This window comes from Emys orbicularis, chromosome 10, assembly GCF_028017835.1.
Source record: "Emys orbicularis isolate rEmyOrb1 chromosome 10, rEmyOrb1.hap1, whole genome shotgun sequence".
Classification (NCBI taxonomy): domain Eukaryota; kingdom Metazoa; phylum Chordata; order Testudines; family Emydidae; genus Emys; species Emys orbicularis.
In genome coordinates this window covers 68,617,362-68,905,719 of record NC_088692.1, presented here as the reverse complement: position 1 = coordinate 68,905,719, position 288,358 = coordinate 68,617,362, and the positions used below count along the sequence as shown (strand labels likewise).

Below are 288,358 nucleotides of genomic sequence, written 5' to 3'. Positions count from 1 at the left end.
CATGATTATGTAAATTACAATGGTCTATTTGCATAACCCCTCCAGATTTCCAGACCTTCATCCTTAATATTTATGATACAGACTAAGATCCCAATACGGCAATGATTTATGCCTGTGCTTAACTTTCAGTATGTGAGTCCCATAGCTCAGTGTGGCTACTCATATGCCAAAAGTAAAGCATGTGCATAATTCTCTGCAGGATCATGACCTAAACAGAAATATACCCTCTTATCTCAAGCAATCAGACTACGTTGATGTTTAAACGGGGGTTGGGGGGGGTGTTGCACAGCTCCTGTCTGTATTGTCCATGTCCTGTGAATAATATAGAAATTCACTCAGATGCCCTCAACTTGGCATCTTCCATAAGTACTAAATTTCACTTAGAAATTCCTCCTACATATTTAAGTGTAAGTGATGTGTACACATCCAGTTTGGTGTGTGTCCATGCATATTCATGTATAAAAAAAGTCAGATTTAAATCCTGACAAATATTTAGTTTTCTGTGATAGATGATGAATAGCTTACTAAACAATACAGCCCTTCTACTTAATCAGACAACATTCACAGGTTATTCCTAGTTCCACCTCTTGACTATTCTTCTGTCACATAACTAAGAAGTCATTTTAAATCCTCACCCAATATCCTTGCTGTAACTGCCTGTTCTCAGCACTGTGCGAGAGACCCATCTTTACCAGTACAGTATGCTAATTTTATACATCCAGTGGAAAAAACAGATTTATTTTTTTGGAAATTGTTTTACTATTTGGCATTATTGGGTAGATTAGTCTATGATATGCAACTAAGGAGTCTTTAGTTTATAGAAAAAGGTACAATGCTTTAGAACTATTATATGGGAATCTAAATCTGACTGATTCAAAGAATATATAGTATATATAATATAAAATTGAAACAGTTGGCATCAGTCTGTTCCAAGAGATGTCTAGACAGCATGTTGCTGATTGACATTCAGACATTTTCTAGTAGACAGACTGGCATATCATTCTGAGACATGTTTGCACATGTTATTGCTTCATGGGGAAAAAACAATTAGCTATGCAAGGCCACAATGCAGAATACTGCCCTGCAGAACAGACATTTCTAATCAGGGTGGATATTTATGTTAGAAGTGGATGCTGTACAGTTCTCTAGAACATTCTGAAGTTTTCTAATCTCCTTTCCACTTACAGTTTGGAGAGCTGAATTAAGGACCAAGCACCTGATTTTCATTCTGGATGTATAAACATAATGCTCATGAAAGACAGTAAATTGACAGCACTAGAAAGTGACGTCTTTAATTTATATTACAAAATGGAAATAGCATGGGCAGCAACATGCTTGGTCATGTGCCTCAACCCTGCCCTGGAATGACCACTGCTAGGGATGAAAGGGTAATTAATTTCCTACATCAGCACAAGAAGAAATCCTTACCCCCCCCCCCATTAATATAAAACCTCCATAAGTACACTTTGTGTAAGTTGGGCAGAGAAGAATTCACCAAAACCCCCAATCCAAGAGAAGGTCATTGGGTTGCACCTCAGCCCCTCTGTAGCAAATTTTCCAGCCTGCCAGCTGGAATAATGTCCATTGCCCTTTTGCACTCATATGCAGAGGTTCCCAGGCACTGGATCTGTGTGGATTCAGACGTCTCTTTCTCAGCCTGCCCCCACTAATCCTCTTCCTGATAGTTTATTCAGAGCTAGTGTGGAGCCTACTTCAACAATGTACAGGATATTCAAAAGCCATCCTGGGCACCCACTCTCTCTGCTTGGTCACTCTGCATAGACTGCCAGTAGGGGATGCCAACTAATCCTAGCTGTAATGGTCTTTGCAATACTATCTGCATGAATATTAGGAGTATAAAGGGCCTGTTCCTGAAAGATGCTGAGCATCCTGAACCCCCAGTGAAGTCAGTCAGAACTGAAGGCATATGCACTTCCCATGAAGTTCTCGACACTTTGCAAGATTGAATTCAACAGCAAATAATTCAGACAGCTGGCTGTGAGGTGGGTAAAGACAGGTACAAAAGAAGGGATTTGGTCATGGCTTAGCTGCAATTACATACTCATTGGTGAATCAAGGCAAACAGCCTGGGAAATTTTTAATTACATAGTGAGTTTTGTTTATTTTGCACAGTACCATCTGCAGCAAAAATAACTCAGCGTTGTAACCATCATTGGAAGCACAATAGCAAATGCTTCAGCAACATAAAAAGGCATCCATACCTGGCCTGAAAATTCCTTTTCAGAGCAGCATAAAGTAACCGGCATTTAGTCAAAAAGAAACCTGTTCAAAATAACACTGAGAAAATCTGTACGGGAGTAAAAATAAAATGGATGAAAAGTTACTTAACTGAAAGGAAGTCAGAGAGCACATCAGATAGGGTAATGGCACATTTAGGAGTCATGCTGTAGCAATTTGGGAGAGAGGATGCAGAAAGGGTAATTCCTTAATGGAAGGAACAGGTTGAGACAAGTTTCCATATTCCTTCCCGCTGAATCCATTGGTCAGTTTACACAGATTGCATATTTAGTGTCAATATCAGTTAAATCATCACTGGGAAAGAAGATGTCAGCAAAATGAACAAAACAAGCATAAGAAATAATTACTCACCAAGGTCAAACTCTGGAAAGATGGTTGAAGAATCATTTACAGAGAACTGAAAAGCTCAGAGGAGTTATCAGCTTTCCTGCTACCTGCTGGTCCTGTGACGAAGAATGCCAAAACAAAGTGTAAGGCCACAGGAGTTTTTGTGGTTGACCTCTTCTAATCAAATGATGGGGACAAAATGAATGGAAATGTGAAAAAGTCATAAATGAATATAAAATCCCCTTTCGCAGCTCTAATGTCTGTAGGTTTTCTGGCCAAATGTGAGGAGTGCCAGATTTTGTAATGAGTTTATGTACCCAATGAATAAGTTACATTTGCCACTTTGAGTTAGAATTAGAAGCTGCCTGAATACTATCCTATGTCACAAATTTTAATTTTTTTTCCCTAGAAAGATCTCATTGTGTCTTTCAAAGATCAGCGTCTCAGCTATAACTTTGGATATTTCCCAAATGTAAGAAAATCATTATTTCAACAGCATTCACTACTGACAAAACAGATTGAGTTCAGTGGTTACTTAGACACAATTTTCCAGGGAATTCAAACATCATTTTTCAAACTGTGAAGCTGCAAATCTGGTGTTAGGAATGAAGTTACTTTGGGAATGGTTAATATGAAAGAAATCCATAAGCCTGAACTCCCAGATCTGGACGGAGCAGAAACAGAACTACTGTCTCATCGATTGACATGTGGTAGAGCAAAGTCCCAGAAGTTCCTTTGTCTTTACCATTGAGATAGTTTGTCTTATCTAAATTACTCAAAAGAAAAAATAAAGTGCAAGATTCCACCTTACTCAGGATGGCATTAATTAGGCTATACAAGCTAATAAGTGAGACAATTTATCTGCCTTCCTTTCACATCAGAATTAGATATTAATCAGAAAATGTGTCAGTACATGACAACCAGTTCAATGACAAAAATCAGATTCACGCAAATTGGCATAAGTCCCCTCAACTGATAACTCCTCTGTAAAATGTATTTTGTTTCATGGGCAAAAACCCCATAAAATTGCAGAGAATTTAGCTTTTTCTTATTTGTGGGTTTCATTTGGCTAACGTTGCTGTAGAAGAATGGAATTGAACATGCAAGTATTTTTTGAGGCTATTTTGTCTCATTCCGAAATATACAGGTTCCTTCCACTCCCTTGCCCTCCTCAAGATCTGCCTCTGCGAGAGCTGGTCAGAAAATAGCATTTTCCTCCTTGAAAAATTTTAACTTTTTGGCAAGATACTGAAAACTAATTATTTTTAAAATTCAAAATGGTTTGGGATTTACTGTGTGGTTGCTGGATGGTATTAGTGGCCTGTGATATACAGGAGGCCAGACTAGATGATCTGATGGTCCCTTCTGGCCTTAAACTCTATGACACCTTTGCAGCTTCCCAATCTTGGGTCTGTCTCTAAGTTGCTGTTACTGTGTTCCTCTCCCAAGGCACATCCTATGGCCCAGGACTGGGTCTTTGCCCTCACCCAGCCTCACCCACTGTTCCACTGCATAGGCCCAGACAGCAGTAACACAGCCTGACATCTGGCTCCAGGCTAGTTCACCCCTTCCAAGGTTGTTAGTGAAGGAAAGGAACAGACACAAATGAACTGTCACTCAAACATGTAGGAGACTCTGTGCTCAGAGGGTATGTCTATACTGCAATGTAAGCCTGGGTTTGAGTCTAGGCTAGAGAGTCTAAACTCAAGTTAAGTCAGGACCCAGGGTCTGAGCCCTATTGCTTTTCAGTGTAGACACAGCTCTGCTTGGCTTGGGTCCTGGGAGTCAGCCAGAATTATCCCACAATTCCATGGGACAATTTCTTAATCCTCTCTATCCCAACAATCTGCAATCCACTATGGTGAAAACAGAAGCCACCCCCTGTTTTGCATATGGCAGCAGCTCAGGTCAGAGTTAACCCATTCTCTTCTGATCACCGATCTGCAAGCACACTGTCAGAGAGACTCCTGGGTTTGCAATGGAGAGTGAACTGATCAAGTATTCTGCAAAGCGAGCTGCTTCCTGGTAATATGTAGGGTGGGCAGTGAAGTTTTCCTACAGTGCACCATGGTCCTAGAGTTAGAGTGGCCACATTCGGGAGGGGGGGGGCATATGATTACTAAGACTCAGGTCTACACAGTGCAGTGTGGGAGCCAGAGCCCTAGGTTCGAGCATGGGTTAGAAAAGTCTTAACATAGGGTTAACATACAATGTAGACACTCAAGCCTTAACACAGGTCAGCTGACTCGATTTCCACTAATCCTGGTCTTCCATTACAGTGTAGACATACCCAGAGAGCCTCTGGTAAGCAGTGGCCTCAATCCAGCTCATCGACTAGACTCTAAAAATAGTTTCACAATAGTGCTTCAGCATCAGGCCCTCCCTTCTCAGGGAGGGGGACATGAGGCAGCAGTTGTTCAAGAAGTTCCTGCCTTCTGCAGGAGCTGAAGATTAGAGCCCTATTCTCCTCTCTTGTCTGCCCTCTACTGTGCTGTGGTCTCACCTTTTAAGCCCCTCCCACCAAGTCTGACCTCTCACACAGGTGTATGTGTGGGGGGGGGGGATGGCTGATTGAGTCCACAATAACTCATTAACCCTGTATTGCCCAGTGTGGGGATTATTTACCCCATCACAGCTGCTCTAGCTTATGCAAGCTGGTCACAGCCCATGGGGATCAGCCAGACCCAACGGCATCCTGAGCATGCTCCCTTTTACTCAGCCAAGTCGTCTCATGCAGGAGCAGGAGTTGGAGGAATAGGACCTACAGTGATAGGCCTACATAGCAGGAATTATCCACCACCTAAATCTACTAGATGTATGGCTGATTTGGGCCAGAAGCCAAATACAAAAAGAATGTGACCATGGTGCTGGGCCATTAGTTGTAAACAGAGTAAACCTAAAGAGACACAGTGCCTATTCAAATGTATCTTCCTTACCCAATCTCCTCTGAACTGGTGAGCATCAGCGGGGATGGTATTGCCCCAATACTGACACTAACCCCAAAAGCACCACTTTCAGTACTGACATCATCAAAGTGCTAGGAGAACAATAGAGGCAGTGTCATCCATGAATATGGATGCTTTTTGGAGGTATTTGTACCCTCCACACGAATATCTATCACACAAAAGAAATATAAAGGCTAAGTATCATCCTTGAGGTTTAAACACTCCTGGATCTAGAGCTGTTCTTAGTGTTCCTTTTCTCCAGTAACTATAAATAGTGTATTTTCTGCACACTAAGCTGATGTGGATTTAATCATTTTGCATAATAATATCCTAATTTTGATAACAAATGCATTTTTCTAAGAGGATGTATCCCAGCATTATATACATGCTTCACAGATTTAGTAACGGAAGACCAATGACAACAGTGGAGGGAGGTAAAATTTGACCTTCAGCTTGACAATGATTGGCACTGACTATAATTCCTTATGAGATTAATCAACATGCTGATGTGTGCAGAGAGAGTACATAATCAGCTGCTCTTCTTCAGAAACCACTTTGTATGGAAAAGCAATCCAATGATAGCTTTTAAAAAAATGTAGGGACCACAGCAATTGAAACTAGAATACAGGACCAACATCAGACATTATGAAGAGAGCTCTGCAAATTTTAGAGGGCATGTCTACACAGGAAGAAAAACCCATGACTGGCCCATACCAGCTGACTTGGGCTTGCAGGGCTCAGGCTGCAGGACTGTGTCATTGCTGTGTAGACTTCCACGCTTGGGCTGGAGCCCGAGCTTTGGGACCCTCCCACCCCGCAGCTCCTAGAGACCAGGTTCTAGCCCAAGCCCAGATGTCTACACAGCAATGGATCAGCCTGAGGCTTGCGAGCCCGAGTCGGCTAGCACGGGCCAGCTGCATGTGTCCAGTTGCTGTGTAGACATACCCAGAGTATTCAGGGTGTGAAGGGATTAGCGGATTAAATCCTGCAGTTTAGTTCATGGATGCTGGAAGCAAATCAACCTCATCCACCCATTTGAAGGTTCGAATTTGCAGAAATTTGACTTCCAAAATGATTCCCTCGGAACTGGTTCTTCTCTACCCCCAATTGTCACCTTTCCTCAAATTCCACTCAAGCCCCCTGAGGATGAGGGGGGAGTTCCAGAGATGGATTTTAGTTCCAGAAAATAGAAGATGAAATGGGGAGCAGATCAGTAGGTACTCTATACCTCATCCATTTCAACACACATCTAGAGATAAAAAAGAAGCCCATCCGCATACACAATTGTGCACTTACATTCTCTGAAGATAAAATTTAAATCCTTCCACTGCTGTCATCACTTCTGCTATACTACCATCCTTGAAGCATGGGCAGATTGCTCAAATACCTATTAATAATAATAAAAAGGCATTTATATTACCAAAACTAGATATTGCTTAACTGCAGACAAATGGCTAGTCAATCACCTAGCTAGCCATTAGCACATGCAGTTACCTCATTTTCATGTGTGCTTGTAACAACTGTGGATGAAAAACTAGACATACAAAACAGCATGGAATTTGGGCCTCCATTTAAAAAATGCTATGGTTAAATAGAAGGGTGCTGGTGTTTCAGGTTGGACAAAGAGGAAGGTTCAGTGGCTTCCCAGCTGCATTAACAACCTTCAGCCCATGTCATTGTCATCATTATTAGAGAAACTAAAGGTGTACTCAGTGTTTTAATACCCACATGCACAACTTTAGGGGCACAAACATGGAGCCTGTTCAAGAATGTATGCTAAGGTTCATGATTGCATTAAACCTCAAAAGCCAGCACCAAGTCAGGTGAAATTGAGATTTGATACAAAAAAATCCCATACTGCTCTCACAGTGAGCAAATCCACATCAGAATGCATCAGATAAATCAAAAATAACATCCTCGGTGTTGACATTTTCTTTAGCAAATGTTTTGTTAAGAAGGATTTTAAAATGAAATGCTTATAGCACTAGAAAAAGTGTATTCGGGTTATTACAAAGTTAATCAGATCATCATAAATGTGGAGGGGGTTCTTTATACAATAGTTAAACCACAGAGGAAGGAAGCTGTCAATTCAAATGCAAACGGATTTTATCTTCATCTGCTCAACAAACAGGAGTTACCGATCGATAGACTGTTGAACTTGAAATAGCTCCAGCCACCATACAGCTCATTTATGGCTCTGCTCATGTGCATCTGTGTCAATCAAAACCCCACCCATGTGTCTCTGTACAGCCGGATCCCAGTACATACCCATCTCTTTTCCTATCCAGGGCTTCTAAGCTAATGTAAATACATAGGTGCTGGAACTAGGGGTGCTACTGCACCCCCTGGCTTGAAGTGATTTCCAGCATATACAGGGTTTACAGTTTGGTTCAATGGCTCTCAGCACCCCCACTGTAAAAACAGTTCCAGTACCCCTCAGGAAATGCCCTCTGTTTAAAACGAAGTACTGTACATCCTTAGAATATACAATTCACTACGGACTGCACTGTAGCATTAGTAATAGCCGGGAGTGCTATAGAGGCATATTGCTCCAGTAGGAGCTCCAGGAGGCATCGTGCCGTCTTACGCATCATAGCTCTGCATCTCCAGGGAGTGGGGCCACTACAGGACCATTGGATAGGGTGTAGAATCTACTCCCCAAGTAAGTAGATTCCACTTCTACTTTGGCGATGCCAGCACTCACCGCAGTCCTAGCCCTGTAGAGGGCACATTGGAGCACAGGGGAGGGCATGTTTGTGGAAACCCAGTGAAAATCTGCACCGGGCCTATATGGCTAAAACATGGCTACAGCTACCTACATGTAATATTTTAGGTCAGAAATTCAGTGCTGCCTGTGTAAACAGGAGAAGTAACTTACAAAACACTAGTGTGTTGTACACCTTTGGGATGAAAAATATGACAATATTTTACTTGTATTGGTTAAAAAAATATCAGTGAGGAGGTCATTTCTACTGGCCCCTTATTAAATTATTCATTGTTGTACACACATGGATTTTAGTACTATAAAAGGTCACCCCTTTTCAGATGCTGCAACTATTTCTTGTGGAGTGAGGAAGTGCCCCATGAATATGCAGGCGCACACCCCGGTAACACTTCAGTCACTGTGCATTAATGTGTGTTCTCTGTATATTTCAAAGTCAAACAAATAATACCTGTCATGAACATGAATTTCTAATATCTTCTATATTTCATTTTAAATGAAATGTCAAAATGATGGAAAATATTTCTGAGAAAGTTTGCAAAGGGCAGTGTCTAGTAAAAGCTGCAGTCTGTAATTCTGCATGGGTGCAAAGCTTCATTAAAGGGACACTACCACAGCTTAAAATCAGAGAAGTGAAATCATTATCTTACTTACCTTTGTCACTCCCTGTACCCTGGAATCTTAATATTGAAATCTCTTTGCAAATCCAATTTGTCGTTCTCCTTTTAACTTGTAAGATTTGCCTGCAGCTAGGAAAATAGGTATTATTCTATTGGTTCTCTTTCTTTGTTCCTTTCTGCACCAATGTGTTGACATCATAATATTTACAGTACAGAACTGGAAGCCACATTCTTTCCCTTGGCAGGGTTGGTGTTTATTTTCCCATATAAATCATCAGAGATGAAAGTGAACACATTACTCACTAGCATTAATTAATCTTATGTGCTAATAAAGTTTTAACCCATTTGGCCTGATGTTTCAGAAGCTGTATCACATTAAAGCATGTGTCCTACCTTCACAGTTATAAATCAGGCCCTAGCAGCAATTCTCCATCTCTCTCTCAGCTCTTTAGCCTGGCCCACCTCCCCTCCTGCTGTCACTGGCAGCCCCTCCTTCCTCTCTCACACTGGCCAGCCTGCTGATTCTTTTGGTCCGCCTGCAGCATCCTGCTGATCCTCCCCTTCTCTCAACCCCCACTGGCTGTTGCAGCTATTGCTGGCCACCAGGACTTCTGGTAGGAGACCCAATGTGCCCATCTCTCTGCGGGGTGTCCAAAAACTCAGTTCTCACTCACTTCTCTCCCAGCCCTACCACTCCCTACCAGTACTGTACTTGCTTCCTCCATCTCCAGCTTCCCCTACCCATCTGTTCCTCCTTCCCCACCAACTGGCTCTCAAGTACCCCTCTCCTCCCCATCCTCTGGGCCCAGGTACTCCTCTCCACCTCTCCTTCATCTCCCACCCACCAACTCTCCAGCTCCCTTCCTACCCACACATAACTCAGATTTCCTCTGTCACTTCCTACCAGGCCAAAGAACTTCTCCTCACCCTACTCATTTCCTGCTCACCCCCTCCATTCATGAATTTTGTACATGCGCACACACAAATTTCAGAAATGAGGGGCTCATAAGAAACAGCATGTTTCCCCTTAAAAGTTTGAATTTTAATGTATGCAGTATACAGAGAAAAGCCAAAGCCAAACTCTGCATTCCTCCCAAGTGCCCTATGGCTTCTTGATTCACAGACTAAAACAAAGTACTGGACTGAATCCTTTCTACTCTAGTAGTGGTGTCCCGTTAAGGCAGTTCCAGAACTCACTTTTCCCCATTCATGTTGTAGCTTACAACCTAGGACCCAGTAAAGTACTAATCTCATTATGCCCTTGCTTTCTCTCAAATGCAGCAAGGCATCCATCATCAGTTGATCTCTTCACAGGGCCCACTACCAACCCATTCTACTGTCAGGACTTCAAGGAACTTTTGTAGAAGTCCATTAGAATCTGCACCCACTGGAGCAGAAAGCAGCACCCTGAGGAAAATTAGAATAATCTCCCTTGAACTGGAGTCGCTTTTAAAGATCCCATTTCATGTCTGTTGAAGAGTTCCAGGTTTGAATGAGCATCTGAGCTCATTGAAGGCAGGGATGAATCATGAAATCTTCTGTTTGTACAGGACCAATCACATTGTCAGTGCCCAATAACAATACTCTCATGAGTAGAGCTGAATAGAAAACAAGGTTTTCACATGCAAAATTTCAGCATTTTGTAGGAAAAATAAAAATATGCAGTTTTCAGTTACTGGATTTCAGACCAACAAAATCAAAAATTTTCACTATAAGCAGATACTTTCCACAAAAATCCCAATTTTCCCTAAAAGAGTTTCAATCAATAATTTTTTATCTGCTTTGGTTGTGAACAGCCCAACTCCCCTCTAGAAAGCAGAAGAGTTCAGGGCAGTCATCTGCACCTGTGAATGGTCTCAATAATGTTCAGTGAGGAAAGGATACAAGGAGGAAACAAAACGTCTGTGATGATTTTAAAAGTAGCTTGTTTAAACCTTCTTTTAAACAAATCAGTGACAACGAAGGCATTGAATAGTATGTTCATCTTGGCGCTTATCAGATTCCCCTTAAAATAGCTGCACGGTTTAGAGACCAGCATGCCCTCCCTTCAGCAGGCTGCAAGTGCAAACTATTCCTCTTGGTCACTCACTTGAGAACAGATTCTGCCACACTCGTGTTGAGCAGTACAGTTCCTTAACTCCTGAAAGTAACTATTACTGACTGATATCAATGGGTCTGATCTTCAGCTGGAGTAAGACTTTATAGCTCCCTTGACTTCAGTATGTTGGATCATATGTTCTGTGGACCTGCTGAGCATCTGACCAGTGACACTACTTGCAGAGTAAGGCACTACTCTACATGTGGCAGAATCAGCCCTGTTATGAGAAATTTGGATGAGGAAAGTCAGATTTCCTTCAATTTACGTGTACAAGGCTTTTTTCTTTAAGTACCAAAGTCAGATTTCCAATACTGTTACCCCTTTTGACCCAAGTGGTTGGCCACTATTTAGGGTGCTGTGGGTTGTTTCCATTAGGAGGAGAAATTGATGGTGGAGGTAGATATTTCTTTGATGCAGCCCTGTTTCTTTACAAAGAATGTATACTAAGTCCTGTTTCCCTGAACACAAGAGAGATCAAAGAACAGTTTCTTTGCTCACAGTTTCACATCTCTTTCCAGCCAGCACTCTATCTATCCAAAAGCTCTCTCTTACCTTCAGGGCTCAATTTGTAATGAAAAAGGTGCTGGGGCTCAAGCAACTTTTTTTACTTTCACAACTGACGCAGGAAGCCCAGAGGTGCCAGGGCTATGAAGTGCCAAGCCTAGAGATGCCGGGGCTCAGTCCTGGCAAGACCTGGCGCAAATTAAGCACTGCTTATGTTCTCAAGGTCATGATACAAGCACTTCTCTGGCTGGCTCTGTGGCTTCTGTGTGTGATTCTCCCTCATAACGCCATCAATAACCAATACCCAGCCCCCCGCATGTTTATTCAGCTCCCACTGAAAATCCTCCACCTACATAGCTCAGATTCCTGACCGCCTTGCTTATGGCCTGTGTTTTGGACAATTGCTCCCATTGTTTCAACCATCTATTCCATAAAGGAGCTTAATCGCTTTTTTCATTTATCTTGAATGTAGGCTGGCTGTTACACTCACCAATTTCAAGGAGGTTTCACCCAATCCCCAATATAACAACATGCTGTATATATCTAAATTCTTTGTGTATTGTGCTAATGAATCTTTGTTAACCTAATAAATCCAATTTTCATTAGATTAACAATGTTTATGAAAGGAGAATAAGTCATTAAGTCCAGTGACAGAATTTTATCATTAGCTAAGGACTACAGAAGACTTTTTTTTAAATATTGGCACAGTCTCAGTCAATTTCTTTCAGCATTAATATTTCAGACTTGTTGTGATCCGTCCAAACACAGCTCTCACAGATGAAAAGATGAATCTTACGCACACACACAAAAAAGCATTGATTTTCAGGCAGCAAATGAATCTCTAATGTCCATACTACCTGCACTGTGATCTCGGGGAGATAAATTATTAATGTGAGTGTATGAACATCATTTTGTTGTGATTAGATTTCACTTAAATTTTAATTTAAAAAATCTCACAGGGGATCGAAGAAGCAGCCACATAAGATAAGCGAGACAGTCAAAGTTTTATTTTTCATGTTTGTGTATTGGGATTATCTGGAATCGTATCATTCATGCAGCAAATTACCAAGAACTACATTAAAAATGTGTATAGCCATTTTCATTTTTGAAAGATTCAAGACTATAAATAATTAAATGGGTGAGACATCTGTTATTTATGAGCTGAAATGACAGTTTTAATTTAGTTCTTCGTTTAGCTGAGCCTGACGTACTGAGACTATGTGAAAGAAAACACAGGAAATATCTAAAAATGACATCTCACTGAGCATGGACTTACCAGGGGTGCAAACTCTGGTTATTTTTGTTTTCTTTCAAACCCTGTCAGAAAACACACTTCATTCATAACCTAGTATTACATATCCACTTGTATTCTGCTTGGCTTACGTGATGACCAGCCAGAGCAATTGCAATGATTATTTTGTAAAGCCAATCTTTACAGAAGCTCTTATGAAATAAACGATTTGTTGTAAATGTGGAGGTCAGTCACAGATGTATTGTCCACTTGGGGAAACTAATTAAAAGTCCCAGCACCCAATAGGAAGTATATTTACTGCCTCCCCACTGTCATGTAAGAGACCCAGTCTTACATATTTCAGAGAAGATATGAAAAATACTAGCAGCTGCTAGTTTGGTGGAAGAGCAGACAGGAAGAAATCTGTTAGTGACAAGGAAGAAAAGTGAGAGAAATGACTCTTTCCCATCTGTATTGGTAGCCCAGGCCTATTGCTGGTCATTGCACATAAAACCATAGATGTCAATAGGCCAAAGTAAGGACACTGCAGTGAAGGATGAACAGCTCCTTTCACATTGCTATTTGGGGCATATATAAAAGAAAAGGGAAGTTGGGTCAAAGGGGAAGGGTATGTCCTCTTCCTTCCTGGCTGGGTATGCCTGTGGGATTTATTGTCCAGTATTTTTCAGATGAGTTGCTATTTGTTTTGTAAACAATAAAACAAGCCCTGAAGAACAGGCCAAAAAAGACTTAAAAGAGCTTTATTCCGATTTCCCTGACTGTTGAAACTACTCACCAGTTTACACGCCTACTGACTTCAGTGGAAGTTGGAGTGGGGCCAGAATCAAGACTTATTTCCAAAGTGGTGGTATGGAGTGGGTTAAATCTTGCTGTCATGGATTGGGTGTTACTGCTGCCCTTTATTTAGGATAAAGGTAAAGAAGTGGCTGAAACAATACCAGTAACATCCAAAACACAGGCATGTGGCACAGGTTGAGCGGAAGCTAAACCATATGGCTCAAGGAGTTTAAAGCGCAAGTGGTAGGGCTTTGATTGGTGGACTGTTTTTGTCTGTGTGTGTGTACGAAACTAGGGGCCAGGAGAGGCCAAAAAACCAAGCAGACAATAACAAGCAATGGTAATGTAACCCTGAGAGAAAGCTAAGAAAGATTTTGGGCAGACAGTGCTGGCTGGAAAGGCAAGTTTGGAATTGTGCATGAAGGAATTGTCTCCTGTTTAATTTTTACTGTGTTCCAGGACACAGAACTTTATGCATAATCTTTGCAAATAAACAAGACTACAGCAAAGAAAATATCTGGCGCTCCCGTCAATTTCTTCTTCTAGTGGAAAGGACATGCATGGCCCTGAACTTTGGCTAATGATTCAGGTCAAAAAGGGGTACCAGTGGGAAATTTAGCAAGCTTATAAAATCCCTTATAAAAATGCTCCAATACTGTAATAAACCAAACCACAGCAGTAACAGTAGTCCAATTTCTTAATAAGGCACAGCACATTGAGCCAAAACATTAGTTGAACTAAAGTATCTTGAAATTCAGCAGCACCTCACTGGCAGTTTCAGTAGCAAAGGTAATATTTGCTGCATGATAACTGTTCAAAGTGCAGTTGTGTGTGTTTTCTCAGAATCTACTTTTAGGATGTTTTCAGGTTTTCTGCAATTCTGCAGCTATCGCTATACTGTGTGTGACCACACAGAAGAAAGATAGATAACTACAGCAACTTTAGAAAATCATAATTCACAGCTGTTATGGCAGCAGCAGGTTAATACAGAATACCAACAGCCCTCTGCCATTTCCCATCCAGGATAATAAAAAAAAATAAGCTAGTTCCATCAGCTGATTTTAAATTGTTGTTGGTATTTCAATATGTTAATTTGTGAGCTTTAAGAATTGCCAGTTAAATGTTTCTATTTTTATATGGAAAGTTTGACTGTCTCTCTCTGCCATGACAACGAGGAGTCCTTGTGGCACCTTAGAGACTAACAAATTTATTTGGGCATAAGCTTTCGTGGGGTTTAAAAAACAAAACCTCTTCCCCCTTTCATCCATCTCTTCTCTCCCTTTTCAAATCCCCTTTTCCTAGATCCTTCTCATTTTCTCCTGTTTACTCTCCTTTCCCCTGCTCATACTTCCACTGCTATCCTTTTCCTTCTCTCCACTTTTTTCATAGCTGTGAAAAGAGCACAGTTATGTAAATACTTTAAAAGATATAAATATTTATTTGAATAAAACCAGGAATTCAATTGAATAGTATTTACCCCCTTTTATTTGTTTTACAAAAATAGCAATACCAGGGAAAAATTGTTTGTAAAACTGTTCGTGGAAAGTGTCATGAATTCTAATGCTAATATGTATTTGCATTGGAAATGTTCACATAGTCATTTTGGAAACTCTGTGGGCTTTGGAGTCGTCCAATCAGTGTGTTGAAAAATGCCATGTGACCTACATGACCAGTCACGCACTACAAACAACAAGTTATGAAGAGTGAAAAGAATACACTATGAAACACTCATGGCAAACAGTTTGCAAGCAATCCATAGGCTCATGTTCATCTGAACTGTTGGCTTAATTATTTTAAATAAAGAACAAACTAAAAGGAGCACTGAATAAGTTATTTGCTGTGAATGGTCTCCCAGCTTTAGAAGTGAGTATGTTAGGTCACTCAGCTCAATGCACCATGGTGAGATTAATTTTATTATCCCTATACTATCCCGGAGGTGGCTAGTTTAGCCTTGACTGTCCCCAAGAATATTGATTTCACAATCTCCCTGGACAACTTTGTCTATTGTCCAAACGTTTCTACAGTTACAAAGTTTTTCCTAATAATAGTTAACTTAAATTCTCCCTACTGCAGCTTATGACCAGTATTTCTTGTTCTGTCCTCATTGACTCCGAAAAATTGGTCCCAGTTCTCTTTATAACATCCCTTTACGTGTTTGTAGACAGTTAGCATGTCTCCCTTCAGAATTCTCTTCTCAACTGAACTTGACTGGCTCTCTTAACATTTCCTCATAGATCTTATTTTCCAAGCTTTAACATTTTTGTTGTTCCCCTCTGAATTCAGTCCCATTTGTCTATGCCGTTTCAGCTCCAACTCAAATATAACATTTTAGTTGAGGCTTAACCCATGTTGAGTCAAAATAATAACATCACTTAATCTGGATGTGATACTTCTGTTGGTACGACTCAGGTCAGGTCTACACTACAAATTTACATCGATATAACTATGTCACTCAGAGGTGTGAAAAATCCACACCCCTGAGCGAAGAGAGGGTATTTCCCATCGACATAGCTACCGTCTCTCATGGAGGTGTGTTAACTACGCTGACAGGAGAAGCTCTCCAAATGGTGTAGTAGCATCTTCACTAAAGTGCTACAGCCGTGCCGCTGCAGCACTGCATGTGTACACAAGCCCTTAGCATAACATTTTTTTCCAGAAAGATGGTTTCTCTTTTGACTGTACCTACCAACCTTCATGTAGTATGCAAGACAGAAGAAGAGAGAGGCACTGAGAGTAAGCACAGAGGCATACGGACTGCATGGGGAGATTGGCGCTGAGGGTAGTAGCCAGCTAAATTAGTGTTTAGTGGGCTCAAGTAAAGAACAACAGATTAAATGAATAATGTTAAAAACCTTTATCTTCTAAGTGAAAAATAAAACCTAGGTCACCTGAGTACTCACTCAAAATTGTAGTAATGCCCCTTTCCCTATAACTCTAGAGGTAGAAGACCAGAAACAGATTTATTGGTGGAAGGGAGGCTACCCAGTTTACTGACCAGACTGCAAAATTAATGATGACTTGTCCTGCAGTCAAGTGGCGTATACATGGACCTGCTGAAAGCAGCTCATGGCCCTCGGAACCCAGGCACAGCATCTTGAGCTCAGAGTTGCTGCACTGCAGGAGCAGAGAGAGGCCTGGTCTACACTGGGGTGAGATCGATCTAAGTTATGCAACTTCAGCTACGTCGACGTACTTAGATCGACTTACCATGGTGTCTTCACTGCGGTGAGTCGACTGCTGCCGCTCCTCTGTCGACTCCGCCTGCACCTCTCACGGAGGTGGAGTACAGGAGTCGACAGGAGAGCGCTCTGGGGTTGATTTATAGCGTCTAGACTAGATGCAATAAATCGACCCCCACTGGATCGATCGCTGCCTGCCCATCCAGCGGGTAGTGTAGACATACCCAGAGATGCAATTATTTATATAGGCCTATAGGGTCATTTTAGGGCAGGTCTATCTGAGAACTGGCTACCTAAATCCTTCTGTTGAGGAAACCAAACTCAAGACAGGAAGGGACCGAAGTAAAAGACAGGGGAAAAGCTCTTAGACGGAAGTTGCCTTCCAATAGACAGAGGGGAATGATTATTCTTTATGCAACAAGGTCGTCACTCTTGGACGAGGGGATACTGATAGGACATGCAGACAGTCTGTGGCGATAGGGGATTGATAACAGAATATGTGGAAAGTGTTCAGAGACTTGCCTACCCAGTGCAAAGGTAGCAAAATCTACAACTAGACAAACTAGGGCCACATTTCCAAAAGCATCCACTAATTTTGGGTGTCTTACGTTTGGAGTAATCAGTTTGAGACACTTTGGACTTGATTTTCAGAGGTGCGGAGTAGTCACAACTCCAACTGAAGTCAATGGGAATAACCAGTGCTCAACAGCTCTGAAAAATCAAGAACCTAGCAACGGCTAGAGAAGGATCCAGAATTATGGTACATATACATATTGATACCATTGACACAGTGGCATGTAAGAAAGAGGTTCTGGAAGATACAGTTAGAAAGCTAGGGAAAAGGACTCCCCCCATAGAGTCTACAATACCTTTATTTGGAAAATGTATAGTTCCACTCAGAAGGTCAGCTATTTAAGGGTACATTTAGAATTTCAAGATGGTATAAAAAGGCAGTTTTAAAATGAATTAAGCACAAGAAATCTTTTGCAGAAAAGAAGAGCCTATACAAGATGGAATGGGTTCCTTGTGAATGAAAGTTCCAGATTGTTTGCACAGAAAATCGACAGGGGGTGGGGTACAGCTGATCCAAAAAAAGTGTTTTTTCAAAAACAAAAAAAAGGGGGGGTTGTGTTTTGAAAAAAATACAAAACAATAAATTTGTGGGGGGGAAATACTGTCCACAAATTTTCAGGATTTTTGAATTTTTTTATGCTGGAATTGTGGGAAAACACACACTTTTGAACTTTTCCCCTTCTCCACCAGGTAACACGTGATGAAAAGTTTTCATAAAAGTTAAAAAGTGAGAAAGTTACATTTTCACTTTTAAAAGTCACACTCTCACTTTTTAACTTTTTCCTCTCTAAGTAAGAGACAATGACACAAAGTAATACTTTGACTTTTTGTTGTAATGGGAAAATATTACGAAATGAGAGAAATTGGGTGTTTTTGTTTTTTTAATCCCTCACCTGTTTTTCGGGGGAGGGGGGGAGGAGGAGGCGAGAGTGAGAGAAAATGGGGGGGGGGGGAGTTCCCCACAACAAAATGAGAGAAAATATAAATGAAAATTTGAGATGAAAATGTAAAATCATCAAAACATTCAAAAAGTGAAATACACACACACACACACACACACAAACTGCAGGTTTCAACCAGTTCTAGTTTGTGGAACTGATTAAAGTAGGATCTGGGGGTTGCTGCCAACTGGGGGAGCACTCAGGTCAGACAAAGACAACTGCTCTGGATGTCAGTAATAAAGGACAGGGAAAAAAATTAGAACTGAACTAGCGAGGGACATGGTTGAGATCCAGAATAGTAACGGGATGCCAGAGGAAAAAGTTAAACAACAATGGTCATACAGTCTGAAAGCAAAGCTGTAGAAGAGCACAGCTGTGCTGCCTACCCAATGATTACAATCATTTCTGTCAACAAAAGTAGTGTTTCCAGACAGGCTAGAAACTTGGCTGCAGACATCCTGTAGCTTTACAAATGGGTTACATTGCATGTGAGGCAATCTAGTTCTTGTCAGAGAAAGAATGAGTGTGGATGCTGTCAACAACTAAACCCAACCAAAAGAAAAAAAAAAGACACACACACACAACCCAGGAAGAAAGAGAGTAGTTAGTAGAATAATATTTCAGAACATCGGGAAATCAGATTTCAACTGGGTGGCTTTAAGTGAAAAGGAAACACTTGTTGCTATCATGCTGCATGTGGGAACAATTTGACAACTGGCACTATGCGCAACATGATCTGTAGAGACATTCTGCATGTGTAAAACACTTTCAGTGCAGAAACATTATTTTGTGGTACAGACTCATTCAGAGATCACAGATGGTGAGGAGATATTTTAGTATGTGAGCTGAGTACAACATTTTATCTGCTGGTCAAATTGCATTATGAATCTTTTGAAGTAGTATAGTGCAGGCCTAGAAATGAGATAAAAATTGGAGCTGCAGAGCAATGAAAACCACCTGTATTGCTGATGATATCTCTTGTGCAAAACAGCAAAAACTAAGCACTGCATGCCAACAGAAAACTTTATAAATATAGACCAAAGTTCAGAGCCTGAGGATGACAAGCTGCTAGTGGCTGGGGTCAAATTCCACCCCCCTGCTTTTTTAATATGAAGAGTAGGCCAAATCATTTATTTGTTTTGTAGGCATGCCTCAGTGCTTGTCTGTAGCAGGCACAGAAATGTTTGACAGCCTGACAGACACATTGAAAAAGTTTGCCTTACCAGTCAGCAGCCTAGTGGCCTTCAGTTCATTCATTGCTGATGCAGTGCTAGGGAAAAAAATAATCCTGTTTTGTCAAGACTCAAAGCCATGAATCAAAACATTGTTAATGCTGGCTGCCTTTGCCACCTGGCAGATTTCCACAACAAGTCTTGGTGGAAAAAGCACTGATTAAAGGACGGCTATGTGATATTTACTGTCACTTAACAGCTATCTCCCAAGGACAGCACATGATTAAAGGAATTTTGATATTTGCTGACAGTAGTCCATTGAAAACTGAACATGAGGCCACAAGTAGGCATATATGCCTACTTCATAGAGAATGGTGGAAATTCTTTCCCATCATAAACAAAAAACAAAGTGCAAGTAGAGATGGGAAAGTGTTGAAATGGGAAGCATCACTCGAAAAGTGGACGTACAGATTCAGTGCTTGAAGAAATGACCCTCAGAATAACCTTCCATTGAAAATGAATGGGATGGGTTTTCTGTTTGCAGAGAGGACTTCCTAATCCAATAGTTTACAGTCCACCACCAGACGAAAAACAAACCCTTCCATATCAGAATATGGTGTCATAGGAAAGGAGGATCCCAAAACAACTTCTTCCCATCCAGCAATCATTTATTAAAAGAATAAATATCAAGAACAATTACCTAGGACAGTCTGAGATGAGTCAGAGGAATAAGTTAAACTTGTGTGGAAATACTTAAGAATTGGGAACTGGACAAAAATCAGTTCTAGCTATACTATGTTTTCTATTTAAGGAAAGTAATAACAGCAAGACTCAAAAGGTAGATAGAGATGAATGATTTAAAGGTTTTAACACTTACTGTGAAACCCACTGTCACAATGAAATTAAATTATTTAATAATTTAAGACTACAGCATTAGCAAGTTTGAAGCAAACAAGTGACATACCACTGTTATGATCAGAATTGAATATCATGAAGTTTGTAAATTCCTCCCCAGTTCTCTCTCCAAAACACTATGTATTAGAAATTATTAATACTAAAGGTAACAGATTAAAACGTAAAGAACTCAAAGAACATGAATTTTGCAACTATGCTCTGGGTAAAATAACCCCAATATTCTAAGGAGAAACTACTTCATAGTGTTACAGATAATCCAAATATATTATATCGAACAAATGAGTGATAACCCCACTTCCTCTGCTAAAATAATCCACTCTGAAGGGGTCATTATCATCCTTAACTCATCAGATAGCTAAACTGGGGACCCATGGATGGACAGCTGACTGCTTTCCTAAACAAAACGAAGGGACAAACTCTTTCCCAGATACTGTGACTACTAAGGGCTGGTACAATCAATGGCTAGTTTTGTCCCATTTCCCCCCTCCCCACCACCGCCGCCGCCCTCCTTCTTCTTCTTCTAAAGAAGGAAAAAGACAGACACAGGTAATTATTTGGCCCCAGAAGGAGGGAGCAGTGCTGAGTGCATTATTGTTAAGCAATACCCATGATTCACCAAGGTTCTTAAGCACATGCTTAACTTTTTTCAAGTTATTTGTGTACAAAAGTAAAATAAATACAACAAATTAAAAAATGAATGGGAAACACGTATCATCTTCCCATTTGTATAAATAGCTGACTTGATTTAACTGAAACCTTCCTCAGAACTTTAGAGCTGAGACTAATCATGGCAGTTTGAGTTAGTAAGAAGTTTTCAAAAATGTATAAGTGAAATAACAGAGGGTTATAATGGAAGTCAGTTTGCACCATTAACTCTAGTGTTTGCTGGTGCAGAAATATCAGAAAATATCAGCATACATCTTTTCCCAAGTAAACTGTGAATGCAATGTAAATGAAACCAACAACATTTCTTCACTGGTTTTTCTGCAAGTGTGAGGTGCATTACTCCAAAAGCAAAATATGGAAGAGAAATGAATATTCAACTTTGATATCTCCCAGTCATTTCCTTGAGTTCCCTGAAGCAGGAAAAACTGCCTCCAGATGTACAACAAAAAGTCAAGGTCAAATCTTGAACAAATAAGAACCATGTTAGCATTTCTTATGTGAGTTGTCCTGGTAGTTGTTCAGGCATGAAATAAGAGGTTTTGTTGATCATGGTGGCAGGCAGTGATACTGCTGTGCAGTGCAGTGGCAATTTCTATAACATCGATCAGTTTATACAGATCTTTATGGTCATATTTAGGAAAGAAAACATTTGATACAAAGAATATGCATCCTAGAAATAATTCAGTAGTCTTTAGGCCAAGGTATAATTAGAACAAATGTAAGATTTCCTCGTGCATTGTTATAGATCATTTGGTGTTTATATGGGACTTGATTGCCATATCGTTTGCTAATACTTGTGTTCATAATTTCCAAAAAAGTCAATTTTTATTTAAAAATAAAATAAGATGTTTTGCTTTTTATAGCAGGAATCGTTACAAACAAACAGGGGTCTGGTTTCAAGCCAGGACGAACTGCCGAGGTGCAAAGCACTATTTAGAAGAATTTGTTCTGGTTCAGTTACACCAGTGACTGTCTACCAAAGGTTGAAGCCCCCAGTGTAGACAATGTCAAATACTAATGGATGGGAAAATGAGTACATTCCCTACTTATACTGTCAATGAGAAAACAGATCCCAAGAAATTAGCAAATTAATTTTCCATTAAAATATAGGGGCCATGGTCATGTCTGTGTTAAAGTCAACGGAAGTATTCTATTAATTTCAATGGAAGCACAACCAGGATGTACATCAGGGATGGGGCAAACTTTTTGGCCCGAGGGCCACATCTGGGTATGGAAATTGTATGGTGGGCCATGAATGCTCATGACATTGGGGCTTGAGGTGTGGGAGGGGGTGAGGGCTCCGGCTGGGGGTGCAGGCTCTGGGGTGGGGCCAGATGAGGAGTTCAGGGTGCAGGAGGGGGCTCCAGGATGGGGAAGGGATGTGGGTGCAGGGGTGAGGGCTCCGGGACCCAGGAGGGTGGGACTGAGGGGTTCGGAGGGCAGGAGGGGGATCAGGGCCGGGGCAAGGGGTGGGGCGCAGGAGGGGCCAGTGGTGCAGGCTCCGGGTGGCGCTTACCTCAAGCAGCTCCCAGAAGCAGCGGCATGTCCCCCCTCTGGCTCCTACGCAGAGGTGCGGCCGGGCGGCTATGCACGCAGCCCCGTTTGCTGGCCAATGGGAGCTGCAGGGGCAGCACTTGGGGTGGGGGCAGTGTGCGAAGCCCCCTGGCTGCCCCTACGAATAGGAGCCAGAGGGAGGACATGCCGCTGCTTCCAGGAGCAAGCATGCTTCCACGTGGAGCAAGCCCCCAACCCTGCTCCCCGGCAGGAGCTCAAGGCCCGGATTAAAACTTCTGAAGGCCCGATTGCAGCCCCCGGACTGTAGTTTGCCCACCCCTGATCCATGCATTAGTTTAATTAGCTGCATGCATAATAGCAGCTAACACATGCAAGTGTAACACACATCAGGAACAAGGATTGAACCCAAAGCCTCAGAATTTAAAAGCGTAAGTCTGTACTGCTGGAGCTAAGAGAGACAGTGCATTAGGCAAGGCTATATAAGCCTCAGCAACCTTAACAGGTGACCCAGTCTCCAGTAAAGGGGCTAGAGCACCATCCTGAGATAGTGTGGGTTATGCATGCTTCAGTACAAAATAACGTGTGCTCTCTATCTTATAAATAGAAACATGAAAATGTGAATCCACTGGTATTTACTAAGAATTCCATTACAACCTACAAACCTGCCTCTTTGTCAAACAAATAAACCACAAGCAAATGTCAAGCTCCCCTTTTCAAGCTCCTCTCTTTTGAATTCTTACAGAGTATCAAATTTAATGTTATATTTCTGTAGCAAAGTGATGCTCATTCACCAAATTAGGTTAATCAGGGGCAGTTGTTCCCTCTGGATATATATCCCAAATGTTCTTTTAATCCAACCTTCCTTTTCAGGGTGGCAGTCAAAACTCAAGACAAAACAAAATCAGTTCTGATATGCAGAGCCACAGAGCTACACGGGCTCAGCACTATGGATACTAATCATATTTTGCTCTAGACAGACACTGGGAGTCAGTGCCTCATAATGCCCAACTAGGCCTGCTTCCTTTAGGCCTGGTCTACACTGGGGGGGAGGGGAGGATATCGATCTAAATTACGCAACTTCAGCTATGTGAATAACGTAGCTGAAGTCGACGTACTTAGACCTACTCACTGTGGTGTCTTCACTGCAGTGAGTTGACTGCTGCTGCTCCCCCGTTGACTCTGCCTGCAGCTCTTGTGGCGGTGGAGTACAGGAGTCAACGGGAGAGTGCCTGGGGGTTGATTTATCGAGTCTAGATTAGACAGGATAAATCGATCCCCCCGGATCAATCGCTGCCCGCCGATCCGGCGGGTAGTGTAGACATACCCTAACTTACCAAGCTAACATCTCTAGAAAAGATTTTGTAACAAAACTTGCAGCCTATGGGGAGAAGGGACTAACATAGCTTAAGTCACTGTTGCAGCCCAAAGACAAATTGTAACACCACCCAAAGTCTCCATTGCACCACCTCCCATAGCCCCACCTCTTGGCATGCTCTGCAACAGGGATCATGGAGAGGAACCTGCAAAACCGCCTGCCACGGTCCATCTCAGTTCCTGCCCTGAAGAAATTGTCCCCAGAAGGGCTCTAGGGCTTTTACACCTGCTTTATGTTGCCACAACAGTAGTGGTCATAGAAGGAGGGAGAATCCCTCCCTTTACTGTCAGCTACCATCCCAAACTGAATATAGTAAGAGATTCACGGTTGCCTACTGAGCGTGCACATCTGGCAAGGGACAAACTAATGTTGTTTATGTGCAGAGGACCTAAAACAGCTGCCAAGAATCACTAGTGATTACATGCAGAGTGTAACTTCTTCAGGGCACCAACTGACATTTGCTTTGTGTTTATACAGAAACTAGTTGCCCTCAATAGGTCCCTGATTTTGACTTGGGTTTTGGGGCACTACTGTAATACAAATAATAAACAACAGCAATAACAAAGCCAGAGCATGGGTAGCTCCCCCTGGGGGAGGCTAGTTCCCTATCCTGCCTCTTCTGCCCTTGGCCCCACCCACACTCCACACCTGCCCCACCCCAAGCCCCGCCCACTCCCTGCTCTGCCACTGCATCCCTCCTCACTCCCCTGCCAGCCACGAGATGCCCACCTGCCGCTTGCTGCCTCCTTACCCCCCTCACCCACCACTCGCCTCCTCACTCCCCAGCCAGACCCCCTCACCCGCCGCTGGCTCCCTGCATCCCTCCTCACTCCCTCGCCCCCATGGGGGAAGGGAGGGGAGGAGGGACATGGCAGCAGTGGGGACCTCTGGGGGTGGGGTGGAGGAGAGAAGGCAGTGTGGGCCTCAGGGAAGGGGGCGGGACCACCACAGCCCAGGTATCCGGCAGCGGGTTGGCAGCAGTTGCGCCTTCCCTGGCCTATTATTCTCGCTGCCCATGAGCCAGCGTAACTTTTAAAAATATGTCAAACAAATGATGGCTCTAGGGGATCTTGCCCTTCCTGCCTTTGAAGAAAAGCCAAACCAGGCTGTCTGACTTACTGTGACTAACTGGGGGAAGACATCTATGTGTTAAAAGCAGATTTTTAAAATAAAAGCTTTGCAGAATTGAGTCAAACTGGGTCAGAAACTTGAATGGGCTGATGTGGGGGAAATGGGCTAGGGAAATGCTGCACTCCAGTTATTCCCCGGAGTAAGTGCCTATGTTTAAAAACTTTCAGTATCATGGAGAAAGTATCACGACTGAGTGCGGAGTTGAGTTCCCTGAACACTCTCCACCTCCGAGCTGACTCCGAGCTGCGAAAACAAAAAAAAATGCTTCCACAGAGTGGCCAACCTTTTTTCTGAATAGGCCAGCTTGCTCCGTTCCCAAGATCCAGGACCTTACACAGCTTCTGTGATATGCAAAGCTGCAGATCATTACAGCTTAATGGAGCGCTAACAGGAGAATCAGCTCCTTGCTCTGTTCCATGCATCTCTAGAGAAAACTGACATTCAATAGAATTGTAATCAATACATACCTGACAAAAATGATGCACATAAATTATAGTTGAAGGATTATTTAGATACATTTAAACAATAAAACTAGCCCTTCAGATGCACTGGAGCTACATAAACATAGTTCTTTTTATATGAAAAAAAATTGGAGGCGGATAACAGTGGAGGGGTTGGTTTTGTTTTTAAACAGAAAGAGACCTTGTTACAAATTGTATGGCTTAATTGAAATACAAGTTGTCTCACTAAAGAAACAATGCCCTGGATTGTATGACAATTCGTAACAGATTCATTATTTTAAAATAGTAGCAAAATTGTAAAGTATTGTCCAACTTTCCCTACATCAAATCCCTTTCTATCAACCCTTATTTGCCTTAAGCAATTAAAGAAATTCCTTAGTCTTGCTAGCTTAGAGGGTCTGCCCCACCCATTTCCTTCTTCATGTCTTTTCATCACTGTGGTCATCCTTTAGGCCAAGGAATGCTGAACGCAGTGCTTCAACATTATGCATATATGGCCATCTCTTTGCTCAAGGACTTGAGCTAAGTAAAGATACAGGGTCTAATTCTCATCTCACTTACACCAGCTTTGCTTCAGGGTAATTCCCACCTGGGTCAGATCCTCAGCTTGTGTAAATTGGTGTCATTCTACAGTCTTCAATGGACCTATACTGATTTACAGCAGTTTAGGATCTGGTCCACTACTGTTACACCAGTATGAGTACAAAATCAAGGCCACAAAGTTTTCCTAAAGACCCATTCCTTCCACAGTGTCTGAGAAACTAGCTGAATCATCTTCTTACCTATATCATGTATTTATCAAATGAGCAAAGTGCATTTTTTCCCTTTATTCTTCTTCCCTTTTCCACTCTTTCACTTTTTCTCCCTTCTTTTGCTTCACCAGCTCCTTCTCTCTTGCTCTAGCTATATGTGAGGGCAATGGCCAAAGACAATAAAACTGGGTTCACATATTTCTTTTGCTCTGAACAAGGACTCACTTAGGTACCCTCAAAAATACAAGGCTACAGAGTTTTATGCATGATGACTGCCAAGATATCAGCTTCTGCCACTGAGATGCTCCCTGTCTGACTTCAATGTATCAGCAATGTGCCAGATTAAAAAAAAACAGTTGCTACTCTCATCTGCACCACACATTCCCAATGTGTGGCCAGACATGTGTTTATTAGTAAGATAGAATCATAGGACTGGAAGGGACCTCAAGAGGTCATCTAGTCCAGTCCCCTGCATGGATAATTGTGATAAGCAACCTTTGTCAGGTAGCAAATTATTGTTTGTAGGTCAGTTGGTAGGAATACTGAGAACAGTTCCTTTTGATGTGGTATGCACAGGTGCTTGTAGGTACAGGAGAGCGCACAAGAGGAGGGAGACCAGCAGTAGCAACAAGAGTGTAAAGAATTGTTTTGTCACGGTAAACACAGCTTTATCATCAGCTTCCTTGCTCAATGACTTCTCCTTTTCTTGAGGAACACAACTTAATAGCCTGTCTCTGAAGTGGCTCTTATGATCAAAATGGCTTTGTTTATAGTTTAATACCTTACAGCTTTTAATATCTAATCAGCTCCATGCAAGAGTAAGAATGTGAAATATCCCATTGAAACTTGGAACAAGCAATTCTATTTCCAATTACTATTCCTCGTTGCTTAGTTTGCATTCTCTTTTAACTTCTTGGTCACCAGTAGCAGCATAAAAAAAACACATGGGCCCAAGTCTTGGGTCTGCTCCAACTGCTTTGCAAGACATTGATGTCAGAAAGCAGCTAGAGACTTGGTGGATCCACCATGGCAGGATTCCCCCTGCACAGAGGCAATCCATGGATGGGGTAGAAAAGGTACTAGCCCACACAACCTGCAAGCCTGCAGAACAGGGTGTGCTTCACGAGGAGCAAGTACATGGTCAGAACATATTTACACTCCAGCAATTTCCCGCTGCCAAGATGGTACCTTTGAATTGTGTGCAGCCAGAAATAAGTTAGAGCAGCCTGGAGGCTATTCTAACTTATGTCAGAGCCAGACCAGCCTGTGGCTGCTCCAGGATTTGGGGGAATACAAAGAGGTGTAATCTGTTTGCAGCCCTATTCAGTCCTGCCCAGAGCACACGTAGGTCAGTTCAGAGAACTAGGGCCTGTGTGTGTGTACTGTAATTTATACATTACAGGATTCTTCTGGATGAAAGATAACTTATTTTGGGCATCCAAATATGTAGAAATTTGAATAATTGTTACATAGTCAATTATTTTGATACTGCATAAATCATTATCATGACCTACTCTGAATGGTTAGCTATTCTGCATAGTCATAATACATCTCACACCAATAATTTGATAAAGCTGGCATGTTTTAGACAATCATTAGACATAATTCTATGCTGGTGTTTTATGTACTATTTATATTGGTCTCATAATAGGAATGAATTATGCTAAGAAACACCATAACTGAGCCATAAGAATAAGGACAACTATCTCTTTAATTTATAGCTTTAGTTGTGGACTTGTGTTGCGCGAAAAACAAATTGTTTGATAGCTAATATAATTGTATTTTTTTTAAATAGCAGTTGTCACTAGTATGTAGACACTTTTCCCAAAGGGATATGAGAAAGTTTATGGAATTATTTGCTAATTTATATTTGTAGAATTAGTTCCCTCTCAGTGCATTTTATAGTTCCAGTTACCAGTGTTTAAAATTGATCATATAGTTGCTCGAATAAAATGGAAGGAAAAGAGCATTAAGAAGCATACTGAAATCTTTGACTGGAGGGGAAAGTTGGCAAGTTGCCAAGTTGGCAGTCAGACAAACTGTCAGTGTTGAAGATCATAGTGTTTCCTGATAAGAGAGAAATGAAGGTCTGAAGGTAAGAATGCCTAATGGTATCTGATGCGACTGCTGTACATTTAGTTAAATGCTTATCATGTCTTTTTAGCCAAGCCTTCAATGTACATGCCAGATATTGTAAATCACAGTGGATCAGGGTGAACAGCATCAACTGCATATTATAGTCTCCATTTATTAATTAGATTAATACTACTGGACTTTTCTTGGTTAAATTTTAAAATAGATTTAGATTACAGTGATTTCTGCTGTACTGTATAGTATGAGGAGCACAGGAATCACGTGGGTGAGACAAGTACTTGGGTCTCTGTCTCTAGTGGCTTTTTGCCTAAGATATCTCATTAAGTTACTTTTCTTTGACTTTTGATGTATAAAATATTAAGCAAAGAGGATTTTTTTTAATTTGGAATTGAAAATCCTGCCTTACTTAATCTCTCTGGCCCTGTTTCATTATGAGAGCTTCTATCTATTAGGCCTGGTCTACACTAACCCCCCCACTTCGGACTAAGGTACGCAAATTCAGCTACGTTAATAACGTAGCTGAATTCGAAGTACCTTAGTCCGAAGTTACCGCGGTCCAGACGCGGCAGGAAGGCTCCCCCGTCGATGCTGCGTACTCCGCTCGCCGAGCTGGAGTACCAGCGTCGAAGGCGAGCACTTCCGGGATCGATCCGGGGCACTTCCGGGATCGATCCGGGATCGATTTATCGCGTCTTAACCAGACGCGATAAATCGAACTCAGAAAACCGATTGCTTACATCCGGACCCGGATGTAAGTGAAGACGTACCCTTAAAGTCAAACTTTCAGGGAAACTCAACGTTTGCTGGAATACTTTTGCAGTACAAAAATTTATTTGTTTCAAGTGCACAGATAAAGTATGGAAAACATGAAGCTGAGTAGTAGATGCTAAATGGACTCCAATTATCAGAGCTCTTGGTTAGCAGTCAATAGGATTATAGGAAAAATATTTGCCAAACTCTGCTATGCTGTACAGGAAAGAAAAGTGGTGAAGACAAAAAATGCATTAAAGGAAACAAATGCAAAATGAAAGCACTGCTCATTTTTTCCAAGAGCAACTGCATTTGTTCAATACACCACTTTTAGCAACACATACAAAAAAAAAAAAAAGTAACCAAATTATACCATCCTAACTGAATTTCCAGTCATCCTCATGATTTCCATGCAAGTCCAATGATCTCTGCCACGGAATCCTTCAAGTGAGCTCAACACCTATCTCCCCTCCATCATGCCTTAGTAATAAAGGGACAATATAATCATATCTTTACATTGAACATGTTGCTATGGATTTTATTCTCATCTTAGTGAGACTATGGTGTAGTGGAGGTGGAATGGAGAGTAAGGTAACCTGCGGGCCTTGGTATTGGATTTCATGGAAGCTTGGAGGGGATTCTGACAGTTCAGAAAGACAAGACAATAGTGTAAGTATCTTTTTCAGTTATTTCTAAGCTGCCTGTCACACCGCTGGTTTCTGAGCAATGGACAGCACAATTTAAAGGCAGCACTGAGCATGCTCCAAAAGGGCTCTATTGTCTCTTTTTCCCCTTGTCCTTCTTTTACTCTTCTCATGTTGTTTTGCTCTTTTCTCCTTCTCTTGTTTTCACTTTTCCTCCAAGTCTCACTACTAAGGCCTACTTCTCTAGGTAGAGTTTGAAGAAGTGAGTCCTGCATTTAGACCTTAATATGGTCAAGCCTGATCTAGTCTCCTCCTGATAAGGCAATACATAATCAGGGTCCTGTTGTAGAGAATGTTAAACCTTAAAAAAGCAGCTGGGTTAGTTGTTCTTTTGCAATAAGCTCAGCTCTGACACTCCTTGCAAGGCCATGCTTTTGTTGATCTTATTGGTTAAATAAGTGAAAGCTCTTCACATCTGAAAGATTTTGTGTAGGTCAGGGGCTGTCAGCTGATTCACTAGGTGGACTAGCTCAATGGGTGAGAGTTGGGTGGATACTACTGAGAAGAGGGCGGCAGGGCCGGCTCTAACTTTTTTGCTGCCCCAGGCAAAAAAGAAGAGCGCCGCCCTGCCGTACCCCCCCCCCCCGCGAGCGCCATGCCGCGCCGCGCCAAGCCCCCCCATCCGAGTGCCGCGCCAAGCCCCCGCCCCCCCCATCCGAGCGCCGCGCCAACCTCCGCCCCCCTCCGAGCGCCGCGCCGCGCCAACCCCCGCCCCCCCCATCCGAGCGCCGCCTGAAGCCCCCCCCCCCCCCCGAGCACCGCACCGCGGAAACAAAAAGCCCTCCAGCACTGCCTCTACGAACCTAAATAAATAAATAAATAAAAACCCGTGCGCCGCTGCGCCCCAAGCACGTGCTTGGTGGGCTGGTGTGCCTGGAGCCGGCCCTGGAGCGTGGAGAGGATTTCCACCTTCATTGCTCTGGCACACATTTAGAGATGGAGATTGTGTTGTTGCTGGTCTGGTACTAATTCAGGGTTTGTGCTCTAGACAGTCTAATCTTCTGCTTCCATCCCTTTTACTTGAGGTAGTTCAGTTATATTTTACTTTACATGTTATTATCCAACATAATTTCCAATGTTAGTGGCAAAGGTTTTTTACTGTCACCTTGATGAGATCTATATAGTTCAGCAGGTCTCCTAACTAGAAAATTTAGTTAGCACTTCTGCTCATTAAGAGGCCATCAAGAGATCAAATCAGAGAAATAATTTGTCTTGATTTTCTCCTATTATTAAAGCATTAGCAGTTCAAAATGCACAAACATCTCTGTTGTCAGCAAGTAAGCTTAAATATTTTTTTAAAAAAACACTGCAGATATCAGAGTAATGAACCCATCTGATCTAAAACCATCTTAATGTCTATGTCAGCACACTTGCCTGCCTAACTAGTGACCTACAACCAGAGCTGTGTGAAAGATTCATAACAAAACCATGCAAACTTGCCTGTTTTTAGTTTTTGTAACAAATTTTAAATCCAGGTTATGTTAGTTTAAAGCTTTTGAGTGACCTTGGGCCCCTTTTCAACTGATTCTGGGCTGAGTTACAGTTTTGCATTAAAATTGTGAGCAACTGGCAGTTTCACATGATTTCAGTGGATGCCATGTGAAAGTCTGGAGTTTTGACTGAGTTCCACTTGCAGAATTTGGTGATACTTTGCTTTTGATCCAGTTGGGTTCATACCCCAAGAAAATGAATCTATCAAGCACCCATCACTGCGGCATCTGGGCTTTAAACACTCATCATCTAACCCCTGGAAAGTTAAAGCACCAAGTTTTACACCAGTATAATCACCACTTGATGTTGGACTTTATCACCGGATTACAAATAATTATGGCTCACTTAGCTGGCCCCAGATCACTTTCCTTGCCTCTGCCATCTCTTCTGAATCATTGGTATTATCTGTATCAGGGGGTAGCCGTGTTTCACTCTATGCATCTGAAGAAGTGAGGTTTTTACCCACGAAAGCTTATGCCCAAATAAATCTGTTAGTCTTTAAGGTGCCACCAGACTCCTTGTTGTTTTGGTATTACCTGTGATTTTTCCCAAAGTGTCTTGGAGCATCATTTTCTACTTACTAGTCCTTGGAAAGAGATAGCAAGGAGACTTCCCCAAGGTCTTTTAGGGTTGAGTGACTTTTGGCCACGGCTCCCCAGATAGTGCTGCTCCCATCCTGACTAAATGGCCCATGTGGTGATCTAGCCTTTTTTCCTTTGAAACTCAGTTCTAGGAACCAATACAAATCTGTTGTGAAAACACTTTTTCTATCCTTTCCAAGAACTGCCACTGTCTGCCTAAGCATGCCATCAATGCCAACTGAGCAAAGCTTAAGTTCCTCTATGAGCTTAGAAATATAACTACCTCTACTGTACACACAATTGGCTCATTGCCAGTAGAATAGGGGACAAGAGCCCAACTCAAGCTGTTCACTTCCCATCTCATAACACCTGCAGCATTCAGAGCCCCAGATAGCCTGTGAAGTCAAATGTCCCACAAGTTGCTCTGAAATATGAGTCCCCACCTTCACCAACTGCATTAGTCACAGGACTTGGCACATGTATTTGTCATTGCAATATGTTCTTCAGTACCTTGCTCTGACATTGTGTAAGTTGACAATGTTACATGAATTGCTCTCTCAGGAAGAGTCATTTTGTAATATTCCCAGTGCAGTTAGTTTCATTGCTGAGCACAGCCATTTGCAGCTAGCTGGACAGAGGATTTGGTTATTGTAGAATAATTATTTCCATATTGGTTAATTTTGCTGCTGAGAGTAAAAGTGGCCTCACAAAAGTTTAAAGAGCCTCTCCCCCTTTGGCAGGGTCTCTTAAAAATAAAACAAACTGCTGACACAGCAGTGATCAACTTTATAGAGTTCTGCAATGAGAGTTCTACTGCTCCAAAGTCTTTGGGTTGACATGACATTTTCATCCGAGAGCATCTGAAAACCTCTGCACTATAGTCCCAATTCAGCCAAGCACTGTAAGCAATGCTTAAGTCCCTCCCTAAATCAACAAATCACTTAAGCGTGTGTTAAAATGTAAGTACTTGCTCAAGTCCCATTGATGCCTAATGTTAAGCATATGTTTAAGCACTTTGGTAAATAGGGATGGAAAACTGAGTTGGGCCCTTACAAAAGAACAGCAGTTATGCCAAAATGTGTCTCCATGCCATATAGTTTATGAAGTTCAGCTCATGGAGACATTTTTCTCCATATGCAATACACTGTATTCTGCATTCAGAGTTCTAAAGACTGCCTTGTTTTAGCAATGTGTAAGTTTTTTATTTTACAGCTTTTATGTACAGATTATTGTGATAATGACTAGACATGCAATGTTATCACATATCTCCCTTAAAGCATATTTCACTGTAGCTTAGTTTTGAATTAAGGAACAGCTATCACTGCAATCAATGAAAAGTGCAACTCATTAGACCAGATTATTATGGATGTTAAAAAAAACAACAACAAAAAACTATAAAACAAGCTCTCAACTATTTGATCAAGATTCAAAGAAAATTACCAAAACAATGATTATTGGTAACAAAAGTGGCAGAGAGATATATTGCCATTTCATATGAGCATCAGTGAGAAGTAATATATCTTTTAATTTAAGTCATTCAAAATAATCTTCAGTTTTGTACATAGCCTTGCATCACGTAGTGCTGCAAAATTATAGCTCATTTTATGTTTCAGTACATTTCTCCCTCTGTTGGAGAATCTCTCATACTACACAATTCAAAGATGCATAAAGATGATGAAGTATGATTGCAACACACTTTCCTGACTGCTCCTGCTGTGAGGTCAGGACTTTTTAACCTAACCATAGTTGAATGCTTTTATAATGAATGTTGCACTCTCTCAACAGTTTATTAAATTGCTCTTTGGATTGGAGCTTCATTTTTGCAGGTGACTTACAAGTTGAAGTCAAGGGATTATAATGGTTACAAGTTAAAAATCTCTGAATTGATCCTAATTTTCTAAAAAAGGTCAGTTTTGAATGTGTATGCTTCAGATACATTTTCCACAGTGTGCCACATATTTCCCCCTGCTTTATTATGTATGCAATTCTAAAAGTTCTCCTGTTTCCTAAACGGGGGAAGAAGGGGAAAAGGGGTGGGGGGAAGGGGATTATCTGCAATTGCTTTGTAAGAACTTCCCAGTTTAGATGACCAATTCTGATTCCTTTTGATACCTGAATGCAGTTAATGCTATCAAAGATACTGAAATTAATGTTCAGTGGTGCACTGATAGCTAGAGCTAGTAGTGAGTACATTGAATGATGGAGCTAATATTGAGTGAGCTATTTGATAGGATTAAGAGCAATAACTGGTGGAATTAGTTGCTTTCTAGCAATATTGCACAGGTTGGGGAGCACACTAATAAAACACATAGACAGTATAAATCTATCAGTAACATTGCAAAGAAATGACACAAAAGGGAATTGGAGTATGAAAAGGTTGGGCATACAGATCCAGAGAGAAAGGAGAGTTTTTAGCCACATGGACTATGGTGCTGGACATGTTTACTTCTTAAAACCAATAGACTGTGAAATTATCAATTGATGAATTTGGGTTGGATGCTGATTAGGACTTCAACATCTACCCAGTGCTTCTATGGACCAATACACAGCACCACATTCCAAATAGCTTTTCTTTAATTCCTGCTTCCACACCACACCCAGTATGCTCATCTTATGCCAAGAACATTTCGAAAGCAAAACATAAATCAGACAGCAAACATTTTCTTATACTGAGTGTTCACATTGTTGTAATGGCCACAATATGGGTTGGGGGTCGTGGTGATAGTTTTGTTTTTTTACTTCAGTCATTTTGATTTAATGCCATCATCACTGTTCTCTTCAGAAAGAGATTCAAACTGTAATTGATTGTGGTAAAAAATGGGAACTGTTACTTGAAAATTATACAATAATTTAAAGTGTTATGAAATAGAATGGCAGCACTGTAAAAAATCCAGAGAATTGCTCTCTGAATTAAAGAGGCCCAAACCAGGGATCTCTTGCACTGTGTCCCTTGCTGGAGAAATTATACATTATCTTTGCAACTCTACAGTACTTTATTTAAATTCTGTCGTTTGCCACCTGTATGTGACTGCTATTCAGCCAACTGAGAAAAAGGGCACCATCTGTCAAGCTTGTTGCTGGGAGGTTAAAAGGGCAGGAGCACTTTTTGCTGCAACTTGTCCACTCCTGTGGCCCTGAGAGCAGAAGTCTTTCTGGAAAGATACAAACATATATTCCACAGTAAATTTTTCACACGGTAGGTCACAGTCTTTCTTGGGAGCCAGTAAAGAATTCAAGCAGGATAAAGCACAAGTGTTCTTGAAGGTCCAGACAGTATACATCTTGAACAGTCCTAACCACTCAGAAATGCTAATCCGGGTCAAATCCACTTTGAGGACCAATTGCACTGCTGACCTAAGCAGGCTCAACTCTATTGACATCAAAACCAACCAATCCATTGGTATCAATAGAGTTTCAGAGTTTATGGCAGAGGTGAATTTGGTTCTAAGTGAGAGCAACATCAGTAAAGTGATTGGTTTCATGTAAGCACTTCAGGTTGCTGCCAGTTCTCCGCCTATTGAAGGGTTTTGAATTTTAGTTGTTGTTTTTTTAACATAGCTATTTACATTTTTTATGTGACTTCAGTGCTAGCAGCAAGGAACCAAATTGACAGCTCTAGGAAGTGAAGTCCTCTCTTTGCCCACTAAAAAGTTACAGCCTGGATATTGGTGGAGCTGTGTGGGGAAGCTTGCACCACAAACCTGGAAGGACCACCTCTGCAGTGCAGCCTCCATGCATAGTCACCCATTGACCTTTCTGCTGAAAGCAATTCAGTGCTAAGCATGGCAGTTTGTATGAGGACACCTGCCCAGTACAGGAACTAGGACAGAGACCACTCACCCAGCCCACATAGACCACTGCATGATAACTTTAGCCTATCCTTGCAACATGCTGATAATTTCAAATTATTATTTTTTAAATCAGCATCAGTTCATAGTGGGTGAAAGTCATCCCTGTAAAGAAAGCTGGCCCACACAAGGACAATTCACCATGTAAGTCTCACTTAAATTCTATTTTTGTAGGCTTTAGTTGGAGAGAGGTGGTGAACAGGACTTGTATGGGCCCTTTGTCCAGTGGCCAATTTCACCCAATATGATTTAGGTACCAAATATACTGGATAGACTATAAATTCTTCTGAAGTTGGAAGAAAAGTGAAACAATGTCTTTGCCATAGCTGCTTATTGAAGCTGCTCAAACGCTTAAGAATAAAGTTTAAAGTTAATGAAGTCTTTGTTACTTAACGACAACAAATGGATTCAAGGATTTACCTGATCCAGCAGAAAAACCCAGTCTGGTATCATGCTAACTTAAATGCTGCAGAAGACTTTAAAGTTACATATATATAATGGGGATGACGTCAACAGAAATGGGCTGGAGGAGCCAAGTCAAGGAGGCCTGGTAAATTCAAAGTATGGTATTGTCCATGTGGTCTTGCATGAGTGCCATCTGAGTAGTATGATCAGCGGCCCAACCAATAGGAAGGCAAATCATGAGACAATGACAACCTGTTGCACTGGCCACAGGCCACTCCTGTGTAGCTGGGGTCGGGTCTAGATTGGTTTTTTAAAAAATGTTACATATATTTTTGAAATAAAAAAAATAAGAAAGTTGGATATTTTCTGTTGCCTGATGTAATCCCAAATCTTTGCTGAAGTTTCTTTTCAAAGCCATCACATTTTTCTAATGAACTATTAGAATTATTGCAACTTTGTTCAAGTTAAGATATTGTATTGGGAACCAGAACTCATGAAACATTTTAAGTACCTTAGTACTATGAATCGGAGAACTACTGTATACATCTTTGGCTAGAATGCAAATAAAACCCAATGTGAGAACAAAAAAGGAAGCTCACTGCAGTAATTGTGACAAAGGAGCTGATTTCTAAGAGGTGTCTAGACTCCCCAGTTAAAAAAAGTTTAAAAGAAAAAGTCTGTCAGCAATATTGATCAATCCATTTTTCACAAGGAAAAGCAAACTTCCTAAAACCATCAGTATTGGACTCTTTGCCTTTACAGGTTAAGTCTCACATTCTTTCATTTCAATGCCATTCTTTAAGAAAGACCATCTAGCTTCAGTGGAACATTCGGGGGAGTAGCAGAGTCTGGCCCCTGTGAGATTCTGTATTGTGTTTCGCCCTGACCTGGAGGTACTGCCTCTAGGCATGAGTGGGAGGAGGGCACCTCAGTCTCCATTAGGATGACCAGATGTCCCGATATTATTGGGACAGTTCCGATTTTGGGGGCTTTTTCTTATATAGAGACCTATTACCCCCCATTCCCGTCCCGATTTTTTACACTTGCTATCTGGTCACCCTCGTCTCCCGGCTCAGTCATGGTGGTTGGCCTCTGCTGGAGACTGCCAAGAAGAGAGACCACTAATGTCTGCTGAATAGCTGTTCCCTGGAGCAATATCTCTATTTCTCAGAGGCCATCAGTTATTAACTAACTCTTTCCTGACCACTTTTAAGCTGGTATCTAGGCTTTTTATTCTGGACACGTGAGATTCCTTTTGATAGCAGATCTCATTAATAAGTCTGCCACTCCAATAATTAATACTGGATTCAAATATCTTATTTCAGTTACAAGTTGCATTGAAGTCACTATTGGAGTGTGATGGGGTGAAACCCCATCACGGGCTGGAAAGGGTTAATAGCCAATTATTTACAGCACACGTGCAACAAATATTGCTTCTCAGCTAGCGGGGAGGGAGGCATCAGGTGATAATATAATGAACATCTGGACCTCATAAGAGGGGAGAGAGTTCAGTTTGAAGAACCATGGAGAGCAGAAGAAGTCTGCAAGAGGACAGATGCCCGAGGGATCAGTGCTCAATACGGGTGGGGGAGGGGAGAAGATTCTGGAGTATTAGAAAAAGGAGACTGAAGACCAGAGCCTAGAGGGAGGGCTGATTTGTTGAGACACTTTGGACATTAGTTTGAGCTTTTGTTACCCTGAAAGGGATAATTTAGATGCTTCTCAGCCTGAGGGCTGAATTACTCAGAGGCAGATGGTCCACACGGAGTGATGGAGAGAGAAGACTCCTGCAACATTGGGTCATGATGCAAGGGGGCATTCTTGAGGCAAGGGCTCACCAGAATATGGAGCTTTTTATTACATGAGCAATGCCAGAAATTAAAGTACATAAGACAAGATCCTACCCAAAGACCCTTGAAGTCAATTTGAGTCTTTTAACTGATTTCAATAGGCTTTGCATCAAGCCCCAAATTAAAAAAAAAAATCCTGCCCACTAATCTATTGTAAAATAAGTTAGAATATATTGCAAAATGTAAAGTAACTGATGTAGTACAATCTATAAATACTAGTGGAACTATTACAATGTAAGTATTTTAAAGTCACTTGTATGTATCTCATTTGTATAATGTCACAATCTGTTGAACGCAGACTCCCATTTCATTATTTAATCATTCAGATATTTATAAATGTTACATTAATTGCAAGTGTCATCATCCTGCTTTCTATGCTACATCTTGAAACCTGGAAATATTTTTCTACATTTAAAAGCCTCTGCACTCAGTTCTTGCCCCATTCCTGGGTAAATCTCTAATTATGCTACTGTGTAAGTCTTTTGCACTTTGTTTTTTTGTATCATTCACAGAAGCAGCAGAACTCAAAGCAGAACTTAATTCCAATAGGAGAGTTCATATGCATGAATACTTTTTCTACTACTTGGTCCTGTAATCCTGAGGTTAACATTTTTTTAAAAAAAAGTATCCTACTCATGTGCAATTTGGAATTTAATACTGTATTTTGTAAATTTGAACATTTGCTCACAACTCTCCCACCCCCATGCTTTACATTATGTTGCACGTGGATTTTGAGAGAGAGATTAGTGAAAAGGAATATCACCATCCCTAAAAGTGACGGTTAGCTTTGCAGTTTCCATTCATCTAGATCTGGTATTATTTGTAACAAATGTTCTGATTAATTGAACCCTTTCTGTTCATGAATTGTTCTTCCTGATCTTTATGAATTTATTTCCAATTCATAATTGTTCAATCAACAGTTGATACAAATATACTTCAGCAGAGGTTACTCAAGAACTGCATGCTTTTCGTTTTTCATTTTGTTTTTCAGTGGTGTGATTGGTCACATAAATCACATATTATGTTTCCATTCCCTGACTGGACAAATGGATCATTTTTAAATAGGAGAATGATAAATAGCAAATAACCAAAGGGAGTCTGGTGCACAAATTCCCTTTTCCATATGCAAATAGCAATATTCAAATAGCCATTCCCCAAACATCTATATGAATCAAAGCTCGGGTGAGTTGTTTGTGAATAACAAATAAAAAACTGTTCAGAATTCAAATGAACTTTCACAACTAGTGTGGTTCATTGGGTTTGGTCCTATTGATGACAGTGGTGTTACACAGTACTCGGCTGGCTTTATTTACAACCTCATTTTCACATGTTTACAACTTTCTGAAACATTCACTCTGGGACTGAAATTTTCCAGGCTTGACCTCTGCCCAAGGGCAAATATTTTGAAAAGTAAGATTAAAATAGCTTATCCCATTTTTTCCAGTGCAAAGAAATCCCAACTCTACTTTAATTTCTTATTTTTCTAAGCAGGGCTGCAGCAAAAATGGCTACTTGGAAAATGAATACGTGTCAGCTCAACACAGTCCTCACTGAGGGCTAGTGCCTTTGCTTGGTTCATAGAAAAAAATCAGTTTTTTTTTTAAAGAATAAGTTCTGAATTTTCATTAGGCAGCTGTTAAGATTTTTAATGGAGTCTTATGAGTCTTGGTGACCTTTTTAGGTTCCCATGAACCTGAACAATTCCCCACCAACAGCTGCTCAAAATACCCTATATAAAAGTGTTTCAATGTATACAGGTGAGGTAGGTGGAGGAACATCTATCTGCCCCTAGTTAGTGTATTGCTCTGGGGCTCATGAGTCCAGACACCCGGCATGGGGCTGCAGTGCACACATGCGGAGGCAGAAACATGGGCACATGTAGTCCACTCCCAATAATAGACCATCTATAAGTTGCTGAGCTAAGTTAATAAGAGCAGATCCTGTTGCATTCCTTGAATATGTTGTCCTTAACATAAATTAAAAATGCAGACTCTGTTTACTCCTCCATAAGTAACTATCAGTTGGACACCTTGTTGCTCAGCATTATCTTTCTTATTCAATCCTGACTGGCACTGTCAGGGCATAGCAATCTGCAGTGCAATCTCCATGCTTATGATTAAATACCTCCTTGTGGTGTTATTCATTTCACTGGCAGATATGATAGATATATTCCTTAGTTAAAGGGATGCATCTGAAAAAAACATGGTATCTGAATATTTCAGCTCATGCCTTGACAAAATAGGACAGATATAAGAATATCAATCCCACACCAGCCTCATTTTGATTTCATGGATTCTCTTCTGCATTCATAAGTGAGGGGCACTGGCAATCTGATTGGAAATACTGCCTGTCCTAAATTGATTAGTATTACCCAGAAACGGACAGTGCAGATTGTAATGACTACTTGCTGATGCAACAAACTTTGAGGGCAGAGTGCTTATTTTCAGGTTTATGCACTGGTTTGCCATTTCACTTGCTGTTCAATTCTAAGGCACAGACTAGAGTCAACAACGCCATCTCCTGTGAAGCTATTATTGATATAAGGGCAACCATACTCTGCCAAAGTACCCTGAACATCTGAAATTACAGCAATCTTGTCTAAGACCAGAAACATGGAAATGCTTTAATTCATCGATCTAATATTTTGGGAGATGGGGCAATTCTCTGAGTGGGCCTCTACATAGGACACTGAAACAAGATCACAAAAATCACCCTCCACCCCTTTAGGCTTTGCTACCAGTGAAAGGGCTGCTGGGAATTGCTGGGTTTTAAATTAGTTATGTCTGTGAGTGAAGCCCTATAGTCTTTCCACAGGCAATTGACATCAATAGGAGTTTTTCCCAAGCAAGGACTGAGAGCCAAGTTTTCTCTGCACAAAGCCCTAGCAAGTGGGTTTTATGCAGGAGACTGAAGAGAGGATTGGCAGGGGGCATAGGAGATCTGTGTAAGTGTATGAGAGAAAAATGTGTAGGGGGAAGGGCAGCGCTCAGGCTGTCAATTCATGTATATCTCTATGGTACTTATGTGCCCCCCCATCACTGTAGTATCTGAGAATCTCATAATTTTTAACATATTTAGCTTCACAACACCCTGTGAGGTAGGGAAGTGCTATTATGCCCTTTCTACAGATGGGGAATGGACACATAGAGACTAAGGGTGGGATCCATGAAGGTACTGAGGCACCCAAGCACCAGACTTAGGCACCTAAGGTGTTTAAGTCCCTGTCGTGGCTCCACCACGATCCACAGAACTCCTTCTGACCCCCTGTAGGTGCCTAAACTCACTAGGCCCCCAAGTTTCTCCAGAGTAAAAGTTTCCTCAGTGCCTATATTCCCGCCTCTGAGCACATGCACAACTCCCTCGCTCTAGGCAGCCAGATGCCCATCTCCTGTCTAAGCCCCAGAGTGATTCACGAACCAGGGGAAGACAGGCATTCGGTCACCTAAGTCGCATGCAGGGCCTGATCCAGTGGGCGTGCTCAGAGGGCACCTACCAGATTGAGTCCCATTCAGAATCTGGCCAGAGGAGGAGGTGGTGCCCACCTTACAACTGTTACATTTGTGGTTAGAGCACTCACCTGGGATGTGGAAGATGCAGGTTCAATTCCCCCTTCCCTGAGACTGAGGGAAGAGAGGATTTGAAGAGGGGGTTTCCCACCTTTAGACTATCCCATAGCTCAGTGAGGCTCCATCAGTCTCTCCTGATGAAGCAGTTGCACTCTGGATTGGAGCAGGAGGAGTGGACCCAGGGGCTCCCATGCCCCCAGGTGGGTGCCCTAAGCACTGGACTACAGAGTCATTCTCTTTCGCTCTCTCTCTGGACCAAATATTGTTTAAGTAATTATCCACAAAGCAACAGTGGTTGACTCCCGGAAGCTCCAGTTCATGGATTGCTAAGCTGAGCTGGCACCTCCTGGGAGCCAGGATTTAGGGGTCTATCACCCCCGCCTCTTGTCAGCATCTCCCACTGGCTAGCTTAGACATGCTGTCTTTTGTGGATCACATTCTTAGGTGCCTCTCTCTCCCCAGTCATTGTACAGGGAACCTAGGCACTAACAGCTTTGTGGATCGTCTTGTTGTTCCTGTGATTTTCCAGTGCCATGATGCTAAGCATTTCAACGTCTAAGACCCTTTGTGGATCCCACCATACATGATTTGCCCAATGTTACACAGGAAGTCTATAACAAAACAGGAAACTGAACCTCAATCCAAGTCTAGCACCCTAACTCCTGGACCATTCTCCCTCACATAATGTAATGATAGATCCACTGGCCACTCCATGCCACTGGCCACTACAGAGCACATCACCATACTGCAGATGGGATATGGATTGTCCCTGCATATCCTCTTCATGGCCTGCCAGCCATGCACTTGCACTTAGGGCCTTCTGTACACTTGCTGGTGGGGAAGAGATAGGATTTGGCCCTGAATCAGACTGAAGAATTTGACCACGTATTTTTCTGACCCAAGCACGTTGCTCAAGCTTCTGGCCAAACAACTCTTTAAAGCACAATTATCAAAAAAATCACATTGCTCCTGTGATTTTCTAGGTGCCCAAAAGCTAGGAGCCGTGATGCTAAGCATTTCAACATCTAAGACCCTTCATGGAACCCAGCCTAAGTGACATACAGTTCCAGAGTCCCTAGATAACCATCGGAGTGCCCAGTCTTGTGAAATGTTAAACCCCACATTCTATGCTGATCCATTATACCAGCGCCAGCCACTCAGGCAACAACTTCTCTAATGCTCATAAACTTACTGCTAGGTGGGTGGTAGAACTTGGGCATTCTCGACAAGCCTCCGTCAGGCTTGCAAGGAAGAACAAGTCGGAAGAAAATACACTGTACAACAGAACTATTAACCGAGGGTGAAATTCACCCCTCCCTGCATGAAGCTGGAGTAAGGGTTTCTTGGGGGAAAACTAAGGAAGTGTTGGGTAGAATTTCTGTTGCAAGGGGGTTCCTAGGTCGGTGGGAGCATGGATCCAGTGACTTACTCCTTGGTCCTCCATTCTCACACCTGGTGCACATGGAGTGCAAACAGCCTATAATTGCTGCTCTGCACACAGTCCTCTGCTCAGTATAACATCAGGGCTCAAGTGGTGTTGCCAGAGAGCCTTGAGTGAGCCCTGTGATTTGATTAATTCCATCCAATAATCTAAACAACAACAAAATGACCAAGAGCCAAATCCTGCAGTCCGTATCCAGACAAAACTCCCATTGACTTCACAGGGAGATCGGACTAAGGAATGAATAAGGACTGCAGGATTTGACCCGATAAAATCATAAACAACATTTAGCACTGAGCTTCAAAGTGATTTGCAAACGTTAACTAATTAACATGAAATTTGTTCAAAATGAGGAACTAATTCACTTAATGATTTGTTTACAAGACCAGTGAGTCAATATTGTAGCCAAACTGGTGTGAGTGAGAGTGAGAGAGATTTGGGGGGGAAGAAAGGGGAGGAGAGGGGAAAGGAAGGAAATTGCAAAAGAAATCAAAATACTACAACCAGCCTTTTCTCTAGAACTATCAGAGCCAGAGCAGAAAAGAATAAATTATATGCCAATTCACACTGTAAAATTCTACAATGTGAGAGAAAAATCAAGAGAACAAAGAAAAGAAGAACATCAGTTAGATCACAAGACAAGCACTTTCCCCATTGTCATTAATTCTAAGATGAAGAGAGGAAGCGGAGCTGTTCCAAAACAGTATTTTTAAGTACATTTTTCTTCACTCAGTTTAATTAAGCTTGTTCCGACTTGTGAGTCTAAAGAACTAGGAGAATATGTGCCTTACAAAGCCAGTTTGACCTCATGCAGTGTTTCCCACCGTGTTCTTTCATCTCCAATTTTAATAAGGAAATAAATCCTAGAATTAATTCCAGGAAAATATATTTCTGACCATAACCCAAGGTGGCCACTGGATGTCACTGCTGTTCCACACAAAAGATGCATCCCTAGCAGCAGGTTATTAATTCTTTTCTATATATTTTCAGATGAAAGCATTTTGGTATGTTTTTGGCACTCTCAAAGTTTACAGTAAATGCCCCCTAATTTAAGGCCAGTATGAAATGTAAACAGATTAATAAATGTGAGTCCTGAATGTCAAGAGCTCACTATGTTTCCCCAAGAATCAATACCATCTCTGCCCCAGTTCTGACTGAATGGGATTCAATTTGGCATTCAAGGAAATCCTGCCAAAGAGTAACAATACATGAAAGCAACTGTTTCCATGCAGTCATTCTGAGAACAGACTAACCTAATTAGCTGGTGTCAAATGGAACAAAAAAGCCAATATGCTCTTGTGACAAAAATCAAGAGAATCTTTGTTATCATTTTTATCAGTGATACTAAAATCCAACACGTTGACAAGAACTTTTCAGTGTGCTTTGTCTATGCATCTGGTTGATATGTAAGTGGAGTTTAGAGGCAGGAGTCGATAAACCAGTTCTTTCTTTCTCCAGTAAATTAACTTCCTGTGAACAATACTCTACTTCATCTTGGATAAATCAAATGGCTGAAAAGAATTTTCTTTCCTTAGGTTTTGGGCAGAGTGTTGTCAACAGCTACAGTCTTCACGTGACTGCTTAAAAGGAAGTTTACAAACAATATCCAATTCTTCTAAAACTAGACTATTAAAACACAACCAGAGGTGGGCAGATAGGAGGTGGGGGGCCGGGCCATGACCCCCTCCCCTAACCGGCCTTCCATACAATTTACAAAACCCGATGTGGCCCTCAGGCCAAAAAGTTTGCCCACCCCGATATAAACAGATTTTGGGTGCCTCCATTTTTTGCCCAAGGTCTCCCAGCAGGCCAGTCTAACTACCCGATTTGTGTGTGCCTATGACACAGTTTGCACAAGCACATTGAGACCCTCTGCACTCAGCTAATTTTACCATACCAATAGCCAGTTAGTACAGGTTTTTCCATGCAGCACTCAGTTATTAATATTTATTCCTGCTGAATCTTAACTATTTGATGCTCCTACTAGCAGCCTGTGATGGCACAGACTTCCATTCCTATAATTGGTCATTTTTCTGTGTGGATGGATACCCCTAACGATGCCACTATAATGGATAAACTCTCCCATACAACTAGACTTCCCACGGTACATTTTCCCACATGTTAACAGTGCTATTCTGTGTCTGACTCCAGGGAACCCTATCCTCTGGGTGTAAGCTATCTCCAACAGCTCACTAGCCTACCTCATGCAGAAGTCAGGAGTAGGTTTAAAATGCATGTAGCTTGTTTTGTTGGGCTTAGAAAACAAACAACAACAAAAAGACAATGTCTGGACAGCTGTACACTGTGACCCTATGATCAACTGCATCTCTGCAATGATGAAGTTGAGACAATACTTTTGGGAGGGGGAGGATCAAAACCTAGCTGACTGTCCGGGGTAAAGAAAGCATACAGGACAATCTGAACTCCACCAAATGCAACCAGAGGATGCATCGGCAGGTCTGTGATAATTCTGAAGATACAAGGATCCAGGGGACTGTGCAATGCAGGGGAAAAGTAAGTCCACAAAAGTGTAATATAGCAGACAGAAGGATTCTACCAACTGGACAACTGTCTCGAGGAGCCAGACGGACTGGGAGTAAAGCCCAAGGAAATAATTATATTCAAGGTTATGCAAAGTTCCAAGGAATCAGATTTGGTACAGAAACACCATTGACATCTCTGCTGGGTGGTGGGAATAGTACCCCTATGTGACTGGAGTCCTAGTGCAGCCAACTGAAGTCACTCAATTAGGGTGAACTGCAAAGAATGGGGCAGACAATCCCCAAAGCTGATGGATAGGCCCATACAATACTTAGATTTACCAAGCCAGCACAAAACAGCTTCCATAATACCTTACTGGTTACTCAGAAGCCAACAACACAGTTCCCTTAAAGTAACCCCGCCTCGGGCTTTCACCCAGATATCCAAGTCATTTAGGCTGAGGATTACTGAAAAATCTTATCATATAAAAAAGTTCTACCAATCCCAAAGGATCAGACACATTACTTCCCAGGTTAATGAATATTCCAGATCTTACCCAAATACATACTTACAGCCAATTCTTATTAACTATACTAAAATGTATTAAAAAAAGAAGAGAGACAGAGTATAGGTTAAAAGATCAGTATACATACAGACGTAAGTACAATCTTCCACCAAGATTTAAACGATTTCCATCCTACCATCAACCTCAGCCTGGACCAGTCCACACAAGAGGTCTACTTCCTAGACACTACAGTGCTAATAAGCGATGGTCACATAACCACCACCCTATACCGGAAACCTACTGACCGCTACACTTACCTACATGCCTCCAGCTTTCATCCAGACCACATCACACAATCTATTGTCTACAGCCAAGCTCTAAGATACAACCGCATTTGCTCCGATTCCTCAGACAGAGACAAACACCTACAGAATCTCTATCAAGCGTTCTTAAAACTGCAATGCCCACCTGGTGAAGTGAAGAAACAGATTGACAGAGCCAGAAGGGTACCGAGCAGTCACCTACTACAAGACAGGCCCAGCAAAGAAAGTAACAGAACACCACTAGCCGTCACCTACAGCCCCCAACTAAAACCTCTCCAGCGCATCATCAAGGATCTACAACCTATCCTGAAGGCAGGGCCGTCTCCAGCTTTTTTGCCGCCCCAAGCGGCGGAAAAAAAAAAAATGAAAAAAAAAAATGATTGAGCTGCTGCCAAAGAGGAAGAGAGGGACTGAAGGACCCGCCGCCAAATTGCCGCCGAAGACCCGGACGTGCCCGCCACCGAAGACCCGGATGTGCCGCCCCAATAACGGACGGAGTGCCGCCCCTTTCTGTTGGCCGCCCCAAGCACCTGCTTCCTTCGCTGGTGCCTGGAGCCGGCCCTGCCTGAAGGACGATCCCTCACTCTCACAGACCTTAGGAGACAGGCCAGTCCTCACCTACAGACAGCCCCCCAACCTGAAACAAACACTCACCAACAACTACACACCACACAACAAAAACACCAATCCAGGAACCAAACCCTGCTACAAACCCCGGTGCCAACTCTGTCCACATATCTATTCAAGGGACACTATCATAGGACCTAACCACATCCAGAGCTCATTCACCTGCACATCTACCAATGTGATATATGCCATCATGTGCCAGCAATGCCCCTCTGCCATATACATTGGCCAAACCCGACAGCCTCTACACAAAAGAATAAATGGACACAAATCTGACATCAGGAATCATAACATTCAAAAACCAGCAGGAGAACCCTTTGATCTCTCTGGTCACTCAATAACAGACCTAAAAGTGGCAATTCTTCAACAAAAAACCTTCAAAAACAAACTCCAACGTGAAGCTGCAGAACTGGAATTAATTTGCAAGCTGGATACCGTCAGATTAGGCCTGAATAAAGACTGGGAGTGGTTGGGTCATTACAAAACCTAAACTTAATTTCCCCATTACTAATTTCTCCCTACTGTTACTCACACCTTCTTGTCAACTGTCTGTAATGGGCCATTCTCTTTCCACTTCAAAAGTTATTTTTCCTCCCTTGGTATCCTGATGTTAACTGATTTATCTCGTTAGACTGACCTTACACTTGGTAAAGCAACTCCCATCCTTTCATTTATTTATACCTGCTCCTGTATTTTTCACTTCATGCATCTGATGAAGTGGGTTCTATCTCACTAAAGCTTATGCCCAAATAAATGTGTTAGTCTCTAAGGTGCCACAAAGACTCCTCATTGTTTTTGTTATAGCAGAGATGGTGAGCTTTGTAGATGCAAAGAGTTCTTTCAGAAATAGTTCATAGGTTATAGTCCAATGGTTGTATTCAGGGTGGTCCAATCAAAACTGGGATCTCAGTCCTTGTGGCTTAGGCTTCTCCTGCATGAAACCTCAAACAGATCTGAGATGACAGGATCAGGACCCAAGCCATTTTTTATACAGTTTCAGGCCTTCTTTGACAGTTCAGACTCCCTTGGCAAACAATAGACACTCATGGGAACTTTGAAGTGGACCCATTTCCTAAGCATTGCTGGTAATTATTCACACAGATCAACATAAGGCAATTGCCTGTTTTTCCACCATTCGCAGATTATTTGCTATACATTTCAAAGAGAGATGAATACAGTGATATCCTATGTTTACAGTTCATTTAAATGTTAAGATGGCCCTTTGATCTCTGAATTAACAGAATACAGCATAGACAGGGACAGTTTGATTACATTGTTGACCTCTACCAATATATATGTAAATACACAAAAGCACAAACATTATCTACCCATATGTTTTTAAGGGTTGAATTTAAGTAATATATCCTGCAGGATGCTTCACCCTTTCTAGTCATGCATCACACCCTACCTATATTTTCCTACACAGACTATACCTTTTAATTATTCTCGTATTATAAACCTTACATACATGAAGAGCCCTCTGTCATGGACCACAGTGGATTTGGTCACCTGTAGGCATCTCAGCTAGTGACAGTCAGTCCACACAGTTGCAACTTGGTCCTACCAATGGGTAGAGCTTGTTTTAGGCTGGAGTCTGCCCTCATTCCAGTTTAGTTGGGCAACATAGATGGGCACAAACCTGTGCATTTGCTTCTTCTTCCTTCTTCTCTTTTTCAGCTACCACATCAGTCAGCTTGTAAACTTCTAGCAGATGCAGCGGAGGAGGGGGGAAAGGGGGTGCAGGCTCTGGGGGGGGGGGTGCGGCACTTACCTGGGGCTCCTAGGCAGGGCAGGCCGGGGTTTTCTGTGCGCTGCTACCCCCAGGCACTGCCCTCACCGCTTCCTATTGGCTGCAGGGGCGCTTGGGGTGGGAGCAGCGCACGTAGACACAGACACAGACCCACCCCACCCAGGGGCTGCAGGGAGGGGCCGGCAACCGTGTGGAGTGAGCAGTCAGGAAGCTGCCCAGCTCCGCTGCGCTGCTGGTGGGTGGGGGCCCCAGGCTGTTTTAAATCGCCCGGGGAATGCACGGGGGGGAGCGCACAGGGGCAGAAGGCGGGGTCGAGGGAGAGACCGGGCCTCAAACATTGCTGGAGCCGGGCCCTAGGCCAGGAATATTCCTGGTGCCCAAGCACCATGGGCCCATAGAACTCACCACCCATGCCGAGATGATGCAGCATTCGGTAGAGCAGTGCTCCAATCAGCTATTTCTTAACTCCGACCCCACCTCCAGGGTGGAGCTTGGGAGTCACCTGATTGGAATCGACGTGAACAAGCACTCAAAGAAGAAGAAATGGTTACTCACCTTCTCGTAACTGTTGTTCTTCACGTCCATTCCAATACCCACCCTCCTTCCCCTCTGTTGGAGCCAGCAAGAAGGAACCGAAGGGGGGGTCGGGTCAGCAGGGTCATATATTGAGTGCCATGAAGGAGTCACTCCAGGGGACTCCACAGCCGACCCAACAGAAGCTACTAAGGAAAACTTTCTGATGACCGTGCAAGTGGCGCACGCACACCTGATTGGAATGGACGTGAACAACACATCTCAAAGAACAACAGTTACGAGAAGTTGAGTAATCGTTTCTTACCATCTATTGTATGCCATAGCAACTGCTCCCCATCCTTAAAAGTTCTAAGTTGCTTTCTTTCTTTATGAACTAGTTTTTCAAGCACAGTAATATGGACAAACGTTATTTCGCTTTCAACACGTGACAGTCATTGCTCCACAGTGACTTTATGCACTCTTTAAAAATCTGCTTTATTTAGCAAGAACCCACATCAGAGTGAGTGAAGCCACTGGTCCTTTGGCCTCATGACTCACACTGCCCCCAAGATATGTACCAAACAAACAGCCTGCTAGGACATATCCTGTTGCAGATATTGCTTAACTGCTGATTAGGTTCCTTTCTATACACGCACATAAAGCAGAAGTTGCTGACAAGATGATTTTCTGGGAAGCTAGAACCAATTTTCAAGAAATGTAATATATTGGTTATTTTGACCCCAGGATGAGGAAAGTCTGCTAGTAGTGGAGACCAGTGACTAAGAGGTCTGTTACCATGCTCCACCAGGGAACTCAGAAGCATGTGGCAGTCCCAAATAGATTGCAGAACCTAGCTAGGAGGGGTGAGGGCAGGACCAAGGTAGATTCTAGATTTTTCCAAAACATATTTTACTGCTGCATTTTCAGTTACTAAAATCAGAGGCTGCAGGTGGCCTTTCCAGTATTTCATTATGACATGAGATGCAGCATCTACTATAGTAAAGTGACATTCATGTGCGTAGGTAGGCAACTTTCTAGGCGCAAGACCTAACCAACTCCTTTAATTCAATTGAAGGATTAACTGCAAAAAACACCATTTTAAATCTAAAAAATATCATTAAGATCAAAATTAGCTCTGCAATTTAGGGTCTCAAATACTTTCTTAGAATTACTGATAAGAAATGCAATTCTTTTCTGTTGGATATTCTAATTGGTGAGAGGGAGAAGATTCTGTTCTCTTGTTCCTCGGCAATTTTGTGTCCCTTTTTCCACAATCTTGCTAGGATACAGTTTTCAAGGGTAGAGTCCAGCCAATGTAATGACACTATTTAAATTACAGTAAAATCTGATTGCAAAGTCCTTGTTTCATACCAACACTGGCACAGCATTTGTTGATAAAGTCCAAAACTTTGTTAAATTTAAAATAGGGGATTTTCTTCATTATGTTACTCATTCCCACCCAGAGATAATTAAGTCCCTGTTTTCCTTTCCTCTACCACTGATCTAATTTTAGCATCAGCTATCACGTGGTGTGCATCTATATAGGATCACTCATGTATGTAGTATTGTTGCTTTTCTTTCCCCTATTGCTCTATGACTTTGCTTTATCATCAAGCACCACTTGGCATGCATGCAATGTGGCATTCAGCCCAAGAGAGCTGACAGAAAGAAACCAACAACAATCAGGTCAAAATAGTACAGAAATACAAGCAAAATTGTCTGATGAGTTTTTCCCCAAAGTGGGATACTACATTGCGTGGCTATAACCTTGTAACAAGGTGATGGGCCAGATGCTCTGCTGATGCAAATTGATGTAGCTTCATTAAAGTCACTGAAGCTACACTTATTTATACCAGCTGAGATCTGGTTCAATATATCTCCATGACAGGGGCCCTTTCTAAATACACTAATAATGACGGTTCTAAAGAAAGGTCTTCTGGGATCAGATTAAGGATCCTTATAGCTGACAGTGCTTTGGAGTCTATCAACTCCCCCAAAATAATAGGCAAAAGATTTCAGTAACAAGCATCCACAGAAGCAAGGCTTGAACTGTTCCATAGAAAGGTGTGGTAGTGACACCGAGAATCTGAAGTTCTAAGGTTTCATTTACAGTGACGGTTTAGATTCTGATACATAATTTTCATGTAGAGGAAGCTAGAGGTTTTACCCAGCTCTTGTGATCATGGGAGCAGTGAATGACTCTTCTGAAAATATTCCTGAATGGGTTCATTTGATTATAGAATCAGATAACTTGACACTAGCCAGAGAGATGTTAAGATTGCCCTGCAGTTTTTCAATTTGTTGTGTTTTTTCCTCAACTTCTCCCTGAAGATATTTTCTTTGGTCTGTAATAGATTATTAAATCTGAAAAACCCCAGTTGTGCCTCTTTGGACATCTATTCTGGCAGTATGTGCCTTTTGTGGCATGCAATATGCCCTGAGGATACTTAGTCATTCCCCCCCCCTCCCCGGCTACTGGAGGACTAGTCCATGAGGAAGTATAGCGAAGGATTTGAGGATATTACTTCTAACTAGCCATGGGGGACAGATGTGAACTTGGGGACACTAAATGGAAATTGAAACTGAATGGTAAATCGGTGATCATTAGTTAAGAAATGGTGAGAATGAGAGAATAAAGTGATGTTAAGTTTACATTACCTTGGGCACCATAGAAGGGGAGCTTTGGAACACAGCCTGGATTTCTTCAGCAGTTTCTGCTCCAGAGGAATCATCCCCAGAGCGTGACCCAGGGCCTTCATAGCACCTGGTGTAAAGGGGCCAGAGAGGGTGAGGGTCTCACCCCTTTGCCTCATTTTGACCCCTGTAAAAGGTACAGCTTGTTGGTGTTGGGGGAGAAAACAACAAAAGGGGGTGGGGTGGGGTGAGTATCGTGAATGTTTTTCCATTTAATTTTTTGGCCAATATAGGGATGCGGGGTGGGGGGGAGAAATGAACTTAAAAAACATTGAAGTTTTCTTTCTCCCCTGTAGAAATTAGGAAGTTTCAGAAAATTTTGACCAATTCTAATGAAAAGGGAAATCAGACTTTCCTACCTCTCCTTTATCTTAGGGAGATAAACCTGCAGACCAACTTTGCACTTGGGGAACAAATGCAGAGGTGAAGCAGAAAATCAGGCCGTTAGAGGTTCCAATTTTCTTTGCATCCAGTCTTGCATCCATTGAAGCCAATGGTAATTTTACCATTGATCAGGGCAGTTAAGGGAGCTTAATCCTTCATGCAGAGCGGTCATCTTTTTATATCATGATACTTCCATGTAGTTAAAACCTTATGGGAGGGGTTCTCAAACTTCTTCATCATGTGAACAGCATCTTGATGATATTATCCCATGGACACCACCCTCCCATCTGCAATCACGTGAGACCCGTAGGGCAACTGCAGCCATTGCTCACAAGTAACACAAGAAATGTATTTCTGTATTTTTAGCTGCCTTTAGTACAGTAAGTGTTTTGCCCTTTCTGAAAAAAAATAGTCTGCATTGGCTCATCATTTCATCGCCCACTCCCATCTGTTCATCTCAGCTGGAAACAAGGACAACCAGCACAATGCAACCACTCCTCTCTATGGGGGCTGCTTTGTGGTCAACAGACTCACGCTGGTTTGGGAACTGGTGTCGTATGGAGACCAGGCTTTTCTAAACGTGCTGGAGATGTACGTTGATAAACTTGACTTGCCAAATTTAATTCACATTTTTCTCCAATATTAGTGCATTTTGTCAACCGTGAATTGTAATTCTCTTACCACGCTTTGTTCTGTATTGGATAAAGGTTGCAACGTTTGTCCTTCAAAGAGGGAAATTAATAAGGCTGGTCAGAAATGTTCCCAGTGGATTTTTTTTTTTTGATTGGAAGATGCCAACTTGCCAAAAATCAAAGCATTCTGTGGGATTGTGGTGATTTTAGGGGAATTCTGATAGAATGTAGGCCGGGTTCTGACAGAAATGTGCATGGTTACCTGCCAGCTTGCCTACCTGGGTCCCTGGCTGCTTGGGAGCCTGGAGTTCCAGGCTCCCTGGGCTTCCTTGGTCCCTCAGTAGCCTTCTAGGCAGACTGCCCAGGAGCCACAGTTCCCAGCTCTTCAGCAGTTCTAGCCTTCAGAGTCCCCAAGCTCCCTACCTGGTGGGCCGCCAGGGCTCCAGACAGCTCAAACATTTCCAAAAGGTTGAAGTGAAATATCACCATTCCCATCACATGCCCCAGAAATGTCAGTTCCTTGCCAGCTCTAGAAATTAACTTGAGTGGCTCATAATATCACAACAATTGCACAGATGGAGTTTTTATCCTAGATGTATGAGTAACTATGTATCAACTTGAATTTATATATACTGCAATAAGTGATTCTATAGCTACATTGCATGTAGGCATTTGTAATGCAGGAACATTTCTTCCAAGCAAGAGTTGGCCTAACCTTCACCCTGGCTCCAACAGCTCCAGTGCTCCATCGTGTTACTGGGGAACATGGGAACAATGCAGCCACACACCTGCCAGTCCTCAGTATGCTCCCCTCCTCCCACAGCTACTAGCAGCAACTGTAGCACCAGCTACACCAGCCAGCAACAGAGAACATTTGTCATCACTACTGTGATGGGTTGGACCCCCATTTTGAGGTGCCTCTGGATATGCTGGCGTCCCACTGAGCCCACCGGTCCTACCAACCTGAGTTTCCCTTGCACTGGGTTGCTGTGCCAGGTTCTCAAGTCCCTTTCCAGGCCACACCCAGGCAAGGCCACACCCAGGTGCAGACACAGACTGAAATCAGCTCTGTGTAGGAAGATTCAGGTAGGGGAAAGACCAGCACTCCGGTACACACACCATCTGGGAGTATAAACCCCAAAATAATATTGTCTTGTGCTGTACAGAGAGATCTGTTCAATGCAAGCTCATAAAAATCACCCCCTCCCGCAATGGGGTGGGAGATATGCACAGCTTCTCCCCTCCACCACACCACCCCGCCCCCCCAAGATATGAATTGCATAAACTGGGTTTTGGAATAAACAAGAAATAAGTTTATTAACTACAAAAGGTAATTTTTAAGTGATTATAAGGGATAGCAAACAGAACAAAGCAGATTAATTAATTAAGCCTAGGTTTTATTTTATTTGCTCAGTAAAGAAACAGATTACAAAATGTAATTTCTCACCTTAAATATTGTTTTAGGCAGGTTGCAGAGTTTCTGCAGCTTAGAGTTCCAGTTATTTTTCTTTACAGACTAGACCCCTGACTCAGCCTGGACTCAACCCTGGCCTTTCCCCAGCTTAGTTCCTCTGTCTCTTCAGGTGCTTTCAGAGTCTTCCTTCTTGGGCAGGGAGGCAATTCAGAAGAGCCCTAATTGACTCACTTCCCAGCCTTAAAACAGAATTTATATAAGGCATGAATCCTTTGTTTCCAGTGGAAAAATACCAACAGTGTCCAAGGTGGTACTCCATACCAGGTGACATCATCACCTGACCCTGCAGTGTCAAAGCAACATCCCAGGAAGTTTCTCAGGAAGGCAGGAGATTAGTATCTTCCAAGTCTTCTTCTTCTTCTTCCTAATGGCCCATTGAGGCTGATTGCCTACTGTCTGATGGGTGTTTCCCAGATGCACTTTTGCAATTGATACAGAGTTTACATTCCCAACTTCAGATACAGCAATGATACATGTATACAAATATGATAATCACATTCAGTAAATCATAACCTTTCCAATGATACCTCATGACCCATCTTGCATAAAACATATCTTAGTTATGCCATATTCATATCATAATATTTCTAGGAAGAATATGGGGTGTAACATCATAACTATCTCCTTGCCAAGTGCAGAGTTGAGGATTTAAAGCATTAAGGTCATAGATCACAAGTCATGTTGGGAACAGACAAAATGGGAGGTGTTTTGAGCAGCAGAGTGCCATGATTGACTACAGATCCAACACAAATGTTACTGCATCACTGAACCATATTAAAAGGTATCTTTGTAATAGAGAGAATAAGGGTTGTGTAGTGGATGCTGAACATGAGACTCTCTGCACATTGGATCAAATGTCATTGGTTTTGGGATAGTTCATGTTTAAGGTCAATTTCCCATATCTTTTCAAATCCACAGCATCGGATATACTGATGGCTGAGTAGCTTGAAGCTGATGGGCCCAGCGTAGCTAGATTGTCACATAACCTTGGTTTTAATTAGTAAGCTTAGGCAGCTCTGGAATTAATAAGTGCTTAAAAAAAAAAAAGTAAGTTATTTGGCCAGATAAAAATTATGGCAAAGACCCATGAAAGAAAGTGTGGTTTTGATTGTAGTACTTAATCTGATAATTCCTTTGTGTTCCCGCAAGAATCAAGAGATTGACAAAAAGTCTATCAGGACTAAATGGTTATGCTGAAATGAGGCCTTTTTGCTAGGTAATCATTTAATTATAGCACTGCTGTATGGTCCAAAAAGAGAGACAGCTTGCTCTGCTGTTTTTATTACTGGTTTTATTAGATATACTCTCTGGGAATATAATCTTAAATAAAAACCAACAAACAAAAGCCTGCTTTCTCAGCAGCTAGAGGGTAACTGGATGTTTACACAGAAATGGGCTCCTTCACTTAAAAGGAGTTAATAGGCACGAGAATTTAAAAATAATGGACTCCGATCAAGTCTTTGTTCAAAAGGAATAAATATCTAGAATAAATCAGATTCTCTGCAAGCTTTAATGGAAACAGAATTACACTATAAGCGTCTCTTTTCAGTGCAGCAGTTCTTTGTGAACAGATGGTGGCAGATCTGTGTGATGCAGTGGGCAGGGTTTTCATACCATGTTTCTGGCAAATATGATCAGTGTTTAACTCATATTATATATGCATTAGATATACACACACATTATGTACACACACGTATACATTTAGGCATTACTTTACTGGTCTGATTTTCAGAGATGCTGAGTGCATACCGCTCCAATGAATTCAACTTTAGTTGTGAGTGCTAGGTATGTCTGAAAGTCTGGCCACATATATTCATAGTATGCCTCTTCTTGACTACACACTGTCCAACTGGCTTCCTAACTATTCCTTTATTATAGCAGAAATAAGTATAAATCAATAGCTCTTATGCAGTACTTTTCATCCACAGATCTCAAGGCACTTTACATAGGAGAGTAAGGGCTTCTCTACATGGAGACTTCGGCTTCCATTTTCCATCTGTTAAATTGGGATGTGATACTTAGAGGGAGTCTACACAGAGACTTAACGTGTCTCAAGCGGTGGTGTCAATCTACACCCAGCTAGCCACACACTGACTTGTTGTGTGGACCTGTGTACACAGAACTTTTAGTGTGCGATAACAGGGTCCACACAGCCAGGATTCACAACACACATTAAGTTTCCATCTGGACGCCAAGTATCATCATCATCCCAATTTAACAGATGGAAAACGGAATCACAGAAAAGTCAAGTGACCTGTTTGCAATCATTCAGCAAGCCAATAGCACTCAGAGACAGTAAAATTCTGCCCCCATTGAACTCAATAGCTAGAACTTGCTTGGACTTCAATAGGGCCAGGATGTCACCCTCAATTTCTGGTTCAAATTAAAGATTTTAACTAGATTAGCCAGTGTGCATTTTCAGTAAATCCAATATGTTTAATAGGAATAAGAGCAATATTTGCTCCATTTCTCATATCCTGTTTGTGCATGTGGCAAGTGCAAGTTTCTTTTAACTGTATCTTTATTACAATCTCAAAACTGGGAGCCAGATAAGAACAAAAAGTTTTCTAACATCCCTGAATAATCCTACAGAATAATTGTCTCTCTGCAATACTAGAAAGATGCACACACAAATTTCACTTCATCTTGCAGTGCAGAATTTCCAGTTAAATGTTATCAAATTCTGCCAACCTAACATGCGTCTCACTGAAATGCTAGGCTTGGGAATCAGCATGCCATACCTTTCATTACACTAGGAAGCTCCACAGGTCACCAAATGTTGCAGACCTCTCATTTTCTTTAAGCAATTTCCAGTCAGTTGCACTCTCCCACGTGTAGTGTTCTGAGTTAGATATGAAAAAGAATGTTTTAATGTATTGTGTAATAGTCACTTTCGTGGACTAGAACTTTGATTACTTATTACATACATAACAATAAATGTCACAAATTAATAAACTATGCATGAGACAGAGAACACATTCTATTAATTGATTTAGGAACTGAAAGCTCCTGGAGAAGATCACATGCGGCTGGACAGCATCCTTGACCTTATCTCTGGGGAACCTCAAGTGCATGGCTTAGTCTAGCAAAATGAATATATGGACAACACTTTGCTCATAAAATATCTTCCTGATACATCAGCTTCAGGCAAAGGTAGGCAAATGACTGATACATAGGGGCTCTAAAACTGCCAATTAATGTCCCTCTTTTTCCATTGTTGCAATAGGCTTAAAAGCTCTTCTGTTGAGCGGATATTAGAACATAAAGCACAAAGTCTCCTGCAGGCTCGCTGTGGCAGGTGGGGCTCTAACTCTCCCTGGTGATCTAGGACAGGTGGAAGTTCCTCTCCCAGAGGAGAGGGAGCTAGGATGGGGGCAGTCCTGGATGGGGTACAGCTGACACCAGGGAGGAGGCATAAGCTGAGGGTTATGTTATGCTACTGTTAACGTGTTACCAATAAATCCAGACTCCAAGAAGAATGCAAGTCTGGACATTAACTCAGACTGAGACCTCTATGGGATGGGGTGAGGACTCAGCCCATTCATAGCAATAAAGAAGCAAAGAAGAACACACTGTTTTCTTCACTGGTACAGTCACATTTGAGAAAGTAAGCCTCTCCCTTTATTACTTAAGCTATTAATCATTATATGCATTGCAGTTGCACCTAGGAACCCCCAGTAACAGACTAGGGCCCATTGTGCTAGGTCCTATACAAAAGAACTATCCAACCCCTGAGGAGCAAGTTATGTCAACTACTCATCTCTGCACTGTGTAATTTCACTACTGAAGTATTCCTGGTGATTTCAAAGCCTCCAAAAATTTGTAAAATGAGAGGCAACTCAAGCTAACTTTCCAGTACTTTCATTAAATACAAATGTAGTTCATTACTCTAAATGTTGGTTGGTGTTCATCCACATACAGCCAATGTTTGTTGCAATAAAGGTTATTACTAGAGCTGGTCAAAATTTTTCCAATGGAACAATTTTCCCCTCAGAAAATGCTGACAACTGAAATTTTCCTTGGAAACAAGTTGATTCCATTGAAACTTTCAACTGAAACCTTACCAGCCAGCTGGGCTCCCTGGGATCCCCACCTCCTTGGCGGCCTGGCTTACTGGGCAGCTAACCCAGAAGTTTTAGAAAAATTCCATTCTGGTTCCTCCGAAATGGGATTTTTTTTTTTTTGCATTTTTCCCTTAAGCTCAAAGTTTCACATTTCTGACTTTTCTTTCCAGTTTGGAATGACTATTCTCAGAAATGCACATTTTCTGTAGGAGGAAAACTCTGGTTCATGCACAGCGCTAGTTCTTTCTAATTTTATGCACAGTTCCATTTTTTTTTAAAATATAAGAGCTTCCCTCATACTTTTAAAAATAAATCTATTCTGTCATTAGCTAGCATTAGTATTTTTAATCCTACTTCAAACATGGTGACTGAAGAACAAAGAGAAAGGGGGAGGAAGAGGAGGAGAAAAGAATATTACAAGAGTTAAACAGTGTTGTAGAAGTTTTTAACGAGAGCAAATATTTTAAGAATGTTGCAAAGCATGTGAGAAACAAGGTAAAACAAATGTAAATATTTGGTAAATGTTGAAGAGCATGTAATGATCCATTTTTTGGAAATCAAAATAATGGACTAAATCCAGAAATACTTTCATACTGGATCTGCATCTGTAGCTCCCACAGTGATAGCAAAAATTAAAGCTAGAGCATAAAACAGGGCTCAGACTTTTTTATTGCCAACAGCTTAATGAGCACAGGGAAAAGTTTTCAAAAGTGGCTAAGTAACTGCACGCTCTTAGGGCTTGTCTTCACTTACCGGGGGATTGACGCATAGCGATCGAGCCACCAGGGGTCGATTTAACAGGTCTAGTAAAGACCTGCTAAATCGACCGCCGATCACTCTCCTGTCAACTCCGGGACTCCACCAGAATGAGATGCATAAGGTAAGTCGACCGGAGAGTTTCTCCTGTCGACCCAGCGCAATATAGACACCGCAATAGGTCAACCTAAGGTACGTCGACTCCAGCTACGTTATTCACGTAGCTGGAGTTGCATCACTTAGGTAGACTTGGCCCCGTAGTGTAGACCCGCCTTTAAGGGGCTAAGTCATTTTTGAAAGGTCACTTAGGGCAGGTCTACACTATGGGGCTAAGTCAATCTAAGTTACGCAACTCCAGCTCTGTGAACAACATAGCTGGAATCGACGTACTTTAGGTCAACTTATTGTGGTGCCTACACCGTGCTGGGTAAACAGGAGAAACTCTCCGGTCGACTTACCTTATGCATCTCGTTCCGCTGGAGTACCAGACTTGACGGGAGAGCGATCGGTGGTCAATTTAGTGGGTCTTCACTAGACCTACTAAATCGACCCCCAGTGGATCGATCACCACCTATCGATCCCCCGGTAAGGGGAGACAAGCCCTAAGTCTCATTGAAAGTCAATGAGACTTAGGCTCCTAGATGACTAAAATCACTTTTGAAAGTGGTTAAGCCTCCAAAGTCATTAGTTGCTTAGTGGGATTTTTAAAGTATCTAGGTGCCTAAGGAATTAGGCACTTAAAAACTTTTGAAAGTGCCACTAAGCAACTATCTACATCTTCGACACCTAAATACCTTTAAAAATGGGCCCATGCCCAGTTTTTGTCTAAGCTACAAAGTCTGCTGTTGCCATCATCAGCAGATCTCCAACAGTGATGAATTGCAGGTTCTAATTTCCTAGCGTTTGCTAGGTGCCCATTGACTGTTTAGCTAATTTATTCATGGTATAATTTCATGCAAGTGGTACCTGTATATCTAGTTAAAATTAGATAAAAAAACAAGGGAAGGGGGATGCAGTTATGCTAGTCACTATCAATCACCTGTGAGGAAGGTCTATATTATGGGCCCTTTTCCTCTGGGACACCTACTCCAAGGGAAAATGCCACTGCTTCTGCTCCCAGAATTCAGCGTAGCATTGCCAACTCCAAGTGTTGAAAAAGAGTCAGGTGCTTCCCTCAAAAAAAAAAAAAAAAAAAAAAAAAAAAAGTCAGAGTTAAAGTCAGGAGATAAAATAAATGTGGGTGGGGTTTTTTTTTTTTTTTTTGGCCTTTTGGGTTTTGAACTTGTAGGGTTCACATTTTCATGGGAAATAATTTTTTTTTTTAAATGAAAGCAGAGATTCTCATGTAATCACAGGCCCTCATCAGGTATAGGAAAAACACCAAATATTGCAAGACTTGATAAAATCATTGAGCTGCAATATAGGTTGCCTAGTGCAGCCCAAGGCATTCAGCACCCAGAAAGTCAGATGAATTTCAAGACTGCCTAGGGCAGTGGTTCTCAAACTTTTTTCCCCACGGACCACTTGAAAATTGCTGAGGGTCTCGGTGGACCACTTAATAATCTTTCCTAATGTTTGTACTGTTAGCTAACTATTGTAAAGCGCTTTGGATAAAGGTGCTATATATAAAAAAAACCAATAATCAACTTTTTTTGTTCTACAAATAAAAGCACACAACTCATATTTTAATATCAGTAGTCTTACCTTTCTAATGCGATGGATATTCCCTCTCTCCCCCACCGTGGCAGCCCCCAGGCTGGGGCTGGGAAGGCGGGGGAGGGGGATCTCTCCCCCACCACAGCAGCCACAGAGCTGAGGCTGGGAAGGAGGGGGATCTCTTCCTGGCAGCTGAAGCCCTGGAGCTGGGGAAGTTGCCTCTTTCTCTGGCTGCTGCAGCCCTGCACATCCCAAATACCCCACCCCACCCCCTCTTCTCACCCCACTGCCCCCTCCCAGTTACCTTCTATTCCCCTCAGGGCTACCACCTCACCTCACATGTGTGTCTTCTCCAGGGTCCAAACACCTAATTAGTGGAGCCATGCCTGCGCGGCTCCACTAATTAGGTAGGTGGCCCTTCATTCTCTCATGTGCAGCTGTCCAGGCATGCACCCTAGAGGGAACTATCCGCGGACCACCTGAATGGAGCTTGCGGACTACTGGTGGTCCACGGACCATGGTTTGAGAACCTCTGGCCTAGGGCATTGCCCTCTTTGTAACAATTAGTATCTGGAGGCTGGCACCAGGCAAATTCCCGCTCCTCCTGTAAAATAAAGTGTGTGTACTGCATATGAGCATAGTCTCCATGGCATACCTGCTGGGATACCACTCAGACTACAGGGCTAATTCTCCACAGCCTTGTGCTTTGTGTAGTCATTTACACCTGTGCAAAGGAGGTGTAAAGATGACATTTTGTTCTGACTCACCATGCACTGGTGTAAATCCATAGTAGGTACAAGGCAAGGAGATCAAGCTGAATATGAATATGTGGTGCACTTTGCATTCCTTTTCCTCTCATGGCATACTCTGGCTAATGTGAAAAAAAACACTGAGCTCCAGAAAAAGCAATACGTCATTGGTTACTTCCAAATCCAATTTCTTCTGTCATATCTCCCTCACTGCAGACTAGAATTTCATATACTCCAGTGCAAATTCACTGGACTGTAATGGAGATATTCCACATTTGCACCAGTGCAAATGAGATCAAGATCTAACAATTCTATGGCAAACAAAGTTTTAAAACAAAGCAATTTGAGAGTTATTTGAAAAGCAAAAACAAGTTTATTAATCAATTTCACCTTTCTAGGGTTTGTTCTCAGCTGAAATATTAGCCCAGAGTATCTGGCATGTTATAAGTCTCGGAAAATCGGGGCTTGTGACGCAACTGCTTCCTCAACCATCACTACAGTGTTACTACAGTTACGCTCATAATAGGGCTATCAGGACTGAATATCTAGCCTAGGCCTGAAAACGCTGTCATAGTAAGTTGATGACAGGGAGGATCCTTCTGGTCTCCTTTAGTTCTTGGACATAAGCCTAAGCTATAAATAAACCTTTGTAACAGCTTTCTTTATCTCCTAAGGACAGAAGTTGCCTGCCTTTCGGAGATGTAGAATTTAAATCCTTACTACAGCATGATGAGACGGTTTCATTTTACCCTTTTAAAAAACATACATTCAGTATTTCTTTTTAAAAGATCTTTTTAGGGTCTATTCTTGAAACATTTCCCCCTGTACGACTAATGTCTCCAAAACACGGAGTCCCATATAAAATTAAATTATATGGAGAGATTCATTTGTCAGTGAATTACTATTTGCATACAAATTCCATTAAGTCATAATTTAGACTAGTCATTCAAGAAAAACATGAAAGCAATTTTACTCTGAATCCCTTCACTTATACATTCACACCATCACATGCATGTATTTCCAGGTTCAAAGTGCTTGACAAAGTTGGATAAGATGAAATCCACAGATGAACAGTGCTCCCAACAAGTACAAAGTAGGATTCTTCCATTTGTGGTTAGACACAGGGGAAATAAAATGAACATTGGTATTAAAACAGTGGCTCTTCCTATTGCACATAGGCTCTCTTAAAATGTGTGTTTAAAAGTGCACATTCTTTCAGTTTCACTACACTTACGTGCAACACAAGCATTCAATCCAGAGAAAGAACACAGGATCAACCCAGGCAGTAGCATAGTATTAAAAATTAACTAGTCCTATCAAGGTCCAAGGTCTTGCTGCATAACACTAAGACTCCAGAATTAGGTTTACTTTGGCCTTGCTCTCTTACCACCCAGATATAGTTACAGCTGGGGAATCACTAAAGATCACTAAATGTTAGTGATATGAGACAAGATGGGTGAGGTAATATCTTTGGCTGGACCGACTTCTGTCTCTCTCACCAACAGAAGTTGGTCCAGCCAAAGATATTACTTCACCCACCTTGTCTCTCTAATATCTTGGGACTGACATGGTTACATCACTGCATTCTAATTAGTGATGTCATTCCTTGAAAACACTTGTGGGGTGGCCTAGTAGTTAGATGCTCCAGGTGTATTTATGAGAATGAAGGAATATCATCTTCTGCCCAGGAAAATGAAAGCCTCAAGTTCTATGGTGAGGTTGATGTGTGGAGAAAACAAGTAGCACTGGTGGCAACCTACAGGGCCCTCCTTAACTGCACATAACAGAAGGGAAAACACTTTCGTAAATGAAATAGTAATTAAAGCACATTATGCAAACATTCTTTGGATTAAGTGCCTTAAATCCTTTTAGAGAGGAGAAAGACCAGTTAGTGCTAAAGATCTAAGCACCCACACCATCCTTCAGTGATGTTTAACTATGTTATAAAAGAGGATGAGATAAGGATGAACACCCAGCCAGATTCCTTTGTTTTTAACACAGATCTCATGTTTGCCAATATTCCCACCCCCCTAGCTTATTTAATAAAAACATGTTGTTGTTCATAAGTATCTGCCTCTAAGAGGTGAGCATGACATCAAAAACCAACATATTTTTTCAAATTCAAATTAGCTTTCTTGTTTTGAAATGAGGAAACAAACATCTAAGGCTGTTTACATTATACTACATTTGTTTCAAGTGATCAGAAGTATTTCAACCAATACACTGTACAGAATATTGAGAAAAAACATGAAAGGTAGGAAATAACCTGAACAGCAAAGTTTTCAGGAATGTGAAAGAAATAACTGTCCCTGCAGGTGTGTGTATCCTCCTAAGATCAGGGACTGGGTCTTCCTTGGTGAACAGAGAACATTGGCAACACAGAGCAATTATAAAATAACCTTAAAAGGTTGTTTTGATGGCCATCTTTTGTTCTGTGTTTGTACAGTCTTGCACAATGGGCTCCTGGGTGCTACCGCAATGCAAATAATAATTAATTTGCAGAGTATCACTGAAGTCAATTTTTGTCTCATTCCCTGCACCTTTAGAGATAAAGGACTAAGATCATTTCTGGTGTATCTTCATTGAAGTCAGTTGGGTAATGGCAGTAATGAATTTGGCCCAGAACACCTGTGAATAATTTAAAACATGACAATATCTTGGAAGAGTTGTGAACCACAACAAACCTGAAGAATTCTAAGCAGTGTGTCATTTACCTCTTTAAAATAAGATCTACACATTTTAGAACATAGATATATTCTATTTTTATATGGAAAGGAAAACTGTAGTATAATACCTCAGTTAATTAAATACATATTTGCTAAAGAATGTGTCCATATTTTGTAGATTTTTTCTAAACAGGTTATGGAAATACCTGACACTGCTTAACTGTCTTCTTACTGTAGTGATGATTGCTCTCTTTGGGAAAGCTTCTGGTTAAGGTATACTTCCCAGAAGCTCAAGACTAGTGATGTACTGTAGATTAGGACAGTGAATGCAGCTGTCATTTGAATGCATGATGGGACAGAATACTTTCATGGTTAACAAAGTAAGTTCTACATTTTAAAAAATAAACATTTTGGGGATTAAGTGGAGTTCGAGAGGAAAGGTCACTAATAATCGATAATAGCAGCAAAAGTGCCAATAGTCTTCTCTCACTTCTAGAGAAGAAATAGATGCTATCCTCTGACATCCTGATAAAAGATAAGCAACACTGGACAAGTAACTCAAAAAAAGAGGAGTCTGATTGGGAATTCTAACAATATACACTCTTGGAAACTACTATTGGAAAGTAGAGGAATAATAATTGGTCATTTATTCACTAAGGGAAGGATTTTCAAAAGCACTCAACATCGCCCTCTATTCCTATCAAAATCAACTGACAAATGGTTTTCCTTTAAATATGGGCGTGACTTCAATAGGAGCAGAGGTTAGGCCAAATCTTGCTGCTACCTTTACTCGAGTGATTAATATTTACTCATGCAAGAAATCTTATTTATTTCAGTTAAAATAGTCTTAATCCAGACTGCAAGACTGGAACCTGACTGTTTAGTGAAGGACAGACATGTAACACTCAAAAGCATTTAAACTGTGACAGAAGGGTGGGATGGGGTGAGGAGAAGAGAACATTTTATTTACAGTTGAAGATACAGAGCAGTCAACAATCATTAGACATACTAAAGAATCTAAACATTCCAGAGAGACACATTCACTATATTTCTAGTATAGTTCAGAGTACAGTACTGTAAGTCACCCTAACCTTTACATAAGCCTTTGAAGTATGGTAAAACTAAATGCAGTGCTGAAGACTCTGAAGTATATTTTGGTTTCTTCCTGAATAGGATTTTAACTCTCAGCTATGGTTCTTTTTTCTTCCAACTGATAATTAGGCCAGGATTCTACAAGATTAAAAATAAATCCTGCAAAACACAAACAGGCACAACAGAAGGACACTTACAGAGATTGACCAGAATCAACCCCTTCCAGATTTCCAAAAGTATTAAGCATAGATATTCTTAGGATATTAGGTTTAAAAAACTATTTATAACACAGAATACACAAGTCCAAGTATCTCACTCTTTCTTAATAAAGAAGCAAGATGTTTGGGAGCCATACTTAGATTAATGGAGTCTCAAAGATTTTTGTTTAGGAGTGGACAGCAATACCCATTATTCCCAGGAACATTAAGATGATAAACTCAGGGGCTGCTCTAACTTGAACTAACTGGGGGACATTTGTCAGCTGGAGACTGCCAGAGTGCATCATACTTCAGCCAGTAGCGTAGCTAGCGGGATTCAGGGGAAGCGGCCGCTTCCCCTGACCCCACATTGCCCAAAAGTGGCGCTCCGGCCGGCCGGCGGAACGGGGCCGCGGGCTGGCCAGCTCGCGGCGCTCCCGCCGGCCGGCGGAACGGGGCCGCGGGCTGGCCGGCTCGCGGCGCTCCCGCCGGCCGGCGGAACGGGGCCGCGGGCTGGCCGGCTCGCGGCGCTCCCGCCGGCCGGCGGAACGGGGCCGCGGGCTGGCCGGCTCGCGGCGCTCCCGCCGGGACTCCGGCCCTGAGAGCATTGCCGGGGGTCTCGGTGTCCCGGACAGCGCTCTGGATGCGGAAGCGGGGTGGCCCTGCGCATGCGCCGCTCCATCTTTCGGCGGCATTTCGGCGCATGCGCAGGGCCGCCGAAATGCCACCGAAGGACCGGCGCCTTTTTTCGCCGCTGCTCCTCTTCAGCTGCAACCCTGGCTACGCCACTGACTCCAGCCCCTCCCCTCCAACTCCGGGAGCTGCAAGGTGGACAGTTAGGGACCAGATGTCCTGATTTTATAAGGACAGTCCCGATATTTGTGACTGTCTTATATAGGCACATATTACCCCCCACCCCCTGTCCCGATTTTTTACACTTGCTGTCTGGTCACCCTATGGACAGTTGACACTGTGCCGAAGGACATGACGCCCCTGCAGGGATCTTACCGGCAGTTTCCACTCACTTTGTACCACTCACAGGAATGGCACAAGGCAGAGAATCTGTTACACAATGAGTAGACTATACTAGAGCTGATTAGAGAGTGGGGAGAAATTGATCAAGTTGGGAAGAATAAAGATCTTTGGAAAGATGCAAGTATGCATTATTTAGGTGTTTTATTGTAACTCTAAAAGTGCAAAACAATCACTTGAGTTACTATATATAAATTGCCAGCAATGGAGTGGCAAAGGACACTGCTCAGAGTTTAGGCTAGTGGCAGAATACTAGCAGAAAGAGACTGGTTTTCAGTCAGGATCTGAATGTTTCAGTCCCTAGATACTTGCGAAAGATTTCTTGTTTGCAGAAGAAACGGATCACATCTGTAGTCTTCCACAGCTATATGTGCTTTCATTTTACTGCAAGGTAACCTAGTTGAAAATAGCACTATACTCCCATCTGTGATTGACCTCACCTAGTTTACCAAGTCTAAAAAGGACTGACCTGAACAAACAGCCTCAAATCAGGATTCCAGAAAAGAAATGCCTTAAAGTAGATGAAAGCCTAGTGGTTTTGTCTCTTTGGATTGTCTTAGAGAAAGCACTAGTTATCTTTTCAATCTGGCAGGACATATTTTGTGGATTATTTCATCCTTATCATTATCCAACTTGGTGGAGGGTAGTTTTGAATCATCTATCAAAATCTTGTATACGACAGAAATTACAGAGTAAAGCTCCCAGGAACGCAAAGATTCAAAGGGATTCTGGAGTAAGGCTTATTTTACCTTGACTTTTGAGATAATAGAAGCTTCTTTAGAAAGGTGAGGGAGGGTCAGGAACCAGAATGCTTTTTTTTTTTAAGTGCCTGTCAACAAGATGTCATCTAAAAAAGGATATGTGAAAACTTCAAAAAGATCAAACATTCTGAAGAGTGTTTCTCACCAAGTTGGCCAATAAAACATTTTGAGAGAAGATAAAGCAAAAGTTACAAAACAACGGCCATAGTGGGTCAGACCAAAGGTCCATCTAGCCTACTATGCTGATGTCTATTTCACATTTGGCTTGTGAGCAAGAATTACTGGCAGCCTTAGTATAATAAATAAATAAATAGAAGACTGGGCTCCAAACCAAAATTCTCACTAATTGCATCCAATTGTATAGGATGGTATGACTAACTCTGGAGGTGCTCTCTTAAATTGAAGAATGTTTTCCATCAAAAGCCGCAACGTCTGGCTTTACTGAATTTCTAGTGTTTTCTTTAGGTTACACTGTTTACATATAATTCCTTAATGCCATGGCTAAATGTGGTAATTATCCATTCAAGGATCAGATCCTCAGCTGGTGTCAGATGACATAGTTCCATTGACTTCCACGTAGAAACACCAGGTAACACTGCCTCAGAATCTGGCCCCAAATATCTAATTTATTTTAGCACTTACCTAAAATAAAATAAAGTGCATCAATGATAATGGCATCTATACAGTGGGAGGGAGCCTTGATCAGAGGAAATGCAATACAACAGTGATAGAATCATCTGTGCACCACTGACAGCAATTTTACATTTGGATAGCATGCTAGGAGAGCCAAAGAGTAGTTATCATACCAAATTTATCCAGCATAGATAAGGGCACGATCCAGTTTCCTTTGAAATCTGACAAAACGTCCCTTGACTTCACTAGCAGTAGACTTGGGTCCTGAGCACTTGAAGTGCCAAGAGTGATTAATGACAATGTTTTTCAATCTGAATTTGCTTTGCTAGTACGTCACTGGAAACATGAGCTTGATTTATCTGTATATTAACATGATTAAGGTTATATGTTCAATTAGGGCAAATAAAATCTTTTTAGAGGAAGCAACAAAGTGCAAGGTGCAATCCTGAAGTCCATACTCAGGAAAACACACATTTACTTAAATAGGAATTTTATAAGCATCTCAGGATTGGACAATAACATGGTGGCAAAAAATGCCTGAGCCCTGACTACAACTACAGGTCCCACTGTTGCTATCAACGGTGGAGTTGTACTGGCAGTGTAGTGCAGATCTATTTTTGTTCAGTGTAAAGACAACCTTGCAGTGTTTTCTTAAATCTTGGGGGATTATGCAATGGTTATTCCCCTAAACAGTTTATAGATCTTCGGTGGTTATTTTTCTTCTTCTAAGACGCAGCATTCTTCGCATTCTTAAAGGTGTTTCAACATTGACTACTTTACTCTGCAAAGTCTTTTGTAAACAAGCCCATCCTCTGAGTCATTACAAATACACTGAATAGAAACATACCTACAAGAGCCTAAGGTACCAGTGGAATTCTTGTCTCCTATACCTCGCTGAAATTAATGCAAAACAATTCTTCCTTGTTTAATATAAACTGATTTCCCCTCTGATACTCGAAAAAATGCCACCCCAAAACACCACTTTCCTCCCTAGTTCCAGTTAATAGAGCTATACAGTTTGAGCACTTAAAAGTGAATCATGGAACCCTCTATCCCCTGCTATAGCTAGACCATTTTACATGTTTCTCACTGACACAGAAAGCAATGATAACCTTTCCTACTATCACTGGCCCCATTCTTGAGGTCAATAATAGCTAGTTACAATTAAACTGCTCAAGGATTAAATGCATGCTGCACATAAGTATTGGAAGTCTGAAACTGATGCTCAGTTTTTCCATGCACTCTGTAGGTATTCCCACCCCAGGGGGTTAGCACAAACAAGTACCAATGCACAGATTCCAAAGGACAGTGCAGGAGCTCACGTCCCAGGTACTCAGTTTCCAGAGGACTGCATACACTTGTGGGGGAAGCTGGTGGAAGCAAATTCCCCAAGGCACTATGCACAATATATTTTAGTGGCATCACAAGCTGTATAAGACTTACAGTAGTGCAAATAAACAAGAGACCACAAGCACCTCAGATCAAAGCTCTGCCCAGTACAGGGCATTACAGTGCGTTTGAGGTTTTAGCTCATGCCCCTCTGTTAAAACGCCCCTTTTTAATAATTCAGCAGCGGATTATCTCACTTTTCTTCCAGGCTCATGCAGTTTTCCCTTGTAATGGACTCTCAGCACTTCTGATAATTAGCAAATATATATATATATATATATATATATATTCTACCACCACTTCCTACTATTTTGAACACTGGGGTGGGGGTGGGGAGCTAAGGCTCTATCTCATTCAATTTCTCCTCTCAGCCAGTGGTTGCACAGCTGTTGCTCCCTAATTCTGCCACTGCGCTTTGCAGCCCTAGTTTAGAGTCCCTGATTCGGTATCTGGTGAGAGCCGCTCTTTTTATGCTGTCACTCTATCTGCCCTGGGAGCCAGCAGAGCCTCAGATCCATCCCCTGGGGGCTGGTGCGTGCGTGTGGACCCCAGTCCGCGCCCCGATGAAGAGGGGAGATCCCCGGCACACGCCCAGCAGAGGGCCCAGTGCACACGCCGCGCGCAGAGCCGCGCACACACCCCTGGGGTGCGGTCCCACGCACTCTGCCGCTTCCCCCTCCCCCGTCCGCACCCAGCGCGCACGCGCGCCGCGGCCCTGTGCACCCACGGCCACCGGCGAGTGCACTGCGCGCGCGCCAGCTCACCTGGTTCGCGCGCCCCATCTATCACCCTCGCCTACTTTCTCGGGCACGAGCTGTGCTCGCGCGAGCCGGTGGCTTCCCGTTCGGTGCGGCGGGAGGGAACGCAACGCGGAGCCATCCGGGTCCTGCTCGGTGCTGGCAGCCGTTGCGCCGCGCCGCACTGCCGGCCCCAGAGAGCGGGGAGCCCGGCCGGCTGGCCCCGCCTCAGCCTGTAGGTCTGCGGGGCCGCCATGCATCTGCACCAGGTGCTCACCGGCGCCGTCAACCCCGGGGACAACTGCTACTCGGTGGGCAGCGTCGGGGACATCCCCTTCACGGTGAGGGTGGTGCGGGGCCGGGTGGGGTGGTGGGATTGCTGGGAGGGGCTTAGGTTGGGGGTAATTAAGGGTGCTGGGTAATTATCTCTGGGGCAGTGGGATGGGGTAATTAGCTGGGGTAGTGGGGTGGGAGGAATGAAGGGTGGGGGTAATTATCGCTGGGGCAGTGGCATGGGATGAGGGGTGATGACTAGGTGTATGGTGGTGGGTAGTTATGCTCTCATGGTAGGCTGGGAATTTCATATTGAGATGCTCCAGTACAGAAAATGACTGGGGAGGAAATAACCCGTCCAGTCAGTCCTTTGGTGTCTGTTTCCCGTGCGGCGATCCCCTAGCTCCCACTGGGGGAAGGGAGGGATCTGCTGTTTTACACTCCCAGAACACAGCAGCAGATGGGGGCTGGGATTCGAGGATGCACTTGTCACCTCTAGCTGGTGTTGAAGGCCCACCTGACATTGTGAAGATGAAAGAGGGAGGGAGACCAATCAACTACATGTCCCTGATTTTTTTGTGTTCACAGAATAAAATAGCTAATAGTATGGCTATTTGCAATGAAAAGAAAGATTCAGTTGGAACAATCTTCTTAAATACCCCATCTGCTATTGGTGAACAATTGGTCTTCTGTTACTATGAGGTGTTGAGAAATTAAATATTAATTCCTTTACAAAAGCTTCCCGTAATATAAGTGAAAATGGATAAGACACATTCAAAACAGTTTGGTAGAGCCTAGTAATTTATATTTGGAGTTGATTTATTTACCATCCATGGGCCTCTCTTTCCCCCTTTTAATGTAAACATAATTGTCACTGATTTGGGTTATGACGTGATTCTATCCGATTTCAATGAGGGATCAGCTTCTGCAGTGTTTAATTTAATCAGTATTTTACTATTTGAGGAGGAATTGTGTCTTACTAGGTTTTGTGATAACCTTTACCAGCCATCATTCCAGGCCTGAACTAGTTCTTGGTTAAGTGATATAAAGCACCATTTTCATTCTAAAAAAAACTGTGGGCAGACTAGTAGGACATTTCAAACCCTGCTTGGTCTTATCATAACTCTGTTTTTAATAACAGATGGTTAAAAAGCTACAAGATATAAAGGGAACTAAGACTGAGCATTTTCCCTGTTGTGCTGCTATGCAGGGCTACTGACATCTAAGGGCATTGTATGGCTGCTGTTACTTTTGACAGTCATATAAAATCATATATTGTAGTATTCTTTCCATTATAATGGCCTGGAGAGTCAGTTCATAATATGCTGTCTTTGTAATATAAAATTTGTTTTTGTTAATACCTGTTAGTTTTACAGCACTCACAACAAATGATATCCTTTTGCAGATTAAGCAATACTAGGTTATGTCAATTTTTCAAGAATACCAAAGTCATGTTTTAGAAAAATGCAAAATCATTATGTGGTTCACTTTAATTGTAGAATTACATGTAAAGCACCCCAGCCTCCCCTCTGGCTATTGTCTGCAACTTTATTATGTTAAATTAAATTAAAAAGGAACTAGCAAGTGATATATGTAAGAGAAAACATATCTCATGATCTTGCTCTGTTGTAACTCTCTGCTTCCCATTCTATCTTATTTCACTCTTGGCTTATTATTTCTTGTTGTTTTAAGCCCTGAACCTGCAATAAGCTTTGTGCAAGCGCAAAGGTCTTCCTCTGCAGAACTCATTCCGGGATCAGGGCCTTAATGCCGAATGTAGATTGTAAATCTCCTGTGACAGACATGTTAATGTTGATTTCTTTTGTTAAGCACCATGCACACCTATAGTGCTGTATTATTATAGGTAGGGCCCTACCAAATTCACAGCCGTGAAAAACGCAACACAGACTGTGAAATCTGATCTCCCCCGTGAAATCTGGCACAGTTAGGGGCTCCTACCCTGCGCAGGGCTCCAGCTGCCTCTCCCGGCTGGGGATGGAGAGGGACGATACTTTCTTTTCCCCTGCAGGGGCCGCACCTGTAGCAGGCCAGACCCATCTCTGGCATCTCCCCTGACTGCCGGAAGCTCGGCGGCTCCAGCTGTCACCTCCCCGCACGGAGATGCTGCAGCTCCAGCTGTCAGTCCACCACTAGGATAGGAGACTGCCTGGAAAAACCAGATATATGTAAACCACTCCATCCCCTCACCCCGAGACCCTGTGACCTTCACTTCTGCGTTGCTGCGGGCAGTGGTGCTGGCTTTAGAGCTGGGCGCCCAGCCAGCAGCCTTCCTTTCTGGATGCCCATATCTAAAGTCAGCGTCCCTGCCAGCAGCAGGGCAGAAGTAAGGGTGGCATCCCACAACCTCCCAATAATAGCCTTGCGACCCTCCCACCGACTGCCTTTTGGGTTACACCACCATGAAATTTCAGATGTAAATATCTGAAAATATGAAATTGACTAATTTTAAACACCCCCCCCCCCCCCCCCCCCGGCCATGAAATTGACCAAAATGGATCCTGAATTTGGTAGGGCCCTAATTATAGGCCTAGCTGATAGTGATGCTTATAGTTAAGTTTGCTTACTTTGCTTACCACTTTCCATTGTAAGCCAGCTCCTGTCTTCAGTTGCCGAAGGCGTTGTGAAACTATAATAGTTTGGGCTGAAAGATTCCATCTTTGTTTTCTGCCTTCATCTGATTTTTTAAAAAGTTTTAGCAAAAATTGTGCAGCTCTTTTTCAGAATGAGGTTAGGGAAAATAGGTAGTTTTAGTGGTGGTATTAATTTGTTTTTACAGCTGTTTCTTTGAAGAGCCCTAGTGCTGCCAAGATGTGCTGCAGAAATTTGAAATTTCCCATTGGTAGAGTCCTGTTGCCACATTTGGATTAATTATATACTGGGAAAATGCCATTTGCTCATACTCAAAGCTTGTTAGAGGACGGCTACTAAAATCTCCAAATGTTCTAATCTGAATAAAGCATAATCCCTTTCCCCAGCAATCATCTATACCATACGTTCTCCTTAGACTCGCTTAGCTGGAGCTCCAGATAGCAACTTGATTATTATCCCAGGGAAAGACTCCAAGTACTGGGCTGAAGCCTACTCTACACTTAAAACTTAAGGTTGATGCAGTTAGATTGATGGAAGAATGCTTTTGTTGACCTACCTACAATTGCTCAGAGGTGGACTTCCTATAGCAGCGGGAAAACCCCTTCTGTCAGAGTAGTCTGCATCTACACTATGAGATTACAGTGGCACAGCAACTGCACCATAGCTCTCCTGTTTAGTGCCCATAGTATAGATGTGGCCTGAGAGACAGTTGGAGACCATGGCCTGATCTACACTACACGGTTAGGTTGACACAAGGGATCTTACATCGAGCTATCTGTGAAAATGTCTTCACTTAAATTTGGCTCTCACCGACATAAGTACCTCTCTACGCCACTTTAATAATGCTACCTCCTTGAGTGGTGTAGAGTCTCAATGAATGTAATTTACTGACACTGTGTTGATCTTGGACACCACATTGTTTATATTGATTGTTACTGGCTTTCAAGAGCTGTTCCACAATGCCCCCCACTGACAATACAATTGACAAGCGTTCCTGGTGAGGATGTGCACTGCCGACGCAAGGAGCCAAGTGTGCACACACAACTGATTAAATAACTACAGTGACTGTATGACGACGTAAATTAGGTCAACATAATTTTGTAGCATAGACATGGCCCATGAGTTCCCATTTTAGCTCCTTTGCTGACTGGTTCTAAGAATTCTATGTACCTCACAGCTCCTTCATCAGGAGGTAGGGAAGTATCATTCCCCACATCTTACAGATGAGTAACAGGAGAGGTTGGACAGTGACTGCTGCTGGAATGCTGTGCCACTGTGCAATGCAGTATTTGTGCAGAATTAATGTTCCCCGCAGAATTTTATTTTTTCACACAATTTGTGATTTCCACCAAAGTGCCTCCTTTTTCTGGTTTTACATGTTTCAAATGTATTAGTTAGGTATATACGTAATGTCTGCGCATACATGAGCACTCTTCACCCTGAATTCCACTCTGTGCATGTCTGACTGTAGTAGCACTGCCCTCTCTCTTATATTCCCTGTCAGCCTGAACCCGCCCCCCTCCGCTTTCACCTATCGCTGCAGCCCTTCCCCAGCACCCCCACCCACGCCTTACATGGGCACATTCATACGACTTCCAGAGAAGGAGTGTTGGCTAGTGAACCATGTACACAACCCAACCCACACAAACACATACATACACTGTACCCTGGGCTTCCCTTCCCCATGCTAAACCACCCTCTATCCTACAACTAAACTACCGCTAACTCACCAACCCCCCTTCTGCTACAGTGGCGTGACCCAAAAACCTTACACTACACATAGAAGATGGAACTTGGACAAGACCTGGCAGACAGACACAAAACAGTCCTTAAGGACGCTAGTGCCCTCTTAAGCCAGGTCATTACAATACTTTAGTATAATGACTTTGTTTAAATGAAGTGTTTAATTTCACCGAAACAGAAGATAACTGTTAACAAAGATGCATCAAGTTCTGTATTAATATACCTAGTAAGGAATCTATTTGTCAAAAAACATTTCGTGGATCTTTTTTGTTGTCTGTGTTGTTACAGACATATTTGCTAACAGGTATTTTGAAATTACCAAAATAATTGAAATTGGCATGATAATGTGATTTTGAGAAATAAAATATGCAGAATTTTAAAATATTGTGCGCAGAATTTTTATTTTTTTGTGCAGAATTCCCCTAGGGGTGGACAGTGTATCTTCTGCATAGCTGAGGATAGAATCAGGGGGATTCGCTCATGTTACTTGGGTATTGCAGCCTAGGCTCCCCCAAGGTTATAACATGGGCAACTAACGTGATTTTAGAAGGTGTTAAACTGTCTGCATAAGATGTTTCAAACTACGTTTGCTCAAATGATTTAGTTAATACTGTTTAAAGCAGCACCTTTTTTTGTTGTTTAGACAGGGCCCAAGTCATTAGTTCAGTCATTGCTCTGCTGCTAAAGCAGCTTGATTCTGTGCTGCCCCTTACTCATGGTAGTGTACCAGTCTAGCCTTATGTAACATTTGGTAAGACAGTACCATAATATTGTCCAAGCTAAACTAAAGCCCCAAAGACAATTTTAGTTCTGAACTTTTGACTACAAACTGGCTTCTGCCCAAAGGCAATTTTTTTAAAAGTCTAAGCAGCGTTTAGCCATTTTGCTGCGTTCAGAGAATGAAAAACTCATTTTTTATCAAAATCAAACTATTTTCACAATGCTGATATCAGTTGAGCTATATTTTTGATAGAATTATTTGGTTGAAAATTTTTGAACAAGCTGTATTTAAAATATGTCTGCAGACCGTCTGAAACAGAAGAGAGGTGGGAACAGCCTGGTGGCCCACAACTTGTCCCCCCACCATAGCATACAGATAATATACAGTGCCAAGTTATGAACTGAGAATTAGTCCTGGGTTACGAGAAATAACGTCTCCCCTCCTGCCCCTTGTCCAACCCCAACTGTTTCATGCTTGGTACTCCTACTCCACTCATGAAGATAGGAGTAGCCTTTACTCTGCTTGTGATCCTTCCACATAGGAGGGGAGTTGGCTACTGGAACCCCTGTCCCCCTCCCCAAATACCTGTTGTATAGTGGTGTTCAGAGAGTCCCAGTGCAGCTGAGCTCAACAGGTGCTGGGCTTCCTCTAGTGGCTTCCGTGCATAGGCTGTTGAAATCCTGCTTCACCCCATGCACAATAGAACTGCGGTGGTCCTGCTACAAGAGGCTTCCCCCATCCACGCTTCCCATGAAAAAAGGGGCTCTCATATTTGTGTGAACTCTTCTATTCATCTCATTAGGTTGTGAATTCTGAAATCTGTCTCTCTTATTCCTCAAACTTTTCTATATGTATGAGGCCTGTTTACCCGCTAATCCTTTGTAGTGTATAGCTATACCAGCAAACCCTCCAAGTGGAGATGCAGCTTGTACCAGCAAAAGAGTCCTTTTACTTGTATAGCTTATATCAGTTTCCCAAACATGGATTTTTTGCCAGTATAACTGCATCTTCACCAGAGCTTTTACTGGCATAGGTTGTTGATTAGAGTCATGCTTTTTTCCCCACATTCCTAATCCAACATAGCTATGCAGCAAAGCTTTTAAGTGTAACCCAGGCCTCAAAATACTGGGAAAGTGTCCCATTAGTTTGTACCCTCAACTTTGCACAAGCTTCAGGCACTGTTGGCAAGTAGATTAAATCTTCTGGCTACTGATTTGTCAGAGGTTGATGGTTGTATATTAATGTGGCCCCTCTGCCCACCAAAACAGCCAGGGTGATGGAGTACTTTTCGAATAAAAATTATTAAAATAGAATTGTAGGACTGGAAGGGACCTCCAGAAGTCATCTAGTCCAGTCCCCTGCACTCATGGCAAGACTAAGTATTATCTAGACCTGGTATTATCCTACAGGTGTTTGTCTAACCTGCTCTTAAAAATCTCCAATCATGGAGATTCCACAACCTCCCTAGGCAATTTATTCCAGTGCTTAACTATCCTAACCATTAGGAAATTTTTCCTAATGTCCAACCTAAACCGCCCTTGCAGCAAATTACGCCTATTGCTCCTTGTCCTATCCTCAGGTTAAAGAGAACAATTTACCTCCCTCCTCCTTGTAACAACCTTTTATGTACTTGAAAACGTATGTCTTCTCTTCTCCAAACTAAACAAACCCAGTTTTTTCAGTCTTCCCTCATAGGTCATGTTTTCTAGACCTTTAATCATTTTTGTTGCTCTTCTCTGGACTTTCTCCAGTTTGTCCATCTTTCCTGAAATGTGGTGCCCAGAACTGGACACAATACTCCAGTTGAGGCCTAATCAGCATGGAGTAGAGTAGAAGAATTACTTCTCGTGTCTTGTTTACAGAACTCCTGCTAATACATCCCAGAATTATGTTTGCTTTTTTTGAAGAGTGTTACACTGACTCATATTTAGCTTGTGATCCACTATGACTAAGGCTAAGATTTTGTCAGGGATATTTTTAGTAAAAAAGTCACAGACAGGTCATGGGCAATAAAGAAAAATTCTTGGAAGCCTGTGACCTGTCTATGACTTTTACTAAAAAATATCCCTGACAAAATGGGGAACTCGGTTTCGGGGTCCCCACTCTGGTTGCAGTGGCTGGGCAGCTGCAGGGGCTCGCTCTGAGCTCTGGAGGAACCTCGCAGCTCCTGGCCACTGGGTCTGAAGTCATGGAGGTCGCTGGAAGTCACGGATTCTGTGACTTCCGCTACCTCCGTGAAAAAATTGTAGCCTTAACTACGAGCCCCCGATCCCTTTCCACAGTACTTTTTCCTAGGCAGTCATTTCCCATTTTGTATTTGTGTAACTGATTGTTCCTTTTTAAGTGGAGTACAGTGCATTTGTCCTTATTGACTTTTTATCCTGTTTACTTCAGACCATTTCTCCAGATCATTTTGAATTTTAATCCTGTCCTCTAAAGCACTTGCAACCTCTCCCAGCTTGGGATTGTCCGCAAACTTTATAAGTATACTCTCTATGCCATGATGTAAGTCATTGATGAAGATATTGAACAGAACCGGACCCAGAACAGATCTCTGCAGGACCCTACTCGATATGCCCTTTCAGCTTGACTGATCAGTGAACTACTGATAATTACTCTCTGGGAACAGTTTTCCAACCAGTTATGCACCCACCTTATAGTAATTCCATCTACGTTGTATTTCCCTAGTTTGTTTATGAGAAGGTCATGTGAGACCGTATCAGAAGCCTTACTAAAGTCAAGATATACAACATCTACTGCTTCTCTTCTGTCCGTAAGGCTTGTTATCCTATCAAAGAAAGCTATTAGGTTGGTTTTACATGATTTGTTCTTGAAAAATCCATGCTGACTGTTACTTATCATCTTATAGATGTTTGCAAATTGATTGCTTAATTATTTGCTCCATTATCTTTCCAGGTACTGAAGTTAAGCTAACTGGTCTGTAATTCCCCAGGTTGTCTTTATTTCCCTTTTATAAAATGGCACTATATTTGCACTTTTTCCATTCCTCTGGAATCTCTCTCATCTTCCATGACTTTTCAAAGATAATCGCCAATGGCCCAGATATCTCCTCAGTCAGCTCCTTGAGTATTCTAGGATGTATTTCATCAGGCCATGGTGACTTTTATTTTAACTTTCCAGAAACCCTCGCTTCTAGGCCAAGACCAAATATGAGCCCAAACATCATGTCAAAAATAGCAATTCACTGAAATTTAAACTTTTCAGAAACATAAGTTAATATAGCTTTTGTCAAGTTCAGAATGGAATTTCTGATAAAAAAAAAAAAATGAGAGAGAGATCATGGGCACTCTGCCTAATTCAGACTATAGTCACTCTCCTGTGGGGCTGTTTCACTTTGTATAGATAAATATTCATTGTACCAGAGCAAGAGAGAGACTGACACTATAGGCAGGTAGTTAGGAAACACTCCTGGGATGTGAAAAATTCAGGTTCAAGTCCCTGCTTGGCCTTATTTGGAGCAGTCACTTGAACCTGGGTATCCCACAGCTCAGGTGAGTGCCCTCACCACTGGGCTGCTGGCTGTTCTGGGGTGGGTGTCTCTAGCTCATATTTCTTCCCAAGAAATTTCAAAAGGTCTAATTTTCATTCCTCCACAGAATGAAAACAGATTTCAAAACCTAGAAAATTTTTGTAAAACAGAATTTGTTTTCTGGGTAACTATATTGTCTAGAGAGCATAATCTTTCATAATAAAAACTACGAGATGAGGACACTGATGAAAGAATAGCAGTTTCTTATCAATGCCGGATATTTAAATTGCAGAACCTAACAGTAAGGCAGCTGAGTGGAGGCTGTTTATGAATGAACACACATACCCTATTCCCTTCCTAATATCTCAGAATGGAGGTAATTACTTAAAAACAGTTAATCCATTAACTCTTACAGTTTGGGTCAGAAATCCTACTGGGTCAAGTTTGTTGCCATTGAACTCAATTACAGCTCTGTCGTCATTCACTTCAGTAGACTCAGGTCTTGGCCCTTAGCAAAGACATTAGAAATGGCAGCTTGTTAGCAGCTTGTGGATCTTGCAAGTCATCCTTGCTTCTCTGGCAGTTGCTACTCCATTTAGTTTTCTTTGGAAGATATCAGTATGACTAGAAATAAAACTGATGTTTCCTTTTGTCCTTCTGACAATGCTGTTTATTGAGGTTTCTTCAGTGCTCTCATCATTGTGGATCTGAGCACCTTGTTTTCCCCAGTATTTGTTTTTCATGTTTGTATCCTTTATAGATTTCCCCTCTCTGTCCCTGATGCCATCCTAGTGTATTTTTATCCTGTTCCCAACAACAATATACCACTGTATTCAAGCTCCTGTGTTGCTGTTACCATTCTCTTAGCCAAGGAGGCTTAAACATGACTGACTCAAAGGAGAGACAGTCAACTGTGCTCCTAAATAAGATGGAGAGGGTACTGTTAAATATTACAGGACATTTCCTCTTCTTCAGAGTAGAGTGAGCTGCTTCTGCAGTAATCTAACTCAAGGAGCAAAAGGCCAAAATTAAAATCTTGATTGATGGGTTTTTATTGGATTTGTTTCAAGTATAACTAGGCCATGTTTTAGGAATTTGTAACAATCAGCGTATTGAATGTAGCACAAAAGTCACAGATACTTGTGCTCAGATGTATGGAATGTGGAAATGTGTCTTGAAGTCAATAAAAGTATGTAACCCTTATTTGAGTAAAAGCTTTGTTTTAATTTTGCACGGTACACCTGCTAAGAAGGGAAGTTTGCTTTAAAAACAAAGGCAGATTTGCATGATACTGGCATTTTAATAACAATTGGTATTAAGTTTACCTGTGCTTTAAAAAAAAAAAAAAAAAGGTATTTTTCAAAAGTAAAAATGCACCTCATCCAAACCAAGAAAAACACAGTACCTTCCCCAAAAGAGTTTACAGTGTAAGGCCCTGGTCCTGCACTTTAAAGCCCAACTTCAACAAGGGTCATTTACAAATGAAGGGCCAGGACCGGCTCTAGGCACCAGCAAAGCAAGCAGGTGCTTGGGGCGGCAAATTTGCAGGGGCGCAAGAATCCAGCATGAGAGCTGAGAACCAACAGGGAGCCCTGGGAGCTGTAGTTCCTTGGTTAGCTCCCTGCCTATAGAGCCAGCCCTGGAGCAGGGAAAGAACTACATTTCCCAGCATTCCCTCGGCCGCAATTAACAGGAAAGGGAGGGGGAAGGAGTGTAGAACTGAAACCTCATGCTGCAGCTTGCTGTAAATGGTAGGAACAGAGCCAGCTCTAAGTTTTTTGCCGCCCCCCACCTCAGCCCTGGGCTCCCCCCGCACCCCTGTGTTGCCCCAGCCCTGGACTCTCCCCCGCCCACACCCCCTGCTGCCCCAGCTCTGGCCCCCACCTGCACCCCCCTGCTGCCCCAGCCCTGGGTTCTCCCCCCACCCGCATCTCCTGCCACCCCAGCCCTGGCCCCCACCTGCACCCCCCTGCCGCCCCAGCCCTGGGCTCTCCCCCCACCCGCACCCCCTGCCGCCCCAGCCCTGGGCTCTTCCCCCCACACGCATCTCCTGCCACCCCAGCCCTGGGCTCTTCTCACCCCCCTGCACCACCTGCCGCCCCAGCTCTGGCCCCCACCCGCACCTCCTGCCGCCCCAGCCCTGGGCTCTCCCCCCACCCGCATCTCCTGCCACCCCAGCCCTGGGCTCTTCTCCCCCCCCCTGCACCCGCACTCCCTTCTGCCCTAGCTCTGGCCCCCACCTGCACCTCCTGCCGCCCCAGCCCTGGGCTCTCCCCCAAAGAAAGAATTGGGTGGACTAAATGGACATTGCACCTCTCTATCTGAAGCCTAGCAAGGCAGGTACGTGGATCCCACTAGAATTTAAAATGAAAAGTAAGGGAGGGGAGGCTCTACTAGACTGGGCAACTTTAGATACAGTACCAGGCATGTAGGAGGATTTACACTTCTGAGCCATGGAAGCAGAAATTGACTTTTCTTTTCCAGATTTAGCTAATATTCAGAAAGGGAATCCAGCACCTGCCTTCCAGATTTGAACAACCTCAAAATTCAGGAGTGCTCAATCTCAATTTGGGCAGCTGTTACTTCATTTCTCCCAAATCAAATATACTGATCCACTTTAACTTGCTGTAGGAAAAAGTAGAATAAATTGAGCAAGAAATGCTTCCCAGTGGTTATTAGGACTGGAATTGCTATTTTCAACAGACATTGCTTTTTTTATTATTATTATTATTATTATTAAGTTTTAGTTTTTTGTTTAAAAGGAAGACCGTGATATTGCATTGGCAAATTCCCCATAGAAACAAAGAATGGAACAAAAGAATAATAAAGGCACCTCAACTTTTCCTCATTTATGTAGGACAGTCTTATAATATGCATCCAGATAGCCTCCAATCACACCAGCTGAAAATTGTTCCACTTTACTGCGGTTCTGTAACCATATGGGAACCAATCCTGTCTGTGTTCTGTGCACATCCAAAATTCCTGCTGAATGACCCGCCCTGGGAGCGAGTTACCAGTGACCCAGGGCTGGGTTGGCAGGAGGGTGCAGTGGGGGGCGGGGGCGACAGCCAAAATTTTTTTTGCTTGGGGCAGCAAAAAACCTAGAGCCGTCCCTGCCAAGGGCCCTCTGCAGATGCGGGTGTCCATCCATGCAGTCATTGTAGGACTGTTGCCAAAGAGGGGAAGGGGAGAAAAGGGGTGAGAAAAAGAAGATAAATAACTCAGTAAGATGTGCACACATCTCAGTAAGATGTCTTCAACTTGACAGTTCTGTTCAAAAACTGTTTTTGCTTATCTTCCCCTTTCTCCCTACTTTGTCAAAGCATGGTGAAATACAATACATCTAGCCCAAAAGTATTAGCTTGTTGGCACAGGGAATAGTGAGAAGGGAAGGCATTTTAAAAAAAGGAGGTATTTACTTTGGTTAGAATTACAGAGCCCGTAGCATGATGGGAGTGTGAGATAATACAAGAGCCAGAAAATCTTAACAAAATGTATAAATGTCGTTAGAGATACAATAAGCATAATTAAGTTAAAATTGAGAAATCTTTACCTCAAGATGCACAGGAACACATTTGTATAATACTCTTCACTTGGTTAGCTTTGCTGTTAGGGATACATCAGAACACAGCTTGACTTTCAGATCCCAGGTTAAATTAGCAGGGCTGGTAATTAGAAAAAACAAACATCTTTGTACATGTAAATGGCAGATTTGAGATGAAGGGCATTGGGATTACTGCCTGGCAACCCTTCAATGCCAGTTTTGCAGACTCAAATAAGACAAATTCCCCAAAGACATAATTTAATGTGAAGGTTGACCATTGGAATGAATTCTAACTGAGCATGGACAAGCCTCTTTCAATATTTTTGTTGTCCAGTAATGTACCAACACTTCCAAGTAATGAGGCTTCTACCATGTACTTGAAAAGATCAAAACTGTATTGGAAAAAGCACTAGAAGAAGAGATGCTTCTTTTATTCTTCCTACACATGAGCCTCCTAACAGGAGGTGTTCTACTCTTTTTTTTCTCCATCCTTCTGCCTGCTGTTGGGTAAGGGTATGTCTGCTCATCTAGCCCTGTCCAGCCTCTTTTTGTGATATCCTCTCAATGAATAGCTCCAGTGTCACTACTTTCTGCTCCTTATAGCTTTTCTAGAATCACAATAGAAGCATACGAGTTGTGTGCTATTGACTCAGGAACACAACACTATAAGTTTACATTTGGAAGGTTGTTGTCATGGGGTCACCACCTCCCAAGCAACCTCTCCTGGCCACTGGTCTGTTCTTTCCCAACCAAGGTATGGTCTAGCTCCCACTCTTCCCAACTTTGCTTTTATTTTTTCCATCAGAGTTCTGGGACATAGAACTTTCTCCCCACACTTTGGACTTTTTACGGCTTTATACGCTCTGAAAACAAACAGAAAGCCTTTTGCCCATCTGGGCTTGCTACTGTGTTATCCAGGACTCTCAATCAGTCTTTCATCTTTGTTCTTACCTTGCAGGAGGAATTCCTTCTCCATCCTGTCCTTCAGGGACTCCTGCAGGAGCCTTTTCTCTCCCTGTGGTTTCTTCTCTCCAGCCTTTTCTGGTTCCTGCCATAGCCTTTGCAAGCTCACTACTAGCTTTTCCTCTCTATTGAGCTGTGCTGCTGGCCTTTAGAGAGACCAGCTATCACTCATTGGGCCTGATGAGGTGGTGACTAATTAGTCACAGGCTGCACCCTTTAAAGGGGAAAGGCTTATCTGCAACAATTACTTTGTAAAGTTTTGAAAATCTACTTTTTGTGTATGCAATTGTATGCCTACCTGGCATATCTAATTATTGCTACAGATGCAAATTGGACATTTTTGTGTACCATGGGTATTTAGCGCCATGTATGTAACCACATCTCTAGTTTGTGTACACAGTTGCAACAGATATACTTACAAAGCAGGGAAGAAGTTGCATGCACAAAAATGTATGCAGACCTTGTTTCTAAGTTTTCTGTAACTTCACTCATGAAATTCTGAATAATTAATACAATTTTAAAGGGTCCAAATTTCTTAGCTAATTAAGAGTCTAGCTTTGTGTTTAGGCTAGCAAAAACCTACTCAATACCATATCTGTGCTCTTCAAATGTATTAGGTAATGTTCTTGGATATCTAATGTGCCATTGGGCATCCATTGATATAAAGAGTTGCAGATTCACTATCTGGCAACTTGAGGGGAAAGAAGGAGGGAGGCAGGAGTATTCTTTGTTTGAAATAGAGACAATTGGGAATATATATCCTTATATTTTGGTAGCAGAGGGCCTTTTACAGACACTGGGTCAAATCTTGGCTTCATGGAAGTTAGTGGCAAAACTTCCTGTCATGGTCAGTGTTAGTTACACCAGTGCCCCCTCTTAAGTCTCTTTTTGAGTGCACCTCCTCCAGGTCTTAGGTCTTAAGCCTTTACCTCCCTGGGGTGGAATCCCACAATTCTCCCACTTGCAGACCTGATCCACAGGGTACAGTACCTCTATTTAACATCCATTTTTCCTCAGCAGGTTCAACTGGGTTTGGCATCTTCAAGAGTTTTCCTTTCAGGTGCTGTGACCAGGAGGTAAATGCAGTGACTTGTTACAGCTTCTTCAAAACAAAAGTAAATTGTAGTTAACCACAGGAACATAATTTCAGAGAAGAGGGTTAAACAACAAAAGGCCTCCATGCATATGTCTTACCTTAACATATACCTTGAACTTTGACTGATCCAACACATTCCAAATACTTTTACTTCTTGGGGCCAGAGTTTGAGTCTGCTTCCTTGCAGACATTACCTCTGTTCATGTTCATTAGGGACTGTGCTTTTAACAGTTTCCAAATCTTTTGTTTCAGAGTTCCCCATCTGAAGACCCTCTTCCAACCTGGTTAGAGGCCTTGACATCTGTATTGTCCCCTTAAGTACTGGTGATCAAGTTATCTAAGGCCATTGTCTGTGTTTCTGCAGACATGAGATGAGCTCCAGAATCTTCACATTCTTTGCGCTCCCATTGGTGTCAGTGGGGCCAGAATTTAATCCGCTTTGTACACCATTAGAACTAACTTGGAATTGATCAGTCGTTGAATTCTAATATGAAAGAAGCAAGAGGGAAGTTAACTTGATAAAACAGTTTAAATCTGGGCTGTAAAATAAGCTATGTTTGTAAAGGTACAACTTCAAAAGATACATGGGTAAATATAGACAAATGGTTAGAAAATAATTGATAAGGGCTAGGGTATTGCTAATTTTAAACTAATTGGCTAGATACTATAGTGGAGTCAATAGAAAACTTATTTATTTTCAGGAAATGGAACTTGTGGTTAGTTTGTGTTTATAAAAGCTATTTAGTTTAAGCGGATGTGAGGAACTGACATTGTGTGACACAGATGCTATGATGTGGTTAAGTATAACAGATCATTCAGAGTGACCAGGGCTCCATAACAGGTGAAAAGCTGGCAGACATAAAGATAGTCATTTCCTACCAGAGACAAGCAAGCCATTGTCTGATAACATTTTCTTGGACAGACCATATGGTATGTGCGTTTTGTACTGTGCAAGATGCAATATATTATACATGATTCCTGAAGTAAGCTTTTGTTTGTTGTTCTACACTCTGCTAATAAAGTATACTTATTAGAACCCAGAAAATCCCAAAAGTGAGATACTTGGAGTATGTAATCAATAGAAGCTTCACTTTTAAAAATAGTAAAAGAAAATAATCTATATTTACCCCCATACAAATTAAATAATAAACAAATCTGAAAAAAAAACAATCGTTGGCCTTTTTTGAAAAGTCATCTGAGACTCCTTATACATTAAAAAAATTAAAAGGAGAAATCAATTCAGAATTTAATTCTTGAGGTAATTATTTTTCAATATTTGTTTTTATTCCATTTTTTTTAATCCAAGGGAATTTACAGCTTTTCAATTAGCTATTCTTTTGTCTGTTTTTTCCCCCTCATAACTGTAACTTTCTGAAAAGAATGGAGATCAGCTGTACTTTTTAGTGTCTGTGTTTGCTTTAAAAATCAGCAGTAGTAGAATTATGTAATGAAGGGTACATTTTATTCCTGTCTTTATGCACTATTTTCATTTCTAAAAAGAACCGTGGGAAGTCCTATCTATAATGACCACATTGCCATTTTAGAAACAGAGCACAAATCTTTGAATATGGTCTTAGAGGGAAATGGTAAACAATTAATGGAAGCTTCTTTTAAAAAGTCATGCAGGAGAAGAATACCATTGTTTTCCCTTGAAAACAGAATAGAAAATTCTGCTTTAATAAGATGAATTTTATCCATTTTTATATTAGACTTAATTTATACACATAAATCTGTATCTGTATTTCACACTTATAATACAAAGCTATATAATTCACAGGTGTGAAGGCACTTCCATTCCTCTCACTAACACATTCTGATAATTCACGGTCATGATATCAGGCAGATTCTGCTGATAAGAAGTGTTCTGGGGCTAGTCCTGCTGGAGAAGTAAAAGGGGGAAGGATTAATGTAAAATAAAAGACACATTTTGAATTGAGAGAATGTGGGATGGTCTGTAATTTCATCCTAAGGAGTTTGGTGACCACACAAGAAGAAAAATTCAAGTGGCTGTTTGTAGTTTGACATCACCAAAATGATAGAATTGCAATTATATAATTCACAATTAGTTGTTTATGATTATACATAGCCTATAAAGGGGCCATATTAAATTGTTGAATGCAAATCACTTGTCTGTTTTGCCAATTCTACTTATATAATGTAATCTGTTATAAAACAATGAATATTGGTTATGAAATGATGTAGCAAGGTACAGGATGTTATAGTTCAGTATTCTTGCACTTTTTTTTACATCTGTAGTATAGAAGATGCAAAATCATTGACAAAATTACAAAACAGGAAGTGGTGTATGTATGCCCATTTAGAAACTACAAATATTACTGTTTCTTATTATAGTTGCAGTGAGAAAGAAATTAAGAGGTTTCTATACTATGTTCAATTCTAATATTTAATTTTATTCAGATGCATGTTTATGTATTAAACAGGAAGAAAGCAAGAAAGATGTAATATACCATTAGTTTAATTTACATTTGTCATATAGTGTGACTTCATTGGTTGGGTCTGAGAGAGTACTATTTTAAAAGTCTGTAGGACTTGATACTGCTTCCATTGAAGTCAATGGCAAAACTCCCATTGAATTCTGTGGTGCAGAATCAGAGCCTAATTGAGCCATCCCAGATCATCCCGTCCTGCTGAGCTGTACTCAATTGTAGGTCTGATGGCTCTGATTTACATATGGTTTTCTTTGCCCACCCCCTACTGGACATTCCTGCAGTTGAGGATTACTGAGGTGTAGACATACCCCCACCACCTCCCTTTCCTCTTCCATGCTTCCTGCACCAATGTGGAAGGGTTGCATAATAACAGTTACTATGGCTCTATACCACCTTGGCTGAGATAATATTCAGGGGGCTGGTTGAGCCAGCTGGATCAGCACAAAGCAGCTGTAGTAGGGGTGAGGAGCAAACTGTTACTCCTGGGGGAATTCTGCACCACTACGCATGTGCAGAATTTATGTCCCCCACAGATTTTTGTTTCCCTGCAGAAAAATGACTTTCTGACGGGGAAGCAAAGGGAAGCCACAAGAGTGGTCATGCGACCTTCCCCAGCAGTATGTTTCGGGTGTCCAGGGCAGCCGGCAGAGAGGTAAATCACTGTGGGACAGGGGAAGTCCCAGCTAGTGGCTCTTACTCTGTGCCAGGCTCAGCTGCTAGTCCCAGCTGTGCTGTGGAGGATGGGACTTCCTCTTCCAACAGCTTCTTCCTATAGCTGGGAGAGAAATCTGAGGATGGGTCTGACACAGCCCTGGATGCTCTGCAGCATCCAGGGCTGTGTCAGACCCACCCCCAGATTTCTCCCCTGGCGGTAGGAAGCTCTGAAAACTTCCTCTCCTCTCCCCCCCCCCCCCCACGCTTACTGCACCCATCACTCCTTACTGCGGGGGAGGGATCCCTGTACAGGGAGCTGCTCCCCCATCCACCCAACCCTCCACCCAACCCCTGTGCAACCAGACCCCCTCATACCCTCCCGCTGAGCCTCACTCCCCCCGCACCCAGAACCGCCCCCCCCAACAAGTCCGACTCTCCTTGCACCTGGACCACCCCAATGAGCCACCTGCACCTGGATCCCCACCCTACTGAGCCCCACTCCCCCAGCATTAGGACCCCCCCACTGAGCCCCTACACCCAGACTCCCCTGCCAAGTTCTATCCCCCCCACACTCAGACCCCCCTCGAGCCCCAACCACCTTCACGTGGACCCCCCTGCAGAGTCCCATTACCGTTGCACCCAGAACCCTCCAACGAGCCCCTGTGCATCTAGATCCCCCGCTGAGCCTCCCGCGCCCAGATTGCCCCACCCAGAACCCTCTCAACTCACACCTGGATCCCTCCCTCCCCCCCACACTAAGCCCCTCCACATTTGGATCCTGCCTTGCTGATCCTGCCTGCCCACACATGCTGCACCTGGCATGGAGAGTAAGGGCCCTGGGGTGTTTCTGGGGCAGGCCCGGCCCTTGCACTGTGTCAGGGTTGGATGAAGCTTCACCACTGAGTCCGTGTCCCGGGGGGAGCTGCACAGTGATCTCCCACCTCTATGCAGCCGGTGCTCCCCAATGCCATGCTGGAGCCTCCACGTTTATTTAACATAAAATTTGCAGAATTTTAAAATATTGTGTGCAGAATTTTTAATTTTTTGGTTCAGAATTTTTAAGTTTTTGGCGCAGAATGCTCTCAGGAGTAAACTGCGTGTGTTAATCTAATGTACTTTACTAGTGTGCATTGAGGTAGAAATTTAAGTGTGTATTCATGATCATAATGCACTTTGAAAAAAATGTAATAATTCTAAAACTAATTTACTGAAATGTAACCATTGTGGATCAACATTAGATTATATATATTTTTAAAACTATTACAGGCATATGGCTCAGGCTGTGATATTGTTATTCTGGCAAACGACTTTGAATGTGTGCAGATTATTCCTGGTGCTAAGCATGGAAACATCCAAGTCAGCTGTGTGGAGTGCTCCCAACAGCAAGGCAGGGTAAGGTCTTTAATGAGTCTGAATAAAGTTTAAAAAATGAAATGTATGAACAGAAACTGTTTGGCATGTTGATGCTATTGCTGAGGTGGTAATTTCATGCTAAGGACCTATTTTTAGATACTTATAACTTTCTAAATAACTCTTTTTGGTTAAAAGTAATGATCCTTGTTTCAGCCCAATGGTGATTTATTTTTTGAAAGTTTGATAAAACTGAATTTGGCCCTTTTTCAGCTACCTGAATATGTTTCTATTTTTTATTTTTTTCCCACTATTTAAAAGTAGAAATAAAGCTCTTCATGTTCAGATAATTTATGCCACTTTTAAAAAGTTTAAGATTTGTATGTGTTTGCATATCAGCAAGGGATGCATCAATGGCTAATTCCGAAAGTAACAAATTCTGAAAGCCACATGCTTTCCTTTTTAGTAAAAAGGTTCAGACCCCATTTTATAAGGGGTCTCACAAAATGTGAAAAGGTACAGCAAACTTTTCTGAACATAATATATTCTGGGATGAAGATCATACTCTCTAATTTGTTTGCAAATGGTTCTTGGATACTTTAGACATCAACTAAAACCTTTATATTTTGCTGCACCAAAAATGTGTATTTCTTTCAACAGCAAGTTAAATGTTACTTAAAACAGAGTGAAATGGATACTAGTTTTCTGTGGTAATTTACACTACTTCGTTTTGCAGGGTAACGTATATAGTATTCCTCCTCTCCTATCCCCCAACACATATTTATTCATATTATGCCCCTTTTTGGAGTTTGCAGATTTTCTCCATAGAACCAACTTGATGTTGTAAATTGGCATGTCAGTATATTGACATGTCAAGTAAGTGGTTTTGGCTTGTGTGTACAATTTGAATGTAAGTTTTGTCAAAAGTGGCTGTATTTTTGGTGCTCAAATCATGGGACCATGTGGCTCAAGGAAATGAAAATGATTACATGCAAGTAATTTTTCCATAACAATTTATTTGCATTGAATACAATTACATTTATTTCAGCGTATATAATCATATTTATTTCTCAAACAACACTGAAAAAAAGAACATTTATAAATAAATTATTTCAATAAATGTGGTTGTAGTGCACCAGATATGTGTGTGTGAGCCACTGCTTATGACAGACTGCTGCCAAAAAAGCACTTTATAGTAAAACTTTAAAAATCTAATACAAGAGATAGGAAGCACTTCTCTTGGAAGTGTGCAGTTAAAATAGCATGTGCTTTGAAACATTAAAAGAATTCCATGGCTTAGGTTCCCTTTTAATGGCATAGTTTAAATGTAGCACAACTGATTATAAACTACGTATTATTACTGGCCATGCCTCCTGTACTGTCTAAAGTGGCTAAAAAAAAGCTACATTTCTAGCTAAGGAACAACGAAACCATTTATGTATGTGTCCTCGGAAGTGTGCAAGTGTGCATGTTTTTTAAAAGTACCTAGAAATTTTTAATGTGTGTACTAGCATAGTGAATCCTGATAACTGTGCAGACCCTGTATGATTTCCAGCACAGTTACAACTGAGTATTGACCAAGTTTTATGTGGACACAACTGACCATATTACAAATTTGGTTGTAATATAGACAGACAAGGCCTTAGGCCAGGGGTGGGCAAACTTTTTGGCCTGAGGCCCACATTTGGGTATAGAAATTGTATGGTGGGCCATGAATGCTCACAAAATTGGGGTTGGGGTGCAGGAGGGGATGAGGGCACTGGCTGGGAGTGTGGGCTCTGGGGTGGGGCCAGAAATGAGGAGTTCAGGGCATGGGAGGGGGCTCCGGGATGAGGTACGGGGTTGGGGTGCGGTGGGTTAGTTAGGGGCTCGGGTTGGGGGTGCAGGCTCTGGAGTGGGGCTGGGGATGAGGGGTTTGGGATGCAGGAGGGTGCTCCAGGCTGGGATTGAGGGGTTAGGAGGGCGGGATGGGGATCAGGGCTGGGCAGGGGGTTGGGGCACAGGACAGGCTCAGGAGTGTAGGCTCTGGGCGGTGCTTACCTCAAGCAGCTCCCAGAAGCAGCAGCATGTCCCCCTTCCAGCACCTATGCAGAGGTGTGGCCAAGTGGCTCTGTGCGCTGCCCCGTCTGCATGTGCCACCGCTGCAACTCCCACTGGCTTCAGTTCCCAGCCAATGGGAGCTGCAGGGTCAGCATGCGGTGCTCCCTGGCTGCCCCTAAACGTAGGAGCCGGAGGAGGGACATGCCGCTGCTTCTGGGAGTGGCGCGGAGCCGTGCAGAGCGGCCGCCGACCCTGCTTCCTGGCTGGAGCACAGGAGAGGGGCAAGCCCCAGACCCTGCTCCCCAGCAGGACCTCGAGGGCCGGATTAAATCGCCTAGCGAGCCAAATGTGGCCCGCGAGCTGTGTTTGCCCACCCCTGCCTTAGGCAGCGTTGCAGGGCAGCTACTGCTAGGGAATCCCTGATATTGCAGCTCCACTAGAGCCGCAATACCCAGGGAAAGGAAAGATTAAGAATGTTTTTCTGGTGGTCCCGAAATCCATGTGGATCCTGCGGTATTTTAGGTCCAAGGGATTTGAACTCCTTGCCTCTTCTGTGTGTTTTGAGGCAGTGGTTCTCAACCAGGGGTATCTGTACCTCTGGGGTACACAGAGATCTTCCAGGGGGTATATTAACTTATCTAGATATTTGCCTAGTTTTATAATAGGCTACATAAAAAGCACTAACAAAGTCAGTATAAACTAAAATTTCATACAGACAGACAATGACTTGTTTATACTGCTCGAAGTACAATATTTATATTCCTATTGATTTATTTTATAATCGTATGGTAAAAATGAGAAAGTATGCGATTTTCAGTAATAGTGTGCTGTGACACACTTGTATTTTTATGTCTGATTTAGTAGTTTTTAAGTGAGATGAAACTTGGGGGGTTGATAGGAGTTGTTAGGAAAATGGGTTAAAACTTGCAGGGGAGACTAGAGTCCTAAATTGGAAGTATTTAAAGAGCTCCTAATGTATCATCTTAAGTAAAATGTAGACTTTAAAAAAACAGTCCAGTCATTTTTGAAGTGCAGATAAGCACAATGATCAGACATATTCCCAACAAAAAAAAAGGTCTTTTGTAGATGTGGATTTTCTGTGAAAGAAATGGATTGGAGCAGGGCTGGCTCTAACTGTTTTGCCGCCCCAAGCAAAAAAGAAGAGCGCCGCACCGCGCACCCCCCAGCGCCGCGCCACCGAACCCCCCCCCCCCCCGAGCGCCGGGCCAGGCCGCCCAAACCCCCGTCACCCCCCCCCGAGCGCCGTGCCAGGACGCCCAAACCCCCGGAGCGCCGGGCCGCTCAAACCCCCGCCCCCACCGAGCGCCGCGCAGCCAACTCCCCTCCCCCAGCACCGCGCTGGGCCAGCCAAACCCCCGCCTCTCCCTGAGTGCTGTGCTGGGCCGCCCAAACCCCCGGTGCGCCGCGCTGGGCCGCCCAAACCCCCGGTGCGCCGCGCTGGGCCGCCCAACCCCCCGCGCCCCCCCCCCCCAGCGCCGCGCAGCCGAAACACCCCCCGCGCTGCCCGGCCGAAACAAAAATAAACAAAAAAAAACCCCTCGAGCGCCGCCCCGCCAAACAAAAAAACCCCCACAAAAACACCGCGAGCGCCCCCCGCCACCCCAACATTGGCCGCCCCTTCTAAGGTGCCGCCCCAAGCACGTGTTTGGTCGGCTGGTGCCTGGAGCCGGCCCTGGATTGGAGAAACTAAGGAATCCTACTTGAAGTATGCTAGTAAGTTTCCAATAATATGTTCAGTATTCCGTTTCCATATACCAGACTTTTCCTCAAAATTTATTGAACCCAGCAGTAACAGAATAACACTTGCTCCTGTATTCTTGTATTTAATATTTAGTGATAGGAAATGGAACTTGGAATCACACTGAGGACCCAAACACTGATCATTAATTTACTAGTTTTCTGTGAAGTAGAGCAAGAGCAGAAAGAGCAAAGGCATCAGCTTTCCATTGTGCATTAACAGTAGCTACCCTGAAGTAATAGCAGATTAACAGGAGTTAGCACATGTCCTTTTGTACTCAGGGTCTCTCTTGTTTACATTTAGATCTTTAACCTGGGATTACTCAAAATAAACAAATTATGTATTCTTCGATGTTTTTTAAAAGCAATCAATTCTACGTACAACACCACTAAGTGATGTTTGTACGAATTTTGCTTTCCTTTAGCACCTACACTTACAAATTTATTGGAAATTCAATGAGTATCTGTGAATTCTAGAGAGTTCTATTATGCTTTTTTCCTGAGTCTTAACATTTTACTCATTCAATCTGTTCCAGATTGCAGCATCATATGGAAATGCCATTTGTATTTTTGAACCCCTTGGTATAAATTCTCACAAAAGAAATTGTGTAAGTATGTATTACATGATTAAACTATGTCTTGTTTTGTTGGAGCAGATAAAAATATGCCTACCACTTGTTAAAGCCCCATTAGAATGGAACAAGGGAGATTAACTGAGAAATATGTTCATGTTAGACACATATATAGTTCAAATATTTGTATAGTGAGAAATCAGAATTAATTTCTTATTCTAAACAATACTGTCTAGCATATATCCCTTAAAATAAAAAGCTCTCATTTGAAAATGAAGGTTAGAAACAGGGTCGGCTCTAGGTTTTTTGCCGCCCCAAGCAAAAAAAATTTTTGCTGCCCCCAACCCCAGCCCTGGGCTCTCCCCCTCACCCCACCCGCCCCCCCTGCCGCTTCAGCGCTGGGCTCTCCCTCACCTCCGCCCCCCCTGCAGCCCCAGCGCTGGGCTCTCCCCTCGCTTCCCCCCACCAGTGCTGACTCCGCCCGCTCCCCCCTCGCCTCCAGCCGGTCCAGCGCTGGCAGGGTCGGGGTAAGCAGTGGGGCTCCTGGGCCGTGCCTCAGCCCTGGGTCCCTCCAGCCAGGGCTCCTGCCTCCAGGACCAGCCAGAACAGGGGAGGACAGAGCCAGGGGACCGCTCCGGCAGGGGGCTGAGGAGCCAGGGCAGGGCAGCCCCAGAGGGAGCGGAGCCCCAGAGAGTGGGACGCAGGCCCCGCATGGCAGCGCCCCGCCCTCTATGGCCCCGCTCCTGCTGCTGCTCCTGGCCGCCCTGCCGCAGTCCCTGGGCGGCTCTGTCCGCTTTGCCCAACCCCTGCTGCGGCGCTGGGGGGGGCGGCCGCCCTGCGGCACCTGCAGGCGGCTCCGTGCGCCCCGAGGGGCGGCCCCCAGCCCGAGTGTCCCGCGCTCGGAGCCCGCCTGGCTATAAGGTGCGGGCGCTGCTCCCCGACGCGAACCGCAGCGGCCCCAGGGTGCCCCCGGTACAGAATGTGCTGCTGCTGCCAGGGCTGGCTCTAGGCTTTTGCCGCCCAAGCGCCAAAAAAAAAAAAAAAAAAAAAGAGGCTGGCTGGAATACTGACCCTGAAAATGTGCCGCCCCAAGCACCTGCTTGGTTTGCTGGTGCCTGGAGCCGGGCCTGGTTAGAATATTATTTTCCTTAGTTTTCACCCATTCTGTAGGAGTATTTTATTAAATGGAACATGGGTGATTTTTTGTTTATATTCCTCCTTCCCTAACCAGGGATACGGCATTTAGCGAGTCCCTAGTATTCTGGATGAGGCTAGCAATATTTGTTTGAAACATCATACCAAAACGGTGAATGTTCAGTTTTCTGCTGCTAAAAGAATTTCAGTGCTGCATTTCATCATTGTAAATCAGTTGAATGCAATTATTAAATACTCGATTCAGCAATCTATTACAATCTGAATTTATTTTCAAAAGAATTAATAGAAATCTGAAATTTACATTTGTAACTTCATATAGAAAGTAAAAAGTGCTGTTACGTTATTGCTTTTTTACTGTTAAGAACTAACCCTTTATTCCTAATGTTTTTATACGACAGCAACTGAAGTGTCAGTGGCTTAAATCGGGGCAATTTTTCCTTAGTTCTATGACTTACAACTTAGCATGGGATCCTCAAGGTAATATGAAATTGATTAGTGTTTGTTCAATATTTATAACTGTAGAATGATTCTAGTTACAAATAATTTTTATTTAAATGAAATTGGAGTGTGAATATATATGTATTAGATAAGCAATTCTCCAACTGTGGTAGGTACACTACATGTGATAGACAGGTTGATATAAACTTTAGTATATATGAGCTGAGGGGTGAAAACATTCTCACACTAAAAATCCACTGCAGTTACCATTTATGAAGGTGCTACACCAAGTACTTTTGAATTTTAGATATAGTATGCTAGGTCTTAGTTTGGAAACTGCACTCTTAGGTAGCTAACTGATATAAATAAATCACTAATGCTAACATAGTTAGAATGTTATGATTAGCATATATTCTGATAAGAAAAATATGTATGTTATGTTTTAAGATTTCTAACATTATGTCATGCTTGGAATTTGACCGGTTATTGAACTGTGTATAGTATTCACTCTTAAACATAGTGCATTCCTGTGATGTTCCTCTCTGGTGTTATCTGGACCAGTGATCTGCTAGGTTACTCCAATCCTTGACTCTGGGAGCCAGCCTTAACCTGCTGTGCTGTGAGAACCCCCACTCCAGGGCTGTTCACGCACAGCCTCTGGCATGTAAGCTGCTCCTTGGATTGTGCAACCAAATGATACTAGCCCATACCTCCGGTCCCAGACAACCCTAGGAACCTTCGTCTTGCAGTGTCCAGTTATGCCCGCTGGACGCTGCAAGCTTATACGAGTTCATCAATTTAACAAAGAAATTAATAATAAATTATAAATAAATTAATTAATTAATTAATGGAGATAGCCTATCTCCTAGAACTGGAAGGGACCATTGAAAGGTCATTGAGTCCAGCCCCCTGCCTTCACTAGCAGGACTAAGTACTGATTTTTCCCCAGATCCCTCAGATTTGGTCAAATGAAATAAAAGCAAAACGCAGTCTAAGCTGATCTTAACACTTTCAATGCCCTTACAAGCTTAGATGCTTCTCACCACAGGCTGGCTGGTTGCTCTTCAGCCAGGCTCTCCCCTTTGATCAGCGCTTCAGTCGCTTGGTGTGGTGTCTGTAGATGGAGGTGGAAGCGAGAGAGAGCATGGCAAATGTCTATCCCTTTTATCATGTTCTTTCTTCCCTCTTGGCTTTGCCCCTCTCCCCCTTCAGAGTCAGGTGAGCATTACCTTATCGCAGTTCCAAACTGACCAAAGGAAGGGGGGTGACTCCCTCGAGAGTCCAATAGATTCTTTTGTTGCTGCCTAGTCCAGCGTCCTTTGTTCCTGTGAGGCTGGGCTGGGTTTGTCCCATACATGCCCTGATGAGGTGTGAACTGCCTCTCAGCTCTTGGAGAGTTTTTGCCTGGGCTTATTTTAAGCCATGAGGATACATTTTCAGCCTCATAACTACATACATGAAATTATAACCTATAACCTTACTATAACATTACTGTAACAACAATGCTCAGTGCGTCATGAGCCTTCTGAAGACACCTGACATGACAAACTTTGCATTGGATACCACACAGTCATTTTACAAGGATGAACATGCGGGTGCGGGGTGTTCCCCCGAGGTACAGAGCGTCACAATTACTTGTATAGAGAAAACTATTTTTAAAATATTCATCTTAACAAAGGGGTAAATTCTTTCCTGTTTGCCAGTTCCACATCTCAAAGCAAGACATTACCATTTTCCTTCTGAAGGATGTTGTATGTGACGCATGTTTTGAGTGACTAAAAGAAAAGTAACTGATGGGAAATAGTTAAATAAATGGAAAGTATCACTTCACATGGTTAAAAATATTTCTACCGTGGATACAGGTTACAGCTGTGAAGTGCAGAGGAGAATGTGTACCATCTGATTTTATAGTGATCAAAGAAACAAGTTCATTTGTACAAAGATACAGATTAGTAGGTCAGGGTTGATGAAGTATAAGGTTGCTCTAAAGTGGCTAAGAACAGGAGAGTGAGTGGAAAATGGATTAAGGGGTGATCAGCAAGTTTGTGATAGAAGAAAGACATGAACAGTTTAGAGGGAACTGGCAAAATCAGCTGTGCCCAAGACCAGGCAGTCCCTCTAAACTAAATTTAGAATCGTGTTATGCCTCTAATCCCCTCCCTAGGCCATTAACAAGGAAGCCCAAGGTCCTGCCCTGACACACCAGATTGGGGCACCCAAGAACTCACTAGTGTATGGGTTGAGGGGAGACACTTCTTATAAGCCTATCAGTGTGAAAACAGCCTGTATCTCTCCCTGAGAAAATAAGTCACATTCTAGCCAGACGGTTATGAATCCTTGCTGGTTGGCTTGATGATAGCTTTGGGGAGGCAGGAATCACCCTTTTTTCCTTCCTTTCCCAACTACACCAGTATGAGAAGACATGAACCCCCACCCAATTATGCTTAGATACCCAAGTGTTAGGTATCTTAAAAATACCAATGTTAAATAAAATACTTGAAATGTATCTAACACTCTTGCAAGGACTCTTTCACCCTATGCAGTGCAGCAAACAGTTGAAGCTAAGAATGCAGGTCCAAGAGAGCATATCAGTACCTGTGAACTTGTCTTTTCTTCAAGCGTTGCCTACACAGCTCCACATTTTTCACTCCACATCTTAGCAGGAGCCCTCTAGAAAGCTTGGACCTTTGAGGCTGGGCACACGCTTCCTTGTGGTACTTGAACATTCAGTACCTGAGGGTATATAAGGCGCGATGACTCTACCCCTCAGTTCCTTCCAGCCACCAGAGTGTACCTAGTCAGAAAACAGAGTCATATAAACACACATAATACAACTACAAATACAACTTCCTTATGTCCTTTTCATGGGGAGTGGATCTTCTCAGTTAGGAGGCTTATTTCTCATTAGCTCTACAAATGAAAGTAGGTAATTACCAGGTTCTTGTGGCCAGATATGATTATTTTAAATGGAGCAAATTCCACTGACTTCTATATAGAAAAAAATTGCAAAGTGGTCATCTGGAAGACTAAATAGGAGACAGCAGATGTGAGTACTTCAGCCCTTCCAGCTTTCACCAGACATTTTCTATGGGCTGTAATTTAGTAATGTAGTAAGTTTTTTAAAAAATCAAGAGGTGTAGTTTTCTCCTTCACAATTAGGCTCCTTGGTATGGATGTGTACAACCTATTAGAATGGATTGCTGAAATTAATCACTACAGAAAAGAGAGTTTCTTCTTTACCTGTAAAATGGGTTCTGTGAGAGTACCTCTGGTAATTGATATGCCTAACTAGTTATTGATATTAACCGGTCTCTTAGCATGTTAATTCTTGGACAGCCACTTTCCTGGTGCCTATGTAATCTTTGCCTATAAGAATGACTTCTTGTGCTGGGATATTTTTTTCCCCCTGCAGTTCTTTGACTGTCAAATGGACAAATCACCTGTGCAGAAAGGACAACTAAGTAATATTTATACTCTATTTCATGCTCTCATAGAAACCCATTTTACAGGAAGGCAGAAGTTCCTTTTGAAGTTACAAGTTCTAAAGAGAAGTTTGATCCTGTGACATTCTGGAAAAATCCAAGAACTACTCTTATTTGAGACTAAACTTGTCTGTTTAGTCTCCCTTTTTGTTTTCTTCAACTTGCACATTGAAAAATTTTTAAGAGGGAGATTTGTAAATATCTTGGTTTCTAATACAATGGTGATATTTGTGAAATTCTGCATGTCTTTCATCTACACTTCTGGTAGTGTAATTAGAGTTTTTGGCAGAAAAGATTCTTCATAGCCTACAAAATAAATTTTCTAATGGATGGACTGAATAACAAGGCCTTATCACAGACAGTAACAAGACATGTTTTAATTTAAATAGCTCCAAATAGTGGGTTGGCTTACTGATAGAAAGGGAAAAAAATCTGGGCATTGGAAGAACAAATGTTTATCATCTGCCATGACAAATGTTTAAATAATGTGTACTAAATGTTTGCAAGTTTAAATGTAGTATGAATCAGTAGCTGTGTCTTTTGGAAATATGAAATCAATATAGTTATTCATAAAATTATTTGGGTTTATTTTTAATTCAGGTGGTTTAATATCCAAAACAATATCAATTATTTTCATATTACTGTATTCATAATAGCGGGGGGAAAAGCACTCTTGCTTAAAATAGATGGTAAAATCTAAAAAATTTAATAAAACCAACTGGAGCTGAGTGTGCCATGTCTGAATAATCTACTGTAATCAAAATGGACTTCATAAAGTTGTGTTCCTCGGCTATTTTTAATAACTTGTCAAATATGATACTCTACATAATCTTCCAATATAAATGCATCCAGAATTCCTCATTCTGTTCTACAACTTTAATTAATATTACTCACTTTCAGGTAACAGGCTCCTGACAGCAACTGACAACTTGCAGTTGTGGGCCCCTCCATGTAGTGACATTCTAGAAGAAGAGGAGGAGGAAGATGATGATGATCCTGACAGTCAGATCAAAGATGATAAAGTTCTCCCTGTTCTAAATGACTGGAAATGTGTCTGGCAGTGCAAGTAAGTGAATCTGTAATCTAAGATGTGTTAACTAGATGTAAAAGACAACATTTTAAATGTGTGCCATTAAAAGTATTTAAATATGTAGAGTGCTGCACAGATACAAAATTTATATCTGCGGATATAAAGCGGCTATCCGTGGTGTCACAGGGCTCTAGCAACAACAAGCAAGACCAGCAGGGTCATGGCCAGCGACTGGGTCAGGAACTGCAGCGGCAAAAGCAGCAGTATGTCGGGTTGCAGGAGCCAGCGCCCAGCCCAGGCAGCTCTTCCAGCGTGGCTGAACCACCCCCAGCCCTGCCCACTGGAGCGGGCACCAGGCTCACCGGCAGCTGTCCCTGGTCATGCTAGTGTGTGCAAGCGGTTTGCACGCTCCCAGACAGGCGATGCACACTGCTGCATGATTAATAATAATAATGCTGGTTTTGAATATAGTGATGGAATAAGTGAGGAGAGCAAAAAAACCCAAGAATTGAAAGAAGAAAAACGGGAAGGGGAAAAAGAATGGAGTCAAAAGGAAAAAGGTGGGGGGAGGACAAAAACACACAAAAAAAGTAGACATGCACTTAAGCCAAGATATGGTGCACAGGGACCTGGGTAGGATGCTAATATGGTAATTTAAGGTGAAGGGGACTCTAACCAAAAAAGGGCAGGGAACCACAGAGCAATGGAATTTCTTTAGAGTTTACAAAAGAGTTTCAGATATATATTTCAGAAGGATATACAAGTTCAAGTACCCAGAAAAAATATTAAATATTGACAGACTGCAATCATTTAATGCAATTAGAGGGGAGAACTATCACCAGAATTTTAGTATGTTAAAAGAAATACATCATTATAACCTAGTAACTTTTCCTGACTTATATTTTTATGAGGTATAATCAGACAAATATTCTTTCCATGTGGGCCCCACCCTATCCAGGTGTCAACCACCCAATTGAAGAGAGATTTACCTTTAAAGAAATTTTCAACCAGTCGAATTGTATATTTGAATAATATGAAGAATGTTTCTCTTTAAATAACAAGTAGCTGTACAATATTTCCTCTTCAGCTCCCATTCTAGCAGTACTTTGTGTTGCTTTCCCAGAAGCATTCCAAAGTCTATTAGGAGGGATGTTCATGTCAGCCTGCAGGTCTAATATTCCAATTGCATTTAACAAGGTTCCCTCCATACCCTTAGTTCCTGTCATTCTACTTTTGCCTTTGCTCTCATCTTGACTGTTCATTTAGTGTAATTTACATTTCTGTTTTAATTATTATTGTATTTGTTACATAGATTTTTAAGGCCAGAAGGGACTATAATGATCACGTAGTCTGACCTGTTGTATAACAAAGGCCATAGAATTTCACCCAGTAATTACTGCATCCTGTCCATATCTTATGGTTGAACTAGAATATATTTTTAGAAAGACATCCAATCTTACTTTATAGACTTCAAGTGATAGAGAATTCACCATGTTCTTTGGAAAATTACAACAGTTAATTACCTCGCTGTGAAAAATTTGCACCTTATTTCCAGTTTGAATTTATCTAACTTCTACTTCCAGCCATTGGGTCTTGTGATGCCTTTTTCTCCTAGATTAGAGTTAGATTGTGATCAAGTCAACTATTAACCTTTTCTTGGGTAAACTAAATAGACTGACCTTATTAAATCATTGTAAGACAGGTTTTCCAGACCTCAAATCATTCTCTTGTGGCACTTTTCTGACCCCCTCCTCCCCCTCCAATTTCTCAACACCCTTTTTAAATTGTGGACACGAGAGCTGGACTGCCATATTCCAGTAATGGATCAATGCCATATATAGATATATCCCCTCTGTACGCTTAATCGATATTATACATCCAAAGATTGCATTTAGCTCTCTTAATCACAGTATCCACTGGGAACACATGTAAAGTTGGTTATCCACTATGACCTGTAAGTCCTTCTCAGAGTCTCTATCTGCTGGGATACAGCCCACCATCCTGAAAATGTGACTGACGTTCTTTGTTCTTATGTCTGATCTTGCATTCTTGTGTTGTTTGAATGAGCTCAACTCACTAAGTTGTGGATGGAAGGCCCTTCCTTCCTGGTTGAGCATTTTATATCACTCAGGCTTGAATAGTCTCAGCTTACTGTTATGGTTCTCTGGGTTTGTCAGAAAAATCAGTGATTTGGTAGTCACTACCCCAGAATGTTTTCAGAGGGTCACCTGTTATCTGTCCCTAACTTGTGTGATAACAGATGAATGCTGTTCTAGATAGGAGTGTTCATTTATGCACCTCAGTGTGTCTTGGCTCTGAAAGCCAAAAGAAGCCAGATTAAGCATCGGTAACTTGGAATTTAGGGCCATAAAATTGCCATCTGAACTTTCCTGCCATGAGAGATCATTCAAACTATCTTGGACTGAGTGGCTGCCATGTTCTAAATGAAATGAGAACTGATCTGTTCGTCAGTCCCAAGTTAAAAGGTGCTCTGAGGGACTGGTACAGCCAAAACAATATATTCTTCTGTTCTCTACTTGGCAGACAAGGAGATTTTCCAGGTGGGTGACTTATTCTACCAGTTTTAGGACAGCACAATTGATTCTTGAAAAATGTTGTGCTAAGCTCTCTTCTTTCCAGATGGGGGTTCCTTGAAATTAGATGTCTTTGCTTCTTCAGGCATTGCCAAGTACCTCAAATTTTGTTGAGAAAGAGTCCCAGACTAACTAGGAGATGCTTTTCTTTTGCACTTGGATCAAGATCTTATGTGCCTTTTGCTCTGGCAAAAAAACCCACAAGTTATTTTCTGCCCATTCTCTTTTCTCAATGTGTCAGATATTTTGTGGAAAAAAAACCTAAACTGCTATAGCTATTTTTAGCTGGATGCAGCACATAACAGCTGAGACACATTGGAATGACTATAAATTATCAACATGCTTCACTTAAATATTACATAATGATATTTGATTAATTGTATATTTGGAGCAATAATATTATAAAAATACATATACAGTAGTCAGTCAAGGTTTAAAGCTGAACTGTCTTTCTTCCCTAGGACTGCAGTATCTGTACATCTGATGGAATGGTCTCCTGATGCTGAATACTTTGCAACAGCTGGAAAGGTAAGGACAAATAATAGCTTGCTAAATCTTTGGGTGTGGATTCATCACATGCTTGATGATAAATAATATGCAAAAATTATGGACTGTGTGCAATTATGTAGCCATAGTTAAGCAAAACTGGTAATTATTTGGATATTGGGATTAAACAGTTTCAAATGTATAGTGAAGATTGAGTTTCAACTTTCATTCTTACCCTCCATTTCAGTTTTTCATATCTTTCTCAAACTGCTTTTGGGATTAAATTTTCAAGTAACTATATGTTCATCTAAAGTCCTGTCACTTGAGTGATATTCTTGAATTTACATTCTGATAGTTCAGCATTTGCTAGTCATACCACTAACACCACTAAGGGAAAAGACGAGTTTGAGGAACTAATTTTTTTATTTACTTCAACTCTTAACTCTTCTCCTTAATGGTTACCTTGAGTCACCAGCATGGTGGTTATGTTGCTGTTATAGACCTGTGTGTGTGTGATTTCACTAGGAATGTGCCCACTGTAGTATCTTGGCTAGGTACTACATCTTAAGATCCTTGTGATTAGAAAGTGACCAAAAGCTAGGCTTTGAAAGTCTTATTCTTTGCATATCTCCATCTGTTGTGCATATACGTTTATACAGACAAGATTCCCTGACTAGATAATTGCAGCAGATGGTACCAGAAGCCCATTCTCTGCCTCTGTGTCAGAAGAGGCTTCCATTTAGGTTGCGACATATAGCTTTATTGGATGTATAGCTTTAATCATAACTCTTAACATTGCCTCCTACCTAGCATTTTTGTTAGTCCTGCTTGCAGGATCTGTGGTAAGCATATCTTGTGATCTCTTTGTGGGAATTTTATTTTTTAGCGAGGCTGTGAGAGGTCTGTAATAGATTTTTTTTTTTTAAACTTGATTTCCTTCCATTTTCTTCTCCCTACCTCAGTCAGTCCTGCAACTGAGAGAGCTATTCTCCTACCATTGTGTAATTGTATTTACACTGATAATTATTGGGCACATAGGCATCTCTTAACACACACTAATGCAGGTGTATGTCAGTCTAACCTACTGAAAATCTGGTGAAAGGAACCTGAAAAGGGTCAAAAAAGGAGCAAAGGAAGAAATTGGCTTGTAGTTTTATTTCTGATACTATCTGCTTCAGTTATGAAACAGAGATTCTAAACAGCAGTGAGGACAGATTAATGAGGAGAATGAGGTAGAAAGAATTCCTAGAAGAATTTAAGAAAGATTTGGACAAAGAGAGTAAGGTAGCATGGAAGAATAATGTTCTTCCATCTATTCAAAAGGCAAAAAGACTACTGCTAAAATTCTCTCTCCTGCTACTCTTAACACATTTCCTTGCCTGCCTCTTCATTGGCTTCCAGTTTCTTATCCCTTCCAATTCATCCACCATGTCCTTACCTTAAAGACACTATGCAGACTTATCTGTGTTTCCCCAGACCGTGCATAAGTGGCTTCCACACTTTTTCCTTCATTCTCTATAATCATCTCTTTACTGCTCTCTTCATGTTTCTTCCATTGTCATTCATTCATACTATACCTATATTTGGCTGTCTTCTTCTGTTTGTGCTACAACTGCCTTCACTGTCCTCCAAATCCCTTTATAAAATTAACATCTAATAGAAATTCTTTTTCCTTTGTCCTCTCTCCCTCTTACCTTAATTGTGTGCCACATCTTATTTTGTCTGTATTTCTTACTAGGAAAGGAGCTCTAAATGTATAGTGCTATGTATGTAGGGTCAGATTCTTAGTCGGTGTAAAATTGGTGAATTACACCAGCTAGATCTTTCCTTCTGCCAGACATTACATCAGTTTCCTGCACACACACAAATACTTGATCACAAATAAGCTGGCAGTCAGTTTTTTGCTCATGCAGTTTTGATATGTGCTGTCCACCATATCGTCGTACTGTGTTATATAACGTTTGGTAATTTTAAAACATGAAATTGAATAGGCTACTGTAAATTAATTCTCCACACACATTAAAAATATACATTTTTAATAAGTTACCTCTCTGTATTGGTGGTGATGCTATATCAACATTTCAACTTGGTTTTAATTAACTACGTCATTAGATGTACACCACCAACCTAACTTCATCCATACTTTTGGGTTTCCTTTTTGTGACATTTGTACTTGTAGCCCATTCATCCTATGTATGTTTTTGTTTCTTTTCCCAGGATGATTGTCTCTTAAAGGTATGGTATCCAATGACTGGGTGGAAATCATCTCTTCTACCACGAGAGAGTGAAGAAAAGAAAAAAAGCTCAGCACTTGTTCACTTTTCCTTTGTTTATTTGGCACATCCTCGAGCGGTGACAGGATTTTCATGGCGTAACACTAGCAAGTACATGCCCAGGTTAGAAAGTTCCTGTTAGGAATTTTGATCAAAATTTTCAAGCCTGAGTGCTTCAAGTTAGGCTCTTAAATAGGTACATGAATAAAAATAGCTTCATTTTCAGCGGTTTCTCATTCACTTTTTGGGCACATTTCTAAATTAGACCACGTCCATTATTGTACCTACATCTAAATTTAGGCACCTTAATTTTAGACATCCAAGTTTAAATTTTGGCCTTTGTCTTCATGATAGTTTAAATATATTTATGAATTATACTGAAGATGTAATGTTTAAGGATGTGCACATATAATTTCAGCTTCTGTTTGTTATGATAGTTATTTAATTCAATCATCTAGTATTTTCCCTACTTCTTTTGGAACTAACACACATTTTCATTGAATTGTAGGCCCCCAATTCTGCAAATACTTATGTACATCTCACCTGTAATTTATTAAAAGGTGACAAGACCTGAGTTCAAGATACTGTGGTCTCTCTCTGCACTTTAAACATGTGCGTAGTCCCATTGACTTCATTGGGACTACTTGTATGCTTCAAGGTAAACATGTGTATAAGTATTGGCAGGACTGGGGCATAGGTCACCCTTTAGCAATCCCTTACTACTATTTGAAAAGTATCAACTTTTCTGTACATTTCAAATAGTAGCGAACCATGATTGTAGGTTTCCGAATGTTTAGACAACCACTGTCAGTCACAGAATTGCATACAAATATAAGAAGATCTAATAAAAAGCTGAAAAGCTGTCAGGCCAGCTCCTTAGCTGCACCTAATGTGTGTGTGGGGAAGGGAGGGTGTTGCGAAGATGTGCAATATTGACTTCAAGCCACCTTTTGCTCTGCCGGTCCTGGGCCACCTGGGGACCAAAAGGGCACAAAGTAGCCAGAGCTGAAGTCGTGATATACCCCTTATAAAATTATAAGAAACTATGTATAGATTTTAAATGTAGCTCTTAAATTACATTTCAAAATATTTTAGAATAAATTTCTTCACTTACTTTCTAGGACCTGAATTCAGGGTCCTAAATATTAAGTTGACATTGCAGCCAAGAGGGATGGGGAATATAGCTCCTTGGCTTGTTTTAGAGTGGTCACCATTAAAAAGATTGCTGTTTTTTAATGGTAACAACTGTATGTGTTAGTAATGTCATCAGCTATTACAGAGGGAGCACGGTATTTTGAAAGGTGAAGTTATGCAACCCTTATTACATTGGTGAACACTTACTCAAGCAAGAAGTCCTATTGACATCAGTAGTGCTATAAAATCTGATCTAAACTTTAGTACATTGTTAAGTGTAGGAAGCACAAGTATAAATCTTTTCTTCAGGAAATGTTATTACGGCATTGGAAGGAAAATCTGTGTAAATCGTTGTTAATTAACTAACTCCTTTATAAAGCAGACATGATAGATGTAGTAGTTTAGGATTTCATTTTCACTCCTGTAGTGATGCAGTGTACATGCTCATACTTTACACAACCCAGCAAACCAGATAATTATAACTGTAACTATAAACTTGCTTATAGTAGTGTTCAGTTAATTCATCTGAATTGATGTTACTATCAGATGCACTTTTGTTGGAAATCTACAATTTGCCATTAGCTAGCATATTTAAATTGTTACCGCTATTATAAACATGTTTCAGGTCCAAAAACCTTCCAAGAAGCAGATCATAACTGCCTAACACTTGTATGTTTTTGTATTTTCAGTTGTGTAACTGTACTTCATTTAGTTACATGAGGTAATCCTGACACGTTTATTTTCAGGGGGTCTGTCTGTAATGTGTTACTTACTTCATGCCATGATGGTATCTGTCGGCTGTGGGCAGAGACTTTATTACCAGAGGATAGTCTTCTGGGTGAGCAGATCTGTGAGACTAGCACTTCCAGCAGTAGCAGCAGCCTGTTGCATTCTGGAAGGCAAAAAGACAGAATACAGCATGCTCTAGAGGTACTGTTAAATATTTATGTTGCTAATTATTTTTTATTTCAGTAGTTAACATTTTGGGTAGCTAACATTTTTAAGGGATTTGGAAAACTGAAACCACATGCTGTCTAGCTTCTAGTATACAGTAGATCAGAATGTAACAGTCAGAGTTCTTTCACATACTCAGTTTACAACAGATCACTCAAGAAGAAAGAGAGAATAAAACCCATAAGACTCAGATGAAAAATTGAATGAATCTGCTTCCTCCTCAGCTGAGTGTAGAGTTGTTAGGAGCAGATGATGTTAAATACTGCACAGTAATTGGTGGTTTCATTCTGGTTGGAGAATGAGATTCCATACTTGTGAAAACATCCATGGAAACCGAGCATTGAAACATTCTCTTGGATGCATGTAAGGAAAATATTATTACCCCTTAATAAGATTAGATAGTAGCATATAATTGAGACGTATTCTTTAAAAAATATAAAATTTCCTGCTCATTTGGTTTTCATTGCATTGCTTACTAAGAAGACAGTTTCAGTACTGGGGAGATTTTTCAGTTTCCTCCAGGTAAAATGTATGCCATCAATACAAACCTTTTCTTTTGGTCTCTAAGTGATTTGGTTTGGTTAATGTCTTTAAAGGGCTGTTCTGCTTTGAAAAATGTCTTTGCAAAGATGGCATTGTGGTGTTTCATGTTTGAGTCTCAGTGGTATCTGAATAAAATTTTTAGTTTAGAGGGAATAAACTACCAGTTTTGAAAACTCATCTGGGCTATGAAAATCATACTGGGCTCTTCCCTTCTGGCATATCACCAGTAACAAATACGTAGCAGGACAAATTATGCCCTCAGTTGAACTTTTAGAAGCCGTTGTCTTTAAATTATGGCCTCGGTTATATTTGTACAACTCCTGAAAGCTGAAGGCTTTTAGAATTAATCAAGACAAATGTGAAGATTATGTACAGTAACACAAAAATAATACAAATCCAAAGTGTGTTACAAAGTATGATGCCTCTGGAAGGTCGTTGGCTCAAGGATCCGTTATCACAGTTGTTCTCAACCAGGGGTACATGTATCCATAGGGGTACTCAGAGGTCTTCCAAGGGGTACATCAACTCATCCAGAAATTTTGCCTAGTTTTATAATAGGCTGCATAAAAAGCACTAGTGAAGTAAGTACAAACTAAAATTTCATTCAGCCAATAACTTGTTTATACTATTCTATATTTTCAGCGGTTCTCAAACAGTGGGTTTCAACCCCAAAGAGGATTGTGAGTTCGTTTTAATGGGGTCACCAGGGCCAGCATTAGACTCGCTGGGGCCCAGGGTAGAAAGCTGAAGCCGCGTGGGGGTGAAGTTCAAGTCCCACTGTGTGGGGCTGAAGCCAAAACCTGAGTTTTTAAGTGAGGTGAAACTTGGGGTACACAAGACAAATCAGACTCCTGAAAGGGGTACAGTAGTCTGGAAAGGATGAGATCCATTGCTTTATCAGACTAATAGCTGTGACAACTTTTGGAATGACAGCTGCTTTCATACTAAGACATGCTTACTCTGCTGGTAAACAAAAGTTATTACTGCTCTGTCTCTATACAAATGCTGTCACAAAATAATAGTTTTTTGATTAGAACAGAGACTTGAAGGCTTTCAAATGTGGCTTTGATTAGAAAAAAAAAATGCACAGTTTAACAACCTCAAACAATCTGCATGCAGGGTCGTCACATCTTAGGTATTAGGAAACCATAAAAGTTTCAGGATTTGCATAGATATATTCTCATGAATCAACTTCACAATGCATTGTTTTCTTTTAGATTTAAATGTGATTTTTCTCTTTACTTCAGACACTTCACCACTTAAAAAATATGAGAAAAGGACAAAGAAGATCTTCAGTTCTTATTACCCACACAGAATTATTGCCTGATCAACAGGGCTCGCATGAAGTTCAGCGTCATATTTCACATCATGCTAATGCACTCTGTCACTTTCATATAGCAGCAAGCATCAACCCTACCACAGGTGAAAATACTCTTTTTTTTTTTTTTTTTTCCCCTTTAAATGCCCAATAATAATTTATCCAAAATGGAAATGTTACGGAGATGGTGTTCGCGTAGTGCTCATGGTTTGATCTGCTTTCTTGAGTACTGTCCATATCAAAGACGTCATTTCACTAGTCTCTAATTATCATAGAGTCTTGCAGGACAGACAGCACCTGAATTTCTAATGTAAAAACTAAACAAACACTCTCCCCCCATCTTCTTTTTTTTATTTTTTTTATTTAAAGATGAAAAACAAAACCTTTGGGTCATCTTTGTACATAATAAAGAACCAAAAAAAGGCACAAACTCAAGTTTGGTTTGTTCTTGGGTTTGGCGGGGAGGGTCCTTTGCAGATCTCTTAACGTTTTGGGGGCAATAAGTTGCACTTAGAGTATGTTCACACTGACACCGGAGTGTAATTTCCAGCTCAGGTAGATGTACGTTTGCTAGCTGTGATCGAGCTAGCGTGCTAAAAATAGCAGTGTAGATACAGCCACATGGGTAGCAGGACAGGCTAGCCGCCCTGTGTACAATCCTGTCTGCAACCCTAAGTATATACTTGGGGTGGCAAACCTGTCCTGCCGCTTGTGCACCTATGGCTACACTGCTATGTTTAGCACCCCTGTTCAATCAGAGCTAGTGCAGTTATGTCTACCCAAGCTGGGAATTTCACCTCCAGCTCCAGTGTAGATGTTCTTTTAGGTACGATAATGATAGGTGCTTTGGGAGAAATGTGCACAAAGGTTTAGGGACATGCCTGGGAGGCACTGTGGCCTGTCGGGTTTGTCTTTAGCAGTGGAATCAAGTGACATTGGTTCTGGTCTTTAGGTCTGATGCTTCAATTTACTATAATTTTTGAGCACTTCTGAAGATAGCCATGTCCACTTACAAGCGCAGCCTAACATAGGTACCCATGGAACATGTGCATCCTCAGTGGTGTACATTGAGTGAGAGCGTTCTGTACAAGTCTTTAGCCAGCCACCACTCCCTCCTTCCATCTGGTGATACGTCTTATCCTATTTAATATTTTGTTAAATAGGAGTCTCTTTAACTACACACAATTTTAAAAATAAAGCATTAACAAAACCCCATGAAATTTCCAAAACAAGCTTTTTTTTAATTAAAGAAGTTGTTAACTAATAGCAGTGTAGTCACTTATCATATTTACAAAACCCTAGCACTTAAAGGATATAAATAGTTAAGGCCATAAATTATACACTGTCCACATAATAAACAAATAGATTGTTCTTGTCAAGTATAAAGAAATGCATATTTGATCTCAACCACAACAACCTTAACTCTGACCCAAAATACATTATATTCTTACACCCATAGTCTCAAACTATAAATACTAAACAAAAGCATTTTGAAAAAGAAATTATAAAAGTTTATATTTATACATTAATGTAGCACATTGAGTCTCAAATGCAAGTCAGCAAATACATGTATAATTTTACCAATTAATATTATACACTTTTTTATTAAACTACACATACAGCATTATTCTATTAATTTCAGAGAGCACATAAATATGATACTGAAAAATTGTCAGTTGATAAATATATTAACTGAATATTTTCCATTTGACAGTATCCCTAAAAGAAACATGTAGATATGAAAACAAATTAACAAAAATACGTTTTAAGAATAACTTATCAGAGTTAGAGCTATGTTATGATTAATATTTGGTAAGAACGTTTGTGGGCAGCATAAGCTTTATTACACTTGTCTTTAAATGGTTTGGTTTTGTGAATAATTTTATACATAACTCCAACGTTTTTCATGTAGAGAACCTTAACTTTTGTTATTGCAACTAGTTCATCTTATAACAACCCATTTCCATTAGTATCTGTAAATTATCCACTGTCTTGTGTGTGTATAACTTGTTTTAGCTTACAGGTATAAATTTATGTTAAGTTTAATTTAAGTTATGTATTTTAGATAGCTAATTTACAATTACTTGTGTTGTGGTTTTGGTGGGGATTTTTTTAATTAAATTTTATTTCCACAGATATTCCATCAGTGTTAGCTGGGACAGCTTTTAATGTAGACGAAGGAAATGGAGGCTTTGTGGTTCATTGGCTGAATAATAAAGAATTTAATTTTACATCCTCAATTGAAGTATTTCTGCAGCATCTAAGAAAACTTGCTGAACAACAACCAGAACAAGATGATGCTGATGCTGATGGTGAAGAGGAGGAGGAGGAGGAAATGGAGGAGAAAGAGAGAGGCTTACATATGAAACTAGATCATGGTTGGTAATCCGGGTTATTATTTTATAATGTCTACATTAAAATTACTCTGGCAAACATAGTACATATATGATGTCACACATCACAAATATAGGCATTTATAGTTTAGGTTTCATGTGCTGTAGGCTGCAACCACTAGTGGGCACAATAATCTCTTGCATGAAAGGTTTAACAGTCTTTCTTTTGGAAGGTTGTGAAGACTCTCTCCATTTTTTATAGATTATAATGAAAACCTAGGTTTTATATTAAGGGGTTTATACTGAACATTATTGTATGTCTGTTTGCTTATCAGTGGTTGATTATTCTCTTACATTTAGATTCTCATTGAGATAATTATATATTTAACTTCAAGTATGCTTTTCTGTTAAAATGTCTGCTTGATATTAATGTATAATTATCTCTTTCCTTAGCCTAGAGAGAGTGGCATTTACACACAGTAATAAAAGGTTGCTAATTTTGGGTCATTCCTTTTACTATATGCAAAAGAGAAGATAAGTACAAATTATAGCCAAATGTGGCAGGCAAGCATAAATGGAAGGAAGTTGGTAGTGGTAACCAAGATATGAACTGAACTGCTTCACATTGGGTCATTGACCTGTGGCAGGCAAGCACAAATGGAAGGAAGTTAGTAGTGGTATCCAAAATCTGAACTGGACTGCTTCACATTGGGCCATTAGGGCCATCCCATCTAGTTTCTCAGAATCTCAGCTTTCATAAATAAAATACTAAGGCTATCCCCCATATAGTTCTGAAGACAATCTTGAAAATGTGAAGTGCAGTAATGTCTACCTGAGTGTGCAGATGCGCACAACCTGTAAGAGTATCTCTGGGAGGTGTGAACTGACCCATGTTAACACCACTGGCGTTAACTCCGATGCCCAGTGGCATTTCATATGTTAATATTGTTCATTGTTCCACCACTGATGTAATGGCACAAGATATGTGGAATGATTTTTGATAAATGGATATCCAGACTACTTAAGGGACAATTATACAAAGCCATGGCAAGATGGATCAGAGAGGTGGGCAACCAATGAGAGGCACTTGAGAAAACTTGAAGCCATGGAAATGAGATGTTTGAGGGCAGTGAGGGGGTGATGTTGCTGGACCAAATGCAGAATGATGTTATCAGAAGTGAGATGAAGGTTTGTGGTATCAGAGAGAAGCTGCAAGGCAGGAAGCTGAGATGGTTTAGACGTGTGAAGGATGAATGAAGGGAATTCTGTACAGGAGGCACTTGAGATTTAAGTTGTGGTCAGAGAAGGACAGCCAAGAAAATAGTGGATAGACTGTGTACAGCATGAGGGAGTGGATATGGAGTGAGCGTTGGACTGGCAAGCAAGCAAAAGACTGATCTAGTGACCTAACCCCAATTAGCTGGGAAAAGGGGAAGAAGAAGAAGGTTTCACCACTGTCAGAGAGGAGACTGAATTATGAATTTCTGCCTAATGTTCTGAAAGTAACATTTCATTTTGCTGCCATGAATGGATGATGCTTGAGAACACCACCACTTCTTCCCCTCATGGAGCTAAAAGGCCAGCTAGGAAAGGAACGAAGCCCAGCGGTTCATCTGAGCCCCACCAAGGGGGAGCGTCATCAACTTACCATTCCAGAGCGCCCCCTTGTTACCTTGGACAGCATTTCAGCAACTCTCTCGCCATCCTCTTCAAGACTTCAGTGGTCGGGTACCAGGGTGACTGGGCCCTCCAGCCACGCCACACTATAGTTACACCCCTTTGGGGGTTTCAGTGTCCAAAACAAATAGTGTCCAACAAAATAATGGCAATCAGCACAACGTCTTATACCCCTCCTAGACTCCTCTTCCAGAACAGTAGTGGCTCACAGGGCTTTTCCTGGAGTCCATCAGCAAAATTAAAACAAACAAACAACAAAATGAAATGAAAATACAATCTAAGCAACTTCTGCCCCTCCCAGTTAAGCTTTTAGTCAGTTTTCAGCCATGTCTATATGTATAGCAGTGTAGCTGTACTGATACATCTGCGCAGCTGCAGTGCGTGTGGTGTAGACACTCTATGCTAACGGGAGAATGAACTCTGTGAGTGGCAAAAGCTACATCAGTGGGAGAAGGTCTCCTGCCAACATAGCGCTATGCACACAAGTGCTTATGACAGCATAATTTATGTCACTCGGGGGTGGTTTATTCCCACCCCTGAGTGACAAAAATTATGCTGGCATAAGCCATAGTGTAGACATAGCCTTAGGTTCTCCCCAGTTCTCTGTCCTTCTGCAAAACACCAACCAACAGGGCTCCCTCCCAGGCATCTTGCCCCTTTTTCAAGGCCCACCACAGGAGCTAACTCTGCTCCTTAGCTTATCTCACAGTTCTTCATCTGCCTGGTTTTGTCAGGCCCTTCCTGCAGAGAGGTGACTCCAAACCACATCTCTCCTAAAGTCTCCCTTCCACCCAAATTGCACTGAACTCCTTCCTTTTAATTGCTTCCTGAGCCTGGCACAGCTGTTAGGTGTAACAAGGTGGGGCTAATAAGCTCTCAGGCTTCAGTTAACACCTTTTTGGCTAGTTTGGGGTTGATACACCCCATCACATGGAGCCAATTCTGTCAGACCCAGCAGTGCATGCAAGCCACACATCCCATTCAGACCAACCCACTCAAAGCTGCGAGGGTCAGTTGACTTCTTGGCTCTTCCATTTGCTGGAGGCCATATGCAGGCTCAGACAGACATCACTACATCAGTTATACACAGTTCACTTTTCCAGCTATTCTTTGCAACAATGAAGGCTTGAAACATTAAAAAAGAAAAAAAAAGAAAAAAACCTGCAATTCTGATGGCATCACATGACTCAGCTACCTGGGACCCTATGCAGATGACCTGGGTTTTAATATGGCCCTGTCTCTGGATCACTGAGGGGAAGCCAAGCCTGAGGAGCCCAGCAGAGAAGGCATAGCCATATTTTGAGTATCTGCACAATCTACTGTGAGAAGTATCTCATGTGGGCAGTATTTAGGCGAGTGCCTGTTTCTTTTTTCCAGTTCAAGTCCTGAACCGTTTCAAGCACATGACATTGTTTTCCCCAAGACAATGAAAGCCCTTACACTCAGGTTATGTACAGTTGAGGTTTTGCATAATATCTGGAGTATGGGGTTGAGATTAGGCACCACCCTTTAGACCCCAATGGCCACTGTCAAACCAGCAGATTTTCTAGTTGAAAAAATCTATCGTTTTTTTTTAATGCCGCTCAGAGTAGCATTAAATTGGGCTCTGCCATCTTTTGCCCCCCACTCTCACTCGGGAGCTGCCTGGTGCCCTGTCTTTAGGGTTGGCACAATCTGATTTTGCCTTTATATAATTTCAATGGATAATATCAATGTTTATTTTAAGTTTTTTTTTAGATTTTTATGAATTTACATTTTCACGGTTGTGGGAAAGTGTGTGTGTGTGTGTGTGTGCGCCAGAAAATTATTTCATGACAGTAGATGTTCAACACACAACAAAATACCAATAACACTATCTGGGACTGACATAGAAAAAGTCTGATATTTCACATATGCTGGCAGCACTGTAAGTACAACAGGTAGAACAGACAAAGACATTAAAGCCAGATGTGCCTTTATAACTCTAAAACCAATCTGGAAACAGAAATCTTGCCCTCCAAACTAAACTTCAGATATTTAATACCATTATAAACTCGATCTTACTATGTGGCACTGAAACTAGGAGATTTGACCTTGCTATCTAAACTTCAGATTTTCACAAACACCTATCTTAGACAAGTCCTCATTATCAGATGGCCAATAAAAATCACAAATGAAGAACTCTGGGGGAGGATGAAACAAACTGACAGGATAGGAAATTATGGAGTGAAAATGGAGATGTCCAGGGCATACATGGAGGAAAGACCTGAATAATATAATGAGACAGTCATTGGATTGCAACCCCCAGGGCAAGAGGCAACAAGGTAGATCAAAGATCACGTGGAAAGACACAATAGAAGCAGAATTGAAAGCTATTAAAATGATATGGGAAGAAGCTACAGGCATGTCTACACTACGATATTAGGTCGATTTTATAGAAGTCGAACTTCAGTAACCAATTTTATACAGTTGATTGTGTGTGTCACCACTAAGTGCATTAGGTCGGCAGAGTGTGTCCTCAATACTGTGGCTAGCATCGACTCACGGAGTGGTGCACTGTGGGTAGCTATCCCACAGTCCCTGCTGCCCATTGGACTGGGTTAAGCTCCCAATGCCTGATGGGGCAAAAACATTGTCGCGGGTGGTTTTGGGTATATGTCGTCAGTCTCCTCCCTCCTTGAAAGCAATGGCAAACAATCATTTTGCGCCTTTTTTCCTGCGTTATCCATGCAGACATCATAGCACAGCAAGCATGGAGCCCGCTCAGCTGCACACTGCTTTCGTGAGCATTGTAAACACCTCACGCATTATCCTGCAGTATGTGCAGAGCCTAGCTAGGAGTCGCCAGCATGAGGAAGATTGTGAGGAGGACATGGACACAGACGTTCCTGAAAGCACGGGATGTGGCAATTGGGATATCAGGGTAGCATTGGGGCATGTTGATACAGTGGAACGCCAATTCTGGGCCCGGCAAACAAGCACAGACTGGTGGGACCACATAGTGTTGCAGGTATGGCATGATTCCCAGGGGCTGTGAAACTTTTGCATGCGTGAGGCCACTTTCATGGAACTTTGTGAGTTGCTTTCCCCCTCCCTGAAGTGCAGGAATACCAAGATGAGACCTGCCCTGACAGTTGAGAAGCGAGTGGCAATAGCCCTGTGGAAGCTTGCAATGCCTGACTGTTACCGATCAGTTGGTAATCAATTCGGAGTGGGCAAATCTGCCGTGGGGGCTGCTATGATCCAAGTAGCCAGGGCAAGCAATACCCTTCTGCTAAGAAGGGTCGTGACTCTGGGGAAATGTGCAGGTCATAGTGGATGGCTTTGCTGCAATGGGGTTCTCTAACTTTGGTGGGGATGATAGACTGAACGTATATCCCTATCTTGGCACTGGACCACCTTGCCAAAGAGTACATAATCTGCAAAGGGTACTTCTCAATTGTGTTGCAAGCACTGGTGGATCACAAGGACTGTTTCACCGACATCAACATGGGATGGTTGGGAAAGGTGCAAGACACTCGCATCTTTCGGAACTCCGGGCTGTTTGGAAAGCTGCAAGAAGGAACTTTCTTCCCAGACCAGAAAATTACCGTTGGGTATGTTGAAATGCCAATAGTTATCCTTGGGGACCCAGCCTACCCCTTGCTCCCATGGCTCATGAAGCCATACACTGGCAGCCTGGACAGCAGTAAGGAGCAGTTCAACTATAGGCTGAGCAAGTGCAGAATGGTGGTAGAATGTGCCTTTGGATGTTTAAAGGGGCGCTGTCACAGTTTGCTGAGTAGGTTAGACCACAACGAAAGCAATATTCCCATTGTTATTGCTGCTTGCTGTGTGCTCCATAATATCTGTGAGAGTAAGGGGGAGACATTTATGGCGGGGTGGGAGGTTGAGGCAGGTCTCCTGGCGGCCAATTTTGAACAGCCAGACACCAGGGAAATTAGAAGAGCACACGGAGGCATGCTGCGCATCAGAGAGGCTTTGAAAAACAGTTTCATGACTGACCAGGCTACGGTGTGACAGTTGTATGTGTTTGTCCTTGATGCAAAGCCACCCTCCTTGGTGAATGTACTTCCCTGTAAGCCAATCCTCCTCCCCCCTTCGACCACAGCTGGCACAGGAAATAAAGTCCCTATTGTTCTGAATCCATTCATTCTTTATTTATTAAAAAATACTTGAGATCACTGACAACACTGACTAGTAAAAGGAAGCCCGGGTGTACAAAGGGTTTGATAACGGGTGGGGTGGGGGAGGAGGGAAGGACAAGACCACATTGCTTATTGTAGCCACACCACAAATCAAAGCTGTGTGAATGACAGCCTTCTGTTGCTTGGGCCATCCCCTGGAGTTGAGTGGCAGGGTGCCCAGAGCCTCCACCCCCCCCCCCCCCCGCGTTCTTGGGCATCTGGGTGAGGAGGACAGGTGGTTACACGGTGGCTGCAGCAGTGGTCTGTACTCTAGTTGCCTTTCCTGCAGCTTCACCAGATGCCTCATCATGTCCGTTTGCTCTCCCATTAGCCTCAGCATCTCCTCCTGCGTGTTGTGATCACGCTCACTGTATGCCTCTGCCACCGAATGCCTCCATGCATTCAGCTGTCCCCTATCAGTGCGGAAGGATTGTGTGAGCTCTGAAAACATGTCATCACAATTGTGTTTTTTTTCACCTTCTAATCTGCGATAACCTCAGGGAGTTGATGCGGGGAGCATAGAAGCATTTTCAGCTGCAGGGGGGAAAAAAAGGAGAGTAGACTTTTAAGAAGATACATTTCTGAGAACAAAAGGGAGACTCTTTCACAGTGAATCAAGCAATTCACAGCAGACAACACGTGTTTTAGGTACAAGGTTGATTTTGCCTTTTTATATTGAGCGCCTACTGGTATGGTGACACATTATACATGGCTGGTCAACAGAATTTGGTTTGCAGGCATCCCTGGTGTAGCCTCTATGCACCATGCCCTGTGCGATTTTAGCAAATATATCAGCATTTCTTCTGAGGATCGGAGTTCTGCATGCACAGATTCTTCTCCCTATACTGCAGTCAGATCCAGTGTCTCCTATTCGCTCCATGCTGGAGCTCATTTGCGATTCTGGGACTGCATGGTCACCTGTTCTGCTGAGCTCGCCATGCTGACCAAACAGGAAATGAAATTCAAAAGTTCCCGGTGCTTTTCCTGTGTACCTGGCTAGTGCATCAGAGTTGAAAGTGCTGTCCAGAGTGGTCACATTGGAGCTCCGTCAAATTGCACAGCGCTGCATCTACACTACCCCAAATTAGATCCAGGAAGGTCGATGTTAGCGCTACTCCCCTCGTCGGGGAGAAGTACAGCGGTCAATTTTAAGGGCCCTTTAGGTCGGCGGAACGGGGTTGGTTGTGTAGACGCATTCATTATAAAATTGACCTAACGCGGCTCGTTTCGACCTAACCTCGTAGTGTAGACCAGGCCTAAGACTGCAGCAGGAGACCGGCAAAAGGTGGAAGGCTGTGGTGAAGACCTTATGTTCCACATGGAATAGAGGCATGAGAAAGAGGTTGAGATTCAAAAAATTAAAGCTACCTAAATGGTGTCACTCTTCTAGGTCTGTTAATGCTAGTGTTACAACATGTTTTATGCACATTAAGGTTGGACTCTCATAAGTTCTCAAACAGCATTTTTCTTACTTTGCCTATCGAAATTTCTGTTAGTTTCAGTGGAAATATTTTTTTCATTGGTTTGGGGCGGGGAGAGAATGGTAAAATTGAGATTTCCTGACATTTACCAATTAAAGTCTTTAGACTTCTTATGCTTTTTATCACTATTCTAAATGAATGAAGGCTGCACTGTGCGTCTATGCTGTAGTTAACTTAGATACATAATAAGAAAGTGTATTTTATCAGGTGCACTGTGAATTAAGGAAGGAGCCATTATTAGTTTGGTCAGCACCTTTAATTTAGTTGTCTGGTGCTACTTCCATTTATTTAAAAATTCAAAAAAAAGTATCTTTTTTTTAGCTGCACAAGCTAAAGGGGAAAAATCACCTGGCAAACTCTAAAAACCAAAAATCTTTGTTTCAAAAACCAAGTAAGGTTAATTCATGACAGCAGCCTGACCTATCACGTCATTTATAAAACCCAGGTCCTTTCACGCAAGGAAATAAGTAGTTAAGGGCATCACAATTCTTACTGTATGCACACAATTCCTTTTCCCTATCAACGGTAAAATACTGCACATTTCATCACAATCATCTTATCTGAAAGGGTCATATTAATTTGGGACCTCTGTGTGTGTGGGTTTTGTAGATGATGATTTTTCATTAGTGCCTAGGAAACTCAGTCATAAACCATTACCCTGTTGTGCTAGGCATTGTACAAGCAAAGAACAAAAAGACAGTTTCTACTCCCAAAAGGCTTGCACTGTGATAAACATTGTTATTTAGCACCTTAATTGATTTTTTTTAATAAAGTTTTTTGTTTTGTTTATAAATTATGGCAAGGAAATTTCTGCTGTAGTATAAGACAGTTTGTGTTTATCTGTTTCAGAATTATCTATAGATAGAGAATCTGAGACAGGAACAGGTACAGGCTCTTCAGAACATGAAGATGGAGACAGAGAGGGGAGCCCCAAAACATCTCCATCAGCCAGCCCATGTATGCCACTTCCTACAGTTTTGTTAGATCGGAAAATTGAAATGCTTCTTACTGAATGGAACAGGAATCCAGACATGCTTTTTACTATCCACCCCATTGATGGTACCTTTTTAGTGTGGCATGTGAAATATTTGGATGAGTACAATCCAGGAATCTTTAGACAAGTTCAGGTACAGTACTGGAAAACTTAATTATTTCTTATTTTAACAGATATTCACAGTACACTTGTTATTGAAACATATGTAAATATGTTTAATCTTAAAACAAATGTAATCTAAAACAGCAAAAACATATTAACGTTTATGGTGGGCTTGTGTTTAAAATGTTATATTTTAACTAAACTTTTCATCATTTTGTGCCCTTTTTTTTTTTTTTCCCCCCTAGGTTTCATTTTCTTCTCGGATTCCTGTTGCATTTCCATCAGGAGATGCCAGCTCCCTTAGTAAAAACATCATGATGTATGCTTGCACTACCTCTACAAAAGATGTCAGTAGCGCTGTGCATCAGAAGACAACTAACATTCCAGATAGCACTCTAGGAATTAATGGACCAAGCTCTTCCCAGGGTAGCCCAAATGTGAATATAATGGCTCCTATCGTAATGATGGTTTCCAAACATATAGATGGATCCCTAAACCAGTGGGCAGTTACTTTTGCTGATAAATCTGCTTTTACCACTGTGCTTACTGTATCACATAAATTTAGGTACTGTGGTCACCGATTTCATCTCAATGACCTGGCTTGCCATTCTGTTTTACCTTTGTTATTAACATCTTCTCATCATAATGCTCTGTTAACTCCCGAATCAGATCATCCATGGGACTCTGATAGATTAAGCAAAATAATGGATCCTGTTAAACATTTAAAAGGTTCTTCTAGGCATCATCTTAGAAATGCAGCAACTTGTACATTCCATGACCCAAATGCAATCTACAGTGAGCTGATTCTGTGGCGTGTAGACCCCATTGGACCTTTGTCATACACTGGAGGAGTATCTGAATTGGCTCGAATTAACTCGCTTCACACTTCTGCCTTCTCTAATGTGGCCTGGCTTCCAACTCTTATTCCCAGCTATTGTCTCGGTGAGTGTGTTGTACTTTTTTTTTACATAACAATGAAATGTAATCTGTTTGAAACAAATATTTATAATTTATTTTAGTAGTGTATACTAATTATTTCATTATTCTAGGCATTATCTGTTTCATTATACATTATATAATTTCATTATCCTTCCTTGTTTTTTCCAAGAAACTCCCATTGCTTTGAACACATCATTAAATTAAAACAAATTTTTTTGGTTAATTGTTTGACTTGTATTATTGAAGCATATCTTGTACTAAAATACGAAACTTAAAATGTTGTATAGATAGTAACACATTGTTAGAACAGTTGATGTAATATCTCCCACTGTCCTTTGGAAAAAGGTTATCTTTATTGTGAACTAACTCAAAACTTCGGGCTTTGAGTGGAATGAATTCATGAAAGAGATGAGACCTGATCTGTCCAGCTTCTGGGAGCTTCCTTCAAAGTGCTGACTTCAACTAACCTATTAGGGAAGAAAAATAATGCTAACTTTTTTTGATTTAAGAACATAGTTGCAAAATTGATTTACTATATACTCCAGCAATCAGTTTGTTTTAAATCATCACTTTTATAATATATAGGTATGGATAAGATTTTTGTCATGGTAAAATTATGCATAATTCATGGCACAGCCAAGGTAAAATATAGATAATTTCACAATGTGGTCACAGCAACAAAAAATTGTCAGCTACCACGCATTAACAGCTTGTTCTTTTGCTTTGATCTAGTCGCATTTTAAAGAGAACTAGATCAAAGCAAAATAACAAACTGTTAACATGCACAGGGTCCTCACAAAGGATTTGTTGGATTTGATCAGCTGCTGTGCATTAACAGTTAATTAGTTTGCTTAGATATAGCCCTCTGACATGGGACTAGATCAAAGCAAACTAACAAACTATGAATGTGCGGTGGCAGGGTCCATATAAATGGCAAAATGTCTCTGACAGTGGTGACATCTTTGTCATAATTGTATCCTTCTATATAGGGAATATTTTTAAACTGAGACTTTAAACCTGCTCAACCTTTCCATAAACTACTTAATTTCCTCCATGTTGGGACCTTTCATATATAACAGACTTCTTTACACCTTTTTCTGTTTTGAAGAAGCCTGTTTCTAAAGCTGAATAAGTTTTAATAATCAGGTACATTGACTTTTTAATGCTGAAGACATAAGGTTTTAGAGGGGGCAGAGGATTGATGTTGAGGGCAGGGGACACCACTATAGTAGGTCATAGTTTTATGCTATGACACTAGAACATCAGGTTTAATAAATTCTTTAATTCTTGGATTTAATTTTAGTGTTTTCTAATATTACTGCCAAGAAAATCTTCCATATAAATATTTTTAAACCTTTTCAGTCACTCAATTTTTACCTTCCAAAATATAAACAACTTTACCATGCCATATCTGTAGTCTTTGCGTACTGTGCTGGAAAGTTTCATCTGCATAGCAAATGTATAGTATTTAACTATGTACTTATTAAATTCAATAACAGTGTTCAGACTAAGCTTTAAAATGCTAAACACTAATTACTGAATCACAACACTGATATGCATAAGCATATTTCTTAAAACTGTAATTAAGGAATATTGGATCGTTTGATAGCTGAGTTTTTGTTGTTGTTTTTTTTCTTCTCAGCTTCCCATACCTTAAAAATGAACTGCAAAGTAAACAGCAAAAGCTTCCTCCATATTTTTGCTAGAGGACTCAAGAAAAAGAGTTTTTCAAGAGTTCAAGTTAAATAGATTTTAACAAAAACAACAAGCCCCTCCCCAAATGTTTAATGCTCTGATTAAATATCCCTTCCTGATGAAGTTTCAGTCTTCTGTGCTGTCATAATCTCATTAAGTACTTCAGTCCTTTAAGGCGTTCTCCAGCGAAAAAGAGCTGAGTCATGACCTGATATTTCCAATGTAGGAAGCTAAGCAAAAAATTAATTAAAAAACAAAACTAAATCCATTGTATCAGACCTATTTTATACATTGTAGAGAAGCCAAAAGGACACAAACCATTACAGGTTGCTTGAATGTATACATTTGTACTGTGTGAATAATTTCTCCTCTTCCCCTGTGTTGCTGCTTTTAACATTAGGAGTTCATATTTTCCAGGTCGTGGACATAATAGGAAGATATTATTCAGCTGGATAATACCTGTTGGTCTTTGCTCACTTGCAAAGATTTGTTTATTTATAAATATTCATTTTATGTTAATTATGCTCCTGGATTTTGTGTCTACTTAGATTGTTTTATATAACTAAAATTTATCATAAAACGTAAATTAAGAAATGAGATTAATGTAATATTGAAGTATTGTATTTAACTTACATATTTTCATGACATTTGCCAATATTTCAACAATACTAGTCTGAAAATTAAATATAGTTTCATGCAATAAAATAGATTGTAATTGGCTACATAATGTCACTTTGCCAATAATTGAGGAGAAATGGTATTATAATCTGTTTATATTCTAAAATTTGTATTTGGTGTTTTGATTCAGGTACATACTGCAATTCTGCTAGTGCTTGCTTTGTAGCATCTGATGGCAAAAACCTGAGGCTGTATCAAGCAGTGGTAGATGCACGAAAACTTCTAGATGAATTGTCTGACCCCGAATGTTCTGTAAGTTTACATAGAGCTTATTTGAGAGACTTGAAATGTAAAAGGCAAAAGTTTAACATATTAGTTTTGTTCCAAAAGCTTCACTTTACTCATAGCTGCCAAATTTTGTGCAGCTCGATGTGACGTGTCATGCAATTTTTATTTAGGGCAGGTCTTCACTACCCGCCAGATTGGCGGGTAGAGATTGATCTATCAGGGATTGATTTATCGCGTCTCGTCTAGAGGCGGATAAATCGATCCCCGAACGCACTCCCCATCAACTCCGGAACTCCAACTCACGAGAGGCGGAAGCGGAGTCAACGGGGGAGCGGCAGCGGTTGACTCCCCGCCGTCCTCATGGCCAGGTAAGTCGACCTAAAATACGGCAACTTCAGCTACGCTATTCGCGTAGCTGAAGTTGCGTATCTTAGGTCGACCCCCCCCCCCCCAGTGTAGACCAGGGCTTAGTTTGCATATTTTTAAAGATTTGCATGTGTCCATAATCATTAGTTTTGAAAACACTGGATTTAGTATTAGTGAAAGACTAAGGCCAGGTCTACACTACCGCGGTAGTTCGACAGCTGGCAATCCAACTTCCGGGTTCGATTTATTGCGTCTGGTCTGGACGCGATATATCGATCCCGGAAGCGCTCGCCGTCGACTGCGGTACTCCAGCTCGGCGAGAGGAGTACGGCGGAGTCGACGGGGAGCCTGCCTGCCGCGTGTGGACCGCGTCTGAACTGCGGTAAGTTCGAACTAAGGTATGTCGACTTCAGCTACGTTATTCACGTAGCTGAAGTTGCGTACCTTAGTTCGAATTTGGGGGTTAGTGTAGACCAGGCCTAAGACTAGATTTCTGCGACCGGGTTCCCCAAACAGTAGCAGCAGATGTGCCTTATGCCTAAAGCGGGAGGCAAAGGCATGTAACAAGCCAGCAACTTGGCTTGGGAAAATGAGCTTTCAAAGGAGAGCAGCGTGGGGTTGTTGGGCAGGACGAACCTGAAAGGGGGAAGAGGCAGTGCTAAGGGTCACCATGGGCTTCCCCAGCTCCCCCAGCTCCTGACCTATCCTGCACTTCCACTGTCATCCCCATTCTGTCCCCTTATTAGCCCCTGTTCTTCCCTTAGCTCCTGCTCCTCTTTAGCTTCCTCCAGTAGTCCTGTCCCCTCTTTCCCCACTAGCTCCTGACACCCCTTCCCTTCACCCAGTAGTTCCTCTCTTCTCCCCTGCTTCCCTCTCAATAGCTCTTGATTCCCCACTATCCCCAGGACTCCCCATGCTGGGGCATTGACACTGCCACAGCACCCACTGCCTTCTTTCTGCTGCATGCCACGTGGCTGGGAATGTCAGGGAGAGAGGCTGTTTGACGGTCAACCCTGCACTGTAGACAAAGCCCTGTCCTTACCTGGAGCTCTACTGGATGTGTAAAACTGCAACTTGGCTGTGGAAATGTGGAAGGGGCACCCTGCATGCTTGAACAGTTTGTTTTATTGAAATCCTATGTAGCAATGAAAACTTTTCCCCTATTGATGTACAAAGGAGCATATGGATACTCTTGTAAGTTGTAATTGGGAGGGGCGGGAAGGAGGAGGGTGGCATTGTATTGAAACTCCAAGAATAAAATCCCCTGCCCCAAATCAGAAAATCTTTACAAACTGCACCCCGGTTCTCCAATAGATGCACTAGTATGGACAAGTGTTGCCACATCACATACCATTGACTGGGGTTCTGTGCATGATCAGCGGTCCATACTAATGTGCCTATTTTCAGGATTTGGAGCCTAAATATTAAGGGAGTGGGTTAGCGGTCCCCACCCCAGCACATACAATCCTACCACTTAGGTTTGCCAACCGTCCAGGATTGTCCTAGAGTCTCCAGGAATTAAAGACGACTCTTTAATTAAAGATTATCATAAAATGAAATCTCCAGGAATATGTCCAGCCAAAATTGGTAACCCTACTACCACCTGCAGGATTCACTAGGTCTCTCCACAAACACAGTCTCGCCACCTATCGGATTTACTGGGTGTCTCATTGCTAGACTGGGGTTGCTACTGCTGCATCAACATATACCTATCCCCTGGCTTCTCTAATTTTTCTACAGAGACATTGGACTCCAAAATGTTCTCTGGTGTTTGGTTCAGAACCCAAAGAATGAACATCCTCATCTCCACCAGAGTCACATCCCCCCACTTTAATACCATAAACAGGCTCTTCCCTATCCTGCTTGAGAAACCCTCTGTTCAGCCTCAGTGTTTTTTTCTGCTACACAGACTACACGCTAATGCAATTTCTGTGGTACTTGTCCTAACTGCATATCTCTCCTTGCCTGTGAACCACCATTCACAGCCTTTTCTTTTCTTTACATACCTCGAATGTAGGTCCCTCCTTTCCACCTACCCAAGTTTAGGTTGTGCATAGAACAGAGTCATGTATCAAAAACAGGCCTTGAGGTAGATTACTGTTTTTCTGCACAGTGACAAAATCTGAAATTAAGCAGGAATGAAGCAATGGATTGAACAGCATTGTGTTATAAAACAAGATGACTCATTATAAAAATGGGCATAATGAAAGAAGAAATCCTTGAACAATGAACACAAAGTATCCATAAAAATTAATGTACCAAGAAGTGTTAAGGCATACACATGGGTAGATCTAGTACCACAACAATGTTAATTTCATGCTTAATGCTGCATTGTTCATAAATATCAAAATGAAACCAGTAAGAAAAGCATGACTATTTATGCCTACAAGGAAAATTAGAAGCATCCAACTACTGCACATGATTATATTTTCAGCTAATTGCAACTGCTGCTCTTTGAATGTATAATGTACTAATCATTACCTCCTTTTGCTCTGTTTCAGAAACTCATTGGGGAAGTGTTTAACATTGTGAGCCAACAATCTACTGCTCGACCAGGATGCATTATTGAACTTGATGCAATAACTAACCAAGTAAATAACTGGCTGACCATTAATGGTGTCATATAAAAGTGTTTAATGGTTTTGGCTGATAATTAACCTAATCTACTGAAAAGATTAAAATATTTTTTTCAAAGTAATGCTAATTAACAAGGTAAAACAGAGGATCTCTCTCTCCAATCCTAATAAGCCCATTAAAGATTACTTTATTTCTCTTTCCACATGATTAAATTATCTTGAGAGATCTCCTTTTAATCTTAACATGAATATACCACGTTTCCAAGAAAAGTTAAAGGTATACTACATTTTCCATGTATATTGATTATGTAGCTACAGTGCTTTATCTAGCTCTAAAATAGCTTATGTTTAAAATAAAAGTAATATCTCAATGTAATTTTTGAATTTTTCTATGTTTTTAGTAATAACCGAATGCTTATTTCCTTGACTTCCTTGAGAAGGATTTTCTATTACTGGTACTCCAAAATCTTTTAAGAATAACACCCTTTGAGATAATTTACTTACAGCTATAATGTTCTAGCTGGGGTGGTGCCGATCCCTCATGAGACTAATCAATCAAATGTTGTTTTTTCTTTGCCTGTGTAATTAAAGGAAATCTGAAAATCTGTCTGTTTTTGTAGAGAACTTGTAACAGAATTTCAAGGAATTAACCTGGGCTAATTGGGTTTCGTTTTTCCCCATTAATGACTGTTTGCTAATTTAGCAGTACACCTCTACCTCGATAGAACGCTGTCCTCAGGAGCCAAAAAATCTTACCGCGTTATAGGTGAAACCACGTTCTATCGAACTTGCTTTGATCCACCGGAGTGCGCAGCCCCGCTCCCCCGGAGCACTGCTTTACCGCATTATATCCGAATTCGTGTTATATTGGATCGCGTTATAACGGGGTAGAGGTGTATGTTGAACACTTTAGCCATTCAACTCTCCTTAGTTAATGGGAATTGTGTAATTAAATATATCCTGTAACATTTATTCCTAGACATAAATTTTAGTAAAAATGAAATTAAGATTAAGAAAAATTTACAAGAACATTGTAGTTGTCAAAAAAAAAACAAAAAAAAAAACACTGTTAGAATAGCAGGGAATTCTGTTTAACCTTAACTTAAAATTAACCCAAACATTCAAAATTGTAGATATGCATAGCAAAGGGTACCCATATGACTAACTCTGCCTTTATAGAACAGACCAAAAAACTGGAGATAAATTATCTATCCATAAATTTTATCTTATCCTGAGTATAAACATTAGAATGCCTTGGTATTAATCGTACTTTTTACCATGATTGCACCAACTCCTGTGCTCTTTACAGCAGTGTCCCATCCAGCAAAAAAAATGCATTTTACCAATTCCTGATTAGACATACAGCGTAATGAAGGAAGTCTTTTGGCACTCTTTAGTAAGATTCCATATCTTCGCAGGGGTTTCGTAGTTTTTGTCGTTATATTACTGATCTGTAACCTGAACTTTAATTGTGTGGGGGGAGGGTTTGAGAATTTTCTGTCACTTGCCAATGACCTTCCTCCTATGGGGTGGTATTGCAGAAGGATCTGTTGCTGGTTGGAGAGCATAGCATTGAATGTGTCTGGAAGGAGGAAAATCTGATTTCTTCCTGTCTTAACAGCCTTTCCTAACAGTTTGTTTACTACATTCTGGAGGCTGTCTTCCCAAGGAAGAGAGAGCTAGAAATTTAACTTCTTAAAAAAAATAATCTTAGGTCTCCACCAGGCATCCATTAAAAATTTGCCAGTGCATAAAGGATCGTTCTGGTAGTGCTAATTTGCCAATTAACTTTTGCAAATGTCATTTGTGCTAGAGAATTAGTCTAGCATAGTAGATCTCACAAAGATTATTTGTTTTTCCACATCTTTTAAGTATATAAATGTCCTGACATTACTTATTAAAGAATGCAGTGGGTGACCGTGGTCTATAACAATACTAACGGAAAAGGAATTATACTAGTATTGAATGCTGTTTTGTATAACTATTTTGAAATTGTAACTACTGTTCTACAATGTTTCCAGTGTGGCTCAAATACACAGTTGCTTCATGTCTTCCAAGAAGATTTCATTTTGGGATACAAACAACATAAGGAAGATGTGGAAGGGAAGGAAACAGAAACATTTTTCAAACCATCACAAGGTACAGTATAAAAATACTAAGCAATATGAAGTAGGTGTCTAAAGTGTTCATGAAGAACACTGAAACCTCTCAGGCATAAATTGAACAGTTTTATTTTTAAATATAGGATCTTTAAGGTGCAATACAATATAGGTATCATATTTTAAACATTTATACTATAGTAGCATTAAATGTTATTTGCACAAAGTAGAACCATTTCCAATTTGCATAATATGAGTTGTACACTCCAGTTCATTTGTTCAATTTTTTATCATTTGTATGAAAAATAGAACAGATTCTGATGTCATACATGAACTTGTTTATATAGAATATTTTAAGGGTACATTTTGTATTTAATTTGTAAAGTGGAATGGTAAAAATCTAAGAATTAGCAATAATTAGTTCTGGCCCATAGGATGAGTGTTTCTGACTTGCCAGTTATTTCACATGACTTAAGAGTGTGCTAGTTTAAAAAAAAAAAAAAAAAGTGGGGGGGAGGAGGGAGGGAATGGAATATAAGACCCAGCAGAGCTGTTTAAATGGATACTGTGAAGGCAAAAAAGCCTGAAAATTAGACTTACTGGTTGTGTTTTGGGGTGCATTCAGATCACTCCATCTCCTTGCACCCAGGTAAAGGAGAAGTAAAACAAGTACAATATTGAAATATTCTGAAACACCCCTGTGGGTGTTCAATACCTAACAGTATTCTCGTTATAAAGAATTGATTTTTACTCTCTGTATAACAAAAAGTTATAAAATCATGAGAAGAATTGACTGGAAAATTTTAAAAATTATAGCCTCTGTTGTTAGTGGAGATGGCATGGGTACTACTTACATGTCCATCTTTCAAACAGTTTAATAAAGCACAGAAAGGCCAAGTGTTTTTGTCATTTGGATTGTCAAAGAGAATTTTAGTGGAAAATAACTTTCAAGCTACCAAAACCTGAATATGGGGATCAGTGTTTGACACAGGGTATGTCTACACTACGAGAGTACTTCGATTTTAGTTAATTCGACTATGTGGAATCGATATTAAAGTCGAACGTGTGTGTCCACACTAAGGACAGTAATTCGACTTTGTGAGACTTTGTGAGTCCACACTAACGGGGCAAGCGTCGACATTGGAAGCGGTGCACTGTGGGCAGCTATCCCACAGTTCCCGCAGTCCCCGCTGCCCATTGGAATTCTGGGTCGAGCCCCAAATGCCTACTGGGTAAAAAAATGTGTTGATGGTGCTTTTGGGTGCCTGTCGTCATCCGTCCGTCACTCCCGCCCTCCCTCCCTCCCTGAAAGCGCCGGCGGGAAATCAGTTCGCGCACTTTTCTGATTACTGACAGCGCGGACGCCACAGCAGTGCGAGCATGGATCCCGCTGCGACCATCACTGCAGTTGTGGCAGTTCTCAACGCCTCGCAGCTTCTCATCCACCTTTACCAGAGGCAGCTGCAGATAAATCAGGAGAGGAGGCTACGGCACCACCGTGACGGCATGAAGTCGGACACTAGCTCCGACCTCTCAGAAAACATGAGACCCAGCGCCCAGGACATCTCGGTGTCACTGGGTCTTGTGGATACTGTTGAACGGCGATTCTGGGCCCGTGAAACAAGCACGGACTGGTGGGACCGCATAGTGCTGCAGGTCTGGGATGAATCCCAGTGGCTGCGAAACTTTCGCATGCGGAAGGGGACTTTCCTCGAACTGTGTGAGTTGCTGTCCCCTGCCCTGAAGCGAAAGGACACCCGGATGCGAGCAGCCCTGACTGTCCAGAAGCGAGTGGCCATAGCCCTCTGGAAGCTTGCAACGCCAGACAGCTACCGGTCAGTCGCTAACCACTTTGGTGTGGGCAAGTCTACCGTGGGGGTTGCTGTCATGCAAGTAGCCAAGGCAATCGTCAAGCTACTGCTATCAAAGGTAGTGACCCTGGGAAACGTGGAGCTCATCATAGATGGCTTTGCCGAGATGGGATTCCCAAACTGCGGTGGGGCTATAGATGGGACTCACATCCCTATCCTGGGACCGGATCACCAGGCCAGCCAGTACATAAACAGAAAGGGATACTTTTCCATGGTGCTGCAAGCACTGGTGGACCATCGGGGACGTTTTACTAATATCAACGTTGGATGGCCTGGCAAGGTTCATGACGCTCGGGTTTTCAGGAACTCTGGTCTGTTTAGACGGCTGCAGGAAGGTCTTTACTTCCCGGACCACAAAGTAACTGTTGGGGATGTGGAGATGCCTACAGTCATCCTCGGGGACCCTGCATACCCGCTAATGCCCTGGCTCATGAAGCCCTACACTGGCGCACAGGACTCAGGGAAAGAACTCTTCAACTACCGGCTCAGCAAGTGCAGAATGGTGGTGGAGTGTGCTTTTGGCCGTCTCAAGGGGAGATGGAGAAGCTTACTCACTTGCTGTGATCTCAGCGAGACCAATATCCCCATTGTGATAGCTGCTTGCTGTGTGCTCCACAATCTGTGTGAGAGCAAGGGGGAGACCTTTATGGCGGAGTGGGAGGTTGAGGCAAATAGCCTGGCTTCTGATTACGCCCAGCCAGACAGCCGGGCGATTAGAAGATCCCAGCGGGACGCGCTGTGCATCAGGGAGGCTTTGAAAGCCAGGTTCCTGACGGAGCAGGGTCTCCAGTGACGGTTTACTTTGTGGACACAGATGCTGAGCCTGCCCCCGTTTCTTTACCCAGTTACTGTTGACTATCCTTCCAAGTTACATACCCCCTTCACCACCTTCCCAACAAATAAAATTTGTTCCGTTTTGTTAATGAGCAAGGTTCTCTTTCTCACTGTTTTCGCGGGAATGTTTTAAACCGGGGACGCAGACTGTGGCGGGGGGCGGGTTTAGTGTTCTGATGCAAATGATGCTTCTAAACTCCGGGAATGACAGGCTCCGCAGTGCTGGATTGGTTGTTTCAACGCAGCCTGCCAGCAGTCCTGGGCGGGACTGCGTGTATGTGTCGGCCAAGTGACTTTCTGGCAGGGGGCGGAGGGTAACAGACCCCCTGCTGCGTGGCTCTGTGATCCAGGATAAGGACCGCGGCATAAGATCTCTAACTGCCCTCCCCCGCCACAAAGTCACAGATCAACCCCCTCGCACCCCAGAACATGAAAACCGCCTCCCAGACTGACCAGGGTAACTGGTGACTGCACTGTGTATGTGTCCTGATGCTGGACCTGCCCCCGCCTCTGTAGCCTGCTAAAGGTGACTGTCCTGTCCAAGTAACAAACCCCTTCCCCCCCTTCAGACAGAATCCCCTCTAAAAGACACTCTTGAAAACAGTACTTAACAGAAACACATGTTTTATTATGAACCGCACATGAAAAGGGGAGGGAGGAAACTTGGACGTGGGCTTGTGTGAGATGGGTAGGAAAGGACTTTTCAAACTTTGTGGAACGAGAGCCTTACATTGCTGCAGCAGTGTGCAGGGGCTGACTGAAAGTTTTAACGGCTCTTGCCGCCCCTCCTTCTTTGGACTTTTGGTGAGGGGGGTGTGGGACTTGGTGGCGGGGGAGGGCGGTTAGAGATAGACAGCAGCAGGGCTCTGTCCTCCTGCCTCCGGTCTTGCAGAACATCCACTAGGCGCCGTAGCGTCTCCGTTTGCTCCCTCATTAGTCCAAGCAGGGTTTGAGTAGCCTGCTGGTCCTCCTGGCGCCACCTCTCCTCCCGTTCCATGACTGCTCTGTGCATTTGTGACAAGTTCTCCCTCCACTGTGTCGTCTGCGCTAGCCTCTGGGAGTGTGATGCCAGGCTGGGTTGGGAGACAGTCGCAGATGTGTCTGTGGGAATGGGGAAAAGGGAGTGAATTCCTGAGACAGATAAATGAAGTTTCTAACAAAGAACATAGTCTTTCTCTGTGAACAACACCATGCACTGCACCTTTCACATGCGCACTCAGGACAAGGTCGAATTTTCGGCCCTCGCCTTCAGTGCCTGGGGTCTTGCAGTTGCGATCATAGAAGCGTGGCAGGACACCTCTACTTTTGTTGCAGGAAAACATGGTAAGCCGTAGACTTGTGGCAGCTTAAAAATGTAATAGTAGCACTGGGCTCCTTTCGCACTGAAAGCAAGGCCACTCTCTGCTGGCAGCAATCAGGGAAGCATGAGCTCTGCCCCTGTCCCACCACCTTGCGGCTGTCCCCGGGAAAGATCCCTGTATGCTGCCCCTCTGCCGCCTCCACCGCGTGGCTGTAAAGCAGTCCCAATACTAACATTCCCCTCCCTAATTTAAAGCAGGGCGTCATGTGCGATATAACTCTGATGAGGATCTCGGAGAGCGAGAGGGGACGGATGCTTCGGGAGAGCATGCAGAGGCCAGGGCCGTATGCCGCCATGCTGTGCCGTGCCATGATCCCGGACTACTTAATGGACTCATGGCGTGGGAACGTGTGTTACCACGGTGGACCGAACAAGATCGCCCTGCCACGGAACCTGATGCGCATGCTTGAGCGGTACCTCCAGGAGAGCTATGCTGAGCTATCCCAGGAGGACTCTCTGTCAATTCCCGGGCACATTGACCGTCTTTTCGTTTAACTGCAGTAGAAGGGACTACAGAGTGGAGCGTCCTGTGGTGGCCTAATCATGAATATCCGGACATTATTTGATTTTTTATACATAGTTAGGACTAAATAGTTGACTAAGCCAAAGAAATCATGAACACCAAATTGCTGATATAGTTAATATTCCTGTTTTGTTATAAATAAAAGTTTCTATGTTTAAATGAGTGAATGAAAAGCCCATTCTTAACAATATAAATATTCCAGTTATGTTAAAATTAAATGTTTAGATGTTTAAAGCACTCACTGCTTGATCCTTCCCCTGATTCGGTGTCCGGGGTAACGGCTGTGGACCGTTGGTAGGGGATCTCGGTAAGGGTGATGAAGAGCTCCTGGCTGTCGGGGAAATCAGCGGTGCAAGCGCTGTCGACTGCCTCGTCCTCCTCATCTCCTTCCTCATCTTCCCCGTCCGCTAACATTTCCGACGAGGAACCGGCCGTGGACAATATCCCATCCTCAGAGTCCACGGTCACTGGTGGGGTAGTGGTGGCGGCCGCACCTAGGATGGAATGCAGTGCCTCGTAGAAACGTGATGTGTGGGGCTGGGATCCGGAGCGTCGGTTTGCCTCTTTGGTTTTTTGGTAGCCTTGTCTCAGCTCCTTGATTTTCACGCGGCACTGCGTTGCATCCCGGCTGTATCCTCTCTCTGCCATGGCTTTAGAGATCTTCTCGTAGATCTTTGCATTCCTTCTTTTGGAGCGCAGCTCTGAAAGCACGGACTCATCGCCCCACACAGCGATGAGATCCAAGACTTCCCGATCAGTCCATGCTGGGGCCCTCTTTCTATTAGATTGCACGGCCATCTCTGCTGGAGAGCTCTGCATCGTTGCCAGTGCTGCTGAGCTCTCCACGCTGTCCAAACAGAAAATGAGATTCAAACTGCCCAGACAGGAAAAGGAATTCAAATTTTCCCGGGGCTTTTCCTGTGTGGCTGGTCAGAGCATCCGAGCTCGAACTGCTGTCCAGAGCGTCAACAGAGTGGTGCACTGTGGGATAGCTCCCGGAGCTATTACCGTCGATTTCCATCCACACCTAGCCTAATTCGATATTGCCATTTCGAATTTGGCGCTACTCCTCTCGTTTTCGAGGAGTACAGAAGTCGAATTTAAGAGAGCTCTATGTCGAACTAAATAGCTTCGTGGTGTGGACGGGTGCAGGGTTAATTCGATGTAACGGCGCTAAATTCGATATAAACTCCTAGTGTAGACCAGGCCACAGATTCACAATAGAACACTGTGATGGCATATGTATCCCACACAGGCCCCGGAAGGGGTAAAGTGGCCTGAAAAGCCAGTTAACATATTGGGCTGTACCTGGCTTGGCTGGAGAGCCAGGTCATGCCACTGGCCAAAGAAGGCATGAGAAAACTGAAGCACGGCTTTATGTGGCGCTGCAACAGCTACCAGGGGTTTGCCACATGGGCGCTCATCCAGGATCTACAGCTACTCCCTCTGAAAAGGGAGGAATAACAGAAAAGCTGCAAAATGGAAGCAGTAATTCACATGTTGGTGGGAACAGCAGGATCAGACCCAGTCTCTCTCCCTGCAGCTGCTGCAAGAACAGCAAAATCAGTAGGAAACCCTTCAGCTGCAGCAGGAGCATTTGCTGCCGTGTGTGGAGAAATGAACCTCAGGGAATCAAGCATCTCTTGGGGAAGAAGGTCCCAGCAGGTCAGTCCCAGGCTTTAGAAAGTGGGGGCCAGACAATGACCCAGAGGCTCTTTTATGTACTTTTAAGCAGGTGGCTAGTGCAGCAGGATGGACAATCATTCTGGGTGGCCCAGGTGGCCTAATTTCTGTCAGGAGAGGCCCAAGCGGCACACAAGGCCCTATCTAATGAACAAGCAAAATTGTATCTCATGGGGCTGACACCTGAAGACTATTGACACCGTTTTTTACAATGCAACAGTTCCCAAGAAGCATGGCCCAGGGGTGGTTCAGTAGTTCTGAGACATGGCATCATGCTGTGTCCAGAGATGAGTTCTGTAGAGAGAATTTTGGAACAGATCATCTTAGAACAGCGTCTGCAGGTTCTACCAGCTGGGGCCCAAAGTTGGGTCTGGCGATTTCATCCAGTTTACAGCAGCACTGCAGTGGAAAGAAGAGAGGCCGCTTTGGAAGCAGATGATCTGAACAGTGGGCCAGATCAAGATCACCACCCCAAGAAAGGTGGGAAGAAGTCAAACCCCGATCTTCAGAGGCTGGAGAAAACACACTAGGAGGAAGAGTCCTGGGCAGACCTACGTTCACATTCAACCCCCTCTCCAGTCATTTCTGCAGATCAACAGGAGTACCCTGGGCGATAGCCAGGGAAACCCAGACATGTGTTTCAGGTATGCCCGTTCCTGATGGAGTGTGACAACCTGAGATGATATAAAAGTTTGTGGTTTTGGTGGCTCCTTAGGCCGGGATCAAATGCCACCATATGTGGTGTCCATCAAGTAGGGGAAATAAGGAGAGAAGGGCCTGATGGACTCAGGTTTGCAGGCAAATTCTTATTAGGGGAAACGGACTTCTATCTGGCAAGATAGACCAGCACATTCTGGTCCACATATCTTGTGTGCATGGAGAGAATAGAGTATTCCCAATGGCATTGGTGGAGTTAGAGATACAGAGCCAGTGTGGCCAAGTGAGAGTCGGAGTGTTGAGGCGCCTTCTGTGACCTGTGATCCTGGACAAAGACTGACAAAGTTTCACAGCCCTGATGGGGTATGGGACGATTCCTGAGCCAGTAGCGGAGAAACCAACCCATGTTCCAGAACTACAATCAGGGTTGCTTGCGCCTTATGGGCACACATAAGAGGATTGGAAGTACTTGTTAGATCATCTGGAGACCACTGTGAGAGAACTAAAGAGGAAACAGAGACATCTTCACAGCTTGCAGGAATAATTACAGGAAGCTCAATGGGACTTGGCAGAAGCAAATACCTCCCAGTAGAAAATTATAAGATGGGTAGAAAAGTTAGAACAGGACAGGGTCCAGATAAAAGTGGAATTGGAGCACAAAAAGCAACAGAACTGTCTATGCTTCAGGTGGCAAAAAATGCCACAAAGCAAGGGCCCAAAGTTGAGCCAGAATATACTGTGGAGATGCAGACCATCCTCTCCCTCCCCCCGGTAGAAGCCATCAAAACCCCCTCTGCAGTGGAGCAGCAGCAGATGGAATAAACGGTAACAGCAGCAAGGCTGCAAGAAAAGCTGATGAAGATGGATCAGGCTTTGCAGGAGGCCTATTGAGAATAGGCAAATCTAGAAAAGGAAAAAGGGGGTTAGAATTCCAGATGGAGCTCCAGACCTAGAGGATATGAGAAGTTCATTGGACAGCTGGCTGGGAGCCCTCTGGGCTGGGGAAAGAGAGATTATTTATTGACATTATGGTATAACAAGGGTGAGAAGCTGAACAAGGTCAACACCTTCCTGCCCCCACTGTGGCAAGACCCTAGCAACTGGGTGGGATGCTGTCTTGAGTGGGAGGGTATGTGATGGGGTGTATACCCCCCCACAGGTGATGGAAGGGTTAAAGTGGCTTGAGAAGCCAGTTAAACTATTGGGCTTCTCCTGGAGGGGTGTTAGGCATAACTGTGATCAAATCCAGCTAGGGAAGGGCTGGGTCTTTATTAAGGAAGGCTCAAAGGGCTGCTGTGGGAGGGCCTAGGGAGGACACCCAGGAGAGAGGTAGCTGGGAGTTTGCTTTCTTGGGCTGAGGGCTGAAAGAAGCCTGGTAGTCTGAGCCTTGAGCTGGAAGTCTGACTGGAGATGGGCTAGCCAGGGACTGCAGCTGGCCTGAAACCCTGTTTTAGAGGGAATAGGACAGTCACCAAGCAGTGGGAGAGAAACTTAGGAGCTTGGGTTGGTATTGGGATGGTTTGAAGCTGGGGCTAGCCTGCAAAGGCAGGGGCTAGCCTGCAAAGGCAGCGGCTACCAGCTGAGCCCAGCCAGCCTGAAAATTCTCTTCTTTTGCTATTTTCTGTTGGACTTTAAGAGCAGGACTTTGAGGTTTTGCAGAATGTTGGGACTCTGTTACCTGGCATGGCTGGAGGCTGAAACAGGCCAAAGAAGGCCTGGGGGAAGCTGAGGTACGGCTATCACAATGCCACAGTCACCGGGGGTGTGGTGCAACAGCTGTTTTGCCACAAGGACACACAAATAAACCTGCAGGAAAATTTACATTGCAGAACATTCATTTCTTTAATAAAAATAAAATTATCCTGCAGTCAGACTTTTTGATCATTCCAGGTTTGTGATTAAGCATTTCTGATATATATGTATAAATAAAACCGAAAACAGTGGTGTTCAACATCAGTGTCCTCCTGGAGGCCCCACTGAAGTCAATGGGAATTTTGCTATTGACTCCAATGTTTCACTCAATGTTTCAAAAAGGTCCCGGGGCCGCATCAGTACATTGGGCAGCTCTTTGCCTTGTTTTGTTCCCTTTGTGCCTCTCAGGTAGCACAAATGGAGCAGAAGCCATGTGCAAGCCCTGCTGGAGAGTGCCCTGGCGTTGAACAGTTGGCACATCTACCTCTATGCCTCCTTTGTTGCTAACCATGATGCAGGGGAAGGAGTGGAGAGTAGAAATGGATGGAATGCATTCTGCTCCTCCTTTCCCTAGCTGGTGTGTGGACCTTTGGTGAACATAACCAGCTGGTGAAAGTTAGAGTAACCCCCAGGCTTCTTTAATTTGTGCTAGGGTGGGGTTTGGGCAGAGAATCAGAAGACCCTTTGGGAAGAACTGATGACCTCTTTGCTCATCACTTCCCGCTCCTCTCCCAACTTGAGTGGCATCAGCTTTAATGTTTTTCAGTGCTCTTTGATATTGTCATCCTGACATACACTTCAAACTAAGAGGAACGTATTTCTTACATAAAACGAGGGTAGAATATGTAAACTTACTAAAAAACACTTTTTTTGTGATGTGTGGGTGTGTATATATTTAGTTTTTGTATTTGTATAAATTAATAATCAACCAAAGCAACATTTTGGAAAACTAAAAAACAGACAATCCCCCTCCCCCCCCCCCACCCACATAATTCTTTAGGTATCAGAGATTTTCACAAAAAATTATGTTTATTATTTAAACCATTTTTATTGAACCATTTACTTCATAATTATGTGTTTGATTTAAATCACAGGGTATCGTCCACCACCTTTCTCAGAAAAATTCTATCTCGTAGTAATTGAAAAAGACAGGAATGGCTGCTCAGTTCTTCACATGTGGCATCTTCATCTTAAATCTGTGCAAGCATTTTTAGGTGAGTGATGGTATTTTCTCAGAGATGAACATGTATTTACCTTAAATGTTGCACAGTTGATTTTAAGCTAGTTAGTTTTTTAAAAAATAGATTTCCTCATTAGTAAACAGATGAGCAGCATCCAAGCAATCAGTTCAGTTTTACTAAATTTTTAGATTTTCACTTTAAATACTGGGGGACATTTAAGTAACATTAGTGGAAGTTATCACATGACTATTTCTGTTACACAATAACTTCAGTACATTATATATATATATATATAATGTACAAAACATAGAAGACCACTATACTTGCACAGCTCAATTTCAGTTATATCACAGTGTTGGTCAGATGGTTGAATTCTACTACAAACAGAACACTGGAAATTTTAGACTAACTTGTAAGATCAATGGAAAAGTTTGATGCAGCTGAATGATGGCTGCTTATCAAAGTTTTAAGGAAAATTAAATCCACTCTGTGCCAGTCATAAAATAACATTATTGTTACAGGGACAAGTGACATTTTCAAGCATGTTTTATCTTAAAATGTAAATGTTTGAGAAAGTTTTGATCATGTGAAAACAAGGGCTAATAATCTAATCTATTTCCAAGTAGAACAAGAGCAACCCAGAACTATGCTATGTGCCTGTTCTATGTGACTAATGCACTCCTAAGAAAACAATTCTTTGTCTATAGGATATCTAAACTTTGGATGTACACACAATTATTTATAATACTATTTCTAATGCTTCTTTCAAGCAAAAAAACCTGAAGTTACTTCATCAGAGAATCAACTTTGTGTACCTGAACAAAAGACTGTGGAGTCTTCTCCGGATACCTCACCTGGCTCAACTCCTATGCCACGTTCTTCATCAATTGCTAATCTTCAGACTGCCAGTAAACTCATTCTGAGTTCTAGACTTGTATACAGCTATCCACTAGATCTTCCAACTGGTGTAGAAGTAATAAGAGCAACCCCTTCAGCAGGTAAAACAATATTGTTCTATGCAGTCTACCAAGTTTTTGGCAACAAATTAACTTCTAGTTAGTAGTACTGTGTTGTACAACCCCATTTTGCCAAACTTCTGGTTAACTGACATTTATGTCCTTCCATGATAAATTATGTTCTGAATTTGAGGAGCTGCACTCTAGGTCTTTAATCCCAGTAGATTAGAGAGAGTGGCAGTTGACTTTTTCAAAAGACTACATTAGTTTTTATGACCCCTTTAATGCTGATTTATAAAACTATTTGATAAAGTTGGGTTAGTCAATAGGTCAAATTGCCAGCTTTACCCAAACACTTTTTCCCCCTCTGATAGTTTCAAATGTTCCCTGGGACCTTCAGAAGACTGGAATAGTACATGCTGTGTGTATTTCTGAAAGAACGAGGAAAGAACTGTCTAGTGGTCTAACATAATGCCTAAGCCCCATAATTGCTTTGGTATAATTTCACCCCATATTTTAACCAAGTTAAGAAAATCCCAATAATTTGAAAATCTGTTTTAATATTCCTAATCTAAACCACAGCAAATAATAATGATATATTTTATTCATGTATCCATTATATTTTATATTACTAATAGTGAATTCTGTTTGATCTTACTTCAGGTCACCTGAGCTCATCATCAATATACCCAGTCTGCCTTGCACCTTATTTGATAGTAACGTCCTGTTCAGACAACAAAGTGCGGTTCTGGAGATGCACTGTAGAGATGGATCTAAATAGTGGAAACGAAGTGAGGGAGACGTATCATTGGAGAAAATGGCCTTTAATGAATGATGAGGGGGAAGACAACAGCAGTACAGTACGCGTAATAGGAAGGCCAGTTGCTGTTAGTTGTTCTTACACAGGACGTCTTGCTGTGGCATACAAACAACCTGTACAGAATAACGGTTTTGTTTCCAAAGAATTTTCTATGCATGTTTGCATATTTGAATGTGAGTCTACAGGAGGATCAGAATGGGTTTTGGAACAAACAGTTCATCTGGATGACTTAGTTAAGGTTGGGAGTGTACTTGATTCAAGGGTCAGTGTAGATAGTAATTTGTTTGTATATAGTAAATCAGATGTATTTTTAAACAAGGACAAATACCTTATGCCAAATATCAAGCATTTGGTACATTTGGACTGGGTATCAAAAGAAGATGGCTCACACATACTTACAGTTGGGGTGGGTGCCAATATATTTATGTATGGACGACTTTCAGGAATTGTGACAGAGCAAACAAGCAGTAAGGATGGAGTAGCTATTATTACTTTACCACTAGGTGGTAGCATAAAACAAGGTATAAAGTCCAAATGGGTACTGCTGAGATCTATTGACTTGGTGTCCTCTGTAGATGGCACTCCTTCATTGCCAGTTTCTCTCTCTTGGGTACGAGATGGTATACTGGTAGTGGGAATGGACTGTGAAATGCATGTGTATGCACAATGGAAACATGCTGTTAAATTTGGTGATGGCGAAAGTGATGTTTTTACTACTGAAGACTCAGTAACTCAAGATCTACTAAAAACAAGTTTGCTAGCGAAGAAGACCAGTGTAATTGATGGAGCAGGTATTGTAGATGATGTCTTTGGCACTCCAACTGTAATTCAAGATGGAGGCCTTTTTGAAGCTGCTCATGTCCTTTCCCCTACTCTTCCACAGTATCATCCAACCCAGCTATTAGAATTGATGGACTTAGGTAAAGTTCGCCGAGCTAAAGCCATTCTGTCCCATTTAGTTAAATGTATTGCAGGAGAAGTTGCAATAGTTAGAGATGCAGAAGCTGGGGAAGGTGGTGGACCTAAACGTCATCTTTCTCGTACCATTAGTGTAAGCGGTAGTACTGCAAAGGACACAATCACTGCTGGAAAAGATGGTACTCGCGACTATACTGAGATAGATTCTATTCCACCGCTGCCATTGTATGCATTGCTTGCTGCAGATCAAGATACCACATACAAAATTTCTGAAGAAACTTCTAAAGTACCTAAGGGGTTTGAAGATCACACTAAAAGAAAAACAGAGGATCAATACTCAAATTTATTCCAGATGCAGCCTGTTACAACTGATGACTTCATTGATTTTGAGATAGAAAAGAGAGAGAGTAAATCCAAAGTAATTAACCTCTCTCAATACGGGCCATCCTACTTTGGCCAAGAACACGCTAGTGTCCTCTCAAGTCATCTAATGCACTCAAGTTTGCCAGGCCTCACTCGTTTGGAGCAGATGTTCCTGGTTGCTTTGGCAGACACTGTGGCTACAACAAGCACTGAACTTGATGAGAACAGAGATAAGACTTACTCAGGTTAGTAGTGAGTGTGAATTCTAATTAACGCCCATGTATTTCAACTGATAAAAATAGAATTGTGCATAATGACTAATCATAGCGTTTAGGTGAACTTAGTACTCATAAAAAGGTGTTGGATTGACAGAGCTGGTATCTAAAGCCATTGATTCAGACAAGATACAGCAGAAGCAATGATAGGGTAGCCTTTCTCCTCATGCTCTTGCTCAGTGTGCCTCAGTCCTGATCTGTTAGTAAGTAGAGGGATGAATTCAGTCTCCATACCTGTTGAATTCTTGTCCCCCCTTATGAAAATATCAATGGGGTGTAAATCGTATGTGTTCACAAGTACTCAAATCAATTTTTTTATTTTGCAGGCAGAGACACATTAGATGAATGTGGCTTGCGGTATTTGTTGGCTATGCGCTTGCATACATGCCTTCTGACATCACTCCCGCCTTTATATCGAGGTCAGCTGCTTCATCAAGGTAAGCCTTGCAATGTTTTATGTCTGCATGAGCAGACAGAAAATGTTTCAGCATTATCTTCAATATTTGTATTATCCCATTTAGGAATGTTTATGATACGTGTTCACTTAAGCCATGATCCTGCAAAGACTTACGAATATGTTTACCTTCATCAACTGTGAATAGGACCATTGACTTCATAAGTTCTTTGATACAGTCTATGACCAGGGTAATGGAAGGAGAGCTATAGAAAAGTCATGAGTTGGAAAATGTGGTAAAGAGATTGTGGCTTGTCAGTTTGAAGTTTGGATATTTTCCCCAACAAAATTAAGTTTGTTTTTTTTAAAATCTGCTTTGCAGAAGAAATAAAAATAAGACTGTTTATTTTTCCTAAGCTATAATTTGTAATTTTTATCCCAGCTATCTGCTTCCTGGTTGAAGCAGGGGCTGAGTGCTGCTGTTCTGAAATTTGGGGTAGGAGAGCAGGCAGCACCTGAGGACCAGACAGATTCCCAGCCTCTGAAGTCTGGAAAATAGGAATTAGATTATGAATTAAATGCTTTAAAGAAAAAGAGATACTTGTTAGAATCTTTTGGGGATGTACTGAAATAATTGCAGTCTACAATCACTACATTTACTGACATAATAAAATTTTGTACACGCACAGCAATGTGTGTTCAAAGCAGGATGCTCTCTACCTGGAGGGTGCACCACCATTAGTAACCGGGTCAGCAGCACCACTTCCTTCTGTTGGGAATGACTCATCTAAGAGAACCCCACTCTTCGGCTGGGAGTCCCACCTCTGTTTTGCTAATTTGCGTTCATGATTTAAAAAAGAAGAAAAATTTGCCCCAGGATGCAACATTATAAACACTTTATCATAAGTAAAAATTTAGGATCAAAATGATAAATTCACGTGATATGGTCCATATGCAGTCTTCCTCCTATTTTTCATTTGTTTATTAACAACCTTTTATTTTCTGAAGATTAATTGTCCCATGTCACTATTTAGGTGTATCTACCTGCCATTTTGCCTGGGCTTTTCATTCTGAAGCTGAGGAAGAGTTGATCAACACGATTCCTGCTATCCAAAGAGGAGATCCACAGTGGTCAGAACTAAGAGCAATGGGTATAGGTTGGTGGGTCAGGAATATTAACACACTCCGAAGGTGTATTGAGAAGGTAGTTTGAATCACTTACCTTAAAACTTTATGCTATGTTTTGTATAACTTAAGAAATAAATTATAGCAAGATATGTATTAGATATGCCATTCATAACAGAAATCCATGATGAAGATTAGTGTTAAGATCTTCAGCATGTGTTACATCTCTAGTCAGTAACTCAAAAGATGCATTAAAAAAGTACTTTAAGGTCAACAATAAGTTAAAAGAAGCTGCTGATTTTCTCTTTTTAGGAAATACTTTTTTCTTAACCTTTTTCTTAAATCTATTAAATAGTGATTTTTTTCATCTCAAACAAATGGCAAAACTTGCATTGACTTCAGTGGGATCAGAATTTTACCCATTGAATCTCCCAGCTTTGTAACTTAAGTCCCTGATCCTAGAATTAGATCCATGTGGATAGATCTTTGGGTCTAAATGAAAACCCACTCACAACATTATAAAACTCTTTTATTTTAAATGGTATGTGATATGGAAGCAAGCAAATGGTTGTGAATTGTAATGGAGCACCAGTGGAGCCCAAGATCATAGATTCATAGAAGTGTAGGGCTGATAGGTACCTCATGACATCATAATAAAAACATAAGAATAGCCATGCTGGGTCAGACCAAAGGTCCATCTAGCCCAGTATCCTGTCTTCTGACAGTGGCCAATGCCAAGTGCCCCAGAGGGAATGAACAGAACAGGTAATCAAGTGATCCGTCCTCTGTCGACCATTCCCAGCTTCTGGCAAACAGAGGCTAGGGCCACCATCTCCGTCCATCCTGGCTAATAGCTATTGATGGACCTATCCTCCATGAACTTATCTAGTTCTTTTATGACCCCCGTTATAGTCTTGGTCTTCACAACATGCCCTGGCAAGGAGTTCCACAGGGTGACTGTGCGTTGTGTGAAAAAAATACTTCCTTTTGTTTGTTTTAAATCTGCTGCCTATTAATTTTGTTTGGTGACCCCTAGTTCTTGTCTTATGAGAAGGAGTAAAAACACTTCCTTATTTACTTTCTCCACACCAGTCATGATTTTATAGACCTCTATCATATCCCCCCTTAGTCGTCTCTTTTCCAAGCTGAAAAGTCCCAATTTTATTAATCTCTCATGTGGCAACCGTTCCATACCCATTCCATAGTCTTTTCTGAACCTTTTCCAATTTCAATACACATTTTTTGAGATGGGGCGACCATATCTGCATGCAGTATTCAAGATGTGGGCGTACCATGGATTTATATAGAGGCAATATGATATTTTCTGTCTTATTGTCTATCCCTTTCTTAATGATTCCCAACATTCTGTTTGCTTTTTTGACTGCCGCTGCACATTGAGTGGATGTTTTCAGAGAACTATCCACAATACCACTTAAGAAAGAGATCTTGGAGTTAACAGCTAATTTAGACCCCATCATTTTATATGTATAGTTGGGATTATGTTTTCCAATGTGCATTACTTTGCATATATCAACATTGAATTTCATCTGCTTTTTGTTGCCCAGTCACCCAGTTCTGAGATATCCTTTAGTAGCTCTTCACAATCTGCCTGGGACTTGACTATCTTGAGTAGTTTTGTATAATCTGCAAATTTTGCCATCTCATTGTTTACCCCTTTTTCCAGATCATTTATGAATATGTTGAATAGGACTGGGCCTGGTACAGACCCCTGGGGGACACCACTATTTACTTCTCTCCATTCTGAAAACTAACCATTTATTCCTACCCTTTGTTTCCTATCTCTTAACCAGTTACCAATCCATAAAAGGACCTTCTGTCTTATCCCATTAAAGCTTACTTTAAGAGCCTTTGATGAGGCTTGTCAAAGGCTTTCTGAAAATCTGAGTACACTATATCTACTGGATCCCCCTTGTCCACATGCTTGTTGACCCCTTCAAAGAATTGTAGTATATTGGTAAGGCATGATTTCCCTTTACAAAAACCATGTTGACTCTTCCCCAACAAATTATGTTCATCTAGGTGTCTGAATTTTATTCATTACTATAGTTTCAACCAGTTTGCCCATAACTGAAGTCAGGTTTACCAGCCTGTAATTGCTGGGATCACCTCTGGAGTCCTTTTTAAAAATTGGCATCACATTAGCTATCCTCCAGTCATTTGGTACAGAAGCTGATTTAAATGATAGGTTACAGACTACAGTTAGTAGTTCTGCAATTTCACATTTGAGTTTCTTCAGAACTCTTGGGTGAATACCATCTGGTCCTGGTGATTTATTACCGTTTAGTTTCAATTTGTTTCAAAACCTCCTCTGACACCTCAATCTGGAACAGTTACTCAGATTTGTCACCTAAAAAGAATGGCTCAGCTTTGGGAATCTCCCTCACATCCTCAGCCATGAAGACGGATGCAGAGAATTCATTTAGTTTCTCTGCAATAGCCTTATCATCCTTGAGTGCTCCTTTAGCATATCAATTGTCCAGTGGCCCCACTGGTTGTTTAGCAGACTTCCTGCTTCTGATGTACTAAAAAAAAAAAAAAAAATTGCTATAACCTTTTGAGTCTTTGGCTAGCTGTTTTTCAAATTCTTTTTTGGCCTTCCTAATTATATTTTTACACTTCATTTGCCAGAGTTTATGCTCCTTTCTGTTTTCCTCACTAGGATTTAACTTCCACCTTTTAAAGGATGCCTTTTTACCTCTCACTGCTTCTTTTACTTTGTTGTTTAGCCACGGTGGCACTTTTTTGGTTCTCTTAATGTTTTTTAATTGGGGTACACGTTTAAGTTGAGCCTCTACTATGAGGTCTTTAGAAAGTTTTCATGTAGCTTGCAGGGATTTCACTTTTGACACTGTATCTTTTGATTTCTGTTTCACTAACTTCCTCATTTTTGTGTAGTCCCCCTTTATGAAATTAAATGCTACAGTGTTGGGCTGCTCTCATGTTTTCCCTGCCACAAGGATGTTAAATTTAATTATATTATGGTCACTATTACCAATCGGTCCAGCTATATTCACTTCTTGGGCCTGATCCAGTGTTCCACTTAGGGCCAAATCAAGAATTGCCTCTCCTCTTGTGGGTTCCAGGACTAGCTGCTCCAAGAAGCAGTCATTTAAGGTGTCAAGAAACTATCTCTGCATCCCGTCCTGAGGTGACATATACCCAGTCAATATGGGGATAGTTGAAGTCCCCCATTATTATTGAGTTTTTTTATTTTTATAGCCTCTCTAATCTTCCTGAGCATTTCACAGTCACTACCAACATCCTGGTCAGGTAATATAGTCCTACTGCTATATTCTTATTATTCACGCATGGAATTGCTATCCATAGAGATTCTACGGTACAGTTTGGTTCATTTAAGATTTTTACTTCATTTGATTCTATGCTTTCTTTCATATATAGTGCCACTCCCCCACCAGCACAACCTGTTCTGTCCTTCAGATATATTTTTTACCCTGGTATTACTTTGTCCCATTGATTATCCTCATTCCACCAAATTTCTGTGATGCCTATTATGATGGGTTGGGTCACAGAAACCCCCTTGGGACTGCCACCTGATGTGCTGAGACTACTTCTGAGCCAGTTTTCCCTGGCAGTTTGGGACTTCAATGCCCTGTCTTGTTGAGCCAGACATGCTAGCCTGCTACAAATACAGACTCAGGTCTGAACCACATCCCCCACAAGCTGCAGACTTAACTGAAAACAGCTTAAGAAGTGCTCCTGTCTCTAGCGCCCAGATACCCAGTTCCCAATGGGATCCAAATCCCAAATAAATCCATTTTACTCTGTATAAAGCTTATACAGGGTAAACTCATAAGTTGTTCGCCCTCTGTAACATTGAGAGATTTGCACAGCTATTTGCTCTCCCAGGTATTAATTACTTGCTCTGGGTTAATTAATAAGTAAAAAGTCATTTTATTAAATATAAAAAGTAGGATTTAAGTGGTTCCAAGTAATAACAGACAGAACAAAGTAAATTACCAAGCAAAATAAAACAAAAATAGGCAAGTTTAAGCCTAATACAGTAGGAAACTAAATGCAGGTAAATCTCACCCTCAGAGATGTTCCAATAAGCTTCTTTCACAGACTAGACTCCTTCCTAGTCTGGGTCCAGCAATCACTCACACCCCCGTAGGTACTGTCCTTTGTTCCAGTTTCTTTCAAGCATCTCTTTGGGGGTGGAGAGGCTATCTTTTGAGCCAGCTGAAGACATAATGGAGGGGTCCTTTTATATTCTCTCTCTTGTGGATAGAAACCCCTTTGTTCTCTTATGCAAGTTCACAGCAACAAGATGGAGTCTGTAGCCACCTGGGCAAGTCACATGTCTATGGACGATTCAGCTTTTTGCAGGCCGACGCCATTGTTTACATGTTAGTTTGAACGTTCCCAGGAAAGCTCAGATGTGGATTGGTGTCTCCCAAAGTCCATTGTTAGTTAAGTTATCCCAATTACTTGAATAACCCCTTCACACTATGTTGACCAAGTCTGCCTTATGTGCTTCCTACAGCAGACACTTTAAATACAAGCATAGAGCCAACGCTCATAACTTCAGATATAAAAATGATACATGCTGTGACGGGTTGGATCACAGGAACCCCCTTGGGAGCTGCCACCTAATGTGCAAAGACTACCTCTGCTCCTGTTTCCCTGCCAGCTCAGGACTCCAGCACCCTGTCTTGCTGAGTCAGACACTCCTGTCTGGCTCCAACATAGACCCAGGGTCTGAATCACTTGTCCCAAAGCTGCAAGTTTACCTGAAAACAGCTCACAGTAGTGTGCTTGTCTTTAGCACTCAGATGCCCAACTCCCAATGGGGTCTAAACCCAGATAAATCCGTTTCACCCTGCATAAAGCTTATGCAGGGCAAACTCATAAATTGTTCGCCCTCTATAACACTGATAGAGAGATATGCACAGTTGTTTGCTCCCTCAGGTATTAATACACACTCTGAGTAAATTACTAAATAAAAAGTGATTTTATGAAATACAGACAGTAGGATTTAAGTGGTTCAAAGTAGTAACAGACAGAACAAAGTAAGTCACCAAGCAAAATAAAATAAAATGCGCAAATCTATGTCTAATCAAACTAAATACAGATAATCTCACCCTCAGAGATGCTTCAGTAAGTTTTTCTCAGACTGGACACCTTCCAGGCCTGGGCACAATTCTTTCCCCTGGTACAGCTCTTGTTCCAGCTCAGGTGATAGCTAGGGGATTCTTCATGATGGCTCCTCTCCTCCTCTGTTCTCTTCCACCCCTTTATATATCTTTTGCATAAGGCGGGAACCCTTTGTCCCTCTGGGTTTCCACACCCCCCGCTCACTGGAAAAGCACCAGGTTAAAGATGGATTCCAGTTCAGGTGACATGATCACATGTCACTGCAAGACTTCATTGCCCACTTGCCAGCACACACATATACAGGAAGACTAACAGGTAAACACAACCATCTGCAGGCAATGGTCCTGGTTAATGGGAGTCATCAAGATTCCAAACCATCATTAATGGCCCACACTTTACATAATTACAATAGGCCCTCAGAGTTACATTTTATATTTCTAGTTATAGATACAAGAGTGGTACATTTATACAAATCAGATGATCATACTCAGTAGATTATAAGCTTTGTAATGATACCTTACAAGAGACCTTTTGCATGAAGCATATCCCAGTTACGCTATATTCACTTATTACCATATTTTCTCTAAAACTATCCCAGTTCCATTATATTGACTTATTATCAAGTTTTTATAAAACCATATAGACTGCACAACGTCACACATGCATACAAATAGGATGAATATATTCAGTAGATGATAACCTTTGCAAAGATATGTTACATGGCAGATCTAGCATAAAACATATTCCAATTATGTCATATTTACACTCATAAGCATATTTCTATAAAGCATTATGGGGTGCAACATCACACCTATTATATCAATATCCTCATTTAATATGAGGCACTCTTGTTCACCCATTTTATTATTTAGACTTCTAACATTTGTATTTAAGCACTTTAAAAACTTGTCACTTTTCAGCTGTCTGCCATTACATGATGTAATTGAATGGGACTTTTTTTCATTTCATTGTTTCTCATCAGATCCTACCTGTATTTTATCATCTTCCTTCCTCTCCTCCTTACTAGGACATAGAGAATCTCCATTAATAGATCCTCCCCTAAGGGATGTCTCTGTCTGAAACACATGCTCCTCTGCACCTGTTGGCTTTCCCCCAGCCCTTAGTTTAAAAACTGCTCTACGACCTTTTTAATGTTAAGTGCCAGCAATCTGGTTCCATTTTGGTTTAAATGGAGCCCATCCTTCCTGTATAGGCTCCCCCTTTCCCAAAAGTTTCCCCAGTTCCTAATAAATCTAAACCACTCCTCCCTACACCATCGTCTCAGCCACACATTGAGACCCTGCAGTTCTGCCTGTCTAACTGGCCCTGCGCGTGGAACTGGAAGCATTTCAGAGAATGCTACCATGGAGGTCCTGGACTTGAATCTCTTACCTAGCAGCCTAAATCTGGCCTCCAGGACCTCTCTCCTATCCTTTCCTATGTCATTGGTACCTACATGTACCACGACCACTGTCTCCTGCCCAGCACTACACATAAGTCTATCTAGATGTCTCGAGAGATCTGCAACCTTCGCACTAGATGGGCAAGTCACCATGCAGTTCTCCCGGTCATCGCAAACCCAGCTATCTATGTTTCTAGTGATCGAATCACCCATTACTAATACCTGTCTCTTCCTAATAACTGGAGTTCCCTCTCCCGGAGAGGTATCCTCAGTGCGAGAGGATACCACAACAATATGTGTTGCCAAGTGAAAAGTACCTCATCATGTTTGAGGGATGAAAGATTTTTATTTGCCCTTCTGTAGCTTCACTTTTTATATTTTTAAATGTATGCATCAGTATTATATTTTCTAAAGGCTTTCAGAAAAATTAAACTTGCATTTACAGTGTGATCTGCTCACAAACTGCATAGTGTCTTCTGCAAAATATTCAGAAAGTAGTTCTATAGCTTTATAGAAACACACACAAACTCCATGCTATCCTTCCCAGCAGAGTTTGTGCATTTTTTAGGTGAAAGCAGCTTTTTTGCAATAATTCTATTTGCTCTCCATATACTACTGTAGGTTGCAAAAGCTTCATTTCAGAGGAACAATGATGCCTTGGATGCTGCAATTTTTTACCTTGCTATGAAGAAAAAAGCAGTGGTGTGGGGTCTGTTTAGGTGAGTTCCATTAGCTTTTGGACTTTAAAAGTAGTAAGAATAAAACTAATAGTGTAAAGAAGAACTCTTTCAGATTAGAAATTCATTTCAGCTGATCTTGGATCAAAAGATTAAAAGGTATAATTTAAGTAGGGCTGTCAATTGCAGTTAACTCACGCGATTAACTCAAAAAAATTAATCGTGATTGATCACACTTAAACAATAGAATAGCAATTGAAATTTATTAAATGTTTTTAGATGTTTTTCTACATTTTCAATATTCATTTCAATTACAACACAGAATACAAAGTGCACAGTGCTCACTTTATATTATTTTTTATTACAAATATATGCACTGTAAAAAAACAAAAAAAAAAATAGTATTTCAGTTCACCTCATACAAATACTGAAGTACAATCTCTATCATGGATCAGACATTCATCTGCCCCTTCATGCTTTGGCCACCATTCCAGAGGACATGCTTCCATGCTGATGATGCTTGTTAAAAAAATAACGCATCAATTAAATTTGTGACTGTACTCCTTGTGGGGAGAATTGTATGTCTCCTGCTCTATTTTACCTGCATTCTGCATATATTTCATGTTATAGCAGTTTCAGATGATCCAGCTCACGTTCGTTTTAAGAACACTTTCACAGCAGATTTGGCAATATGCAAAGAAGATACCGATGTGAATTTCTAAAAATAGCTACAGCACTTGACCCAAGGTTTAAGAATCTGAAGTGCCGTCCAAAATCTGAGAGGGATGAGGTGTGGCATATGCTTTCAGAAGTCTTAAAAGAGCAACACTCTGATGCGGAAACTATAGAACCCAAACCGCCAAAAAAGAAAATCAACTTTTTGCTATTGGCATCTGACTCAGATGATGAAAATGAACATGTGTCGGTCCGCACTGCTTTGCATAGTTATTGAGCAGAACCCGTCAGCAGCATGGATGCATGTTCTCTGGAATGGTGGTTAAAGCATGAAGGGACATATGAATTTTTAGTGCATCTGGCACGTAAATATCTTGCAACGCCAGCTACAACAGTGCCACGCGAATGCCTGTTCTCACTTTCAGGTGACATTGTAAACAAGAAGCAGGCAGTATTATCTCCTGCAAATTGTAACCAACCTTGTTTCTCTGAGTGATTGGCTGACCAAGAAGTAGGACTGAGTGGACTTGTAGACTCTAAAGTTTTACATTGTTTTATTTTTGAATGCAGTTTTTTTGTACATAATTCTACATTTGTAAGTTCAACTTTCATGATAAAGAGATTGCACTACAGTACTTGTATGAGGTGAATTGAAAAATACAATTTGCTTTTTACAATGCAAATATTTGTAATAAATAAATAAATATAAAGTGAGCACTGTACTTTGTATTCTGTGTTGTAATTGAAATCAATATATTTGAAAATGTAGTAAACATCCAAAAATATTTAAAATAAAATGATATTCTATTGTTGTTTAACAGCACGATTAATTGCGATTAATTTTTTAATCGCTTGACAGCCCTAAATTTAAGTTATAACTAAGTACTGTATGTGTTGAGTTTGTTTGTTTTTTAACACAGGTCTCAGTACGATGAAAAGATGACCACATTTTTCAGCCACAATTTCAGTGAAGATAGGTGGCGCAAAGCAGCTTTGAAAAATGCTTTTGCTTTGTTGGGAAAACAACGCTTTGAACAGTCTGCTGCTTTTTTCTTACTAGCTGGTTCCCTGAAAGATGCTATAGAGGTATATAAAGTACTGTGGAATTTCAGAACTGAACTTGAGAATTACACTGTGATGAACATTGTTATTTGTTAATCATTTCACAAAAGCTGTGGAAAGAGAAAGTTGTACAGTGGAGCAATGAAAAGTCAGTTATGCAACATTAATGCTGCCTGTGTGTGTGTACGTATTACAAGAGTCTTTATTACAGGATATCAGATATAATTCTGCATACGGTTCAGTACCAAAACCTCCCAAAAAACTAATGTTCATGTAATTAAGGCTGAAAATTTGTGCTTAAGCCTGAAGGAAAAAAGTCCATTAGATTATTGATCCATTGATACACTACTAAATAAACCAGAATTTTATAAAAATCGGGGCGGGGGGGGGGGGGGAAATCAGCACACTTCTGACCAGAGTGGAAAAAAAAACATACTTGGATCCAGGTTTCTGACCCCCAAATTTGATGTACCTTTTAAACGTTTTACATGATGGGAAAATTACTTTTTATTCTAAATGTAGGTGGTTATTTAATTCATTCTTTCTTTATGAGAGCTAGGCTTCCCTAATGCAGCAGCTTGCTTTTCATGCTTTATGCCACAGGTGTGTCTTGAAAAAATGGAAGATATTCAGCTGGCCATGGTTATTGCTCGTTTATATGAATCAGAATTTGAGACCTCCCTCACCTATACATCCATTCTTTATGAAAAGATTTTGGGTTGCCAGAAAGATGGAACTGGATTCAAATGTACTAAATTGCATCCTGATCCTTTCCTGCGAAATCTTGCCTATTGGATAACGAAAGACTACACTAGAGCACTGGACACTTTATTGGAACAAACACCTAAGGAAGATGATGAAAATCCAGGTAGGGGAAATATCAGTGTTGTAATTTTCAAATATATTTTAGCATTAGGATTTATAAATCCTTACATAATTAAATAAAATAATTAAGCATTTAAAAGTAAAAACAGATCCTTAAATATGAAAAAGGCATAGTTAAAGTAGCTGTTACTGTAGCTGTAATTCATTAATGCAATAATTCTCATGATTTCAACAAACAGCTAATATCTGTTAATTATCTGTTTAATTCTCCATTGTGTTGTAGTTATGAAGTGTGCAATAGCTACAGTGTACTGTTACCATAAGCTTATTAGAGTATAGTTATTTCATTTTTACAAATGTTGCTTGTTGCGGTTCATGGGTGAGTGATACCTGTGATCTGTCTCCCTGTGGGCACTTCCTTCAAGTGATAGGCTTAGGCCTACACCTACACTGATCAGAATGGAATCCCGAGATTCACCCAACTTTTGACTGGACCGCCAGGGTACAGCATCCCGTTTCCCCAACCTGAGCACCATTGTTCTGGATCTCTGCAGGACCGAAACCTTAGGCCATGTCTCTACCAACAGCGCTGCAGTGGCACAGCTGTACCGATACAGTGTGTCCAGTGAAGAGGCTCTATACCAATGGGAGAGAGATTTCCTGTCAGCATAAAAAACCCACCTCTCCCGCCAACAGAGCGCTGTGCACACAAACACTTATGTCGGTGTAACTTATGTTGCTCAGGGAGTGGAATATTCACCCCTGCATGACATATGTTTTGCTGACATAGGCGGTAGCATAGACATAGCCAAAGTCACCTTGCAGCCAGCAGTACAATAACCACCAAGCCCCGAGAGAGAGAGAACATTCATAGAAATAAATACTGATACCTCCCATGTTCTTCACACTGCTTAGGAGCCAAGGATTATGTCTAAAAGAACCAAAATTAAGTTTAACGCCTTCAAAAATGAATATTAAAAATCTGCTTGAAATCCCAAATCATTAACAAAGCTCACCAATAGACTTACAAACCATATTAAAGTTGAACAGTATCAGCTTTGTTTTGTGACATAGCAGGCCTCATTTTACACTCTGTTACACTATTAAGCAGATGTAACACATTATTAATTAATTTAATTAGTAGTAGTAGTAGTAGTAGTAGTATCAGTGATCAGGCCCCGTCGGGCTAGATGCTGTATGGATGTGTACTAAAAAGACAGTCCTTGACAGAAAACTTTCATCCAGCTCAACAAGGACTGTAACAAACAAATGGAGTGGCAGGGTAGGAAATAAAAGGAGGGCAAGGTGACAGCGAATCAGGCAAGATTTGCATGCTAAGCAAGAGTCACAGGTCACCATCTGCATAGCAGTGAGTGGAATAACACCAGGATTAAACTGGTATAAGAATGGGGGAAGCAGGCCCTTCATAGTCACAGCATTCCTCCTCTTGGGTCTTGAGCCGCCATTGTGAGACAAATCAGACTCCCCATAGCATTCAAGGCTGTGATGTTCTTAGATATTGGCCAAGTTTATTCTGTTTAAAAAAAAATAGTATGTTTATTTCTAAATAAACATTTCAATTCAACTTTTAGAAAGAATTTGTAATCCATGTTGTCATGTGGGAGTCACTGATTGGATTCCTTACTCCAAATCTTATAGTTCTTGATTGGAAACTTCAGGAAGGTGCTCTCTGGAGGTGGAAGGGATAGGTGGAGAGTGGTTTTTTAATAGTTTTAAACAAAATGGGGAACTAAGGAGTAGTCACCTGGTATCATTACATTATCTGTTTTTTAGGAGTATGTCTTTTTAATAAGAGAGCTGATTTTTAAAAACGTGTAAGAGTAACTAATGTATATAACTCAATTTATAATTTTTTCTCTATTAATAAACATTGGGCTCATTCCTGGATCCACCAGCCAATCTTTGTAAGACCAGAAAGGGTGGAAACAAAGGTGCCACTTTACATCCCCTTCCCTTATCCTGGGGGCAGGTTCAATCTACGTTGCCGGTTAGAGCATCCTTGAGACTGCTCTAATTTGTGCCCAGCTGTAGTAACCTTCAGGCAGCCATTTCGGTACCAGGGATTACCAGAGTTCAGCAGTGATACAGCCAGGTCCCCTAGCCTAGCCATTACCTGAAAAAGCTGCTAGGCCAGGGCCAATTGCTGGGTGACACTGAGCTAGGCTGATTTTATGCCACCAAGGAATTCCCCTATACTGTGGCAATCCCAAGCTGACCGACCAAGCCAGCTTTCCTCTTTATTTGAGTTGCCTGAGTGCCATAAAGCAGAAGGAACAGGGGGTCAGTATGACAACTTTTTATTCTTTCCATAATCAGTTCATGTTATCACTTTTCTTGTGGGACATGTGATTTATTTTTTACAAATATGCTAGACTGTTTTGGTAAGGTTTTGTAAAGTGGCAAATAAAGGTTTGCAAAACAACCTTAAAATAATATTCATTTGTATGTGTTTCAGTAGAGGTCATATTTGTTTAATTCCTCTAGTTATCATCAAGTCCTGCAATCCTGTGGTGTTTAGTTTTTACAACTACCTTCGGACCCACCCTTTGCTCCTCCGAAGACATTTCAGCTCACCAGAAGGAACTCTGGCCACTTTAGGTATAAAAACTGAGAAAAGTTTTGTTGATAAAATTAATCTTATAGAGAGAAAATTATTCTTCACCACTGCAAATGCTCATTTTAAAGTGGGATGCCCTGTTTTAGCTCTTGAAGTTCTTTCCAAAATTCCAAAAATAAGTAAAAAGTCCAGCATTTCTACCAAGAAAGATCAATCCAGTTCAAGTACCACTAGTAAAACTGGTGTGATTCTAGAGTCAAACACTGTGAGTGATGGTGCTGAAAGTAGTAATATAGACTGGTCAAAGCCATTTTCAGCTTCATCTGCTTTGGAAAGTAGCACTGGTTCTTCAGCACAATTTGACTGGAGTCAGCCGGCAGTAAAATTCGATGAGGAGTCTCTTACTCTTGACTGGGGTGAAGACAAAGATGGCTCAGAGGAAGAGAAAGATGATGTTGGTTTAACAATGAAAGGTTCGAAATTGGACTCTAAAAATGGAAAACTAGATGAGAAGAGTGCACACACTGATGTACTACAGACACCTCCAGGGGAGGACTCTGATGGAGGCGACACTGAGGTTGATGTAATTGCCGAACAACTCAAGTTCAGAGCCTGTTTGAAGATCCTAATGACCGAACTTAGGACTTTGGCTACGGGGTATGAGGTAGACGGAGGGAAGCTTAGATTTCAGCTGTACAATTGGCTGGAAAAAGAAATTGCTGCTATGCATGAAATATGTAACCATGAAGCAGGTGGCAAAGACTATTGTGAAACATATACTAAAGTAGATGGTGACCTACTTGATCATGAAGAAATTGTGGATAAGCCAGATATTGGCTCATATGAACGTCACCAGATAGAAAGACGTAGGTTGCAGGCGAAACGAGAGCATGCTGAAAGACGAAAGTGGTGGCTGCAAAAGAATCAAGCTCTCCTGAGAGTTTTCCTAAGTTACTGTAGCCTTCATGGGGCACAAGGTGGTGGTCTAGCATCTGTAAGAATGGAGCTCAAGTTTTTGTTGCAAGAGTCACAGCAGGTAAGACAATCTTTTAAAAGACTTTAAATTGAGTTTAGTTCATTTTAAGTAGTTTAGGAATTTTAGTCGTCTTGCAACCACAGCTCGTCAGACTGTGATTTTTGTCAAATCACTCACCTTAACAAAGTCGGGCCAGAGTAGTACTTAGATCAGACATTTCTAGGGTACTGCAGTCGGGTTGGTAAGTCAGTACATAGAACTTTATAGACTTAGAGGGAAGAGTACCAACTCCCCAGGTGGAATTAGGGGGCACAGTCTGGTATTTTGGGATGCTGCTTTTGCATAAATCTTAAATCTGGATCCTGGCCATCTATGATTATTAAAGATCCTATTTCACTATTTTCAAGTTTAGAGTGTTCTAAGGCACCTATCAGCATAGCATTTAAGCTGGTATCTAAGTGTTAAGACTCAGTATTCTATGCACATTCCATTTTTGATAATTACATTTTGTGCACCTATATTGTTCCAATTGGAATTTGACAAGCTCTAATACCCCCAATTCTTGTGAATAATAACATGGGACTACAAGTGATTGGGCTTAATTTGTGTCTCATCCAAAAGACAAAATCAAACAATATAGTGTCCCCAAGCACTGTCTGGCATTCTCTGTATTTATTTCATGCTAGAGAAAGTATCTAGCAGCTAAATCTTAGGACTGCAAGTAGGATTTATTTCCTGTTTAGCAACAGAGATCCCGTGTGATGATGGACAAGTCGTTTAACTTTGCTTCAGTTTTTTCCACATTTAAAATAGGAATAACACTAAGCTTACACAAGTGTTGTGAGGCTTTAATATGTTGTTTGTAAAATACTTGGAGTTCCTCACATAGAAGATACTATATACGTGTTTTAGAGTAGCAGCCATGTTAGTCTGTATCAGCAAAAAGAACAGGAGTACTTGTGGCACCTTAGAGACTAACAAATTTATTTGAACATAAGCTTTCGTGGGCTACAGCCCACTTCATCAGATGCATAGAATGGAACATACAGTAAGAAGATATTTATACATACAGAGAACATGAAAAGGTGGAAGTACCCATACCAACTATAAGAGGCTAATTAATTAAGAGAAGCTATTATCAGCAGGGGAGAAAAACTTTTGAAGTGATAATCAAGGTGGCCCATTTCGGACAGGTGACACAAATGTGTGAGGATACTTTAACATGGGGAAATAGATTCAATCAGTGTAATGACCGAGCCATTCCCAGTTTCTGTTCAAACCTAAGTTAATGGTATCTAGTTTGCATATTAATTCAAGTTCAGCAGCTTCTCGTTGGAGTCTGTTTTTGAAGCTTTTCTGTTGCAAAATTGCCACCTTAACGTCTGTCACTGAATGATTAGAGAGGTTGAAGTGTTCTTCTACTGGTTTTTGAACGTTATGATTTCTGATGTCAGATTTGTGTCCGTTTATTCTTTTGCATAGAGACTGTCTGGTTTGGCCAATGTACATGGCAGAGGGGCATTGCTGGCACATGATGGCATATATCACATTGGTAGATGTGCAGGTGAACGAGCCCCTGATGGTGTGGCTGATGTGATTAGGTCCTATGATGGTGTCACTTGAATAGATATGTGGACAGAGTTGGCAGCGGGATTTGTATTAAACTCAGACCACTGAGTAACCTAGGAGCTCAACTCATGTTAGTGCTAATGCATTTTTTATTATAGTAGTGTTTGGTATTAAATAGTCCTAACACTTGTTACTTAGGGCTAGTGGTTTTATCTTCCTGCTAGGAAACAAAAAGTAATCTAGAAAAGTTGAATGTATGTTAGTCCCTGATCCTGGACCATTAAAGTCAATGAGAGCTTTGCCATTGACCTCAATGAGCATAAAATTACATCCATATTGTATAGATAGAGATGAAGGAAGATTATTCTGTTTAATCATTAAGGTTGTAAATATGTGCTCTACTTCTGTTGTCAGCTATGTGACCATCTTACCTACTGTATTTTCTTTTAAACAGGAAACTACAGTAAAGCAACTTCAGTCTCCCCTTCCATTACCCACAACGCTTCCACTGCTTTCTGCAAGTATTGCTTCAACAAAAACTGTAATAGCCAACCCTGTGCTGTACTTAAATAACCACATCCATGACATTCTTTACACTATAGTACAGATGAAATTTCCACCCCATCCTAATATCGAAGATGTAAAGGTAAGGCAAAAGAAGTTCTCTCTGAATTTGAAAATGAGATGATATAGCTATTTGTATGTTTGTATATGGTGAGAAGGGAATGTGTGACAGCATGGAATGTGTGTTTCAGATGGCCACATTACTCACAAGTGATGACTCTTAAGTTGAGCAATACAGGTAGTCTCAAGAAAAATCAAACTCACTCTTTCAAACTTTGTGGCAATATATCTGTTCTCCCATAATCTGGGTAAATGTTGATATCTTGGCACTTGGCTGTTTCCTTCCATCCATTGACTAGTGCAACAGCCTTTTAACCCAGAGCATAAGTGACCAAAAAGCCAGTCCCAAATCTGGGCCTTTGCTACGTCATTGAATCTCAGTGTTTATGTTGATCAATGAAATACATTGTTGCAGAACTGACCACCAACAATGCCCTGGGTGGAATTAAAATGACAATTATGTATTATAGAAGGTCTTAAAATGTATTCCGACTTGGAAGTGAATCCTCTTAACTCATGTATAAACCCTGGGCCTGATAAAATTGCCATAAATTGTTGATTTTAATTAAGCTATGTTGATTTACACACACTGAAAATCTGGCCCCATATTCTGAGCTGAAGAAACGCTGAAGCTAAAGACCAATGTGTTCAGAGGAAGTAAACATAGATGACAAAAGTCCCAAAGAGTTTAATAGACAAAGACATGGTTTACGGGTGAGTTAACAGGAGTTACTTTCAGATGATCATACTGCAAATTTTAATTCAATATTGACATTTAAATGGAAAAAAACCTGGAAAATAGAATGGGTTGTCAAATTGTTGAAAGAATTAAAAAAAAATAAAAATCCTTTCTGGCATTTCCCTCTCCAGCTGGTCATCTCTCATTCTCTCCATCATTTTCTTCCTCTCTCTCCATTTAGCTCCCTTCTCCATGCCTTTCTTTCTGCACTACAGCTCAGCCAGTCTTTCCCCCCATAATAACTGATATTTTTGCATGCATTTTATTTCAAAACTGAATTGAGAAAGAAAAGATGGCATTTTCCAACCAACAGTATAAATAATACAACAGTTATTCTGAGGGCAAGGACCTGGCTGACCAAGAGGAATGATGGAAGGGGAGATGGAAATAAGTTAAAGGTTTTAAAAAAAAATAAATAATAAAATAAAATAAAACCTCCCGCACTTTAACAGCACCATTTTCTTTGCTTTTTGGACTCCATTTTTAATTCTTTTCTGTAAATATTGAGATTTCTGCCTCGATTGAAGGCAACAAGAAGCTGAAGTATTGTCCTTGCTGGCAGACTGCTGGAAAATTATGCAAGAGAACGGTTAGAGAAGGCTGATTATAGTTGTGAGTAGAGATGTACATATACACAGTACAGTTATTGCAGAATTGCAAAATAACCATACAGTGATTATACAGCTCTTCATACTAGCCAGTTAGCGTATCAGGATATTGAGAAATAACTGTATATTATTGATTATGTAGATCAGATGTCTAGAACCAATCAGAATGGCAGGATATTGCATAACAGAAAATTGTAGTTATTTAATCTGCACTCACTGATGGTGGTAATTCTATTTCAGTGTAATCTAAATTGTTTTGACATTTACATAATTAGAGCATCAGTCTTAGGCATGTCTGGGAGAATGGTTTTGATTGCAGCATTAGATGCAACAGAATCCTGTGTGTAGCTAAATTTTAATTTACTTAAAACAATTGGGATGTAATTTTTAAATTAGTATATTGTACGAATAAAATAAATCACAATTAACAATTCCTTTCTTCATGCGATGTATAACTAGTTAACTCAACATTTGTGTTTAACATTCAGATTTTCTCAAAAGCCAGTCTCACTTAATTTGTTAATTGTGATTTTAAGAAAAAATTGCAGTTTTACAACTTTTCTTATAAAATTTAATATTGGATGATTTTGTTTTAGGTGCATACACTTCATTCATTAGCAGCTTCACTTTCTGCATCTATTTATCAAGCTTTATGTGACAGCCACAGCTACAGGTAAAAATTGAGCTCTTCTTACAGTTACGTTTAAAATGTGTTTTTGGTTTTCACATAAGAGCAAACTTTCAAAATGTTGGTTCTTTATGCATTTATGTTAAAATGTGAATTAAGCACATATATACTCGTGTGTACACACAGCCAGGCCTAAGTTCAATGTGCAAGACTTTGTGCACACATGTATATAATGCAATTAATGCATTATGAAGAAACGGTGTGAATGAAGCTAGTTTTTGTTACATTCTTGTAACATTTTCAAGATAAACTATATGGGTGCCCTCCATTTGCCCAGACAATTTTAGATGAATTAAATTTAATACCAAAAATGGTTTAGTAGATTTTATGGCACGGAATAAAGAATAAAAATATCTAGTCACTCAACCTATGATTGAGGCTCTGTTAGAAGGAGAACACTTAAAAGGCAATTTTCCACAGCAGACACATTGATGCATAGGAGCAATTATTTCTTATACCTGACAGATGAACAAGTTTCAGATAGTTATATGGCCAGCTTTGAAAAGAGTAGAGAATAAATACACCTACAGATGTGAGGGCATTTTTCACTTTTCACAACACATTTTCTGATTACTAAAATCTTTGAAAATGAATCTTTTGCTCATGCCCAAACATACAGACAGAGAGACTGGAATGTAAAAGATTGCATGCAGACTAAGATTAGCACTAAACGTTAACTATTTTTTACATTGTAAAAACATAATGACTTTACTCAGTCTTCTAAAACTGCTCCTACACACTATACAGAATTTCAAATGTATTTTCTGAAAAATTAAAGACTAAAATGACTTGCCATATATACACTATACTTCATTACAAGAATATTCTAAAATCCTTTCTCATTAGAAAAAATTGATTTGTGTTTAGCAGTCAAACAGAAACAAATCAGTTTACAGGAATGGTTTATCAAGGACTGCTTTTGAGTGATCGACGCAGACTGAGGACAGAAAGCATTGAAGAACATGCAACACCAAATTCAACTCCTGCTCAATGGCCGGGTGAGAAAAAACTAAGTTATTTTTCACAACAGTATGCCAACGCCACTTTTTCAGATGTCCCCCACTCTAATCTGTTTCTCACTTAATGTCTTGATTTTTCTTGTGACTCAGAACATGCAGTGACATCTACAAATGCACACCGGGCTTAGTGTTCAAGCCAACAAGAATCTTGATAGCATACATTAGTCATCTGAAGATGCAGATATCAGATATGCTTCCCTTATTGAAAAATCTATTTTACATTCTTGCTTCTTAACTCTTGGGTGAATTCCATCAGCATTTAACTTATGGCTCCCGTATGGGAACAGAAAGATGCTCACTGTGCCCCAGATATCTTCAATGAGAGAAAGATCAGGATCCAGAATGTAAACTTGGTTCCCTGATGATTTCTTTTCTGGGAATGACCATTCCCCTAAACTGTCCCATCCAAGAGAAGTTCTTCAGGTATTTTGGCCATGGCCTCCTTAGGTTTTATGTATGTATTTTGTAAAGTTGCACAAGGCATTATAATGAATCTATTAAGAATTTAGTGTTTACATACAATTTTGGAAATACTCATATGGTGCAAGAGTAAAGGGGATGAGACCTACTCTTAGAACCTCATGGATAAATCTGAACTGCCTGTAGTATTTACAGGAAAAGAGGCACAGTTGCAAAAAAGTCTCAGATGGCGTTATAGTGCCATAGAGTTTAACGCCAGAAGGGACCACAAGGTCCATCTAATCTGACCTCCTGTAGATCACAGGCCACCAACTCTATCCAGCACCCACACACTAAACCCAACAAATTAAATTAGACCAAAGTATTACAACCCACTGGAGATTAGACTATTATCTACCACAAGCAGAGGGGAGGGACCGAGGTGCACCAGTGCCCCAGGCCACTGCAATAACAGAGATATGCTTAAGTGAGATATACCCAGATAATCCTGGCAAGTGACCCACAGGCACATGTTACAGAGGAAGATGGAAAAAACCCCAGGGTCAATGCCAAGCTGACCTGGGGGAAGATTTCTTCCTGACCCCACATATGGAGATCAGTTAAACCCTGAACATCTGAGCAAGAACCATCCAGCTACACACCTGAGACAGAATGCTCTCAGGCAAAGGTCTGTCTTGGAAAGGAAAATCATCTGGAAACAAATTACAATCTATTCAGAAATAGGGGTAATAAACTTATTTCAGATCAAAGTACTAAATGGCCACTCAGAATTCTTTGTTTAGCATGAAATGAATATAAGAAAAATACTGACTTGTTTTTTGTACTTCTATGAACTTCTTTAAGTCTTTTCTTTTTTATTCTTGCAGGTGTGAGCTCACTTATAAATCTCTTAAATTCAACTCAGGATGAGGACCAGCCAAAGTTAAACATTTTACTTTGTGAAGCTGTCATAGCTGTTTACCTAAGTCTCCTGATACATGCCCTTGCTACTAATTCTTGCAATGAATTGTTTCGGCTAGCAGCCCATCCCCTGAACAGTCGAATGTGGGCTGCTGTCTTTGGGGGAGGTGTGAAACTTGTTGTGAAACCCCGAAGACAATCTGAAAATATTCCAGGTACTTTGTGTTGATTAAATTTCAGACCAATAATGTGCATTCATATAATTTGGGGGAAAGACGAGTTCAATTTCCTTTTTTTTAGGTTCCAGGCACATAGTTTAAAAATGAACTTTTAAATTCATAATGTTTGATAGTATGCGTCTTATATCAGTTCTTAACCTTGGCTAAAAGTTGTATTCTTGCCAATCCATACTGAACAAGAATTCTAAGATTCTCATTAATTCCTTCAGTAGGATTATGCAAGTCCTAAAAATACCTTTACCCCGGACGAGGTTATTTTAGAAGGGGGGGGGGGGGAGAGAGAGAGATGGTTAGCTCTTGGAGGTCGGTATTGTCTTCATATATTTCACATAACACATTGCGGGTCCTAAAATATGACACACACATTAGTTATTGACTTAATGAAAAAAGCAGTTGAGCAATTGGCATAGTCTAAACTCTTTACTGCTCTCTGGCATATTTTTATCCTTTTGTTTGCATAAAAAATTGTAAGTTTGATGAGACATAGGGTTTTGAATCTCCCAAAACTTAAATTAATCTAGAAGAGTTAAAATTATCTGTAGACTTACAGGACTCCTAAAGGGAAAAGTACATTTTGCAGTGGAAGAGTAATTCTTGGCTAATGGTTTTCAGCCAGTTATCACTCCTAGTTCAGTACATATTAAAGGCTCCCCAGTATCTGCAGCTCTGTTTTCCATCATTACTGATCATCAGGTGTGTGTCCTAGTCTGTTCAGTTTTCTAGCTGTTACATATGAGGTTTGAGTGTCTGCTTGGCTTAAGTATGATTATTGATTTAAAACGGAACATACTGAGACAGTCATCCAGTTTTCCTTCATTTAGAGCTAAGCAAGAATGAACGAAATAAGCAATTATTTATGCTCATGAATGAAGCAGTTCTCAGCTGTAGAATATAATTTGATTCTACATAGCGCTCTTTTTGGAGTGTCCCAAATCCTTGTATAGAGTCTGAGATACTGGTTTTGACAAAGGGCACACACACTCTTTTAGCATTAACTCAGACACCACCCTTGTCCTAGTAATCCTCTTGCTCCCCAGTCCCCCGCCTCTGCCCTGCATGTGTGATGGATTCAGAAGCAGACACTTGATCTGATTTTTGAACAAGAAGAGAACACAATTTATAGTTCATAAAGGTTCTGACTACTGAGCTGAAACATGGATAGTTTCCATTTGTTGGAGCTCTGAAAGATAGTTATTAATTTCTGTGTTTTGGAAATACCATGGGGCTACATTGTGCTAAACACTGCACATAATTATAATGACAACTCAGTACCTACCTCAAAGATCATACAGTTTAAGTAGATTGTAGATATCAGTCCTAGGTATGAGAGGTAATACGTGCTACAGTATGTATACCATTCCGATGAATTTGTGATTTGTGTGTCTCAGCTAGTAAGTGAGGAAGAAATATTAGTTTTATTTTGGCAGACACTGCCCCTTACTCATCTATGCTCTTCTCCACCTTTTAATTAATTGCTAATTCATTTTGAGAAAAATCAAAGGAATGAAAAATGTATTTAAGTGGAGTTGAATTAAGCAGGAAGTCATTTTGTGTGTGTGACATCAATTTTAAAACTGCTCTGGTATAATTATGTAAACGTTAAATCTAGCTTTATAAAATTTTAATGGCACAATGGACACATACAGCAAATAAACCCAGTTTGAGGATATTGGCAAGCAGAATCTGAAAATCTACACATTTAATTTTATTTATATTCTGTACTGAATTAAACATATTTGTTTAAAAGAAGAGAGTCCTTTAACTAAGATAGAACCCCAGTTTTGAAGCTTTTGTAGTTGAATTTTTAAAATGTTTTATATTACACAAGTTAGGTTCTTAATAAATCATGGAAAGCAACAGTGTAACTTAAAATTTCACCTGTCAACTGATAGATATTTTACTATTGGTAAAATATAACAAGAACTACTGGAGCCCTAAAGGTGATCACTTTTGATGATGTACTTTGGCTGCCACTTTGAATACATACGTGTAATTATCCTCCCAAATGGATGCACTTTTCCTTGAAAATCACTCAAAAACTACACTGGAACAGGCAATGAATAATCAGTCTCCTACTCGACCTAATTCTGGTAAAACAAAATGCTGAGACAGCAAGACAGAAAACGTAACACTTTTAACAAGTCACCACTCATCACACCAAATAGCCGTGCAGTTGCTGCTGGCTGTGATGAAGAATATTTACCCCAGAAGGATGGTGAGCAGCTTATATGCTGATTGCTATGTATTTTCCAGTAGAAATGTTTCAAAAAGTATTGGCATATGGCATGAATTTTAAGAACTGGTTTTATTTTAACTGGGATTGTCTTTCCTTTGTAACTGAGTTTCATTTTTACTATTAAATTGTGGAAGAAGTAACTCTGAAAAGTAATTTGAATTCAGACAGACATTTTGAGTGAAACTTTTCTGAACAGTATTTTTATTCTCTACTAGTTTTTGAAGCTTGCTAATAACTCTTCGTTTTGCAGTAATTACATATTTTAAACTGATTTTTTATTGAATTAAATAATAAAAGTAGATTATGTTGGGTAGGAAAATGCTGTAATTATCTTACCTATCTTATTTATACTGCTTAACTTTTGCAATAGCTAGAAAAATATTCCTAGATGTACAGTCAAAGACTTTCATTCAAGATAGATTCTGTTTTCTTTAAACCTACTAGCTGCTGCTGCAGTTTCTGATGTTTCAAAGGACAGTAATGAAGGTTTGTAAAGATTTGCAGTGTAGATGGATGTTAGTGTGCTTTAAAAAAGGAGAATATTTTTAAATCTCTATCTTCTTTATTATAAAGTAAGTGTAAATCTTCAGTTTTGCCTATCCAAAACAGCACTCATTTTTGAAGTCCACATTCATACTGTGTTTGATTACATTAAAGAAACATTAAAATCAGTCCTCCCCCGTAGATTTTCCTAAAATGCCAGGGTAAATCTAGATTTCCTTGATTTACGAAAATTTCAATTTAGTGAAATTATATACATTGTTTTCTCCTTTAGAAAAATCCTACTGTATATGGGTTCAAGCAGGAATTGGTCTAAAACTTATTTTAAAACCTGTAGCTCCTGAAATAAGAGATATTACAATTTCTTTTCCTAATGCATGTGGCATAAGAATGGTAACTCTAGTTGGATTATTTATATGATTACACTTACTTTATTTAGAGACATATTTAAGGAATAGTACCTGAAACGTAGTTTAGCTTTGATTTTGTTTTAAACCTATAAGATTTTATTATCCAAACACTTTAACCAAAATTCATGGTTTTGGTAACTTCATTTAAATTCTAAAATTAATCAGTTTCTAAAAATAAACTATGGATAGCATTTGTTTCTTACAATGATTTTAGCTATCTAAATTCATTCAATTTAGCACCTCCCGTTCCTTCAGAAGAAATGGATAAGCATCGTCGTCGATTTAATATGAGAATGCTTGTACCAGGGAGACCAGTAAAAGATAGTGTTGTACCTCCACCTGTGCCTGCAGAAAGGCCTTCTTACAAGGAAAAATTCATTCCTCCAGAACTCAGCATGTGGGACTATTTTATGGCAAAGGTAGGGCATTTGGTGTTGAACATAGTGGAATCAGAAGATTGTCTGACTTTTAAAAATTGAAAATATAAAATTAAATACTTCGTACAGAACACATGCATCTTTCCCCCCTATTTTAAAGGGCAAAAACAACATTTCAAGAAGTGTTTTCATTAATGTGCCTCACAACCTGTAAAAAATGTTTGCAGGTTGCTTTCCCCACAGAAAAGATGAAAAAGTTACATATCTGTTATATAACTTCCAAATATCAATCTACTTATCAATCTAGCACTCTTCTGCCAAGCAAAAAATAGTGGAAATGAGCATTTTTATCCTTGCTACACTCTTATTTTTGAAGGGAACATCTAACTTACAATTTAGGTATATTAATAGATTTATATATCAAGATGCCCTGTTTCACTACTAAGTTATTTAAGTGACATCTAAATAACTAGGAGAACATTAAATGTTTAAAATATTGACAGCTCTGAAGAGTTATTATTATAACAGGTTTTTGTCTTACATTGCAGCCATTTCTTCCTTTATCAGATAGTGATGTTATATATGATTCTGATGAAAGCATTCACAGTGATGAAGAGGACGATGATGCTTTCCTTTCTGACATACAGATCCAGGAACACAAAGATGCCAATTCTTACAGGTTAGTGGAAACTATACCATAGTTCAAAAAAAAAAAAAAAATCCTTAAAGTGTTGTGTGTTCAGCTTTTCGTCCAAAGCAAAAGATGATATTATTGGGCCTCTTTTCTGTTGTGAAGTATATTTTACAGTATCTATTCATTTAACAGCCATGGGTTTACAGAGGTGTTACTGAGATAAGAAACTGGCCTGAATAATCTTAATTACTGACACTGATGTGCAAAAAGGAAAGAATTCACCTTGACTTTCAGTTCTGATTGAGTTCGCAAGTAAAGTAGCTAAGTTTTTTTTCCCTTCTGCATTCACCTGAGCAAATAAACTGGGCAAACTTGATTTCAGTCATTGAGACACAACGAACATCCCTTGATGTCAGGTTTAGTGTTACTTTTCGGAGTAGAGACCAATTTTAAGTGTAATTTGAATTTTCTATGTTAATTTCCTTTTTTGTGTGGGTTAGAAAAAACTTTTTAAAAAGTGTCACAAACATAGGATGGCATAAATGAATGAGTCACATCCATTATGAGAGTGGATGAAAATAAAAGGTCTTCCATCTACATTGTATCAAGTCTTTTCAAATCCAGTAGACTATAAATGGAACTATTGCATTGTACTATATGAGAGTGTGGAAAAAATCTTTGATTTATACCATACCAGTGATTCCTTTCCATTCATTTTGAGGTAATGGAAAGTTCTGTAATGTGGACTTTCATTTGGCATTGCCATGAGATTATTATTTGATTCCTGACTTTACATATGTTTCCCTCTTACGCACCCAGGGAGCTATGTCCAGGTGCCCTCTGCTAGAGGGAAGAGGATGATCTGGGGTTTGGAAAAGAGGGAGGGGAATCTTCTGGGCTCCAAGGAGAGTGACTTAACATGTTTAATATATAAAGATCTTACCTTGCATTGCAGTAGGGGGTTCCTATTGACCCTCAAAACTCACTAAGTAAGCACTATTCGTTATTTGTTATAAATGCTTTTCTCATATATCTACATGGTTTGGTGAGAGAAACTAAATTGTGTCCTACAGGTAACTGAATTTAAATTGTACTTTACAAAATGAAAACTGTTCTTTTTCTACAGCTGGGCTCTTATACATTTGGCGATAGTAAAACTAGCTCTGTACAACATTAAGAACTTTTTTCCCATTGCTGGTTTGGAATTCTTTGGTGAGTTAAATTCTGACTTCTATTTTACCTTGCTCTATATACGAGTTAGAGAAGTATTGGCATTTATATATGAAAAGTTGTTTTGCACAATTGCTAACAGATGGAATTGTGTGTTTTATTTCAGGTTTTTTAAATGCACCCATCCAATATTTTTTTTATCCTTTTCTGTAAGTTCTGTGGAAGCGCGCGCACACACACACACACACACACACACACACCCCTTCCCTATGCTTATTAAACGTAAGCAGTAGAATACTATGTCCGACTATGGTTGTGGATTTTTGTTTTGCTTTTAGTTTTACTTAGTGGTTTTAGGTATCTGGATAAATTCTGCCCTGGGCTGTTACTATCCAAAAAAGAAAAAAAATCTTCATAATATTGTCTCTGCACTTTACTGCAGGATTCATTTATTGCTATTAATAGTATAGGGGTTTTATATTGGTATTAAACCTTTGTGTTCCACTTTAGATCTGCCTGTAACATCACCATTGGGTATTGCTGTGATTAAAAATTTGGAAAACTGGGAACAGATCCTTCAAGAAAGAGTGGATCAGTTTGAAGGCCCACCACCGAACTACATCAATACCTATCCCAGTGACCTTGGAGTGGGAGCTGGGTCAGCTGTTCTCCGCAACAAAGCAATGCTTGAACCTGAAAACACACCATTCAAGTAAGAAAAGCTTTCAGGAAACGGCTATCCAGACTTTATTATAACTTGACAAATGCACCTTTTGGGCAGAAACAGTCATAAATTATCTAGTGGATTTTTTAGTTAAAAGAAAACGGTGAGGTGGCTAAGCCAAATAAAACCTAACCTACAGTGGCTTTATAGTTGTACCTTAATGAAAGCAGCATAATACAGTGCCTATTTTTACTGATGATTATGTTTAATTATTACAAATACTATCTTTAAAAGGACAAAGATAACTTAAATTTATTAGTGCCAGTTAATGAGAAGGAAAGGGGAAAAAATAAGGAGAGGTTGGGATGCAGGAAGAGAATTGAAGTCCCTTTGAACTGTTAGTGCTTACTTAAGGCTTAGATCTTGCTAACACTTTGGTGGAACTAGTCATGTGCTTAAAGTTAAGCTAGTTAAATAAGTGTTTGCAGGATCTGGGCCTAAATTAATGAACTTGAGAGTTTGAGAAGTTTGCAGAACTGACATATGGTTTATCCACTCATCTGCCCATGATTTGCATAGTTGATGCTGCTACAGGTTTTTGTTCCCAGTTCATTCTGGCAGTTCATTTTATTTTTTACCCTATTTTTTCAAAAATGAATTGCAATAGTAACTTTCATTTTCAGTCTGGGAAATATTGTATACACTTCCAGGCTAGAGTCACAAAGAAACGTATACACAGTGACGCTGAGCATTGCCATGCAGAAGTTGTAGGTGCCTAGAAAATCACTGGGCTTCACAAAGCCTGAGTTCAGTGCCTAGGCTCCCTATACAATGAATGGGGAGATAGCAGTGCCTCAGAATGGGATTCATAAAAGCGAGCACACTAGGTGGCTCCTTGCCTAAGCTACCCAATGGGAGATGCCAAACCAAAGGGTGCGTGCTAAGCCTTGCCCTTCTTGAAGATAGGTGCCTACATTGAGGCTGGCAAGAGGTCACTCCCTCAGCTTGGTTCTCGGCTGCCAGCCCTCCCTTGGCATTAGGCAACTGCACTGTTTTAGCAAGAAGCCAGGGGGCGAGAGAAAATGGAAGGCTCTCCCTCGTAACTTGTAGGCCAGTAGTTAAGGTATCCTACATCCCAAGTGAGTACCCTAGTTCAAGTCCACGCTGCATCTGAGGAGGAGAGAGGATTTGAACTGCCAGTTAATCATCTGTGGATAATAATAATAAAAAAAAAAAAGTCATTGAGGAGGGGAACTGGATCCTGGGTCTCTCAACTCTCAGGTGAGTGCTCCAACCACCAAGCTATAAAGTCATTCATGCTTGTGCGCACTCTCTCTCACTAGGCCAATGATTCTTTCGCTGTTTATCCAAAATGGAACAGCTTCAGCAAAGACTGAGGGAACCCCACATCAGAATATCCCAGAACCCAGTACCTAAATGGTTCGGGGCAGTTGAGCAGTGGTTTTGTAAACTGATTCTGGGATTTAGGTGCTTTTAAGTGGTATTCAGGTGCTTAAATCCTTTTATTAATCTTTGGATAACTTCTTCCCACAGTTTTACTTGCATTTTTATTCTACACATATTTTGTTTGTCTGCTTTTTCATGCACCATTTAGTAGAACAATTGCGTAGTTGATACTGCTACAGCTTTTTGTTCACAATTTCCTTTCTACTTTTACAAACATGCATTAAGCAACACTTGCAATGCTTCACATTTTTGAACATTTAATTTCGGTTCTTATATGATCTAATTAAACCCTTATAGACTAGCAGCAGACCCACCAATTTGGTCAACTTAATGTACCTTCTCTACACACATGCTCATTTGAAGGCTTATTATGTGTACTTCAAGACAAAGTTTGATGTGGAACTGTCAAGTGGTGCCATTACCATAGAAATGGGGATAAACAGTGATACCATCAACATGATAAATTGACCATTAGGAAATATTTGCATTCATTTCTGTTAGTTTAATACATTTCTCCGTCTTATTTCAAGACATAAAATTGGATTTCTTTGTGACCTGAAAGCATCACAACAATAATAATTTTGTACACATATCACTAAAATGTAATAGCACTGATGACACTTCTAGTCAACATAGTTATCATAGTCTTGTTCATCATTATGATCTCAGTCGAGAATGTGTGGGTTACCAGTCTTCATTGCCTTGGCACGCACACAATTCTGTGCAGGGAAGATTGTTCTGACTACAGACAGTTGATTGTTCAGTGACCCCTACTGGAACAGGCACAAAAAAGGTCTTGTAGAAGTTCAGACAACACTGGGCGCCCTTGAAAAATAAAACAAGTAGTTCATCATGCAGAGTTTTACCTCCATATTGCAATAGTGATCCAATATCCTGTTTACCTATGAGTGAAGACATCCAAATCTTTGTTTCCAAGATGCTCTTTTGACATGCTCTTCAAAACTGGAATGAACACACCTCCCTGGAGTCTTTCTACTTCAGTTTTTGCAGCACTAGTGATGAATTCCCCCAGCTCATCAAAATTGATGCAGAATCCATGAAGGTGTAGTATGTCAACTAAATTGTGAGACACAATCAAGGTATAGCTGTGCAGCAAAGCTTATATGATCATTTTGGAACTGTTTAATACTATTCACTCCACAATTGAGAGGCACCTTCTTTGAATATGTTCTGAATGATGATACAATTCAGCCAGCAATGAGTATGCTTCTTTATGTATCAAGGAAAGGAAACTCCTGCACCATTTAGGGCACAAAAGTAGCTGACCTCTGTAAACTACAATCACCTTGCTTTGGATAATAATCTGAGGCTTTTATTTTGGCAAAGGATTGAAGCGGCATTATACAAAATCACTTGTTCATTTGAAAGCAGTTCATCAGGCTCACTCGAGAAGTAGATCCACAAAACATTTAGATGACTTAAATTCCTACTACAGATTACTAGCAGTTTGGATAGCATCAGCTATTGTTATTGCACTGCATAAACAATGGTAGGCTTTCCTTGTTCATGCCGTGCATGGAATGAAATTGCAGAACCGTAGTGTTTTTCTAATCTTGCCAGGAATAGTTTATAGTTTCTACATCTGATGTAAGTAGAGCTTTATGTCTTTGCATTAGGTCATTGTCTCTTCAATCAGCTGATAAAATGCAATGTCGTAAGGTGACTGTTGCAGTGTAACTAGGTGGTTTTGCTTTAAAATTCATTTTACTCAAGTAGGAAGAAAGGTATGTTGAATGATAAACTTCATCCTTAGCAATCAAGTCTTTCACAAATATTCTGCGCAACATGTCATCATCTCCTTGAAGTGCTGCCTCATTTAGATTGGTTGCTCTTTCAAATGTTTCTATTTTATGAAGTTTCTAGTCTCTTATGTTTTTCTCAAGCAAACAGTATCAGTGGGACCAGTCTCTAGAAGATGTGCTTGCTCTGGTAGCTATAGCAGGTGAACATGATGCACTTTGATCAGATTCAGCATCTGTTTTCTTTCCTGGGTTCAGTACAACTGACATGTCCAAAATTCAACTTGTGTATTTCTGGAAGCAATCCCTGTGATAGAGTATTGGTGAGACCTCTTCTAAAATAGAAAACTCATCCAGTAGCTGCCAATATAATTAATCTTTCCTGGCTTCTGCTGCCAACATCACAGAATTCTGTCCAGCACCGGTAGTTTTTGGACAGTTTTGCTTTCTTTTGATTTTCTTGACACAAACACATTTTTCATAGTTTGGGAAGAGTCTTTTTTTCTTTGATGTAAGCTTTAAGGGGCTTGTATCCTCCATGTCTTCACATACTGTAACTTCCATAGTAATGGTAAAATTCCCAAAGTATATTGTTAGCATTACCACCACCACTTTTCAGTTTATACAAGTATCTAGACTTGTGCTGAAATAGATATGAATCAGATCTATACATTGGCAATTTTGAGACTATTTTTGTTTAGTGCGCACTTTGATTGCTTGAACCCCCAATATGAAGTTGTGTACTGCCATCTCTAATACGAATACTGACCTTGCGTAGGGTCACTGAATTAAAAAGCTAGTTTCTAGAATATAGCAAAGGCTAGTACTACATGCATAGGCAATTACAAATTAAAACCTTCTACCAGGCAGATTAGATGCTACATTATATATTCAAAAGCTTACAAATGAAGAAACATTACATTAGGAAGCCACGTATATGTATATCTATTACAATCACTTGTGAGATACTTTGACAATTAAGAATATGCAATATGAAAACATTTCATGTTAGTATATTGCAAAGTATTGATATTTGCCATTTTTGTCACATGCTAAATAGCTTAATCATTTTTGAAAAAAATACTTGCTTATGAAAAACCAATAAAAATGTTATTGCCATTTGATAGCTTTGACCAGTAAACACCATATTAAGGTGTTGAAATTAACTTAAATAGTAAAAACTGTAGTCATAGTAATTTGCAGTGTTTATGGAACTGCAAAAAAACCCTCATTTTGGGTACTGTAGTTTCACAGGCTTATATACAGTCTTACAGCACCACTTAACAGCTCCACAGCATATCTCATCTAAATGTACATAAAATAAGGTTTCAAATGATATATGATGTGTGTGCGTGCGCAGAGGGTGGGTACATTACACTCCAAAATATGGCCCATTTTGGAGAATTGCCAAATGCCTTTTGAATATTAGCAGAAAAATGTAAAAGCATTTTACATGGTTTATTTGCGTCATCCTGGTGCCATAATTGTAATATGAGAGTAACTTCAGCACAATCTAAATATATTAGTGTTTGTGAATCAAGGAAACAAGTTGTGGACCACAATCCCTTTGAATTCAGTAACTCTGTGTAATGTGGTATCAGAGAGGAAGTCCAAGAAAGCTTTTATTCCTTATCACGTCTCTTGGACAGAACACAGAGCATACAAATCCATCATTTTGTTTCACGCTGAATTGCATCTAAAATGGTTTGGAGTCTCTTCACATTTCTTTGTCCACATTTAACTGTATTATGACAATGATGAATTTTATATTGCAAATTATGTGTAAAACACATTTTTTCTTTCAGATCAAGGGATTATTCAGCACTTCCTGTTAAAAGACTATGGCATTTTCTTGTGAAACAAGAACTTCTTCAGGAGACCTTCATAAGATATATATTCACTAAGAAAAGAAAGCAAAGTGAGGTAAACAAAACTAATAATTAAGAGGCTTTTTTACATTTCCTCAATCTTTAAGTGTCTCCATTCTAATTTTGTTTTAATATTTTCATTTTGGTTGGCATTTGTTTCCTATTTTTCACTTCAGCAGTGTTTTTAAATCAACATGATAGCATGCTGTTTATTACAGTACATATCAAACTAAAATGTGTATTCTTAGACAAGGCATAGCTGAGTTTACAATGCAGTATATATATTTTAAAACATTTTATATTGGATAATGGTCATAAATTAATTGAATATTCTTGAATCTCTATGGCTTGTCATATATAATATATTGAAATGAGCAATTACTTTGTTTAAATATATGTATATATGCATGTGTAATATATACATATACATAATATTATATATAGTGATATATAATATTGATTTTTTATGACTATCATAATTACAACTGAAATGAGTTGCAATTAAATTTAAACTTTGATGTGTAACAAACTGGAAACAAGCGTACTACTTACTATCTTAAAACTTCCTGTAAGTATGAAGTTTGTGTGTGTGTTGCTCCTTCTTTTATTTACTATGTCATACATTTTTTAAAAGAAAAGGATATCTAAATTTTATTTGCGAGTCTAATAAAATTGTGGGATAAGTACTTTTTATACCATACATTTTGTGTTCATCTAGGAGGCATTACATTTTAAGTGAGTTTGTTTAGATTCCTGTCTTAGTTTCTGTGCCTTTTATAAAAAATTACGAACATTTGTCATCATTTACTGAGAGGGGTGGCCTTTTAAATCTAGTTTGGAATGTTTCATTCTTTTTTTATATTTGTTTGTGCATGTGTTTTGTGTTTGTGACTGTGTGGTGTTATGTAGTCTGTAGAAGATCGTGTGGAGCAGGTCAAACAAAACTGCGTAGCAGAAGATCACAAAAACAAGGTAGTATCCGTTCTCCCAAACCTTTAGCACATTCTTAAAAGTTCTGTGGGACTGGCTTTTCTTTTCTAATATGACTGACAGAAGCTAAATGTTCTATGTAGTCTCTGTGTGGCAGACTCTTAATCAGTGCATTTACTTTGGATGTCCTATGATTGGGATAAGTGAACACCTTGTAAATTGTGTTACTCACACAACTTGTGGTTTTTTTTAAAACTTTCAAATATACAATTTTTGGCTTTTAGAACACCAGTGAGTGCAAAAAGTCTGAAGTTTAGCTTCCTAACAAATGCTGAGGCCACTGAACTTTTCTTGCATGAATTTCTATAGATTTTGCAGTCTGTCCATACCACTACAAAAAATAGTTATACACCAATTAAAATTACGTGTAAATGTTTTGTAGGTTGAAGCAGATCTCGGCTACCCAGGGGGAAAAGCAAAAATAATTCACAAAGAGTCTGATATGATAATGGCATTTGCAGTTAATAAGGTAAAAGCCAACATTATTACTAACTGCGTTATTAAATTGTTGTGTTTGTGTTACTCTAAGATCTTAATTAAAACTATTGTATGTTATCTGTTTGCAGGCAAACAGCAGTGAAATTGTTTTAGCGTCTACACATGATGTGCAAGAACTTGATGTTTCAGCTCTATTGGCTGCTCAGTCATTTATATGGATTGGGGAAGAATATGACAGAGAATCTAAAAGGTTATTTTTTCTTTCTTTGCAATTATATTTAAGGTGAAAGTACAGACAGTTCACATTTTTGTTGTTAATAATAAAACATATACACTCTTCTTCCATAGATCTCAAAGCACTTTACAAAAGCAGCTAAGTATCATTATCCTCATTTTACAGATGGGGAAATGGAGGCACAAAGTTTTGAGTGACTTGCCCAAGGTCACACAGTTTGTTCACAACAGGTCAGCAGCAGGCCTGCCGACAGGGGCAAAGGGGGCAGGCAATTTAAAAAGGCCCCCGGGCCTTTTAAATTGCCCGGGCAGGCAGCAGGGCTTCTAGGCACGCGCTACTGCTCTGGGCCCCACACTTTGGGGGGGCCCAGGGGCCAGCACGATTGGCCAGCACAGTCGGTCCCGTGACAGATGCATCACGTCCGCCCCGGGCCCTGCACCCCCGTAGGGACGGCGCTGGCTCTGAGGCCTGGAATTGCTGTCGTCAGGCCTGTCACAGTGTCAAGATTAACTGCACCTTTGGACTTCCCCACTCTTGGTCTTCCTGGAGGGCACCCACTTACAATTTCAGGTCCCATCTGTCACATCTCCACATAGTGGTGACCTACATCTCTCCCCCTCCAAACAGAATATTTAGGCTTGCAGTCCCTTGTGGCTTGTGATTTCCCCAGCAGGTCTGACTAGGGTCCAGCATCTATGGTTAACTTTTTTCCAGGGGTTACAATGGTGTACACCAATTACCAACCATCCTTAAAGCAAAATACATTTATTTTTAGGGTAAAAGCCATACAGAGAAAACATCTAAACACAATAAATTCCTATACACGTGCTAAATGCTTACCAACGGTCACTCATCAGGCTTTGGGGGTCTTAGTAAGCTGAAGTCCTTCCAACCCTTTGGGGCCCCCTCTGGACGAAGGTCTGTCCATTTGCTGAATCAAAATGAAGGCCCTATGACCATTTAAACTGAGCCTTTTTACACCAAAAGGCGTTCTTTGACTGCTGGTCTCTGAAAATCCCATTTGAACCAGTATATGCAAGCCTTTCTGCATGAGTTTACAATCTGAATGATTAATCACCACCTCCCTCCACACCACCACCTAGAGGCACTGTGGTAGCCCTCCCCTCTGGAGTTGCATACAGTCCCTGGCCCACAATGATACATAAGCCATTCGTAAACTTAATGTAATATGATCTCCAAAGACATAGCATGCAGTTGCAATCTGTCACAGCCACTATTACTTTAAAAAAAAAAAATGAACAGCGAAATGTAACTAATAAAGCGTTATACTGGTATCTTTTTACAGTTCAGATGACCTTGACTTTCGTGGTTCTACCACAACACTCACTCAGTCAACTGCACCATCATTTGGAGTGAATCAGATGCAGCCATCTTCACCTATGCCTTGGTTAGGTAGTGGACAAACTAGCACTGGAGCTGGTGTGGTATGCAGTTTGTTTGGTTTTGTTTGCTATTTATATAGTTAGTTAATACAAAGATTAAAACTCAGAAGCATGCTTTCATTTTATTACATTGGATGGTCATAGGATAACCATCAGCTGGCAAAAAATGCCAAATTAAATATTCTTTTACATGAATAATTTTGGATTGGCATACCTATAACTAACTTGTTTCATCAGTCAATGAATAGTATAAACTGTGTTCCCAACACTTATTAGAAAATAAATGTCCAAAAGATTTATTTATTTATTTTTTACACAGTTGATTAATGTACTGTATTCCTAAATGTATTTTGATTGTTTACGTTAATACCGTACCATTGTTATCTTTCTCCATGACAGATTTTTTTTTTTAAATGCCCATTGAAAGGTAATACGTAACTTTTTGTTTCAGACCCCAAATCTGAAAAGCATTTAAGTAGTGTCCTTCAATGGGACATGCCTAAAGTTGAGCACATGCTTAAGTGCTGTCCTGACTAGGAATCCTTTCCTGAATTCAGACCTTAGTTGTTGTGTTGCAACTAAAAGTAATGGGATCAGAATATAGTTAACAATTAACAATCTATAGGTAGGGGACAAAAAGACAGTTCATTGTGTAGTAATATATACAATATCCTGAGTTCAATTATGTTTTCCAAACTTGTTCAAAAGTAGTTAATCTTTGAAGTTCACAAATTGAATATATTTCTTTTATATGAAGCTCATTAAAAGAAATCTGAATAATGTCAAGAGAATGGCTTCACATCCAGTCCATCAGTATTGTAAGTAATTTCTATTTAACAATGTGAATGTGAAAAATGTATTTGTTTTTCAAAACGTAATACAGAATAAATGTTATGATATTTTCCTGTTGGTTAATAAATCAACTATATTTTCCTTTTTCCCCAGATCTCACAGGAGCCCAAGATGGTAGCGTTCGAATGTTTGAATGGACAAGGCCACAGCAGCTGATATGCTTCCGACAAGCTGGCAACGCAAGGGTTACTAGAATGTATTTCAATTCCCAGGGCAATAAGGTTAGTCCTCCCAAAATAGGGTTTTTTCCGCCTCTTCTTTTTAAACGAACATTTGATTGTACTGTGGATACCTTAGCCAGTTTTTACCTAGGGGAGCACAAAAATGTCTAGAATGTGTTAGAATGTAGAAGTGATTTGTTTCAACACATATAAAACAAAGAATACAATCTAGCAAACCCAGATCGTTAAAGCTACATGTGGATATTTAAGTTCAGACACTCTTCAAATATACATCTACTGCTCTATTGAATAAGCAACTTTCAATATTCATATTAATGACCATTGTAGAGACTAACTACGTTATGACTAGTCCTAGAAACAGTTATTTCCATGAGTAATTCAACTTTAAGTCAGTGGAGCTGACTGGAGTCAGTAGTCATTTTTTGCAGAAACAGGCCCTTATTTTGATTGCATAAAGCCTCATTTAGCAGGAGCCAGGTTGTCAACCCCTTGCTCTCAGTGGTGAACAATTACTCATCTAAATACGAAAATGAGTAATGGGTTCAACATTTTGATCTTAAATAGGATTTTGATGAAGGGCAACCAACCTGGGAGATGGCCACATTGTTTTGTAGTACTCAATCATTGACAAACATGGAATATTGTGGCAGCATATATCCTCATAGTACTGTGCAGAAACTGGTTGTCCAAAAAAATTATCTGATTTATACCTCCACTGTAGTCAGTCCAGCTCAATATTGAGGATATTCCATCCTGCAGTTTAAGTGCAGAGAGATATTAGCACTAGTATTAAAGTGTTTAATTTAGAATCATAAGATATTTTTAGGAGAGTGGCATAAATACAATACAGATTTGTATTTTCTTTTTAAAGTGCACACATTTTGCAAAAGTCTCAGCAGAAAAGCTGTAGTATGATTATAAATATATTCTTGTTATTTCTGTGATATAGAGAATGCAGATGGCTCAAACTTTGAAAATCATCTAGTGCTATCTGGCTGCTTTGTGCTGCTCCACTGGAACAAAGAAGCTGTAAACATCCTTTAGTTCTCCTCCAATAGGATCTCCTGGTCTCCTACAATGCACAGAGCCACCATTGTGACACGTACTGGTCTGTGGTGTTAGGATGCCCAGCTACCAGAATGGCTCTGTGGGTCCCATGAGCCACCAGATATTACTTAGAGCAGACTTCAGGCTGCTGTAACTTATATTGGTGGACTCAATTCTTGCCTAGACAGCCCAAGAATTGGGAAGCATAACAGTGGCTTTAAAGTCTCCTTCTCCGCCACTTCCTTGTCACTCACACTGGTCTTGCACAAAGAGTCTGGACCAAGAAATCTGGCCCTCAGTTTTGAAATGATTATATAATTTCTGGATTTTTCCCCTCATTCTTACTAATAGACATTTTTGTGAAAACTAGGGCCCAGATTCATTCATATTCTCCACTTGCTTTTGGCACCCTGACAATGTAAAACAGCTGTAAACCACACTTACCTAGCTATTTATTTAAATTAGATTTGCATTTCCAGTGCAAGGTAGCTGTAGTGTGCCAGTGATTCTGGTACATGATTTGTTTCTGAAGTGTTCATCTGCTGTGTCTTGCTGCTTCAAGTCAAAGTGCTTTTGCTGACGTAATCATTACCAGAGCAACTAATTTTTGATCTTTATAGAAGACTTTGAATAAACATTGAGACTGATTCTCCTCTCTGGTTTATCCGTTTCTGCCCGTGTAATGCCATTGATTCCTGTGGAATCATACTGGCATAAAGCTAAAGAAATGAATAGAAATCAATTCTGTTTATATATCTTATAGCTTCTGTACTCTCTTCCCCTGTGTTTCATAGGTAAGAATATAAACAGGATTTTATTGAAGAATGTGTCTCCTGTTGTTTGTCCTCACACAAAGAAATAATCCCCTCTTTGTGACATTGCTGTTGATTGTTGTGGAAGAGATTATGTTACAGACAGAGGATTAGTACTTCAGGTAGGGAAAGAACATCAAGAGCAGAGGAGCCTCTAGACAGAAGACACATTCTGGTAGAGAAAACAGGAGATATACTGGACTAACAGAACTGGTTTTGAAAGTTTTTCCTGTAAGGTGACAATGATCCTAAGGAATCATTTAACAGAAATTACAAAGTGATGGTAACTGATTATACACCTAAGTAGAGCTCATCGAGAAAATGTCCCATAAAAATGTTTTGAGATTTCAAAAATTTTCCCATTGGGTATCAGGATAAAACAGAGACTTTTCAACATTTTTCACACACACAAAAAGTGACACCCAACCCAGAACAGCCAGTAGCCTCATGGTTAGGGCACTTGGCGTGGATGTGGGAGACCCAGTTGCAAGTCCCTGCTCTGAATCAGACTTGCCCCAACTTGAACCTGGTCTCCCACAACCCAGGTGAATCTCCTAAACACCATTCTATTGGCTGTTCTGGAGTGGGTGTCTCTCTGGTTCGGACCAGAAATTCCATTCTGGACCTGAGACGCCTTCCCAAAACTGACATGTTCCTGCAAAAAGTATCAACAACTTGGCATTTTCCATTAAAAAAATAAAATAAATAAAACAAAATCCCATTTAGTCACAGTCAGCTCTACTCTGAAGTGATAATGATATGCAGGTGAGATAGTTGTGCACTCTTGACTGCCTCATCTGTATGTTCCTCCCACAAATCCATTGCCACTGGGATTACCAATTCCATTGCAAACCTGTAAGCAACTTCAAAAAAGCAGTCGCTCTTTTAAGCCATTGACAGACAGAGACATTTCCTTCTCTTCATCTCAAAAGCAGAATCATTCTATTCTTCTAAAATTTAATTGGGCTAACATGCAAGATGGCAGCATTCAGTCTTGAACCAGTGACAGATGGTGGCAGATTTTAGGACAAGGGCTATGTGGGTGAATGATCACAATGGTGTCCAGTGTGGGGGTTAGGCTAATGGAGAGTCCCTCCAGCTTGTGTGATCTCCCCACGAGCATAGGGCTAGATTATAAATCTTGTGTATCCTGAACAATTTCTTTTGAGCAGCCTCCAAAATTCAGCCATAATCCTTCATTTATCTGACCCATTTATGTTTATTACACACATCAATTTCTGCCTGTCTCCCCATTCTCGAGTAGGTGGATTCCTCTTCACCATCGTTTTAATGTAAGGTTTAAAAAAGAGTAAGTGTTCATCCACGGATTCTTTCCTGCTGGCCATCTTTCAGAAGTGGGATTGATTCAAACTAGAGTAATTGCCATCTGGCATCTCCTGCTCTGTTTCCTGGATGTGCTTAAGGCTTTGAAACACCCACAATACCTAACAAATGTATTAAACCCTCCTGTTCAAAGGAGGAAGATGCTTGGGGTTGAGCCCACTGGAGTCCTGGCTGGCCCCACCGTACAATGAGGAACAGGGGAGGGGATGGGAGGAGGAGAGCAATGTAAATGGAGCTCCCCTGGAAGCAAGTCTGTGGGGGTGGAGAGGCTCCAGAGGATTCAGCTCAGGAGGGAGGGAGTGACTCAGCAGGAAACAGATGCCCAGTTATAAGGAGGAATTTGCCAACCCCTCAGTTTTGTTTCCCTCAGTAGCCATATCTTCTGATTTTTCAGGACTGGTTCGGTCTTCACATACACAGTAAAATATACAAACTAACTTTGTTTGACTTTGATTAACCTTATTACAATCTTAAGGGAATAAAAGTGACTTGCTGTGAGTTAGGGATGTTTTGGCATCCTTCTAAACCAGTTACAGGACAACAAAAAGGGTCATCCCAGAATCCTGGACAATCCCCACATTTAGGGACAGCTGGAAACATTAAACCACATCATGGAACTAATGAAGCCTGACTTTACAGGTACAGGGATTTGAATAGTATTGGTGAAGTGTTTTAAAGAACATTTAAAATAGGTCTGTGAAGCACACAGCATATACAGCGTACCTGAGTGTGGTCTAAAGGTTTAATTGCTACTCATTTGTGTTGATCTGCAGAGCTCCCTGTGGCTTTGCCACACATAATAATACAATACAGTTATTCCATAATCATTCCTAAGTCATTTTTATAGGCCATCATGTGTGTTTGGTTTTTTTAATTAAACTTGTTTCATTAGTGTGTTGGGGTATCAGGTCTAACAAACTTAGGTATTTAAAATTAAACATTTAAAAATAATCTACTTCAAACTTATAGGACAATATTTTCAAAAGCACCCGAGTCCCAGTTTCAAAAGAGGGCTTCATCCTGTAGGAGCATTTCAAAGAGACTTAGGGCTTGCCTGTTGGCGTGTGGCAAGCCGGAGTTTGGACGTACAGAGCTGTAGCCTACTGTGCACTAAATGGCTGTCTGGACCTTGCCACCACACACTAGTAGTTCCATAGAGTGCTTTGGCCAGCGCTGGGACTCGAACCAGACTCCCAGTGAATGTGCTGACGACTTGGCTATAGCCTTATTGTCACACTCTCTCTTGCCCAATGAATATTTAAGTATTTATACAAAGTGGAACAGCTTCAAAAGGAGAGATTGAGGGACGGGTACCCCAGAATATCCTCTAGCTCAGTGGCAGGGCATTCACCTGAGCGATTGGAAATCTGGTTCAAGTCCCTACTTCAAATCAGGCAGAGTGGGGATTTGAACCTGGATTGGGTGGCGGGGGAAAAAAGCCTCTAGGGTTTAAGCATTGAGCCACTCAGCAGCATGAGGACGTATTGGCTTTGTGCATGCTCACTGATGGAAGTTTAGGCACCAGCTGAACAGAGTTTGAGGTTCTAAATTTTGGGCTTAGGCACTTAAATCCTTTTGTGGCTTTAGGCCTAAATGCCCAAGTCACTTTTGAAAATGGAACTTAGACTCTTGAATCATGTAGATGCCTTTCAGATTTTTACCCATTGTATTTAAATATACATGCAGCTCTTTCAGCTGGTTTCAGCTTCTTGTTAAATATCACAAAAGTGATGAAAAGGTAAGACTGACCACTGGAGACCTTTTCAGCGGTTTATAGAATAAATGAAATTTGTTTCTTGCAGTGTGGCGTGGCTGATGGAGAGGGATTTTTAAGTATTTGGCAAGTCAACCAAATTGTATCTAATCCTAAACCGTATCTGGTATGTAACAAAATCATTCTTTCTTTTTATAGGAGAAATGTTTAGGAACCAAGACTGAGTGTCTCTTACTTTACAAAGTTTCAGACAGGTCAAGAGCAGGTTCAGATAATGTGAATTCTTGATTAATGTTTTTCTCTGCTGTGCTAATTGGCAGACTTTATCAAAGCAAGTATAGCATTTGATGGACACAGCTTTAAAGAATTCATTTCAGAGTAAATAACAAGCTGTAATGTGATTACAGATATAACCTAAGCATTGTCCTTGAATTTACTCTGAAATCTATTGTAGAGTACATCAAGCTTTTAAAAAAAAAAAAAAAAAAAAAAAAAAAATTCACTCCTCTCAATTCTTTGCTGGTAATTATACAGCATACAAAGCTGTATAATTGTGAATTCAAATTGGTAAAACATATTGTACTCTGTATTTGTCACAGTTTAATTACATAGTGAATTATTTTGGGATTTTTCTTAATACTAGAATTTCTAATAAAAATAGTTAAAATAATTTTTTTGTTCTCTGCACTTTCAGTGTCGCTTCCTATCGGGATTTTAGTAATGAAACAAAGTAAACAGGGTTTGTGTTTAAAGTCCTTGCTTGTGATATGACATTAGTAGAAATACATATGACTAAATATATTTTAAGTTGTTAGAAACTTTGACGTATAGGTGATAAGATTGCATCTTGGTGATGGTTTTTTGTTTCATTTTATAGAGTTGGCAGTGTCACAGTAAAACCATAAGTGACTTTGCGTTCATTACCTCTTCAAGTCTAGTGGCTACATCCGGGCAGTCCAACGATAACAGGTGTGGTAAAAGAGAGTGTGCAGTCAAAAATAGATTAAAATATCTAGGCTGAGAGGTTAAAGGCTTTCACCAAAGCTACCTGTCATAACAGATCTTTGGATCTTGAAGCCAGAATTTTGAAGCCCAATGTTCTAAAAGCTGTTGAATTCCCCTACCAGCTGTATGTGCATGGCTGCCTGCTTGTGTGTCACTCCTTCGGTTACTTTCTTTCTGCAGACTAGTTCCCCGTATTCTGTTGGCTTCTCAAAGCTCCTTATCGCTAAGTGCTAAATTATCCTTCTCCCCCCCCCCTTTATTTAATTAAATACATATTATTAAGTCTGACTGCCTGGAATCAAGGGTTTTTGACCGAGCACCTCTTTGTTTTATTATCTCTTCTGGTTTTAAAATTATTTCACTTTGGTAGTGTTCTTCATTTCCTATGTGGCTGTCTTTATTATTACTCAGTGGTTTCCAGACATCCCAACTGCAACTCGTTCTGACAGGTACATTTGTACTGGGTTGGGGAGGAGCTTATTTAGTAAATGCAGGAGGCAATTCTGGTTGTGATATTGAACGGCGTGTATGTTTCCAGCCTTCCTGTAAGACTGACATCAAGGGTTTGTCTACACGTGCTTTAGTCCACACTAGGTGTTGTGCACTAACACTAAAAGTTCCCTGTTGCATATTAATGTAGTCTTGTTTCAAACTGTACTATGTTGATGTGCACTAGGAACTTTTAGTGTGCAGGATCAGGGGCCACATGGGCCAGTTAGTGCACAACACGGTAATGCGAACTAAAATTTAAACCTCTCCTGTGCAGACCAAAGCACTGTATAGACAAGCCCTTAACCTTCAAGGAAGGCAGAGTCAAGCATAGTCCCCACTGGGGACTTCAAAGTTTTTCAAAGGCTTGAATGACTGAATCAACTGGAGTTAGGCTCCTAACTGTCATTTGTGCTTTTACATGTCTTCCCCCGTGACTGCAAAGGTCCTGCACAATCCCTCCTCATCTTCTAAGTCAGCGTTTCCCAAACTTGTTCTGCCTCTTGTGTAGGGAAAGCCCCTGTCGGGCCGGGCTGGTTTGTTTACCTGCCGCATCCGCAGGTCCGGCCGATCGCGGCTGCTGGCTGGGAGCTGCTGGAAGTGGCGGCCAGTAAGTCCCTCGGCCCGCGCCGCTTCCAGCAGCTCCCATTGGCCTGGAGCAGCGAACCGCAGCCAGTGGGAGCCACGATTGGCTGGACCTGCGTACGCGGCAGGTAAACAAACCGGCCTGGCCCAACGGGATTTCCCTGCACAAGCGGCAGAACAAGTTTGGGAAACACTGCTCTAAGTGACCCATACTATCCCGGGATCATTTAGCAAGATGCCATCATGACTTGTTTTGTTTTTCCACCAGAAATGTGTGCTTATGGGACACTTTGGTATCCCCTGGTAACAGTCTCATTCACGGTAAGTACTGCAGTAAAACACATTTCAGTTTTTTAATGGTTAAAGAATCAAGTGGGATTTGTGCATGGATTTTGAGAGGAAAAAATTCATATGGGGCTAGCCTAAACATCTGTATTATAAATTAATCAGTGTATTACTGGTACTGATGAGTGTCTTGAAACAGTAGATTTTATGGCCTCCAACGTGACAGTCTACTTTTGTACATACCAAAGTGTAAAAAAAGAGGAGCATCAGAAAAGGTCACATGCAAGGCTGTCTTGTGAAGGTGTTTATAAAGGGTTAAATATTTGAATGTAGCTGTTTGGTTTTGGCACCATATGTTCAAACTTTTTAGTTGTCATTAGGCTAGGTCTGTACTACTGGGGGGGGGGGGGAGGGGTTCGACCTAAGATACGCAACTTCAGCTACGTGAATAGCGTAGCTGAAGCTGCGTATTTTTGGTCGACTTACCTGGCTGTGAGGACGGCGGCGAGTCGACCGTTGCCGCGCCGCCGTCAACTCCGCTTCTGCCTCTTGCCGCGGTGGATTTCCAGAGTCCACGGCAGAGCCATCAGGGATCGATTTTATCGCGTCTTCACTAGACGCGATAAGTCGATCCCCAATAGATCGATTGCTACCTGCCGATCCGGCGGGTAGTGAAGACGTGCCCTTAGTAACAGGTCCATAAGTCTGCATGTAGATCTCTCCTGAAACTAGCACTTAATTATAGCTTTCAGCACTGCCTTGGAGCAGGGGAGCTGTATGTTGGGGGTTGTGACTAAGAAGATACAGGGCCTGTCCCAAAGAGCTTTACACTCTAATTCAGGCATGATGCCCACTTAAGTTTAACAAACAAGGTCAAGGGTGGACACAAGGGTTACAGGAAAAAGATGGTGTGGTTGGGAGGTTGTGTGTGTATCTATCTTGATGGTATAGAATGTTCCATGATGGATTTTTTCTTCTTCATGTTAATAAAAATTGTGACGGAGGATGATTTATTTGAGGTCTTGGGAGTGAGGGAAGCTGCAAGGCTGGGAAAGATTAGATGGAGTGATTAAGGTGAGAAGGGAGGGTGGGGAAGTCCAGCAACGGAGGAGTTGTGATTGTGGGAAAGGAACAGCGTGAGGGAAGGACACACAGCCAAGAGAAAATGTAATAGTCTGAGTTTTGAAAGGTGACACTGATAATGTCAGGATATTGCTCCCTGTACTGCTTGATATTGATCAGTTGGAGAGTGAAGGGCTCAGAGTGGGGCCTTGTTTTAGACCATCATTAGCTCCTCCAGTGGTGTTCTTATCCACATGACCAGTAAAGATAAGGAAACTAGGCAGCCTTGGACTCGCCCCCTTTTCTTTATTCTGCTTGTTGAGGAATGAAGACTTTTGGGGCTGGAGTCTTTTTATATGCCACATATAGTAGAAAGAGGTGGATACACCTGACTGTGCCTGATCTGGTGAGTGCTTGGCCCTCTTATAACCCAGGTTGGGTCCAAGTTTAGTCAGGATGGGACTTCTTAGAAAGGAATTATGTTATTGGCTGCCAGACACTGTACAGTCAGTCTTCTGGTGCCACATAAGCAAGCCAGCTGTGATTGTGAAGGACAGCTCTGAGTATTGTGCTCATAGACTGCCATCTCAGAATACCATGAAGCATTCCTGAGTGTATATTAGTACAACAAATTGCCCCACTCCTGATTATCTAAACAAAGCAATTCTAATTTAGCATTTGTGGTTAACTCTGTTTTTTACTGGATGTTTTTGTTTGTTTCATGAATGTATTTGCCTCTGTCCAGTACTTTCATCTTTTACTTCAACAACTCAGAATTGAGTTTGTGCTTGAATTTTCTTGTCATAAAAATAATTCTGTTTTAAAAGTATGCATGTAGTTAGTAATCACTGCATTTGCTCAAGCAACTGTAGCAACTATACATGCATGTTACAGGTAGGGTGACCATATTTCCAAAAGAGAAAACAGGACACCCCCAAGCTGCTCGCCCGAGGGCACCCCTATGCTGTTGCCATAATCCTGTCCCCTCGGCCACTTGCCAGGCTGTTGCCCGGTTGCTGGAACCCTGAGGGGCCCCCCCTGCGCAATAGGGGGTCCCCCACACATGCTGGAACACTGCTTCCCCCACAGCCCTGCCTCCCCCCTGTGGGGGTCTGGCATCTCTGTTCATACCTTCCACACCGCACCCCAGTTTTTTCCCCAAAAGTGGGCATTTGTCCTGTTTGCTCTACTGATCAAGTTAGCAAGGGCAAACAGGACAAATGCCTCCTTTTGGAAAAAAGTCAGGATGGCCGGGACAGGGCTTAAAAAAGGGACTGTCCCAGCCAAAACAGGACATATGGTTACTCTAGTTATAGGCAAATTTTTGTATGCACATTATGGGCTGTAAAATATAGTTCGTTTCTTTATGATGTCACAGAAGTATTGGATCTCAGTTTTAAGAGAAAATGAATGAAGCAGAGGTCCTGAGGAGAAAATAGCATTTGATCACATAACTGAACATCATAAGGCATACACACAAGATGGCCAAATTAAGTTTGCACAACCTTATTTTTGGCATTTTCTAATTTGAGTGCTTGACTTTACAACTTTCATATTCTTTTATTATTGTTTTTTAGTGTAATTTAACATACAGTATGAATTTTATATTTTCTCAATTTTAAAAATTTCAAGTGGGGATGTGTGTTTAAACTATAAATCAAAATTAACTGATTAAAGGAATAATAGAATCCATCTCACCTTACATCTGCTGGCTCTACAGCTCTGATGAGTGTAAAGAGTAATACAAAAAGGTTTGTCATTCATGTAGCAGATATGACTGTATACACTCAAAAGGAGCATATCTATGGAGTAAAAAAGTGCAAGTCACCTTTCAGAATAGAACTGCACTTTAAAATTGAAAACTGTAAATCTAACAATCTTACAATATGTCTCTCAGCCTTCACTTGTCACGATCATGGTGCCACAGTACTTCAGTATGCACCTAAGCAGCAACTGTTGATTTCTGGAGGCAGGAAAGGATGTGTCTGCATCTTTGACATCAGACAGAGACAAATCCTTCATACCTTCCAAGCGCATGACTCTGCTATTAAGGCTCTTTCACTAGATCCTTCTGAAGAATACTTTGCAACAGGCTCAGCAGAAGGTAACATGAAGGTAAGATTATTGAAGTGGCTGAGTTGTGATATGAATTTTACTTGGAGATAATTCAGCATAATGTACTGTGCTATTTATTTTAATTTATTACTGTCTCTCTTTCTGAATTTGTTCTTGTTTTCCTTTGTATTTCTTTTTCCTGCAACAGTGCTAAAGTAATTATTAAAATAAACAGATAGCCAGTTGATCTATAGGGTAGTGTCAGTAACTGTAGGAGAACATCAAATTCTAAATAAGAATTTTAACTAGTTGTACTGGGGTAGTGTCTAGGAACTCCAATCATGGGCCAGTACCCAACTCTGCTTAGACACTGCAAAAGCACACTCCCTGTCCCACTGTGTTTGCAATCTGAATACAAGAGGAAAGAGAACAGGTGAATGCAACAGACAGAGAGAGAGTGCAGAAGTTTTGCCCTTAGCTAAACTATGCTCTAGAGCAGTGGTCTCCGCAGTGGTCTCCAAAGTAGGGTGCGTGCACCCCAGGGGGTGCACAAGAGAATCCTTTGGGATGCGCGGCAGGAGGAGCGCCACCAGAGCAGCACCGTTGTTTTCCCCCCGCTCCCTTCGGCAGTTCGGCCGGGAGTCCAAGCGGCTTTTATTTTTTTCCCCTCCCTTCGGCAGTTCGGCCGGGAGCAGGGGGTACGTGCTCAAACATTTTTTACTGATGGGGTGCGCGATCAAAAAAGTTTGGAGACCACTGCTATAGAGGTGCAGTATGTTTTGTAGTCAGATAGGAGAACCCCTGCCTCCTAATGGCCTGAACCTACATCACTGAGCTTGAGGACTCTCCACACTTTGGAGAACTGGGTCCCAAGTCAGAAACTCTCATTATGCACCAGTGTTAATGAAATTTGAGCCAGATTCTCTGCCCCTGTTCCAGCGGAGGGTAATTCTTACCTGGCATAAAAGCAGTTTGCATGCCAGCCGCCATCCCCATCTCCATCCCCATCATATGGCATAAGTCAGGAGTGGGGCATGCAGGTAACAGAAGACCAGGATGAGGTGGAGGGGAGCACAGCTTCACTACATGAATTCACAGCTGGTGTATGGTCGCTTAAGAGACTGGCCAGCTGTCATCCATTAAAGCAGCCCCTAGGCTGCTCTAACTTATACCAGTAAAAGAGCATCTTGAGAATCCTGGAGCTGTACAACTTCCTCTCTGACCATCCATATTTTCTCTCCCTTTTTCTGTGCTGAATGGGTTTTGATGCAGGAAAGGTTTGATCCAGATTCTCAATAGAAAGGGCACATTTTAACCTCATTTTGTCTTGTCTGTCATTCTCTTAATATAGGTCTGGGGACTGACAGGCTATGGTTTAATTCATTCCTTTAAAAACGAACATGCCAAACAGTCCATATTCAGAAATATTGGTGCTGGAGTCATGCAGATTGAAACTGTGCAAGACAATCGCATCTTCTCCTGTGGAGCAGATGGCACACTGAAGATGAGAGTTCTACCTAATGCTTTCAACATCCCTGCAGGCATTTTTAACGTTCTGTAGATTTATGCTGTTTAGTCCTGTTTTCTATACAGTTCTGTTAAATAGCTACAATGCAGTACTATGCATTCATGAAAGGAATTATCGTACATTGCTTTCAGAGCAATTACTGCAGCATTAAATATTATACGAAACTGAAAAAAAGACTGACTTTTAAAGCAGGATTCTTGAGCACTGCGTACATAGATTGGTGGGAATGGAAATGCATGTAGCACATTGTAAAAACAAAGAATAAAACCCATTAAAGTCATAGGTAGGTTACTGCTCAATAACCTATAGCAAGCCTTCTTTAGTAAGCATATTACACAGATTTTAACAGTAGCCACAGACATATACAAGCACCAGGGCGCTAAATAAAGTCAATACGCAGTTTGTAATGTGATTCAGGTTTTATTTTTCTTCCAGTTCTTGCTACTAATTGAAGCATGTCTACAACTACTCATTTAAAAAAAATAGCCTGTTGTAATGAAGGGTATTCCGTGTATGGAAGAATTTGTAGGCCAGGAAAGTGTAATAGATGCAAAAGCTGTGGAACAACGTGCAATGAAGAATGTACTATGAGACACATGTATCGTTTTATGCGGATATTTTTACCAGGTAGTATTAATACACAGTTGATACTATACATTGCACATGAACACATTTTTAAAATGCGATGTTTTCTTAATTTGCACATTACTTTTTCTTTGATGGCTGTGTTTTATATTTTGGAGATCTGCCTTTACATTAGGAATGTAATGTGAACATTAAATGTTTGTAGTGAACAGAAACATGTTTTTAGTTAGCTTTTAGTTTTGAAACTCTTATGTTTGTCCAGGGAAAAGAAAGACTTCCTTAAATGAAGCTATGTAAGAGAATACCAATGTAACATACAATGCCACATTTCAGATGAATGTCAGGCTTTATGTGGCCAGCTAATAAATAGTTGATAAAACTGGTAATTTAAGTTATTACCACCGCATATTGTATAAACTATGCAGAGTTCAATATTGTTTGCTTGTAATATACTAGCCACTGTTGTCATATTTAGATGTATTTTTCTGTGTAAACAAAAACCATGTTCTTAATAAGATATTGGAATGGATGTCTGTGTATTTAAATGTTAACTAGTTGTCCTACTTCTTCAATAAGAATTTTGGTGTCTGTGCAGCAATGTAAAATATAATGGGATAAAATGCACCTTTCTCCAAAGGGGATTTTAATTGCAGGTTGTGAAGTATGGATATGAAAGAAAAGGAAGTGTCATTTGTTAGTTTTACCTTTGTAAGTTAAATAAATTCCTTTTATTTCATGGAACAGGTTAGTTCCTGTGCAGTCTTTTGTCTTGCACTTAGACTTGTAGAAACTTCAATATCATGATTAGATCTGTAGTCACCATTAGAGCTAAAATTGTCATTGGCAAGAAAAGACGTTTGCAGTCAGACTTACTTTTGTGTTTCGCTGCTCCCAAGGGGTGCAAGATTAACAGAACTGAAGTTCACTTTCTACAGCACAGGCAGCTGCACTACACACTCTTCTTACACCATCCTGCCAGTATGGTTCCTGTCACTTGGGTGAATTCATTCTCCTTCCTGCTTGTTCAGTCCTTGGACTCTCTGATAAGGTTGCCCACAGTGGTGTCAATTTGATGGAAACAGTAATTGGTCTGAGACCACTAGTTCATTTGACATGCATCATATCAGAAAAGTTTCCCTTTCCAGCCTGCATTAAATTTGTCCTAAAGGTGAAAGGTTTCCTAATCCTACTGCTATTTTTCCTAGCCAAAGTGTCCTTAGTCAGTTTAATTACAGTAGTAGTAGTAATAAATATCCAGCTTTAAAATGTGAAATTTAAAATGAGTGCTGGTATTTTATGTAGTCAAAATGAGCAAAACAAAAACAAACATTCTAAATTATTTCTAGTTTAACATCCTAAAGCTAAATTAAGTAGATTCAGTATATGTTATTCTTTTTAATATATTGAACTTGCAACTTAAGGAGGATGTTACTCACAAAAATGAATTAAAATATAGTGCAGCAAATGACAATGATATTTAATGTTTCTGATATTTGTTACTGGCAGCAGTTCCTGCTTCACCTAACCACTGCATATTTTGAAAAGCTTTAACATAACTCAAAGTAGGTTAGTTACGTACCTCGGCACTTGTTACACACAGAACACTTTCAAACGATATCAAAGAATCTGACTTCAACTTACAAACATCAAGGAAAATCAAACTTCAGGCAGAAATGCATTCTTAGTACACCTACTTTGTTTTTGTTTTCACTACCTGTTTTAGTGATTATGTTTACAGCAAATACATTGAGCAACCTTCCCATTAAGATAACACTTCTTTTTGTTGGGGAGGAGGGGGAGATGTTATATGTAAGATCTCCCACTCTTTGTCTGGATAATGATTTTTACTATGGTTATGTGAAGATGAACTTTCAGCTGAAATCCATAAAGGCAAAGGAACTTGGGTTCAGAAGTTTATTCACACAGTATATATATATATATAGAGAGAGATATATAGAGAGAGAGAGTGAGTGTCTTCACTCAGAAAGCTTAAAATGTGCTTTAAACTATAGAGATCTGTTCCACCCACCATTTGGAAATCAGTCATTGATGCAGTTAAGGAGGAAGCATTATGGTAGCCATGCTAATATAATAGATTAGAAACGGGAAGACTGTACTTATATGGAATTGAGGGTGTTATTTGTGAGTAGGAATGCTCATTACTCTGCCCACTTATATATATTTTTATGCTCCCTTTAAAAAAAAAAAAGGGAGTTGTTTACATAGTCGCAATTCAATTCTTAAGAGAGAAAGTACAGGAGCACACAGAGAAAACAAGCACTCCAGCTGCAGTGCCTTTCACTCTAGTTCACCCTTACCTTGGAAGTCTTTGGTGGGGTTCAACTGTGATCAATGAGCCCTGGCCTCCTCAAGCTCTTGAAACAGCTTCCAACAGCTTGAGATGGTGAAAAATGACCAAAACCCCAGAGGATTGCCCTCTTGTCCTTTTATAAACTACCAGTCTCCTCTGTCATGTGACCACCTGATCATTCACAACAGGTGAGCATAGACCTCTCACCAGGTGATTCCCCTGATAAACTAACTTCTGGCAGAAGTCAGCCTTTTGTTTAGGAGCCTTCTATTTGACTAGAGAACTATCAAGATTTAACAACCTTACATTGTTAGCCCTGTGCTACCACCCCCCTTGGAAAACATGGTGGTAACACATCAGAGAAGGTAACCAACCCCCACATTCAAAATGGCATCTGCAGGCTGATACAAACAGATGTTCATAATTTCAACAGAATTCATTTGTTGTCCACAGAAAATTTCCCCAAATCATCACAGAAAACTGTTGCTCATAAATACCCTACCTTTTTCTATAGACAGTAAGATACATTGTAGATGGCACATCACGATTTTGTGACGACTCTAAAAAATATGAGTGACACTGAGAACATAACCCATTCAACAGTGTTCCTTTGCCTGGTGTTTAATTTGAAAGGTCGGTGCTGACTTCTTTTTAGTGTGGGGGCATTGAGATAGGCAGGGGCAAATTGCTAGTGAAGGTCACCTGCCTGTTCAGGTGGCTGCATTGATGGGGGAGGTTTCCATCCTATGATGCTTTTTAGGCCAATCTCTCAGTTTAACATAGTGTAGGTCTGATAATCATATCCAATATGCTTTTCTTTTTTCAAATGAGATATGCACTGGCAGCTGGCCGGTACAGCCGTTCCTGGGAACTGTTGATTTGTTTTTATCAGCTTGTAAAGATACCAATGGATCTGAAGTTAATTAAATTCCTTCACACAGTGCTGTAGAACACATGGATGTTGAAACTCTGGCCTATTTGCCTTAAACACAAAGGCCTGGTTCGCCTCTGCCTTGTGCTGTCATTTACACCCATTTAAAAGTGAGTGTTAAATGCTACCATTCTAACGTGGTAACATATTACACCTGGTAATCCAAGACTAAAGTCAAGCAGGACAACCAGTTTCATCATCAAGCACTTTGACCAGTACATTCACTCTCATTCAAAGTTTTAGGTTGTTGGTTTTTTTTATAATATGCTAATACAACAGTACAGTCTTCATTTGTGACTAGGAGTTTTTTGTAAATTTGGGCCAAATTTCTGGGAAGCATCGTAGGGCAAGTTACACTTCCATAAAATGGTGAGAAAGATGAGGTTAGCTCAAGATAAGCAATCCAAAAAAAAAATGTTAAATAAAAGGAGCTTTACCTGCTCTGACTACATTTCCGATTGTAGCACCTCCTCCCACTGAGTACCTGAGTTCACATTTCACTAGCCATCATTTACATCACCTCTCTATTTGCTTTGTGGTTATTTAGTAGTTAGCCAGATTTGTCAAATTTCAGGATTCTTGCTTTTTTCTATTTTGACTTATAAATATGGAATGAGTTTTTAATAAACTATTACTTTGGTCTTTACGGTATTTACTTTAGTACAAAAATTACTGTCCCTGATCATTTTAATCACTGTACATCAATTTTTTAAAAAATATCACAACTAAACAAAATTCAGAGTTGATGCAAGGTATTAAATGGAAATGATACAAAGAAGCTTATTTGTAAACATTGTTTAGACATTTATACTAAGCTATAATCACTGACTAGAAGATAATTGTAGACAGTAATTGTAAATTAAGAGTAAAAACAGACCCTATTGAACATAGTATTGTAGAATAATCAGTATACAGTAGATATAATTATGGCCTGCATAGTAGGGAAAAAAACAAAAATAAGTTTCTAACACACAGCTCTTCCTCTATAAAGCTAAGAATTGCCTATATAATTTAAGTATATTTAAATGACACAAGGGGGTCTGGTCTCCCCTTTATGCACACACAAACAACCACTAACCTTCAATAGAAAATGTGTGTATTCTGCAGGGAGGAGATGTATAAGATATAGCTTTAAATAACCTACTTAGCCCAATATGGCCAGCATGTATCATTTTAAAATAGCATTCAGCTGTCAAAATGTACATGGTATTGCATTAAATAGCCATTTTCCCATGTATACAAGTCTCTATCTCTTAGACTATATGAAAGCATAGCAAGAACAGATTGTGCTGATCTTAACTCAAAGCTTGCATCGATTTGCTTCTCTCTCAACAAATCAAAAGCAAAAGTTACCCTCATATCCTTAGTATCAGTAACATATAGCACTCCACATGCTATGAATGCATTGCCAGCTTTGGACTTGGGGTATGTAGTGTTGATATGCTGAACGACTGAAAATGTCTCTTCGTCAATACGTGCTACAATGATATTTTCATCAATACTTGAGGCATAGATAATCCAAAGACCCTTTTCATCCACTGCCACGTTGAAGTACGTCTTGGCGTTAGAAAAGAGGTAGTGGCGACTATCGTGTAAGGCATTTTCAATTCTCAGGGTTCTGACTGATGCTGTATCAAGCTCAAATCTGAAAGGAAATAAAATAAATATTTAAGATGCTGGTTTAAGAATTTGCTTTTCATACATACATAATTTGGGTAAATTCTTAGTAAAGAAGAGGTCTCTCGGGAAGAATTGTCTTGCCTTTACAATTTTTTAAAAACAGGACAAAACCTTTGCTCAGAGGGTTTAGGATTTCCTGACAAAAATAATTGTGTGCGCTCGTGTCACACTGCTTGTGCTTGCTAGGGGGAAAGCATCCTCTCCGGGTTTAAATAAATACTATGATAATCCCATCAAAACAGTCAATAATCCTTCGTCTGTCTTCCCTGGAGAGATGTCTGGTGAGAGCATCGTAACAAACCAGGCACCCAAAACTCCCATCTCTGTCCTTTAGATTTGTGCCCTCTGAGCTGCCGCCCCCAGTTCTGGTTTGGTCTCACCTTTTCTGGGGGAGGTGAATATGGTGGTCAAAGTGAGGTCAACTAGACCTTGCACCAGATTTTGAAAAGCCTAAGGTGCTTTTGAAAAGCCCAGTAGGCTTCTAAAGACCATTAAAATCTGGCGCCAGGTACCCAGTGAATGAGTCTCTAGCTATCTAGGCTTTGTACCAAATTCATCACCATAGTAACTGAGCAGTTTACAAATATTCAGGCTCTCAGGGCTAGATTCAAAAAAGGGATTTTGATACCTGAGATCAAAATTTAGATCCTCAAAACCCACCTACTCCTATAGGCACCTAAAATCCCTAAGCACCTACATTGCCACTGGTGGTCATGCACAAAGCCACTGAAGTTCTGATGCTGCCAACCACCTCAGTGCCTAAGCATCAGTGGGATTCACAAACTAGGTGTTCCCTACCTATCTCACCTGTGATAATTCAGTAGGTGTTTCCAGAAGCTGCCTAAAAGAACGCCTACCAGATTGCATGAGGAGGTGCCCCCCCTTGTGCCCAACAGCCCGGTGGTTAGAGCACTCACCCAGGTTGCAGGAGACCTGGTTTCAAATGCCCACTCTACCAGATTCAGAGCAATGATCTGAGCCCAGGTCTCCTACCTCCCAGGTGAATGCCCTACATCAGTGTTTCCCGAACTTGGGACGCCGCTTGTGTAGGGAAAGCCCCTGGCGGGCCGGGTTGGTTTGTTTACCTGCCGCGTCCGCAGGTCCGGCCAATCGCGGCTCCCACTGGCCGCGGTTCGCCACTCCAGGCCAATGGGAGCTGCTGGAAGCGGCACGGGCCGAGGGATGTGCTGGCCACTGCTTCCCGCAGCCCCCATTGGCCTGGAGCAGCGAACCACGGCCAGTGGGAGCCGCGATCGGCTGGACCTGCGGATGCAGCAGGTAAACAAACTGGCCCGGCCCACCAGGGGCTTTCCCTACACAAGCAGCATCCCAAGTTTGGGAAACACTTCCCTAGGCTATAGAGTCACTCATTCCTCTAATGGCCTAATGAAGATTTAAGTATTTCATTCAAAATGGAACAGCTTCAACAGGAGAGAATGAGAGAAACACCCCCCCACACACACACACACAGACACAGAATCCCCTGTAGCCCGCTGCTTAGTGGGACATCTGGGAGACCACTGAAGTGTTAGGGAGGCAGCAGCACCATCTCCTTCTTCTGTGAGAAAGGACTGACCTGAGCTAGGTTCATGATGTGAATCCCAAGTGGAGGGAGGTGACTCGCTCTGGCCCAGAGGATAGGTACCTGACTCCCTCTGGGGGGCAGGGGTTAAACCCCACCCTTCTCCTTGGCATTTCCTACTGGCTACTTAGGCAGCTCCTCTCTCATCGTGCTGGCTTCTGTAAACCTGATTCTTAGGCACTTACCTCTCCCCATGCATTGTACAGGGAGCCTGGGCGCCTAACTCAGGGCCAAGGATTCCACTAGGTGGCAAGGCGCCTACAGCTAGGGCATTGTAATGCTGAACCTTCGTTCCCTTTGTGGCTCTGGCCCTACTTTCTCCTTCCCTGTATCCTCACAGTGGAGGAAAATATGACAGTGATAGTGAGAGTGTGGTCATTGAGGGGAAGCTTGGCTGAGGGTTGTGTGAGATTGGCAGTCATTCTAATGTACTCTGGGAGCAAGTTCCACACTTTTGGACCACCTACTCGGACAGTAGGCGCAAAGAAAATATCCAGAAATCCCAAAAAAACAAATAATCTTGGTGGGTTTCGCTATATTTAGCCTATGAAATCTTCTCTCGTCACTAAGAGAAGGTCAGTCAACTAAGGGGAGGAATGAGTTTGCAGAAGGAATGAAATGATGGTTCCATTTTTCAAGCTCCTTGCAAGTAACACTGGGAGAAGCAGCAAATTGAAGAGAAGAGGAAATTTTGTGGGCTGAGTTTGGGCCCGTTCACCTAGTCGTATAGCTCCACAACACGTTAATTGATCACAGATACTTCTAAAAGCCATTCAAATATCAAATAAAAACATCCTGCCAACATTCTGACCTCACATTGGCCTCCATAAAGGAAGCCTGAATGTGTCGTCTGAAATATAAAAGCATTTTTATTCCTTGAAACTCCTAGATGATAGAAAGATAATCTGTGAACAACAGCGCTCAGCAAGCTACTAAATGCAAGTTTCTCTGCTAGTTCAAGAGGGTAATCAGCTACTACTCAGGCATATTTTTAGTTTGTATATAACCACTGAATGATGCAGTGTTTTGGCGAGTATAGAGAACGCGCGCTTTATCCTTTGGATTAATAAATTCACAGACTAGGAGCATGTTTGGTGGGCTAGCTATTACCTAAGAATGCCACCCACCAAGTCTCCCAAGACACAGGAGGAAAGCACATTCAACACAAGAACCTGCAGCTCTAAGGAAAAGAGGCGGGCCCATCAGTAAGGCTAAGATTTACTTCTGGGTATTTTTAGTAAAAGCCATGGACAGGTCACGGGCAATAAACAAAAATTCACGACCCGTGACCTGTCCATGACTTGTATTAAAAATACCCCTGACTAAATCTTAGGTGCTCTGTGGCTTCCGGGTGCCACTGTTGCTCCAGGGGGGCACCTGGGTGCTGCTGCTGCTTGGCGGGGGAGATGCAGCCCGGGCCACCACTGCTGTTCCAGGACCGCTGTTCTGGGGCTGCGCTCGGACCGCTGCTGCTCCGGCAGCCCTCGGGGCCAGCTGCCTGGGGCCGATCAAGCAGCGGCCGGTGTGGCTGGCCCTGGGGCCGCTCCAGCAGCAGCAAGCGTGGCTGATCCTAAGAAAAGCAAAACTGTCCAGATGATTCCCCTCTGCTCCTGAAAGCAGAGGTCATAGACTTTAAGATCAGAAGTGACCATCATGATCATCCAGCTTGATCTGCACATTGCAGGCCTCACAACCTCACCCACCCAGCAGTACCTCTGCAGCATCTCCTTACTCCACCAATGTGAGTGCTCCACAGAGCAACAGCTTCATGGCAGGAGAAGGCTTCACTGATGCTGAGCCAGTCAACATCTACTTACTCTCCTCCTCTGTATAAACAGCCTTACCCCTGGGGGAGGGAGGAAGGAGACAGGCCTGTAAGGGGATAGACCCCGGGAAACACAGCTCTGCAGGAGTTGTGTATCCATAGAGGGCTGGAGGAGATACAAAGCGTATGAAAGCAGCCAACCTCTACTGATCTAAGATACATGTATTCTGCAGGGCTGAGCCTCTGCCCTTTTCTGCCTCCTACCTGCACACCACCCACACAGCATGATGAAGGAAAACCTGGGCTTGGTCCTTGTTGGGAGTGATCTACTCTAGAGTTATAACCAAGATAGTTCCTTCACTCACCACCACCAGCAGCTGCTTTGGGTATGGCATAGTGCACTATTTCACTAGTGTGAGAGAAGGAAGATCAAACTGAAGATCTTTTCTTGAACGAAGCACATGAGAGAAAGGGACAAAGCATTCTCATTAGAGGAGATCTGCCCTTGGAAAAGGCTGCCAGGGGAGCTCAGACAAATCCAGAGTCTGATAACTTTTGGAAATGCTGCAAAACCTTGTTCTTTGATAAAAGTTTTTCCAACAAAGCAACATTTACAACATCCAGCAGCCAGCTCCCTCTACACTGAGTCCTTCACATAAAACAACTATAACTCCCCCAAGTAGAACTTTCTATAACCCAAAAGGGAGAAGAGCTAGAGACTCTATGAAGTCCACTGAAGACTTTGCCAATCTATTCTGCATGGAAGTAGAATTTCTGCCTGAGGTATTAATAACTGAAAAGTGCGGTTGACAATAGAAAGGCCATCTCTTGGCAATAGGTACCCTATCATATTACATTGTCAAGATAAGTCGAGGTGGTTCAAAGTCTGAGAACATTTAAGGTGCAAGGAACTGGAAGGGTCTTTGGTAGAACAAACAATGTATGATCCCAGCAACCAGCTCACATTCTTTTCTCACTGCATCCCTTTGGGTGCCAGAGATGCACACCTGCCTGGGGAGAAACTTCAAAATACAATGGTGTTCTTGGCTGAGACGTCAGAGACTCAGCCGGAAACTTGAAAGCAGTTGGAATCTTTAACTTGTCCTTGAAGTCCATTTGCTTGGCTCTTCCCACAAGGCTGAGTTTTGGTTTTGATTAGCACTGTCTGCCCGACTCCTCAGTAAAAGCTAACAAGACACAGATGTGGTGGCATGAGCAGTTCCAGGTTCAGACCCAGCAGAGGCGGGGTGGGAAAGCCATAGCAACTTTCTAGTTATGTGCAATCATCTTGTGAAGTCGGCACTCTACAAGCGAGGCTGCAGGCTCACCACGTTGCCTTGTAATCACCTGATGCCCGAGTACTGGTATATGGCAGTCAATGCACAGCACAAGTTAGAGACCACTACTAGCAGCACTAGATTGCATGTGACTTTGTGACTGAGCTACTGCACAGCCATACATGCATGCCAGCTCAGCAAGAAGGCCTGGCATGCCAAGAAGCTCCTGTGCCAAAGGCAAGTTCCACTGTATCCTACCTTTCATCATTACGCGGCATGATTGACGTGATCCCGGGAGCTGTCTGAAACAACAGACGATCAATACAGTGGGCTGAACTTTCTCGGTGCCAGCTGAGTGGGAAGGGGAGGCTCTAAGCCACCTTTTCACCTCCCCAGTCCTGGTGCTGAACCAGTTCCTAGCATAAGGTAGGGCTTCCATATCATTGCTCTAATTTACACGGCTGGAAGAGCCATTCCACTGGCCCAGGATCACCAGAGCACACAGCACTCTGGCTCTGCCCTCAGCACACAGCTTTGATACCTTTTTGCACCACAGAAGCAGCAGGGTTTTCCCCTGGGATGAAGATCTAGCTAGCTCAAAATAGTTAATATTTGTAAAGACTGATTCATTTCCTTGCTTTCTTTCTCACGTGCTTTTTCTGCCCTGATCCCACCATTAGACCTCCCCACCCCAGTTAGAGCCCCATTAACTTCAGCGGGATTCTACCCAGGCCAGGGGTCCAACTGCAGGATCAGGGCCTAAATTTGTCAGAACAATACAAGTTATAAGATGTGCGCCTACTGACAACTGATTCTCCTGTCGCACATTGTGGGCTCCACCTCTGCATTTGGTGGCCATTTCTAGTAGCAGCTAATGGATACCTAGTTATCCATTGATTTAGATACCACTATCCATTCACCTACCCTTCCTATCCACCCTCTCTTTCCACCCGCAATCCCAAAAGAAACCCAAAGACACTACAGAACATGTAGACACAGAGAACAGAGTGTATTACCAAAAATGTTAGGGGTTTTCCCACTGAAGTTCATCTTTGCTCTTTTAATCTCCATTCATGTTCCCTGTTCTCATTACTCCTTGTGCCTTCCACCCAGTGAAATGCAAAGCCGCCATCAGGCTAATCTTTGACTTACTTCACAATGATACTGGTTCCTCCTTTTTGATAGTATAGGCAGTTGTTATATATCACATGGCCACATCCATAAAAGATCCCCGTGAGGTTAATGATCCTGTAGCTGTCATTCAGCAATGCGTTTGCATTCTCATATTCTTTTATGAAGTTTCCTTAGGGGAGGGAAAACATGAAAGAAAACCAGCCAGTTGGTTTACTGAACTATCTGATATCTCTACTCTCATCCAGATACAAGCCTTTCAGAATCAAGTTCCTGCCAATCATAGCCACATTTTTTAACATTTCTCAGAGTGCTGGAACATAAAAACCAAGAGACAAAGCTCCAGATAAGCCCAAATTATTGTGTTTATTATTCAACATTTGTATTGTGGTAGCATCTAGATTCTCCAACAGGGGACTGGGACCCAGGTCACCCAGAATCCAGCCCATTTCCATGTTTTTCCTGTTCTCGCTCTCTTCCCCCCCTCCCCCCCCCCCGGTTTTTTTTAAACCTTTAAACTTGAGAGCCACGGTTTAGGAAACTGAAGTCACAGGGAAATGGTAGGATTGATGTAAAAATGAACATAAATAAGACACATTAAAATTAGGCTTGTTTGAAAACTTTCCCTTGAAAGGAATTTTTTTGCAAAACGTGTTTGCTTTCCACAATTTTTGGGGGGGGGGGGGGGGATTAATTTTTTTTTGGTCAAAACCCAAAAGCACTTCAGCTGAAAATGTTTGGTTTTCAGTGAAAATTTTTCAGCTTTCCACTGAAAAGTTGAAATTTTCCACAGAAACCCCTTCCACATTTTCCTAGCAGCACTAATTAATACCTTCTCTGAGGCTCCAAGAGGTATGTCCAGACATATTATGAAAGCAGATGAAGTTTTCAAATAAATGTGACTGAGACCTGGAAAAACTGAGGCCTCCCTCCACTTACATTGATTCAAGTTTGTTGCTATTCTTCCAGAACTCTTCTGTTGGCTAAGGCGGGGTCACATGACCCTGTGAGCCAAAGTAGAGAAGTCACAGGAGAAGGTCATGCTGTGGCATGTTTAAGGCACAAAGGCCTTTTAAAAGGTTATAATAACAAATTATTAGGCAGACAATCTGGACTGTTCCAGTTCTAGTTTATAAGAAGAAAAAATGATACTACCTGGGTTTAAAAATAGGGTGACCAGATGTCCTGATAAAATCGGGACCATCCCAATATTTAGGCATTTGTACCGATATTTCGCAGTACTCCTTTTTTTTTTCGCTCCGCCGCGTTCCCCCCCGCCCCCCATGTGTCCCGATATTTTCTTCCTCTCATCTGGTCACCCTATTTAAAAATAACCTCCACTGTGCAATACTGCCCCTGGCTTTTCAACCTGTGGGGCAAAAGACCTCCCGACTAAAGCTCACTTTCACTCATTACAGTATTTTACACACTATATTTCTAACAATACTGATTTGGCTGAAAAAATGAAAAAAGCAATATAGGATCAACCTATCCACAATTATATCCACGGTACCTGAAAAATGCATCGTAAGCCAAATTCTTTCATCACTTCTATTTGCAGGTTCCCTCATCCATGTTCCAAATGTTTGCTGTATCTTACCCATCTCAGTGGGACTTCCTATTGATTTAATGATGCATTCTAATAGCAAAGAGAAAAACAAATTTGCATCATCCCCGACCTCGGCAAGTAAACAGTAAACTTTAATAATGCATCATATTTAGAATAAGTTACCAGCTTTTTTTGGATGGTATCCATTGGTTTTCTCATCAGCTTTTCCTACCAGCGTGTCATCATTTGGTATGGCACATGTCTCACCTAAAATTGGGGGCACAGAAAACAAAACCTTTGAATACGTTTGACAGATCTGGGGCACATTGTCAGTTGGTGTAAACTACTCCACTGAAGTGCATGGACTGAGACAATTTATACCAGCTGAGGATCTGCCCCTGTGTTTCTTATATTTCAAGATTTCTTACAAGCAAAAAAACCAAAAAGTGTGGAATATGAAATACAGATCATTCAGTTTAATACTTATCCAACATTGTTTAGCATGTGCATTTGTCACCAGTTAAGGTTGTGTCAAAATTCAGAATTGCAATTTTATAAAGTTGGCTATAAAGATAAGTTTGGGGATAATAACATTAGTATATGCTTTGTGGCTTCCATGTTTATCACACTTTAAAACAATAATTCTTGCTTTCTTTAAGCGAAACATTTCGGTTAACCAAATTAAAATACTTTTTGCACTTGTCAAATAAATCCTTACATTTAAAAATGCACATAAGTGGCTAGTAACGCGTCCAATAATAAGACAGGCGTAGAGGCCAGACATGGGGAAAGTCTTCCCTCCCCACTACTTCAGTATAAAAAGCAATTCTGTTCACACATACGCCCTTCCACAGATTTCAATCTGCTCCAGTATGACATATCGTCCCGAGGTGTATGTGTGCAAAGCTGCAGCCAGAGCCTTATGCTTCCACAGTTCTCATACCTGATGCAGCAACATTTTATATGCAGTCTCTCCCTTTTACAAATGAGAAAGTCTTCCTCAGCCTTCGTGGGAGCAAGGAGTCAGAGGGCTTGTCTGCACTATGCTTTAGTCCACACCAGAGGGGTGTAAATTTTAGTCCATGCTAGCGTGTCATGCACTAACTGGCCCATGTGGACCCTGCTGATGCACACTAAAAGTTCACTAATGCACACTAACGTAATACCAGTTGAAACAGGACTACATTAACACACACTAGGGAACTTTTAGTGGATGCCAGCATGGTCTACATGGGCCAGTTAGAGTGCATCATACTAGTGCAGACTAAAATTTACACCTTTCTGGGGCAGACTAAAGCACCATGTAGACAAACCCAAAGAGAGTCCCAAACTCTTCCTCCACATAGAATTATATCTTGCTGACACTAGGCAAGTGTCATGAGAAGCAGCACAATCTAGTGGACTGAGCATAGGACTAGAGCTAGGATTCCATTAATTTTAATCCTGTTTCTGCCACTGGCTCACTCGATGGCCTTGTCTAAGTTATTTGGCTTCTCTATAACTGTCTCCAGATGAAGTGGTGACGCTGGCACAAGACAGTAAGTGGTGGAAAGACTTCATTCAGTCCCATTGTCTCTACTGAGCTGACAGACGGGAATCAAAGAACAAGATAATGGTCTCCACCTTATCTACCTCATGGAGCGGATGTAACGTGTTTGTGTAGCACTTTGAAGCTGTACACTTCTGAGCCAGTTCCTACCACATTTGTTTGTATTGATTGGTCTCTCTGAGCCAGATGTGCGCCTATAGAGGAAAATCTCTGGATTAGGAGTGAAAAGGAATAGAAGGGGGAGAAGTGCTGATTCCACCCCCTACAGAAGAAGCGGAGGGTTCAATTTCTAAAACCTTCACACTCTGCCTTTCTGTCTGCCTTGGACTATGCAGTGAAATATACAACTTGACTTACAGGGGAACCCATTTGAGTGTTCACTACCACCGCAGCCTTTATTTCCTTTGTTACCCTGATAGGAAGGCTGGGCTGGTTTTGTTTCCCTCCTTAAAGTTTTCAGACTCTCAGTCTACTTTGGGACTAAGTCATTTTGTTAAACAACAGAAACATAAATGCCTTGCTGTGAGTTGCTAGGGAGCATGTGCGGCACCTTTTCTTAACACATGTGAGGCAGATGAGACGGCAGGCAGCTGTCCAACTTGTCCTTTGATATGATGAAGAATGTTTGTTTGGGAACACTAGAGGCTGATAAATGACTGAAACTCACATGTAAAACAACTACAAACCACAAGAGGGGGTATCCTCAGCAGGCAGCAGGCGCAGTCCCACTCCTGCCTTTAAGGAGAGTACCTCTACTAATGCACACCAGAGCTTGGCTTCATGCTGACAGAACACGGGGCAGCTGTCTTACACTGCTTCTTTTTTTAATTGTAAACAATTAAAGCTTATGCACTGTATCTTTCCCCTCTGGAAAGCAGTTCATGGAAAGAAAACAATAGAGACAAAGCTGGAAGCATTTTCCTATTTGAAAGAAGTTTGTTGTTGTTGTTTTTAAACATTCTTTTGTAATGTTCCCTAAACTATTTAGGCGCCTTTACTTATTCCCTGAAAGCCACAGCTGCCTTTTCAGCAGCAATTTATGACCCATTTTTGATTCACTTACAGAGAGCCTCTCCAAGGAACAGTTCCTAGTTCTGTTTTTACTTTAGCGTGGCTGGAGGTAACCCAAGCTCTTTGTAACGCCATTCTCCCAACCCACGCCACCCTGTTGATCTGTTTTGTCCACCTATTTTATCCTGTCTGATGTGTCAGTTGCAAGATCTTTGGGGGAGGGACTGTCTTTTTTGTTAGTTGTTCATACAGTACCCGGCACAATGGGGCCTTGATAGAGGTTCCTAGGTATTAAGGTAATACAAATATTAAATGACATTAAAACAGTTGCTGAACTGCATTGAACTGCAGCTTGACGCTCAGGAAGGAAGAAATAGATTAACTGATCCATTTCTCCTGCAGTCCTCCTCCCTCTTTCCTCTGGCATGCCCCTCACTCCCACCTCTTGTGCAGCACAAAATGGAGGATTTCCAATACAAAATGAGCAAATGAAATCATACTTTAGCCCATCCCTTTTACAAAGGGCATAGGGATTCTGGTTTTGGGTGATGAGGTCAGAGCTGTCCACCCTTGAGAGCAGATGCACAGACATCCCATCTCAAAAAAGACCCAACAACACAATCCGGATGAGTCTTTTGGAAATCAGTGTCCACAGCCAGTCTAGTAATCCTTATTCAGCCCCTTTCATCCTATGATGTCAAAGTACTGTGCCCAAAAGGGTAACTAGAGTTACCTTCATTGTAGAGATGGAGGAAGGATAGAGCAGGGGCAGGCAAACTTTTTGGCCGAGGGACACATCTGAGTATGAAAATTGTATGGGGGGCCATGAATGCTCACGAAACTGGGTGTTGGGGGCAGGATGGGGTGAGGGCTCCGGCCAGGAGTGCGGACTCTGGGGTGGGGCCAGAAATGAGGAGTTCAGGGTGCGGGAAGGGGCTCCAGGCTGGGGCAGCGGGTTGGGGTGTGGGGGTGTGAGGGCTCCAGCTGGGAGTGCAGGCTCTGAGGTGGGGATGAGGGGTCCAGGCTGGGACCGAGGGGTGCGGAGGACAGGAGGGGGATCAGGGCTGGGGCAGGGGGTTAGGGCACGGGAGGGGGACAGGGGTGGAGGCTCCAGGTGGCGCTTACCTCAAGCAGCTCCTGGAAGCAGCGGAATGTCCCCCCTCTGTCTCCTATGTGGAGGCGCGGCCAGGCGGCTCAGTGCACTGCCCTGTCCACAGGCGCCAACCCTGCAGCTCCCATTGGCCATGGTTCCCAGCCAATGGGAGCTGTGGAGGCGGCACTTGGGGCGGGGGCAGCGTGTAGAGCCCCCTGGCTGCCCCTATGCGTAGGAGTCAGAAGGGGAATATGCCGCTGCTTCCGGGAGCCGCACAGAGCCACGGCACATGTGGAGCGGGGGCAAGCCCCCAACCCCGCTCTCCAGCTGGAGCACTGGAGCGGGGCAAGCCCCGGACCCCGTTTCCTGATGGAAGCTCGAGGACCAGATTAAAAAATCTGAACGGCTGGATGTGGCCCCTGAGCCGTAGTTTGCCCACCCCTGAGATAGAGGTTCAATGACTTGGCCAAGGTCATACAGAAAGTCAGTAGAAAAGTAAGAATAGAACATCTCTGTCTCCTACTCTACCATATTAACCAAGACAGCACAACATCTCAGCCTCCTCCATGTCTTGAATATTCTAATAAAGAGTTTTAATATCTCAACACAGATGTTTGTCTTTGCTGAACCCTTCGCAAAAAGCAGAATGGCTAGTTTTGAATAATATTGTATCTTATACTTGCCAGTCACTGGGAGCCAGATACATAGGATTTGATCATCTTTTGAAATTCTCATAGCAAAAGCTCCCCAGAGCTAAGAAATTATACCCCTGAAGTTTATGCTTCCCAGACTAATTCTAATTAATGTAGTTAACTGTACTAGCAGCTCTCCTAGACGGCAGTTTATCTGTGACTGGAACAGTCAAGGACCAGGTCAGTGTTCCTGATGAAGTTGAGTGCAGTATTTGGGTTTGAGAATAGCTATAATATTCTCCATGAACTTTTAGCTGAAAGAAACTAAAAGCAGCTAAGACAAAAAGATATTTTTCACTTTGAGATAAACCACAGCTTGAGAATCTGCCATTTGGAATTTTCATTGCTTACGTTGTCCAAAAAAGATTAGCAGCCTGTATATTCTGACAGTTATTGTCTTCTTTCTGAGGAAATCAATTTTCCTTTATTAATTGTTTCAAAATATTAGCTAACTAGATTCTTTTTAGTATCCGTATTAGCATCTGAAACCATCGTCTTAATTTCAAGTTGTCTTTTTCTGGTTCCTTTTTGGGAAAGTAAATGTAACAAGTTAGTTTAGTTAGCTAAACTATTAAATTAGCACACATATATGTTTACTAGACAGATGTGCTGGCAGGGTAAGGGACCTGTGGACAGCTAGTGATAGTCATAGAGTCATAGACTTTAAAACTTTAAGGTCAGAAGGGACCATTATGATCGTCTAGTCTGACCTCCTGCACAACGCAGGCCACAGAATCTCACCCACCCACTCCTGTAATAAACCCCTAACCTATGTCTAAGCTACTGAAGTCCTCAAATCGTGGTTTAAAAACTTCAAGGTGCAGAGAATCCTCCAGCAAGTGACCCTTGCTCCACACTGCAGAGGAAGGTGAAAAACCCCCAGGGCCTCTGCCAGTCTGCCCTGGAGGAAAATTCCTTCCCGACCCCAAATATGGCGATCAGCTAAACCCTGAGCATGTGGGCAAGACTCACCAATCAGACACCCAGGAAATAATTCTCTGTAGTAACTCACATCCCACCCCATCTAACATGAAGTGTTTTGCAAAATTGATCAAAACTATCAATGTTTTACCAGAAACACTGTGGATTGAAAGGCAGCAGTTTCTCTAAATTGCAATGTTGTATTCACATTGTGCTAATAAAAACAAGATAGGGAATCTGTGCTTATTGTGTCAAGAGTTAGTAAAGTAAAGCTTACACTGTATATAAAAAATACACAATTAATATGTGGAACTCACTGCCACAAGATATTATAGAGGCCAAGAGCTGTTAAGGATTCATAAAAGAATGGACAGATTAAAAAATATACATTAGCTAGGATAAAAATGTTTATTATCTCAATATAACCCTGATGTTTCAGGACATAAACTAACCATTAATTACCATGGTTAAAAATAAACTCCCTCTGTAGGCATGACATTGCAAAACTGTACATTGGGAAGGTATTACACCTTCCTCCGAAGGATCCTGGATTGGGCATCAGTTTGGTGACAGGATACCAGATTAGACGGCCCATTATTCTGATCTGTTTATACCTGTGTTTCTATATTTCAAGTAGAATCAGACTTCTGCTAAATTGTTCATCTTATTGTTACCTAATCCTCCCACTCCATTTGTCTGTTTAGTCCACCTGTTGTCTCCTGTTTGATACCTATACCTGAAGCTACTAGAGGCAGGGACTGTCTTTGTCACTTCTCAGTACAATGCCTAGCACAATGGGACTCTGCTCCTTGATCGGTACTATCAGAACATGGATAATAAAGAAAAGAGAAAAGAAGAGATTGAAACATACTCTGTTTGGTACTAACTCCATTAACTACTTACAGCGAGAGCTCATAATAAGAACTGCATTTTCATCCTAGCAAATGCTGCAGAATTACAGTGAGAAAAACTACATATATATTTCTAAAGCACATACTAGCCTTAGTTCATCTGAGGTCCTTTAACCGAAGGCTAACGCTGTTAATATCCACTTCCCCAGTTATCTTCCTTTCGCTAGATAAATTATATGCTAGACACAGCAGACAAAGCAAGGTAAAGGGCTACAGCAGCTGAAATGGCACAAGATGAAACTGAGAGCATTACTCCCAACAACTATCAAGAGCTCTGTCCTGAATGCTGAAAAAACACCATGTTCCCACTGCAACACTAATTACTAGAATGTGAAATCCAGTATTAATGGTGAATCTAATGATAACTCCACATGCTTAAACATTAATGACAGCATCAAGTTATTGTGGCATTCACCTTCGAGCTAAACTACAAAACTACAAAAGAAAACCCACTTTACTAAGTACGTTCACAGATTATTTCCATTAGTCATTACTCAATTCACCTTCTTCTGCATCTCCACATAGCAATTACAGCATTTATCTTCTGATGGAGTTTGGGTTGGACTACTTCGACCTCGTTAAACAGGGACATCATCTGCTCAGCAAAATTGTTCCCAGATCCACTAGGAAGATTTCAACTGCCACTATAAGCCTGAAATATTCATTGGTTTCCGTGCATGTAGGGAAAACAGGACAGCAGGGTAGGATTCATTATGAGGCTCCAAGAGGAAAAGTTTGCTTGCATTCCCAAAAGCGACTAACAAGACAAATGTGATGGTTTTGTAGCATATTCTCTCTGCTTTCCTTATCCTGCTGCTAGTCTGAGCTTAGATCTTTTAGGATTATCACAGTACATTGTCTTGCTTCCAGCACCCATCTGCTTGAGTCTCCTAGTCATCACCTCCAGCTCTTCTAATTGTGCCAACTCTCCACTGGCAAAAATTGGCTCATTCACTTCCAGGATGTGGAAATGACTAGAACTGGGCCCTTAAAATTTCGTTTTCTGGCATTTTTTTCCACAGGAGTGTCCTGTGATGATTCTGGCTGAGATTTTAAAAAATAATGAGTGATTTCAACTGGAGACACCTTAAAAGGCCTGATTTCCAGAGGGTGGGTGTTAAGGACTTTCTGAGCAACGGGCTCCTTTTCCATGTCTCAAGTTGGGCACCCAAAAATTGAAATATCTAAAATCAATAGTCACTTTTGAAAAAACTTTTGTCCCTCAAAACAACAACACTCAGTACTTAGACAGTTATTATTTTCAAAGGCCCACGGCAAATGCTAAGACCCAATAAAACACCTCATTCTGTTTATTAAAAACCATCCCCTTCCTAAATATACAAAAAGAAGACACTCAAATATATCCAGAAAGCCAGTTTAAAAATCAAGCACAGAAAAATGCCAAGCACAGAAGGAAACATTTAGTTTAGACATGCAATAATCGATATTAATACATTCTTTCATAACATGTTGACACCAACCCTTCCGTCCCACAAAAGTGCTTAGCTGAAAAGAATACGAGTATCTTATTCCTGTATTAAACTCTGGTGGGGTGGCAAGATGCTCAGCACATTTATTACTGTCAACTATCTTACGAAATACTCCTGCTGTGTAAAGAGCAAGTTGTTTACCGCTAGTCTTCTGGTGGAGAAGAGGATAAATGGAAGAATGCTAATTGATAGGACACTGCTCTAACACAGCAAAGAGGAACTTTTCCAGAGATTTAAAAATATTTCGGCTATGAGGCATAATTTCCATCTACTTTTGATTGAGAAAAGAGTTATGGATAAATGCTTTGTTTACCATATGTTACTGTGACTAAGGACAGAGAACAATGGCCAGGAGTGTAGTATGTAAATGAACAGCATGAAGTACCATTGTCACACATTTCTCATTTATACACTGCCTTTTGCAAGCTTTAAAGAATTACAAACTATGGGTGTCACCTCACCCCATTGGGCCCCTGTACACTGGGTAAAAAGCCCCATTTTCGGCTGGGGGAGGAAGACTTGGCTTTATATTCCGGTTCTGACAATTATTTGCCGTGTGATGTTGGGCTAATCGCCCATCCCAGCCAAGCCTAAATTTTCCTAGCTGCACAATTGAATCAGTGATATTTCCCCAAAGTAACTACAAAATGGAATCAATGATATCTCCTAGGGGTACATGACACCTACCTAAATAATATCTGTACACTATTTTTATGACCAGTGACCAGGAAAGGTGGAAACAGAACTCAGGAGTTCCTGGTTCCAAGTCCCACGTTCATGTCTTTTGGACTTGCAGTCTCTGAGGGTGGCACTACCTTCTTCTCCTCCAACATCAAAAGTCCTTCACATCTAACTCCATTCAGCAGCTGAGTAGGCATTTCACTACACAATTAATATCTGCACACATACATACACCACATGAATATTTAAGATTGGCATTTAAAAGACAAACAATTTAGCAAAAAATTGCAAAATACAAAAAAAACCAGTAAAAAAACCTATTTTAAAATATTTGCAAAATTTTACTGTTTTTTCACTCAGCTTTCTCAAAGCCTTTCCTTCCCAGAGCACCCACTATTGATATTGCACGTGTTGTTTTTCAGTTAACCCCCTTGGGGGTGAGGATGGAAAGTAGTTCCCATATTGTCCAAGGAGGGTAACTCTTGAATTCTCAACCTCTCGTAATTCAGATTTCACTTACTTTCCACCCTTATTCCATCCAGCAGAGAACACCATATGGAAATGTGTAGCCCCACAGCGAGAAAGGAGTGAGTGTGAGAAAGTAGGGGGTTGTCAGAGAGACTGATTACAACCTCATCTTGGCCAGGGCACTTAAGTATTTTCTTAACTTTAAGCAAGTGAGTAGTCTCACTGGAGCTAGCCGAGTTAAGCACATGCGTAAGTGCTTAGTGGAAATGGAGCCCTATAACACGTGTAACCCTGCACCTGCTATAAAGGAAAGCATGAGAGTAATGGAGGATACCCCGGACACCAACACTGACCTGTGCACTTGCTGCTGTACATGTTCTCCTGAACCTGGGATTTTGCTTTGCGCTTCCCTGGTGGCCCAGGAGGACCTTGCGGCCCTGGGGGCCCTGGGGGCCCTGGCTCTCCCTTTGCACCTAGGTAGAAAGCAGAATAGAGGATTACAGTTGCTGCAGGTGAACAGACCTCCTCTCAGCAGGGGGCCACTGTATGCATCGGATCTGATGTATTGAGAGAGGCTTGCAGGAACTAAAGCCCCTACCCGTGCCTGGAAAGACCCCAGCACAGCGGCCTGCTTCAGCAGGTACAGAGCTGGTTAGAGTTCCATACAGCAATGATCTCCACTGCAGGAGCAACAAGCTGAATGCTTGTCTATTCCCAAACAGAGACCTCCCCCCCGGTTTGTGTTTACAAGGGAGCAAAGGGCTTTGCAGTGACAGAGCAGCACTAGGTGTCCTGTCCGCTCTTGACAGACACTGATTTTAATAGCACCCAGTTTTTTAAAGAAGCCTGGTGCTTGTCCCACTGTCACAAATAAACTGGGTTTCCAGGTCCTTTCAGTGTCTGGGGCACAGCAACAATGGAGAGAACACTGAGCTTTAATTTAAAGCCGGGCTGCCGTACATCACTGTTTTCTGAGCTCTCAGCATCAGAGGCTACAGTGCTATAATTTTAGGCAGCATTTATTTGTGGCTGCCAATGGGCTTCCTGCATGCATTCCTGGGTGGAAATCTGCCTGTCGTAGTCTAATAGGGAAAAAACGCTCTGTGAGAGAGTAGGAGGAAATTTACCATGTGAAAATGTACTGGAGAAGGATGAAATTCACACATCTCTCAGCCCAAAGCCTGAGTAAAAAGGCTTTTGTGGGGAACTACACTAGGCTGGGGAGCATAATCCCATGGGCAGCTCTACCAGCCTGCTTCAAAACCCTCCTACATGCTGGGCTGCCCAGAGGTGGGATGCAGCCCAGCCCTGCTGAGCAGTGTGTGTGCAGAGTCTCCCTGTGCACCTGCTCACCATTCCCCATGCACCAGAACTGCTATAGTTCCTCTTTACTGGGAACCTTCTGAGGCCCCAGCAGGCCTGTGGGAATGTCACTGCAAGTGACGACCAAGTTTAAGACAACGAAAGCGCGAATGCAGTTACTGTAAAAATACTGTGGTAGTGCTGCATGATAGTGTGTGGCACTGGCCTGCAGAACACCACAGCACTAGAGAAGGGTAGTCTATTTTATTGTGTTGTATATTTCTGTGCTGCAGGAGAGATCTTAAGGGTGCTCCCTCCTACCTTCTGATATCACGTCATTGTTTGCATCCCCTTTGTCCCCCTTTGCTCCTCTTGAACCTTTCCCTCCTGGCATCCCATCTTTGCCAGGTAAGCCCAGTTCACCAGGGTCTCCTTTTTCTCCTTTCTCTCCTGGATCACCTTTTGGTCCTGGTAAACCTAGGCATGAGAAGCTTGTTAGCCATGACTGTGAATACATACATTTATAAGACTATGATTCCTAAGGTCAACGTACCTTTCCCTCTGTTGTTTATTTTTGAAACTCACATCATGTATTATTTATGCCGTACCAGCACAGTTGTTTTCTTCACTCTGAATTTCCTGTTGTGTGGCTTTGAGCCATTTCTTTATGATTTAACATAGCTTTGTAGCCAAATAATATACACTATCCATAAAACATGTTAGGATACATGTTGTACGATGCATAAAGCCCAAAGGCTACATTTTTCAGAAGTGTTCACTAATATTGCATGCCTAGCTTGGGATACCACGGTTCTGATTTTCTGAGGTGCTAAACATCCACAGCACCCACTGACCTGAGCGTGTCTGAGTGAGGAGGGAGTGTTCGGTTAAAAAAAAAAAGTATTATTTTATCTTGAAATCCACTAGCATAAGTTTATCATCACTGGGGGGGAGGGAAACCTCTTTGACAAGAACCCACTCAGAACTAGAATATAATCCAGGAGTACTGACCTCTAGCTGTCTACTCTAGCCCCTAGTCCACAGTTCCTTCTTTCATCATTATTTTTAGTACACAACATTTCTTATATGGATATATGTATACACACACACACCCACAACTTTGTTTTCATTCTTTCATTTCTCTTTGCTAGTCAGCCAATGAAGCCTTCCTGATCCCTAACTTTTTTCTAGCATTTAGGAAAACAACTTCTCCGAATGCTTCTTTTATCTCACAGATGTTGATGATTTGTAGGGCATTAAACAGTCATCTACACAGCTCTGCTTGCCTTTCTTTTCACACAACACTGCACTCATTATTGGTAGAATAATAACTTGTGCCAACAAAAACAAAACCTCTCCCTTTCTAGTAAAATTACCTTTATTGTGTTCTTCACATTTTATTTATCTGACATCATGACAGAGCACAGCCTTCATTTCCTAGTAATGTCCTCATGCTGCCTCCTCATCCTGCCTCCACACTAGCTACAAGCATGATCAGTCCACATACTTTATGCAGCTGATTACCATTGAGTAAAATATTCAACAACAGTAGTGCAAAGTCTCATGACTCCCAGCAACCTCATCAGCACATTTTGCAGTAAGGGGGGAAAATGAACAAGATGGGTTTGTACAAGTCATGTGCCAAAATGTTGTCCTGTCTGCTTCTCTTCCTCTTCCCCAAAGCATGAAGACATTAACACCCGCAGAAGAGCTAACAACTGTACTAGCACTGGAGCTGTAAATGTATAAATCACCGTCAGCTGGAAATGGATCATGTGGGTTGGTGATGGCTACTGATTGTAGAGAACCTCGGGTTTTTTACATGTAACTCAACTCTTTAAAATAATTCAGTGAAATGGGGAATATACTTAGAGTTCCTGCCTCCACTGAAGTCGATAGTAAAACTATCCCTGGACACAATGGGGCCTAGATTTCACCCCTGGTTTCTAACTTGCAAAATGTGTTGAAAAGTGCTAAAATCTCAGCCCTGGAAACTGAAGTCTTCTGCTTATCCATGGAACTGATACCACACAGGCAGTGTCAGTACAAGCTTCCCCATACCAACGTAACAATAGCTTCTAAGGGGTGGAGAACAAAGGCACTTCAGCCTCCATGGCTATTTAATCAATGGCCACTTCGAAGAGACTGCCAACGAAGAAGGCAGTCATGCCAGCTCCCTTGGTACTGTTTGTGAGTGAGACACGTGGTCGCTGAGGAATGCACCCCTTGGTTGCTGTCACAATTTTTAACTCGCATGTCAAGTGTTGCTAGTCACATGCCGATGCTGCTAACTGAGATTAAAAAACAAAAACTGGCCTTCTGACAGTAGACACTGCTGCAGTGAGTGGGCAGGAGGCAGGCTGATAACAGCCACTCTTTAACACTCCCTCAGGTGGGCACAGCATGATTTTCAGCCACCTTTGTACCCCACCATGTAGACTTCTGCCAAGTGCCATAATGGAGAATCAAGACCAATGTGTCCAGCGGTCACAGAAGGTGACTGGGACTCTTGGGCTCTATTCCCAGCTCTGCCACAGACATGGGTGTGACCTTGAGCAAGTCAGTCAGGGTTAGAATCACAAAAGGACTTAGTGCCTACCTGCCGCTTTCGGAGGCTAAACCCCAGAATCAGGGCCCACTGGAATTCACAAAATCCCCGCACAACTGCCGCCAAACCCTGTAAGCGCTTAAACTCGCCTGGCGCTTAAATTTTTGCAGTAAAAGTTCCCTAGGTGCCTATGTTTGTGCCTCTGCATGTGTGCAATGCTGCCTCACTCTAGGTGTCTGGATCCCTCAGCCCCAGCATGATGCACGGACCGGGGGGAATACAGGCATTCCACCACCTAACTTGCCTGCTAGGCCCAATCCGGTAAGCATGCTTGCCGACTGGATCAGGCCCCCTCTGGCAACCTCACACAAAACAGCTGAGGAGAGAAGGACTCCAACCTCTCTAATAACTTTTAGTCTGCTGGTTCAGGCACTCACCTGGGATATGGGAGACCCCTGGTTCAAGTCCCCCTTCCACCTGAGGGGGAGAAAGGGTTTGAAGAGATCCTAACCATGGGGCTATGGGATATTCTGATGTGTGACTCTTTCAGTGTCTCCGGTTGGAGCTTTTCCACTGTGGCTAAATAACTGAAAGTCATTGGAGCATGGGGACTGGATCCTTGTTCCCCCACCTCCCAAGTTAGTGCTCCAACCACCAGGTTACAGAGCTTTCGTCTCTCTCTCCCTCTCTTGTGCATGCAGTCTCATATATTCCCTACCCACTGTACTAAAAGCTATGAGGGAGGTCCTCCTCCTCCTTGCACAAATGGCATTGGCGTTGAACTCCCTGAGATACAATCCTCTACTCAGCATCTCCCATTACCTAGCTTAGACATGGAGCAGCCTAGCATGCTGGTTTTTGTGAATCCCATTCTCAGGAGCCTAGGCTCCTTATACAATGATTGGGGAGAGATAGGTGCCTGAGAATGGGATTCACAAAAGCCAGCATGCTAGGCTGTGAATCTCAATGATTTCCTAAGCACCTAGAAGTCAGGTGTGGTGACACTGAGTGTTGCCATGCCTATGTTCCTTTGTGAATCTAGCTCCTATGCTGTGTGTTCATGTACACATCTGTTTTGTGAGGCATTCTGGGATTCTACAGTAGTGCAAAGTATTATTATTATTATTATGGCCAGCCCCAAGTTTTCAAAGTGTTTGCATTCATGCCCAGAGGCCCCAACCAAGCTCTGGACCCCACTGTGTTAGGCACTGTAACCCCCACCTTGTAAGAGACAGTCACTGACCCAAAGAACTTACAATATAAATACATAAGATAGAAAGAATGGAAGTAAAGCAGCATTCTTGCCACCACTCCATTCCACTCACACATTGAGTGCACACCTGCCTGCGGTCACAGTGATATATAATAAAGACAGGGTCTCCCCAAATTGCTGAAACCTTTTCAAAGGCTAGCTGGGGTCTCAGGGCCATAGACTGGTGGGGGAATGAGAAACTCTTACAATGACAGGACACAACTCCCATTAATAATAGTTATTTGCATGTGGAAAATGCTAAGATTTAATTAAACTGCATTAGATCTCTCTCTAATTAGGAGTGTACTATAATCTCTAGAGCACATCTACGATGGCCAAATTCTCCTCCCAGTATAGTGTAAATCAGGAGTAAATCCATAGAAGTCAATGGAGTGGCACTGGTCTAAAGCTGGTGAAGTCAACGGGAGTTATGCCTGTAGAAGAAAGAGCAGAACTGGGTAATATATGTCTTATTGGTAGTCTAGAACATGTGTAAACCTTTCCTGGTTTCCTGAAAAGATGGGGCTGGCAATAAGAATACATTTACTGAAACTTATTTCCTCTGCTCAGAGTCTATAAGTAACTCTACTTGTGTAAAATATTAATGAACACTTGGGTAAAATAGGATATATCTAGAAAGTACCTATTTTTCCTCTTCTTCCATTTACTCCTGGTTCCCCCTTTGGCCCTGGGATGCCAGGGATGCCATCTGATCCATTGTAGCCTGGTAATCCATCAAGTCCAGGAGGCCCTGAACAAACCAACAGGAGAGTGTAATTTACATTAACCAAATACTATTTACACTTCATTCTCAAATCCACTATATTTACTGTATATCCGCAGTTCTCAGAACCTGCCATTATTTGGGTTCAGAGTGTAGCACGTCCTACATGCCAGTGCAATGGCCTTCAATTTCTGATAACCAAGCATGAGTCCTAGCTTAAAGGTAAAGGGTATATTTTCCCCATGATCTTTGAGCAAAACTGTGATTGACATCAGTTGGTGCTGCACCTTTTGCCTCCAGTCCAGTACAGAGAAACAGTTTGGGTCTTGTTCATGGGCTTTTAAAATGAGGGTCCTGAAGAGGCCCAATGGGATCATGACCACACTCCCTTTCTCTATGGCTAGATGGGAGAAGGAAACCAAAGTTATGGAAGGGGGTCCCCAAACCTTTTTTCTGTTGTTTTTTCTGGGGTCATTTAATGGAAAAGGTTGAGAACCACTAAGAGTTCTATTGTCTGCTCTCCCCTGACTGTGTGATCTTAGACAAGTCATGTGTGTTGTAACCTTAACCTCTCTGGGTGCCAGTCAGCCTATCTGTCAAATAAGAATAACACTTGCCTACCTACTGTAAGGATTAAGTAATGCCAGACTGTGGTTGGCCTGATGTAATGGGGGAGGGCACTAGGAATGGTCTGTCCCCCCTCCACCACCCTTTGGACCCCTCACACAGGAGGGAAGAAAGCCAGACACTTAGCAGAAAATGGTTCTAGGAAAAACTGCAGTTACAAATGCAGGGAAAGAAGGCAAGTAATCACTCTTGTAGCCTAGCAGCCGCTTGAGGGGGAAGAGAAATCAGAAACAAAATGAGGACAGATAAGGACAAGGAAAATATAAACACAAAAATCACCAGCCAAAATTTTAAAAAAGAAAAATTTTCAAATGTGGCCAATTAAAACAGAGGAGTTCAGTTCTACATACTTATCTCCTTAAGCAAACACTGCTTAAGCCCTGTCTATTTCATGTGTTTAATGTTTAACAAGTGCTTAGTTATAGCATTTTAGGGCTAAATCTGAACCATCCCCTTGTATGGATGCACAAGACCCAAAATACAATAAAATTAGTACAGTTCTGCTGAGTGGCAGATGAAGCACAAACACAACTGCGCAACCCTTATGTGGAACAGGACAGTGCACCTTGTCAACTCTCTGGGTGGACACATAGGGCAGGGGATTTGAGGACAGAGGAGTGGCCAGTGGGTCAAATCCCACCAGCCAAAAACCCTGCATGGGGCATATGCAGCAACGGGGGCTATGATCACTACTACAGTCCAAGGGACATAGATGCATCTGTTCAAGTATCCCCTGCCATACTACTGCATTGGAGTTAAAGGATTCCATACAGCAAACCCTGTGTTGTTCCCATGCCCGAGTCCCATCTAATCTAATTTGGCGTGAAGATCAGCATTTGACTTTTAACTAGGAAAGCAAGACCCCAGCAGTTTGTGAAACTTTACTACTTTTCATTAAATTTAGGATTTTATGAAACTTCTCCAAGTTTCACAAAATATTTTCCTTGTCAACATAAACCATTGTTTAAAAAGGAAATTGAATTAAACGTCATGTATTTCCAAATAAATGGAAGCCTGAACTACGCAATTAATAACCACTCTACGCTGAAAATCATCCCTGCCTCTAGGACCAGCAGAGGAATAAAATGGAAAACATGCAGCAGTGCACGGCTTGGACTTGGATGGAGCCAAACAGAATGTGAATGTCAAAGATTTCAAATTTGTTCTAAAAGCTACGTTTTTTGAGTAGTTTCCCAGGCCTCAGTCCGGCAAAGGCTCATGCACACGTTTAATTGACATGAGATCCTCACGTATGTAAGTGTATGCAGCTTGGGCCTAAACTTTGGAACTGGTGAGGCTGTAATGGCTGCTGTTTCTTTATAAACTGATTGTCCTACAAACGAAGGCTCCTCAGCACCATTCACTGTGTAAAGGGATAGCTCAGTGCTAGGAGCCAAAGGAGATGTATGATCAAAATACATACAGTCTTTTGATCCGACTACATGACACATGCACTACAGCATGTTATATGTTTGTTCTTTTATTACAGTGTTTCCCAGACTCGGGATGCCGCTTGTGTATCAGGTTCGGCTGATCGCGGCTCCCAGTGGCCGCGGTTCACCACTCCAGTCCAATGGGAGCTGCTGGAAGCGGCATGGGCCGAGGGACGTACTGGCCGCCGCTTCCAGCAGCTCTCATTGGCCTGGAGCAGCGAACTGCGGCCACTGGGAGCCGCAATCGGCTGAACTTGCGGACGCGGCAGGTAAACAAACCGGCCCTGCCCGCCAGGGGCTTTCCCTGCACAAGCTTAGGAAACACTGATTTATTAGATCAATTCAGTGAAAAAATGATCCCAAAGTAAATAAGGCATCAGGCAAATATTAAAAATTATTAAATAAACAATGCATATGTATTAACTGTCGTGTGAAAACACACAGTGCAGCTATTGTTTACACTATGTGTTTCATAATCTTTAGTATTCAATTGATGCCTTATGAAGGGAAAGATCATTTTATGCAGAAAAAATGCTCATGATGGAAAACAGACATTATGGAATTAGTTTCCTGATTTGATGTGGGTCAGTTTGCTAATAAAGTTTGGAAGATTCTGCAATGTGGATCCTATTTAGAAACATTCATATAAAGATAATGGTATAATAAATTTAAAAAGGGCCAGAGTCACCAGCATGCTCCAGCAGCTTTTGTGTCACTCTGGTGATGCTAACATGCCATAAACTTATTTTAGTTAGCCAGTGAAGTTGGGTTTACAGCTGCTTTGCATCACCAAAATGGAACAAAGCAGATGGAACTTCCTGGGGAACTTGGCCTAATAGGACAAGAATGAGAGGCAGGAGTAGCACCATAAGTGTAGGTAGGCAGGCAGGGGAGACGATCTCAGATTTATAATCCTTCTTGCTACTCTGAGACAGCCATGATAGGGACACCGGTAACTCTGGATGGTTGTAGCAAAGCAAAGGAGGAAAGGTGATCCTGTGGTTCAAGTATAGCATTGGGAATCAAGGTATCTGGGGCTCTCTTCATGGCTCTGCCATAGACTGTGTGTGACCTTAAGCCTGGTGTTCCCCAGAGTTCTTATCTGTACAATGGAGACAATTGAGGTGACCAGATCATCAACATGAAAACAAATATATACCTGACACTCTTTCCCCAACGATAAGCCTGTTCCCACACTGACCCTCTTCCCTCAGCTCCTGGGCTGGGACCTACTTCTGCTGGGCTGGTGGTGCTGAAACAACCCACCAGGCTCCACTTATAGCAGTGAGGGAGTGGCACCCCACAATTCTACCATCAGCTTCCTTTCAGAAGTGCTACTGTGGCTGTTTTCCCCAGCGGCTAGGAGAATGGCTTTGCGGAGCCTACGGCAGCACCCTCTGCTGGGGAGGAATGGTGAATGTTGCTGTTGATCAAAAATTGGCTTGGCAGAATTCTGTTTGTTTATAATTTCAACAGACAATATTGATGTTTATTTTTAAGCATTTTTCCTATTTTATCTATTTAATTTTTCAGAGTTGCAGGAAATTATCGGAGGATCAGCCAATGCGGGGTTCAGACAATAATTATTTATAACAGTAGATGTTGAAATTCAAAAAGTTAAAGCTTTAAAACCACTAAAGCACAAATTATCAATATATGTCAATATATAAAAAGTGTAAATATCCTTAAGTCAAACTCTAATAAGTTCTGAAGCCGCATTTTTCTTACTTTCTCTATCTGTAAATTTGTATTATCACTGATGGAAATATTTTTTGTCGTTGCGTGTGTATTACGGTGAAATCAACGTTTACCAACATTTACCAATAAAAATCGAATCCTTCAAGTCTAACTATAAAATAGCATAGGTGTTGCATTTTAAAACTCAAAATGTTGAGGACAGGCTGAATTTTACTGAAAATTGGGACTGTTCAGGGGGAAGGAGTACAACAACACTGGAAGGATAACGACACTATATACCTCACATGATCATTGAGAGGCTAAAGTTGTGAATGTTTGCAAAGCATTTTGAGATCTTCTTATAGATGCTGTAGAACTGCTAAAATTATTCTCAGTCTCAGTCTCCTGGAATAGCTAAGAGATGGGTAGCGGTGGATTGGTAGGCAGGCCTGGGTACCATGAGCTCACCATACTCAGCCAAAACAAGAATGAATGGGAATGATTAGATGCGGAACAGAAATAGCATAAGAATAGGCAGAGAAGAGAGCGAAGTCTTTTTTTCTCTTTGGCATAAAAATTACACCCCTGGGCCACATAATACAGTCAGGCTACAAGCACTTCTAGATGTTCAGCATCCAAATATTTTCTTATTAGTCTTAGGAAACTTTGGTTCATAGAATCAGGGCCACTCTTCAGGAATCGTGTTTTTTGATTCACCCCTCTCTCACAGTAACCTGGAGATCACTTTGTCAAGGGTATGTCTTTATACAAATATTTTTTAAACCACCAAGTGAATCAACATCATACCTACAGTATTATAATTGAAAAGGTATCTTACCTGGGGAGCCTGGAGGGCCTAAACCAAAAACAAGAAAAAGAACACGGGAAACAAAGAGAAAAAATGGTGAGTGTAACTTGGCAGCTCAAGTAAAACCAACACAAAACTCAGCTGATTAGCATTAGACCAAAACGAGACAGAAAAGAACTTTCAAACTTCTGCATTGGCACTTACTTTTAATACAAAATAGTAAAACCTGTAAGTACTGAAGCATTAGTGCAGATCCAGCCAGACTTGCTGTATAATTGCTTGTGAGGATAATCTTTCAAAAACAATGCCAAGCCCAGTCATTTCTTAAATTTCCACTGATAACAATTTGACAAAGATTGGACTCTGAATTCTCAATGCTATTGAATGAATTAATCAGGAGACAGGTGTTTATGTGCCTTTTCACTAATATGCACCTAAGTCATCCATTAATTATTATGTTTACATTACTTAGTGCCTCATAAGGAGTTCTCTAAAGCCTTGGTTGTGGTAATGGAAGAACAGGTCTACAATGTCTCAGGTTAAACGTTGCAAATGTCATGAGAAATTTTTTTAGAGACTATCCATTACAAAGTACACACCTTCCTGGGTAATCAGCAAGAATTAACAGGTTTGAAATAGGATGGTTAAATATTTTCTCTTCTCTAATCTGCAGTAGCTATGGCTAAATAACAAACAGACTCCTTTTATTTGTAATTGTTCTCTGTTCGGGATTGGATCTGGTTGCCTGTGAAAGTTCATTGTTTGGTAACACTAGAAATTGGATTCACTCTAGTAATTCAAAGGATATGTGTAATACAGGACATTCCAGTGGAAGCTGTCAAAGTCTGTTCTGTATGTGACTTGAACTACATCGAAAACAAACCTCCACTAGGTGTATGCAAAATATTATCATTCATTTTTCATGGAAGAGAATCTTAGAGCCCGTAAATTAGGGTAGCTTTTACGATGTATGCTAAGGCCCCTTTGCACTGCCAGAGCAATATAAAGGGGCCTTACCGTACATGACTTCTATGCCCATAATTCTCATGAGGCAGGAGTAAATAATTAATACAGGGCATAATAAGAAGTGGCAAATTATCTGTTCTATGTAACATCTGGTAAAACATACTTTTGTCAAAAACTGGGGAAAGTTGGAAGATAAGAAGAGAGATTACTGCTGGGATTAAAGAACTGAATTCTCTGTACTAACATTTTTACCAGGGCTACAAAGAATTTTTTTAAATATAAAACTCTTCATAGATATTAAAGAAATTTACAGATCTCTGACACTAAACCTGACAATTTTAAGGCATTCATTAAAAAGCTTTATAGGAAAAGTGAAGCACAGTTTAGAACAGCACTAAACCTGCACTGACTTTTTAGAAATACCTGTAGATGCCAGTTAATACCCTTTTCAGTCAATTTTCCAAGAAATGCCTGACCTTTTCACCATGGACAATTTTTTTTCTTAGTACTCTCAATTACTTTGTCATCTTGAACTCATTGAAGATGCTAGATGTCCTTTTATAGATAAATAGAAAAGTACTTGAAATGTAGCAAATGTAATGAAGACAGCTAATGTCTACCATGTAGTGAGCTATTGTTAAAACCAACGTTGGAGTGGGGCTTAACTGAGATGAAGATTCGGGGAGTGCACAGAAAGGGAGTTAGCAGGCATGGAGTAGTGTGAAGTCAGAATTCTGGAACCCAACACAAGCTGTACTTTAAGCTGTACTTGACAGTGGAGTTGTCTTTGTTCCAGTCAAATTTCACCTGTGCTTTCAAAGGGAGTTTTTGTGTTTTGTCTCCAATATATCAAGGCTGGATCCATACAGGGGAAAATTCCCACAAAATTCTAACTCATTTTGAATTCGGGTCAGTTAAACTAATATTAAACCCTGTTGGATCGGTAGTTCATACCAACTGCAAATGGCCTGAACTGTTTTACTGAACTGGTATCCAAACCTAAGTGGTTTACTTATTTTCTCATTTTCAAGTATGTATATCAGCTCCAGTAGCTCAGTCTACTATATACTTTGGCTAGCAAAGCCAAGACAGAGCCCTTGGAGTAGCTAAAGCTTTACATTTTCTGGTTTTCCCAGACCACATGCAAACTTTTCATGCCTTCAGCCTGCCCCAGCCATCAAGTATTTTGAAATTCCTTTGGATTTCTGAGAAACCAACCTCAGAGTCTCATGATATGACCATCATCATCCTTCAGAGTCCACTACCTCCACTCCTACCTTAGCCATGGCATTTTCTACAGTGATACAAGGCCCACCCTCCCGCTGGGTTGTCCATCCCATGCTGATCTAGAATCAAGAGGCTGAGCTCCAGTCTTTAATGACTGTATAGCACCTTGAAGATACCAAGAGCTATTAAGTACCATTATAAAGATCCCAATTCCATAATGAGCTCTGCAAGGGTGGACTCCCATGTAGGAAAACTATCTGGGAAATAAACATCCCCAGGTAACAATGTTATTCTGGAAACTTTGTAAATTCTTGTATTTACAATAGCTCGTTATTATTACTACTACTATAGGATTGCTTCTTTACCTTTTTCAAAGGAACATAAACCAATGATACTGTACATTTTTAATCAGATCAATAGTATCATTCCTATAAAAATTATAGTCCTACAGCCTATAATTATCTCAAGCCAATTTTTCCTCCAAAAATTATTTCATCACCAAGCATACAGCATTCAGCATAATGCTATAGTAGTATTTGAAAACATACCTGTTAAGCATATCCCTTTTGTGCTGTTACATAAATCCACCATCACACGGACCTAATATTATAAAAGAATGTAAAATTCAAAACAATGCACTGAGTTTCAGTTTCTACACAAAGGACAAACAAAACCTCTCTCCGGTTCACTTTATTCTTCTATGTGATTGCTGTGCAAAAAGCAGTTGGGAAAATTATCTACTTTACAACTACACCACCTTGTAGAATGTGAGCAAACTATTTAGGCCTTAACTTTGGCCTTCTGAAGACCTGCATATGTATTTGTAAATTATTCTATCTTTAAGAATCTGTGCATTGTACCATTTTAACAACATTTTTAAAAAAATACTGCATGGGCACATCTCTGGAAGCAGTCAGAGTAGAAAGACTTACACCTTAGTTCACTTAGGTTATCAAAGATTATCAAGGCTGGCAGCAGCCAAATATGATCAGTGTTTAACTCAGACATATGTTCATTTATGGGTCATTTTCTATCATGTAACATAACTCAACTTGCTTACCAGATATATAAGGTGATCCCTACTAATTTCTTCACTTGACATAGTACAGAGCAGCATGTGATTTTGGAATTCGATTATTGGAACCTCATCCATTTGTGGCACTACAATAATTGGGGCATTTGTTCTGATACTTGTAATTGAGAGAAAGCCATAATTCATCATCTCAACAAGACCATCCTTATAACAATGTCCTTACGTTGTAGTAGGTATGCCTACTGATAAGTTCTGGTACTGTATTTTTGTCTACATTTCTTTCTTTTTTATTTACTTCCTAAGAGTGAACATTGTATTAATACAGGGCTCAGCACTGTGAGATGAGTACTCTCAACTCCCAGCGATTTGAATGGCAGCTGGCAATGTTCAGTGCCTTGCAGAATCAAAGAGTCCTTATGTAAGTGCTAGCCAAGATTTCTGATCTAAAATATGCTTTATCTCATCATTCAGTATACTTACAACATCTGTCTTCAGATGTCACAAGTATCTTTCCAGGGTAATATAAAAACCATGGCATTCTCTTTTAAGTAGTATACATTGTCGCTGTTGTAGCTAAGTTTATTTTTATAAATCAAAAGATACAAAGGATCAAGTTTCCAGCCTTCAATTGCGCTTGAGTAAAACTGTGCCTCCACTCAGCACTCGTGCATGCATTTGTTTTTGCATAACCTTGTGTGTGCCCTTTAAATAATCTGAGGACATGCAAGGTTTACCATTTGCACCTGCAAAACCCATTATCAACCAACTGTAATTTAATCTGTTCTTCAATCTGGAAAGTTACTGAAGCTAGGGGTAGAAAATGCATGCGTCATGGGATCCGTAATGGGATATGTACTGCAGCTTTTGTTCTGTTGGTTATTGTTTCAAATCCAGCCCACAATGGTACTGACTAAAAGCTGTTCTGAGACCTGTGTGATTGGTAGCTCCTACTAGACAGATGTCCAGGTCATAAAAAAAAAACCCAATAAATTTAGTGCTTATTGGCACCCTTGTTGGTAAACTCAAACAAGGAGACCAAGAATTCAATGGGTATGGAGAGTAAACTTTCCTCATATCACCAATAAGTCAGAGTCAAAGCTCTTTAGCTGAGGAGCATGGAGGAGTTTATACCACCATCTTCCCTGCTGAACTTCTGCTGTGGATGGAGAATTTCTGTCTCCATGGCTGTCAATTCAGCCCTTTTCATCAGCTCTAGGCTCACTTTAAACTTGGTTTAAAAAGAAAAAGGAGAGAACACCAAACACAGAAAGTGAGAGAGATACCAAGCTTCAAAGAGTTATTCAACAAAATCAAGGAAATCAAGACCTGATATTTCTAATGTAAAAAGACAAGTCAAGTCAGTTTAAAAAAAAAAAAAGTATGAGGCTGTCCTTATAAATCATTTAAAATAAAAATTCAGGATACAAAAACAAAAACAATCTGGGACACAAAGGTGGTTTGGTGGGGGGGGGGTTGTTTTGTTTTTGGTTTTGTTTTTTGCTTCGCTTTGCTTTGCTATTCACCTATCAGAACCACTGCCTCTGATTTTTTGTCTCTGGATCAGGTCTAGGGGTTCTGCAGCCTTAGACAAACTGGCAAAACACCACCCCTACTAGTTCACTGTCATCCACACAGAACACTAACTGAATGTTTTACTGCCCCATAGATGTTGCTGCTCAAGGTGATGGTCTATCTCAGAGATTCTCAAACTGTGGTCCACGGCCCACCAGCTTGCGTGGACCGCAAGCTCCATTCAGGTGGGCACACCTAGGCGGCCGCACACCAGAGAATGAAGGGCCACCCACCTAATTAGTGGAGCCGCGCAGACGTGGTTCCTCTAATTAGGTGCCTGGACCCTGGAGAAGACACACATGTAAGGTGAGGTGATGGCCTTGGGGGGAATAGAGGGTAGGTGGGAGGGGGAAGCAGGGTGAGAAGAGGGGGTGGGGGGAATTTGGGATGTGCAGGGCTGCAGTGGCCAGAGAAAGAGGTGACTTTCCACGAGGGCCGGCTCCAAGTTTTTTGCCGCCCCAAGCAAAAAAAAATGTTCCGCGCCCCCCCGGCCCTGCCCCAACTCCGCCCCTTCCCCAAATCCCCGGCCCCACCTCCTCCCCCGGGCGCGCTGCGTTTCCCCCCCCTCCCTCCCAGGCTTGCCTGGGAGGGAGGGGGGAGAAGGGGAGCGGCGGCGCACTCGGGGGAGGAGGCGGAGGTGAGCTGGGGGGAGCGGTTCCTCTGCCTCCCCCAGGGTTACTTCCTGCGGCCCTCCCCGCGCCCCCCACCGCCGCAGCTCACCTCCGCTCCGCCTGCTCCCCTGAGCGCGCCGCCCACGCTCCGCTTGTCCCCCCTCCCTCCCAGGCTTGTCGCAAAACAGCTGATTCGCGCGGCAAGCCTGGGAGGGAGGGGGGAGAAGCGGAGCGGCGGCGGCGCGCTCAGGGGAGCAGGCGGAGCGGAGGTGAGCTGCGGCGGTGGGGGGTGGTTCCTTCCCGTGCCCCCCACTGCTGCAGCTCACCTCATCTCAGGGCCGGCTCCCGGCTTTTTGCACCCCAAGCAAAAAAAAAAAAAGGAGCCGGAGTGCTGCCCCTTGGAAAGTGCCGCCCCAAGCACATGCTTGGAGCACTGGTGCCTAGAGCCGGCCCTGCTTTCCACAGCTCCAGGGCTTAAGCTGCCGGGGAGAGACGGCCCTCCTTCCCAGCCTCAGCTCTGTAGCTACTGTGGCGGGGGAGAGAGGGGAAGACCCTCCCCAGCCCCAGCTCCGGGGCTGCCACAGCGGGGGAGAGAGGGAGAGACCCCGCCTCCTTCCCAGCCCCAGCCCCGGGGCTGCCATGGCAGGGAGAGAGAGCACATCCATCACATTAGAAAGGTAAGACTACTGATATTAAAATATGAGTTGTGTGCTTTTATTTGTAGAACAAAAAAAGTTAATTATTAAGGTTTTTATATATATAGCGCTTTTATCCAAAGTACTTTACAATAGTTAGCTAATGGTACAAACAACATTTGGAAAGAGCATTAAGTGGTCCGCCAAGACCCTCAGCAATTTTCAAGTGGTCTGCAAAAAAAAAAAGTTTGAGAACCACTGGTCTACCTATTTGATATTGCCACTCTTACTCAAACAATCAAGGCAAAGAGCACAACTGTATGAAGTGCCAATAAACACCAAGTGTACAACATCATATGACACTTTCTACTGAGACAAAATTTCCATTAGAGGCTCTGATTCAGCAAAATACAAAGGGCTTGATCCAAAGTCTATTTAAATTAATGGAAATCCTCCTAATGACTTCAACGGGCTTTGGATCAGGCCCTAAAGTACATGCTTAACTTTAAGCATATGACTCAAACATCTTTTAAAGTATTTTTCTTGATTGTTTTTACCTTAGAAATATCAGATCTTGACTTCCTTGTCTTTGCTGGAGAACTCTTCATAAGGACTGTCTGCCTTGAGTAAATGGGACTATGCATGCTTAAGTACTTTGAGATGGGGGGCAGTGGAAATTTTGCAAGAATGGGCCCCAGAGAAACAAATCAAAAGATCCTTCTGAGTATATGTGTTCTAATGATTCATGTATTATGTGATGCTTAGTGGTAGTGTATTTATCTACAGCAGGGGTCGGCAACGTTCGGCACGCGGCTCGCCAGGGTAAGCACCCTAGCGGGCCGGGCCAGTTTATTTACCTGCTGACGCGGCAGGTTCGGCCGATCGCGGCCCCCACTGGCCGCGGTTCGCCGTCCCGGGCCAATGGGGGCGGCGGGAAGCCGCGGCCAGCACATCCCTCGGCCCGCGCCGCTTCCCGCCGCCCCCATTGGCCCGGGACGGCGAACCGCGGCCAGTGGGGGCCGCGATCGGCCAAACCTGCCGCGTCAGCAGGTAAATAAACTGGCCCGGCCCGCTAGGGTGCTTACCCTGGCGAGCCGCGTGCCGAACGTTGCCGACCCCTGCTGTAGATAAATACACTACCACTAAGCATCACATAATACATGAATCATTAGAACACATATACTCAGAAGGAGTATGCAAACCTGATCTGTAGTTAACATTTGTTCTGAAATATGAGAAAATAAAACATAAGCTGCTTAACTGCACAAGGCTTTGTGTTTTGGACTTTTAATCAAGAACTTGCCACACAACATTCTGATGCAAAAGAAAAATCAAAAGTACTTCTGTTAAAAATGTCAAGCCAATAAACTTCTATATTATCATAATTACACACGAGTCACTTTATGCAAGTAATCTCATTAAATTCAGTTGTTATAGTGATAACATTTACATAAATACAAACACCAATAGTTTATTAAGCATAACAGTGACCTCGTTTAGTGTGGCAATACTGAAAAACCTTACTTCCATAAGTAATCCTTAAAGTCATTGGGAGTATTTACATCAGTAAGGGGGTGTGTGTGACAGATTTGCCTTTTCTTGTTATTTTTGAGCCAGGGCCTGCAGTCCTTATTCAGGCAAAACTCACAAGGAGTTTCCCACACATTGATGGGATCTTTTACTGAGTAGATACAGTAGAATCAGGCCCTAGAAACACTCATGCACATGAGTGGAACCCCATATTCAGGAAAAATTCCCATTAAAGTGTGAGAAATTCAGTGCCGTTTTGCCTGAGAAAAGACTTCAGAATCTGGCCCAACAATAACAAAGGGCTAAATCTTGCTTTCCTTACTCATGCCACTTATCCCACTGATTTTAAAGCTTGCTCAGTGAATAAGGTTTTGAAGGAATGGGCTGCTAAAGGGATGACTAATATGCCTAATAGTAAAAAAGTGGAAATGTGTGTGACTGTAGTTAATTGTTCTGAATTATACAATGAGATTCAAACTAGTGGTGTAATACAGGGGAGTATTTAGAATTTTACATTCCTGAAAATTGTCATTTTATTTGAATTTATTTGTAAAGGTCTCTTTTTTACACATATTATAACTAGTTGGAAAGCTTCCTGTAGTATTTTAACTAAATCCAATACTGCACTTTTTAAATAAATAACAATTAAAATAGCTGCCTCTTTCAGGAAAAATTGGGAATCCTATAAGATCCTATTAAGAGCTATTGCTCTTATTTTGTCTGCACAATAATCATCTTAAAATTTTTTAGTTACAACCTGTAAAACAGTATAGTCTGTTTTATGGATTTCTCTGCCTTAATATTTGCAGGCTATAACCAGTGTTAGTTTTTCATGGAAACTAGACTGAACAAAACCCTGGGAAATATCCTGCAGGGGCAAACAGTCTTTTCTCATCTCTGACTTCTGTGATATGGGAAACAGATGAGATTTGCTTTGCAATTCTGTAAATGTCACCTGCTTTTTCAGATTTGGGAACAAAGATGGACAAAGATCTTAAAGGACTGTCCAAGGAACCTGCAAAAGTGAGTGGAATATTAGAGGGATCACTAAGGGAGCATGGAACCAACTACTACAAAGGCCTTAGGTGCTCGAGGTAGGGTGGCTTAGGCTACCTGTGTGATCTGGCCCTAGTGCAGGGGTCACTGTTTCTCCTCACTCAGACATACACAAACACACACACTTTTCCTGAGACTGAGAAAGTCCCACCACTCTTCATTTAAGTTTCATGTTAACATTTATTTCTTAAAACACCCTCCAATAAGCTGGCGAATTTCACTAGTAAAGTTCTCAGGGCAGTACCTGCCCAGGAAAGAACTTGACCCAGGTGCTGGTGACTCAGCCCTTCCCTTGGGGGAGGGAAACAGACATGTCCTTGGGACTCCACCTTGCGCCACAGCCCCTATCTCTTGGGGGAACCTCTTATGGACCCTTCCCCTGACCCCAGCTCCTTGGAGATGCTCTCAGGGCCCAGCCCCTTCCCCTAGGGCGCACCCTACCGGCACCATGGAGTAGGTCATCATCATGAGCAACTCGTCGTTCTCGGCCCGAACGTGGCCCCTGGCGCCCGCTCCGCGGTGGCTCCTCTTGTGCCGGGCGGCTCCTGGGGCCGCTGCCCCCGGGGCGGTGGGGCCCAAGAGGGACCGCAGGATGCTGTCAGTGTCTCCCCCCTGGTGCCGCGCAGCCTCCAGCTCCCGCAGCGCCGCGCTCAGCTCCCTCCACTGGCCCAGCAGGAAGAGCGTCCCCGCGGCGCTTAGCGCCGAGAGCAGCCCCACTGCGGCCAGCAAGCAGCGCAGCGCCCGGCCGCCGTCCTCCGGCATCCCCGGCCCGGAGGCGCGCTCGGGCAGGATCCTGCGAGGTCGAGCGGCTGCGGCTCCCCGGCGCTAGCGGGCAGGCGGGGGCGGAGCGGCGCTGCAGCCTGGGGACTCGCTGGCTTCGGTTCCGGGACGGGCTTTATGGCCCCGGGCACCGTGGGCTGCTTCCACCGCCAGCCACAGAGCCGCCCGGGGTGACGAGGCGGAATGAATGAGAGAGGCGGGCGCCGCGGGGACGGGGACCTGGCCCGGAGCAGTGCGAGGGACATGGGGGCAGGGAGACGGGGGGCCTGGCACCGGGGCAGTGCGAGGGACCTGGGGGCAGGGACACGGGGGACTTGGCCCAGGGCAGGGCGAGGGACCTGGGGGCAGGGACACGGGGGACCTGGCCCTGGACAGGGCAAGGGACATGGGGGCAGGGACACGGGGGACCTCGTCCCAGGGCAGGGCGAGGGACACCGTGGCAGGGACATGGGGGACCTGGCCCGGGGCAGGGCGAGGGACATGGGGGCAGGGACACGGGGGACCTGGCACCGGGGCAGGGCGAGGGACCTGGGGGCAGGGACATGGGGGACCTGGCCCGGGGCAGGGCGAGGGACATGGGGGCACAGGGGGCAAGGACACGGGGTAGGGGGGACAAGGACACGGGGGATCTGGTATATAGACGGGGCAGGGGACAAGGAGGAGGGACAGGTTTCTGGCACACGGGATCAGGACGCAGGATCCGAAAGAGCGGTTCCAGGCACACTAGGGTCCAAGGTCCAGGGGATAGGGCAAGTACAGGCACACAGGCGTGGAGGGTCAGCGACGGAGAAGTGAGTATAAGGGTCGGAAGAGGACAGTGGCAGGGATACAGCTGAGTTGACAAGGGTCAGTGAATCAGGCATAGGGGTTAGAGGTATGGGGTACAGAGAAACGTGGATGCAGCTGGGAGATGAAGGAGAACAGGTACCAGAGTATGGGACAGAGCCTCAGGGCAAATACAATCAGAGATTGGGGCAGGGAGCAGCAGCATGGGACAAGGTTAAGGGAATGAGGATGATGGAAAAAGATGTGGAAGCAGGGCTGCCCGGGGGGGGAGGGGCAAGTGGGGCAATTTGCCCCAGGCCCCGCAGGGGCCCAGACGAGAATATAGTATTCTATAGTATTGCAACTTTTTTTTATGGAAGGGGCCCCTGAAATTGCTTTGCCCCAGGCCCCCCTGAATCCTCTGGGCAGCCCTGTGTGGAAGATGGGCACAGTGCCAAGGGATAGGGAAAGAGGGGCAGAGGATCTAGGTTAGGACACTCATTACAACCTCTGGCTGAAATATTCATAGTGGCATGTAAAATTATGAACCCAAAATCCCTATTTACATTGATTTGTTTAGGTACCTAAAGTTAAGCATCCACTTTGAAATTGTTTGCCTTGACCTTTGCCCCTGAAAATTGAAATTAGGTCAGGATATTGTTATGGGAACTTGCAGGACAGCCAAGGGGAAGACAACCTTTACTCCTTGTTGCCTCCAACCATGATAGACATTTAGGTGCTTAAGTAGACATCACTACTTCCACTGTCTGAGGTACTATTGTGCTTCTGGCCATATTATAAGGATAGCTGTATTACATCCCATTTTGCTGCTTGTTAAAATGATTCCTGTATATCTACAATATAATTTTGTAATTTAGAAAGCAACTTGATGTTTTCAAAAGGTACCATTTAATTCACTAATAACCATTTAAATAGTGTTATGGCTCTAGAACTGGGCACACCTCCAAAAGTCTTATGTGAATTAACATTTTATGATCATCAATGAATTATTTTACCCCAATGTGCTGTGTGGGAGATATGAACCGAATTCTGTTCCCAATTACCAATGTAAATCCCAGAGTACCTCCATAGAAATCAATGGAGTTACTCAGGATTTATCAATGGTGTAAATCAGAGCAGAATTTGGCCCATAAATGTTACAATTTTCTTACAAATCTCCAAGAGACCCTAGCCCTTGAAAGAAGGGTTAAAACATCTAATTACTAAAGAAAAAATGTGTGTATGTATAAACACACGAGAGCGCACACAGAAATTCAAGGTCAGTGCCAAAATTACTGCTTTTTCCCCTGTAACAACTATGCAGGTTAACCCTTCTTAAGAGTTTGCTAGCTTTTGGAGGTTTGTAAGACAATTTACGGGCCGAATTCACTTTCATTTACACTCCATTGATTTCAGTGGCATTACTCCAAATTTACATCAATGTACCTGCAAGCCGAATTTGGCTATATCACACCCAGAGAGCACAAAGAGATTAAAATAATTAATGGATGGTTATAAAATGTTAATTTATAGTCATAACTGATGGGCTGGAAAAATTTCCCCTCCCACTTTCTGATTAGAGAACAACCATAGCAGAGACTACCCAGAGCATTCACCCCAGATTTTATACCAAGCCTTGTGCTTGCTTTGCCAGGGCACTGGAAGTTTAGCTAGTATTGTGTGGATAATCTTGCCATGCAGGAATATTAAGTAAAGTTAATTGATTATGTATTAGGTTACAGCCTGGAAATGGGCAGAGGTGAGGTTATGGATCCAAAGCTGGAATGTTTGGTTCAAAACCAAATCAGGGCTTAGGGTTTGATGATGCTGAAACCTGTAAGCTGTTCTTTAAATCAACTGATCTTAAGAACTTTCCACCATTTTAAATGGGAGAAACCTCACAAGAGGGGTTCCATATTCTTGGGCAGAAATCTTATCAGAATGGCCATTTTCTGGAAATTTCAGCCACCTCTCAACCAGAACCAGAAAGCTGCAGCTTCAGATCTGACCTAGAATTTGAAACAACCCTCAAACGCCTCTGATTTTGGCTTCTCTCTACTAAAGGCAGTTCTGATCCAAAACATTTCACATATTTTAAAGGAGCCAAGTTGGGGGGGGGGGGGGACAAAAATACAGCTCCACCGTACTAAATCCTCAATATGTATAAAAAGATCCAACATGAAAAACAGTTGGCCACTTCAAAAGTTAAGTTAAAGAATACAAAAGCAGGGATAATTTCCTAAATTCATTGTTCACATATGTGAGTATATGAACCTTGTAGGCAGGGTGGGGGCAAAGGAACTTAACTGAGGTCCTGAGTGATGAAATTTCCATTGGCTTCAGTGGGAGCAGGGATGGATCCTGGGTCTTGTTTACTTGACCATTAGGATGACTTTTTAATGTGGCTCTTTTATATAGCTGTTGCTCCTTCTACGTTAGCTATAGTAGACTAGTTTAGAATTTACATTAGTAATAGTGGCTTATTATATCTATCTGAATATCCACCTGTCTATACCAGGGTCATGTCCACAGTGTCCAGGCAGCTTTCAAAAAAGTACTTAAAAATGAGGTCTTCTGTTTCTCTTCCTCCCCTTTCCCAATTAGCAGGAGTTTGCCACCTTCTCTCTCTCTCCTCATTCCACACCCATCTCTAAGTGAAAGCTAAGACAAAGAATGAGACTTACATTTCATTCTGAACGCAGAGAGATTCAGGATCATACTGCTCTCTTTCATGAGTGAATTCCATAGACAAGGACCTGATGCCAAGAAGGCTCCATATCCCAAGCTTACAAATCCACTCTTGTGCTTGTCAATTCTGTTGTTCCATGGAACACAGCTGTTGTAGGATGCTGTGATCATGAAGAGGGAGGCAGTCTTGCAAGTAGCTCAGACATATTTCTGGTAGCTTGAAAAATGCCTTTTATGCCTATTTAGAAAGTAGATTTGGAAAATCTGTTTCAATATATTGTGTAAATCCCTTCTACTTTATGGATTGTGGACCAGTTACACTATCACAAATCCTTTCATTATGCTCATGATGTGTCAGACAACCACATTAAATCCCTTTTTTTTTTTTTTTTTTTTTGAGCCTCCTCCATCCCCCAAAATGTGTCAGGATTCCACACACCTCAAATTAGCTGATTTTATTTTTTAAGAGAACCCACATGTACAATATACAGTAAACTGTGCAAAATGTCAGGATAGAAGGAAAACTGCAGTCACAGACGCTAAATCTCTTCACACCTCTTTGGGGGAGAGTGGCAGTAGAAACATGAACAAAAGACATAACAATAAGGACAATCATTAAAATTTCGATCACGTTATGATACAGTATTGTCTGAGCTCCCGCAAGGCCGCCGCAGATAAACCATTAATGATGTCATTGTACAGATAATGTCATGTGCAGCAGATAGCTTTTTGTGGAAGGAAGGAATGGAGTCTGAGAGTGTCTTCTGATGGTAGAATGTAAAATAGTGACATTCACGGCAACCATGACAAAAAAAACCTAAGTGAAGCCATTCAACTTGAATTAACTACACTGAAATTATCGTAAGATTTTATTTACATTTGAATAGTTTTTTGTGATAATGAAGATAGCAAGTAGACTTGTTTACTCTGTCAACTGATAGCCTCACCGATTATAAAAATGTACAGCTGAGCTTTATTTTGCTTATGGCATTAGCCTTGTGAAAAAGACAATACAACCATGAATGAAAATACATAAAACAGACCCTGTCCTAAAGAAACATAATTTATAATTACATTGATGCAATAAAACCACTAAACATCCATCATAACAGCAAACTAAAACCTGTCTCCTTTTAAGGACATAAATGGCCCTACGTGGAACTGCACTCCAGAGATTGTATAATGTAACGTGCAATGCTTCTTCATCTTTTATTGTCCATTTCAGAGTACAATGACTGACTAAAGAGCATAATAATCACGAGCCACTATTTGGAGAATAGTGGAAGTGATACAGCATTCTGTTTATCCATCTGTCCAATCTTGAAGGGGATTTGGGTTTTATCTTTCTTACGGTTAAACACTGGGGTACATCCTGCTCCCTGTGAACATCCCAAGTAAGGCTATGAGCAAGGAAATTCCTTGGTTGTCAGAGGTGCTGAATCTTCCCCTTCAGTCCCAGGCCACTAGGCTGCATTGGATCTGTTCCACAGCTGCCAATACAGCATGGAATGTGCAAAGGCCTCAGTGGTTGCTGTGCTGCCCACTTCACAGGGGACTTGCATTGTCATGGATACATTTGCTGCACCTTGCCTAGAAATCTCCTCACCTGATGGAGTGCGAGGAGCCCCTACAGAGCCCAAAAGCACATAGAAGAGTATGAAACCCCTGCATGGATTCCCGTAGCCTTTCCACCAATAGTAGTAAATATTTATATTATAATAGAGCATGGATCAGGACTGGGGCCCCATCGTACTGGGTGATGTACGAACAGAAAAGAAACAATCCTGGACCTGAAGAGTTGATAGTCTAAAGAAAGCTTGGGGAATATGAACAAAAATTGGCCCACTGTATTGCAACGTCTGTAAACAGCTTTTTAAAATGTCACTAACTTAATCCACAGTAGATTGATTGCAATGGAAAATTAAATTCTGTTTACTCACTAAAACAGCAGAAAAAGTCCACGGTGGAAATTCAAGCATTCCCACAATCCCACACCAATGTACCATATGTCGGACTCCTGACTTGTACGAATCTCATCCTCTAAGAGTGAGAAAATCCCCCCCCACACACACTCGCCTCCCGCACGTTCTGTTGTTGGTTTGTCTGTAGAGACTGTCCAAAAGAATGCCAGTAAGTAGAGTTTCAGTTTATGTGGAGGGGTTTCCATGGGGACGTTTGGGATCAAATTTTCAAAAGTGTGTGCTCAGTTCACACATGCATTAGAATTTGCATCGGTGGAAACCTGGCACATGAAAGAATGCTTAAATTTAGCCCATGTTCTTTAGGAACTAGATTGAGACAGTCAATTTAATTCATACAAGCCACAGATCAGCTATTGTATCTGGTCAAAATCTACCAGTGCAGCCATAGTTCAACTAACAGCAAAGAGATGAAAGGCTCAGTATCCTAATGATCATTCCCAGGCTATCCTGTTCCCCTCAAAAATACTCTTGATTGCTCAATTATTGGGGCAGAGGATGGATGCAGACAGAGCAAGGCACACCATCTTGCTTAAATAATCCTCTCATACAGATTTGTTTTAATTGTTATTGTGCAAAAATGTAATTGTATATTTCAATCCATTCTACTCTCAGTGGCATACACTGGAAAATGGAGCAGGCTTTGTCTGACATAAACAATGCTGAAAGCTGAATTGAGTGCTGAGACATTTGAGGATGAGCTGTGTGTAAGATAAAGGACCAGTCTTCCTCTCATGATGTTATTAAAGGAGAAAAATGAGCCTGATTTTTAAGCTAATCAAATTTTGCTGTCTCTTTATGTGAATTCTTAGAAATATGAAAATATAAACCTTTTCACTGTACTCATTAAGGGAAAGAAAAAAAGACTGCTATGTCCTTATACCTTTCAATGGAAACCAATAGACTTGACTATATTATACTCTTCCAAGGTGGGGATCCAACATGTGGATTGAACATACTTATTTTAGGATTCTACTGCCAGCTAGAAGCTGTTTATGTGGATTGGACAAGATCATCCTTTGGATTCTGACAGATGGTGAAGAACAGATGAACTGTTCAGCAAGATGGATCAGCACCTCACCAAATGCTGCTTGAAGCATGGTTTCTTGTACTTTTCTCTGGAGTATCTGGTACTGGCTACTGTTGGTGACAGGACACTAGACTAAATGGACCACTGGTCTGATGCAGTTTGGTGATTCCTGTGAGAACCATCATTGTCTTACTGTGGCTGTTACTTTGTTTTAAAATGTTAAAAGACCCCTTTCAGCATATGAGAAGGAGATTCCGAGTTTTGAATCATATTAGGTCCTGTGCTATTCACCTTAGAAAGAATCACTCAGGCATGTTTGAAATGTCTTTGCAATATTTATGTCACAGCTCCAACAATAAGTGCGTCAAATTCTGTACACATCTACACAAATATGAAGTAATCCCAGAGTTATATCAGTGAATGAAACTGATGTCAGAATCTGGCCCATTCCATTTCTGCATAGGGGAAACTGAGCTGTTTAAATTATAGACAGACAGAAATAGGACGATTTTGGTCTTGTTTACATTCAGGAGAGATCAGTCTTTTCATGGGAAGAAACCACACATACCCATTCAAAATACACTAGAAAGATTCATAAGATTAGTATTTATAAATATGTATCCCATGATGCAAGACCTTAGTGGGAAGATGCTTACTGGAGAGAGCAGTGAAATAAGCATCCAGACATGTTGGCAAAAGGACTGGAACAATAAGAAATTCAATTCAAATGAAACGATGGGCCCTGAAAGAATGTCAATAGAAACATAAGAAATGCATACTTTTACCCAAACAGCAACCAATAGAAAACAAAGAAATCAGTGTCACAAATTGTACATTACACATTACTGGAATAAGTGAAATAAAGTACAGAAGGACATGGCAGGAACAAACATCCAAATGTTTCACTATATAGGGTAACATTTAAAAAGCAGCAATTTTACATAAAGATAAACCTGCTGTGGGAAAAAAGTAAAATTTGCCTACAGAACATCAAGTCATTCTTTAGCTAAGAAAATTGTAGGTAGAAACAAGGGGCCAGATCCTTGCCTCTCTAAAGTTCCCTTTGTGCCACTACAGCAGCATAAGTGGACTTAAAAGCTACCTTAAGAAATCAGCTAGGGATTCCTGTAATGTAATTCCACTGCAGTAAAGTGAGTACTACCTAATATAAGAGTTGCAAGAGTAAATTAATACATTCAGAGTAAAGGCTCAGCCAGATGCTATTTTGGAATAGCTGGTTTTAACAGTAGGTCATAAATTAATAACCAGAGTGATAAACAGCTTCTTCTAAAACAAAAATGCTTAATGTCTGTAAATAGGCACAACTTATACTGCACAAAGAAAATTACTCAACACCATCCCCATGTCTCACTGTCTTAAGCAAGTCATTAAATGATGTTTGATGAGGACCATGGCTAAGAATCACTGAAAAACAGAATCAGTACACTGGCAGCTAAAGGATACTTTCCCAGAAGATTACACAGAATTCCCCCCAAACAAACACTTGTTAGGAAAATCAAAGATGAATCAGAGAGGAAAGTTGACCCAAAGGGGAAAATTAAAAACAGAACCAACTCAAACTGCATGACTGTAACAGCCCATTCATAATCCAGGCCAGGGAAATAAAAGCAATTGATAAAAGCCTACGACGCATGATAAATCTGCCAAGATTCACCCATCACATCATTATAATAGCATTGGCAACTGAAAAAAAAACAATGTCAAAGATGTGAGTTTTATTGCAACTATCAAGAAAGGTCACTGCTTCTTACAGCGTATCCTTGCAATTAGGAGTTCAGAAGGTGTCAAGAGACTCTGGGAGAATCCTTATTAAAACCGCAAGGCAGGAATAAATATTTAATATTTTTAATGAATACTGGTCCAGATTCTCTGATGTGTGGAAGGTGGCATAAAGCAGCCTTAAAGCGAGTTTTGACAGTGGAGGATTCCTGCAGCATAGGAAAATTCCTTAGTGGCATAAAACCATGGTGGCAATTCTTATGCCACCACCCTACTAGCCACCAGTGTAAGGATATGACCAAAGGAAAGGGGCTGTGGCCAGAACATCTCTATGCCCCATAGATCCCAGACTATCAGGAGGGTCCCTTGCAGCAATAGGCACTTGAGTATTAAGTACCCTTTGCGCTGTGCAGAACCCACCTTGAATGCAGCCCAGGATTTGGGCCCTTATAATTATTTAATCAAGCAGGTACTATACAAATCAACAAACAGTTAATTATAGCCAGTTTTAGTTCCCGAGGTATGGTTTGGCAACAATCAAGGTATTTCAATCAATCAAAAAATTGCTGTGTGTTCACTTTTCCCGGACATTCGAGCAGTAAAATTTTACTAGCACCAATGCTAGGAGTACATTGAGTACTAAGTACTTGCAAGTGAACTGATCACAATCAATACAGAGCCTTAAAAAATTTGCAAAAGAAGTGAATCAGTTAAATTAAGATGATGTATAAATAAGTGAAAATTGCAGTTTGATCATAGAATGTCCACAAAGAGAAAAATAGTGTCATTAGACAAATTATTATATTGTTATAATATATGCCATATAATTCAATCAGCTCAAGTTTGACCCAAGTAGATATCCTATGAAGTTATTTCATAATAAAAAGCACCATCCAAATAAAATGAAGGACAATGATGCAAAGATATAATTGGGGGACAGACAGACTATAATGCTGGTAATATTATTAAAGACAATAGTAATATCCTAAATTGAGAAGATCCATTTAAGAACAATCTAAAGAGCTTCTTGATGAACCGGTCCTGTTTTTTGTCTTCAATATCTATTATGAATACCCTGGAAGTTGATCTTTTCATATACTCAGAAAAGTTATAGTTTCCTTTGATAACCAATCAAATAATAGTTGACAGCTAATGTAGTCATATTCAGGGCAAAGTCATCATGGACTTGTATGCTATATTAACTAAATGGTAAACTTGAGCAGGTATATAATTGGATGTATCCACAGTGCTTGTTAACAGATCACTACTAACATGCCTCTTGTAATCACCAGACCAGAAAATCATATCACCAGATTGCTAATTATATTAATTATTGTTGTTATTATTACTACTACATAGCCCCTAACCAATCCCCACTGAATTAGACACTGTACAGACATATAAAATACAAGACAGTCTCTGCTCCAAAGAGCTTACAATCTTAGTTTAAGATAAGATGCAACAGGTGGGTGAAGCAAATAAACAGGCATGGAGGAGTGGGAGGATTGGATAATGGTCATTTCAATATGTTTTTGCACAGAGCAGCTGCATGCAAAATTTGTAGGCAAACACACCTCTTGGATTTCTCCACTAAAGAAGGCACATTCCTAACATTATTTTTAAAGAGCCAGGATTCTCTACTGAGTATCCCTGAAAAAGTCGAGACTTGGGTGCTGTGTTTTAGGGAAAAAACCATTTGTTGCTTGGTCACATATGTCTTCATTTTCAGATGAGGAAGTAGGCACATCTGTGCAGATCTCAAAATGGCACATGGGTAGGACACGACATTCAAAATCTTCTGGGAATACAGGATGTAGGGGGCCACCTTTGGCAGAATATTCAATTCCCATCCAGGCACTGTGGATACTGCCCACATCAACAGTGAATAATTTGGCATTTTCCAACTCTGGGAAGCACCCTTTCAGAGCTATGTTGTCAGTGTTTCTGTTCCTTGTCTACATAAAAAAAAGGATCTGAAGGAACCCGAGAGGGGAAAGAAATGTCATGAATCATGATTTGAATACTATTGGTTTTGTAAGCAAATTGATTTACTTTCACCACAGTTCAAAAAGACTTACAAAGAGTTAGTGTGTATGACTGTGGAGAGAGTCATAAGAAGATGTACACGCCAGGAACCAGAAATTATAACCACAATGGGTCTGTTTATCAAAAGTCCCGAGCACTCACGACTTTCACTGACTTCATTTGGAGATGCAGGTGTTCAGCATTTCTGAAAACATTTCCTTAAAACAGCACCCAAGTCTGGACTTTTTTGACAGCAGCAAAGGTTAAGACATTTCTGCAACAATAACCAATAACGTACAGCTGAGGTATTATGTCTACTACAGAGCGTATACAAACCCCAAATACCAAGACATAGTGTTTCTCAAAATGCTCCTATGACTTGGTCTCTTATCCACATGATAAAGACTGCTAGTACTCAAATGCTAAGGAGAAAATTTAAAAAATACTATTATAAATAAATGCTAATGTATGGATGCACATGCCTGAAGGCTTCCAGATGCTTTAAGAAAATATATAGCTCACCACTTCCCTATCTTGCAGAGTGCTGTGAGGTTAAGTTCATTAATGTTTGGAGATGCTCAGATACGGTGGTGTGGAGTACTATAGAAAAGCAAATAAAACATTTTTGCAGTGGTAATTTTTTATGTAAGAAAGCTTCACTCCACGCTAGCCTCAATCTGGAAATGTGCACTGTGACACAAACATTTTCTTTAAAAGGCAACATTAATGTTGTGTGGTGTTTTGGCTGTTATTAATGTTTTAACTGTAGCATCTTTGGAAACAAAGGTGATTAATCAATATTACTCAGTGAACCATACCACAGTCCTGAATCCTAACCCCCTCCTCTTGTATGGTATCAAGGTAATGCTGCCCTACAAACAAACCATCTGTTATTTATTTCCTTTAACATTTTATTCCTCCTTTATCTCCTCCATTTAACAACCACCTCTTTTCTTATGCATGGACACCTCAATTATTCCTGACTCACTTTCTGTAACATGGTAAAAATACATTTCTGGCTTCCTGATTTGTGACACCTTCCTCTTTCGAAAATGTAGAGATGTGTATTGGAATATCAATTTTGTAGCACCTTTCATCTGCAATGCGCTTTACCAACAATAGGCCCTTCCTGCAGTCTTTACTCAGACAAAAAGGTTTAATTCACAGTTTCCTTCCCATTCTCCCCTCAGGAGGGAGGGATTTCTAACCTTGCAAGGGGGAAAAAGATGGGAGTAGGAGGGGATATGGCCTAGAAGCACAGACTCTGCAGAGATACTTGGCTTGAACCTCAGAGATCCCATGGTTTAACTGGAGGCTGTCACTACATCACCCTCAGGAGTCCAGGCTATCTTTGACTATCCCCTCCTCTTGCACCTAAGCCCCCTCTCTCTCCAAAAGCATAGTGTGATGGGGAATTGCAGTCAGAAGGGAGTATGCCACATGCAGTTCTAGTGCCACCTTTCCTCGTCTAGACATGCCCCTTCTGATTCACACAGGCCCAACTATTCAGTACAGAGAAGGAACTTCAGCAGGCTCCAGGGGAAGAGGGGAAGCATTCATATGAGCTCTGGATACCCACTTCCATGCTTCACTGCCTAGTTCTGCTGGTGTTAGCTCTCTTCTGCCAGTGCAAGAGGAAGAGGGCATCCAGCTTTCAACGTGACATTCAGTTTCTGGAAGATGCTGCACCCAATTATTTTGGAACAATTGTAATCACTGCTGATTACTCCCTTTATTCTACAGATATCTGGATATATACTTAGACTTATTCCATGTCTATTCAATCCACTGCAAGTTTTCACAAAACATGAAGTGTTGATCCGCACAGTTGCCAACTTCAGTCTGGTATCCCAGCAACCAAAATTTTAAATTGATACATTTAAAAATTTCAAAAAGGTATAATCAAGAAGAACATCACAGGAGAAATATACACAGCTGGTGGCACAGCAACAAGATGAATTAAGATGATTTCTACCTACCCACTACTCTTCCTAAATGTTACATTTAACTTATCCAAATATTAAGACATTCAAATCACATTTTTAACAGAGAACATTGTTAAAGGCAGATTACTTCTATGATTCTCAGATGTATATGGTATCATGCCTTTTAATTTGTACAGATTTCTGCCTCTAATTACATACAATTCTGCATTGTTGATGCTATCTGATATTTGATTCTTGATTGGTTTTGTTTTTCATTTTTGTTTCCTTTTTTTGGTCTCAATTCTAAAAAGATATTTAATCCTGACAGCAGATTTTGTAATTTCCTGGTCTGTCAATTAAAGGAACTGGATCTTTACAAGAAATAGCCACTGTAAAATATCTTTAGTGTATGGCCTCAAAATAGGGTTTATGGATATTTGGCACCTTTATTCTTATTCAGCTTTCATCGTTTGTGATAATATTCCAACAACGTATTTGTTTTTGTTCTTATTACTACTAGATTTATTACTCCTTTTATGTGATTTACTCCATTCACATGACTTGATTAAATCTCATTTTTGTTAACAGTCCTTTTTGGCAGATGATTCCTATGTGCTTAGACATCAGCCATAAAATTTACATGTTGCTACACCAAAGTGCAGTTTTTTACCCAGAGCATGTTCTTTTCTGGTCAGAGCAGCATTAACAGAAACGTAGGGACTGCAATTTTGGATCACACGAGGAGTCATTTAGTTCAGTACCCTGTTCCTGATTCAAGGAATGAGGAAGGTGTAAGAAACACCACAGAAGAAAATTATAGAATAACCTTCCCACATGGAAAGTTTATGTTTAGCTCCCTACAATTAGTTGTTGGCTTATGTCCTGAAGTATGAGGGTTTAGGGCCTGATCCAAAGCCCGTTTAAATTGACAGAAGTCTTCCCAATGAATTCAATAGGCTTTAGCTCACGCACTTTTTTCCCTTCTAATTTTTTCAACCCTATCTAATGTAACTGTGGATTGTTCTCTTTACTGATTTAAATGCCTAGTTCTTCTGCCAAGTTCTCAGCTTCAGTGATACCTTGTGGCAATAAGTTCCATGGGCTAATGATGCTCTATGAAAAAAGTATTTTCTTTTACCAGTTTCAAATATGCTGCCTTTGAGTTTCATTGAGTGGCCTCTTGTTCTTGTGTTATGAGAAATGGAAAACAGAAGTGTATGATTTCCCTTCTCTAAACCATTATTTTGAATACCTCTTATGTCCTCTCCAATTCATCTCCCTTCTAAACAAAACAGGCCCAATCTTTTCAGTCTCTCTTCCTATGGAAATCCTTCCATGCCTCTAATTATGTTGGGCACTTACCTCTGAGCCCTCAATTTTTCTTTATACTTTTTGAAATAGGTTAATTGGAACTGAACACAATATTCCAGATAAGCACATACCTTTGATTTATACAATGGCATTATGAAATTTGGTATTTTTCTATAGTAATTTGACATATTTCCAGGATAGCAAATGTACTCATTTAGCTTTGACTCAATCCCTATTTTTTCAAGTCACACGCCCTTTTTGAGGTCAGCAGTTCTTCTTAAAAGCAAATGTTGTGGTGTAAGTAAGTTGGTAGATATCAATAGACCGAGTAGGAGGTTCTGCATTATACAGTAACTCCTCACTTAAAGTCGTCCCGGTTAACGTTGTTTTGTTGCTGATCAATTAGGGAACATGCTCATTTAAAGTTGTGCAGTGCTCCCTTATAACGTTGTTTGGCAGCCGCCTGATTGTCAACTGCTTGCAGGAAGAGCAGCCCGTTGGAGCTAGCTGGTGGGGGCTTGGAACCAGGGTGGACCGGCAGCCCCCCATCAGCTCCCCGCTCCCCTAAGTTCCCTGTGCGGCAGCCGCCCAGCAGGCTATCAGTTGCCAGCAGTTCAGCTGTCCCTGCCCACACTGCCATGTGCTGCTCCTGCCCTCTGCCTTGGAGCTGTTCCGCCATAGGGCATGCAGCTTTTTCCCTGCACCCCACCAACTTGTTTGGCTATAGTTGAAGGAAATGGGAGTTTTGCCTGTGTTAGGTATATGGGGGAATCAGTGACACAGAGCCAGATTGTGTTTTCTAGGCTCTTTTCTCATTCGTTTTAGTGAAATCTTTATTTTTCTTGTTACCTCTTACAACACCTTTCTCTTCTTTTATGAATTTTTGTTTGAAAGTTCTTACTATGCTGGAGTTTTATCACCAGTAAGAGAATCAGAACGCAGTGATCACCAATGGGTTCTTCCCTGTCAGATACATGATTGCAACTGTTTAGAACTGTTATTATGTTGATATGGGTGTAAGATTTGCATCAATTAGATTCACTGATTTGTTCGGGTGATTAAGTATTTACTTCTATTTTTTTCCCTAAAGAAATGTATAGTTTAATGGGGGATGGGGGAAGAAAGAGGAGGTTAGTAACATAGAAAAATTGTGGCGGAGCAAGCAAATGGGCTGTTTGGGAATCCTTGTTTGTTCTGCTCTTCCAGACTGATCGTAATAATACATCACCATCCCTGCAGAGGTCTGTTGTAGCCACTGGCCTTAGGGTATCTTTATATTCCTTTAAATGACCCAGTTTGGAGGTTGCTGACTTTTTTTAAAAAACAGCAAATTGACTATGAGGAGCTCTGTGTTTTACTTTATTAGATATTAATTTTAAATGGAATGCTCTTGTGTGCATGGCCGACTATTTTTTATGCTTTAGAGAACTAGATCAGAGTCTATTATAATTAAGCAGGGCGCCTGCTCCCAACCCAAGAACAGAATTACTAAACTTATCAATTTCATATGGAGCAAAAGCAACAGAGACTATATATAATGATTCCGATGTACTTGTTCATGAAAACAATTCATAAGCTAGAACCATTAATAACCCTACTTCCACTGTTTATCACTCATACCTTCAGTCAGTCATTTGGTTCTTTTACATTCCTACTGCGACTCCATAGAAATCCAACTTAGATACAATTCAATGTGCAACATACATTTCAGAATTTAATGCCTTATATTCATCGCCTTGAACCATCAGCTGCTGCATTAACTATGGTATGCCTCGTACCATAGTGAAATGTGGAGGAAGGTAGTAAAATCCATCTGATAAGTAGGCCTTATTGATTAAAAATAATGTTTGGCAAGTTTTAGGCTCACAAGCTGGTAAACAAAATGTAATTTAAGTTGATGAAAGAAACCATTCAAGCGTATTGATTTTATCTTCATCACTCAGACAAACCTTTCATCTTGCATTGTGAAGCCAGCAGTCACTTTATTTTTCCCCCCTATAATTAATCATAGTGGACAGTCTTCTGAAGTGGTGGTGACAGTCATTGAAATACAAAAATATAAACCCCTCTCCATTCAAGAATCATTCCAAATATCTCAATCCATGCACAGAGCTCCAATTTATATCAATGGGAATTCTGCTGGAAATTAACAACTTTATATAGCCATAAATTTTCTGATTCACATCCGCTTAATGCTCAGGACAAAGTATTTCCCAGTGCTTTGTGGGCAGAGAGATTGAAGTACATAACAGCATGATACTATTAAAACAGACACCTGCGGTCAGATTTTCAGCTGGCATAAATCGGCATAGATCTTCTGACATTATTTGAGCTATGCTGATTTATACCAGCTGAGAATCTGGGTCCTGATGCAGAAGCCTTGGGTATGCAGTGGGTAACAAAGAATTAGAATCATAGAACTGTAGGCTGCAAGGGACCAGCCCCTGCACTGAGGCACAAACCAAGTAAACCTAGACCATACCTGACAGGTGGTTGTCCAATCTGTTCTTAAAAATCTCCAATGATGGGGATTCTGCAACCTCCCTTTGAAGCCTATTCCAGTGCTTAACCAACCTTACAGTTAGAAATTTTTTCCCAATATCTAACCCAAATCTCCCTTGTTTCAGATTAAGCCCACTCTTCCTGTCCTACCTTCAATGGACCTGGAGAACAATTGAGCACAGTCCTCTTTATAACAGCCCTTAACTGCCTATCAGGTTCTTTCCACCTCCCTCCCCTCCCAGCCTTCTTTTCTCAAGACCAAACAAGATGGGGTTTCTTAGCCTTTCCTCACAGGCCAGGTTTTCTAAATCTTATCATTTTTTTGCTCTCCTCTGGACGCTCTCCACATCTTTCCTAAAATTGGACATAGTACCCAGAATTGGACACAATACTCCAGAGGAGGCCTCACCAGTGCCAAGTAGAGCAAGACAATTACCGCCTGTGTCTTACATACAACACAGCTGTTAATATACTGCAGAATGATATTGGCCTTATTCACAACTTCATCACATTATTGACTCATATTCAATTTGTGATCCACTATAACCCTCAGACTCTTTTCAGCTGTACTGCCACCTATCCAGTTATTCCCAATTTTGTAGTTGTGCAGTTGATTTATCCTAATTAAGTGAAGTATTTTACACTTATCTTTACTGAATTTCATCTTGTTGAATTCAGAACAATTCTCCAGTTTGTCAAGGTCCTTTTGAATTCTAATCCTGCCCTCCAAAGTGCTTGCAACCTCTCCCAGCTTGTTTCATCTGCAAATTTTATAAGCATACTCTCCACTCCATTATCCAATCTTTTAATGAAAATATAGAATAGTACCAGACCCAAAACAGACCCCTGTGGGTCTCCACTAGATATGCCCTCCCAATTTGACAGCAAACCACTGATAACTACTCTTTGGGTACAATCTTTCAACCAGTTGTGCACCCACCTTAAATTCATTTCAATTTTATGAGAATGCCTTGTAAGACTGTGTCAAAAGTCATATTAAAAATCAAGATATATCATGTCTATTGCATCCTCCCTATCCACTAGGCCAGTCAACCTGTAAAAGCAGGGAATTAGGTTGGTTTGGCATGATTTGGGATTGGATCCTGTAAAGTATTGAGTACAATGGGTGTTGAGAGTGCTCAGCACCTATCTGAAGTACTCAGCACCTTGAAGACTGGGTCTTTTCTGAGTGTTTATGGATATACTAGCCAGTTGTAATCCTGTGCAAATCAGTACTACCGTTACCACAGAATGATCATAATAACACCATTCCGAATTCCACAGATATGGTCCTAAAGGTTATAGATATGAAAACTGTAATGATATAAAATGAAGTTTTTGGAGACATAAGTTGACATATTTATACAACCAAAATGTTTCCATTCCTCTGAATTTTGGAAGAGAATACAGTAGGAGGGATCTTCTAGAGATTATTGATTGGCCGGTGTTGCCATCACAGACTGAAATTTCAGCACCACTTCTCAAATCTGGATTTAATTTGCAGTGACTGGCTTCTTGATCTTTTTACAGCAAATGTGTATGATTCTGCTTGCAGGCAAACTGTCTGTTTCATTGCAAGAGAAACTGATAGACCTGGCTGCATCTGACAGAGTGGAGTTCAACCTGTGCAGATTATGCCAAAATCTGATCTGTTGGTAGTTCATGCTGAAGTCTGACCTTTCTGTGGTTCATTTCAAAGGACCCAGTTCTGCATGTGGTAAACTCAGCATTGCTGGCTTCATATTTCCTTAAGCATGCTTATTTCATAGTACCTTGGTATCAAAAATACCTTTTTGCCAGCTACTGGACTGGATCTAGGTTCAGATTCTGACTTCCCTCAAAGACTGGGGTTGTTCACACCAGGAGTTTTGATTTGAACCCCTCACCAAATGTGACTGTTAAATGTATGATCCGAACCATTTGCTTCTGCCATTGGCTTCTGCTGCAGAGATGGTGAAGTTATAGAATGTGGTGCAGTTTCATGTGGTACCAACATTCCATTGACAATGTACATGAGAGAAATAATGAAACCTGTACCTGGTAAATTAGGTAGCACATATGCATTTACAGTCCAATCCCAACCTAACTGAAGCCAGTGGGAGTCCATCAACTTCAGGGCGGCCTCGATTACACCCCTAGTGAATAGTAGACAACCTGAAATTTTTGGAGTGCACAAGGGAATGATTTTGTGGTGGTTCTAGACAATTAATCTAATTTAGATTTATTGTGGTTTATGGGTCTATTTATTTAGGGGCTGCTTCAGGGAGTACTTGTTTCTTGTATTTGTCTGAACCATAAGAATCCGTAACTTTTTTTTTTTTTTTTTTTTTTAAGAAAACTGCTATGTAGCAGAATACTTTACAAACTTGATTGACACACGGACAAATTTTTATAATGGTAAATCAGACATTATAAATGAGGTTATTATGATCAGTCAGTCTTAAGTTCAGAAAATGCTTTTGTAGACCTGCTCTGCCTTCAGGCTGCACTGTAATAAGAAAGCAAATCTAGAGAGGTTCTACTGAATTTTGTCCCACTTCAGACTTATGCAGCCAGGGCTGCTGTATATAACAGACAGATAAATCACTACTAGCATTACTCTAAAAACCCATTAGGACAGTGGTGGGCAAACTACGGCCCGGGGGCCGCATCCGGCCCTTCAGACATTTTAATCTGGCCCTCGAGCACCCGCCGGGGAGCAGGGTCCGGGGCTTGCCCCACTCCGGCGCTCCAGTAGGGGAGTGTGGTCGGGGGCTTGCCCTGCTCCATGCATATCGTTGCTCCGTGTGGCTCCTGGAAGCAGCAGTATGTCCCCCTTCTGGCTCCTACATGTAGGGGCAGCCAAGGGGCTCCGCACACTGCCCCCGCCCCAAGTGCGCCCCCACAGCTCCCATTAGCAGGGAAGCATGGCCAATGGGAGCTGCAGGGGCAGCGCCTGCGGACGGGGCAGCATGCAGAGCTGCCTGGCCGTGCCTCTGCATAGGAGCCGGAGAGGGACATGCCGCTGCTTCTGGAAGCTGCTTGAGGGAAGCACCACCTGAAGCCTGCACCCCTGACCCCCTCCCATGCCCCAACCCCCTGCCCCAGCCCTGATCCTCCTCCTGGCCTCCAAACCCCTTGGTTCCAGCCCAGAGCACTCTCCTGCACCCCAAACACTCATCCCCAGAACCCAGAACCCCAGCCGGAGCCCTCACCCAACCTCCCGCATCCCTGTGCCCCAGCCCGGAGCCCCTTCCCGCACACTGAATTCCTCATTTCTGGACCCACAGAGCCTGCACCCCCAGCTGGAGCCCCATCCCCCAATTTTGTGAGCATTCATGGCCTGCCATACAATTTCCATACCCAGATGTGGCCCTTGGGCCAAAAATTTTGCCCACTCCTGCATTAGGAGGATTAAAACAATTGGAAAAAGTTGTTTACATTTTCATTTTATTATAATGTACCCGTGTTCCCTAACTGAATTTGAGACGTGCATATTTTACTTATATTGGTCAAAAGCATCCACAACCCATTTAAAAATCACTCCTTTCCAACCCTGGAATTTATATGCACTGGAATCTGTAGAAAAAATTGTAAGTTTTTCAACCAGCTCTGCTTTTCTGTTTACATAACAATCAAGTGAAACCATCACACAAGCAGATAAAAACAGCAGTCAAATCTTGATTGTACAAGCAAAGGCTAAACAAAAGAGCTTTGCCCCTGGGAATTAGGTGGAGATTGGAGGCACCTGTTCAGCTTGGTTCTGGCCACTATTACAATAGCTATTTGGCCTAATAGTAACAAATCAGATATCTGGATCCAACCCTTGCTACTGTTTTGAGCAAATGACATGAAGATTGCTTTATCCATTGTTTCAAAGTTTTATTCTCTTCCCTGAGTCCAAGTCGACAGGATTCCATAGTGACTACAAAATCTCTCATTTTTGCTATTGTGACCCTTACAACAGTGGTTCTTAACCAGGGATCCAGGGTCCCCTGGGGGACTGCGAGCAGATTTCAGGGGGCCCGCCAAAATAAACCAGAGAACAGGGCCAGCGTTGGACTCGCTGGGGCCCAGGGCAGAAAGCTGAAAACCAAACCCCACCATACGGGGCTGAAGCCGCAGACTGAGCAACAAAGTGTCACAGGGCACCCTGTGGTGTGGGGCCCTGGACAATTGCCCTGCTTGCTATCCCCTAATGCCAGCCCTGGCTTTTAAGCTACTGGATATGCAGAAAAACATTTGTTGTGGCACAGGTGGGCTGAGAAATTTTTATAACATGTTGGGGGCCTCAGAAAGAAAGGTTGAGAACCCCTGCCTTACAACACATCAAACTATTGTGTCTATCACCTGTAGGCCTTGTCTTCACTGCTGAAAAAGGTATATTTTTTTTACTTTGGAGTAACTAACACAAGAGCTCTCGTAAGATCAAAAAAACAAAAACAAAAAACAGTGAAGACAAGGCACTTTAATTTTACTGTGTGGTAAATTAGGTGAGGTCAACTAGGTGAGGTCAGCACTGCACCCCAGCATGGTGTTGACCTCAACAAGGCAAGGTAAACTAGATGTCACTGTGTATTTACCTCAGAACAGCTCACTCGTTGATGATCCCAAGGAAAGATGCCCCTTTTTAGCCGTGAAAATAAGGCCTCAATCCAGAAGCAGCATCAACCACCTTCCTGCCATGTTCAAGACAAGTAGTGTCCCTTAATAGATGGGACATATCAAGCACAGATCTCTTCTTTTTAGACATTTCAAAGTGTGTTGGTGGTTGTCACCAGTGCTGCTAATACACTTATCAGGTACCTAACATTTGTACTGGAGGGGATTAGAAAGGATTCCAAGTAGCTGCCCCCCGCATACTATTAAGCAAATAGTTATTTATATGGGAGTTGCACTGGCTCTTTTAAAAACTGCTGGTCTGAAAGGTATTTCTGATGTTGAGTAGACACAGCTCACTTTTCGTTAATAAAGTGTTATGGCTGATTGAGTTTGGGCAAAATAGAACTGAGTATGGCCCCTGCAAACACCATGCATTTGTATGCCTAAGTAGCATATGTATGCAATTGCTAATGCAGACGAGCAAATATTTGCACACTTGTGTGTGTGCAGTTTTCAAAACCTTGCCCTCATGACTTTATTCAAATATTATTGGGTGAACAAATATGGTTTAACATTTCAAGCACAACAGTACGAGGAATGCTTGATCAGCACTCAGAAGGGTGCCTCTGTACATGTATGAAAGGGGATGGGGTCAGCTGCCACTGGAAAAGTGAATCTGTGCATTGAATGAATCAGGGGAAAAGTGGATGGAGCTGGATTGTGCATGGGGTCTGCATTTTCTGATGGAATAGCTCCTTCATAATGTTTTGCAAATGAGAGGTGGATAATTCAAAGCATAAATCTGAAAATGTATCAGAGAAAGATATCACCCTTGTTTTCAGAGATTCACTACATTCCATAGAAAAAATGATTTTTTTAAAGGAAAAGAGTCATAGAAAACCTTGAAAGTAAGAAGCGGAGATTCTGAACAAGGTTGCATTTTGCATCTGTATACATAAAACCTTTGTAACACAACGACACGAGCTTAAAAGATTCCTGTGCTCCATGAAAGATTAAACGGGTTAGTTGTTTAGGAAAAAATTGAGTGAATTGCTCACACATTTGTCATAGCTGTAATGAAAAATAGGCAACTTGGACATTGAATCAGTTGGATAGAATATTCAATATGTTAGCTTCTTTTGAATAACATAATATACAATGCTTGTGGAGTGCATGCGTTAATTTGAGAGAATGAAAATTAATTTGTGGGTTTGACTCAATGAAGTGTACCCCCCATTCTCTGTAGCTGCACTGTCAGAATAAATGTTTTCTCTTCCTAATTGCAATCATTGTGTAAGATAAAGCTGTGCAAGATTGCATGTTGTTCCATGAGACCCTGAGATGTCTTGGTGGGCTAACAATACAGTCTGATTTTAGACATCAAAGAATTTCATAAAAGCCCCCCTAACTGTCCCCAGCAACTAGCCTGAGTAACCTGGAGATCTTTAGAGGGACAATTGGGAGATGAATGCTACCTCAAAGCCACACAAAAAGGCTTCCTCATACTGGCAGCTCCAGTGAAATGCAGCTCTTTTACAGGATAATCTTGACAGAATAGACCAGGGGTCAGCAACGTTTGGCATGTGGCTCGCCAGGGTAAGCACCCTAGCGGGCCGGGCCAGTTTATTTACCTGCTGACGCGGCAGGTTCGGCCGATCGCGGCCCCCACTGGCCACGGTTCACCATCCCGGGCCAATGGGGGCGGCGGTAAGAGGCGCGGGCAAGGGATGTGCTGGCCGCGGCTTCCCGCCACTCCCATTGGCCCAGGACGACAAACCGCGACCAGTGGGGGCCGCGATCGGCCGAACCTGCCGCATCAGCAGGTAAATAAACTGGCCCGGCCCGCTAGGGTGCTTACCCTGGCGAGCCACGTGCCAAACGTTGCTGACCCCTGGAATAGACAAAAGGGCCAATAAGTGAAATATTAAATGTGTAACTTGGGTAGAAATAATGCCCAGACTAATTATATTGTAAGGCATTTAATTAAAGAGGCACAGAAGGTCTGCATACTTCCTATGCACTAGGTAAGGACAGAGTCAAGCCTACTCCAGATTTCCCCCCCTTCTTTTGCCTTACTACAATACATTGAATCCCTTTTGCATATTAAGTTTCCTTCATTTACCAGCTCAGTCTCACAAATCCAACATTGGATAGGTAGGTATTTCAGATGGAATTTGTTTTGTACGATATGCATGGCCTGTCCCTGTTGTGCGGCACACATGTGATTCAGCTCTCCAAAAGAACACCCTGTCCCCAACTCTGAAATAAACACCGCTCTTGAGTTATTGTGTGTAGTCAGTTGAAATGGTCTGAAATGCTAAACTTATGCAAGCAGCCTAGCAGGAGGAAAAATATCCAGATTGCCAGCTCCAGATACTGCTTTTTGCATTTCATTGTTTGCATTTTTTTTAAAAAATTCCCATTTTTCTCTAATCTAGCATGTGCAATGTGAACTGAGGTTTCTCCCTTTAAATCATCAAAAAGCCATGCCTTATTTTACAATCCCTGACTTGTGAACTTATCCTTCAGAGGCAATTTTATTGCATAATGCCAGTTAACAAATGTCAGTCTCTAAGGCAGCAATAAAACAATAATTAAATACATCAGGGATTTGGAGCAATCAAATTTTTGAATTGCTCCGCTCCATCTCCGGGCAAAAACCTACTGCTCTGCACTCCAGCTCCAGGCTCCGCGCCAAAGCCCTGAAATAAATAATATGCAGTATTTTGGCTTTGCTTTAAGGATCTCAAAGCACACTGCAAGCACTAATTAAACCTCACAACACAAAGTTCCATTATGGAATAATAAGTTTGTATTAGGTACATTGGGTAAGTGGCATAGAGAATGTTGTGATTTCTCAAGGTCAAAGGGAAAGTCAGGGGCAGTTGCAAGGGTAAAACTCATTAGTACAGAGAATTCACTCTCTCCATTTTGTGAGACAGACTCCATGTTGGGGGACTAGGGAGGCAGAGAGATCCCAACCTTTAACAAACATTAGGTGTCTTGGGGGATTTTCAAAAATGCCTAGATATCTAACTCCCTTCAGGGAGCCTACTCCCTTCACTAGGCACCAATCTGTACGTTTAGGCATATAAATACCTTTTAAAAAATATGGCCGGAAATGCTTACTGCTGTGGACAAATAACGGTACTACTTACAGAAGTAAGTACTTTGCCTGGGAAAAAATTATTTGCAGGACTGGACCCTAAATTTGTAACAATCATCTGATTCCCCAGAAGGAGAATATATTACAAACCAGCAGTAGAGTAAAGGTTGCTGGACAGCTGGATGGGATGACTGGTACTCAGCTACTGAAAGCTCCTTACTTTTCTGTGGCCTGGTCCACACTAACCCCCCACTTCGGACTAAGGTGCGCAAATTCAGCTACGTTAATAACGTAGCTGAATTCGAAGTACCTTAGTCCGAACTTACCGCGGGTCCAGACGCTGCAGGCAGGCTCCCCCGTCGATACCGCGTACTCCTCTCGCTGAGCTGGAGTACCAGCGTCGACGGCGAGCACTTCCGGGATCGATCCGGGATCGATTTATCGCGTCTAGACAAGACGCGATAAATCGATCCCAGAAGATCGATCGCTTACATCCGGACCAGGAAGTAAGTATAGACGTACCATGTGTCTATTGAGCTAAATGAAACCTTTCTTTTCTCGTTGGATCTGGCTAGCTGAGGTAGATTTTCTTGTTTGAAATAAGCCAGGGTGATAGCTAATTAACCTAATTGTGCATCTCTCATACCCATTAAAACTAGCTGCTCCATTGAACTGTCTATCTTGCTAGTCTTAAATATATAACTAGATATAAAATCTATTTGAAAACCCTCTTTCTTTTGGATCATGTTCTAACAAACTAGCACCTCTTACACTTATAAAAGTGATTTGTTTTATTTTGGACAGATATGTGTTGTCCTAAACAAAGGGTAATTTGAAATTACTAATTTCTCATGGGTCAATTTAATCACATGGGAAGACATCTTGTTTCACTCAGTAAGTTTTATCTGCCAAAGAGTGTAACACTGGCAAATTAAACCTACACAAAAGAAAGGCTCCTTCAGGCACTGCAAGAAATGTGTTTAAAGAAACAGAGCATGAAGAGTCAAACTCTGATAGTTGTACGTATTGTCTTACTTCATGTGTAAAACATCTAAAATAAATGCTTGTTATTTTTCATAAGGGAATATGATGTTCTTATGTATTTTTAATTTCTAATTAGCTAGTGCCTTATACCCCATGTAGATTTTCCCCAAGAGAATTATAGAAACCTGCTAAGCCATAGGTTTATATTCCTAATATATGCAAGTCACTCAAAAAAGAACTTCACGTACTATACTGGTAGGTTTTGTTATGAAGGCCCAGAATGAGCCTTTAAACTCAGCTCTGAGAATGTACTAGTGCAGAGTTGAACCGCTCCAGGAAGGATCTTGATTCAAAGAGTCACAATTCCTCCCCTGCTCCCCTCTTGCACTAGAGCAGGTGCGGGGTGTAATTTATTACAGCCCTGAAAAAGGAGCAGTTTGGTTCTGGTGGCTGGTGAAAATGGGAAGGTAGAGTCATGGCTCCATTCTCTCACCTCTTACCTAGGGTTACCATATCCAGCAAATAAAAAAAGAGGACCCTCCACGGGCCCTGGCCCCGCCCATTTCCCCACCCCAGCCCCAACTCCGCCCCTTCCCTGCCCTAACTCCACCCCCTCCTCCCTCCCACTCCCAGCCACGAGGAAAGGGCTGCCCGAGCGCTACCGGCTTCCCGGTTTGCCGGGCAGCCCCCAGACCCTGCGCCCCCGGCCGGTGCTTCCCCAGCGCAGCTGGAGCCCGGGAGGGGAAGCGCCCAGCCGGGGGCGCAGGGTCTGGAGGCTGCCCGGCAAACCGTGAAGCCGGTAGCGCTTGGGCTTCGGGCAGCCCCCTTGCCTCCGGACCCTGCGCCCCCAGCCGGGCACTTCCCCTCCTGGGCTCCGGCAGCGCAGGGTCCGGAGGCATGGGGGCTGCCCGAGTGCTACCGGCTTCGGCTCTGCTCCTCCCCGACTCTTCGGCTCTGTTTAAGAGCCGGGCTGCCCGAGCGCTACCGGCTTCGGGCAGCCCCCATGCCTCCGGACCCTGCGCCCCCAGCCGGGCACTTCCCCTCCCGGGCTCCGGCGACGCAGGGTCCAGAGGCATGGGGGCTGCCCGAAGCCGGTAGCGCTCAGGCAGCCCGGCTCTTAAACAGAGCCGAAGAGTCGGGGAGGAGCAGAGCCGCCGCGGCCGGAGGCTCTGCTCCTCCCCTGACTCTTCGGCTCTGTTTAAGAGCCGAGCTGCCCCAGAGCTACCGGCTTCGGGCAGCCCCCATGCCTCCGGACCCTGCGCCGCCGGAGCCCGGGAGGGAAAGTGCCCGGCCGGCTGCTGGGGTCCGGAGGCAAGGGGGCTGCCCGAAGCCGGTAGCACTCGGGCAGCTCGGCTCTTAAACAGAGCCAAAGAGTCAGGGGAGGAGCAGAGCTGCCATTTTCCCGGACATGTTCGGCTTTTTGGCAATTCCCCCCGGACGGGGGTTTGAGTGCCGAAAAGCCGGACATGTCTGGGAAAAAGAGGACGTATGGTAACCCTATCTTACCGAGAAGAAAGCAAGGTTTGCACTCCACAGGGGCACTAATGCGGCCACACAGGGGAAGGTGTGGGGCGCAGTCCTACGCACTGTCAAAGTTAGACTCAGGACTCATAGTTTGTCAGACCACTCTGTTTTATTAGCACAGCGCTCTGCTAATACATTCAGATAATGTGAGCCCCCTTGCAAGATTCAAACAGTTTTATTTATACAGCTAAAAGGGTGCGAACTAAACAAAGGGACAGAGAGAGCAAATTGAAGAATTTGCTTAGGGCACAATATGCATATCCTGCTTCCTTATTAGCTCTTATTATCTAAGGCTAATGCTTCACCAATCGCCCTTAAGTGGAGCAATTGATTAACAGTTTCCTGACACCTGGATTGCAGCATTTTATACAGCATTCTTTAATTCATTCTATTTCTTTAATATAATTCATTTCACTTTCACAGCACCTAAATGGCTACATTAAAAGTAGTGACAATTTATCATTACAAAGGTATTTTGTACTCTGAAGCTGGATACAACGTTATGACAGTGATTGCCAACTTGGTGATGCTTGAGGAAGACAAAAATTCTAACTGATTTAAAGCTTCCTGAGAGTCAATTCTATAAAGTAATTCCTGAGCAATAATGCCCATAATCATTTTAGATTAGCCTGGGATTAAACGCAATGGTTTCTAATTGTGCCCCATTTTCTCTTCCATACAAGTACATCATGCCCTGTACATAGTTCCCGGAGAGACACTAATACATACACTCGAGTGCCAGCTGTTGATAGCTATAAGTAATAAAATTGCTGTTAAAATGAAACACAACTCTTGGTGTAAAGGATGACAGCTCTTCCACTGCTCAGCTAGAATGAATCTAACAACTTTTTCATGTATCACATTTATACAACTAGCTGAATGCTAAGTAGACTTCCCATGAAGATTTAACTAATATTTTAAACAAAATATAAGGATACTTGTAATGAATGTTAGTCATAAAAGTTGCAGATATGATTGCATAAGGCATTGCTAATCACAAAATTTAAAAATCATAATTCCTTTGCATTGGCACCCTTATATTGTCACAATAGCATTTTTTACTCATATATTCACTCAGATTTTGATATGAGTTTGCACTGTTCACTCATTCCTTTTGTTTTCATTTCAGGAAATATTTTTCTTTTAGGGTATGTCTGGACTAGAGTTTTTAACCAGTGTTTTAACTTGAGTTAGTTGATTGCCAGTTAACACGAGTTAGCGAACATTTTGGTGAATGCTGATTCATGGATTTCAAGGCCAGAAGAGACCACTGCCATTCTAGTCTGAGCTCCTGTAGGACACAGGCCAAAGAAATTCCCCAAAATAATTCCTAGAGCAGATTTTTATAAAAACATCCAATCTTGAGTTAAAAATTGTCAGTGATGGAGAAACCACCACGACCCTTAGTAATTTTTTTCAACAGTTAATGACTCTCACCATTAAAAATTTATGCATTGTTTCCAGTCTGGATTTGTCTAGCTTCAACTTACAGCCCCTGCATCATGTTATACCATTCTCTGCTAGATTGAAGAGCCCACTATTAAATATTTGTTCCGTGTAGATACCTATACACTATAATCAAGTCACTGCTTAATCTTCTCTTTGTTAAGCTAAATAAATTGAACTCTTTGAATCTATCACTATAAGGCATGTTTTCTAATCTTTTAGACATTCTCGTGGCGCTTCTATGAAAGCTCTCCAAATTATCAGCATCCTTCTTGAATTATGGACACCAGAACTGGACACATCATCACCTCTCTACTCCTACTCAAGATTTCCTTGCTCGTGCATCCCAGGATCACATTAACTCTTTTGGCCACCGCATCATAGTGAGAGCTCATATTCAGCTGAGTATCCACCATGACCCCCAATCTTATTTAGATTCACTGCTTTCTAGGATAGAGTTCCCCATCTGGTAAGAATGGCCTATGTTCTTTGTTCCGGTCTAGGGCTTGTCTTCACTGCATTGTTAGCTCAAGGTATAACTCGAGTATAGCCCCTAACCTGACCTGTCCATAACACTAAAATGTCTAGCTTAGATAAAGTGGTGCTTTAAACTCAAGCTAACTGTCCCATCAGGGGACGTGTGTTGAAACTTGAGAGCTGCTGATGCTCAAGCTAATAGTGCAGTGGGGCTGCAGTTACAGACTACAGTTTGAGTCAGCACAACTCATCAGCTGCTTAGCTAATCACTTTGCCAAGCCAATCACTGTGTGTAGCTGGAACACTTCACAGTGTGGCCGCTCATACTTGAGCTAGCTGTTGCAATGAAGACAAGCCACTAGCCACTCCACAAACATTTGTTCCAGGCTGAGCCCTAGGAAAAACCACACACATTTGTGCCCTGGGATAAATGAGTGGAGGGTGTCTAATGAGCATTTACAAACCTGTTCACTAACTCAAGTTAAACAGCAATCAGATAACTTGAGTTAAAATGAGAGCAAAACCTCTAGTCTAGACCAGTGGTTCTCAAACTTGTTCCGCCGCTCGTGCAGGGAAAGCCCCTGGCGGGCCGGGCTGGTTTGTGTACCTGCCGCGTCTGCAGGTTCGGCCGATCACAGCTCCCACTGGCCGCGGTCTGCTGCTCCAGGCCAATGGGAGCTGCTGGAAACAGTGGCCAGGGCCTGAGCCACTTCCAGCAGTTCCCATTGGCCTGGAGCAGCGAACCGCGGCCACTGGGAGCCGCGATCGGCCAAACCTGCGGACGCAGCAGGTAAACAAACCGGCCCGGCCTGCCAGGGGCTTTCCCTGCAAAAGCGGCGGAACAAGTTTGGGAACCACTGGTCTAGACATACCCTTCATTTCAACTTAAATTTGAGTGATCGAGTTAACATTGCTGCAGGACTTAACCTTTGCACTTCCCGACTTTTTCTTATTTTAAATGTGCACCACTTCTGTTGCATTAACATCTTTTCTTTTCTTTTTCTGCATTCAATTTCTCTTTTGTTTAGAAAAAAGAAAAGAAACTGCAAGGATATACTTAATAACTAGACTTTGAAGTTGCATTGAAATGACTATAATGAAATCCTATCTACAAGTCAATTAAGCATGGAGGAGACAAAAGCAGGAGATGAAAAATCAATATGTCAAGATTCTTGGATGAGAAGAGAACTGGATGATGGTTCAGCAGATGACAAGGGGATTTATAGATTTATAGATTCTAGGACTGGAAGGGACCTCGAGAGGTCATCGAGTCCAGTCCCCTGCCCGCATGGCAGGACCAAATACTGTCTAGACCATCCCTGATAGACATTTATCTAACCTACTCTTAAATATCTCCAGAGATGGAGATTCCACAACCTCCCTAGGCAATTTATTCCAGTGTTTAACCACCCTGACAGTTAGGAACTTTTTCCTAATGTCCAACCTAGACCTCCCTTGCTGCAGTTTAAGCCCATTGCTTCTTGTTCTATCCTCAGAGACTAAGGTGAACAAGTTTTCTCCCTCCTCCTTATGACACCCTTTTAGATACCTGAAAAACTGCTATCATGTCCCCTCTCAGTCTTCTCTTTTCCAAACTAAACAAACCCAGTTCTTTCAGCCTTCCTTCATAGGTCATGTTGTCAAGACCTTTAATCATTCTTGTTGCTCTTCTCTGGACCCTTTCCAATTTCTCCACATCTTTCTTGAAATGCGGTGCCCAGAACTGGACACAATACTCCAGCTGAGGCCTAACCAGAGCAGAGTAGAGCGGAAGAATGACTTCTCGTGTCTTGCTCACAACACACCTGTTAATACATCCCAGAATCATGTTTGCTTTTTTTGCAACAGCATCACACTGTTGACTCATATTTAGCTTGTGGTCCACTATAACCCCTAGATCCCTTTCTGCCGTACTCCTTCCTAGACAGTCTCTTCCCATTCTGTATGTGTGAAACTGATTTTTTCTTCCTAAGTGGAGCACTTTGCATTTGTCTTTGTTAAACTTCATCCTGTTTAACTCAGACCATTTCTCCAATTTGTCCAGATCATTTTGAATTATGACCCTGTCCTCCAAAGCAGTTGCAATCCCTCCCAGTTTGGTATCATCCGCAAACTTAATAAGCGTACTTTCTATGCCAATATCTAAGTCGTTAATGAAGATATTGAACAGAGCCGGTCCCAAAACAGACCCCTGCGGAACCCCACTCGTTATGCCTTTCCAGCAGGATTGGGAACCATTAATAACAACTCTCTGAGTATGGTTATCCAGCCAGTTATGCACCCACCTTATAGTAGCCCCATCTAAATTGTATTTGCCTAGTTTGTCGATAAGAATATCATGCGAGACCGTATCAAATGCCTTACTAAAGTCTAGGTATACCACATCCACAGCTTCTCCCTTATCCACAAGACTCGTTATCCTATCAAAGAAAGCTATCAGATTCGTTTGACATGATTTGTTCTCTACAAATCCATGCTGGCTGTTCCCTATCACCTTACCACCTTCCAAGTGTTTGCAGATGATTTCCTTAATTACTTGCTCCATTATCTTCCCTGGCACAGAAGTTAAACTAACTGGTCTGTAGTTTCCTGGGTTGTTTTTATTTCCCTTTTTATAGATGGGCACTATATTTGCCCTTTTCCAGTCTTCTGGAATCTCTCCCGTCTCCCATGATTTTCCAAAGATAATAGCTAGAGGCTCAGATACCTCCTCTATTAGCTCCTTGAGTATTCTAGGATGCATTTCATCAGGCCCTGGTGACTTGCAGGCGTCTAACTTTTCTAAGTGATTTTTAACTTGTTCTTTTTTTATTTTATCTGCTAAACCTACCCCCTTCCCATTAGCATTCACTATGTTAGGCATTCCTTCAGACTTCTCGGTGAAGACCGAAACAAAGAAGTCATTAAGCATCTCTGCCATTTCCAAGTTTCCTGTTACTGTTTCTCCCTCTTCACTAAGCAGTGGGCCTACCCTGTCTTTGGTCTTCCTCTTGCTTCTAATGTATTGATAAAAAGTCTTCTTGTTCCCCTTTATTCCCGTAGCTAGTTTGAGCTCATTTTGTGCCTTTGCCTTTCTAATCTTGCCCCTGCATTCCTGTGTTGTTTGCCTATATGCATCCTTTGTAATCTGTCCTAGTTTCCATTTTTTGTATGACTCCTTTTTATTTTTTAGATCATGCAAGATCTCGTGGTTAAGCCAAGGTGGTCTTTTGCCACATTTTCTATCTTTCCTAACCAGCGGAATAGCTTGCTTTTGGGCCCTTAATAGTGTCCCTTTGAAAAACTGCCAACTCTCCTCAGTTGTTTTTCCCCTCAGTCTTGATTCCCATGGGACCTTACCTATCAGCTCTCTGAGCTTACCAAAATCCGCCTTCCTGAAATCCATTGTCTCTATTTTGCTGTTCTCCCTTCTACCCTTCCTTAGAATTGCAAACTCTATGATTTCATGATCACTTTCACCCAAGCTGCCTTCTATTTTCAAATTCTCAACGAGTTCCTCCCTATTTGTTAAAATCAAGTCTAGAACAGCTTCCCCCCTAGTAGCTTTTTCAACCTTCTGAAATAAAAAGTTGTCTGCAATGCAGTCCAAGAATTTGTTGGATAGTCTGTGCCCCGCTGTGTTATTTTCCCAACATATATCCGGATAGTTGAAGTCCCCCATCACCACCAAATCTTGGGCTTTGGATGATTTTGTTAGTTGTTTAAAAAAAGCCTCATCCACCTCTTCCACCTGGTTAGGTGGCCTGTAGTAGACTCCTAGCATGACATCACCCTTGTTTTTTACCCCTTTTAGCCTAACCCAGAGACTCTCAACACTTCCATCTCCTATGTCCATCTCTACCTCAGTCCAAGTGTGTACATTTTTAATATATAAGGCAACACCTCCTCCCTTTTTCCCCTGTCTATCCTTCCTGAGCAAGCTGTATCCATCCACACCAACATTCCAATCATGTGTATTATCCCACCAAGTTTCAGTGATGCCAACAATGTCATAGTTGTATTTATTTATTAGCACTTCCAGTTCTTCCTGCTTATTACCCATACTTCTCGCATTTGTATATAGGCATCTAAGATACTGGTTTGATCTTTCCTCCCAGTTTTGTCCTGACCCTCCTTTCTCTCTGCCAATATAGCCCACACTCCCTCTCGTTTCCGACCCATCTCCCAGGTCTCCATGTTCCCCACTTACCTGCGGGCTTTGCTCACCTGTCCCCGTCGAACCTAGTTTAAAGCCCTCCTCACTAGGTTAGCCAGTCTGTGTCCAAATAGGGTCTTTCCCCTCCTCGAAAGGTGAACGCCATCTCTGCCTAGCAGTCCTTCCTCAAATAGCATCCCGTGGTCTAGGAAGCCAAAGCCCTCCTGGCGACACCATCTTCGCAGCCAGGCATTCACCTCCATGATGCATCTGTCTCTGCCCGGGCCCCTACCTTTGACAGGAAGAATCGAAGAGAATACCACCTGCGCTCCAAACTCCTTCAGCCGTACTCCCAGAGCCCTGTAGACACTCTTAATCCGCTCAGTGTCACACCGCGCAGTATCATTTGTGCCCACATGGATGAGTAGCATGGGGTAGTAGTCAGAGGGCTGGATAATCCTCGACAATGCCTCCGTAACGTCTTGGATACGGGCTCCCGGCAGGCAGCATACCTCCCGAGATGAAATGTCAGGGCGACAGATGGGCGCCTCTGTCCCCCTCAGCAGAGAGTCTCCGACCACCACTACCCTACGTTTCCTATTCGCAGTGGTGGCAGTAGACCTCCCAGCCTTAGGGGTACGAGGCTTCTCCTCCTTTACTGTAGGGGGTGATGCCTTCTTTCCTGTATCAAGAAGAGCATAACGGTTACCTATTACCACAGCGGGAGGGTTCGGAGCAGGGGTGGAGCACTGCCTGCTGCCAGAAGTAACCAGCTGCCAGTGTCCACCCTGAGCCATCTCCTCCTCCACCAGTGGTGTATCAGCAGTCCTGTGTACTGGGACAGCTACCTCAGCTGTCTCCACATGGACACTGTCCAGGAACTGCTCGTGGATTCGGATGCTTCTCAACCTAGCCACCTCCTCCTGTAGCTCTCCCACCTGCTGCCTGAGAGATTCCACCAGCAGGCACCTTTCACATTGGATGGTCCCCCCAGCCTGGATATCAGTAAGTGGAAATTGCAAGTTACAGTCTCTGCAAAACCACACCAGGATCTGGGTAGAAGCATCCATGCTCAGGCGCTCCACCTGGCTACAGGCGCAGGTGGAGGAGACAGAAGCAGTGCTGGCACAGGTGATACAGAACCTCTCACTTCTAGGTCATGACTATAGAGCTGGTGCAGCTTAGATTGGGGCCAAAAGTTCTTACAGCCTAACATTTGTTCAGCGGCCTATGTAAAATGAGTTGGCAGCTCCAGTCCAGTTCAATAGACAGGTGTCCACATGACAAAATGCACCACTGCAAGTGGCACTGATTAGCTCTGTTCTCTGTTGGCAGTTTCACCAAAGAAACCAAGGAATGAATGGGCACAGAGTCAAAATCCTGCCTTCTCACCCCTGCAGGTTGTCTTTCCACATCAGAATTGAGGTAGATCGGAAGGGTGGTACAGGCAAATTCGCACAGCTGCTTCCTAAGTGGTTTTTGTTTTATGGGGAAAGAGGAGGCTCTGAATTTTCTTTTATTTTTTGAGGGTTGGTCTATTTTCTAAACTGTTTGTATATAAATTCAGAAGAAGATATCTAATCTGGAAGTGATCTGTAATTTGTGCTGAAATACTGAGAAGCACACTAGTGACAAGGAAGATATTGTGTAGATTTAGGGAGGCAAGATTTCATAACAACTATAACCCACATGTGAATTAGAACAAATAATTTGACACAAATGTTGCCCTGTTTCTGTTCACAGATTGTCTGAAAACTAAACAGAGTTTTCTCATTGAAAAGGAGGGCAGGAGGCTGTGATGCCAGAATGTAATGCACTCCAGCCAATCCTTATAACCCCTCAGGGGCCATTACAAAGTGACATAGACCTTAAATTGCTCTAACTTGTGCCCATAGACAGTTTGGCTCCTAGCAAACTCCAGGACCAGGAAGGCAGAAAAGTGTCTCACTTCTTCAGCCAAGGACTAAGCTTTAGTTATTTCAGACCCAATGTTTAGACCTTTGTCCTTGCAACTACCATCGTGGACAAGTCAAAGCAAGTCCACCAAAATACTTCTGAAATTCTGTCTGAGAAAACAGACATTTGCAGATTACTCTTCTGGAGTATAAATGTCTGACAGTGTATGCACAAGCTAATCATTTAAAAAAGAGAGGTGGGGATGTAAAGAATCACTGGAAAGAGGAAAAAATGCAGGTTGAAGAGCATAGTGGATACTGGATTAAATAGTTGTTCAGAACTAGCATTCAGGAACCTGAAAGGCTGATTTTATGCAAAATCGAAGTCATATGAAAGATATCAGTCCCAAGTATTGAATAAAGATGGGAGGAGATGGGTACAAGTGGATTTTCTGCAAACACTAAACTGGATTTATTGTATATGGCTGGGAGTCAGAAGAGGACATCCCTACATAAGTGGTGCTCATAGAATAACTGTAAGGAAATTGCATATGCTACAGATTACAACAATAGAGCTTTTGTCTGAGTGTTGAACCTCATGAATGGATAAATAGAGAACTTTATTTCCAAGTGTTGGCACTTTCCACGAGCAATATAAATTTACTGTTAAATTACAAAACAGACAGTATTTAAGCATAAAGGTACAAATAGCAGTTTACATTTTTCTAATGGTATCTGACACCTAATAATTTTAGAGTAACAGTAAAATATTGGTCCTAGAAATTTGAGATGGAAGTCAATAATGGTATAATTTATTCATTTTACTGCTGAAAGTAATTTAAAGGAAATGTTTGATTTTGATATATGTGAAAAAGTTATCTAGAAGGCCAATTTCACTGAATTCATTTCCACAGCTCTTAGCACTGAGGAGCTTTCCTCATATCTTTTATAAGATGTCTGAGGCTAGTTTTTAGGTTGAATAGTACATGAAGAATATCTCCTTTTTGAAGAAGTTATGAAGGTTCATTGCTAACTCCATCCCTTATACATACTATAATGTTATAGATGGGGTCTATCTCATTTAAAATAGGATGGCAGTGGGGCTTATTTTATACACACAGATGGCTCCATCTGGATATAAATGTCATAAACTTGTATTAGACATTGCTTTGGGCATTGCATTAGGTCCTCCATGAGTAACTGGACTCCATTGATACAAGACCGAGTGCTTGCAAGAGAACAAGAAACTTGATTGTCCTATAAAGCTCAGAGATGCACCCTGGCAGAAACTTCCAGAGGGACACAGTTGGAATAGAGAGACAGCTGTTGAGCTGAGTTACTTAAGGTACTTTTTTTCCTGACACACCAGAAATAGCAGGTAAAATCCTGACGTACTGAAGTTAGTGAGAGTTTTGCCATTGACTTCAGTGGGTTCAGGATTTCACTCAATACTTCCTGCCTAGCAATATTAGTCTTTGTTTAGCTACCTCTAATTTTATATTTTCCTCAAATAAACTTTTTTTGTATTTAAGATACTCTCCCTGGAGTTCTGTCATATACAGTTAGGCCCTGATTTTGCAAAAAACCTTCCTCATAAAAGGAACTTCAAACTGACGCCAATGTGACTACTTGTGTGATTAAGATTTTGCAGGATCGGTCAGTGAGGGACTATCACAGGCAGGTACCTCCAAGAGAAAGAAGCAGAAGTGAAGTGATTGAACACCTGATCAAAGACATAATGCTTCTTCCTAAAAGGTGCATGAAAGAAGCAGGCTAAAGTCAATGTAGACATGGGGAGAAGAATAGGAGATGCTCGGTCAAGCAATGGTTACAACATAGAGCTATCTCAACTCTAGAAGATTCCACTCTAGAAAAGCATGGGGCAAACAGGGCAATGCATCAAAAGAAAGACTCCTATTGACCTCAATGAGCTTTGGATCAGATCCATAAAACATCAATGCTGGGTTCTAATCTCACACTAATGAGTCTAACCCTCAGGAGTTTTAACTCCACTGACTTGAATCAAGTTACTTCTGATCTACACTGGAGTGAGATGAGAACTAGGACCCTGCTGTTAAAACAAACCCCCCGTGCATCAAAAGTTAGGTTTCTATTTTATCATTATTTTGAGGCATACTGTCAGGGAGGAAAATGTCCTCCTGTTACAACTACAGAAAACACTTTGCATCTTGTTTTCACAAAAGTCTATTGTAAAATATTTAGAAGTGATCTGCATTATTTTTAATGTTATAAAAAAGAACTTTGTTAATTCACTGAATGCCTACTCAGACTGAAGAATTTTTAGTGTTCAGCTAGAGAGTTTTGTAGTGAACAACAAGTCCAATTATTCTGGTTGCATTATACAAAGTTCCGGGAATTCTTTGGCATGAAAGAGCTACAATACATTTTCTCTGGCACATCGTAACAACATTTGATTTCAAGATATATCCCACACAAGTAACTCTTGCCTAAACCTAGTTGTATTAAGAAACAAGGATTTTCACATTATTTAACTTCTTCTGTGCTGACCTTTTACAACTAATTCATAGCGGTTCTTGTCCCCTGTGTCATTGCAGTTCATATATCAAATACTTTTAATCAATTAGTTAATACATGGCTCAGACAATAAGTATCAAATACTTTTAATCAATTAGTTAATACATGGCTCAGACAATAAGGAAAGAAAAAACAACATTATTTATGTCACCAAAAAGTTCTATGTCCTGTTTAAAAGACTGTTGGACTGTCCATTTTTAGAAAACAATTTGACATCTGTGACACTATCCTTTCAATCAAGCAATTTTCAGTAAATCACTATTGATATTCATTTACTCAAGATGACAGTAATGTGTTCTTAGCAGTATTCATGGATTCTGCCACAGCCTGAAAGACATTGCCATTTTTAGCAGCCTTTTCAAATACAGGTCCCAAAAGGGCACATGAAGATAATAGGCTAGTTCATGTAAGTGTTCTGCATACAAAGCAGCTGCAGGGTTGTGCCTGGGAGTATGTTTAGGAAGAGATCTGGCCATAGGGCACTTAAAAAATCAGGTAGGTCTGCATGTATGCAAAAGTGACTTTGAGTCACTCTTGGATTTCCCTAATCCTGAGCCAACTGTGTACTAGCTAGTCCTGTTCCCCAATGTACAATGTTTGCTTTTCCTATTACACTCTTCTATTTCTGCTCCCTTGAAATATAATTATACCAAGGGAAAGTCCCTTAGATTCAGTGGGGAAAACTGAGGTGAGTTTTAAGAGGTTTCATTTACACTCGTACCCACTTGCTGATGTGTAACTGAATCATAGTCGCCGGAAGTCACTGTGGGTGTAAATTATATGCTGAGGGGAACATAAGAAGGGGGAACTGCACCAGTTTAGTCTCCCTTGCATTCAACCTCTGGATTTGGCCCAATATCTTTTCACTTTGATGCTGTTCATATAGCAAGAATAGCTAAGTAGCTTATTTTCAAATGCTTACCATTCTGGTATATTGGAAGTTAAAACCCCATCCAATATTACTATTACTATACTTGTTTGTATGTTAAGGCAATCATGGTGTCCTTTAAGATTCAACAATAGAGAAGCTCATACTTCACAGTGTTCCCCTTTCTAATAAGTACTATTACACATACAAAATACTAGAGATTGCTCCAGGATCTATAAAATAATGTAGTCACTCTTAAAAAGTCAGCAATTGCCAATAGTAACCACACAATGGTATCTGAGATCACATAATTTCCCCCTACACTCAGAATAGAAAATAACCATAATAAATTTGTATTATCTATCAGCAAATGGTGACTTTTTAATGGTGATTATGACATATGGAACATTCAGCGAAGAAGAAGAAAAAGAAAAGAAGAAAACAGGGGAAAAGAGACAACCAGCAGCTGGCAAAGTCTAAGATAAAATATATTAAAGCTACACAGTCCTGCCGACAGCAATTCCAGGCCCCAGGGCAGAACAGTCAATGGGCCCCCTAGAAAGGGATGTGTCCACCCGGCTGCCTTCGCCGCCGGTACCACCCCGCATGTGCCTAGGAGCCAGGGCCGGATTAACCTTTTGTGGGCCCGGCGTCAAACATTTTGTGGGCCCCCATGGGGGCAATCGAGCACGGTGCGGGGAGGTCAGTACCCAGAGCGAGGAGCCGGCCAGGGGCAATGGGGCATGGCATGGAGGCACTGTTTATAAACTGGCAGCCACCAGATGCACACTGGCCCACCCAGCCGTGTGCTGCCAGCATGCCCCTTCCCCTCTGGGGTGGCCCATGCCGCACCACACAGCCCCCCCACCCAACACCCCCCAACTCCCTATGCCCAGCCTCCCCCGCACCTGCTATGCCGAGCGCCCCCCTGCCCACAGCCCCACCACAACTGCCCAGCACCCTGCACACCATCATCCATGCCCAGCACTCCCCCCACCCACAGCCCTACCACAACTGCCCAGCACCCCACACCAACGCCCCACTTCCCAACACACACAGATCTCCCCCACCCTGCACTACCCAGTGCCCTTCCCCACAGCCCCACCACTATAACTACACAGCACTCCACACAGACCCCCCACTGCCCAGCACCCCAACACACAAACCTCCCCCACTGCCCAGCGCCCCCCACCGCCTCACAGCCCAGCACCCCCACACACACACAAACCCACTCCCCCATGCCCTACCCCCCGGCCGCACTCACCGGCCCTGCTGAGCCAGCGCAGAGCAGGGATCCCCACTCCCCAGGGCCGGCTCCAGGCACCAGCTTGGCAAGCAGGTGCTTGGGGCGGCCGTTCGGGAGAGGGGCAGCACGTCCAGCTATTCGGCGGACGGTCCCTCACTCCCGCTTGGAGCGAAGGACCTTCCGCCGAATTGCCGCCGCAGATCGCGATCGCGGCTTTTTTTTTTTTTGGCTGCTTGGGGCAGCCAAAACCCTGGATCCGGCCCTGCCCCTCCCAGCACAGTTCTAGGGGACAGAACAGCTGAAGCTTGGGAGCACAAAGCAGTCCCATCCCCCAGGGCCCCACCCAGCGCTACCTGCCTGGCACTGGTGCCTGTGGCAGAGAGGAAGTGTTTCCTTGCAGGGCTGCGGCAACTACTGACTTCCTCAGCCTGCCGCTTCTGCAGAGCGGGCCCTGTGGCCCGCCCGAGCAATTTAAAAAGGCAGGGGGTTCCCAGCCACTAGGCCCTTTTAAATCACCCAGGCCCCTGGGCAATTTCTCCCTTTACCCCTCACAGTATAAGGAACATAGTTCTACCCTTATTTTTAGAAGCTGGTTTATAGCTGTAATGATATTCTGCATTTATATGCCCACTTCTTTACAAGAATCTGAAGCAGAAAGCCTGCCAAACAGGCAGTGGGGGCACTAAATGACAAATGTGTTAAAGGAGAACTCAAGGAAGACAAGGCTATTGCAGAGAAGCTAAATAAATTCTTTGTATCATTCTTCACTGCAGGGGATGTGGGAGAGATGCCCAAAAAAGATAGCTCTGATGTAGGTAACAGATCTGAAGTACTGTACCACATTGATATGTCAACAGAAAAGGTTTTAGAACAAATTGATGAATTAAACAGTAATAAGTCCCCAGCAACAGATGGTATTCACCAAGAGTTCTGAAAGGAACTCAACTAAGAAACTGCAGAACTACTGTCGTATGTAACTGTTGCTGAAACAAGCCTCTGTACCAGATGACTGTAAATTAGCTAATAGACCACTAGTTTTTAAAAAGGACTCCAGGGGTAATCCTGGCAATTTCAGGGCAGTGAACCTAAATTCAGTACCAGGCAAGCTGGTAGAAACTGTACTACTACCATGCCTCACCAGTCAATTAAAATTCTTTGCAGGTGTCAACAAGCAATTGGATAAGGGTAATCCAGTTGATATAGTGCACCTGGATTTTCAAAAAGCCTTTGACAGGGTCCCTCAGCAAACACTCTTAAGGAAACGGAATGGTCATGGAATAACAGGGAAGGTCCTCTCATCGACCGGTAACTGGTTAAAAGATAGGAAACAAAGGGTAGGAATAAATTATCAGCTTTCACAATGGAGAGAGGTAAAACAGCAGGGTCCTTCAGGGACTTGTACTGGTATCGGTAGTGTTCAACATACAGTAGAACCACAACAATGGAGGTTGTTCGTAACTCTGAAATGTTCATAACTCTGAACAAAATGTTTTGGTTGTTCTTTCAAAAGTTAACAACTGAACATTGACTTAATACAGCTTTGAAACTTTACTATGCAGAAGAAAAATGCTGCTTTCCCTTTATTTTTTTAGTAGTTTACATTTAATACAGTACTGCACTGTATTTGCTATTTTTTTTTTGGTCTCTGCTGTTACCTGATTGCATACTTCCAGTTCCAAATGAGGTGTGTGGTTGACTGGTCACTTCATAACTCTGGTGTTCGTAACTCTGAGGTTCTACTGTATTCATTAATGATCTGGAAAATGAAGCAACCAGTAAAGTGGCATGAACAGCAAAGTGGCAAAGTTTGCAGATGATACAAAATTATTCAAGATAGTTAAGTCCAAAGCTGAGTGCGAAGAGTTACAAAGGAGATCTCACTAAACTGGTGACTGAGCAACAAAATGGCAGAAGAGATTCAACACTGATAAGTGCAAAATAACTTATCAGTGCACATTGGGAAAAAAATACCAACTACACAAATACAGTGATGGTTTCTAAATTAGCTGTTACCATTTAAGAAAGAGATCTTGGAATCACCATGGGTAGTTCTCTGAAAATTTCCACTCATTGCACAGCAGCGATCAAAAAGGCTAACAGAATGTTAGGAACTATAAGAAAAGGGATAGAAAATAAGACAGAAAATATCATAATGTCACTATATAAACCATTGTAATCCCATATTTTGAACACTGTGTCCAGTTCTGGTTGCCCCTTCTCTGAAAAGATATAGTAGAACTGGAAAAGGTTTGCAGAAGGGAAACTAAGAAGATCAAGGTTACAAAACAGCTTCCATACAAGGAGAGATTAAAAAGATTAGGGCTGTTCATTTTAGAAAAGAAATTACAAAGGGCGGATATGATGGAGGTCTATAAAATCACAAATGGTGTGGGAAAAGTGAATAGAGAAACGTTATTTACCCTTTCCCACAATAGAAATACCAGGGAGTCACCTGATGAAATTAATAGGCAGCAGGTTTAATACAAAGAAGAGGAAGTACTTTTTCACCCAGAGCATAATTAACCTGTGTAATTTATTGCCTTGGGATGTTGTGATGGCCAAACATATAACTGGATTAAAAAAAATAGATGAATTCATGGAGGATAGGTCTATCAATGGCTATTAGCCAAAGTGGTCAGGGACGCAACCCCTTGCTCGGGGTGACCCTAAGCCTCCAACTGCCAGACACTGGGAGAGGAAGACAGTTGTGGTACTCTAACTGTCCTGTTCTCCACACATTCCCCCTGAAGCTCTGGTACTTGCCACTGCCAGAGACAGGATATTGAGCTAGATGGACCATCGGTCTGACCAATGTTGCAGTTCTTATGTTCTGAAAGAGCATTATAAAGATGGATACGTTTTCATATCTTCCTAGATGGATAAAACTAGGTGGAGAAAGTTTAAGGGCTGCATTTTCAAAATTGGCCTTACTTTGGGTGTCACCGTGTTTAGATGCCCAACCTACGGTGTTTATAGCCTGACTCTGAGTTGCCAAACACACTTGCCCTTCATTGATTCAACTGGAGACACCCAGCACATCTGAAAATAGGCTCTAGTGGCTTGATTTTCAGAGGTTTTGAACACTAGACGCTCCCGTTGAGGAATAGAGTAAATTGGCCCATTGTATGTAATAACATAGTAGGACTGAAAGGGACCTCGAGCAGTCTTCTAGTCCAGTCCCCTGCACTCAAGGCAGGACTAAGTATTATCTAGACCAGGGGTCGGCAACGTTCGACACACGACTCGCCAGGGTAAGCACCCTGGCGGGCCGGGCCAGTTTTATTTACCTGCTGACGCGGCAGGTTCGGCCGATCGCAGCCCCCACTGGCCGCGGTTCGCCGTCCCGGGCCAATGGGGGCGGCGAGAAGCCGCGGCCAGCACATCGCTCACCCGCGCCGCTTCTCGCCGCCCCCATTGGCCCGGGACGGCGAACCGCGGCCAGTGGGGGCCGCGATCGGCCGAACCTGCCGCGTCAGCAGGTAAATAAAACTGGCGCGGCCTGCCAGGGTGCTTACCCTGGCGAGCCGTGTGCCGAACGTTGCCGACCCCTGATCTAGACCATCCCTGACCTATCTAACCTGCTCTAAATTAATCTGGAGAGATTATAGGTAAACTGGCTGAAAGCCCAAGTCATGTGAAGCAACAGTGCCTGCTGGAAGAAAATATTAGGGAACAAACATAGAAAGAAAATATGCACATTGTCAAATTGCAATGTACATGTGACAACATTATTTCATACCACCTAGCCCAAAACAGGCCGACCCTCCTCCCAGTTCTTTGATTTGAATATGAAATGTACTTATTACTGTGAAAGTTACTAGTGACCCCCATTAACAGCTAGCAGCCTTTATGTCAACCAGTGGCCATTAGGGGGAAGCAGATACCTCACTACACAGTAGCCTGAACTTTTAAACTGTCTTCTCTCCTCTGCCTTGAGGCAGAGGGAACTAGCCCCAAGCCGGTTTTCACTGACCAAATAGCAAAAGCACGGGTCTGGCAACCACCAATCAAGTGTTAACACGGCAAGGGCCTTTGTCTAAATGTGTATAAAGAATCTGTGAAATTTGTGTAAGACAGAGTTTTTGTACCAAGGTGCAAAGCTCTCCTTTCTTCTGCAGAATAAAGCAACTCTTCCTTATCCCTGTCTGGCTGTTATTGGCTCTCAGCTAGGTGGACCCGATATTTCGGTGACAGTTTCTGGCGACTCCGCCGGGACTCTCCTAGCTCGGACATTGGACTCCGGACGGCTGCGGCAAACTGGGAACGGCGCCAACGGGGTGTTTTGCCCCTTTTCTCTGCTTCACCACGGCCCCTGGGGTTCGTGCTCCGATAAGGTGAGTCCTAATAGGATAAGAAGACACTATCTGGTTCTGGTTCTGTTCTGGTTCTGTTCTGGTTAACCGGTTAATAAATTTCTGTTTTATACATTTGGGCGTTAGGTGTGTGGACGGAACTGAGCCTCTCATTCGTAATTCCTCAGAGTAAAAGCCATCACGTGCGATGAAGCTCTGAGATCGAATTGGGATCCTTCTGTCCCGTCCCCTGTAGCGGTCAATATTAGTAAAAATTCCTGTAATAGAATCCTATTAGGTCATAATTCCCTCTGTTCTCTGTGTAATTCTCTGTTAGAGTGTCAGCAGGCAGATGGGTGGGTCTCTGGTAAAACCCTCTAAGGATAGTCCTTTGGATTATATGTTAAGCAAATGGCCCTTACCCGGTGTTCAAAAAGGGATGTCAAGGAAGCGTTTTTTACAACTTTGCACCCAGGATTGGCCAGCCCTGGGGACTGCATGGCCCGAACATGGCTCCTTTGATATTCCTACCCATTTAACCCCCTTGCGCCTGACATTGGAAAACCAAGCGCCGGGGCAAATGGACTATTGGTTTTTGTGGGACGATGGGGCTCATCGTCGCTTAAAGGTGGTACAGATTCAAGCCCCTCTATTCCCAAAAGCTTCTGCCCCTCACAAAGCTGATTGTTGGGAGAATATCCCCCCCATGTATTGCCCTAAACCACGGCCACCCCCGGTGGCAGCATTACCAATTGTGGCGGACCCGGTACCCTCCTCAACGAAGCTCGGGGCAGCAGTTCTACCGAGACAGATCCCGCCAACAAAGATTAAGGACACCACAATGCAGGTCAGCAAATCAGCTAGTGAAGCCGCCAGCAGTGGGTATACTACTTCCCTGTCTGTTCCCATCCTTAGTCCGTCCCATACAAGGAAGGGGGCACTCTATGGGGAAGAGGTAGTTAATATCCAAGCACCCCTCCAGACCATCCCAGTCCCTACAACGGATGGGAATGTTGTAAACCGTTATGTTCATGTCCCCTTTACCACTGCAGACCTTATAAACTGGCAAACCACTACGCCTCGCCTAAGGGATGACCCGGATGTCGTTCACAGGCGATTCCGTGCCATTTTCCAGTCTCATAATCCTGATGGGCAAGACGTGGGCCAACTTTTAGATTGCCCATTGCGCACGGAAGAGAAAGAGCGGGTACTGAGGGGGGCCCGGGAGACTGCAGAGGCCGCCAACAACGGTCGCAATTTTATAAGGCTCGTCAATCCGCCCCATTGGAACCCAAATAATTTAACCCAACAAGCAGATCTAAAGAAATTCCTAAACTATATTTTGACAGGCATAAAACAAGCAGGAAAAAAAACTTTAGATTGAACAAAGGTCCATAATACTGTGCAAGGGGGGGGGAAAAAACACCCTTCTAACTTTTATGAGAGACTTTGTAAAGAATTTGGTATCCATACTAATATAAATCCCAAGGCTATGAACACACAGTCCACGGTCAGGCTTATTTTTATTTCCCAGTCAGCCCCGGACATCAAGAAGCGGTTGCAGCAGCTCAAGGGCGCTAAAGAAAAATCCCTAAAAAAAACTGGTAAGCGTGGCCACCCGGGTATATCATACAAGGAAAAAAGTTAAAAAAACCCAAACAGGTAAGAATGCTAGCAGCCCTTGTAAACACTGAAAATGAAAAACAGGGAGCGCGGCAGAAACCCCCCAAGTGGCAACCAAAATCGGATTATGGGGGGACCCCGAGACGCGCCAATAACATATGTAACTACTGTAAGCAGCTTGGCCACTGAAAGAGAGAGTGTCCAAACCAACCTACCAAACAACAACCCCGTCGCCCAGACCGACCTCAACAACAGATGGCTGTGGCAAAAACAGACGCTGTTAATAATAAGGAATAACGGCAACCAGGGGGTCCTCTTGTCACCTATTCAAATGATTTTACCACTTATGTTTGTTCCTCCACAAACCCCCAGGTTCGCCTAACATTGGGAGAAACCGCCTATTCTTGTCTTTTGGATTCAGGGGCTGCCCTTTCTACTGTTACTGTCAAGCCAAAGAGAGGAAGCCTCACGGATGAGAGCATTCCGGTAATGGGTATAGGCGAAAAGCCATTTGACTGTTCTGTATTACAGGAGGCTGCTGTAAAAATCTCTGGTGTCTCCACCTCCCATGCCCTTCTGCTAGCCCCGGATTCCCCAGTTAACCTCTTAGGCAGAGACCTGTTGTGTAAACTACGTGCTCAGATTTTCTTTTCAAATGACAAAATCATTCTTCAATTGCCTCAAATCCATCTTCCCCAGCTGTGTGCTGTTCTGACCCAAGTTTCAAAGAACCCATCCCCCCAAAAGCTCTGTTTGGCCTCCAAAGTCTTATCACCACATTCCTGCTGTTGGGAGTGCTGGTTCACACCAAAAAGAACAGGAGTACTTGTGGCACCTTAGAGACTAACAAATTTATTAGAGCATAAGCTTTCATGGGCTACAGCCCACTTCTTCGGATGCATATAGAATGGAACATATATTGAGGATATATATATACACACATACAGAGAGCATGAACAGGTGGGAGTTGTCTTACCAACTCTGAGAGGCCAATTAAGTAAGAGAAAAAAAACTTTTGAAGTGATAATCAAGATAGCCCAGTACAGACAGTTTGATAAGAAGTGTGAGAATACTTACAAGGGGAGATAGATTCAATGTTTGTAATGGCTCAGCCATTCTCAGTCCTTATTCAATCCTAAATTGATTGTATCTAGTTTGCATATCAATTCCAGCTCAGCAGTCTCTCGTTGGAGTCTGTTTTTGAAGTTTTTCTGTTGTAAAATAGCCACCCACAGGTCTGTCATTGAATGACCAGACAGGTTAAAGTGTTCTCCCACTGGTTTTTGAGTATTATGATTCCTGATGTCAGATTTGTGTCCATTAATTCTTTTGCATAGAGACTGTCCGTTTGGCCAATGTACATGGCAGAGGGGCATTGCTGGCACATGATGGCATATATCACATTGGTAGATGTGCAGGTGAACGAGCCCCTGATGGTATGGCTGATGTGATTAGGTCCTATGATGATGTCACTTGAATAGATATGTGGACAGAGTTGGCATCGGGCTTTGTTACAAGGATAGGTTCCTGGGTCAGTGTTTTTGTTCAGTGATGTGTGGTTGCTGGTGAGTATTTGCTTTAGGTTGGGGGGTTGTCTGTAAGCGAGGACAGGTCTGTCTCCCAAGATCTGTGAGAGGAGGGATCATCTTTCAGGATAGTACTCCCATTCTGCCAGTCAGAAAACCTGACATGGACTCAAAGGGAAAACCGGTATACCAATTTGTAGAGGACTTACGTGCAGTAAATAAGGTTGTACAAGCTAAACACAATGTGGTACCTAACCCCCACACAATCCTAACTGCCATTCCAGCAGGTACTGCTTGTTATTCGGTAATAGACTTGTGTAATGCTTTTTTTAGTATTCCTCTAAATAAGGACAGCTGGGATATCTTTGCATTTACATAAACAAACCCAAAAACTGAAAAAGCAAAACAACTAACCTGGACTCAACTCCCGCAAAAATATGTTGAGTCTCCGACTATTTTCTCCTCTATCCTAACACGTAACTTAGCTAATATCAGCCTACCGGGTGGGTCTACGTATCTCTTGTATGTAAATAACGTCCTGGTTTGTTCTCCAAATCAGGTAATATGTGAAACGGACACTATTTACCTGCTAAATTGCTTGGCAAACAAGGAACATAAAGAATCTCCTTCTAAGTTGCAGTTTGCCAAAAATAAGGTAACCTATCTTGGTCATGTGCTCACCCCGGGGTATCAAGCGTTATCCAGTACCCGTATTCAGTCAATTCTTAATATTCCCCAACCAAAAACAAAACGTGAAATGCGGGGATTTCTAGGCCTTGCAGAATTCTGCCGTTCCTGAATTCCAGGCTTTGGGGAAATGGCAAAACCCCTCTTTAAACAAATCACCCATAATGCTAAAAAGCCCCTCCACTGAAACTCTGGGGCCGTCAAAGCCTTCCAGGGAATTAAAACAGCCTTGGCCTCAGCCCCAGCCCTTGGACTCCCCAATTATCGCAAACCCTTTGTTCTCTATGTACATAAGCAACTTGGGGTGGCCTCTGGTGTCCTTACTCAGGCTTTTAAACCCAGAAAACAACCTGTGGCCTATTATTCCCAAAAACTGGATGCTGTGGCACAGGGCTTTCCTGGCTGTCTCCGAGCAGTGGATGCTGCTGGTCTCCTGGTACCCCAAGCAAAAAAGATTACCTTGGGCCATCCACTAACCCTACGGACCCCTCATGCAGCCCAACAACTGTTAGTCGAAAAGGGCATGCAACATTTAACCTCTCAGAAATTAACGCATTTGGAGGTTTCTTTATTATCCAAAACCAATTTAAAAATTAAACAGTGCCATACTTTGAACCCTGCAACCCTCTTACCGTCCCCGAACAACAATCACAAACCCTCACATGATTGTCTTCAGGTAGTGCAACATCAAAAAAACTTCAGGTAAACCTTTCAGATGTGCCCATTCCAAATGCTAAACTGAAGCTGTACACTAATGGTTCTGCACGGGTCGTGGAGAGCCAACGGGTATCTGGGTTTGCAGTAACTACTCAGTTTGATGTATTACAGTCTGCTCCCCTGAAACCTTCCACCTCAGCCCAGGCGGCAGAATTAATAGCCCTCACCCAAGCATGTAAGTTGGCAGCAGGTCAGTCGGTAAACATATATACTAACTCAAAATATGCCTTTGGTGTTTGCCATGCCACAGGCCAACTGTGGGCAAAGCGTGGCTTTATTACCTCCAGTGGCACTAAGGTGGCACATGGGCCTCTAATCCTAAAATTATTAAAAGCCATACATCTGCCATCTAAGGTTGCCATCGTCCATGTTCGGGCCCATCAGAAGGGAAACAATCCCACCGTCTGTGGAAACCGGCTGGCTAATTCAGCTTCAAAAGCAGTCTCCCTACAGCCTTATGTTACCAACCAGATGGTACTCACATCCTCCACCCCACCAACTCCAGTCCCAGCCCCTTTTGCCCCTAAGCCATTAAAGGTCAAGCGTTGGAAAAGCATGGGGGCCACCAAAATGCCAGGGGGGAAGTGGCAACTGCCAGATAAAAGAAAAGCCTTGCCCCGAGCTGCCCTGCGGCCTGCCCTATTTAAACTACACCAGGAAACACATGGTGGCGCAGAGGACATGGCAGCTACTGTAAATAGACTTTGGTATGCCCCTGAAGTATTCCAAAAAGCCAAACAAGTCCTTGCTACTTGTAACATCTGTGCAAAATTCAATCCAAGGGGGGAACATAAAGCCAGGTTATGGGCATACACACCCTTCAAGCAACTTCAAATTGACTACTCAGAAATGCCTAAGTGCCAGGGCTACAAGTACCTCCTTGTAATCGTGTGCCAACTAACTGGTTGGACTAAAGCATTCCCGACTAGACGAGCAACCGCCTTGGAAGTGGAAAAGACCTTATTAAACCATGTCATTCCTAGGTTTGGCCCCCCTAGGTCTATTAACTCTAATCAAAGAACTCATTTCACTGCCCAGGTTATTCAAAACATTGCAAAAGCCCTAGGTATTGGCTGGCTTCTACACACCCCTTGGAGACCACCATCTTCAAAACAAGTAAAAAGAATAAACCAGACTTTAAAACTTAAACTCTCTAAGCTGTGTGCTCAAACCGGGTTAAAATGGCTTCAGGCTCTGCCTTTGGCCCTTTTGGCAGTTCAAACTGCCCCTAGGGGCCGGCTCCGTCTCTCACCCTTTAAACTTTTATTTGGCAGGCCATACACCAGATTTGCTAATCCAAAATCTGTAACTAATTTAGCCACTTGGGGTAACAAAAAGCTAACCAAATATGTTGTTTCCCTCCAAACCACTCTCAAATCTCTCCACAGGTACACGGCTCAATTTCAGTCCCTACCCGCTAATGTCCCTGCCCACCGGATCGCTCCAGAAAACTGGGTCTATGTAAAAAACTAAAAACACAAGCCTCTCCAACCCCGGTGGGCGGGCCCTTTCCAAGTCCTTCTTACCTCTCACACTGCCATTCAAGTGAAAAAGCAAAACACTTGGCTGGTCCGAAGGTAGTGGGTTATCTCAATTGATTGTTCACAGTCACCACACCCAAGTCAAGCTAGCCCCTAGAACAGGGCCAAAAGCAAACAACTTCAAACCTCAAAAAGGCACCGCCAGCTCTTCCCACCGCAACCCAAAAAAGCCAAAAGCAAACAATACCTAAAAAGCTAAACCTCTCAAGAAACTAAAGCTTCTGTTCCGGCAAACAAAGTCCTAAGACTTTATAACTATGGGTTCTCAAACGGTGCTGCAGTGGCTATTACTTTTGGGTCTGCCCCTTATACAAGCTAACCCACACCCAGCCGCTAAACCTCTTCAGCAAATGGCCACATTAAAACACTTGTCTAATTGTTGGCTGTGTCACAAAACCCACTCTAAAAAAGAAATAGGGTTGTGGGCTGTACCTGCAAATCTCTCTAAAATACTCTCCTTACAGGTAGTACGGAAAACTGAATGGGCATGGGTTGGAAAATATCAATATAACAAATATGGGAGGAGGTCTGAAGTTTGGCATTATTACTGGGCAGCTAAGGGGGTCCCTCTTTTTGAAGTTCTTGAAATTGGGTATAACCTGCCCCTTTGTTTAAAAAATGCTAAAGGAAGTGGGAGGGAAGTGGGCTACCTTCCCCTAAAGGCCTGTAACCAAACTCTTCGGTTTGAGGTCAAAAATAAAACCCTTTACCCTTTAAAACGCCCAAAACCCACCTTGTCTCCTTCACATGGCCTTTACTATAAAACCAACAGGCATTCGTTATCAAGGGCAGTGATTTCCCTCATTCCTCCCGTTAGGCCCCATAAATAAAACACATATGTATTATATGGATATTTACTCTGGCATTCTGTTGCCCCACACATCCCTTAAAAGGATGTCTGGATGCCCAAAGTCCATGAAATCACTTGCAAGTTTCATAGCTAACATATTTGGGGTTACGTATTGTGGGGCCATTTTAAATAATACCCATGCCCTAAAAGACTTAAATGTTTCCCATTAAAGGTGCCAAAACCGCCTAGTGGGTAACTCCTGGCGCTGGAATAAATGGGTGGCCTGGCGCCATCAAGTTGCAGGTAATGCCCTTACTCTCTATTTAAAAACCCCTGGCTTGTATTTTATCTGTGGCCACAGTGTCTACAAAGCTCTCCCTCCAGGTTAGCAAGGTCGGTGTGGTGTGGCCCGGGTGTTACCAAATATCCAAGTAAACAACACATTAAATTCCAGCCAAATCCTCAACCTGGGCAGCTATTCCCATAAGTTTTTTACCTCCCCTATAAAAACTCAAGCAAAACGCACCAACAATCCCTTAATAGTTAAACAAACGGGGATTCACTCCTTTGTTCGTGCGCTCATTCCTAAAAGCTAAAAAAAGCAGTGGTAAATATTTCTGCAAAACTAAAAAAAACAGCTAATGCATCAATAAACACTTCCCAAAAATTAAAACAAAAAATTAATAAGGTGGCAAAAATAGCTTTGCAAAATAGGCGTGTGTTAAATGCTATAAATGCTAAATTGGGGGGGCTTGTACTCGCATTAAAATAAATGTTATTTCTATGTTAATCATTCCAGCTTAATTAAGCAAAATTTACAAGCCATTAAAAATGCTACTGTTGTTTTCCATACTGTATCTCTTAATCACACCTTTAGTTTTAAAAACCTCCTTCCAAACCTTGGGTCATAGTTTACAAGGCTCTTTCAAACAATTATTAAATAAATTCTTTTCTTTCTTTTCTTTCTATGTGTTATTTAAATAATAATACAATGTGCCAAATGCCTGTGTAATGCTATAATCAAAAGCTCTGCTGTCCATAAAAAAACCCAGTATCTGTCCCTCCAGCTTAATCGCAAATTGCGTAACGGGCCTGACAATGTTTAAGCTTGCCAGGCCCGAAGGGGGGACTGTAAAAGTTACTAGTAATCCCCCTTAACAGCTAGAAGCCTTTATGTCAACCAGTGGCCATTAGGGGAAAGCAAATACCTCACTACACAGTAGCCTAAACTTTTAAACTGTCTTCTCTCCTCTGCCTTGAGGCATAGGGAACTAGACCCAAGCCGGTTTTCACTAACCAAATAGCAAAAGCACGGGTCTGGCAACCACCAATCAAGTGTTAACACGGCAAGGGCCTTTGTCTAAATGTGTATAAAGAATCTGTAAAATTTGTGTAAGACAAAGTTTTTGTACCAAGGTGCAAAGCTCTCCTTTCTTCTGCAGAATAAAGGAACGCTTCCTTATCCCTGTCTGGCTGTTATTGGCTCTCAGCTAGGTGGACCCGATATTTCAGTAACATTACCAAGGTACATTTTGCCAATCTCAGTATACCAATGTACTGATGACGTACTCAAGTATGTTTTCACCATCGCCTGTCTCTGGACTTTTTAACTAGAGGGACCAGATGTCCCGATCTTATAGGGACAGTCCCGATTTTTGGGTCTTTTTCTTATATAGGCTCCTATTACCCCCCAGCCCTGTCCCGATTTTTCACACTTGCTGTCTGGTCACCCTATTTTTAACTGCCCTCTATTCCTCTCTGAATATATATGTGATAATATCAGGTTGAAATGTCAACCTTTAATGCACACAAAAAGTGCATGCCTCTCCCTGGAGACTTTACTTACCCTCTCCCTCACCCCAGTGATAGGGGAACTACCTATTACAGTCTTGACTCAGCAGAAACACTTGCCTACTTTTTACTGCCTCAGCACTTTTCTGCCTGGTACCTAGCAGTCCCACTCCCCAACTCGCCTACCTCCTGCTGCCCAGGGGCTTCTCTTCTGCCTAGATCCCACTTCCCCATATTCGCCTTCCCCTGCTTCCCACTGCCACAGGACCCTCTCTCTGTTATAGGGTCACGCATGAAGGGAGGGCTCAGTAGCAGGGCAGATCTAGGTCCTCAGCCCTGAAGCTCTCTCACACAGCTCTGAATCTCGTGAGTTCAAAGGAGCTTCTTGCGTCATCACAACAGCTTCCCCCTGAAAACACCAAAATCCCACCACTCATGATCAGCTCATGAGAGCTGGCAACACGGTTTCCTGTGGCTGTTTGGTGGTGACTCCCCTTACCCACCATTACCCCCAGGCTGAGGGAGCTGCCATTTTATTCCCTCCACATCCTACCCCCATAACTGTCCTCTGCATCCCCCTCAGCCTCCCTCCTGTCCCCACATCATCTGCACCCACCTCAACTCTCTCTTGCTCCCTTATCTCCCTGTACTCCCCCAGCCTCCTTCCTAGCCTTCAGCCTCCCCTGACCCCTGCAACCTCTAACTCTGATTCCTGCTCCCACATTCCCACAGCTTCCCTCCTTCCTCAGGCTCCCCTTGTTCCCCACATCCCTCTCCAGCCCCTAAATCTGTCTTCTGCTCCCTCCACTGTCTGCTCCTCCTCACTCTTCCACCTTTCACAGTGTCTCTGCTGCTCATCAAGTCCCTGTGTGCTGTCTAGATCCCTGAACCATAGCGGGCAGCCTCTGTGCCTGTGGGCACGGCTTCAGTCTTACTGAAAACAGTGGGAGGTGGCAGTCAACTTTATTAAGGGCAGCCTCACTTCTACATGGAGATAGAATATAGGGCAATGGCTGCCATCTTTCTGGCTTCAGTCCCCTTGTCAGTAATAAGGAAAACCGATGAGTTGAAAATGGCTCACGGCAAAGACTGGGCAGTCACAGAACACAAATCCCAGTGATGACTGAACCTGGTGATATTTTGAACAAAAAGAATCATGCTTGTAGTTGTTTCCATCACTTCACACTGACTATACAGACATTCTAGGCTTCATAGTGATATGCCACACAGAGTGACAATCCTGGAGTCTTCTTATATAGATTACTGGCAGCGGCCACTAATTGACTAAGGATTTGCCATTCTTATACAGCCACAGTAGAAGGTGTGAGGGTGACCTCTGTGTTGGATTTGAGAATAATTAATTGCCGTAGGTATATTATCCTCAGGTATTATTATTAATCTTGCTCTCAGAAAGCTGCAAATCTTTTTCCAAAGCAAATTGGGAATTCTGTGTGTCTTGTAGCAACATCTTAAGCAACTGCAAAATAACTCATTTGTATTTTCATAGGGTAAATTAGAGTTACAAAGTTGGCTGTGGCTATACAAGTAACTAGGAGCACTATAAAACAGAAGTTTAAAGAAACAAGCAGTGTATATGCAATTCCTCAAAAGAATCATTATGACAGTGTAACCTGTATGTGTCGTTATGTGTATTGTATCTGTATACAGTCAGAAACAGGATAGATCTCTAAAAGACCCATTAGTCATCCAGCTGCCATTTCAGGATTGCTCCATACAACACATTTTATATTGTTTTGTCCATTCCAATTTTAAAGTACTGCAGCTTCCATTTCTTCGCATTTATGCTGGAAATTATTTGATTGCTTAATACATCTCAGTGTAAGGAAGTTTTGTTTCTAAAACTCTCCTGTTTTCAAGGAATTAATGTCATCCCATTATTCCTCGTTATGCTACCCTTTTTAACACCCTTCCTTCCGCAACCTATTGCAAAACACACACAAAAACCAAAAAACCTTCATCTCTAAGCAACTGATCTCTTAGCAACAAGAAGCGCCTTCATAAGAGATGCCACACAGAGTGGTCATCAGAAAACCTGTTCTGATCTTTAAAAGGAGCGCACCCGTTAACACAGGTAGCTCTCGTCAGGAACTGAACGAAATAATAACAAAAGGACACAGGTAACTTATTTAACATTCATATTTTAGCATTTTTTCTTAAAAAATGAAGCTAGAACAACTGTGAAAGAGAAATAGATTCTTTTTGATGAATTTTAGAGTTGCTTTGATCTTAGTTTATTCTGGCTAACTTTCTGTAAATGATATAATGTCTGACTAGCTCTTTACATGTTTTCTGACTCACAGCATAAAGCATTCTTACTCAAACGTGTCTTGCAATTTAAAACAAAATAATAGAAACTCATTTTGTAAGTATTTTTTATGGGATGTTTCACTTTTTTTTAAAAAAAGGAGCACATTTTGGCAGAACTATTGCAGTATGAAATTGTTAATTTCATTCAACTTTTCAAACCATTTAGACAGTATGAAAAGTATTTAATTACAACTTCTTGCATTTTTGGTGCAAATTCCATGGGCAAGAAATATGCTCTCTGTCTAATGTTTCAGTGCCTTCTGGGTTCCTTCTACCTAGAATAACCTTTTCTCTGTCCATATGCACTGCTCGAGAGAAAGATTTGCTCCATAACTAGAAATGGGAGAGAATGGATATTGTCAACTGTTAGCTGGATTCTCAAAGTAAAGCTAAGCAGAAAATAACTGGAATTGGGCAAAATATGGTTTCCAAGTAACACAGCCATAGCAGGGAGAAATCAACTCTCAGAATTATGAAAATTGAGGTGAAAAAGAAGGCATTGGGTAGAACACTACACATCTAAAACTGATCTGGAGAGTTAGTTAATTGTCTCATGGCTACTGGTGTTTTCTGTGGTAAGGATCTGTCTTTACTTAAACGGCTAGAATTTCCTCCTTATCCACTTCTGATACATACAGTTGTTGGAACAGAAAATTATGTCTGGAAAAACTGTATTCTAAATGAGTTTTGTTAATTCCAAACCAAAGTTGTTTTTGCTTCTCTAAACTTTATTAACATACTCATTGGAATATATGCAGCGGTTTTCATATTCTAGGTAATATTTGGTGAGGTTACAGACAGAAAAGTCACTATGTGAAAAGTGATGCCACTTAATAAAATAGCTCCCTCTATCTCTATAAGGCATATCTGTTTACCAACAAAAACAGGTTTCTACTACTATTAGCATTGCCATGGTAGACATATAATCATGACAAAGAGATCTGGATTCTGTTCTCTCTATATATGATAAACTAAATTGTCTGCTCAGTTATAATTGCATAATCTATATTACTAGAGATGAAGTAAGAGGCAAAAAGAACACAGCTGGATTGTCAGATAACAGGGAGAGTTTTCAGGGCTGCTGGCAGTTAAGAAAAACAGTTGTTGATGTGTAAACTGACTAAATTTGATATAGAAATTAGAGAGATAAATACTGACCATCCATTCTCCACTAATTTTTCTGTCACTTTTGAAGGTATAATTGACTTTAAGTTATCCTAAAAGTTTCTTTTGGACAAGACATAGGAATAATATTGTTTACAAGACTCTCAAACCAGGAATAAAAAAACCAACCTTGCAAATGTCCCTACAAATTAGACCATTGTTAGTATATGTGTTTGAATCTGCTTTGTCTGTTAGTATATCTGTCTCAATCTGATGGCTAGCATGAATTGATATACTCTCATTCTGCATCAGCCAGTGTTCGGGATTAAAAGGTACAATGCAAAAATCATCATCTATCTTCTATTGGGGATGCTACTTTTCATGAACACTACTTTGGTCTCTAAGCAACAAAAAGTCCTATTGTAAAAGCGACACAATTGGCAAGGTATTTTTCAAATCATACGTCAGAATGTAATTAAAATCTCAGAAAGGGCCATTTCCAAATTCTAATTTCAGAACCTTCTTATTTTTCATGGAAATTGTAATTTAATCAATCACAGATCATTGTGGAAATGAAGAGCCCTATTGTGCAGTCACTGGGACACCATGTAGTGTTCCTTCCCTCGTATTTTCATCTAATGTAAATAACAGCCCCCAAGGTACCATGATGATTGGCATGAAAGAAAGGTGGATGCAATGCTCACTATAAAGTTACACAAAGCAGGCGTGTTTTCTAGTCTCGTTTACTATGGGCAACTAACATCACTCTATAACTGGGCAGGTCTATTAATACACTAGGGCAAAATTTGCAGAAGTTACTAGTGATTTTGGGTGCCTCTGGTTTTGGGTGCCCAACTTGGGTCCTGATTTTCAGAAACCACTGAGCAACCACGCTCTGAAAAATGAAGTTAGCCACCCAAGAATTGAGGCATCCAAAATCACTGGTAACTTTTGAAAGTCTTGGCTTAAGTTCATACTGGTATAATACTGAGCCTGCCATTTTACAGCACCACAACTAAACAAGGCATCCACACTGTCCTCTAGATCAGTGTTTCCCAAACTTGGGACGCTGCTTGTGTAGGGAAACCCTGGCGGGCCGGGCCAGTTTGTTTACCTGCCCCGTCCGCAAGTCCAGCTGATCGTGGCTCCCACTGGCGGCGGCCAGTACGTCCCTCGGCCCGCGCCACTTCCAGCAGCTCCCATTGGCCTGGAGCAGCGAACCGCAGCCAGTGGGAGCCGCGATCGGCCAGACCTGTGGACGGGGCAGGTAAACAAACTGGCCCAGCCTGCCAGGGGCTTTCCCTACACAAGTGGCGTCCCAAGTTTGGGAAACACTGCTCTAGTGATTGTGTTGTAATGTTAAGAGATTCTATTATCCTGTTGTGTCATCCCGAAAGATATTTGGGACCATTTTAATACCTTGCAGGGTACAGGACTGCCCTGTCAAAGTGAGACTGCTCTTTCAGGGGGTGGGGAAGGGATGAGTGACAATTTGCACAGTATTCCAAGAGAAAACACACAAAAAGTATCATGACAAAATGTCCTTGAAATAATATAGCAACAGAGCATTCTGCAAAAATATGCCTGTTCTGGGGAAATCATTGTATAAGTTTGTACCCATCCAAAAGGTAGAATATATATCGACTCAGGTACAGGAAACATTGCATGTAGTATTCTACCTCAAAGGGGTATTGTGAGGATAAATATATTAAAGATTGTGAGGTGCTCAGATACTACAGAAAGGGGGTCACATAAATGCATTAGATAAACCTGTATTACCTAAGAAAATATATCATAGACATAAAAAATGATAAGAATTGTGAGGAAGGAGG

General features: G+C 41.8%; 2 protein-coding genes across 8 annotated transcripts; one reads left to right on the top strand and one right to left on the bottom strand.

Annotated features, from left to right (window-relative positions):
* The first annotated feature begins 70,283 nt into the window (after positions 1 to 70,283).
* DMXL2 (Dmx like 2) lies at positions 70,284 to 190,037 on the top strand. Of its 7 annotated transcripts, none has more exons than XM_065412493.1 (44): positions 70,284 to 70,370; positions 88,840 to 88,965; positions 93,258 to 93,329; positions 94,847 to 94,925; positions 99,269 to 99,434; positions 102,454 to 102,520; positions 104,696 to 104,874; positions 106,632 to 106,815; positions 108,630 to 108,804; positions 110,836 to 111,078; positions 119,207 to 119,484; positions 119,699 to 120,395; positions 122,896 to 123,017; positions 125,861 to 125,950; positions 127,957 to 128,074; positions 137,749 to 137,868; positions 138,606 to 138,833; positions 139,455 to 141,137; positions 141,494 to 141,604; positions 142,596 to 142,765; positions 149,846 to 149,943; positions 151,497 to 151,662; positions 152,242 to 152,506; positions 154,969 to 156,077; positions 158,041 to 158,232; positions 160,154 to 160,230; positions 161,116 to 161,243; positions 162,551 to 162,799; positions 166,208 to 166,389; positions 166,896 to 167,026; positions 168,108 to 168,193; positions 168,662 to 168,863; positions 173,848 to 173,965; positions 174,820 to 174,882; positions 175,283 to 175,369; positions 175,467 to 175,588; positions 176,880 to 177,018; positions 177,734 to 177,794; positions 177,922 to 178,049; positions 183,016 to 183,093; positions 183,805 to 183,896; positions 185,275 to 185,327; positions 188,251 to 188,468; positions 189,760 to 190,037. In XM_065412493.1, the coding sequence occupies exons 1-44, from the start codon at positions 70,284 to 70,286 to the stop codon at positions 189,967 to 189,969; spliced, it is 9,249 nt and encodes a 3,082-aa protein (XP_065268565.1). In that variant the 3' UTR covers positions 189,970 to 190,037. The 7 variants fall into 7 exon arrangements, with proteins under 7 accessions (XP_065268565.1, XP_065268564.1, XP_065268567.1 ...); XM_065412492.1 differs by having other exon boundaries at positions 161,113 to 161,243; XM_065412495.1 differs by lacking the exon at positions 174,820 to 174,882.
* Positions 190,038 to 194,948: 4,911 nt separating this feature from the next.
* Positions 194,949 to 231,326, bottom strand: GLDN (gliomedin). Its single transcript, XM_065412677.1, has 10 exons — positions 231,006 to 231,326; positions 224,676 to 224,727; positions 221,965 to 221,982; positions 217,309 to 217,416; positions 213,187 to 213,342; positions 211,917 to 212,036; positions 202,931 to 203,014; positions 202,712 to 202,837; positions 201,220 to 201,370; positions 194,949 to 195,408 (listed from the first exon to the last, which is right to left on the bottom strand). Exons 1-10 carry the CDS (start codon positions 231,324 to 231,326, stop codon positions 194,949 to 194,951), a joined length of 1,596 nt encoding a protein of 531 aa, XP_065268749.1.
* Positions 231,327 to 288,358: the final 57,032 nt, after the last annotated feature.

What these genes read in the sequence shown, in the direction of transcription:
- GLDN (XM_065412677.1), bottom strand. Translation starts at nt 231,326, where the DNA reads ATGCCGGAGGACGGCGGCCGGGCGCTGCGCTGCTTGCTGGCCGCAGTG. An exon ending in GTACAGCAGCAAGTGCACAG is followed by an intron (nt 203,015 to 211,916) that starts GTCAGTGTTGGT and finishes CCCCAATTTTAG; the next exon opens with GTGAGACATGTGCCATACCA. An exon ending in ATACCATCCAAAAAAAGCTG is followed by an intron (nt 202,838 to 202,930) that starts GTAACTTATTCT and finishes CTTTGCTATTAG; the next exon opens with AATGCATCATTAAATCAATA.
- DMXL2 (XM_065412492.1), top strand. Translation starts at nt 70,284, where the DNA reads ATGCATCTGCACCAGGTGCTCACCGGCGCCGTCAACCCCGGGGACAAC. An exon ending in ATTCTCACAAAAGAAATTGT is followed by an intron (nt 93,330 to 94,846) that starts GTAAGTATGTAT and finishes TTTATACGACAG; the next exon opens with CAACTGAAGTGTCAGTGGCT. An exon ending in TTGATGCAATAACTAACCAA is followed by an intron (nt 125,951 to 127,956) that starts GTAAATAACTGG and finishes CAATGTTTCCAG; the next exon opens with TGTGGCTCAAATACACAGTT.